Here is a 228,330-nt window from a genome sequence, read left to right as displayed (position 1 = left end):
AGGGATGTAAAAAAGCTCTTTTTTTCACTCTGTCCTTCTTTGGAAATATAGTATTCTTTAATTTGGAGAAATGTTTTTCAAAAACACCTGGCTAGCATCCTTTTTGTAGAGATTAAAAGAGCATATTATCAGTGCTTGAGAAGCTATAATAATTATAAATGGACATGTATGGCTTTAAAACCAATGCCCTTTTAAATTAGAGAGATTCAATAAATTTCAAATAAGCAGGGGCTTAGGTAAGGGTTATTCAGAAAACCACTTTCCCATTTTAATAAGTAGGACCTGGTGAATCAACTCAATAAACATTCAGCACATGCGCAAATCAATACTAGGGCTAGAAATTTTAAAAAACGAAATAAACCCAGGTCTCAAAGAGCTCACATTATTAGGAAGGATAAGACAAACATAAATAAGCACAATGCAAAGGAAAAAGAAATCACATTAATGAGATCCTAGATCCATTGGAATATTGGAAGCAATGAAGGTGTCCAAGACATATGTATGTATGTATATATATATACATATATTAGTGTATTAATAGAGAAAGATAGATGGGTAGCTAGAAAATAGATGGATATAGATATAGATTGTCATTTAATTTTAAAGAGTATTGATATCACAGGATAATATTTTGACTTGCATGTGAATTGGATTTAAGAGAGGCAGAGTTGCAGTCATCAACCTCATTCTCTATTTCAGAGCCATCAATGTCCAGTGGTAAGACAAAAAAAGTCAGGATGACTGGTAAACACCTGGCAGTGGATAACCTTTTCATCTTTGATATCTGACCAAGCTCTAAAACAGTCTACAGTGTCTGCTTCAGTTGCCTTCATAGCTATTGGAACAGTTTGTTTTCATCCTGCCATTCTACGGGGAAGTCTTCACATGTTTGGAGGCAGACATACCCCTAACTCACCAATAGGTTTAGGACCTGTCAATTATTTCAGCCTTGTTTAAGCTTGTCTGCTGAGATGGTTTACCAGGGTGTGACTGCAAAGCATACTACAGTATCTTAGAACCACGGGTGAAAATTAGGTGGAAGGTGGACACCAAAGGTAGATGAGCAGCCCTGAAAAAGGCTTGGTAAGTTCTCACACCAGAGGTGCTAGTCCTCTCAGAACACCCCATTTACCCCATAGACATAGGTGTGGAGAAGTAGGTAGAAAGATAGATGACAGATAGACATAGATATGTAGATATCTGTGTACATAAGCACATCTATACATATTTAAACATATATATGTGTTAATATAGACTTATAGATACATGCATGTGTACCTATATTCCTATATATAATGTGGGTATATGAGCATATATATGTTCCTAAATATGTAAATTCCTAAATAAAAATAACTGTCAAATAAACTATAATGAAAAGTTCTAAATTTCAAGATAGGAGGACTGATTACATATTGGACAATTCCTTCCCAATATGATAATCAGTTTCTTCATCTATAAAATGAGGGGATGATTCAAGATTACTTTCAGGTCCCTTTAAGCTCCAGGCTCTATAATTCTACATTTAAAGGATCAAAAGGAACTTATGAGGAGGACAGGGGAAGAAGATATTCATTTTTTCCCCCGAAGTACATGATTGATAGAAAGCATGCTGGATCTGGAGTCAGAAGATGCCAAATTTGGAGTCTGGCCTCTTCCAGCTGCCATCTGCATGAACATGGGTAATTCCTCTAACTTTACTGAGCTTTCATTTCCTTATCATTAAAATGAAGATAATTATAACACTATCACTAACCTCATAAGATTGTCATGAGGATCAAATAAGGTAATGCAGCTCATTATCCTTGCAAATTCTAAAGCACTATATAAATATCAGCTAGTGTTATTATTATTATTTGATAAGTATTTGATAATTTAAGAATTTGAGAGCAATAGTGTGAAAGCATGTTGACCTCCATAGAGAAAGAATGCTATGGGAATATAGATTACACCAAGACCTTTATTGATCAGCTCCTTGAAAGGCAGTTTAATATAGCGATATCCAAGCACTTACCAGTAAAGGTCTTGGCATTGTTAAATGGTTCTATATTAGAAATAGATACAGTTTTATCAATGAAAATGACAGCAAAGAAGATGTATTGCTATATACTTTTCTCTTTCATCTTAAGGATGAGACTTTTCCATTTGATTTGCAACTACAAATACCCAATTTTATTATCCTCCCCCATTAAAATGTGAGCTCCCTAAGCATACTGCAAGTGAGAGGGATGACCTGCACAGCTGCTCAGAGGAGGGAAATAGTCTGAAGAATTGTCATGAATTTTTTATTATATTCCTGACACTTAACATAGTTCTTTAAAGATACTAAGTACTTAAAATGCTTTTTTTTTAGTTTAGAACACTGGTCTTGGAGGAATATTCATGTTCATGAGTTCAAATTTGGTAACAGACACTTACTAGCTGTGCGTCCAAATAAAACATCTGACAGGGTTGCTAGGTAGTGTAGTGCAGTGAATAGGTGTGGAGTCGGAAATATTTGTCTTCCAGGGTTCAAACTAGCTGTGTGACCCTGGGCAAGTCATTTGACCCTATTTGCCTCAGTTTCACATCTGCAAAATGATCTGGAAAAGGAATTGGTAAACCAGTATCTCTGCCAAGAAAACCCCAAAAGAGGGTCACAGAGTCAGACATGACTGAAAAAGAACAATGAAATCATTCATTCTTTCATTCATTTTATACAAACAGCTTGGATCAGGTCCTATTTATACTTCTTTTTCTATGAGTGGACAAGTCTCCTCTCTCTCTAAGCCTGTTTCTTCAATTGCAAGATGAGGGATCCAAGGTCTTTTCCAACTCTAAATCTAATGCCCCCTCTATGAACTTATAGTCAAATGATGGAAAAGTGAGGACCTAGGATTTGGTAGAAGTAGAATTAATTTAGTATATCAGTCATCTATTTAACAAATATTTACTGAGTTCTTACAATGTGCAAGAAGCATATATGCAGGCTAAATGTTTTCTTTTTTTATTCTATTATTTTCTTTTTTGTTCCATTATATTTAGTTACTGAGGTAAAAAACACTGTATTCATCGTGATTGAGTATTAATATTTTAAACAAAAACCATTTTATTGATATATGTACATAATTTTATTTTTCCTAACTACATGTTTAAACAATTTTTAACATTTTTTTAAAGTTTTGAGTTCCAAATTCTCCTTCCCTTCCTCTCCCTGCCCCTCCCTAAGTCAGTAAGCAATCTGATATAGTTTATACATTTCTAATCATATAAAACATTTTCATTTAATATGAAACTTTAAAAACTGCTCTACATGTTTAAGTATATGATCATATTTGATTCCAAAACACCTTTACAAAGAAACATTTTCAGTCAATGTCGATGTCAAAATGAAGCATAGAACTCTGCTTTTTATAGAAAAAAAGGAGCCATTCTAATTCAACATTTTCAGAAAATAGGGTTCATTAATTCAGCAGTCATTTATTAGGTCTGCAATGCACATTGGGCACTAAGTATACAAATGCTCTCAAAGAATTTATATTCAAGTAAAAATGGGAATGCAACATATAAAAAAATAGATAAAAATATACAGAAAATAAATATGAAATAATTACTAGGAGGAAAGGATCCTTTAGCCTATGGTATGAACTGAAGCCTGAAGAAACCTAGGGATTCTGTGAGATAGTTGATGATGTGGGAGATGGTTTGAACAATGACAAAAGCATTGAAGATGAAATGCTGTGCAAAGAAACAACAGAGAGGAGATCAATTTGGCTATAATAGAGGGTATTGAGACTTGAGAAGGAGAAATCAGATGGGTAGGATATCCAAAAGAGATTAAGTTTTACTATCTCTAAGTTGAGAAATTGACTCTTAGAGGCCTAGGTAACACACCTAATTATTTGCTCAAATTTGTAAAATCAAAACCAGAACCAATTTCCTGGTTCCCAATTCTCCATTTTTTACATCACACTGTCTTTCCTCTTTCACCCAAGGGATTAGGTTAGCTTCCTTCTACTGGCTTCTGTCATCAAGGTAATGATTATTGCTTTACAAGAGAAGTGTAAATTAAAACTTAGTTACTTATTTCCTAATTTTCTCATCAACCACTGTTTACTTCTATATAATTTCTCAGGCATAATACCCATTTTATAAAGTAGACTGTAACTATACAAGTCAGGCTAACTATATTCATTTTAAATTCATTACCTTTCTAAACAAGATAGTTACCAGCTAAGAACAGGAAATTCCAAATAGAGGATTCTGTTGTTACAAAATTTTGATCGTCCATAAACAAACAAGCAAATGAATAGATAACTGAATGAACAAAAACAAACATAGATGACAAACCTTAAAAAAACCAACCAGACCAAAGTCACTCATTTTTAGATCATAGTTGCCTTTCATCTTCCCATATCCAATCAATGGGGTAGACATTGGTTATCCTCCTACATCCCTTATTCCATTCTTTTGACCATAATTTAGTTTGACTTTTTAAAGGTAAGGAATCCAAAGTTCAAAGAATACACTGAATGATTGCAAATTTCAGAGCTACCATAGTCTTTGAGAAAAAAAAAATCTGATTTCTTAGTTGTATAACATGCCTGTTCACTCTGACTTCCAGCACATCTATGATACAGGTAAGAAAGTGTCAATGGATTGCATTTTGTGCCACTGGAGGAACTACCCTCACTGATGAGATCATAGATCCAATGAAGCATTGATATCCTGAAGCAAGGTACTCTAACATTTAAAGAGTCCAATAATCACAGTAGGTTCTTTTTTTGTCTTTCAGTTATTCCATGTGCACCAAATTCCATATATTTTTTAATCACAATATAGCATGTTTCTTAAAATTCTGCCCATTGAACTACTCTTTTAGTGATTTATTAAGCCAAGTGTTCTCCAAAAATGTAAAGGAGTGAGAACAAAGCAAAGTTCCATTTAAAACAAATTCCGGAATTGCTGGTTAAAGAATTATCTGCTTTAAAATGTTTCTAATAAATACCTTTCCATATGGTTTGAAATCATATCTTCCTAAAGAAAAAAAAAACACACCATGGAGTTATGTGATATAATTCACTATGACATAAATATGAAAATGTGAGTATAATTTTCATGTTCTTTTTGCACTTAACATGTTCTTGATCAACTGTATTTTTTGTAGTTCACCATTTCTGAATGAGAATATTGTCATCCCAAATTGAAAATTCTCTAGATTCAGAAAAATCTCAGAGTTAAAAAGGAAGATTAGAAGTCACCTAGGGGCGGCTAGGTGGCTTAATGGATAAAGCACCAGCCTTGGAGTCAGGAGTACCTGGGTTCAAATTTGGTCTCAGACACTTAATAATTACCTAGCTGTGTGGCCTTGGGCAAGCCACTTAACCCCATTTGCCTGGCAAAAAAAAAAAAAAAAAAGAAGTCACCTAGACAGGGGTGGCTAGGTGGTGCAGTGGATAAAGCACTGGCCCTGGAGTCAGGAGTACCTGGGTTCAAATCTGGTCTCAGACACTTAATAATTACCTAGCTGTGTGGCCTTAGGCAAGCTACTTAACCCCATTTGCCTTGCAAAAAACCTAAAAAATAAAAAAGGAAGTCACCTAGACTGACTAACTCATTCATGAATAAGATATCCTTCTTGAACATCCTGAAAAATGGTCACTCAATCCTACAAAACCAAAAATTCAACATTGTAGGGGACCTGGTCAGTTATGTACTGGGAATTTAAAGTCCGGAAAACCTGGATTCAAATTCTGCTTGTCATACCTACTAGACGAGTGACCATGGGCAAATAAGTCATCCTACCTATCTAGACTTCAGTTTCCTCATTTGCAAAATACTATTTAACAAAGACAAATGATGTAATAGATTCAAAGTTCTTTATAAACTTTAATGCTATGCAAATACTGATTATTATTATATGTTAAGTTCAACTTCCTCATTGTACTGGGCTGATTAAACTGAAGCCAGAAAAGATCAAATGTCTTGTCTTAGATTATACAATTCATAGAAAAGAATTTGAACCTGGGTCTCTCTGACTCCAAGTTCAGTGCTCTTTCCATTACACCCATACTTTTCTACTTGAAAACCTTGTAAGACAAAGAATTCCTTATCCTAAGGTAAACTGTTTCCTTAACATGTTCCTAGCATCCTGGAAAGAATGGTTTCTCTTTGCTTCCTTGGTGCATCTCTAAGGAAGAATGGCAAGAGGAACCAAAAGTGGGTAAAGGAGAATCATTTAAACCTGGAAGGGATTTTTGACATGATGCACTTTTTCAATTTCCAGCTGAGGAAACTGAAGCACTATTTTTATCATTTGTTTATTTTAACATTTAAAAAAATGTGAGTTCCAAATTCTCTCCCTCCTTCTCACTCACCCTTCCCTTACCTCTTGGGAAGGCAAGCAACATGATATTGATTAAACATATGAAGTCAGGCAAAAAAAATTTCCATATTAGCAGATTGCAAAAGTAAACACACAAAAGAACAAGAAAAACAATTTTAAACATGTTTTAATCTTCACTCCAAGTTTATCAGTTCTCTTTTTGAATGTAGATAGTCTTTTTATCTTAACTCCATTGGAATTGTCTTGGATCATTATTTTGATCAGTGTGACTAAATCTTTTGCAACTGAACATTGTACAAGTTTGCTGTTACTGTGTACAATGTTCTCCTGGTTCTGCTTACTTCACTTTGCACAAGTTCATTTCTGAAATCATCTTGCTCATCATTTCTTATGGCATAATAATATTCCATCACAATCATAGAACATTATTTGTTTAGCCATTCCCCAACTGATGAGCATCACTTCAATTTCCAATTCTTTGCCACATAAAAAGAACTACTATAAATATTTTTGTACGCATGAGTTATTTTCCCTTTTCTTTCTAATAGTGATATTGTTGAATCAAGGGGTATGCACAGTTTTATAGCCATTTGGATACAGTGCCAAACTGTTCTCCAAAACAGTTGGATCAGTTCATAAATTTACCAACTGTGCATTAGTGGAACTATTTTTCCACATACCCCTAGAATTTATCACTTTCCTTTTCTTTGATATTATTCAATCTGCTAAGTGTGAAGTGGTACCTCAGAGTTATTTTAATTTTAATTTTTCTAATCAATATTAAGCATTGTTTTTAAGGCTAGGGGTCTGGCAAACAGCAAAACAGTTGCTGTTCTGAGAGTAAACAGGCTCAGGTTTCTCTAAATGAAAATAAATCCTTTGGATGGCGCTAATAAATTAACTATCTAAAGATTTTTAAGCACCTGTCAGGTAACCATGAATGCCCTAGATACCATTGAGGGGGAAACAAAGGAAGAGACCATCTAACTGGTAATACAAATTAATGCATGTGAAATTATTAAAGAACAATATTTAAGAAAATAAGACACTGAAACCATTTCCCATACTCAAAATGCACTTCTCTTCCCTCTGTCATTCAAATTAAAGCATCAAGTATAAAACAATTTTGACCTGGATTATTGAAAAAGCCCTGTCCAATGCAAACTTTGAAAGTCTCTTCCATGTAGGAATTGATGACCTACCCCAGTAGCTGGTGGTGATGCTCCTGCTAGAGGTACTACCCCAGTAAAGGAAAAAGTCCCAACTGTAAACACTGAAAGTTTCATTTGCAATGTAAGAGTTGGTGAAGGAAGAAGGAGAAGAAGAAGAAGAAGAGGAGGAGGAGGAGGAGGAGGAGGAGGAGGAGGAAGGAGGAGGAGAAGGAGAAGGAGAAGGAGGAGGAGGAGGAGGAGAAAAAAGAAGGAGAAGGAGGAGGAGGAGGAGGAGGAGGAGGAGGAGGAGAAGAAGAGGAAAGAAGAATTTTGAGGAATTTGATTATGACATGGGCTTTAGTCTGTTTGACTAAATGCTTTTTGAAATATTAAATCAAAAGCTTAACTCAAATAAAAAAAGAGTCAACTAGGACGCCACTTCTTCCCAGAAGCCTTTCCTAATTCCATTTCCTCTGCCTAATTGGAAGGGTACTCCTCCTGCCCAGATTTTCCTAGAGTATTTGTCCAGGTTTCTCCTTTGCCTTGTCATTTTCTGACAAGTACAAGACTTATCTGGGAACTTGGTGTAAAGCCCCCATAGAAGGTAGGTTCTTTGAGGCCAAGAACTATTTCTATTTTTGTCTTTGTATCTCCACCATCTAGGATAGGGCCTTATGTATTTTACAGTCCAGAATAAATATTCATTGAATTTATGAAAGTATACAATTGTGTGATTTGGATAAAGGTACAGATGGCAAGTTTTATCAACTTTGCAAATGATCAGAGGGAAGAATAATAACACTTTGGATGAGTAAGCTTACAACAATATACTAATAGGCTAGAATACTCAGAAAATTTATGTTGATGAAATTGAATAGAGATAAATGAAAAATCCTTTATTTGGCTTTAAAAAAATCTTCACAAATACAAAAAGGAAAAGGCGTGACAACTGTTCTTGTGAGAAAAAAAAATTATGTAGGTGTAACAGGGCACAAAAAAGCCACAAAAAGGTACAATTGGGTTTTGAACGTAGGTCCTGTGACTTTAATTCTAATGCTCCACTTCTCTACTATTAAAATGATGAATGAGTAATGTTTTTTATGGTCATTGTTTAGTTAGTTTTAGTTGTGTCCCACTCTTCATGAACCTATTTGGACATATCTTGGCAAAGATACTACTGGAGTGATTTTCCATTTCCTTCTCCAGCTCATGGATGATGGAAATTGAGGCAAACAGGGTTAAATGACTTATCTGGGTCCACTCTGAGGTGGAATTTGAATTCAGGTCTTCCTAACTCTAGTTGCCCCAGAGAAATGGTACTTGGTTATAAAGCATTGTAACCATCTTTTGATAAAATCTAAGTATTTAATTTGTGACATATATTTATGCCCCAGAAAATTGGGGAACATCATGTTGAAATATTGTTCTGGGGGTGGCTAGGTGGCACAGTGGATAAAGCACCAGCCCTGGAGTCAGTAGTACCTGAGTTCAAATCCAACCTCAGACACTTAACTCCACTGCCTTGCAAAAACCTAAAAATAAAAAATAATAATGTTCCAGGCTTTTTACACATTTTTCCTTTCGTTTATTGTATTGTCTAGTCAAACTGACCTTCTTTTCCTCAGATTGTACAATCCACAAGTAGGTTCTGTATCCTTAAGAATAGAGGATGGATGGATCCTTTTCCATTTCATAACAAGTATTAGATATCCTCTGATTGCTTTCTGTGAGTCATGATTTAATTAACTTCCGAGTCAAAACTCTGAAGACTTATTAAAAGGATAATTTCTACTCCTCAGGCATCTTCTCCCTACAGGTTTCATAATGTTAGGACAATTCTCACAACTCTAGAGGATCATAGAGGTATCCCTTCTCCCTAGTGGGTCACAAGCCATGAGCTTATAAATTCCTAGAAAAGCTTATCTCTGGGATGGGGCTGCCCCTATTTACATCTTTTTGATTTGGTATAGGGCTTTGTGAGACTTCAAAAAGTAGCTGACATCTTCCCCTTTCCTGGCCCTCAAGTAACAGGGGTATTGACTACCAGGCCAGTTGCCCAAGAAACAGCAGAGGAAGGTCAAAGGAAAGAAGAGTGGCCTACAGAGAAAGAGACAACAGAAGGAAATAGCCCACTTGATGATAATCATTCTGCACTCAATAGAGCTAAAATGAAAATAGATTAACAGCTCTCATAATGAAGCTTCTAGTAAATATCTCCCAGACTTGAGTATTAAATCTCTCATTTGATTGTAATCAAGATCATAAGTATGATTATTTAATGTTTAGCATTCCCATTCTATATGGAAGTAAAACTTCTATACCTGATTCATGTTTATATGCTGTTCACGCTTACTCCTTCTCCTCTCTGGCCCCTGCTCAGGAGTAGTCCTTATATTGGAGAGAACTGTTCATCAGAAATCAGAAATGAAAATGGAAATAAAACACTCAGAACATCGTTCTTTCATTGAAAAGGCAGTCAACCACAGAACCACAAACCCAGGACTGACCAGAAGGGCAGTAAAAGACAGAGATTAACAAAAGTAATGAGTATCATCAGTCCTTATTTCCTTAGTTTAATAGAGCCTTTTTAACCACTGTGTTGGAGACTTACATGGGTGTGTACATAGTCTGTATATATGTATACATATACATATATGTTGTATGTATGAATGTATAACAATGGGGCAGCTAGGTTGGACAATGGATAGTGTCAGACCTGGAGTCAAGAAATCATTTGGCCTCAGACATTTAATAGTTGTGTGACTCTGAACAAGTCACTTAACCCTGTTTGCTTCAGTTTCCTCATCTGTAAAATGAGTTGGAGAAGGAAATGGCAAACTGCCCCAAACATCCCAAATGGGGTCATGAAGAATGGGACACACTGCTCTAGTTATTAAGTGTAAGTTACAGAGAAGGTGTCAACATGCATTGGTAGAGAGTTTTCTGTATCAATGAAATTATAGATTGAGGTCCGTGTGTTTGTGTGTGTGTGTGTGTGTGTGTGTGTGTGTGTGTGTGTGTGTATGTGTCCAGTAGAAGATATAAGTTCCTTAAGGAAAAGACTATCCATTTTTTATTTTGTATAGCAAAGATTTTTACATAGATTAAGTTCTAAACAAATAATTGCTGATTGTTGCCGATACTAAAATCAGTTGCATTTCCATCATGCTTAGTTTTTTTGGTCTTTTTTTTTCCTTTTTGGCAGCAGACCTGCACTTCAAAATAGGAGTTCTCTCCCTATGTAAAGAAAGGGAAGTAAAGAATCTCCAAGGAAAACGCTTTCACCAGTTTGATAAGCACTTGTGTTGTTGCTTACAGTATAAGTTCACTGCCTGATGAGCTTGGAAATTTGCTGAGGTGTCCACAGGAAACTTGCTGAGGTGTCCAGTCAGAATGCGTCAGAGTTCAGTTTAAACATAATATCTTCTAGGTCTAGTTAACATGCTATAAAATTTTATTAATATAAGAATATCTGTAAGAAATGATGGATATGGTGAATACATGTGAATATGGAGAATGACTTCTAACTGGTGCTAAGTGAAGCAGAAAAAAAGAAAAAGAATATATATGAAACTGCAACAATGTAAATAGAAGAATAATAACAAAACAAACAAAACTAAATACTGGTAAATCCTAATGACTAAATTTAGCCCTAAAGCTATAAACCTACCTTATTTCTTTATAAAGATGGGGACAATGGGTATAGAATATGACATATAGGGTCAAGTTTTTAACCTTTAGTTTTATTAAATTGTTTTCCTCCTTTTTAAAAATTCTTATTTATAAATAATGGAAGATAATAAATAAAGAAATAATAGGAATGGAAGAAAAAAGAGAATATATTGGGATATGCAGATTTAAAAATATGTTTTAAAAATATATTTTCCTTTTAAAAAGTATATCCTATTCACCTCCTGCTGGAGAGAAGATGGACTTAAAAATACAAAATGAGACATACACTTTTGGATATGACCAATGTGTGAATCTGTTTTTGTTGAACTAAGAATATTTGTTATTAAGCTTTATTTTTATTTTATTGTTCATCTGGGTGAGAGAGAGGGAAATAAATTCAAGAAAATAAATAATACAACTTCAAAAGAAAAATATATATAATATGCATATTTTAGTAAAAATAAAAGTCCTTTTCTAAAAAGGACCTCTTGTTTCATAAATTACTCTAAGTAATTTATGTCTACTGATCTAGTGGGGAAAGCAAAATCATTCCTTCAACTCATAAAATAAAAGTGAATATAAAATTAATTCATTGGAAACTGGAAGTAATTGATACACAGATAGGCTTATTCAGTACATATCTACAAGGTAGAGTGACTTTCATTGAAAGGGAAATTGTTGAACTAGAATTTGAAATCCCTTACAGATTCCAGTACTTTCCACAGCCTCCTGGATTATGTTGTTTAACAGATTGAGAAAATGAGGATGGAAATTAAAGGGTAGAAGCCACAAGAATCCATAAACTAGGAAAAAAGAAAGTAAGATTTCACAGAGTGTGATAAGAGACTAAGGCTAAATTTCAATCTCAGATTAAAAAGTCAGTTCTGACCTTTTCAACCACATCTCTTTTTTTTTCATTTTTGGCTTTTTTTTTAACAAGGCAATGGGGTTAAAGTGACTTGCCCAAGGTCACACAGCTAAGTAATTATCAAGTGTCTGAGGCTGGATTTGAACTCAGATCCTCCTGACTTTAGGACTGATGCTCTATCTACTGAGCCATCTAACTGCCCCCCACAACTCTTCTTCCTAGATGTGAGAGGCAGAAGGATATAGTGGAAAGAATAATTCTGGTAGTAAGAATATCTGGATCCTATCTCCTACTTTTCTACTAATTAACTATGGGACATTAGTCAAATCATTTCCCCTTTCTAGCCTTTAGTTCCCTCATCTTTAAAAAGGCTATTTTGTATGTGTCATGAATCCATCTGACCGTCTGGTGAAGCCCATTGCCCCTATCTCAGAATAAGGTTTTTAAATGTATAAAACAAAATAGAAAATCAAATTACAAATAAAACCAATTATGTTGAAATACAATCATCAAAATATTTTAAAAATCAAATTCACAGACTCCTGTTTCGGTTGAGATGATTGCTAAGGTACTTTTCTGGTCTAAATTCTACTCTAAATCTCCTTCCAGTTCAGCTGGTCTTTGAATAGATCACTAAAAAGCAATTACTTTGGCACCATCTGCTGGAAAGACTTAAAAATTGAACACTGTAAAATATATTTTTAAATTATTTTAATTTTGTTTTTATCAATTACATGTAAAGTTTTTTAACAATCATTTTTTAAACTTTTGAGTTCCAAAATCTCTCCCTCACTTCTAACACTTCCCCACCCTGAGGCAATTGATTTGATTTTAATTATAAATGTAAGGTAATAAAATCGTATTTGGCCATTTTGCAAAAGAAAACACACAAAAATAACATAATAAAAATAAAGTTTAAAAAGTATGTTTTAAAATTCATTCATAATTAATCAATTCTCTCTCTGAATAGCATTTTTCATCAAGAGTCTTTTGGAATTGTCATGGCTAGATTTTCATTTTACAACAGTGCTGTTAACTTGTGTACAATATTCTCCTGGTTCTGCTCACTTCACTTTGCCTGAGTTCTTATAAATCTTTCCAAATTTTTCTAAAATCAACCTACTCATTTTTTCTTACAGCACAATATTATTCCATCACAATTATATATTACAGTTTGTTCAGGTATTCCCAACTGATCATCAATTCTTTGCCAATACAAAAAGAGCTGCTATAATCTTTTAGTACAAATAAGTTCTCTTTTTTTCCATATTTTGTTTTTGTTTTGTTTTTTGATGTCTTTGGACACAGACCTAGTAATAGTATTGTTGAGTCAAAGGGTATGTATAGTCCTTTGTACATATACAGTTCCAAATTGTTCTCCATAATAGTTGAATTAGTCCGCAACTCCACAGATGTTTTAGTGTCCTAATTTCTCTACATCCCTTTTAGCATTTATTTTTATTTTTTTGTTATTTTAACCAATCTGATAGGTCTCCAAACAGAAGTGATTTTGGAGATTTCTAATGTGACTATAAACAGCTTTGATTTCTTTCTATTAAATACCTGTTCATATCCATTAACCATTCCTCAGGAAAGTCTCTTATTCTATAAAGTTGACTCAGTTCCCTATATATTTGAGAAAGGAGGCCTTTATCAGAGAATCTTGCTGCAAACTTCCCACCCACCCCCCAGTTTCCTACTTTGTTTCTAATTCTTGCTGCATATATTTTATTTGTGCAAAAGTTTTTCAATTTCAAAAAATCAAAATTATCTAATTTACTTCCTATATCTCCTTTTTTATTTTCTAGATAAAGGAACTAAACATTAGAAAGAGGAAATGATTTGATCAATGTCACATAGTTAATTAGTAGCAAAGTAGGAGCTAGAATTTAGATATTTCTCTGCCAGAATTATTCTTTCCACTATACCCTTCTGCTTCTCACATCTAGGAAGAAGAGTTGTAGGAGCAGTTAGGTGGCACAGTGGATAGAGCACTGGCCCTAGAGTCAGGAGGACCTGAGTTCAAATTTGACCTCATAATTACCTAGCTGTGTGACCTTGGGCAAGTCACTTAATCCCATTGCCTTATTTTTTTTTTAAAAAGCCATAAATAAAAAAAGAAGAGATGTGATTGAAAAGGTCAGTCATAAATTCTTCCCTTATACATAGATATGATAGATACATTTTTCCATGCTTCCCAAATTAAGATTTCACCCTTTATGTCTAAATAATTCATCCATTTTGACCTTATTTTGGCTGTTGGTCAGTGTCTAATATCTGCCCAACTACTTTATGGTTTTTCCATGCAATTTTTGGTTCTTCGGATTTGTCAAATACACTGATCTACCACTCTATTTCTTAACCAACAAATTGCTTTGATGATTACCACTATGCAATATAATTTGAAATGTGAAGCTGCCAAACTACCTCCCTTCACATTTTTTTCATTGATTCTTTTTGTATTCTTTTTTTCAAGATAACCTTTGTTGATATTATTATCTAGTTCAGTAAAATAATTTTTGGTAGTGTGATTGGTATGACACTGAATAAGCAAATTGATTTAGATAGAACTGAAATTTTTATTATATGGCTTTGACCTATCCATGAGCAATTAATATTTCTACTATTTTTGACATCCTTATTTGTGTGAAAATATTTTATAATTGTGTTTATATAGTCCCTGTGTTTTTGACAGGAAGACTACCAAGTATTTTATATTGCCTGAAGTTATTTAAAAGGAATTTCTCTTTCTAGCTCTTTCTACTAGGTTTTGCTGGTACTATATAAAATGCTGATGATTTGTGTGGGTTTGTTTTATATCCTGCAAATCTGCTGAAATTGATAATTGTTTCAACTAGTTTAGTTGAATCACTAGGGTTCCCTAAGTATACTAATATCTGAAAAGGGTGATAGTTTTTTTTTTTACTTGTTTTTATTCCTTCAGTTTCTTTTTCTTCTCTTATTACTGTAAGTTAATATTTCTAGTATAGTGTTGAATAATAGTGTTGATAATGGACATTCTTGCTTCATTCCTGATCTTATTGGGAAGCCTTCAAGTTTAACCTCATAACAGACAATGCATACTTTTGGTTTTAGATAAATACTACTTTCCATTTTCAGAATGGCTCCATTAATTCTTTTGCTTTCAGGTGTTTTCAATTCAAATGGATATTGTGGTTTGCCAAAGGTGGGTTTTTTTGCATCTATTGATATAATATGATTTTAGTTGTCATTTATATTGATATGGTCAATTATGGTGTTAGTTTTCTAATATTGAACCAGTTCTGCATTCTTGATATCTATCCTACCTGGTCACAGTCTACAATCTTTGTGATATATATATTGCTATAATCTCCTTGCTAGTATTTTATTTAAAATTTTTACATCAATATTAAGGAGATTGGTCTTTTAGTTTTCTTTCTCTGTTTTTGCTGTTATTTAGGTATAAAAGCATATCTGTGTCATAAAAGGAATTCAATAGTTTATATAATTTTGGAATTAATTGTTCCTTAATGTTTAATAAAATTTGCTTGTGAATTCATCTGCTCTTGGGGATTTTTTTCTTTACAGTGTTTACTTATATGACTTGTTTCATTTCTTTTCCTAAGAAAATGTTGTTTAACTACTCTAGTTTCCGTTAATCCAGGCAGCTAATTTTTTGTAAATATTCATTTCACTGTGATTGTTAGTTTTAGTGGCATGTAATTGGGCAAAATAACTTCTAATAACTGCTTTAATTTCATCTTAATTTGTGGTGAATTCAACCTTCTTTCTAAAAATATCAAATTAACCAATGATTTATTATTTTATTTTTTAACCAAAAGCCAGTTCTTCTTTTTGTTTATTATTAATTTCTCCTTTGATTTTCAAGGTTTCCATTTTGCCTTTTAAGAATTTTTAATATGTGCTTTTTCCTGGTTGTTGTTGTTGTTGTTGTTGTTGTTTTTTAAGGTGCAGGCCCAATTCAATGATCTACTCTTTCCTTTTTATTGATTATGCATTTAGTTATGAAATCCCCCCCCCCAAGTACTACTTTGGCTGCATCCCACAAATTTTGGAATGTCTCATTGTTGTCATTTTCTTTAATGAACTCAATGTTTCCATGATTTGTTCTTTAATACATTCATTCTTTAGAATTATTTATTTTACAGTTAGCTTTTAATATGAATTTCACAGTGCTTTATAAAGGTATTTTTTATTGCATTTTGAAAAGGATACATTTCATATCTATATTTTTCTATGCTCAGCTATGAGGTTTTTATTCCCTAATACATGGTTAATTTTAGTGAAACTGCCATGTGCTGCTGAGAAAAAAAGGTTACTTCTTTCTATTCCCATTCAGTTTTCTACAGAAAACTACAAATATGCCTATCCTTATAGACTTAAGTTGTCTATCATATCTAACTTTTCTAAGATTCTATTCATCTTGACTTATTTAATGATAGATTTATTTTATTCTAAGAGGAGAAAGTTGAGGTCTTCCACTAATATTGTTTTATTGTCTGTTTCTTCCTGTAATTCATTTAACTTTTCCTTTAAGAATTTGGATACTATACCTTTTGGTGCATATGTTTAGTATTGATATTACTTCATTGTTTAAGATATATTTTAGACAACTGTAATTTCTCTTAATCTTTTTAATTAGATTGATTTTTGTCTTTTTGTCTGAGATCATAATAGCCGGCCTTTTTTACTTCAGCTGAAGCAAAATAGATTCTTGCATCAGACTCTTGTTTTCCTTCTCTGTATGTCTCTATGTTTAAAGTGTGTAACTTGTAAACACTATTTTGTAGTATTCTGATTTTTATTTCATTCTATCTGCTTTTATTATATGATTGAGTCCAGCCAATTCATATTCAGTTATGATCACTAATTGTGTATTTCCCTTCATCCTATTTTCTTCTGTTTATCCTTCTTTTTCTTTATTCTATCTCCTCAAAAATCTATTTTGCTCTGACTTCCTTTTTGTCTGCCCTCCCTTTTGTTACTCCCTTTCTCTTAACCCTTCCCTTCCTACTGCTCTGTTGGGTAAGATAGATTTTTCCCTTTTGAACCAATTTCAATGCAAGTGAGGTTCAAACACTCCTTGCTATTTTCTCCTTCACTGTAAGAACTTTTCTTTGTGCACCTCTTTTATGTGAGATAATTTTCCCCACTCTTCCTCCCCTTTTCCTATTCTTCCAAGGCATCCCTCTTTCTTCCTTATTGCCACCCTTTCTTTTAAATCTCATTATAATCAACTCACTCTTATATCCTCTTTCTATGTAGGATTGTTCTAACTGTCCTAATAAGGATAAAGTTCTTAGAAGATATATGGACCATCTTCCAATATAGAAAAGTAAATTGTAAACATTATCAAATCCTTTATGATTTTTCTTTCCTGTTTACTTTTTTATGCTTCTTGAGTCTTATACTTGAAAATTAAATTTTCTATTCAGGTCTGGTCTCAGCAGGAATGATTGAAAGTCCTCTCTTTCATTAAATATCCAGTTCCCCCTTTATTATTCTCAGTATTATTTTCTGGATAGGTTTATTCTTCATTGAATGCCTTCTACAATATCATATTCCAAGCACTCGGCTCCTTTAATATGGTGTGACTCCACTGTAATTTAATTTTTTGTTGTTGCTGCTTGAAGTATTTTTCTTTGACCTGGAAGCTCTGGAATTTGGATAGAATATCCCTGAGAGTTTTCAGTTCGTATTTCTTTAAGGAAGTGATCAGTGGATTATTTTGATTTCTAAATTATCTTCCGGTTCTAGAATATAAGGAAAATTTTCCTTGATAACTTCTTGAAATAGGCTTTTTCTTTCATCATGGTTTCAGATAATCCAATAATTCCTAAATTATCTCTTCTCAATCTAATTTTCCAGTCAGCTGTTTTTCCAATGAGATGTTTCACATTTTCTTCTATTTTATCTGGGTTAGTATTTTGTTTTTCTGTTTTATTGTTTTTTATTTTCTTTTTTTTTTGTTTTTTGCAAGGCAATGGGGTTAAGTGACTTGCCCAAGGTGGCATAGCCAGGTAATAAGTATCTGAGGTTGAATTTGAACTCAGGTCCTCCTAAGGCCGACTCCAGGGCCGATGCTCTATCCATTGTGCCACCTAGCTGCCCCAGTCTTATTGTTTCTTGATGTCTCTTGAAGGCAAGATTTCACTTGTCCAATTCTAATTTTTAAAGACTTATTTTCATTGGTGAATTCTTTTTTCCACTTGGTCAATTCTGCTTTCTAAGATATCTATTCCAATATTTTCATGCCTTTTTTTTTAACCAAGCTGTTAGTTATCATTTTATAATTTGTTATTTCTTTGCCTTTCTGGGAGTTTGTAAATTTTTGGTGCTTCCAAGGGGGTGTGGTCTATGAAGAGCTGTGGTCACTGTTGTCTTGGTCTGTACTCTGTCCTTATCCTAGAAGAGCCCCAGATATCTTGAGAGAGTAATTGATACTACTCCTAAGGAACCTGAAACCTTAGAACTAGAAATGATGCTGCTTCTCTGAACTGAAAGTGCTCTTTTATGCCCTTTATCTACAACCCAGAAGTGAATATAGAAATGGAGATGCCAAACAGCATCTGGTCCTGCACTCAGTGCTGTAGTCTCTGTAGTCTCTTTCTATAGTCTCTTTCTGACCAGTTGCCAGGTCCTATCTTGGCTCCAACTCCCCTAAAAAGATATATATTTTAGGGGCAGCTAAGTGATATAGTGGATAGAGCACCGGCCCTGGAGTCAGGAGGACCTGAGTTCAAATCCAGCCTCAGACACTTAATAAGTGCCTGGCTGTGTGACCTTTGGCAAGTCACTTAACCCCATTGCCTTAAATAAAAATAAAAATTTTAAAAATGCCTTAAAAAGATACATATTTTAAATCTGTTGACTTTGTTGTCAGATCATAGCACTACAAAGAGAAGTCATGTAGTCCAATATCTTAATTTTATAAATAAGTTAATTGAGGCCCAGTGAAGTTACATGATTTGCCTAAGGTTGCCTAGGTAATAAGTGGGAGTACTGGAATTCAAACTCAAATTCCTTGAATCTGAGCATGGTATTCTTTCTAATAGATTACTAATGATTTACACAGTTAAAGGGAAGATTATCAAAAAAATACTAGTAAACAAAGTACTATTTAAGAATATAAGGGTAGGCATATTTATCAGTAAATATATCACAGAAGCTCATCCTCAAACAAAAGTATGTACCTTTTCTTTCTTTTTTTTTTTGGTTTTTTTTTGCAAGGCAAATGAGGTTAAGTGGCTTGCCCAAGGCCACACAGCTAGGTAGTTATTAAGTATCTGAGACAGGATTTGAACCCAGGTACTCCTGACTCCAGGGCTGGTGCTTTATCCACGGCGCTACCTAGCCACCCCAGTATGTACCTTTTCTAATTTTATACAAAATTAATATTAAGGAAACTTTGAATTTGTCAGGTTCAGATGATCATTTTAACTATAAATTTTTTTGCCAGCATTGATTATGACAAAGCAATAAATATTTGTTCAATGAATGAGTGAATGATTAAACAAATTGGACCTCATTCCCAGGACATCATTATTCTGGAACCATCTTCCTCTGCCCTTCAAGTCATTCTTCTCTCCAATCCCCTACAAATGGTGACCTACAATGAGAAGGGGGTGGAAAAAGAGGTGAAAAAAATTTTTTTTAAAACATTGGATATCATAGAGAACTAATGTTGACTTTAGAGTCCATATAGTCTAACTTCCTCATTTTACAAGTGAGGAAACCAAAATCCATAGCATTACAGTGATTGGTCGTAAAGTCTCAGTTTAATTGTTCCCTATGATAACTATCCTTGGGTTGTTGACCATTTTTCATAATAGTACTGCTGAGCATCTACTATAGGCCTAGTATAGAGGGAGAAAAAGCTGTGAGACGTGGTCTGGCCCTTGGGAATTTACAGCTTATATACATAAAACTAAGACCAAAGTAAAAGAGCACAAAGTTGAATGTCAGGTGATATAGGAGAAAAAGGTGAATTCAGCTCAGACAGAAGTGTATCTTTGGAGTGGCCAAGGAAGACTTCATGGATTTCATGAGTTTTGAGTTGAGCCTTGAAGAATGAGTAGGATTTGAAAAGGCAGATGCGAGAGATTGGTTTAGGTATAAGGAGGAAAGGGAACCAGGTAGAAATGAATTTCAATCAATTAATCAAAACATTATCCAATTAATGATACAAATCAAATTTAAAATTAATTTAAAACATTAATCAGTAAACAATCATTTATTAAGAACTTACCATGCATCTAGCATATGAGAAAAACAGAAAGTCAAGTACAAAATGCACTTTGCCCTCGAGTTTACATCCTAAAGAGACTGACAATTTGTAAATATATACCATATTTCCCCATGTATAAGATGCTCCTATGTATAAGGAGCACCTTAATTTTAGTGTTTGAAATTTGAAAAAATCATATTACATAAAATTATTAAACTCAATTTTTATTCATCATGAAATTCAAGGACCTTCTGCTCATAGCTTTCAGGCATCTTTTGGGCAAGTCTGGTGTATGGACACATGCTTAGACCATTCAGTTTCGTGAACCTGAAGCACCAATTTTGCCTTCCTTTGAAATTAATCACTACTTTTTCATCACAATTCTTCTGGCCTACTGCTGAACCATCTTTGTGGACACAGGAATTCCACTGGCCCTTTCATTCCCTAACACAGGCCATTTTGCTGACTTGCCTCTCATAGCCTTCTTCTGCCATGGCATTTTCAGGAGGGTTTCTTCTTCCCATAGCCAGTCTCAAATTGTTTTCCCAATTGGAGGAGGACCAAATTGATGTTCAGCAGCATGATTTCCATTCACTTTTACAAACTGGATCACTTTGAACTTGAATTCAGCACTGTATGAAAATCTTTTTTGAGCCATTTTTGGACAGATGGCAAAACATAGCCTAACATACTGGTAAAAAACATGAAACATTGAGTGCAAAGACATCAAGCACAAAAAAGTGGTAAATGCAAGTAAAAAAATCTACAACCACTGTATGACACTTCCAGTTTTTAAATCTCAAATTTTTTGGAAGAGTATATCTTGGGCAGCTGGGTACTGCAGGCCCTGGAGTCAGGAGTACCTGAGTTCAAATCTGACCTCAGACACTTAATAATTACCTAGCTGTGTGGCCTTGGGCAAGCCACTTAACCCCATTTGCCTTGCAAAAAAAAAAGTATCTTATACATGGGGAAATATATTAGGTATAGACAAGGGTAATGGGATTTGAGAACTGACTGACATTTTGAGATTTACAGCACAGAGATATTTCCTCATAGCTCTAAGAGTTTATTTGGACTATCTCAATCTGTGAACTGGAATGTAAATTTATGGAATTTTGGGGAATTTTTTTCAATTATATTTTATTTTTCCAATTACATGTTATGAAAGTTTTTCAACATTCATTCACATATGCATATTTACAAATTACATAATTTCCTTCCACCCTACCTTTCCACTCCCCTCAGTGGCAACCAGTCTGATAAACATTGTACATATACATTTGTGTTTAACATGTTTATACATTAGTCATTTTCTGTATGAGGAATTAGGACTGAGGAAAAAGAAAGAAAACCATGAAACAGGAAAATAGGAAAATATAAAACAAATTTTTAAAAAGCTAATAGTGTTCAGATTCTGTATTTTGTTTTTTTGTTTTGTTTTATTTTCATCTGAATGTGGATAACATTGTACATTAACATCTCTCCCAGATTTATCCCAGCTCTCTGAGCTGCTGAGAGGATCTGCATTCTTCAAAGTTGATCAACTCACAATGTTGTTAATATGTACAATGATCTCTTGGTTCTGCTACCTTCACTCAGCACCAATTCCTCTGGTTCTTTCCATGCTTCTCCAGAGTTCAACGATTCATGGTTTTTTATAGAACAGTACTCCATATATACCATATACTATACCATAGCTTGTTTAACCATTCCCCAATTAATGAGCATCCCTTCAAATTCCAGTTCTTTGCTACTACAAAAACAGAGGCTATGAATATTTTGGCACATGTGGGACTTTCCCAATTTTTATGATTTCTGGATATAGGCCTAGAATTGGAATTGTTGGGTCAAAGGGTATGATCAGTTTTATTGCTCTTTGGGCATAGTTCTATTGTTCTCCAGAATAGTTAGATCAGTTCACAACTACATCAACTACACATTAATGTCCCAATCTTCGTACAACATTGACATTCACAAAATTTTTAAAAAGTCATACAAGGGGCAGCTAGGTGGCACAGTGGATAAAGCACTGGCCCTGGAGTTAGGAGTAGCTGGGTTCAAATCCAGTCTCAGACACTTAGTAATTACCTAGCTGTGTGGCTTTGGGCAAGCCACTTAACCCCATTTGCCTTGCAAAAACAAAACAAAACAAAAAAAACTAAAAAAAAAAGTCATACAAAATCTGTAAGAAAACATTAATAAAAAAAAGGAAAGGATGGGGAAGGAGGGAGGGAAGGAATGACATGATTAGTCTTCCCCAGGGACTTAATCAGAACAGCTAGAAACCATGAATGACCTAGAGGGCAACAATGACCAACAGAAGAAAACTAAAGGACAAAGCAGAAGGAGAAATGGGAGGGTAGAGTTGCAGCAGAGAAGGGAAATCACAGAGGTGGTCCATATGCCTTCTTTGGGCATCTCAGAGAGCACTGACTGACTCTACCAGAAAAATTTCCAAAAGGCTGTATTTTCCAAATTTTCTCACCTCATACCTGTAGAGCAATAAATACTATAATATGCTGGTTCTTTTACCTAAATAATTCCTCTATTCTAGATCTGCCTCAAATATAGAGAGGCTGGAGGTTAGTTTGTAACATGCTAAGGCAGAGCAAGTCATATATATGCGCATGGATCATCTGGAAACTTTGCTTTGCTGGGTATATGTTAGGAGGGTTTTCTGTTTCAGACTGGGATAGGCAGGAGGGGAAGAAAGCAGATGCTTGGTAGCTGAAAAAATAAAAGTATATTAAAAGACCCCAACTAAATATTATCTCTCTCTGCCCCTGTCTCTCTCTCTCTCCTGTCTGTCTCTGCCCCCAGCTTGCCACGCGGGAGCCTTCGGGCCCGGGCGCTTCACCCATTGACCCCACGGCTCTCGGCTGTGTGTGCCCACTGCGGCCCCGGCGCCGGGGGGCAAGGGGCAAGCTGGACAAGGCCGGGCCCCTCCCCAGCAGCAGCAGGTTAGCCGAGCGGAAGCGCGCTTTAGGCCGCAGACCCTCATCCCGCGGGCGAGGAGCGTGACCGCGGCGGAGGGGTTCGGTGGCGCCGGGGAAGGGCGCGAGTCTGCCCTGAGCAGGAAGCGCCCGCCGGGCAGCGCGGGGCCGGGCCGGAGCGCCCCCAAGGAGCTCGCAGCCGGAGCGGGGCGGCCGGCTAGTAAAGGCGCACAAATGAACAGCGTGGAGCATAAAACACTAAAAAGGGGAAGATCAAAAGAAATAAGTAGAAATGAGGATGGGGTTGGATTGGGGCGGAGCGTGCCCCAAGCGTGGGGGCAGCGGGAGGAGCCGGATGGGAGGAGCCGGATGGGAGGAGCCGGATGGGAGGAGCGGAGGGGAATGTAGTGTTCACGTGACAGCAAGGGGCCGTCACATGGGGAGAGGAAGAGGGACCACGTGACCGTAGGACCTAGCTTTAGGCAAATTACCCGCTCTGGAGAGAAGACGTCATCCTAAGGGCCCGGCGGCCGCGTCTCTGGGAATAAAGCGCAGTTTGCCTGCGCCTGCGCCGTCTGTGGCCGGCCTTCCGGAGACTCCGCCAAGCGAGACGTTGAACCCGGAAGCCGGCGCGGGAGCGCGCTGCCCGGCGGATGGGAGCGCCCCGCCCAGGAGCCTGGCGGAGAGGAGGCAACACGTGGGGAGGAGGGGGGTGGGCGGCAACACGTGGGGAGGAGGGGTGGAAGGCAACACGTGGGGAGGAGGGGGGTGGGCGGCAACACGTGGGGAGGAGGGGGGTGGGCGGCATGCCGGCCCCTCGGCCGCCTCCTGCCAGCTGCTCCTGGAGGGCCTCGGTCATCGGAGGTGCCCACAGATCCAAATCCCTGGTCTCCCAGTCCGGCTTTCCCGAGGCCCCGTTCCTGCAGAAGTCGGCCCGGTCCGAGCGCGGCCCAGCCAAGCCCCAAGCCACCTCGTGTCCATTACTGCTTAATATTTTTCTTTCTTGAACGGAGTAACAAATGAAATTTAAAGACCTATGACGTCTTTTATGCCGTGGAAAGAGTACATGTTTTAGAATAGATCCCCTAGCGCCGTGAGGAACTCAAAGGACTTTTTGTTTTGTTTTCATTCCAGTGTGGGGAAGGATGCTAACGGGGAAATCGAGGTTCTGACAAATTATGCCTTTCTGATGGAACCTTAGTGTGACTAGCATTCCATTAATGGTTTATTGCTTTCTTACAAGAAATGACAAACCTGTTCCTTACTCTACTCTAGATATTTTTGCAAAGAGAAAATAATTCAGAATTTCAGAAATTATTTTATTATTAGTCAGAACAAACAATAAGGCACAGTAATACATCAATTTTTCAAGTCATAAAATTCTTCAGTCATTTCCCACATTCAGGACAAATTGTCAAATCAAACTATCAATGAACACATCATTCACTATTAAATTACAAAAATACTTTAATATTAAATGTCATCCCCAACTTAATTTCATTTTCAAATAAATTTATCCAAATTTTAGAAAACCACCAAGCCACTGCATTATTACCCTCACATGTTTAAAAACATTATAAAAAACTCATCTTACTATACATGTACATTTACTATACAGGTACAAGAGGCTAATTAAGGCTTACTGTGTTTTCTGTTGCTACTTGATTGGTCCTGATTACAAAAGGAACCGGGAGTATTGATTAACTTAATAATCTAGTTCAACATTCTCCAACGATATAGTCAACTGTAATCTGGCATAATACGACCAAAATTCCTCCAAGATAAAAGATATAAAATTATAAGCCTTATATGCAAATTTATATATACAAAGTCTTGACATACAGCAAATATACATCAATCAGCAACAACATTCTGTATTATAGGGGAATATCCTGGGTGCCTATGCTGCTATATTCTTTATTTGAACTACCAAGTTTTAGAAGATTCTGTCCACCAGTCTGTTTCTTAGGGTTTTGGATCAACTAAATTAATACACTACCCATTAAATAAAAAATACATTAAGCAATGGATTATGACTTTAAAGATAAAAGAAAAAAGTGTATATTTAATAAGATCCAAGATCGTTCTAAATGCTTTATATGGAAAGAAGCAATTATATATGTAGAAGAAAATACAAGATTCACTATTACTCTTCAGAGTCTTTCTTTAGAAGGCAGTTACATAAATCAACAAATTTGTTGAATGGTAAGTCACTCTCTTTTTACCTGATCAAAAAAAGTGCTATCTTGGGAGTTTGAAAGAAGATTCTAGGCTATTCCATAAGGCACAGGCTGAAACAGCCAAAGACAACAGCAACTAAAAGTTATCCAAAGTCCTAACATTTATAACAACTCCACATAGTCTCTCCCCAAATTACTACACTATAAGCTATAGCTGATAGTTCTTACTCCATCTGATTTTCAGTGTGAAAGCTATAAAGCCCAAGTATGAGGCTACTTAGATGCCCCTTAAGAAATTCTTATCCCCATTACCTTGAGGATGATGAATACAGAAGTCTATGTCACAAATCTTACAACACACCTATACCAATAATTATGTGTATTTGTCACTGCTCCACTAACCAGTACCTTCTCTTTAAAAACCTGAACTCTCATATTATGTATCTAAAATTATACTCCAATGAAGAGAGGGGAGTGAGGGCTGCTTTCTCTGACCATTTCTGAGTCAGAAAATTTCTTAAATTATTTTGATCACAGAAAGAAAAGTATATTCTTCCAAACATTAAGGAGGAAAAGAGGTCAAACTGCTTTAGAGGTAGTTTCCCCTGAAACACCATCATCATTACCACCACCTTGTAGCTATTGCAGTCAAGTACCCAGAATGCTGCATTTCCAAATTCCACTAGGATACTATAATAAGAGTTATTTCCACTCCACTTCCCAGTCCCCTGGGGCTAAAAGATGTTACATGTAAAGTGCTAAGAACCAGAATGTAGAAAATCATCTCAGTTCTGCAAAACTACATGCAGAAGCCAATGAGACATGCATGACAAATATATCTTTGAATAAGGGTAATTTTTGTGATAAGTATTTTTGTCCCAGGACAAAATCTAATCTGAACACTTGAATCTAACATGTTTACATATGGGTCATTTTTGTGGTGGACAAATTTGTCCTATGCATGGTGGAAGTAAGGAAAAATTCACATCCCTGATCATTATTTTTCATTCTACATTCCTCCAAAATCAAAACCTTTAAGGGCATTTAAACTATCTGGCCTATATTTAAATGAAGACCTCTCAGTTTCAAAAAGCTTATTTTTTAAAATTTTGTTAAATACAAGAGATCAACAATCTTAAGGTATATTATCAACACAGATCACAAACATAACAGAATTAATTCTTCTAAACGTGCCTGAAAATAGTAAATAAGAGAATTTAAGCATATTAGTGAGAAGAAAGGTAAATTCTTCATTTTCTCATAAAATTCCAGAAATATTTGCAAGTAAAGATTTTTAAAGCTAATTTTACCCACATTTTCTTAAATAACTCCTAAACTCATTAGGTCAATACAGCTCCTTCAAAAGAAAAACAGATCAGGTTATAATACTTTCATTCTAAATGGCAGTTAAAGCCTTTCCTTCTTTGGTTATAAAAAAGCAGCATTAATAGCATTTGCAGATTATTCACATTTTCATTAAACTATATACATATATGTGTGTGTGTGTTGTCTGTGTATTTAAAGGGACAGCTAGGTGGCGCAGTAAATAGACTATGGGCCCTGGAGTCAGAAGGACCCAAATTCAAATATGACCACAGAAAATAATTACCTGGCTATGTGACCCTGGGCAAGTCACTTATCCCCATTGTCTTGCCAAAAAAAAAAAAAACCCAACCCTCACACTCTCACTCTCTGTGTATAAATATATGTATCTATACATATATTTATACACACACACACACACACACACACACACACACATATATACGTATATATATATATATATATATATATATATATATATATATATACACTCACTTCATCTTAATATTTAGGACATTTTATATTTTATAAAAAGATTTAAACTAAAAGTATGAAGTTATGCATTAGAATGCCAAGTTATAAATACAAAATATAAAAATGTCACGTAAAAATGTTGTGGATGAAATAAGGTGGTTTTAATACTTTGAAAGTTAACAATGAAAAACTCAGTCACAGAATGTCACATGTCAAGGGTCATGGACAAAATGAAGTTGCTTCTTCCTTGCAAACTCAAGCATCAAGCATCTTAAAATTGGTTATCTCTTCCAGGACCGGCTGTTAGCCTAGCAGTACACTTGATTCCTGCCTCACAGATAGAAAGCAGGCATTTCAAGGGGCCACCCCCTGCATGCTTTCAGGATCCTGCACCTGAGTTTCTTGTCTACCTAGGGTTCTTTACACTCACCTTTGTCAGAATTTTTCTACATGCTAATTTACATAATGACAGCAGTAATTGAGTGATCTTCTAGAGATGGTGGGACTAACTCTGAAAATCCAAAAGGAAGTAGAGAGAGAATTTTTACCTCTCCACACCTGAGATAGAATAATACTTAATCATCCTCAGACTTAAAGAAAACTGAGATAAACATTTTTATGCTAGTAGAAATAAAAAGTAACTCTTGTTTTAAACAAAAGAGCAAAATCAAGAAATATATAAATATGCTTGCACTTCAATTTTACCCAGATTTTACTTAATAAAGAACCATTTTCATATATATATTAAAAAAGAAATACCAAATAACATATAAACTAAGAGGACAAAATATAGTTGTGCAATATACCACAGAAGACTCACATTCTTTCTAAAAAGTACAGAGAACAATAAGAGTGTTTGTTTGAAAGTTAAAAAAATAAATAGCTATCTTGAAATTCCAGACTTTTACTTCAAAGAAAATAATTTGAAGGCTGCATACATAATATCCACTTGGCAAGGACATATTTTATGCACTTCTTGCAAGTAATACTTTAAATTGCTCCTAGAACTTGAGCAAACTTAAGACAACATTTAAGAGCCATCTTTAAAAAAAAAATTAAGTTTCTTCCCAAAAACAGAGAATTTTATATTAATATGTATATCTTCCATGATAATATAACAAAAAATCCACTAATAAGCATTTGTTAAGCGCCTTATGTGTGCCACTTTATCAGGTGCTATTAATTGAAGACAAAAAAGTGAACAGTCCCTGCCCTCAGTTTACATTCTATCAGAACACACACAGATGTATCAATATCAATATCAATACACACACACACACACACACACACACACACACACACACACACAAACGAGATACCCAGTAACTTAGGGGGAAGGCACTAGGAGTTGGGTCAAGGGATGATCAGCAAAAGACTTTTGTAAGAGGTGGTGTTTGAGTTGAGTCTTGAAGAAAACCAGGGACTGTCTGAGATGGAAGAGACTGAAGGAGGACCTGCCTTCCAGGTGTGGGGTTCAGCTCAATGGCAAAGCAGAGAAGCAGGAGATGGGAGCATCATGTATGTAAAACAAAAACACCAGATGGCTGGACACTTAATAATATATATATAAACAGATACGCATAGCTGGTGAAGGTTTTTTAGAGCATGGGTGAGAATGATTCATTGCCATTAACTAGGCTTCATTTATGCAGGCTCTAATCACATTATCTTTTCTGAAGACAGCATTCTTTCTGACATTTCATATTTGGTCATTATTTCCTGAATGAAAGAAGATGTATATATGTCATTATTTACACATTGCTAACAGAACCCTATCCAAATTATTAGTTTCAACCTCTGAAATTCCATGATAAAATATGGTTAGTAATACTGCTTCTCAAGACCATATAATTCTTGCACTCCAACAATTTATAACACATTAGAAAAATTCAAACCTTTAGGAATTTTTTTCCCTACTGAAGAAGTTAAGAGCAGTATGTTCCCAAAGGAACTTTAGTAGCCAATTACAAATCCTAAAACTGGTATATTAAACTCCTTTTCTTTTTACTAGTGCTAAAACCCCTCCTTTGAGGAGTTTGGGCTGCCATTCATCTACAATAATTTTCAAAATTTCTCTAATTTTCCTTTCTTCAGTTCAGATTGTGTATGTACATAGTAGCTTCAGATAAGAGAAAAATAGATTTCATTATATGTAAATATATAGTTTACCTCATCTGAATCCACTAACACTGGAAGAGCTCTGAAAAAAGAGAAAAAGATTAGTATCACAATGTGATCATAAATACTCTCCTAGAGCCTAACTCAGGGAAAGGGGTGAGACTCTTTCTGCTTCAATTCAGAGACCCGAGAGGCTTATTTCAATTAAACAAAACGGCTAGCTTCCTAACCTCAGAGCTACCTAAAAGTGGACTGTTCTGTGTTTTGAGGTAGTGACTTCCTGGATACTAAAGGTCTTCAAACAGAGGATATGGGGATGTCATAGAGAAGTTTCATGCTTTCAGGTTCATGTTGGACTATATGAAACCTAAGGTTCAACTTGAAATCAATCTCTAAGATGAAAGAAGTGAAAATACTGAAACTTTTACATCTCTATATCACTCCATTATGTTTTTACTTTTAGTAAGGGAGTGGAAAAGGACTAATTAACAATAGCTCATAGATTTCTATCATGCTTCAAGTAATAGGTCATATAAACTCAACAGTAAACAGTATGTACATGAAGCTGTATTGAAAGAGATGGGAAGAGAACTGGATGGTGGTCTATCACCACCCTTAAAATGAAAAAACATGAAAATCTGTATGTAAAGATAGAAGTACTGGTATTTTTGTAAATCAGAGGGGAATGGGAAAGATGTGATGTACAAAGTGATAAGAAGTCTTTAGAGGAGAAAAAGGGCCACTTGCCACAGCACCTCCACAGACACTAGAACAATACAGATGCCATGAATTGCTTGGGCCTAGTATTAATGGGAAACTATAAAACCTGGAGAGTTCTACAAACACTATCTTTGCTGCCCCCTCCTTTTCATCATAACCCGAAAAACAGTCCTGCTTACATTTCAACATTGTTACAATTCTCTATCATTATCCCACACCTGGGTCAAAGCAAGACCCCAGACATCTAAAGAATCATTCTGGCTTTTGTGTTGCTTTCCTTCTGGCCTCAAAAATAAATTCAGAAAGGATCAGTAGAAGCTGCTGGGAGCCTATTCCTAAGTTTTTATAAAATCACTGAATGGCTAGGACAGAATGGAGCAGAAAGACCACTGCACTCCGGAGTCTTAAAGGAAAAGAGAAGACTACCTTTAATCAATTCAATTCATTAATGTGAAAAAAGACCTGAGTTTTGTCAATCAAGAAGGGATTTCTTTTATGTAAACAAGGCATATGAGGGATTATGAGTCCCAGGGAGAGAACCATATGATGAAAATCTGAGAACTAGTCCTTTAAATTATCCCTAGTGCAACAACAAAAGATATTTACACATCTGTGAATGAAGAAGGAATATTTTCTTCTACCCACTTTAAATCTTCATCCTGAAAAGAGGAGACATACTAAATATTATTTATCAGTAGCAAGGCAAACACTTTCTCTCTTCATAGAGTTTATTATACATACACTATCTTTATCTAAACCCTTTTAGTAAAGTATTCCTTTAAACGTCATAATATAAACCTGTATTATATACAGCAACCGTTTGGTTTAAAAAAAAAGATAAATCTTTTATTATGAAAGCGAACATGCATGGCACAAGCCAGCACAGAGATGAGATACATGATAATGTCCTTATATTATTACATTTTAACTATCTAGCTATCTACTAGGGATGTTTCTGCTAATTTAGAGCATCTAACAAATTCTTGACATGCTTTAATGACAATTTCATCTTTCAGAAAGTAGAGGAATAAACAAAGGGGGCAACAGAGAAGAACTTATTGTAGAAATGAAGCAACAGGAACTGCCTGTGTCAAACATCCAAAAAAAAAAAAGGCAAAGAAATGCTGGCCATAATCTGACAGGTACTTAGCTTTTTTTTTATTGTTTCTGAATTTTACAATTTTTTCCCCCATCTCACTTCCCTCCCTCTATCCCCCACAGAAGGCAATCTGATAGTTTTTACAGTTTCCATAATATACATTGATCAAAATTGAATGTGTTGAGAGAGAAATCATATCCTTAAGGAAAAAAATATGAGACAGCAAAATCACACATTTTAAAAAAATTAAAGGTATTAGTCTTTGATCTTTGTTTAAACTGCACAATTCTTTCTTTGAATACAGATGGTATTCTCCATCAAAGATACCCTAAAATTTTTCCTGATTGTTGCACTGATGAAATGAGCAAATCTATCAAGGTTGATCATCACCCCATGTTGCTTTTAGGGTGTACAATGTTCTTCTGGTTCTGCTCATCTTGCTCAGCATCAGTTAATGCAAATCCTTCCAGGCTTCTCTGAATTCCCATCCCTCCAGGTTTCTAATAGAACTACAGGTGTTCCATAGCATACATATACCACAATTTGTTCAGCCATTCCCAATTGGTGGACATTCACTTAATTTCCAATCTTTTGTCACCACAAACAGGGCTGCTATGAATATTTTTGTACAAGTGATGTTTTTACCTTTTTTCATAATCTCTTCAGGGTATAGACCCAGTAGTGGCATTGCTGGATCAAAGGGTATGCACATTTTTGTTGCCCTTTGGGTGTAATTCCAAATTGCTCTCCAGAAAGGTTTGATGAATTCACAGCTCCACCAACAAAGCATTAGTGTTTCAGATTTCCCATATCCCTTCCAACATTGATCATTGTCCTTTCTGGTCATATTAGTCAGTCTGAGAGGTGTGAGGTAGTACCTCAGAGATGCTTTAATTTGCATTTCTCTAATCAGTAATGATTTAGAGCAATTTTTCATGACTATGGATTGCTTTGATTTTCTCATCTGTAAGTTGCCTCTGCATATCCTGTGATCATTTGTCAACTGGGGAATGGCTTTTTTTTTATAAATTTGACTCAGTTCTCTATATTTTAGAAAGGTGTCCTTTTGTCAGAAATATTAGTTGTAAAAATTGTTTCCAATTTACTACATTTCTTTTGATCTTGGTTACAGTGGGTTTTTTTGTGCAAAAACATTTTTATTTAATGGAATCAAAATTACCTAGTTTGTTTTTAATGATGTTCTCCATCTCTTCCTTGGTCATAAATTCCTTGATCTCCTAATTTGCTTATATTGTCTTTTATGTCTAAATCCTGTACCCATTTTGATCTTATCTTGGTATAAGGTGTGAGATGTTAGTCTAATCCAAGTTTCTGCCATACTAGCTTCCAATTTTCCTAGCAGTTTTTAATCAAAGAGAGAGTTTTGATCCCAGAAGTAGACTCTTTGGGTTTATCAAACATCAGATTACTATAATAATTTCCTGCTCTTTTGCACCTAGTCTATTCCAGTGATCCACCACTCTATTTCTTAGCCAATACTAGACAGTTTTGATGACTGATGCTTTATAATATAATTTTAGATCTGATAGGGCTAAGCCATCTTCTTTTGCATTTTTTTCATTAAATTCCTGGAAATTCTTGATGTTTTATTTCTCTATATGAATTTACTTACAATTTTTTCTAACTCATTAAAGTAATTTTTTGGAATTTTGATTGGTAAGATGGTACTTAGATTTTTAAAAATGACATTTCAAAGACAGATCAGTAGGATCCTAAAAGATAAATGAATTCAAAAGGAATGTCTCTTAAGAATTCTTTATAATTTCACATTCATAAATGTTTCTGTTGGAAAGAAAGAACAGCGTTTAAATTAAAAAGAGGCTAAGAACTAAGGGACCATAATGACAAACTCAAATTTGAAAACAACATGTTTAAGAGATAAAAGCAATAGCAAGTAACTGAAGACCAACATAAGAGTGGCACAGTCTTGTAAGAATAACATCAAGAACATTAAAATTTGAATATGAGCTGTACCCAAGGACAGGATAGTTCCACTGCTTAAGATAATTGTACTGAACAATGAAGAATGAACTATTTATTTAACTATTGTGCTTCTACTTTCTTTACTAAGAATAATGATTTTCAGACTCTGAATTAACAGGGAACTGAATTCAAGTTAAGGAAGAGACCAGTAAGACAGCACCTATCTGCCCTACATGAGCTCAAGCACCTAGCCAGGCTGAATTCCTGTCTAGGATCCTGACAACCTGTAGATTTGAGTGATGAGTCACTCTTATCACCTCTAATCAATCACAGTAAACAAGAGATGTATCATAAGGCACACGATAAGAGCAGAACCCACACTCTGTTTAAAATTAAGAGGATGTCAGCATATCTCCTGGCTCGGCATTTACTACCTATGTGACCCAAGTCAAATCACAGAGGTGGTTAGTTTAGATAACTTTCTAAGTCTATAATCCTATAATTAGAGAGATGTGATAATTACTGAGTCAGTTGAGGTTCACAGGAATAAGTCAAGTCAAACTGACCTCATTTTCTTGACAGTTACCACACTGGCCTTAAGTGACATGTTCTATATACCATTTCCCTAGATTTTAATAAAACATTCAGAATGTCTTAAGACAATATCAAGAAAAAAGACCTAAGAGTTACAAACTAGATGATGGTACAGTGAGGTGAAGTTGGAAGTCAACAGGCAGACCAAAAGAATGATAATTCATTAGGGTCAAGGAGGGAGGATGTCTCTAGGATAGAGCTAAAGACCACTTTATCTTTGGCTCTATTTCATTCAACTTTTGCATCACTGGCAAAAAAATATAAATGGAATCTCATCAAATCTGTCATATGCATCTGGGAGGGTACAAATATCAACAAACTGGAACAATAAACAAAATCTAGGATTATGAAATTAATATGAATATGTGATAACTTGTACATAATTTTAAAAAAAATTTCACAAGTTGACAGCTTGAAAAATATATAGTGATTCAAAGATATCAAAGGAAGAGGAAAATGATCCATCCATACAAAAATACTTAAAGCAGCACTTTCAGTGGTAGCATAGAAGTCCCCATCTATTGCGGTATAGTTAAACAAGATATGGTACATGAATGCTGGAACATGGTTTTGCTTTAAGAAATGACAAAATTTCAGAGAAATCTAGGAAAATTCACAAACAATTCAGACTTCTAATTTAATGAGTCTAATTTAATGAGAATGGATATGGAAGTCAAAAAACCATAAGGAAGGATTGGACTATTTTGGATCTGCTCTGACAGTTAAGTATAGACTCTACAATTAGGAAAAGAAAGACATTCCCTTATGACACCTGCTATCATAGTATCTAGTGCTTTGACATAAGCTTGGAAACACTGACAAAACAAGAAAATCAGTCTTCTAAAAGTAGCTTAGTCAAATACTTGGAAAGAGCTACTTTTTTCCAATTGCACTGTTTTTCTGAGGGTTGTGTCCCTCCCCAATTAATCACCTGGCACCCAACCTTCTGTGATCAGCTTTTTGCCAGCTCATTAAAATGGATAGATTCCAATTATTATGAAATTATTATCATAAAAATGAAACTGTCTTTAATCTCCACTGAAATCAAAAATAAATTTTAAAGTAAATTTCTACAAATAATAAAGATGATAATGATAATCATCACTTTAAATAGCTGGTATTTTTATGGTGTCCACACTGTAGCAGGCACTGAGCTTAGTGCTTTATTTTCTCATTTGATCCTTACAATGTTCTCTGGGAGGTAGATACTATTATTAACTCCACTTATCCAAAGTCACTCTGCCAGTAAATATGTAAGGTTAGATTTGAATTCTGATCTTCCTGACTCAGCATTCTCTCTATTCCTCTGCCAAGCTGCTACTAAAGACATTTATATTGCAATAATGATATAAGGCGAATAACATCTTGCCTAATAAGACATCATTCTCAGCTGACTTCAAAAATCTTAGGTTATCACACATTTTTAAATGCTCAGAATTTTTTAATCTTTGCTTAAAAATTTCAAAAGATTACATAAGATATGTGATACCTTCCATATCCTAAACCAGAATATCCTGATTATTTTCTTTTTTTCCCTATAAAACACACACACACATACACACACACACACACACACACACAAACACACACACACACACCCTATACCCTGACTCCTACCCCAATATTTGCATCCTAACAAATATTACCAATACAGGATATTGGAAATATCTACTTACAACACTATTAGAAGAAGCAGGTACAGCTGTTCCATTGGAAACAGTTCTTGAAGATCTCAGCTTTATACCCTCAGCTATAATAAAAGGAAAAACTATATATAAAATTCTACAAAGAGATGGCCTTTTTTGAAACCACATATCTTATAGTTCAATAAAGGAAACTGGAAGAATTTACTATACAGAGAATCTTATCTTATCCTTAAATTATTTCATTTAGCCAGGTCTTAGATTGCCATTAGAGATATATAAACACTAAATAGAATAGCAAAAGTATTCAGTTGGCCATATATTGAACTAGTTTTAGATGCTCCTCTAATACCTGAGAAATTGGTAGAGCAACATGATTGGTGGCATTTTGTAATCTCTGCATTTTTTAGGGAACTCAAGTTTCCCATGTTGCCAGTTTGAATCACAGGCTGGAGGAAAAAAAACGTAATTGCCTTTTTTGGGATTCCTTCTCTCTACCCATCAATCTCCAATAATCTAAAGTTTAGATAGAACTATACATTTCTGTTTTCAAAAACAAAAAGAAACAACAATGCCCAAAGCATTCTGAATATGATATTCAAGATTCTTAATGATATTCAGAAAATGCTTTCTTAAACATTTTTATTAGATAAAATGTAGATACTTAAGACTTAGTGCATGTGGGAGGCAGAAAGCCAGCATGAATTATTAAGTTTCTTCTGAACATTATTGATTGGGTCTTCCTATCAACAAAAGCTAGCACAAGAACTTGATTTAATAGAGGGACACCAAGTTACACATAATAAATGTGGGTTGATCTGAAATGACTCTTGGACAGTAATCTTATATTTATGAACAGGCAGGGTGAGCTTTGCTATATCTCAGTCTAGTGATTTCTGAAACCCCTCTATATCCAGGGTTTCACTCCTTTGAGCTAAACAGTTTATTTCCAAGCATGCTCTTAAAATACAAATATCTTAAATACAACAACAAATAATGAGATACTCTTCTCAGTGGAAAGGTAGTGAATTATAGGTATAGACTGTTGTAGAAGCTATTAAATATGAATGCTATTATTATTCTTGTGTAATTCTTTTTTTGTTTCTTTGTTTGGGGGTAGGGGGGCAAAGGATTGGAAAACCTAAATGAGAAGCATCAATAAAACATCCAAACACTCCAGCATATATCTTAATACCTTAATGTGAACTGTTTAATACAATCAATTTCATTTCTGAGTTATAGAAACAGAAGCAGAGGAGTGTCTGTTGTTCTCGGTGTTTAGGGGATAAATAAATGAGGTGAAAGTTGAATAAGGAATAGTTCTCTCAAACTATAAGACCTAACTCAAGATGTTGAGACCTACCAGTTTAAACTATATTTTTCACAATATTTTTAGACATCTAAAGGGCAAAATAAAGATAGAATATATAGAGAAATGAAAAGAATATTATTATTATTAAATAAAAGAAATCAAATTTAAGGTGGTAGAAAAAAAAAGAGAAAATTATATTGCTTTTCCAAATGTAATTCCTCTAAACTACTGGAGCCAGTGCTTTAATAAGAGCTGGAACAGAAAAAGCTAAAGAGTAAACATTAAAAGATGTTAACAAGAAAAACTTCCAAACAATGACTGGTGAAAGCAGCAAAATCCCTAAATACAATGAAATAAAAATTAATTATATTTTGGTGGTTGCTAGGACTTCAGTCACTTAGAAAAGAAAAATGCCCAAGTAATCAATGGAAAAAATTTTAAAGAATAAGACTTAGATAGAAAAAGACTTAAATCACTGTGAATGATTTATATAACACAGTGTCTAATTCAGAGGTTAATAAATGCTGCTGACAGACTCTGAAAAAAGTTCTATCAATCTAGAAAAAACACTGAGGGGGCAGCTAGGTGGTACAGTGGATAGAGCACTGGCCCTGGAGTCAGGAGGACCTGAGTTCAAATCCTGCCTCAGACACTTAATAATTACCTAGCTGTGTGACCTTGGGCAAATCACTCAACCCCACTGCCTTAAATAAGTAAAACTTAAAAAACAACACTGAATAAATTTTAAATTCTAGAATATAAAAAGCAAACATGCACAAGTTCAAAATGCAATCAGACGGATCTATATATTCTACCTAGGTTGGATAGATTCAATTTCTACACCCACCCCCAAAAAGCATATCTAAGACCAATTGTGTGACGTTTGATATTTTTTAATACCTAAGAAGACTTTGTTTTAGACTACTTTTTTAAAAATAAAGACTTCAGGTTTTGTTTAATGGATTAAAATAAATCAACTAACCTGTTTCAATAAGAATTTTAAAGAAACTCATAACTAATAAACTTACCTAAATTTTCAGACACCACTGTGAATTCTTCAATTTCATCATCTGAATCATCTATTAAGGGAGTAAAGGCATATCTATACAAAAAGAGCAAAGAGCAAATTGAATATTGTGCTTTCAATAATTTAAATCTATTCAAAATGTTTTTTTGTTCAAAATGTTCAGCTTAAAAGAAGGCACTGGGCCTTTAAAGAAGTTTCTTTTTAAAAAACAACTAATCTAAAACATTAGAATAACCTGACAAAGTTGTTAGAAAGTACCATCTTGTCCAGATTTAACCAGACACGGATTTTAAAAAAGCACAGATGACAGAAGAGTAAATGGAAATTAATTTGGAAATCAGGTGCTGCATTCTAGATTTTTGGTATTTTGTCAGGAAATGATAATGAAAAAGCATCACTTTTCAATTAAGGAAAAGAAAAGTTTTATGAACCCCTTCTTCTGCAACCTGCTTCTGATATGTTCTAAGAGAAGCAGAAAATTTATGAATTCTGGTGCTGGAGTTAACAGTACTAATCTTTCTAGTCGAATCAGAAATTCACCATTGTGAATTCTTCAATTTCATCATCTGAATCATCTATTAAGGGAGTAAAGGCATATCTATACAAAAGAGCGCTGTAAGACATCAGAGATCATCCACTCTAATAGCCTTACTTTATGAATGAGGAAACTGAAACACAAAAAAGTGATAACTTACCAAACATATCCCAGTTAGTTGCAGGGCAAAGATTAGAATCTAGGTTTTCTACAAATCAGCCTCTAATAATCTTTTTCCTACACAATACTACCTCCCTTTGATTACTCTGAGTAGCTTAGGCATGATTACTAGATCCTTTATGGCTGAAACAACAGTTACATCTACGAGTTACATCAAGAGACACTTCAACAACAATTCAAAGTAACTTCCACACCGGAGACACTGAATTAAATCAAATCTAAAGATAAAGGACAAAGCTAACCATTCATGCATTACAAAGCAACATTTCTAGTTTCAATATTACAAAATCAAGATTACATGAGTGAGAAAATGAATTTAGTAGATAGTTAAAAGATTGATGGAAAGTTATTAAAAATTTTATCTTTAGGCAATTCGTTCTTTAAAAAGTTCCTCTAATTCAAATTTCTGGTTCAAAATTGTAGAAATATTCTCCAATTGACAAATGGTCCATGAATATGAAGAAGCAAATTGCAAGCAAAGAAATCTAAGCAATGTGGAACTGTTCCAAAGTCACTAAAGGAGATTACATTTTGTCCCAGTTAATAGACTAATAGACTTAAGTTGCAAAAAGATCAAAGAAAGGACTTATATGTACAAAAATATTTATAGTAGCTCTTTTCGTTATATGAAAGAACTGGAAACTAATGGAGTAACTACCAACTGGAGAATGGCTGAACAAATTATGATATGAATATAAATGTATAATGCTGTAAAAAACTGAAGAGTTCTTTTCAGAGAAAATTGGGAAAACCTATATTAACTGAAGTAGAATGAACAGGACCAGTAGAACATATAATAATAACATTCCAAAAACAAACAAATTTTGAAAGACTTACAACTATGATCAATACAATGACTAACCCCTATTCCAGACATCAGATAATGAAGGATGTCACCCACATCCTGACAAAGTAGTAAATTGATTCAAATGCTGAATGGTCAATTTTCAAATTTGTTTTTGCTTGACTATATATATTTCTTTCAAGAGTTTCATTTTTTCTTTTTATCTCTTTCAATGGGGTGGGAAGAAGAGGTGGTGGGAAAGAAAATAAAAGCTTACTAATCAAAAAATAAATTAAAAAACCAGGGTGCAGAATGAGATACAGTTTTGGACATGGGCATTCTGGCAGTTTCTTTTGTTGGACTATGCATATTGGTTCTAAAGTTTAGTCTTTCTTATTTTTTCTTTTAAATTGGGGGCTGACAGAAGGGAATGAAAACAAATGCATGTTAAATGAAAAATCAAATTAAAACAAATGTGAAGTAAAAAGAAAAGATATCAATACAAATAGCTAAAAAATTTTAAAGACAAAAAGGTCTAAAACACATTGTTTTGTATTGTTTTAATATTTTTCTCATAAAATGAAAGAAAAAGTATGCCTTTCTCAGATGCTCTTAAGTGTTAATCCAGAAGCTATTATTAGTAGCATTTTGTAGCTTTAGATTTTTGGGGATAAACCCCTTTTGGTAGCAGAAAATGAAAATGACTAGGTAGTGGAAGTAACAAGTTATTTTTCTAAAGGCAAATACATACTTTTCCCCTATTAAATATACAATATGGTTTTGTAAAATATCCGGTCAGAATAGATTGTTTTTACACATTTCAAATACCTTTGATTATTTGCTGATGGTCTCCACAAAAACATTATTACTAAGAGAATGAGAGAGAAAAGGAACCTCCAAAATGCATCGTCAACCCAAAGTTCCATCCAATCCTGAAACAAGAAAGGATCAAAAACCCAAGAAACAATTCACTAGGAAATTAATTCAGTTATGAAAGAAATTGGTTAGTATTTTAATGTTATCAGTGTATATATACTACAAGAACAAAAAACCAGAGTCCTCTCTTTTACAGTGTACATTAGCCTAGAGTGATCTGTTCAAGATGAAATAGAGAAAATTAATGGATAAAATGAGTTTATATTAATCAAACAACAGCCACTTATTAACTTCCCATTATCTATCTGGCATTGTGTTAAGGACTGAGGATACAAAAAGAGGCCAAAGATAGTCCTGCCCTCAAAGAGGTCACCCTCTAACAAAGAAGATAACATGTAACTAGTATAAAAAGCTACATAAGGAATAAATAGAAAATAATTAATAGAGGGGAAGGTGTTAGAGTTAAGTGAGAATGGGAATGGCTTTCTGAAAATGAAGAAATTTTAGTTGGAATCCAGGGAAGTCAATGGACAGAGCTCAGAACAGAGAACACTACAGGCAAAACAGCCAGGAAAAAAAATGTCTGCGGTGTCTTGTTCATGGAACAACCAAAAGACCAGAATACAACATCAAAAAGCATGTGATGGAGAGGGAGATGTAAAAAAGACTGGAAGGGTAGGAGGGAGGTTCAATCATGCAGGGTCTAAGCAAAAGACTAGCTATAAGAGGTGAGAGATATCAGGAGAGACTGGGAGGGTAGTGTTGCCTCTTATAGGGGAGGTGGGAATGGGGAAGGGTTTATGCGGAAAGAGAATTCTGATTTAAGTTTAAGATGTCTGGTGGACTTTCAATTTAAGATATTGGAAAGGCTGTTGGAGATGCAAGACTAAAGGTTGGTAGAGAAACTGGGGCAGGACAGGCAGATCTGAGAATTATTAGCACAGAGATTATAATCACTAAGTGAAGAAGTTTAGAAGGGGAAGAAAAGAGGACACAGGACAGAACTCTGAAAGATCTACATTATTGGGGCATGACCTAAAGTATATTTCATTTATATCTAAGTTAGCGCTGTCACTTATCAAGATTCCATCCCTGAAACAAAATTCTTAATGAAAATCTTTTGTTCCAGGTATCCTAACTTCAATCTTTAAAATCTTTAAGCAAGAAGTTGGATGGGATAGAAGAGCAATAGAAGCAACAACTTTGTTCCTTGCTGGCAGATGGGTGATTCTGGGCAAGTCACCCAGCTTCTTCATCTAAAAACTGAAAACAATGAAACAAACAACACCAAACTGCACAGGATTGTCAGGACCAAAGACAGGAAAAAGGATGTAAAGCATAATACAATATAACTTTTTATTACTATACCATAAATGATAGAAACCTCTGGTTTGAGATGTGAGTAGAACTCTGGACTGGAAGTCAGGAAGACCCGAGCTCAAAGCTAGCCTCATTCCCTTACTGCTTGACCCCTGGTAATATGCTTAACCTACAAGCCCCATGTGGATAACAGCACTGACTTCTCAGGGTTGCAGTGAGGAACAAATGAGATCATATTTGTAAAGTACTTTGCAAATTTTAAAGTGCTATATAAATGCTAGCTATCATTATCATTAGTAATAATAATAATAATAATAATAATAATAATAATAATAATAATAATAATAATGATAATACAATCCTTGGAATAATCCTGAATTTCCACAAAATTTTAGATGAAAATATAAATCCAGAGTAGAGAAGAGGAACAGATTTTCAAACGATTCAGCTTGCTCTACTAATAAGTTATGATTAAAAGAAAAAGCAAGGTAGTTTTTGAAGGGCTCTTCCCAAGTTCTTTAATCACATTAGAAACAAATCTCTCATAAATGAATTTGTAGAATGAAGGCGAGGAGGAAGGTAGGGAGGGAGAGGGAGAGGGAGGGAGGGAGGGGGAGAGAGAGAGAGAGACAGAGAGACAGAGAGACAGAGAGAGACAGAGACAGAGACAGAGACAGAGAGAGAGGAAGAGGAGAGAAGGAGGCAGGAAGAAGAGGAAGAAAGGATTTACAAAACACCTACTACAGGCCCAAAACTATTCTAAGTACTTTAGTAAATGATCTCATTTGAAAACCAGTACAATCAAGACTTAAAGGAAAACAGTTAAGCTGGGAAACAATTTTTATAACTAATGATTCTGACAATGGACTTGTTTGTTTCTAAAATAAATAGAGAAGTGAGTCAAATTTATAAGAATACAAGTCATTCCCCAATTGAGAAATGGTCAAAAGATATGAAAAGACAATTCTCAGATGAAATTAGAGCTATCTGTAGCCACATTAAAAAAAGTTCTAAATCATTATTGATTAGAGAAATGCAAATTAAAAACTCTAAAGTACCACCTCACACATATCATATGGCCAGTATGACTAAAAAGGAAAATGATCCTTGTTGGAGGTAATGTGGGAAAACTGGGACAATAATGCATCATTGGTGGAGTTATGAACTGATCCAACTTTTCTGGAGACCAATTTGGAATTATGCCCAAAGGGCAATAAACTATGCATACCCTTTGATCTAGCAATGCCATTTTTAGGTCTATATCCCAAAGAGATCATGAAAAAGGGTAAAACATCCCACATGTACCAATAGATTCATAGCAGTTCTTTTTGCAGTGGCAAAAAATTGGAAATTGAGAAGATGCCCGTCAATTGGGGAATAGCTGAACAAATTCTAGTATATGTAAGTGATGGAACTCTACTGTTCTATAAGAAATCGTGAGGGCTGGAACTTTAGAATGGAAAGTCTTGCATGAACTGATGCTGAGTGGAGTGAGTAGAAACAGGAGAATACTATATATACACTAAACAGCAACATCATGATCAACTATGATGGACTTGTTATTTCAGCAATACAATAATCAAAGACCATCTAAAAGACTTGTAATGGAAAATATCATCCATATCCAGAGGAGTTTAAATGCAGACAAAAGCTTACTAATTTTAATTTTTAAGTTATCTCATGTATTATAGTATTTTTTTCTCTAATGCTTTTTCCCCCATTTTGATTTAATTCCTCTTTCACAGCATGATAAATATGAATCTATGTAGAACTTAGATTCTTTCTGTTGGGGAGAGGAAAAGGATAGAGGGAGAAAAATGTTTTCATATTTTCAAAACCTTACAAAAAATGACTGTTGAAAACTACTGTTGCATATAGATAGAAAAATAAATATCATAAAATGGAAAAAAATGTGACCTCATATGATGACCTCAGCAACAGAGAGAGAGGTTTTTATGATCTCCATTAAAGATGTGGGCAGAAGTTAAAGCAAATTGCCTGGGTCACAAAATTAATAAAAGTCTGTCTGTAAGGGTATGAACTCAGATCTTCCTGACTCCAGGTGCAGCACTCCATCTACTTAGGTTTCCATGGGAATAATTTTAATTGTCTTCTTATCCTCAGTACCTAGCACAGTGTTTAATAAATACTTGTTGAACTGAATAACCTAAAAACATTTTATATTGCAAGTTTATGGATTCATTAAACCCAATCAATAGTTCATGCTTTTTAAAGCTTCAATGAAGAACATACATGTTCCTTTGAATAAGATAATTAGCCATTAATATTTAGTGAATATCTACAAGATGTATGAAAGCTCTATTAGCTTCATGCTAGCCAAGTAAAATTAGGTCTAACTTCTCACCAATAAAGTAAATAAGACTTTTAAGGTATAGGAAAGGGGAAAAAAGATTCCATACTACTTTACATTAAACAAGGAAATCATAACTATTATGGGAGTTGAGAAGAGTGAAAAATGTTTTTTCAATGATTCATTTCAAAGTAAAAAAATACTAATCTTGGATCAAGCTGCTTAAATTAAAATGCAATTCTCCAAAGAAATGATTTCTATGCATGCATTTAAATGATTCTTAAAAATTAATTTATAATTTAATAATTAAATATTATACTTAAGTAGAATTATACTTACAGACTGACATTCTGCTAATCTAAATTTTTTAGTTGTCCATATCATAAATACTATAGAAGCTGAAACAAAGAAAAGTTATCTTTAAAAGAAGGAATGATGTTAAAAAAAACCCAGCATAATAAATATATTTAAATAGCTTACCCAATATCGCAAAAATCAAAGTATTTGTGAAGTGTCTGTAGAGTGAAAATTTCACTGTGTTCTTTCTTAGTTTTAGAGTCTTCATTGTTTGTGCCAAACTTACAAATATGTACAAATATATACTAAGGAAAATATTTTTAATGATAGAGAAAGAGAATACATAATCCAAAACTCAAATTTTACTTTTATTCCATTCCAAAATAACTCCAAATTAAAAGACCTATATTAAACAGTTTTTTAAAATACTAAAATGTAGGAAATGCCATTAAAGCTAGTAAATCTATCTCAATTCCACTTTTCTATGTTAATGTACAACTTGGAGTCATCTTTAAATGGCTTTCATAAATGATTTTTGTGGAGAAATAAAGCACCATGTAAATGCAGGATGACTTTGTGACACAGAACGAGACCTCTCTTGTACAAAGTCATCTGATGCAAATGCCACCTCCCTCCCCCCGCCTTGTGTGAGTAGATCTCATGTTCAGAATCACAGGATTGAAGACACAGAAGGGACCTCAATGACCTTCTAATCCAAGTCACACACAAAAAGAGACCCCACTGGAACAAACAAGCATCTAGCCTCTACCAAAATGGAAGACAACATTAGTTCCAAAGAGAGTCACTTTTAGAAAGCTTAAAGAGTTCAGCATCCTTCCTTCAGAGATGATCTACATCCCCTTGCTTGTAGGTCCTCCAGTAGAGTCTGCATGATTATTTGTCATGTAAGTTACATAGGGATTCCTACTATGTACATGAAGAACAGATCAAACCAGAAAGGCACTGAGACCCCTTCTAAATCTCACGTCCTGTGATTCTGAACACAAGCTTAATCTCAGATAAACAACAATAAACCATAAGCACTATGATGTGGTGTCCAAAACAGATCTAACTAATTTAAAAGAGTCACTTAGCAATTAAAAAGGATTTTTCCCAAAGTCTCATTTGTGTATCTGCACATCAACAGTCTTAAATAGGTCAAAAATGAACTCTACTTATACATAAAATAATAAATTCCACAAAATAAACTGACTTTCCAAATATCACAGAGTTTAGCCTAGAACCTAGGCCTTCTAATTCCAAACTCGTGCCCATTTTCTAAATGATTACATTAGGTAGTTTCATATATGAAGCCGTATCAATACAGGATGTCCCAAATTAAGTCGCTGAAGCTTAAAACTGCACTAAGACTTTTCGAATACACTATATTTACCTTGATTAAAATGTGTCCTACAAAGACAGTTGTAAGGGATAAAAGCACATAGTAGATAATTTAGACTGAAAAACAAACAAAAAATCCATATTCTACTTCTAAAGCTAATGTTTAATATTTTAAAGGACCAACATATCTCAATGGCAAGAACTTTGCTTATATGTGTCAACCAACTTACATTAAAGCCACATGATATAACATCCTCTAATATTTCTTAGACTTTCTAAATACTTGGAGAAGAGCTGAATAAACACACCTCAAAACAGACTACCAGAAATTAAAAGGGTATATGACAGGCCAAAGAATACAGGAAGAAAGGCAATTTAATCCAAATTTGAAACTGGCAGAAAAGGCATTTTATCATTAATAAGTAGCTGTGATATTTGGGCAAAATTTAAGACACTATTCAAAAGTCAAGTGAAAGGAGGAAAATAAGCTGAAGCAATAAATAGAAACAAAGCAATAACTCAATTAACATGCTTGCTATAGTTAGGAAAAGGATATCCACCAGCATAAGCCAGAATCAAGCAAAGCCAAAGGGATGCTGGCCAGAGGAACAAGATCAGATTCTTTTGCCTGCATCAAAAAAAGCCAAAAATCAGAGTCACAAAAATATGTGCTATTTTTTCAGAATTTTTTCTTCCTGCCCAGCTACCAGCCAAATTTGATTTGTTAAATTAACTCAAATTCGGAATTACATTTTCCCCTCACTACTTAATAATTCAAGACAATTTTAATTTCCAGATGTTTCTCATAACCTATTTCTTTATTTTTATAAACCTCTGTGTGAAATAAATTTACACATTAGGTTTTTTGCCTTTGATACTCATTAAAAGAAATATTTGAGCAAATTAGATATTTGAGTCATTATATTTAATACCTTGCTTTCAGAAATGGGGGAATAGCTATATTTTACAAGAAGGTAGAATGTAATCCTGTGTAAAACAATTATAGTTATCAGAATTTTTACTTCAGGTTTTCTGACAAAAATAAGTTACTTTCCCTATTAGTACTATCTCATGGGTAGTTTTTTTCAAATTTCTAAAATTCACATCTATAAAATTTTCCTTAAGAAAAGGACATGCAGGGGTGGCTAGGTGGCGCAGTGAATAGAGCAATCAGGAATACCTGAATTCAAATCTAACCTCAGACACTTAATAATTACCTAGCTGTGTGGTCTTGGGCAAGCCACTTAACCCCATTGCCTTGCAAAAACTAAAACAACTAAAAAAAAAAAAAAAACCAAAAACAATAAAAAGAAAAGGACATGCAGATTAAATATCCTTTAGGTCTACTGCTTACTTTTCTCCTTAAAGAGTTAGCTCAATTTTTAGGCTAAGAATTATATATGTCTCCTACTTTAAGATTAGGCAGATTCCGAAAAAAAATCCTGAGAAGTTTTAGTACAAAATTATGTTGGAACAAAGATAAAAAGCTTCAAGATTTGTTGAGTAAAGCCAAAGCAGCAAAAAGATTTATCTGCAAAAGATTTGTCGTTAAAGACTTTACAAATATTTCCTTTTTTCTCCTCTATGATATCACAGAATTTTTAGAAATAGAAAAGATCTTTAGATCTCTATTAACTTAACCCTTTATTAATCTAACCTAATTTTTATAGATAAATTGAAAACACTTGCTTGTCCATGCAAAACACAACTCTTTGTGGTAGAGGGGGAGATAAAAGCCAACTCTTTTCCATGGCTGTTTTCACTGCTAACAGTCATTGATTTGAGTTTAAGAAGAAGCCTCAAACAATAACCTTATAGTTCAATCTTCTGTCTACAAATAGGGTTCTATTAGCTCTTTTTGTTTCATTATTTCTACACATAAAATTTTTCAGGGAGGGAAGTTACAGTTTTCCTTATCTTCTTTCCTCTTTGTCAAAAATCTCTTCTTACCCTTAAAAGCTAAATCTTTCTAGCCACTGAGGCCTGTTCTCAAAGCAAAACATCTTCATTCTACCTACATCCAGTTACTATCTCTGTTGGTTTCCTTATAAATTTTAAATTAGCATCATAATCTTTTTTATGATCATTTAATATCATATTCTTCTTTCTCTTTAATTTTTCACATAAAGAGAATACTCAGTAAAGGATATGAACCATGCAAAAATGGAGTCAATGACTGCTAAAACAATGTCATAAATGAGAACAGCTACATGGCTAGAACCCTAAAAAAAAAAAATAGAAAAATCACTTGTAACAAAGTTTTGTAATTGCACATAACAACAATATGAATGATCATTCTAACCAGGGAGTAGGGGGTGGGAGATGAGGGGTTGGGGGGGAGGCAGAGAAGTAAAACCAGTCTCACATCTGATCCTCACAGAAGGAGAACATTAAGAGATTTTAACTTCATTTTCTAAGAACTGTGGCAAGAAAGCATACAAAAATGATTATCAGGAGTCTTCTTGAGAGATGGTCAAGACCATATTTACTCCTTCAGAGGAGGGAACTGAGGTCCATAAATAAAGACAAAATGATTTACCTGAGATCAAAGTTAGCAACAGAATCAGAATTTGAATTTGAGTCCTCTGACTTCAAATCTAGTGCTCCTTCCACTACATATCTGCTGATTCTCAGTAACAAATGATTTCTAATTCTGTAATCTTTTTCTTTGTAATTTTTCTAGTCAGAACTGTGTCTTAATGTATGAATGTATTTCCATTATCAATTTAAATTTATATGTAATCCCAATTTGTCATTTTAGTCAAAATTTTAAGTTCCATTTCGAACACAAGAACTGACAAGAAAAAGATAGTCCTATCGTCTTATTCTTGCCTGGCAATTTTTGAAGGTTAACATATAAGTGAAATACTCAAAACAAAAGAAACAGGAATTACATTAAGTACTACATAGACTGGATGGTTATTCCCTGAATGAACTAAACATTCTATTTTAAACTTTCATCAGAAACATGATGACATTCACATAAGTATTCTCTTTTAACAGTGCAGAGGGCAATTATTTCATCCTTGTCATCTCATTCTCTGGGATAACCTATCTCTGCACGCTGTCTCATAAAGGCCCCAAAGAGGACCTTTCTAATGCTCTGCAGACCCTCTTGAAGGTTTTTTAAATACTTAAACTTAGGGATTAAACCAAAAGCCCCAACTCTACTCATGACTGGGCTACATCCTTTGCCACTGGCCAATGATATACTTCATGAATGATATCTTTTTATACCACTTCTTCCTTGCAAGTCATCACTGTAAAGTAGTGGGGTCAAACTCAAATGGAAACTAATTCCTCTCAGGTATACTGACTTAAGAATACCACAATTAAATTATATATATTATATATATGTATATAGATATATAGATATAGATATACATGTTATATTCTATTTTATTTATTTTGTTAAATATTCTCTAATTACATTTAAATTGGGTCTTGGGAGTTCTGTGCCCTCGCCTAAAAGAGTGTGACACCCTGCTGTGAAGACCCGAATTCAAACTCTCCCCACAAACTTACAACTATGTGACTATCAGTTAGTCATAACTTTCAAGGTCTCAGTTTCATCATCTATTTAATGGGGATAATATCAGTAAGGCCAATCTTACAAAGTGCTGTGAGAACCAAAGAAGAAGATACATAAAATGTATCTTCAAATCTTAAAACCTACATGATTTATTCAGTAGTTTCAGTCATGACTGATTCTTTGTGACCCCATTTTAGGTTTTCTTGGCAAAGGTACTGGAATGGTTTACAATTTTCTCCAGCTGGTTTTGCAGTTAAAAAATTAAAGCAGACAGGGATAAGTGACTTGCCCAGAGTCACACAGGTAGGGGCGGCTAGGTGGCATAGTGGATAAAGCACTGGCCCTGGAGTCAGGAGCACCTGGGTTCAAATCCGGTCTCAGACACTTAATAATTACCTAGCTGTGTGGCCTTGGGCAAGCCACTTAACCCCATTTGCCTTGCAAAAAAATAAAAACAACAACAACAACAAAACAGAGTCACACAGGTAATAAAAATCTGAGGCCAAATTTGAACTCAGGTCGACATCTTCATGATTTCGGCCCAGGACTCTATCTACTGTTCCACCTCCTTGTCTGTCTCTGTCTCTCTCTCTCTCTCTCTCTCTCTCTCTCTCTCTCTCTCACACACACACACACACACAGTTCTCCCTAACTAAAAAAAAAATTTAAGCATCTATATTGAAAGGTGAATACTTAAAACTCCTCCTTATAAGAAGACTAACAGGAAGATGAATGATGTTATTAGAATCCTAGGAAACAATTCCTATCTCAAATAGCTATTAACAAGAAAAAAGAACTGAGGATCTTGTTTCCAGACAGTACAGATAATAAGGATAATTCTGTAGTAACCTACACCAAATGTATGATCTGTTCTGTGATCTTTCTACTACAGCCTAGTAACTTATTTATGTTCAAGAAATAGGTCAAAGGGCTCAAATGGAGACCTTTACCGTCAGGAAGAAAAAGGATTTCTTTTTTTAAAAAAATGAAAGAAGGGTTTGAAAGTAAAAAAAGATCCAAAGAAAGAAACTGGACTACTAATCTGTGGCAGGAAGTCTGAGGGTAAAATAATATATCGAGTTGAAAAATTAAGTGTTCAATGATTCTTCCTTAAGTAGTCAACTTGAAACTCTACCTCTAGGACCCTCTAAATGAAAAGCCTACTCGTCCTTCATGAACTAATAAAATAATGTCCACCCATATATGTTGTTGGGTCAGAGAACATCCAGCAAAGATTAGAGGGGGCCAGGCACAGGGGGAATGACTGCCTCCTACTGAGTCTAGGGACAACTATTTGTGCACCTAATCACAAAGACTCATCTTCCCAGGATGCAGCAAACCTGGTGGTTAATCCCAACTTCTGGTGACTAACCAGGGACACAAGTAACCCTGCTAATAGGAATCCAGAAAGACTCACATAGAATTAGACCCTTAGACAAGAAAACCTTAGGGACATACTACCTCTTAAGGTAAAAACTTCAGAAGGAAAAAGATTTAGGAAGCAACTATCAACTTAATAAGATGCCAAGTTTTGCATTTCAGGATAATGGCTTACATGAATAGGAATAACAGGATCCTGGTCTGTGATTCTGTCCAATAAGGCCCAGGGTAAGTACCTAGATTCTTTCATAGCTAATTAAAAGTGGTTTAAATAGACAAGGAAGCAAGGATGAGAAAAAAATGTTTATGTAGATCTACCAATTCAGATATCATAAAATATAGGAACAAGATAGGGAGAAGCAATAAAGATGCCTAAAACTTTACAGGAGACAAAGTTCAGGAAAAAAGCCTACAATAAAACTGATGACTTCATATGCCTATGCACATGAGGAAGGCAGCCCAGTAGACAGAACTGAACCTGGAGTCAGGAAGACCCAAGTCCAACTTCAGACAATTCCCACCTGTCTGATCCTAGACAAATGACTTACCCTCTGACAGCTTTGGTTTCCTCATCTGTAAAATGGAGATAATAGTAATACCTACCTGTCAAGGCTGTTGTGAGGATAAAATGAGATAATATTTGTAGTAAAGCATTTTGCCTTAAAGCACTAGCTATTAATATTATTTATGTGCATTGTATGGGCAACAAGCTAGATAGACTAGAGAGCCCTGGTAAGAAAACACATAGGAATATGACTCTGAAAGTATGTACCCCATTCAAAGGAAAAAGATAGGTAAGAAGGAATGGGGGGGAGGGTTGCTGCATAAAAAAATATGTTTAAATATGTGTTCAGTTAAGGAAATCTAAGGAACCAGAAGGAAAATATGATAGCGAGCATCTGGATGAAGATGAAGATGAAGGGAAGCAGAAATTTGCTGTCAATGACTATTAACAAGCAGCAAGAGAGAAAAGCGAAAGAGATGCTTTCAAAATTCTCAAGTCTGATTTAATAATGATAGAACATTAATTATCTTGGGAATTATGGAGGATTTTGATCATTTCATCTTAATATTTATGACAGAGAGGATCTGTTAATAGTAAGTTAAAAGATAATCATTAAAGAATTTATTAAGAGTAGATACTTTGGGGGTGGCTAGGTGACGCAGTGGCCCTGGAGTCAGAAGTACCTGGGTTCAAATCTGGTCTCAGACACTTAATAATTACCTAGCTGTGTGGCCTTGGGCAAGCCACTTAACCACATTTGCCTTGCAAAAACCAAAAAAAAAAAAAAAAAAAAGAGTAGATACTTTGAATACAAAAGCAAATCAATCCCTGTACTTGAGGAGCTCACATTCTACTAAGGAGGTAAGGAAAACTCAAGAATACAATACTAAAGAAATACAGAGGAAAAAAGCAATTCCGATCAGTAAAGAACTGTACAGATGATGTAAATCAGTGCAGATAATAGAGGACAAACAAAATGTATGACCCAGTCTTGTGAGAATTCAGAATATTTATTTAAAAACACACACACACACACATACACACACATGCACATGCATGTACACATACAAATATGTTTAACTAACATGGATATTTTTCCCCTGCTGAGGAAAAAGAAAGATAAAAAAAAGGGGAGGGCGAAGGGGAAAAGCACTTATCAGGCACCTTCAGTGTCCCAGAGGCTGGGCTAAGAGCACATTTCCAGTATCATCTCATCTGACCTCACAACTACCCAGGAGGAAGGGGCTATTTTCTCTGCCAAGAAACCCCAGCAGGCCCAGTGCTGTTGCCTGTCTTGTCTCTCCCAAGAAAGTAGCAAGTGCAGAAAAAGAACAGGAATCTTTTTCTGACTCTCCCCCCCCCCTTTCCTCCTGAAATGATCATACTTGTACTAACATATGTTGTATCCTTAGTAGAATAAAAGCTCCTTGAGGGCAGACTGTTTCTCAACTTATCTTTGTAACCTTAATGCTTTCTGAATGACTGACTGAATGAATGAATGGAAAAAAAACTGATGAAACAAGCACTCTAGTCTTGAAAGTCTAAGGAGAGGAAGAATCTGAGGACCCCAGGGCAGGTACCAGGCCCAGCTGCATCCCCAGGCCCTATATCATTACCCATGTGACTGAGGGCTAAGGGAAGGGCAGACCACAGAATTGCAAAGACCATCCTGATATTTTTAAAACTACTGAGTTCTACTTACTCCTGGCCAAATTCTAGAATATATGAAAGACAAGGCTAGTGAAGACATAGAACTGAGCAATGAACCCAAAAATACAAGAAGGATTCATCAAGAACATGTCAGACCATTCCTTTTGCAGAAGAGTTACTACATTGGCATATTGGGGAATTCTTGATAGAATTCATTCATTTTTGTAAAACCTAACTTGTTATTTTTGTGGATAAAATGTAGGCAAGGTAGATACAGAACTAGTTGAATAGCTATACCCAAAAGTAGTAATTAATGGCTCAACATCAACTTGGAAGGAGACAGCTAGTGGAGTGGCTGTCCTGTCCTATACAATATTCTTATCAAAGATCTGAAAAAAGGAATTGATATAGCATGTTTATCAAATGTGGAGGACAAAAAATCTTAGGTTACACTGGGTTATATCTACAAAGATGGAATTTAATAAGGATAAATGTATAATTCAACTAAAAAATATCTTATAAGAGATCAGGTCAAGTGCTACCAGTTAAAACTACTAAAACAGAGGTTATTTTAATGTTCATTTAGGTTGTCCATTTGATAAATAATTTGCAAGGTTTACATGGGGGAAAATACAGTACCCAGACTGCAAAAAGTCCAAGGCAAAATAGTGTCTGAAATGAATGTCAGAATTCTTAAATTTTGTTTTGAATATAATCCATAGTCTTTGTTCTTATATAACATTATATATGAATCTATGAATACATAGCTATGAAATCATAATAAAAGGCAATTGGAAACTATTGTTTAAGTTTTCAATTCACATACAATATTTTAATTAGTAATAAGTTTGATCAAATTTTCAAATGCTTTTGGTCAAAAAAAGCATTTGTTAAAGTTTCAGAGCAAGGAGTAATGTGTAATCTTTAAAATATCTAATTGGAACAAAAGAATATGAGGTGTTTCAAACACATATCAAATGTGTAGAGGCACTTTATACTTAAAAAATTTTCAAACTGTACTATATTATTAAGTGCTTTAACCTGTTCTTTCTATGCTTAAGAAAAATACTAAGAATTTTTAAAAACAAAAATATCACATAAGCAGTTAATCCAGATGGAACTTTTTGTAAATTTGAACAATTATAAATACATAAAAGGACATTAAGTTATGCAAGTTCATTTCTAGAGAAACTCACCAAAAGATAGGACAAAATAAAACATATCTTAAAAACAATTTTTTAAAAGGTACCACTTTTTACCCCAATAATTCTCATAATGCCTTCAATAGCTGCAAAAATGAAGTAAAGAGCACCCAGTCCAAGCACACGATGCATAACCGTTCCCAAACGGGGTCTGAATCAATGAAACAAGAGAAAAACAAAGTATGAGTAAGGTAAAATAAAAGCATAGAAAACATATTGGATACAATTTTTTAGTAACAAGCCATCATCTAATTACACATAAGCACTTACCAATTTTTTTCTACCTACAATTGCCTTTTTCAGCAATAAATAGCAATCAGAGAGAGAGGCAGCTAGGTGGCACAGTGGATAGAACACTGGCCCTGGAGTCAGGAATACCTGAGTTCAAATCCGACCTCAGACACTTAATAATTACCTAGCTGTGTGGCCTTGGGCAAGCCACTTAACCCCATTGACTTGCAAAAAAAAAAAAAAAAAAAAAAATAGCAATCAGATCTTTGAAATGAAAACTCAGTGAGTTAAGGAAGCAAAAGAAAGTAGTTTATGCAGATGAAGTCCAGAGACTGAGGAAGCAAACCCTAAAACCAACTAAAGAATAGATCAATTGCATGAAATGGTTATGCTTTTTTAAAAGCACAGTTCAGAGCTTATCAAATGAAAACTGAAAGAATGCAAAACAACTATCTGTATATGATGGAATACAATCCTACTTTTAGGTAGAAGTAAACCTAGTCCTCTCAAAATCAACAATAGGATTCATGATGCAGTCTGAGCCTGAGTTAATTTTATAGATGAGAAACTTAAGGTCAAATCAAAGACTTCTGCTTTCAAATCCATCTTGTTTTTCTCTGAACCACACTTTTTTTCTTGACTCGAGACTGGAAATGACCTTAGAGCTCAGCTAAGTCTAAAACCTTCCTTTTACAAATTAAAGCCTATCTCTATGAGAATACTCCAGCTCCTGTAACACAGTAGACCCTTAATGCTTGTTAAATGACTTGTACAGGTAGTCAAGAAGTCCTCTTTCCATTGTACCATACTACTTCTCTTTAGGAGATTCAGCAAGGCAAAAGGAAAAGAGGGAAAATCCTCATATTCACTTTTTTTTTAGGTTTTTTTTGTTTTGTTTTGTTTTGTTTTTTTGGCAAGGCAAATGGGGTTTAAGTGGCTTGCCCAAGGCCACACAGCTAGGTAATTACTAAGTGTCTGAGACCAGATTTGAATCCAGGTACTCCTGACTCCAGGGTCGGTGCTTTATCCACTGTGCCACCTAGCGGCCCCCACATTCACTTTTAAGACAATACATTTCTATGGCAAAAATACTTCCCATTAAGCATCATCTGTAAGGTCTCACTGCCCTCATCAAGATACAGCACTCATCAGAAAGGAAGAAGTGGGGGGGGGGAAGGAAATGTTGATGTGCTATAGTTTAAAAATATACATAGAAAGTACCTTGTCATAACTATAAGATTACATAGAACTACAGAAACTCTTTCATCTAAGTAAACTGCAGAGAGTATGGACAAAAAAAGGAGAGATTTTATTAGTTATTCTCCAAGATATATGAGGTGGGGCAGAATAAATTTAAAGCATTAAGTCCATCACTGGAATAATGGCATCTTAAGAAAATTCAAATAAATTAAATTGTAAAAGCAGAATTAAATTCAATTACCCATGGTCAACAAATTGAATGATACTGATACTTTCAGGACACTCAATACAGACCTATCAGATCTATTTTATATAAAATAAAATTATGTTTTTACAAACAATCAAAATCCATTTCAAGAAAAAAATTAATAGTGAAATCCAAAATGATACAATACTCACAATTGAAGTCATAATTTCAAGTGACTTAATAAAGGTTTTGATAACCTGGATCCAAATTAAGGTGGACCTTAATAAGCAAAATTTCTTTCCTGCTATGACTTTTAGGCAACTATAGCATGATGGATTGAGCCAGACTCAGTTAAGAATCAATCAATAAGTAATGAGTAAAAGTCTAATATATGTCAGAAAGTGTATGAGATGAGCACCTACAACAGGACTAGGAATGAATCAGAGGTTGAGAGAAACTAAGTGTAAGTGATTTTAAGGATTTAAGTTTGATTGGGAAAAGTGCTGGCACTAAAAAATGGACAATCCAAAGGCAGGAAGCTGTGATAGTACAAAGTACTTACTTCACAATGCCATAGCCCAAGCTCACAATAATAACCAGAAGGCGTGCTAGGGTCCTCTTAATTGCAGAAATCAGCTCAGCAAACATCAATAAACCTTGGGCTGAAAAGGAAACAAAACACTTCTGATATAAAATAGTGAACTAGAAGTAATTCTCCATATTTAAGATTTCCCATTTCTTCAAAGACATTCAGTTAACCCTTTTTCATTTTTTTCATCTGCGAGCCCTCGAGCACAGAAATCCTTACAAAAGTGAAAACAAAAATGGTTTGTATGTGAATAGAATACAGTTGCAATTTTACTAAAATAAAGTGGATTCTTTGTTATACTGAAAAGGGACAAGGAAAAGCTTGGAAGCAAGTAGAAGCAGAAGGTCTCTAACTAAAAAAAAAAAAAACTTTTATTTTTGCCAAGGAAAAATTCTTTTAGTTAATAGGCTAATATTGAGGAACACTAATACACATGTAAGATTAAGTCAGCTGGAATCCACAACAGTGAACAAGAATTTTATTTAACTGAGGGATGGGAATAACAAAAGAATCATAGGATTCCAGAATTTTACAAATAGAAGGAACTTTTGTGCCATCTAATCCAACTCATAACCTAAAACATTTCCACTACAACACACCCAACAAGTGATTAGCTAATCTCTAATTGAAAAACTACAATGGTGGGGAACATATGCCAACACAGATCCAACTCCTTCTCTAAGGACCAGTTCCTCCTTCAACTCCTTTCCCCATATTTATTATGGTTATTAATACAAGTCAGAAGGTCTCTAGAACCCACCCAGTCAAATGCCTTATATACCAAAAATATAATAGATCAGCAACTTACAAGATAGTCCCGTGGTATTGATATTTTGATATTCTGCATAAAATACTGCTTTCTCCAGCATGCCCAGGAAAATAACAGCAGCAATCCAGAACTGAATCCTTAATAAATCCTTCCAATAACAGGCAGACCACATCAGCCAGAGGACACCATATAATATGTAAATAATGCACATCACCATGTAAAACTGTATAAACAAAAGAGTTTTAGATCATGTAAGTCTTAATTCTTTTAAGACTGTTTTCTTCTGTCCAAAAATCATTCTATGTTATTTACTATATTTCTGGTAGTTTGAAACCAAAGATGGAGGAGTACTGACAAAATAAGACACTTGAAAAATTCTAGGAAAACCATTTCAACTCCTAAAGTCTCAACTAAGTCCTCTGTAAAATGAGGGTTAGATGAGATTACCTCTCTATTGCTAACATTAACAATCTGCCATTTGTTGGTTTCCATTTAATCTCCTACTTACAATCATTAAAGGCCATTCTGATGCAGAGATATATCCATGAAGGCCCACCATCGAAAGAGAAACTGGTGGGGAAAAAAACAAACAGGTTTTCTATCAATTTATTTTGTTAAGCTATTTAAAACGCCCCCAATTCCCTATGACACAAGTCCTTGTACCATCTCCTCTCTGAAGTTCTACCCTTCTAACTATATGTTCCCCACCCCTCTCCACCAAAGAGAACATGAGCTCCTTAAGAGGAGGGCCTATCTGGCCTTTCTAACTAGCATATTCTTTGGTGCTAATTTTACTTAATATTTTTTCATTCATTCAATGAACAAAAACCTATACTATATTTCACCTAAGACAAAGGTACATATAGAATACAGCAATCAACAATTACTTATTTGACAGATTAATTCAATAATCTGACACATACTATGTCAAATAACTTGAGCCAAATTTGCTTATAATCAATTATTTATATCATTTACAACAAGAAGCATAATTCTAATTCTAAGAAAAGGAGGCTTTAGAGTTAGCTATTTCATCTCTATGCTTTGTCTTTAAATGATGAGGTCAAGCTTTTAGACTTCTCCATTTGATCTTTCACAGCAGCTAATATAATGTTGCCAAAGCTTTCTTATTCTTAGACTATCCAATAGTTGAGGACAGGTAAGAGATAATAACAATTGGAAAAACTAACTGAAGTAGAGAAACTTGGATTAGCAGCAAGCCTTCTAGAACTCTTCAAGGACCTCAATTTTCTCCCATTTTTAAATTCTGAACTATTTCCTAATAGAGTAAGAAGTGACAATGAAAAGTCAAGATTAAACTACTTGTTCTCCTTAATTCTTTCAGTCTTTTTATCCATTCTTCTCATCTCCCACCTTCCTTCTACTACAAAAGATTATTTTATACTTGCTGCCTTTAATTTATTACTGCCTATTTACTCTCCAAACTCATGATTTGGCTTTTATTCACATTAGATCTAACTGCTTCTTTCTGGTAGCTTTTCCCCCTTCCACCCCTAAATGTAGGTGTCACTGAAAGGGATCTATCTTTAGTATATCTTTTTTTGTTTTTAGGTTTTTGCAAGGCAAATGGGGTTATGTGGCTTGCCCAAGGCCACACAGCTAGGTAATTATTAAGTGTCTGAGACCGGATTTGAACCCAGGTACTCCTGACTCTAAGGCTGGTGCTTTATCCACTACGCCACCTAGCCGCCCCTCTTTAGTACATTTCAATAAGACTACTTTACAAACCTTACTATTCTGTGCCAAGTTCTTCCTTACATTCCAGACCAGAAGCTCCAATTGCCTCCTAGGATTCTTGACTCTAGTATCTTTCCTGGACCCAATTTAAACTAAGCATGTCCAAAATCAATTGATCTTTGCTCAAAACCTAACCTTGTTCCACTAATAACATCATTTTCTCAATCATCCAGGCTTAAAACTCACTTCTGCCTCTCCCCAGGCTGTCAATCATCAAGTCTTGTTGGTTCTGTCTACTCAATCTCTCAAATATGTTCCTTTCCATTCCCACTGTCATTTCATTAAGCTATTAACCCTCACAGAGAATATTGCCTTAAATTCTAAATTAGTTTCCAGAGTCCTAGTCTCTTCCTAGGTCAATCTAACCTACCTAATTTTTATAATATTCTTCTTAGGGAATAGCATTGACCACATCACAGTAGCATTTAAAGATTCCAATGACCTAACCTTCTTTCCCTCCCTCCCTCCCAAATAAGGTCACAAATCCTCAACCATACTTGAAAGGTCCTGGCAACTTTTTTGATCTTATTTCCACTGTTTTCCTTTTCATGCTGCATGCTAGAACAAAAAGAAACTATGCTTCTTTTAATTACATATTGAACACTTTGTTGCCATCATGCTTCTTACCCTCTACTCCTACCCACACACCCAAAATCTACCCCAATGAAAATCTTCTCATACTTGAAAGCCTAGATTAAATTAAATGTCAATTTAACCACTAAAATCTTCCTTATTCCTCCAAGCCAGATGTGATCTTTCCTTCTTTGGATCTCTCAGAATTACAGAATCAAGAGTTGGAAGAGATCTCAGAGCCCATTAGCCTCATCTATACCTGAACAAGAATGCATCTACAATATATCACTGGTTTGAAGACTTCTGCAAGGAAGAACCCACTGTTTCCAGAGGTAGTACATTCTAACAATTTATATTATACCTAAATATACTTCTCTGACTTCTATTCCTTTTTCCTGTTTCTAACTGTGGAGTTAACCAAAACAAGCTGCCATATCTAGAATGTGGACAAATCAAAAGCAAGCTCAGTGGCCGAGAGTTTGCATATCATTCTTGACTTGAGCCTCGGCTTAATCTGAGCTAAACTGCTACTGACACTTTTCTTGAAGACCACTTTCATATTCATTCTTTTATGACTTGCTCTTATTTTCATCTTCTTTTTACAAATTTAAGTTGGTTTGTTCTCTGGACATTTACACTAATGTTTTTAGAGGACATCTGCCTTTCCTTCTTATTTAAATTGTTTCTTTTTCAAATTCACTGAATTTCACTTTTGAGAACTCTCCATCCCTCCTGGGAGTACTTTCCTAAAAGAATTTTTCTCTAAGGAATTCTAGCAATTTTTTCTGTGTTCCTTTGACATCTGATCTTCAAAAACCTAGATTACATGTCAGGCTGTGCAGTTTTCCTCTCCTTCTTTGTCACAAATTTTAAGATGAATTAGTGACATCCCCCAACTACCAGATCTCTCTGCAGTTCAAAATCAGGTTCAGAACTGAAGTTCCTAATACAGGCTCACCCCATGGATGAAATTATTTTTAAAGAAATCCAAGAAATCATTTTAAGGTAGGGAGAACTCCAACAAATAGATAACTTTAGTTCTGAATCACAGAAATATCATGCCTGCCAGAAAGGTCTGAGTCCCCAAATGCTTCAGCTATTTCTTTTTTTTCCAGGTATTCTGCAGTTTGGTCATTGGTCATATTCCTTATATTTTTGCCTTTTTTCAAATTCATCCAAATGCTCTCTCCTATTGGCTTCCCTTTCTCTGATCCCTAGATTTCCCTCACTTTAGTAAATCTTACATACAACATTACTATTCTGTGTTCCCTGTCCCCTCTCCAGTTTCTTTTACACTTCCACATATTTCAAGGCAAACACTTCCATAATTCTCATCCCTTCCATCCCACCAAATCTCAGAAATACTCAAAATGTCAAAGTTTCCTTCCCACTTTACAATTTCTACCTTGCCTTATTCCCATATTTTATACAAAATATTCATCTAAAGCCATGGGTTCTATTTCTGGTTCCTTTCCTGGGTTGTCTTATGAAGTTCTGAACTACTACTTTTCTTTGATCACCTCTACAACTACTTTTCTTTTTTACACATTATAGATATCATGAAAGTCTAAGGTTGATGATCTTATCCTATTCCATTTCATTTAAAGTCCTAGTGATGAGATTTATAAGAATATAAGCAGATCCATTTTTTAACAAACTTTATTAGATACAATCTATCCCTGACCAGGAATCAGTCAATCTTGAATTTGGACCAGTAACCAGAAATCTATTCCCAAATCCGTATTTTTAACCAGATCTTCATTTCCCAAATCAGCAACTTTCATAAAGCTATTATCAGCACTTACAAAAATTCCATCTAAGTACAAAGGTCTTCAGTTTCTTGGCAAAGATTTCACAATCCTTAGCAATTCTTTCTGTATTCCTTATGGAATTATCCTGTGGTCTACATACATCACCAGAAGTAGAAAATAGTTCCTCTCTCTGAACTTAGCCCTCTTATGTATTTCTTTTCTAATTTGTACAACTCTGTCATGGACATATTACTGATGACTCACTGGAACAGAAGATAATTCTGGATTCTTAAAAGGAGATGTAAGCTATGGCAAACATTATTAAACTGAACATAAATTTATAAAACAAGAATTTTAGAAGATCACATATGGATGATCTAAATGCTCCATTTATACTCATAAAACATTAAGAGGATGAGATGGAGGCTCCCAGACAATTAGGATTATTTGATGTGCAAGATTTCTAGAAAAACATGCACAAAAATCATAAAAGGATAAAAATATGGAAGATATTCTATATATATTCAAAGTGGTTCCAGCACTTAGAAAATGAGAGATCCAGTAAAGTTATTTGTAGAATCATTATATCTTCCCAATTAGCCTAGAAATCTCCAGAAACAGTATTTGTCTCATTCATATTGACATTTATTAAACATTTGCCACATGCAAGGAGGCTTATCTAAATATGATAGGTTCTTAGTAAATGTTGTTATTGTTCCAACACTAGTCATGTCCAACTTTTTGTGACCTTGAGTGATTTGTCATTTCCTTTTCCAGTAGATTAAGGTAAAAGGAAGTTAACTGACTAATCCAGGGTCACACAGGTAGTGAGTACCAGATCTGAACTGAGGTCTTCCTGACTTCAGACCCAGTTCTCTATCTAGTGAGTCACCTAACTACCTCCAGTAAATGTTTAGTGAAGTATAATAAAATCTCATGAACAAGTCAATATATTTACTAAATAAATTTCTATAAAAATCAAAATCATTCAAAAGCCCAATGATGCCTAGTAGAAATATTCAATATAATAAAATTCTGGAAATTCTGAAGAGCTCAGAAATATTATATTTTACAATCTTTTCTAAAATACTATTTTAATTAAAAATTTTGAAATTTTCAAGTGTGGAGTGAACTAAAGCTGATTATAAGGTTTTAAATTTTAAACAAATTCTTTTTACTGAAAATTAATTTCTTAAATAATTAAAAACAAATTAAATATTTCTTTAAAATATAATACAAATTTGTTAGGAAAAGTATAAGACTTTCACATTAGAAATTTAAGGCTATTCGAAAAACAATAATCATTTTTTAAGCATAATTAGTAAGATTTGGCTTTTAAATGATGTGTCACTAACAGAGTAGCTACACTAAGAATAAGACAGAGGGTATTTTGAATACAGAGACATGCTTTTAGTTAAATAATTATACCATTCAAATTCCAGTTTGTGTCTTCCTTTTCTGTTTTAAAAGAAACAATAAAGAGATGTGGTCCATCCCTCCACGTTGTAGCTACAACATCATCCTATAAAACAGAAAAAAAATCTTTTTATGGCAAATGGAAATGACCATTTGAAAACAGCAACTATTTGCTCCTTAGCTTTTATAACAAATAGTAAGTGGTGGATTTGCTATCAATTTGTAGTAAATGTAAGGGGATGAAACCAGATATCAAATAACTATTTTATTCAAATAAATCTTTGCTCTAACTCTCTTTATTACCATACTTACCAAAAAAGGGAGTAGTTTTCTCAAATATTTCTCTAAATGCCATCTGTCTATACATCCCTCCTTTTTGAATAGCTATTGTCAATATATGTTATTTCTAAAACATGTTAAAAAAAATTCAGAGAATTCCTGAAGAATCTATTTAGAATTTTTAAATTTTTACTTAATTATTTATTTTCATAAAACCTATCTAGATTAAAGACAAAGGACACAATATATTTCATTCTAAGAAAAACAATGGGGTAGAAAAGAGTTATTAGCATTTGGAACTACAACAAGCTGGGTTCCTATTTCATATCTACTGCTTGCTATCTTTGTCTATCTGGGGAAATGACTTTTCTTCTCTGAGTCTCACTTACTAGCTTGACCTCTTAGATCCTATTTTTAGGTTTAAATTACATGACCACAATATTCTCCTAATTATCCGTCTTTGAATTATCAACCTGCTGTAATTCTCCACGAATACTATCTTTCTAGCCTCCTTCTATCTGAACTCTCCACTTCTGTTTCCTTTGCTCTCTTTAATGCATTGTCTGACTCATTCCCATGAGCTTAAATAATCTCCATCATCTGTTTTATTTCTTTTCCTCCATTCCTCATGGGCAAAAATAAGTACAGAAAGAAGGGAAAATGTTATTCTGAAATCATTAAATGAACCCATAAAGACAATTCTAAGAAAATGTAAAAATGAATGTGGGATTGATGTAGATATACATATATATATGTATATATGTGTATATATATATATATATATATATATATATATCCATTTAAACAATCCCCATTCTAGTAACTCTATTTGCAAACAACTTCTTCTTCTGTCCCCCCCCCAAACACATACCAGCAATTCTGCATAATGAAACTGACTATCCATCAGCAGTAGATTTTTCTAAAAGTTCTACTATACTGTATCTTTGGTTTAAAAACAAATGAAATTAGAAACCAGGAGGGACAGGATTTCAGGGAAGCCTGGAGGGATTTGCATGAACTGATGCTGAGTGAGATGAGCAGAACCAGAAAAACAATGTACACCCTAACAGCAACATGGGGGTGATGTTCAACCTTGAAGGACTGGCTCGTTTCATCAGTGCAACAATCAAGAACAATTTTGGGCTGTCTGCAAAGGAGAGTGCCATCTGTATCCAGATAAGGAGCTGTGGAGTTTGAACAAAGTTCAAGGACTATTCCCTTTAATTTAGAAAAAAACAGATATCTTATTGTCTGATCTTGTCACCTCTTAGACTTCTCTTCTTTAAGGATATGATTTCTCTCTCATCACACCCAATTTGGATCAAGGTACAACATGGAAACAAAGTAAAGACTGACAGAGTGCTTTCTGTGGGGAGGTGGAGTGAGGGAAGCAAGATGGGGGGGAAATTGTAAAACTCAAATAATATCTTTAATAAAAATTAATTTTAAAAAAGAAAGGAATGTTAAGTTAACCAAAAAAAAAAAACATTTATTTCTCTCCCTCTCATCCCCTCTTCCTCCTCCTAAAAATCAACTACTGTACTACAAATCAAAACCTTTGTAATAAATGTTTAATCAAACAAAATAAATACCCACATTGACCTTGAAAAAATGAAATTAATATTTACCATTGATCCTTGCAAATCTGGAAGCTTTCTTCTATTTATTACTGTTTGTTCTTTACTCTAGAAAAAAGAATAGATGATTGAGATCAACAAAGTCAACTGGAAATAAAAACTATTTTACAGTACTTTCTGAAAGAAAACAAACAAATCAACAGTTGGTGAAGATAACACATACCAAATGGGGAATCTCTCTCTGTATAAAATAACTAAGAATCTCAAAGAATAAGTTGAATAAGAGATTAACAAAATAAAGTGCTTTTATTTTTTTAAATCTCCAGTGAAATGTATCAACTGACATAGCTTCCCTAATAACAGCACAAGTCAGCTGCTTTATAGAAACAACATATTTTAATAGGGCAAAAGAATAAAATGACACTTAAAATAATTAAGAAGTCTGAATTGGTAGAATTTATGAGGAAGTTTCAAAAGAATAGGAGTTTGAAAACATTTAATAGAAGACTAGAGGTTTAGTATGCCAAAACCATTGGACTTGACAATTACTTCTTTTTCTAAAATGAAAAAGAATGAAAAACATGCTAGAGATAATAAATTCTCTTGAAGTTCTTCTACAATCTTTATGATTTTTGGACCATTTAGAAGTGACAATACACTATGATCAAGAATATGGACTTACAGTTGCTTAAACACACTAATAATTTACACATATTTTATATGAAAAACAAGTATTGAAATAAAACTGAACAAAAGGAAAAAATTACTTTTATAATAAAGGAATTTCAGCATAGCATGAATATATACATACATAATCAAAAACAAGCTAATCTATAAATTGATGATAGATCTCTCTTATTAGAAAGATAAGGAAAAGATCCAGTTATAATAAAAAAAAAGAGAGATAGTCATGGCCTCTTCCTGTGACTCTATTTGGTTGGGTTGCAAAAATTGCATTAAGATGAGAGAAAAAAGAATTTTTTCCAATGGGCCCTGCACAGCTATGGATTTAGATGTCTGGATAAAAATTAGGTTACAACTAACCTTTGGGGCCAACACCTGAAACAGAAGAAATGGTATGATTAAAAAAAAAATTCAGGATTGGCTATTGCAAGGTAGACAGGATTCAACACAACTTTCCCACTTTTGGACTGAGTGATCACATAATTCTATGATCCATGGAATTCACATGATCCATAATGCCATGATCCACACTTTCCCTCCCCCCACTGGAGATCCAGTCCCTATTTTGCAGACTGATGCCCTGATGCACAAATCTTTTGTGAATACATTTTTGGAAAGTAAAAAAAAAATTAACAAGAGGCTGTTGTCTAAAGTTATTACAATATGAAAAAAATGTTTGTTTGTTTTTCTGATAGTCGAATCTTTTAGGGTAGCTAACTTGCACAATGGATCAGGACCAGGCTTTGAGTCAGGAAGACCTGTGTTCAAATCTGACACTTCAAATTCAGACACTTACTAAACTGTGTGAAAGTCAATTAATCCTATTTACCTCAGGTTCCTCATTTGTAAAATGAGCTGGAGAAAGAAATGCCAAACCAATTCAAATGAAGTCCTGAAGAGTCAGATATGAATATATGACTTAAACAGAAGAACAAAAACAAGGGTCTTCTAAGACTTTAAGAATTACCTTGACTAAAGTAGGAAATTCTGAAAGTAGGAGTAAAGGAGGTTGTGGTAAGCAAGGATGATACAACAAAGCACTCAACTAAATAGCTGATGAAAATTAAAAACCCTTTCTGATTCAGTGATTAATACAAATTTGTTGATATTTTCAGGAACTGTTAACATTATTATATTCAAGAAAGTCACAACATACTCACATTCAACATTGGAAACATCTGTAAATCACGGTCACAATTTAAACGCTCACTTTTTTGCTTCTGACATTGTTTTCCTTGGAAATAATCTTCACAGAAGTCTTCATTGCCACTAAGTATATGTTTGTCTAATAGTTCCTACCAAATAAAGTTTAGGATTGCTTCAAAACTTTCTTATAGACAGGTAAATTGAAACAAGTTTTAAAATAGTTTGTTATCCTGCACACAACTTAACAACAATGAAAAGTAACTCAATTTTGACTTAATCAAAAGTGCAATATTTATAAAAGTTCACATTAAAAAAAAAGAAAAATAGATCAAGTGCCTTTCTTTTTTTAATTATTCAATTTTATTTTCAACTCCAAATTATCTCTTTCTTCCTTCCCTTCCCAATCCAACAATCTTTTAATTCAATTTTATTTTATTTTCAGTTCCTTCCCAATTCTCTCCTTCTCTCTTAACTTTCCCACCCTTTGCAACTATGGCTAGAAGAAGCAAAATTCTTTTTCCCTCTAGTCCTTTGAAATTCTTTTGCTACCTTTATGATTTTTGGACTACTTAGAAGGGACAATACACAATGAACAAGAATATGGACTCAAAATTGTTTAAAAGCTAATAACACAAACATTTTAAATGAAAAGTATTGAAGTAATATTTGAAAGAAAAAATGACAGAAGATAAAATAAAGATATCTTTATAAAAGATGAAGAGATAATTTTGTACTTAAAATTGGAAAGTTTTACAAAAACAAAAATGAATCCAGCAAAAATAACAAAGAAAATTACTGACTAGGAAAAAGAAAACTTGTCAAATAATGATGTGCTGACCATGACATAGAAGACCAAAAGCCATTCAGCACATTAGATAAATATTTATAGGATATAAACGGTTCTCAAAAGAACCATCAACTACTACTAACAACAGGAGACTTCTCCAAAACACCGAAAAAGAAATATAATTCAAAACAAAACCAATGTTTCACCCCATACCCAGAAAATTGCTAAAGATGATCTAAGATACAATTGTTAATGTCATAGGGGTGGTAAAATATGCAAACTAATATACTTTTGGTAGAGCTATAAACTGGACCAACTAATCGGAAAAACAATTTAGAACTATGAGAAGAAAGTAGCAAAAATATTCATATACTTTTACAGAGATCTAAATGCTGAGCAAATACTACATTTAGAAGACAGGTACCAAAATTTGACTATTCCAAAATAGTCAAAGCAGCACATTTTGTGGTAGCATATATGAAACAAAAAACAATGTCCATTTTGTCAAGAATGGCTAAACAAATTGTGGTATATGAATGCAATGGGTTAGTACTGGGGCATAAGAAACAATGGATATGAATACAAAAAAGCATGGAAAGACGGATAAATTCATGCAAAGTGAAATAAGCAGAGAAAACAAAAAACATAATGTCATCAGAACAAAAAAAATGAAACTAAATGCAGTATAATTACAAATGATCAAGTTGGTCACAAAGGATGAGTGTGGAATCATGGGTGTGGAATTCTATATATACTGATAGATCTGGCTGAATTGAATTTGTTTCTCTCTTTATTCTCTGTTAAAGGGATAACTCTCTAGAGAGTAAAGAGGGGGAGAAATTTAGAAACTGAGCTGTAAGAAAAATATAAAATATCAATTATTTTTTTATTAGAAAGGCAAGCTACAGTCATCTAGAAACTATACCTATGAGGAATGCTTTGTTCTTTGTACTTTCTAAATGAGAGGTGTTTCTGGGGAAACTCATTAGTAGAAACCATTAATTCCATTATTAATTCTATTTTAAAAATTAGCTCACATTTATATAGCACATTAGTTTGATCAACTGGTTTACTGTATTTCATCTTTCCCTGCTGTGATTCTGATACTTCAGACTTCAAAAATTCCCTCATCACCTGGGCTCTCTCATCTAGGAACAACCCTCTACCACAGCCAACCTCCTCCCATTGCAAATTCCTGTTTGAGGAAGGGTCCAATTTGGCCATGCTTTACTCCCCTCCCAGACATACTTCTGACTCTAGACTTTGCCTATCACAACCTCATGCACATATCGACTATACACATTCCCCACTTCAACTCTCTTTTCATGTTTTCTTCCCACATTAGAATATAAATTCCTTAAAGGGAGGGACTTTTTAAAATTGTGTTTGTATCCCTAACACTTAGTCCCTGATTATTAAATGTTTGTTGTCTAACCTTGCCTATGAAATATGTACTATAAATAATCATCTCCAAGGAAACCAAGGTGAATGAATTTTCCTAAAGTTACATTGCCAATGTCAGAGGCAACATTTGAGTTCATATTCTTAAGATCACCATGCTTTACATTATCAGGCACATTAAATATAAATATTAAAACAAATATTTCCACATAAGTGTAAAAAACAGAAATTAATAAATATAATATCTATTTATGAATAGTACCTACTGGAAATGGAGAATCCTCAGACTGATGGGTGAATATACTTTCAAAAGTTAATTTACTGATTAACTTTCTCTCCCCTTACAGTTAGAACCATTCTTCCTACACAAAGGCACTCAATAAATGGTTGAATGGAATGCAGCTTTAAAAAAATAAAAAATCTTCTAAAGTCACATGCCTACTGGACCACTTTTCTCTAATCAAAAATCAATTTAGTTGTGAAAATGCAACATGGTTCTATATTATTAGTGATACTATCCCCAAAAGTCACAGTATAGGAGAATGCTAAAATATAGAAAAGGAGCCTTTTCTCTCAATGAGACACTATATTACAGTGGTCAAAAAACAATTTAATTCAATATCCTAGTGCAAATTTTAAAAATTAACCCCCCCCCTAAAATTAACTCTATCATAGTTATTTAATTTTAGAAAAAAATGGAGTAAAATTTGGGAATTACTTGGGGAAAAAATTCAAAAATCCTGAGGTTTAAAAATATCAGTATCACAGATGAAGCCAGGGGAGGGGGAGATATAGATTTAGAAAATAAAATAATGTTAAAAATAAAAGAGATCAATAAAAACAATATTTTTAAAAGAAATAGAAGGAACAAAACTTACTAAGAACTGCAAAGCTAGTTGTAAGAAATTAGTTAACTACATTAATTAGGTAGAAGCTAGCTTAAGAATCAATATAAGCACCTAAGGACATGGTACACAGAATACAGTCAATGATGGAAAGTGAAAATAGCATTCTTTCCCAGGGGTGGGATTTGAAGTCTAATGAGAATTTGAGATTATTTAGGATAAGGCAGGTTAGGAAATACTAATTTCTTCTTTCCCATCCCTTTTTCATTTTTTCCTCTAGTTTTCTCTCCCTCTTCCATTTAAATGTTTGTTCTCTTCTTTATTCTAAATATCTTAACCGGATCCTCCTATGGAACTGAAACATTTATGATCTCCATTCTTAATTTTTAAAGTTTGTCTGGAGAAAAAGTGGTTTTCTTAAACTTTTATTAACTTAACTTCCTTAACTTTTTCACAAATATAATATAGGTGACAGGTATTCATAAAAAGATAATTTAACTGACTTATCTGATATTCCAAATTGAATCAGTGGCAAAATTAAGAAAATAATACAAATTAAAATGTGTTTCAGGTAACAAAGAAACAAAGACAAAAAAAAATCCTTTGTCCTCCTGGAGTTTATATTCTCCTGTAGGGTTGAACATATACACAGATAAATATACCCAAGGTGATTTGAAAGGAGAAAGAACATTAATCATTGGAAGGTGGTACCCCAAATTATAGTAGGTAAGTCCACCCTTGAAGGACAATAAAGATTCAGAAAGGCGCAAATGAAGGAGGACTGTTTTTAGGAATAGAAGCTTGTCTGATTAAATGAAATGTAAAGGCCTCATCTCCTAACCTGATACTCTAATAATCCATTATATTCTTAGACCCACCAACTCTAAATAGCAATACAATCTTTAAGATATTTGTGGTTTACTTACTTCCAGTTTAGTATATTCATTGTGACATGCATGATATTTCAAATGCCACTCTATGGTAAAATTCACAGGTTCAAGACAGCTGAAAGACTTTACTGTTTAGAAAGAAAGAATCTCATTTTACATTAAAAATATAAATTACAAATTCAAATATTATTTTTAAAGAACACATTTTGGAGTGTTTAATTCTTTAATTCAATAAAATCAATTTATTCAATCAAAAAAAGTAATAGCTTAATAAATATTACAAAAACTTAAAAACAATATGCTAATGTATACTATTAAGTCCAATAAGATAATAAGGTATAACATGTTAAAAGATTAACATTTTTGATCCACCAAGTCTTATATCATGCTATAATTATTTTCTATATTCTCATCTGTACAGATACAGACAGTGAGGTAAAAAAAAAAATCAAAGCTACATTTATTTCTTTTCCACTGAGGGAAAAAAACTCACTAAGTCCTTGTAAATCAATATATAATAGAAGATGATAATTTAGAGACCATGGATGAAAGGAATCTTAGAGATCGTATAGTTATTCATTTTTCAGGTTAAAAAAAAAAAACAGATTAAGTGACCTGTTCAACCAGAATGCAGTTTTTCTTATTCCCAGTCTGAATATTTATGCAGACTGGGGTTTTGCCTTGCTGCCTGTCTTAACAATCAATATGTAGTTAAAGGAGAACACAAGTTTTGATGTTGTTTTAAAGTCTTCTCTGATGAGATTATGACTATGGGAACAGTGTGACTGGGTAAAATTCAGTCTTACAAATATTAAAATTTCAAACAAAATTAAAACCTTATAAGTTACTGAGAAAAAATATCTTTATGAAAAAAGTCATTCCCCTCACTAAGGTTATACTTACTTTTAAGCTTGATCTCTGTAGAGTTAAACATAGTTTTCCTAAATATTAATGGTCTTGATCCCTACAAAGAAAAACAAAAAAATTACATTGTGTCCTAAAGATGCATAAAGAGTTTATTAAAGGACAGTTATGTGGCTGTGGATAGAGCACTGACCTTGAAGTCAGGAGGACTCAAGATTGAATCTTCAGATTCAATGGGCAAGTCACCTAACCCTGACTGCCTCACATCCAGGGCCATCTCCAGTCATCCTGATTCATATCTGGCACCTAGGCCCAGATGACTCAGGAGGAGAAAGTGATCTAGCACAGCCCTCCCTCACTCAAATCTAATTCATGTGTTTGTCATGGCATCACCTCCCTGATGTCATGGTCTTTTTTTGAGAATGAAGGACAAACATCAGTATCAAAGAGTTTATTATTTAAACTTTTCCTTCGCTGTTTAAAGAATTTTTATTTTATTTTTTTTAAGTTTTTTGCAAGGCAAATGGGGTTAAGTGGCTTGCCCAAGGCCACACAGCTAGACAATCATTAAGTGTCTGAGACCAGATTTGAACCCAGGTACTCCTGACTCCAGGGCTGGTGCTTTATCCACTGCACCACCTAGCCGCCCCTGAATTTTTATTTTATTATAGAACATATGCAAAACAGTAAGGAGTAAAACCATAATCAAGGGAAAATCAACGATCAGGAAATATACAAAAAAGTTAGTTAAAAAGTTCAATCAATTCATCAGTAAACATTAAGTGCCTACTCCTTGCCAGATATTGTGCAAATATTGCTAATTCATTTGTTTACCAGTTCAAAGTAAGTCAGCCCAAGTACCAATGAGGAGGGATACCCATTTACGAAGAATGGACTTTCAGGAATAAAAGACCTCTAAAACTGCTTCTTAATAAATGCTGACAACAAGGCTACCAGAGCAGAAATAGTAATGGACTTCAAGTGATCAAGACTTGAATTGGAATCATTTTTCTCATGCTTCCAGCCACATGAACCTGTGCAAGTTCATTAATGTGCCAACCCCAGCCTCATCATAGGGGACATGAGTCTAATACCTATGGTACCCCCTCAAAGGATCCTTGCACAAGACTTTGCATATAAATTTTAAAGCAGCAGATGTTATTTTTTTCCATGAAGCCTGTATTTGAGAGAAATCATAGCATATGCTTTAATTGTATACCATCTGAAATATATGTACATTATCTAATACCCTGACAATGTGCAAGTTTTCTGTCCATCATTTTAAGTGCTTGTCTTATTAAGTATCTGCATACAAACCAAGATGAATGGGATGGGTTATCTTTTTCATTATAAAGCCCAGTACATGTCACAATAGTTGTATGCTAGGTTTTTCAAAGATGAAAAGACTTTGTGTTAAAAGTTTAAAAGGGTAATATAGCTGAATTTAAAGAAACAAGTCACCTAAGAAAATCAGAACTAAAATATTTTTGTAAATTGTGAAGTTAAGGAAAGTCAAGAGGCTTGTTTCCCACTTACATTTCTCATCAAGTAGTTGCTATATAATAATACTTTAGTTTAGCTTCCATTAGTTTAACAGCATAAGAGTATTTTATTATACAGGCTGCTCACAAAGGAAAGGTGGTAAGGATTTAAAAGGAAGCAGGAGCTAAAATACCAAGAAAAAATCTTTTCTTTGAACATGCTCCCCACTTTACAATATCCAATTTTAACAAAATAATGCTATATCAGTCACTTTGGGGGGTGGGGGATTACACTACTAAAAAAATCACTTGAGATTTGGAGTCAGTGAACCCAAGTCCAAGTTCTGACATGCCATTACTTAACTACTCTGAACCTCAGGTTGGATTTCTACAGTCACTCCCAGTTCTAAATCTTTAATCAAAAGGTTATCTAACAAGAGCAATTCAAGAAATCTTCTATTAAAGCTTAGAGGAGCTGTAATCTAAACTGGTGAAGAGAGTAAGTAACCACCTGAATGAATTTAACTTTTGAAATAATAAAAAGAATCTAATTGCTAACAGCTTACTATCTAGCTTGACCTAACTTCTTGCAGAAATTCACTGGTTCTGTGAAAAGATATGTGTCTGGTAAAGAGGGACTACTCCCCCTTCCAGTTGTTTATTTTCATCTCACCTTTCTGCATATCTTCATAGCAGCACAATGTCCTGAGGGTAGATACTTATCTAATATCTTATCTCCACAAAACACAACTAAAGATCCCTGGAGAGTGAGTACTCTCTCCACCTTCATCCCTCCCCTCCCCACCTAAAAACTGAGTTACATAAACTGTGGCTGCAGTAGGAAATATACCCCCACAGACACTACCATGTCTACTTTTGGTCATAAGCCTTAAATGGGTTTAACTAGGCAGGTTTGTGCACAACACATCAAAAGGACCCAGAAGAGCTCATGGTGGGTTACTTTTCAGGAGAACCTCCATTCTAAGGAAAGACAAGTTAGAAATGTTACAGACTAGAACATGAAAATATTTCATAAATAAGCTTGGGAGAATATCTGAAATTGAAACACCAAGAAAACGAATATGAGAGTTAGAAGGAAGTCTTTTAAATTCTTAATAAGAATTTGCAGATCTTCTCAAAGCAAAACATTTTCAATTCCTTCAACAAATCCTCAGATGGCAATGCCCTCACTATCTTTCACCAGGGTCCTTAGCCCTTCCTTGCTATGTGGACAAAGCATCAGGCTCAGAGTCAGAAAGAACTATGTTCAAATCTGGACTCAGATATTTATGAGAGGGTGTTGTACTCTGTGAATAGAAGCAGCTCAAAAGAAATGAGAAACACACAAGCTTAAAGAATCCACCCAAGTATTCACCTGACCTATTTGTGCCCAACCTGTCAGTCAGACAATCTGTAACTTGACTCTTAACAGTGATGTCATTTTGATCCTCTTTAAGAATAACAGATAACAACCAATCTGTTTCTCAAACTTATTGAGACCCCAATGATATTCATTTTTTTTGCCTCCACTGATCTTCACTCAAATGTCCTATAGCATGTTATCATCCTACTAGTTCCTAGATTAATATAACTAAGTATGTCTTCCTTAATATATGTGCTATACCCGCTCTCCCACCCAAACTCCTGTCTATCCTGTTCCTGATGAATAGGAAGTATAGAAATACATTTTCAAAACCATTATTTTAGTCTAAAGTTCTATTCCATGTCTCAGGGATACTTTAATGATATCAAATTTTCTTCCTTAATATCAGGATCTCTAATTTGCCTTTCATGTTATCAATACTTTGTTTATTGCTGGTTCTTTTGTGGATTTTGCTTCATATGAACTTCTGGGCATCTCTACGGCTATTATTCTTCTTGTAATGGGGCTATTTCTGCATAGTTGTTTTGGAGAATTAGGAGAATGAGTGGAGAAAGAATCCGACTCAGGGTCAAGGATTTCTTTATATTTTGTAATAGCTCCTATCAAGGAGTCATTAACCACTGCTACAAATTGTTTTCTTCCCAGACTGAAAGATCTCTTATCTAATTCAAAGTCTGGACCCACATTTGGAGGGAGTGTTTGAAAGTCAGGGTTAAATTGTAGAGTGAAGATGTACTCTACTGGGAAAAATCAAGAAATCTGGATCCCTTGGAGGCCAAATAGTCATTTAATCTTAAAAGAGCATAATTCCCCTCCCTATTCAGGAGGCATTTCATTTCTAATTTGTTAGATAAATGGCAAAACTTAACATAATTAAGAACAGTAATTCATTCCCCCCCCAAAGTTCAATGGCAAATTAATATCCCCACTTTAAGAATTCATTACTCAGGCTTAATGGAAGGAATTAACTAGGAAGTAAGTGATACTCTCTACTTAAAAGTTTAGTATTCTGGGGAAATACTGCAGAGGCAGATGAAAAATATCAAGAGTACTCATGAGCCATTTTCTTTTCCTCTTCTCTAATGAAATGAAAATTCTGTTTTTTACTGCTGGATTCAATGCAATAAGAAAGTCTCACAACTTCTAGAACTACACTCAGTCTAACTGAGAATATTGCTCTCATTTTCAGAGTTTGGTGAGATCAAGTGAAATTATCATACTAATGCAATCTCTCATGGACAAAATACTACTCTGCTCAAATTACTAGATCAGACATTTGATCCATCTTTTCTTCCTGCCCTGTCTGCTTCTCTCCTGCATGAATCTCCCAAAGTTCTAGCCCTTCTTTCTCATATTTTATAATCACTACTTTCCTATCCATCTCTTATTAGTTCCCTGTTTTTTCCTTGATTTTTCCCAGTAGAGTACATCTTCACTCTACAATTTAACCCTGACTTTCAAACACTCCCTCCAAATGTTTTCCCTTTCCTATGTATATTCTGAAACAGTAATATGGTTCCAATCTATAAGTAAATTGTTCATTCATTGAAAGTCAGTCAACAATGTTTACTGTGTCAGTACACCAGTTCAAATCCCTCAGATGTTTCACCTGTGTGATCTTCAGCAAGTTGTTTCACTAGACCTCAATTTACTTATTTGTAAAATAATGGGGTTAAGCTGGATGCTTTCCAGTGCTAAATCTATGATCCTATGAGTAGCAGGATGAGAACTCCCTGACCAGCCTATAATTTAGTAAATAACTCCTATGGTAGAGGTCATTTCCTGCAAGCACTGGTGCAGTGCTGTATTTTTTATTGGAACCTAAGTTCAAATCCTAGTTCCATTACCTGTATGACCTTGGGAAAGTCACTTACCCTCTCTTTTTTCTCAGTGCCTCACCTGTAAGGTTAAGGAGTTGAATTAGATGGTCTTTAAGAACCTGACAAATCTAAATCTTTGATCCTAGGATCTGTGTAGGGGTACAAAGTTGTCATCAGGACTTGACTAGCCTTCCAACTGGAGGCATCCCTGTATGAAGTCTCTCATAGCTACAATTCAGATTCAGCTTCAAGTCATTTATCTAAAGTCTGCCCAGGTTACCTACTCTCTACCTCCTACCCCACCCCACCCCCCCAGCTCCAGCAGTTCTCTATTACCTCCAGAATCAAAAAAACAAAATTCTCCATCATTTAAAATTCTTCATAACCTGGCACTATCCTACCCTTCCAGTGTTCTTATTCTTACTTTTTAAATCATTGTTCAGGTGCCCAACTGTTTGTGATTCTGGAATGGAGATCTCTTGACAAGGATACAGTGATTTGTTATCTCCTTTTCCAATGGATTAAAGCAAACAGAGGTTAACTTGCTTAGTTGAATCGCCCAGTATCACAGACTCCAGACCCAGAGTCATCGGCTACTTCTTACACTTTCCCCCTTACATTAGCCAAACAAGACACTCCATCCTCTATCTCTGGGCTGCCCCCCACCCCCAGAACATTCTGCCCTTGGCTTCCTTCAAAGCTCCATTCAAAGTCCGTCTTCCTGGCAGAAGAGCTCTCCCAGCTCCCCCAGGCTGCTAAGGCCTCTCTTTTTAAGTTACTTTCTACTCAGAATGCTTTTCATATACATCCATGTACATAGACTCTATCCACGGACTCTATCCACAGTGCATGGCTTCTCATATACACACATATATAGACTCTACCCACAGTGTATGGCTTCTCATATGTCTACATACACACATGTGCACAGACTCTACACACGGTGTATGGCTTCTCATCTATACACGTACATAGACTCTACCCAGTGCATGGCTTCTCATATACACACATGTACACAGCCTCCTCCCCACAGTGCGTGGCTTCTCATGTCTACACACACGTGCACACTCTCCCCACAGTGCATGGCTTTTCATCTACACAAGTACATAGACTCTCCCCACAGTGCACGGCTTCTCATCTACACACATGTACACAGCCTCCTCCCCACCGCGCGTGGCTCATGTCTACACACACGTGTCAACAGCCTCCCCCACGGGCCGTAGTCATAGGAGTTGCTGAGTTTGCCCCAGGGCAGGCGGGCCGCGGGGCTCGGGGCTCCCGGCCCGGGGCAGGCGGGGCTCGGGGCTCGGGGCTCCCGGCCCGGGGCAGGCGGGGCTCGGGGCTCGGGGCTCCCGGCCCGGGGCAGGCGGGGCTCGGGGCTCCTGGCCCAGGGCAGGCGGGGCTCGGGGCTCGGGGCTCCCGGCCCAGGGCAGGCGGGGCTCGGGGCTCGGGCGCAGGCCCGGCCACAGGGCACACACGGCCCCAGGCAGCGGCAGGGCCGGGCCGGGCCAGGCCGCCCGCGGCAGCTCCCAAGCCCCGGGGCTGGGGGGCTGCGGGCTGGGTCCGAGGGCGCCCCCGCCCCCCGCCCGCAGGGCCCCGGGTGGTGCCGGCGGGCCGGGCCGGGGCGGCGGGGCACCTCGCCTCCCGGGGCCGCCACTTACGTTGCGGACCGTCAGCGCCCAGCGGCCCGGCTCCGGGACGGCCCCGGCGGCCCCGCACAGCCAGCACAGCACGGCGGGCAGCAGCGGCAGCGCGCGGCGGCCGGCCGGGGCCCGGGGGGCGCGGCGGGCGCGGAGGGCACGGGGGGCGCGGTCCGGCGGGGCGAGGCGCGGCCCCCAGTGTCGGCGGGCGGCGGCCATGTTGATGCGAAGGCCTCACCTGCCGCCCGCGTGACGTCCGCGCCGCCCCGCCCCCTCCGGCCCTCACCTGCCACGCGGCGGCCCCGCCCCCGAGCCGCCGGCCTCCCCCCGGGGCGGGGGCGGGCGGCGCGGCGGGGGCGGGGGGGCGCGGCGCGGCGGGGGGGGGGGGCGGCGGGCGGGGCCGGGGCGGCGGGGGGGCGGGGGCGGGGCTCGAGGGGGCTGCGCGGCGGGGGGCGGGGGGGGCGGGGCTCGAGGGGGGCTGCGCGGCGGGGGGCGGGGCTCGGGGCGGAGGGGGCGGCGAGGCGGGGGGCGGGGCTCGGGGCGGAGGGGGCGGCGCGGCGGGGGCGGGGCTCGGGGCGGAGGGGGCGGCGCGGCGGGGGGCGGGGCTCGGGGCGGGGGCGGTGCGGCGGGGGCGGGGCTCGAGGGGGCTGCGCGGCGGGGGCGGGGCTCGGGGCGGAGGGGGCGGCGCGGCGGGGGGCGGGGCTCGGGGCGTGGGGGGGGCGGCGCGGCGGGGGCGGCGCGGCTGCCCCTAGGCCCCGGCCCCGTCCCGGGTCCCGCACTGCAGGCCCGTGCGGGGCGGCGGCGGCGTCCGGAGGCCGGAGCCGCGAAGGCCGACCCCGAAGTGCGAGCGCGGCGCTCGGCGGGGAAGCGCGGGAGCCCCCGGGAACACTTGACATCGGCCCGAGGAGGCCGGCGTCAGCCGCTGCCCCAGCGCCCGGCCGGGCCGGGAAAGCCGCCCCCCGCCGCGCGACACCCCGCAGTCTTAGCCGTCCGTCCGCCGACTTCTGAGCAAACACGAAGCAGGAATCAGGGCGGCCAGGAAGTGGCGAGGGCCCCCGGGCTGGAAGCGCCGCCGCGGCCCTGCCAGCTCACGAGTGCCGGGGCCGCGCCGGGGCCGCGCCCGCAGCGCCGAGCACCCGAACAGGTGCCGAAGCGGCGCCGGCGCGCGTGTCTGCGAAGGGCCGCCCGCCTGTCACTTACGGATGGCTTCGTGAAGCCGGCCCACCGGCCACCCCCGTGTTTCCTGCCTTTCTCCATCCATCTGCCTCTCATTCCTTTCTTACTCCAGCCCAGCCAAGCCTAATTCCTCCACTCTGGTCTTCCTTTGTCTTTAATTTTATTTGTTTACCTATTTACCATTGATGTGTAATTGTATTGCATACATAAATAGTATATAGGCATACAAAAGCAACCACACATCAATACTAAGTTGGTGAACAAATAAAGCCAATCACACAGTAGGTAAGAAATGGTAAATAAGTAAGTCAATAAAATCATAATCACACATAAAGAGTAAATAGATAAGCAAAGGAAACCAAACACAACCACATATACACAGTAAGCAGGTAAACAAAACCATAATCACACAATCATACATAAATAAATAGGTAAACAAATAGGTAAACAATAGGTTTAAATTAATAGGTAAACAAATAGGTAAACAGGTAAATAGGTAAACAAAACTAACTAAGGAATAAATGACTCCTTGGTACAGAGAGGTTTATCCAAAGTTGCTTGTATGTATTGAAGACAAGATTTGAATCTAGGTTTTTCTGACTTAAAGGCTGTCCCTCAGAGCACTAATTATGCTCCCTCTCTAATATTTAAACAAAAAACAGAGTTGAAAACCTCTTTTGACCAGCCACCAGGACTGGTTATCATTCTATGCCTTTTTTCTCCATCCTGAGTTCATTTTTTTTTTTTATTTAAGGCAATGGGGTTAAGTGGCTTGCCCAAGACCACACAGCTAGGTAATTATTAAGTGTCTGAGGTCAGATTTGAACCCAGGTACTCCTGACTCCAAGGCCAGTGCTCTATCCACTGCATCACTTAGCTGCCTCCTAAGTGTTTTTCTTTAAGGAGATGAATCACATATTTCTTCATGGGTCCTCTGGATTCCATCAACCAGAGTTAATTTTTTCAAAATTGTTTTCCTTTATAATTATTTCATTTGCCCAAGTTCATAAAAAATTTTTTTCCCAGTTTACCCCCCAAAGCTACCTTTTCCAACATATAAGTCACCAAATTATTAAGAAAAAAAGAGACTTTTGCAGCTAAGGGTAGGCAACTTATTTTTTTAATCACTTTGCTTCATTACTTTCCAATTAAATGTCAAAAAATTTTAATTAAATTTTTTAAATTTCATTTTTACTAGCTGTGTGACCTTGGGCAAGTCACTTAACCCCATTGCTCTGCAAAAAAACAACAAAAATATATGCCCAGATATAAATTTTTTTGTTTTAAATTCTTCCTTTCCCCCCATCATGAAAAAACAAGCAACTTGATATTTATGAAGGCAAAATAATAAAAGAGCTGATGAGCTTAGTCATCTTTGTTTGTGCCCTACTTCCAAGGCACTTGGCCATGATGAGCTACTTCCGTGTGAAGACTTGCCCTCTATAAAATCACTTACCACTGCTTTCCCCTGGGAAGAATTGTAATAAGAATTCAGTCCATTCTTTTAAAGAAAATAAGCATCCCTTATTTATCCCTGGAGTCATTGGTGAATTCTTCACTTTTGCTCAACCCAAACTTCATCAATACCTATTATTATACTTGTGAAGAGGACAGATAAGTAGGACTGTGATTAGAGAACTAGTACTGGAGTCCAGTAGATTTATCTTCCTAAGTTAAAATCTGCCCTCAGACATATAGCTATGTGATCTTGAGCAAGTCACAACCCTGATTGCCTCAGTCCCTCATTTGTACAATGAACTGGAGAATGAAATGGCAAACCATTCCAGTATGTCTGTCCCCCCCAAAATGGGGTCACCAAGAATCAGATCTGACTGAAAAATGACTCAACAATAACAACTTCCTGATTAGTTGTCCTAAATACTTGATTTAGATTTGTAAGCTTCCATCGTAAATCAGCAGGATCAATGAACAAAATAACTCCAACAACTATGAACAGAGGAAAAGTTCATGATTATAAATATAACTCACATTCTTTTCTGTGGTTCATTTTAATATGGAGGTAAACTTAGTTTCACAAATGATATGCCAATCAAGTGCATTCTAATAGGTCCTATCCAGATTTGAATATGTTTTTGACAATGGACTATATATCGTCTGAAGAACAGCCTAAATTAACAAGTATGGGCTTTTTTTTTGTTTTTGTTTGGTTTTTTTGACCCCAGCACCATCCGTATGTAGGGTTTATAATTTACATTAAAGTGAAATCATGAATTTTTGAAGTTTGACATATATATACATATATATGTATATATATATATATAACTAAATTGTGTTCTAGTAGGAAAAGCATTGAACTTGGGATCAGAAGACCTTGTTTAACTCCCAATTTCTTTCTTTCTTTCTTTCTTTCTTTCTTCCTTCCTTCCTTTCTTTCTTTCTTTCTTTCTTTCTTCTTTTTTTTTCAGGTTTTTGCAAGGCAGTGGGGTTTGTTTGCCCAAGGCTACACAGCTAGGTAATTATTAAGTGTCCAAGGCCGGATTTGAGCTCAGGTCCTCCTGGCTCCAGGACTGGTGCTCTCTACCCACTGTGCCACCTGGCCACTCCATCTCCCAATTTCTTAACAAGCCTTCACCTGTGTCAATTTCAGTTTCCTCATCTGTAAAATGAAATCCTACAAGGTTGCTGTTACAAATATCAAATGAAATAATGTATATAAAATATTTTTTTAATGCTGAAGCACTATATTATTAAGTATTATAGTCTCTCTAACCTATAAATTGAGCAGGGGAAGTACAGGAAATTTAGACGACTTAGCCAGGGTCAATAATCTTTCCAGAAACTGAGATTTTTTTAGGTCAAAGTTCTTTATTTTTTTTCCATAGTAGATCATATTATTCACTAACATGAAGATGAGTGGTAAATCAAGAGTAGCAGTGGATTTTCATTATCATTGGCATCTGCAACAAAGGTATAGTCAAGAATATGAAACATTGCGACACTGCAATTTGATCTGTCAATTGGAGATGTCCTTATATCTGACTTTCTCCCAGAGATGATGGGCACTACCTTTCATAGGAAATACAGTTTTTTTTCCCTCTCAAAAACTGTTTGTTTGATGATGGGAGTAGTTTTATTAATTGCACAGAGAACTTGAAAGATTTTCAAGCTTTTGGTGATATAACTAAGAATAAATTGATTGTTCACAGTTAACCAATTATATGTAGCTTCTGGTATACTTAAGGAAAAACTCCTATGTAAGAATTTTAAAATACTGTGTACATGTTTTTGTAATGATTTCAAATACTTGGTTCAATGAAGATGCCTAAAATTGACCAATAGATTAAAAAATAGTATATCAAGTACTATGCAAACCTCATAAAATTACATGAAGTCCAACTTTTATTACTAAAGTTTGGACCTGGTCACACTGCCATTTGAAGTCACACTTTCGGCAGCTAGGGAAGCAATCCAGAGAATTTCAGACTGAGCACCCTCTAGTGACCAAAGGTAGGGGTTTCTACAGTCTTTATCAAAATCACTCTCTGGTAGGCAGCTCACATATTTCATTCCCTCTCTAAATAATGAAATTATAAACTGTCTTTCTGTGAGCTTGAGGAAGGGAACATATAAATTATATAACACCTTTTTTCATTTAGAATAAAAGCTATAAGTCTATAGTTTTATTTAAATTTTCTCTTCAAAATTCATCATCTCACTCTAGATAATTAGAAGCTGACATCCCGAAGGTTCTCTCCATTGTTAACATTCTAAGAAGTCTTATTTCTAACAGATATATAATACACAAAGGTGGTACTTTTTAGAGTTGCAATGACATCTCAGATTTAATGCAGTTTGTACTTATATAGCGTATTGCCAATTATTATGTAGCCTAAATAGTAATTGCTTAATTTCCACACCAATGACTTTTTGGGTGATGAAAAAATATCTATAAAAGCTGACATGTTACAGTAAAACTATTTCTAGAGTATAACAAAATGTTACCAGAAGATGGCAGTAGAAGAATGTATTTCCTTTGTATTTTGGATTATGCATGTAAAACCATTCACTACTCTTAACAAAAATCTGTAGGCTTCACCGGACAGCCAAGGGTGATCTTGATTTAAAAAAAAGTTAAAAAATTTTTCCCTACATAGAAAGACAATAAATTGGGCCAGGAATTGAATGGGAGGAGGAAAGTGTGTTTGAATGCTTTGAGGAGGTTGGAGAGTGCTATTAATGACATCAAATTTCCCCCTGAAAAGATGGCCCTTCTTTTCAACAAAAACATCATTCAAATTAAGCTTAATAAATGTTTCTTGACTTAGCCTGACTTGACTATATGACTTCAAGACATAGGAGATGACAATCTCCAATGGGAAAGGTACAAGGTGGAGATGAGTAGTATGTGACCTCTTACCAATGAAGAACTACAATGGTGGCATCCATAGAGGAAGAAATCCTAGTTCAGAAGTTAGAGAGCTTGAATTCACATGCTACTTCTGGTTCTTTCTACCTATGTGACCTTGAACAGGTGACTTAATGTCCCTAGGTCCCAATTTTATTAATTGTAAAGTGCGAGGATTGGATTATCTGGCTTCTGAGGTCCCTTTCTGATCTAGATTTATGATCCAATACACAATTGTGAGTGGTTTAAAGGATAGGTATGACCAGAAAAAAATTAGGTATGACCAGAAAAAAAGCAAAACAATTCATGTGTTGAGAGTGAAGGATAGACTCCATGTTCTATTGGTAATCATGTAATATCAGGAGATTTAGAGGACATGAGTAGTTGTAGACAGGAGTTGCACAGAATTATAGGATGTGAATTGGTTGTAACTACCACATGAATTGGAAAGAGTACCACATTTTTGAGGCCCTCCAAAAGTAACCCAAGTATTATCTATAATAATAATCATCAATAAGCATTTATTAAGCACTCATGATATACCAAGTATCAAGTGCTAAGGATATAAAGAAATGTAGGAACATTGTCCTTGAGCCCAGGAAGCTCACATTTTATATATGGGGAGGCAAATAATGATGTACATGCAAGCTACATACAGAGCAAATAGAAGGTAATCCCAGAGCAAAGGCATTGGGTGAGTGGAGTGGAGTGAAAGGGATAGGGAAATTATCTCCATAGAGAGGAAGGATTTGACATGATTCTTGAAAGAAAACAGGGAAGCCAAGAGGTATAGGGGACACTCAGCACAAGGCATGGGGTTGGGAGATTTTTCACATGTGAGAACAGCAAGAAGGCTGATGTTATAGGAGATATTTTATTCAGGAACTATGGAGTGTTTGAAGCAAATGTATTTTGTTTTTTAAATATGTATAATTTTTAGTTCACTTTATTTTGGCAAGATAGACTAGAAAGGATAGTTTCTCATAACATTCCTATTGGGAGTCTTGAGAAGTTAAAAAAAAGATAAAAGCAAAACTGGAGAAGCACAATTCCAACATAGTTCATTACTGAAACTTCCAACCAAAAATTAAAGGTTCCATTTTCCCATACTCTTGGGAGCATTTTGGAGCAGTTAACAGAAGTTAGTCTGCTATTTGTATTGATTCTCTTCCTGTTTAAACCATTTCCTCACTGACTCAGCAAATAGCCATATTTTGACTTGCTTTGTTCTTTGACCAAAAGAGAGTCACAAAAAGGTCACAAAAGTTTATGAACAAGGAATAAACAGCTTCTCTCACTGCTAGATGACAAAGTTGATAAATAATATGCTGCCACAAGCTTACAGACAGAGTGGACTTCAACTCAATTTATATAGACTCCTTGAAGATAGGAAAATCTCTAGACACTATCACACAGACTCACAATAAGGAAAGCATTTTCTTGCTGTTGCTGGGCTTCTCTCTTGGAGAACTACTCTCTGGTCTTTGATCTGTGCAGAAGGAGAAGGCCACCCTCTAGCTACATTTCTTCTAAGATCTCTTTCCTAGACCCCACTTGGACCCCCACTTCATAGCCTCAAATCCAAATGGCAAAGATACCAACATTTGACACAATCCTCTGTCAGATGTAACATCAAGAGGAGCTAGAACCAGGCATAGTAATAGCTAGCATTTAATAGCATTGTAAGGTTTACAAAACACTTTACAAATATTAGTTCACTTAAACCATCAACAAGCATTATATTCAATGGGGAGAGGGGAGAGGCATTCCCAATAAGATCAGGGGTGAAACAAGGGTGCCCATTATCACCACTACTATTCAATATTGTATTCGAAATGTTAGCATCAGCAATTAGAGAAGAAAAAGAAATTGAAGGAATTAGAATTGGGAAGGAAGAGACAAAACTCTCACTCTTTGCAGATGACATGATGGTCTACCTAGAGAATCCCAAGAAATCATCCAAAAAACTACTGGAAACAATTAGCAATTTTAGCAAAGTTGCAGGTTATAAAATAAACCCTCATAAATCCTTAACTTTTCTATATATGTCTAGCAAGATACAGCAGGAAGAGCTAGAAAAAGAAATCCCATTCAAAGTAACCTCAGACAATATAAAATACTCGGGAGTCTATTTGCCAAGACAGATTCAGAATCTTTTTGAAAACAATTATAAAACACTTCTCACAAATATTAAATCATATTTAAATAACTGGGCAAATATCAACTGCTCATGGATAGGTAGAGCTAATATAATAAAAATGACAATTCCACCAAAACTAAACTATCTGTTTAGTGCCCTACCAATCAAAATTCCAAAAAATTACTTTAATGAGTTAGAAAAAATTGTAAGTAAATTCATATGGAGAAATAAAAAGTCAAGAATTGCCAGGAGCTTAATGAAAAAAAGTGCAAAAGAAGGTGGCTTAGCCCTAGCTGATCTAAAATTATCTTATAAAGCATCAGTCATCAAAACTGTTTGGTATTGGCTAAGAAATAGAGTGGTGGACCAGTGGAATAGACTAGATGTAAAAGCAGGAGATGATTATAGTAATCTGCTGTTTGATAAACCCAAAGAGTCCAGCCATTGGGATAAAAAGTCCCTCTTTGATAAAAAGAAAACTGCGGGGATAATTGGAAATTAGTATGGAAGAAACTTAGATTTAGAACAACACCTCACACCCTTTACCAAGATAAGATCCAATTGGTTACAGGACTTAGACATAAAAAAAAACCAATACTATAAGCAAATTAGATCAGGGACTAGTTTACCTGTCAGATCTATGGAAAGGGGAGCAGTTAATGACTAAGGAAGAGTTGGAGAACATCACCAAAAACCAATTAGATGATTTCGATTACATTAAATTATAAAGCTTTTGCACAGATAAAACCACTGTATCCTAGATCAAAAGAAATGTAGTAAATTGGGAACCAATCTTTACAACTAATGATTCTGACAAAGGACTCATTTCTAAAATATACAGAGAACTGAGTCATATTTTTAAAACAAAAATCCATCCCCCAATTGACAAATGGTCAAAGGATATGCAAAGGCAATTTACAGATGAGGAGATCAAAACAATTCATAGCCATATGAAAAAATGCTCTAAATCATTAATTATTAGAGAAATGCAAATTAAAGCTTCTCTGAGGTACCACCTCACACCTCTCAGATTGGCCAATATAACCAGAAAGGATAATGATTATTGTTGGAAGGGATGTAGGAAATCTCGGACACTATTACACTGTTGGTGGAGCTGTGAACTCATCCAACCCTTCTGGAGAGCTATTTGGAACTATGCCCAAAGGGCAACAAAAATGTGCATACCCTTTGACCCAGCAATACCACTACTGGGTCTATATCCTGAAGAGATGAAGAAAAAAGGTAAAAACATTACTTGTACAAAAATATTTATAGCAGCCCTGTTTGTGGTGGCAAAGAATTGGAAATCAAGTAAATGTCCTTCAATTGGGGAATGGCTTAGCAAACTGTGGTATATGTATGTCATGGAGTACTATTGTTCTATTAGAAACCAGGAGGGATGGGATTTCAGGGAAGCCTGGAGGGATTTGCATGAACTGATGCTGAGTGAGATGAGCAGAACCAGAAAAACACTACATCCTAACAGCAACATGGGAGTGAGGATCAACCTTGAAGGACTTGCTCATTCCATCAGTGCAACAATCGGGAGCAATTTTGGGCTGTCTGCAAAGGAGAGTGCCATCTGTATCCAGATAAGGAGCTGTGGAGTTTGAACAAAGTTCAAGGACTATTCCCTTTAATTTAGAATAAAACAGATATCTTATTGTCTGATCTTGTTACCTCTTAGAATTCTTGTGTCTTCTCTCAGGATATGATTTCTCTCTCATCACACCCAATTTGGATCAAGGTACAACATGGAAACAAAGTAAAGACTGACAGAGTGATTTCTGTGGGGGGGGGGGGAAGTAAGATTAGGGGGAAAAATTGTAAAACTCAAATAATATCTTTAATAAAAATTAATAAAAAAACATATTATTTCAATTGATCCTTCAGAAACCCTGGAAGGTAGGGGCTAATATTATCCTCATTATCTAGATGAGGATACCTTTGACAAAAGTGTAATGATTTGCCTGTGGTAACAGCATAATAAGTATCTGAGTGTGAATTTGAACTTACATCATCCTGACTCGAGGACCAGTAGTATATACATTATACCATTTACCTATAAATATATAAGTTCCTTGAAAATAAAAACTTTTTTATTTTGTCTTTCCCTTCCCAGGATCTAGCATAGTGTCTTACATATAATAAATGCTTCGATGATTGCCAAATTAAATCAGATTGATCCTTAGAGATCAGGACTGGTTGCACCTCTACAAATTATTTTTTGAAATGAAGGACACAGTCTTTCCCAGTTTAAATCTGGCTTCAGACACATGCTAGTTGTGTGACCCTGGACAAGTTACTTAACCCTGTTTACCTCAGTTTCCTCATCTGTAAAATGAACTAGAGAAGGAAATGACAAACCATTCCTGTACCTTTGTCAAGAAAACCCCAAATATGGTCATAAAAAGTCAGACAAGACTGAAACTGCTGAACAACAATATAAGGTAGAAAAATTCTAAGTGTTGGTATAGAAATCCACATTAAACATTCAATATATAACACTTCAATATATAACACTTCAAGATTGCAAGCTGTCTACTGCATATACAGTGTGTGTGTGTGTGTGTGTGTGTGTGTGTGTGTGTGTGTGTGTGTGTGTATTCTCATTTGATCTTCAAAAAGACCTGGTAAGTAGGCACTATCATAATCCTAATTTTAGAAAATGAAGAAACTGAGATTGAAAGGTTACCTAGAGTTAGTGATTATCTGAGGCAGGATTTGAATCTGAATCTTCCTCATTCCAAGTCTAGCACTCTTGTACTTTATCCACTATACCACATCACTGCCTCCAAAATTGTGTAGGTTTTAGAGCAGGAAAGAAGATTTGAGATCATCTAATTTAGTCCCTTTCTTTATAGCTAAGAACATTAGGACCCCAAATCTTTTAGATGGCTTCATCAACATCACACAAGGAATAAGTCTAATTAGCAGAACTTCAATTCAAACTCAGATCAATTCCTAAAGTAAGTTGAAGTCATGGAAAGAGAATATTTTCTTTAACTCAGAAGATGAGAAAGTAATTAAGACTAGCTTCATCTATATATAAAGTTTATTTTATAGAAATATACACTTCAGGGGCAGCTAGGTGGAGCAGTGCATGCAGCACTGGCCCTGGAGTCAGTAGTACCTGAGTTCAAGTCCAACCTCAGACACTTAATAATTACCAAGCTGTGTGGCCTTGGGCAAGCCACTTAACTCAATTGCCTTGCAAAAACCTAAAAAAAACCAAACAAACAAAAAAGAAATATATACTGCAAACATCTTCAAGCTAGTTTACAGAAATGAGAATTGTTTGTGAATTCCGAATTTTAAATGACTTGAAATATTTCCAAAAAATAAAAAATAAAATGCAAACTTCTTTCTTCTTATGTAAAAAGGAAATGAAAAAAATACCTCACATATTGTAGAAACCAAGGTCATTGATTGCCCATTCTGGTTAGTTTATATAACCCATGTGACATGGTAGTTGCAATGAGTATCTCTTTTTTATTATTTTAATATCTCAAGTAAAGACTAGTCATTCAGTTGTTGAATGTTGTATTCACCTTTCAGTCTAGTGACTTCACCTATGTTCTGTAAGTAGGTTCCTACCATTTAAAGTCTTATATAAGTCACTCAAGCCCATTGCCTTGCAAATTTTTTTTAAAGTCTTATATAAGAAATTCAATGACATAAAGGAACCAGCAATGAATAAAAATGTTAAAACCTCTTAAGTGTTATGAAGGCTAGGAAAGTCAGCCATGAAGTACTGAGTACTGTATTTTTCATTTTTTTAATGTTTTTCAATACTTTAGGTTATGAAATCAAATTACTACCTGAAGGATAAGGACCTCTTTTCTTCTATATTGCTCTTACAAATGCAAGAAACTTTGCACAAAATAGGCATTCACTAAATATATAAGTTAATGAGACCACCTGGGTGTTTCAATGACAAAGAAAGGCAACAACTTAAAGGACCTTTTAGAAAGATTGTCATACTTCATATATACATATAATGGGTATCTTATTTCTTATATTCTTAATGAATGGAGCAGGGAGGGGAAAAGAGAGAGACTCTTATAGACTCAATTAAATCAGTATTTTATGAGTACTTTAAGTGACTTCCCAAGGTTTCACAGATAATCATGCTTATGATAATAGTTTTTATTTATACAGGACTTTAAGATTGACAAAGCCATTTAGATGTGTTATCTCATTAAAATCTAAAAAAACCCTATTATTATCCTTATTATTACAACTTCCATTCTATAGATGATTCACACACAGAGACATACAGCTACTAAGGATCTAAAGCTCGATTCTGAAGAGTTCTAATTCTCCCTCAAAAGTCTATTCTGGGGACAGCTAGGTGGCACAGTGGATAGAGCACCAGCCCTAGAGTCAGGAGGACCTGAGTTCAAATACAATCTCAGATGCTTAATAATTGCCTAGCTGTGTGACCTTGGGCAAGTCACTTAACCCCATTTGCCTTGCAAAAACCTATTTATTTATTCCAGGCAATTAGCTAACCATCTGTCTGAATTTTTATTCAGATGTCTACCAAAATCAAACGATACTTATAAGCTCATTTCCTTGTCTGACTTCCTACTCAGTCTCTTTGCTGGTTCATTGTTCTTTTTTTGCTCCCTAAATGTGGGATTCTTTAAAAACTGTATCTTGACTGTCCACTCTCTACCCATTTTCAAGTAGATTTTATTATCTCCTCTACAAACAGAATTCCTAAATTTGTATTGAATCTTGAATCACTCCAGTTGGGGTGGCTAGGTGGTGCAGTGGATAGAGCACCGACCCTGGAGTCAGGAGGACCTGAGTTTAAATCTGGCCTCAGACACTTAATATTACCTAGCTGTGTGGCCTTGGGCAAGCCACTTAACCCCATTTGCCTTGCAAAAACCTAAAAAAAAAATCACTCCAGTGATATATTTCCAACTTTTAGCTGAAGAAGACCATGCCAGAATCCCCAGCATCAATGCCTAAAGGAGTGAAAACAGAACTTCAGACCTTGCTCATAGGGTAGCTGACCTTGGACATGACCTTGGTGGAACCAATGCTTGTAGAAACTGAACTAAGCTCTATCTTGCGTTCCCCCAAAATCAAGATATTTTTTATTTTTGCAGGGTAATGGGGTTAAGTGACTTGTTCAAGGTCACACAGCTAGGCAATTATTAAGTGTCTGAGGTCATATTTGAACTCAGGTCCTCCTGACTCCAGGGCCAGTGCATCGCACCATCTAGCTGCCCCCCACAAATCAATATTTCTAAGGGAGTGTGTACTTCTTAGTTGTATTTTTGTATGTCTATTCTTGCCATACCTTTGAAATAAACATCCCTTTGTAAAATCTAATTAATGCTAAGTGGTTAAATGGAAAAGCTAGTTATTGGCAGTTAATAGTGGGGTGGTCACACCTTGAAGCTGATAGTAATAGAGGAAATCCCCAAATCTCTGAGCTGTACCCTTAGAACTCTGCTGGGCAGTATAGTAGACTATGAAATAGTAAGCTCAAAAGCACACTTGCTACAAGTTCTAATATAATAATGTTCTAATAAATATATATTAATGATGTACATATTATAAAACAACAAATAAAAAAGGAAATTTTTGTTTGATAAACCAATAATTTGTTATTAATAATTTATTGACAAAACTACTGGAGTTTACTAAGCAGGGAAGTGATGTTATGTCTTTCTAGATGCAACCTACTGCTAGTGCCTTGACTCTGAAATTATCTTCCATCTATACTGTATATATATCTTTTATGTACCTGGTTATTTATTTTCATGTTGTCTACCCCTTTAGAAGGTGGACAGTATTTTTCTCTGTTTTCTTTCTTCTTTTTGGAGTTGATTCTTCTCTCATAACATGAACAATATACATATAGATTGTTTAGCATGGTTATAAATGTAGAGCCTGTATCAGATTGCTGTCAAGGGGAGGGAGGAGGCCGCGGTCATCGGCTCGGCTCTCGATGGCCGCCTCCCCGCCACCTTTCCCACGCTCCCGCCGCGCGGGGGGCTGCTGGTCCTCGTAGCAGCGTCGCGACCAGAACAATGTTGGTAATGCAGATGGTGCACTTAAACTGAGCGATTTAAAGGATTTTGAAGTAAAAAGAGCTTTTCATTCAACAATGGCAGGAAAATCATCACTTTTTAAAGTAATTCTCCTTGGAGATGGTGGCGTTGGGAAGAGCTCTCTTACGAACAAATATGTCACTAACAAATTTGAGAGCCAGTTATTCCACAATGTGTGGAATTTTTAAATAAAGACTTGGAAGTGGATGGACACTTTGTAACCATGCAGATTTGGGACACAGCAGGTCAAGAACGCTTTAGAAGTCTGCGAACACCATTTTACAGAGGCTCTGACTGTTGTCTTACTTTCAGTGTAGATGACTCTCAAAGTTTCCAGAACTTGGGCAACTGGAAGAAAGAATTCATTTATTATGCAGATGTCAAAGAGCCTGAAAGCTTTCCATTTGTGATTTTGGGTAACAAGATTGACATAAGTGAAAGACAAGTTTCCACAGAAGAATGGCCCAGGCCTGGTGTAGGGACAACGGCAACTATCCTTACTTTGAAGCATGTGCAAAAGATGCCACAAATGTTGCAGCAGCTTTTGAGGAAACTGTTAGAATAATTCTTGCTACTGAGGGTAGGTCAGATCACTTTATTCAGACAGATACTGTCAACCTTCACCGAAAGCCTAAGCCCAGTTCATCTTGTTGATTATTAAAAAGCTTTGCCAATATAGCTCTAACCAACTCATTTACAAAATGGGGCAGGAGAAATGGGAAGAAGAGGATCACAAAAAAAAAAAAGCAAGTCCAGTTCTAATAATAAAATTTAAACTAATCTATATTGTTGCTTCATTAGAAAGTGGAAGGGAAAAATATCCATTCATTGAGTAACCTATTTACTGAAGTCACATAACATTTATAAATAAAAGTGTCTCTAATAACAAATGGTTACTTAAATTTTAATGTATAACTTAAAGAGCTAATAATAAATCAAATGAATACTTTAATTAAAACAAAAACTTGAATTTCTGGAAGCACTTGTTTTTTCCCCCTAGAATTCAAAAGAACACATTTTTGTATGTATATATTTTTACAAAATTACATTTTATTCTTGGTTCTTGAAAGCACATTTAAAAAATGCTCAATATTAAAGATTTAAACCAAAAAAGTATCTTGGACTTGACACTTTACATGAAATTATTTAAATGCTTATATCTGATCTGTAAGAGTGGAATATAGTTGATTAATAAAAGGCAAAAACTTAAAAAAAGGGGGGGGAGGAGGGAAGAGAGGAAGAAAAATGTAAAACTCAAAACCTTGAAAAAAATTGGTAAAAACTACCATTGCATGTAGTTGGAAAAACAATAAAATATTTTTTTTAAAAAAGAATGTGGACATTGTTTATGCTTTTCTTCTTAGCCCCAAGACGTTAGCATACTACCTGTTGCAAAGTGTTTAATCAATGCTTGGTGATTGACAGATGTGGTCAGATATTAGCATTAGGTAAATCATTTTGGCAGGTGGGCAAAAGATGGATTGAAATGGCCAAAACCTTAAAAGAAGAAAATCAATTAAAAGGCCATTTCAGCATAGTGGATAGAGCTCCAGCCCTGGAATCAGGAGAACCTGAATTCAAATTTGACCTCAGACACTTTCATGCAACTCATTTTGATCCATCCAAAATGAAAAGGGAAGTGTCGGTGCCCCAGGCCACAAAGCCTATCGTCCACATGGTAATTGCTTCAGGGGAATTAAGGAAGATACCTCCAGAGGTAGGTATTCTGGGGCAAGAGGGGTCCTAGGTGGCAGCTGTTGGTGGTACCCGGGTAGAAGTCAGATCTTAAGCCCAGTGGGACTTACTATGTGGTCACCTGAGAATATGGATGAGTCAAAAGGTGCTTCTAGACTGAACAGGAAGACAAACAAGACACAAAGGAGCAGATTACTCTGTTATCCTGCATCACAAGAAAGGGAGGTAGGACATAGAGTAGGACCATAAGCTTCTGCATTCTGGACCCCAGGTAGAGGATACAAGAACATTCCAAGAGAGAACCAAGTGTCTTCTTTACTTCATAGGAGGGAATAATTGTCAGGGTAAAGACAGGGAAGAATAGAACCAAGATTTCTTACTCAAATGAAGGAAGAGAGCAAGGTCAAGACAAAGATCTTAGAAGTCAAAGATCTTGAAACTCTAATTATTACTTCTAGTGAGATCATGTCATATTCTAAAATCCAAGATTTGCTATTCAACATCTTGTTCTTCTTGTGGTGAAGCAATTTCAAATCTAAAATATTTCAGGACCTGCCAGCTTTGAAGATCAGGATGTGGTTTTCCTTTTCCAAGGATAGGCTCTGTGAACTGAGGGGCACCGACACTTCCCTTTTCATTTTGGATGGATCAGAATGAGTGGTATGAAAGTGTCTGAGGTAAAATTTGAATTCAGGTTCTCCTGATTCCAGAGTTGGTGCTCTATCCACTATGCTGAAATAGCCTTTTAATTGATCTTCTTGTTTTAAATAGCAGTCAATTTTGAATTGATGGGATCCTACCCTTTTTAAAAAATTTTTTTTTATCCTACACTTTTAATAAAAACTGTCTTCTCAATCCAGTTTGAATCCTTACCTTTTAGGTTCTTGAAACCAGTTTTCCTGGCAGGAACAAAGTAAAAGAAAGGTAATATAAATCTGGCCCTCTCAAAACCCCATTCCAAAAATCTAGAGTCGTGTGGGAGAAATTAATTAAGATATTGCCAAGGATGTTACATAGCAGACTGAAATGGTGAAAAAATTTGACTTTTAGCAAAACTGAAATTTCCAAGCAATTGTCCTTCCTGAGACTGAACACTCAGTAAATGACGGTAGGATTAGAGTCAGAAGACCTGGGTTTGAATAAGTGCTATAATACTAAGCAAGTCACTTATCAATCTCTGGGTCTGGTTCTTAATCTGGAAAATAAAGATGTTTTTAAGATTCCAGTGAACTCTAAATGTTATGAAATAATTATAACACATCCTGCTAGAATTCTATTTAATAGGAAAAATAAATCACAAAATCAGTTTGTGCTCAAGAAGTTTCCCTTTATCTATACCCTCACCAGTCAGAAGCAATATCTCCTTCATTCAGTGATAAATAATGTAGTAACTTACTTATATATCTCTGATACATTTATTGAATTTTAATTTGTATCAAATTTATTTGGTTAGCACCAATAGATTAGAAGCTCTTTGAAGGTAGGAACTACCTATTTTTATATTTCCAAACCCTGAAATGTCTTGAAAAAGGTAGATTAATAAATATTCTTCAATTTGAATTTTATTGAACTATTATTTACAAATGAAAGAATATTGCTTATGGTATTCCTATACCTCTTCCTCTCTATGCCCATCTCCATGAAAAAATAGAAGAGGATTTAGGATGAGGGAGATGTGCCAATATTGGGCAGCCAGAATTAGGCAGCTAGAATTAGATACTGGTCCTGCAATTTCATTAGTAAAGGGAACTCTCTGGCAGCTGTTGGTGGTACCCAGGTAGAAGTCAGATCTTAAGCCCAGTGGGACTTACTATGTGGTCACCTGAGAATATGGATGAGCCAAAAGGTGCTTCTAGGTTAATAGGAAGAGAAACAAGACACAAAGGAGCAGATCACTCTGTTATCTTGAATCACAAGAAAGGGAGGTAGGACACAGAGTAGGACCATAAGCTTCTGCATTCTGGAACCCAGGTAGAGGGAACTGGACCTGGAGTCAGGAATACCTGAGTTCAAATCTGACCTCAGACACTTGTTGTAAAACCATTAGCAAGTCACTTAATGCTGCCTCAGTTTCATCATCTATAAAATGAGTAGAGAAAGATATGGTGAACCACTCCAGTAACTGCCAGGAAAATACCAAATGGAGTAGAGAATTAGACATTAGCATCCTGTTATCTCATCTAGGTGTAAGGACAGTTATTAAAAGAGTAAATAAGGAAGTCAGGAATAAAGTAATGAGGATCATCCTTCAATAAATTTTTTATTGATACTATTTGTCTTTAAAACAGCCATTTCAAGCCTGCCTATTTCCAGAGTGGGCCCTTGCAGAAAAAAAAAAGCTTAAGTTAAAACATCAGACATAAAGAGAGCATCTAGCAAAGTATAAAATATACTTATCAAGCAGTCCTCCTAGCTCTGTCATGAGGAAGGAGATATGTTTCAGAAGACCCAGGGAGAACCAAAGAGTCTATAGAGCAAAATTGTACACAAATTCAGGTACAATTTAGAGACTAGGAAGGAACCTGTCAATTTCATAAGTAATATAAAGGAATTGTTTTATAGCAAGCAAAAGAAAACTCAAGGTTAAAATTTCACTGTACAAATTTATTCATTATTAATTTACAAAAAAAAATGAAACATTAACAGCTTTTCATTAAAACCTTTATACATATGTGAACAAGAAAAATGTTGGCAAGATAAAACTAAACCTTAAATTTTCATATCTACAAGGGATTTCATAAAATAGATCATCTTGTAATAAAATATAATCTTTGCCTCTCTTTCTATACACATATTTTTCTATATACAAATATATATTATATACTTCAATGATCACTTAACTAGTCAACATCCTTTGGCACTTTGGGACTAGACCATTTACTTGGTGAAAGACAAAACATCTCAAAGAATAAATCCACTGTAGAGCATTCTTAAATAGAACCATACCATTCCCCTCAAGTCTGTCTGCCTTTCCTTTCACATCAGAACCTCAGAATCTTCTGAGGAATCATCTGCATACAACAACTGATCCTGTAATGTATTATGCATGGGCAGAGTGCTGGACTGTGACCACGTTGCCCCATTCCTCAAAGCTTTGTCCTCCAATAAAACTGTGTTCATTTGTTCAGGAGTCACAGATGTGGGAGCAGTCAAAGGAAGAGTTTCCCATTCTTCATTTAATCCATTCAAGATGTATCGTTCTTCATTGGGATGATTCTCATGTACTTCTACTGTTACCACACTAGAGTCAGACTTGGCAGCACAAGAGGCCATGATATAATTAGGATCAATGTCCATGTCCATCTCAGTGAACATAGGGTCTTCTGCCATTCCTTCATAATCCTCCAACTGTCGTGTATTGATATAAATTATATCTGCTTTTTCCTGGCCATCAAGCAAACTCTCCAAGAGCTTTTCTAGTCTGAGTTTTAACTCTGAGAAGGTAGGACGGTCCAAGGGATTAACTCTCCAGCAAGCACACATTATTTCATACCTACGAGGTTAAAGAAAAATAAGACTTATTAGTACTAGGATGACCATACAAACTAACCCCAATATGCTTTTTAAATATTTAAACAACTTTTAAAGTCAAGTAGTAATTAATATTCACATGTATTATGTCACATCATATATAAATATAAATGCAAAATTATTACAGTGCAATATACATTCTCTGCATGATCCAAAATAATTGTTGGTTCCAAAAAAACTCCTTTAAAATTCATCAATTAAAACCCCAATATTCTTTTTTTTTTTAGGTTTTTGCAAGGCAAATGGGGTTAAGTGGCTTGCCCAAGGCCACACAGCTAAATAATTATTAAGTGTCTGAGATGGTATTGGAACCCAGGTACTCCTGACTCCAGGGCTGGTGCTTTATCCACTGCGCCACCTAGCTGCTCCCCCACCCCAAATATTCTTTTGATGTCCCTGACTTTCCAGACTGTATTTTTTTTTGTCATACTATTCCCTCCAATCTCCCTCTGTTGAAATTCTATTCATTCTTGCAAGTCCTCTTGAAGAAGCTAAATGGTATGGTGGGTAGAAAACTTGTCTTTAGTCCAGAAAGACCTGGGTTCAAACCCCAACTCTTACACATCTTGGCTATGTGATCCCAGGCAAGTCAGTGAACCTCTTAATGCTCTAGGAAATCCTCTAAGGCCTTTAAGTTGTTGCTAAGATGTCAACCTGAAATTCAGAGAGTTCCCTATACTAATGAAATTGCAGGACCAGGACCAGTCTCCAATTCTATCTTATCCTTTAAGATACATCTCATTCATTAAATCTTTCTTCATATCTCATCACTGGATATGATGTCTCCTCTTCTTTGAACCTCCAGAATACTGTGGTTTTATCTCTTTTCTAGCACTTATCACTGAGTTGTCTTATATAGTTATTTTTGTGCTTCTCTTACCTCTCCCTCCTACAGTGTAAGTTTTTTTTCACAGCATAGACTCTTATCTTATTCATCTTTGTATCCATTGTATTCATCTAATAGTATATTATAGTGCTTTGCATTTTATAGGAGTGCAAAGATTATGACAAGTTGAACTCAAAACATACACTCACTAAAATCAATTCTCTGGGACGTTATTGTGGCAAGTTAGTGAATTCATTTGTGCTTCACAGCCCATATAATCAGACAAAATATATGTTTCTTTTCTATACAAATGGGGGCTGAGAGTGGGGAGGAGAATGCTACCATAAAGAAGAATCAGAATCAAGTGCTGGCCTCAAGAATTAGGATGAAATAACTGTGGGTTCCATCTACTAGCTGAAAATTATGCCTTCCATGATTTACTGCAGTATTTCCCCCCCCCCAAATTCCAGAAATAAATGATCAGCAAAAAAGGTGGGCTGACCATGTAATAAGTGCAAGAGAAAAAGATGAATAGACAACATATTGTGCTGGTACTTGCAAAGAGAAAGGATGTAGCATATAAGAGGATGTATGAGATAATACAAACAAGATTCAAATAGGATAAATGGTATTGAAGGGCTGTAACCTGCCCCACTGGAAGGGGTACCCCCATCAGGGAGGTAACAAATTCATTGACTTTTATTCATTGTTTACTAGATGCTTTGAGCATTTAGTAAATTAAGTCTAATAGATGTCACTTGACATCCAACATCCACCCAAATCACATATGCATGGGCCTCAGAGATTGGAATTTTCTGGCATTAAACTGTATATTTTTAAAAGTGAGTATTTCAAAATGTTCTCCATTGTATCACACCCACACCTACCACTAACTCTTGCCACTCTAAGTTCAAGTTCTGGCTGACTCTGCTAACCAATTAATAAGCAAACATGTGTGCAGTGTCTACCACGTGCCAAGCACTGCATCTCAATGAAAAAGAAAGAGGCGCAACAAGCCCTGCTCTCAAAGAGCTTACTGTATCATCTGTAATACTTTCCCGACAATAGTAGAAATGTGACATCGAGAACAAAGAGAAGCAGTACTCACAGGTCATCCAAACAATCATCTGGCTGCTTCAATCGGTGACCATGAATCAGATACTCATAGATTTCATGGTTCTGCACCCCAGGATATGGAGTCATTCCTCGAGTGACTATCTCCCACATGGTTACTCCAAAAGCCCACTACAACAAAGCAAAAGCAAATGAGACTGTCATTTCAAGAAAGACTGAATGACTCTTTTCATCAGAAAAGGTCATTTTCCTGTAGGACATGAGAATCATGACTATGTTGATAATTATATCTAAGATGTTATGTTCCCACAACATGGAAATAACATGGTGCTCCTTTCAACCCTCACTAATTTTAATAAAGTCATTCCAGGAAAACTTGCAATGGAAGATACAGAAGTAGTTCAGTCAGAAATGTTTTGTTTACTGCCCTCTTTCAGTGTCATTGTCAACATCCATCTTGTGATTTTCCCAGAAAACTGAAATCATATGGAAATGTTGGAACAGTACTTATTATGTGGACATAGGCATCTTTCTTCTGAAGACTCCAAATAATTTTACTTAGATTAAATTATTCCTTTGTGTAATATTTCTGAGGTAATTATCAGCATTTAATATCATTGTCTTTTTATTTTAAGTGACATATCTGTTTTATTAAATAAATATTAATATTAAAACAGTGATTAGAGTGAAGAAGTTTAGGCCAGATTATAATATAGGAAGGAAGAAATAAATATTAAATGTCTTCTATTTTCAAGGTACTGTACTAAGTGCTTTTACAAATATTATTTCATTATATCATTCCAGCAACACTGAAAATTACACAAATTATTCCCTTTTTACTAGTTTTACAATTATTCCCATTGTACAGCTCTATAGAACCTGAGGCAAACAGAGGTTACAGAACTTGCCCAGACTCACACAAACAGTAAATGTCCAAGATTGAATCTGAACTGTCTCCAGGTCCAGTATTCTATCCAAGTGCCATCTATATAACACTTTTATTACATTTAAATAGTGTTTTAAAGTCTGACGATTGTTTTTCATCTGTTTTCTTATTTGATCCTCACAACAGCCCTGAGTCTCAGAAAAAGCAGGTGACTTGCCCAGGGACAAACAGCAAGCTTCAGAGGCAGCATCTTTTTAACTCTTGAGTTCTTGGTTTTATGCCATGCTGCCTTCTTTTCCTATGAATTAAAAGGGCTAATGGTATTTTTTTTTATTTTTGCAAGGTAAATGGGGTTAAGTGACTTGCCTAAGGCCACACAGCTAGGTAATTATTAAGGTTTTGAGGTGGGAGTTGAACTCAGGTACACCTGACTACAGGGCTGGTGCTCTGTCCACTGCACCACCTAGCCGCCCCGATAGTTAATGGTATTATGAAGGAAAGATCAAAGATAAAAGATAAAAAAGATAAAAAAAATAAAAGCACATTCTCAAGGCTTTAATTACTTGAAATAGTAAAAAGAGTCTGCTTGAGATTTCTTTTTTTTATACTTATTGTTATTATCATTTTGTTTGTTCTTTCTGTATTTCATACATACCACATCACTTTTGCTTGTGTAGACACGATCTGCCAGGCTTTCTATGGCAATCCACTTTACAGGCATCTTGGCTATACGACCTTGGCGGTAATAATCACCACTGTAAATTTTCTTAGAGAGACCAAAATCAGCTACACACACAGTCATATCATCCCGCAACCTAGGGACAGAAACAGCAACAGTCTCAAAATACTTACTCATTTGTGTAACTTAAAGATGATAAATGATGAAGAGAGGGGTGTGAAGGACCTAGTTCTATGACTATTTACAAATATTGTTTGAGGATAGGTTGGGCTGAGCCCTGCATTCCTTTCTAAGTCTTGGATAAAGCAATTCTGGAAAAGTCAGCTCTTATACAAATCTTAACCTGCACTGTTTACTTTCTGAAATACAAAACATCAATTTTCCCCTGCATATTGATTTTTCCCCCCTTCCAATATCTTTTAAAGTGAAATGAATCATTTCCTTTCCTTTTGTTACAGAAAAATCATAAAGAAGTATGAAGAGTTTAAGATGAAGAAGGCACTGGAATTCTTACATGCAATTTCGGGCAGCTAGATCTCGATGAAGAAAATTCCTGTTGCTCAGATATTCCATTCCCAATGCAATATCTACCATGAATTTTAGAAGGGTCGTCAGGGGTACATGCTGAGGGAAGAAGAAAAAAAGAACTAAGAAATATCCTAACTTTTTAATCATTAAAAAACAAGCAAAAATAAAAAATTAAAACCCCCACTCTCACCAAGAATTTTCATAGTTCTACCTAAATCAAGGTATGTGCCTCTGTTTTTTTTTTAAATAGTACAATAGGTAAAGGGATAGACTGTGTATTTCCATACTACTGGTGTTATAAACAAGATTTCCAAAGAAAAACAAAACAAAAAGCTCAAGTTGTCTTTGTTTAAAAAAAAACTCAAAATGTTTTCATGTTATCATTAAGACATAGTAAATAGCTACTTGGTTTTCTCTTCATAAAATAGGAAAACAAAATAGCTTTGTCACTGTGAAATCAAATAGCCAGTAGAAAGAGAATACTGGTAGAATGCATAATGGAATTCATTATTTGTTCAGCTTGAAATTGCCTGACTTCCTAGGAGTCCTATCTGAAGTCTGAAAACCTTATCCACATCACTGTTTCCAGTACCTATATGTGTCTTGAAACCACATGCATTTGTTTTATTTTTGCTTTAAAATGTGTTAAATAATAGATTCTCTCTCCTACCAGAGAGTAAATAGTAAATGTTGCTAATAGCATTAGGAATCCAAGGCAGGGGGGGAGGATGAGTTAAAAAAAATTTAATGTATCCTAATTTTTAAAATAGATTTATTTCTATATTCCTAGTACTACAGCAGACAGTATAAAAACATACAGAAACTTATTTTCAAGTGACTGCTGAATAAAAACACTATCTCCAATTCCTACAGGTCAAACAAATGAACTTTTCTTTTTGATATTTTGATATTAATCCATACTATATTAAACATTTATGAATATTTATAATATATGATTATATATCATTACATTGGATTAATATATTTATAACATATTACATACCTATAAATTCTATATCTCTCTGAGTTTGTGTGTGTGTGTGTGTGTGTGTGTGTGTATGTGGTATGTATGGTATGTGTAAAATGTAAAGAAAAGTTCTATTCTGAAGTCACATTGTGGTCTGGAGTTGATCTTTATTCCTGTCTCAAAGACTAGGCCAGGAGAACACAAACCCTGGCAGATTTTTTGCCACTATGGAAAGATTTCTGAGTACAGTGCCAGAGGCAAACTAGGTCTGCTTTCCAAGGACTGACCTAACTTCATGCAGAGAAAATGATTGCTAACAGGCTAGCTGGTCACTGGATGATAGCAAACCATCAAACATAAATATGCTACAGAATTGAGTAGTTTCCCCAAACATAGCTATCTCCTTTTATGCAGATTCATAAAAGGGTTACTTTTCTTTCAAGTTTCCTCCCCCAGAGTCCTAATGCTATGTTATATAATTCAGTATTTTAGCTGTGCTATAGAAATCACATTAATTAAGGGCTTGGCACACATGAAAATCTAAGGTCTTTTCCAGCTCTAAAATGCTATGATTATCTGTTTCCTTAGAGCTAAATTGCAATAATGATGAAGCTATCATGATGTCTTTATAAAATACACATAAGATTTATGTGATAGAGTTTTTCAGATGCTAATTTAAATAAAACTATCTACTTAGAAATAGAGGACTTACTGAATTACCAATGGCATGACTTGAAGCCAAAATGAAATGAATCCATATAGAAAAACATCCAGCCATCCAAGGGTTAATAACGTGTGGCCTACATACTCCCTGGGGAGCTTAACTTTCCATGACTTTCTTTTCCATGGAACATAAATTTACCAGTACTTTCCTCACAAAGCCAGACTCAGAGTTGAATGATTTTACGTACCAGCCACATATTGTATCCATTATAGCTTGCTTTCAACTCTAATCTATTCATGTACAGTAGAGTAGCAAGGAAACTGCAAGCTAACTAGAAGTAAATGTCTTTTTCATTTTTAGTGGGTACTTTTGGCATTTAATTTCCTAAAGGCTAACTTTGAGGATCAGATGTAAACAATAAGAAAGCTCACATAAAATGTAGTAGGTATACTCTTCGCTGGCTATTTAATATCTTTTATATTTTACTCTTCACTCCTTTACTATATTTTCAGAGTAATCATAAATATAGCATCAAATAATAACATAATAATAATACTTGAGAAACTAAAAACAATGTGTTATGCTAAAAAAGGGATAACAGGAAGAAAGCCTGTGTCTAACAATACTACATTGTGATACCCAAAGACTGCTAAAAAACATAAAGGATTATTTCCAGCAAGATGGAGGGGAGGGACAGAGAAATAAGGATATTTTACCACTGGAGGTAACAAAGCATTCTTATAAAACCACGGATCAGTGCCCTACCACATATTTAGAACTTCAAAAGCCAATGTACTAAATACTAGAGGTTCAAGCTGCAGCAAACCTAGCACAAATGCTAGCTGCAAGGATTTTTCAGTCATTGTCAGTTGTGTTTGATTCTTCATAATTCCATTTTGGATGTGTTTTTTGGTTTGTTTGTTAGTTATGCAGAGATTCTGCATATTTCCTTTTCCAGTTTATTTTGTAGATGAGGAGACTGAGGCAACCTGCCCAGGATCACACAGCTATTAGTGTCTGAAGCCAGATTTGAACTCAGGAAGGAGTCTCTTATTCCACTTTATCCCCTGAACCACCTAATTAACCCTAGCAAAAATTTAGGAAGAATGCTGAAAGAGTCTCAAGGAATAAGAAGGCACGGATGGTTTGCAAACTGTACTGTCAGAGGGATCTGCACATTAATGAAGTTATGAGTTCATTGAAGTTTTGCAAGTTTGATGTATCTGATGCTTGATTCTCTCCACAACCTACATATCCTATATTACTTTGGGATCTCCTATATTACTTTCTAGGATCTCACTCAACTTTGTTGAGCTTGTTGACATTGTCCCAATAAATTGGAAAGGAAAAGGAAGCTTTGAAAATGTTGGTACATGACTTTTCCAAACTTTCTGTTTGGTCATTGGTCTGTAGGGGAAAAAAGATCAATGGTGACACAAGCCATCCTTATTTGTCAACAATGATGTGCTGGCTTGTACTGGCTGGATAGTCAGCTAGAGAATTCCCTTCCAAACTTCCCAGTCTTCTTGCTTTTGGAATATGGGTATACAAGATAAGACAACTATTTAATCATTAATAAATAGGATTTTTCTTATCACTTTCTATGTTAGTCTTATTTTCTAAATCACAAATATGGGGAGAAGCTAAGACAGTGTTGGACTTTTCACATACATTCTCACAAAATTTATCATGTCTAGCACAAGTAGGCATTTAATAAATATTTGTTGATTGATTTACTAGAATGAAGGCTACAAAGCTTACTGATTATCAAAGAATTTTGTAGTAATACAATAAAAACCAGCATATTTTCTACCCTCTCATGCCTTAGGATTATCTGATTCAAATTAATTCTTTCCAATCCAACAATCATAATAAAGTGTCTACTCTGGATGAGGTCCTGTTCTAGGACCTGGGAATATAAAAACAAATTAAAAATTCCTTGATCTAATGGATCTCACATTAACCTATAGGCAACTGGAAAGCACATATTTCAGAGGAAGAGAGTGACACAGGATCAGAGGCTTTAAGGATGGATGGGACTTCTGAGTTTGTCTCCTCTTCATTTTATTGGGATTAAAAATTGAAACCCAGAAAGCTTATGAGTCAACCAAAGTCACTTAAGAAATAATTCATATTTACTTAACAATTTAGAGTCTTTGTTTACAAAAACCCAATGAGTTAGATTTTATAAATCTTATTATTCCTATTTTAGAGCAAAATTAAATTCAGAACTAATAAGTTTCAGAGCTGGGAACTGAAGCATTCAAAAGACATTTATGAAATACCTATTTTATGCTAGTACAATACTAGTGGATAGAGATACAAATATAAAAAAATGAAACAATACCTACATTCAATAACCTGATTCCAAGTTCAATATTCTTTTATAACATTCTTCCTCCTTTAGATGTATACTTTTTCTTTTTTTTTTTTTGGCAAGGCAATGGGGTTAAGTGGCTTGCCCAAGGTCACGCAGCTAGAAAATTATTTAATGTCTGAAGCCGCATTTGAACTCAGCTCCTCCCAACTCCAGGGCCAGTGCTCTATCCACTGTACCACCTAGCTGCCCCACACTTTTTTTAAAATTGATTTAACTAGAATAAGGAATGGCCAGTTATGGATCTCTTTCAACCAGTGCTAATCAGAGAAACTTCTTTGGCATTTACTATCTTAGAAAACTGCCAGGCGCTTTGAGAATTTAAGAAACTCCTGCAGGGCCAGTATAAGTCAGAAACAGGGCCTGAATCCAGGTCATCTTAATTCCAAGGCAGTTTCTCAAACCACTTTGCTACGTTGTCTCACTAGATCTATGTATTAGAATACTTTAGCAGTATGAAGGACCGATTTAAAAAGGGGGAAATGGAAGCAGGAAGATATTTAAGGACATTTAGAAGGCTATTACAGTAATAAAGCTAAGTGATCAGAAAGGCCTAATCTATAGTGATAGCCATGCAAGTGAAGAAGAAAAGTAGGATAACTACTAGACTACAAGACTAGATGAATCAGTAAGGGAGAAAGAGAGTCAAAAACAACCCTGGGGTTTCAAGTCTGGGGAAGTGGAATCTGATGAACCCATTACTATCAATAGGGGGGGGAAGAGTGGATTTGGGGGGATAAGATCAGCTCACTTTGAGACATGCAGGACCTTATGTGGAGAATCTAACAGAATATTGGAAATTTCAATTTGAGCTTAGAGAAGGAACTGGCACTGAATATATTAATTTATTTACTCTTCATTCCTAAAGAGAAGTGCTATTCTTACAAAATCCCAAATCTAGATGGGTTAGAGAACCATAGCCATTGATAGACAGTATTACTTCAACTTAGAAATTTCCTTGTGCTTCCATTATGCATTACTTTCTAGAAGAAATCCACAATGATTTATATTCATAGACTCTGGAGATCTAGTATTATTTCCTTATTTGTCTCAGGTCTTGTGTGATTTCAGGATATAAAATAATTTTTTTGAGGAAATAAAAGAATTATCCCATTATTCCTGATGAGAAGAATCAAGAAAAAAGAAAGGAATGTGGCTTTCCTTGGGAAGATAAAAGATAGGCAAGATTTGACAGTATTAAGTTTACAGTTACTTGCCACTTATTTGGAGGTAGTGAGGTGGTACAGTGGATAGAACTCTGAACACAGAATCAGGAAACTCTAAGTTCAAATCCTAACTCCGACCCTTACTAGCTGTGTGATCCTTGCTAAGTCACTTAGCTACTATTTCTCTCAGTTTTCTCATCTTTAAAATAGGGCTAACACCCACCTCTCCCAGGATTTCTATGAGAATATAATGTGATCATATTTGTGAATTGTTTTACAAATGTTAGAGCCCTTCATAAATCCAGCTATCATAATTATTATAATTATTATTATTGCTACTCCTTATTTTCTACAATGGCTTAACTGAAATTTTGAGTACATAAGACACTGATCTCAAGCTTTACAGAATATTTTCTTAACATCAACAGTTAAATGCAGGGGATAATATTCTTTATGACTACTCACAGGAACCTTCATTATGTTGAAGATGGCTTTTAAGAATGATATCTGGATTTCAAGACATCAGCTTAAAATATAATTATCAGAGATTGTTGGCCAGGAATAGAGAAAAACTGCTTAGGACCCTTGTGGTCGTTAAATGACCAGAGATATGAAAATTACCTTTGGTCCTGTTTCCAATCGTGAGTAAAGCAGATAGGTATGCAAATCACCGTATTTCATGAAGGGTAGAATAACCATTGGCTTTGGAATGCGCTGAGAGCTCATTTCTAAACATACACCTATAATTTTTTTTAAAAAGATGAATTAGTATGATAAAAACCCATCCTTGTTATACAATCACAAAAAAAAAAAAATACTGGAGGAGTAATTGCCTAAGTAAAATCATGTTTCCCTGCTAACAGTTCCACAAAAGGGCTCACAAGACATAAATTCCATTAGTAGAATAGAAAACAGCATACAATTCTTTCATAAAATTTTCAGATTATTTTAATCTCTCACTTGCTCACTAGTATCTCTCTAACTTAATAAATTAAATTGATAAACAATATAGCTATATAGGGCCCCTGGGTATCTTACAGAAAGGTACTATTATTAATTTAATGATAAATGCCCTTTATATAGTGTATTAAATTGCAAAGCAGTTTTTAAGTGTTCTCTCATATTTGTATTCCCAGCATTTAGTATTTAGCTTGGCACATGATAAATGCTTAAAAAGAGTTTGCTGATTTATTGACACTCACATTATTATCCCCATCTTACAGATGAAAGAACTGAGGCTCAGAAGGATAACTTGTTCATGGTCACATAACTAGTAACCATTGGAAGAATCTGATTGAGATCTTCCTGAATCAGCCTTCTATCCACTATGTCACAGTTCTCAACATAAATTAGTATGACAGCTGTGTTCCATACTGGCATGCAGTTTTCAATGATATCTTGATTTCATGTAAACAAAAATTAATGACCAAGTGAAAATCACACCACAAAAACATGACTTGAGTATAAAAGAACATATGGATAGATTGTGTATTATATTGTACCCCTGAAATTTAAATGTTACTTAAAGCAAAGTCATTGTAAAAATATATGCTAATTAGGTTCAGATAAATCATTAATAATAAAAATAAGATGCTGTTTCTGTAGTACTTTACAGCTTATAAGCAGCTTTATATGCATTATTTCAATTTATCCTCCTAGTAACCCAATGAGTTAAATATTATTCTATCGTACAGAGGAAGGAAACTGGAAAATGGACTAGTTAAGGGACTTGCCCAAGATCATGCAGGAAAGAAACTAAAGAGTCAAAATTCAGAATCTGAATTCAGTGCCCTTTTCAACTACATCAACTGTTGTCTTTAATGGGTACCTATTTATAAAAAGCAGCTTTTTAAGCATGACACATTATTTGAAGAGATTTTCAAATGTCAAAATGGAATCAAATATTATTTTAATAGGTGGAACTGGTATTTCCAGTTATAGAAAACATTTTTCTCCATTATTTCTCAGAGTAGCCTAAAGAAGTAGCACAACAACACAGAAAACTGCCTGTGGGGAAGTTCATTGTCCATTCCCAGCTGTTAGCACAGAATCATTTCCTCTTGGAGTGGTGATTCTTATATTTTCCCACCCAAATTTTATCTTTTTATTTTCAGAAAAAAAACCACACTAGACAATTCATTATGTTTTAGTAAAAGAATAAATTGGATATTTTTGCCTCTTGTGAAGTCCAAGTCCACAGAACGAAGAATATACAACTAAATATTTTCAATTGGCCTTTGTATTTAAAGATATCTGTGGAAATTTCCTACTTAAAAGGCTTCAATAGTCACTTATTTACAGTCTGGAAAATTACAAGTTCATAAAAGTAGTAACTGACACAACTCTCAGTGAATTGCTTTGTGTTTTATTTGGGACTAAATTTTAATATAGATCAGCTTCATCCAGTCACCTAGCACAGATCACCTCTACTGGTTTCTCAGTTTGTATGTACTTAGGATATGTAAATTAGTTTTAATACTAAGTTAAGAAATTGTAATTAGGAAGGTAAATATTTTTTAAATTTTATTTATTTAAGGCAATGGGGTTATGTGACTTGCCCAAGGTCATAAAGGTAGGCAATTATAAAGTGTTTGAGGTCACATTTGAACTCAGGTCCTCCTGACTCCAGGGGCGGTATTCTCTCCACTGCACCATCTAGCTGCTCCCATAAGGTAATTTTACAAGAAGAAGAGAATCCCAAAGATTAATGCTATGCATTACTTTAGTTGGAAACAATATGATCCCCTATCCTTTTCCCTCAGCAGGTATGAATTAGATTTGACTATGCTTAGGTAAAGAGGGAGAAACAGCCTACCATGGCTCACAGAACACAGATTTAAACTCAGAAGGCCTGGGACTGAGCTGCAATTTTGACAAACAATAGCCCCATAATTGTGGGCAAATTACTTAGCCTCCTTGAGACTCAGCCAATCATCTATAACATGGAGATAATAACATTCTCTCTGCCTACCTCACAGAGTTGTGAGAAAAGTGCTCGGTAGGTTCCAAAGCAATGTAGAAACATGGACTTTTATAATTCTTTCCATATACATTATTTTGTCCCAATTGTTCTGTTGACAGTATTTTCTTTCCTCTAGATGCTATTTGGGGGAAGGGAATAAATTTAAAAAAAACCTTAATGTAGAGAAACCATGCCCAAGCTGATGATGCAGAACATCAGAGGCAGAATTAGACCAATAAGAAGTGAAATCCCAATCCAGGGTACTCACTTTAGTGCCAATTGTCCTAATCCTATTTGGATATTGACCTGAATGTCCAAATTCCATAACTGGAAAACTATGATCTATATCCCCAGTTGTAGAAAACTAACCTCTAGCAGTATTAGATTAGTCTATTTTCAGTAGGTGATGCTTCTTCAATGTTTCACATAAGAAAACAAACCCGCCAAGTAAGTGGAGTTCAAGACCATTATTACTGTCAGAGTAAGATGCAGCAGGAGAGTAAGTGTGCCATAAGGAGATCTGGTAGATCTGGGATAAGCAAAAGAAAAGAGTGAAACATAGAAACACAAGAGTAATCAAAAGAAAGCAAAGTAAAAAGAACTAGCAGAGAACCAAGAGACAGATCAGAGATCAAAGATGTAGAACTAAGATATATAGAAAAAGATATAGACTACCATATAGATAATGGTAGTCAGGCAGCCTGAAGCAAGAAAAATGAAGTCTGAGGCACTCAGAGAGTGAATGAAGAATTAACTTTAAAGTCATTGGGTCAGGACCCAATGTGCACAATACCAATCAATCAACAAACAATTATTAAACACTTACTATGAATCAGACATTGTGCTAAACACTAGGGGTGCAAAAAGAGGCAGAAGACAGTTCTGTCTCAAAGAGCTCACAGTCTAAAGGGGGAACACACAAATGATTTAATCCCTGTCTTCAAATATCCACAAAGTTAAGCTCAAGAGAAAGTTAGAAGCAGGAAAACCATGATGTTTTCCTAAAATGAAATCCTTCATCTGAGTTTACTTAGAGTGACTCTATTTTGGTAGAATCATCTCTTTTCAGGTCTTATTTCTAACATCTGGACTGCATACCTAGGAGTCTGATGACATTAGGGTGGTCAAAGTCTTTCATGCATGCTGCTTCACTGAGAAATTCTTCTATCTCACTCTGAGAAAAGTTGTCCACTGAAAAAAGAGTTGAAAAAAAATCAGAGATCAAAATTATTTTACTTAGTTATAGGGTAGGGGCAAGGAGGAGCACTTTTTACCCTTCAAAAATTCACATTGACTCATTCCTATTATTTTGTCTAAGTTAAAGACATATTTCTACAAATTTAATCAACATTTGCTGAATGTCTGCTGGATACAGATAAAATGGTAGACAATGGTAGCACTATAAAGACAATAACAGCCTACCCACAGAAGCTTGTCTTTTATTTGGGCAGGTGAGAAATCTGTAAAAGTACAGGAATTTTTTTATTTTAGACTTTTTTTTTATTAGAATGGATCTCGATGGTCATCTGTTCTAACCTGAAAAGTAATTCAAACTCTTCTTGTTAAATAAACTCAAAATAAATGCAACAGGGGCGGTTAGTGGTGCAGTGGATAGAGCACCAGCCCTGTAGACAGGAGTACCTGAGTTCAAATCCAGCCTCAGACACTTAATAATTACCTAGCTGTGTGGCCTTGGGCAAGCCATTTAACCTCACTGTCTTGCCAAAAAAACCTAAAAAACAAAGCAAAACAAAACCCCCAAAATAATAAAATGTAACAGATATATAATAAAGGAAAAATGTTCTAGGAAATTTCAAGAGGGGAGGGGAAAGGCCATGTCCTTCTATCTTGAAGAAGGGAAGAAGGGAATGGAAATCAGAGAACATTTCATTAAACAGCTAACATTTAAGCAAGACCTTAGTGGATGGAGAGGATTCCAAATATGTTGTGCTTAAACAAGTGAGTATTTCCCCATTCAAAGGGTCAGGGCTCATTTTTTAAAGCTACCAGTCTTTTTCTTTCCACTTCCAGTAATTAAATCAACTTGGCAGTAGAATTCACAAAGTTATAATAGCCAACGTATTTTTCAACAGTTCTGTCCATAATCTATTCCTCTCTTTTACCCATTTCTCTTTCTGCTAACCTCATCAATGCCAATGGTTACTGGTATACCTAGTGGTAAACACACTGAGAGTACACTCACAAATCTAAACTAAAAATCACAAATGGAAAGGAGAGATTAATATATGATTCAGGCCCAGTCCATGGTTTGTTTGGTTTTTTTTTTTGAATGGCTACAATTAGAAACAAATTTTACTACTAGTTAATAAAACAAATCACTCCTTTTTATTGTAATAAATTTCTAGGCAATATATGTATAGGTATAATAGGCTAACCTCAATTTTTGGTTTGTCTTTTCATGCCCAATTAATAATGGAGTCTTATTTTGAAAGAATTTAATTTACCTTTCAACTCTGATTAAAGACATCACAGAACATTTTCTGTGAGTTAATAAAGAGACCAAAGTGAAGGTATTAATAGTGGGTCCATTACAAGTACTAGAATAGCAGGCTTAACAGTTTTCTTTATGCACTTTGATGTAAAAATTTGCATAGTTCTCTGTTACTAATAACATTATTATTTTGAAATACCATAACATGATCATAATAAGTATGCAATATTGAAATACTCAGAAGGTCTTTACTGGTTGGGTAGATCAAAATGGAGAATTTATGGAAAGACATGAACAAGAGTCACATAAGAGAAGAGGGAAGTCCATGCAAATGTGATCATAGCTACACTGAAGTACTGATCCCAGGAAGTTGAAGTCATTAACTGGTTAATCTTGGGGTTGACCAAGCACCTAAACATTTCTGGCAGGGAAAAGGCCATACCCTTTCTATTAGAAATGTCAGGGCTACCTCATTCATTTCTCAATCTCTCCCCCAAGAGAAGAACTTTCCCCTACCCCTTCTTCCCTCTTCTAAGTTGACTCTTTACTTATATGATCAAATTAGGAGTGCCCTATCGCCTAAAATTGGAATCCCCATCACACATATTTCTACAATACAGAAGACAAAAATAAAATTTTCCCCATAGTATTTATGTTTATTTAATTAAAACTTACACTTCATGGTTTTTACTGCTACTTTCTGAGAGGTTCCATCCTGTTTATTAAGATTTCCTTCCACCACAGACCCAAACTCTCCTGGAAAGTAAAACAATTATTCATATTTACCCTGTGTTTATCCCACAAATACAAGAGACTTAAGAGTATCAAAGTAATTTTTGCCAATTTGCTTAATTATATTATTATTATTGTTATTATTATTATATCAGGCAGAGGTTAACATGGCATGTTTCATAGGACTATAGGATTAAGAACTGGAAAGGACTTTTAGAGAAGTCAGGAAACATTTTAATGCCTAATATGCACTAGGAACCATAATAAGCAATTCATTCAGTCTACTTATTTTATAGATAATGATTCTGAAATTCAGAGATGTAAAATGATTTGTCAGTTCTTAGTCAACAATTGCAAGATTGTATCATCAGTTCTCAAAGTATGATCTGGGAAACCTGAAGTACTGAAGTATGTTGGGGAGTTAATCAGGTTAAAACAATTTTCATAGTAATATTAAGAGATTATTTGCCTATTAAAATGTTCTTCCCATTTCCAATTATATATCTGTGTTCAGATTTTCTTCATATACTTCAAATACAAAAACAGATTGCAACATATTGCAGATAGAAGAATCTCTTCTATTAAGCCAGACATAGGGATGTGCAATAAAATAATAACAATGTCACACCCATCACTAATTTTTTGGGAAAATATAGTCATTTTAATTAAAATGTGTTCATGTAAATAAATTTATTATTATTTTAATAAATAATTTAAAACATATTGGTTTTAATTTCTAATGTGATAAATATTGGTAGCAATAACCCACATCGACAAAAGTTCTTTGAGATCTTCAGTAATTTTTAAGAGGGTAAAGGGATGCTGAAACCAAAAAAAGTTTGAGAACCATTGACTAAGACCACTGAAATTCAGATCTAGGATAACATCTATTATAACTCCTCGTTGCTTTAAAAAATATGATTTGCTAGATCAGACAGAATTGTACTTTTCATGAAAGACTATAGTTACAATTAATGTGATTAGATTAAATTCAATAATATTTTTCTCTCAGTTCATTTATTAAGCATCTACTTAATGCAAGGCAAAGTGAAATAAGAAGTGAAAAAGAATAATCTCTGTTCTCCAGGAATTTACAATTTAATAACAATATTTCAATAAACTGATGAATCATCAATTAAGGCAATAACAAGTCCTTTAAAACCAATCTAATTTGGATTCTTAGTTAATTAAATATGATAATTATTCTAAGAAATTAAAAGGGCATAGATGAATGACATTAAATTAATGATGTCTAAGATCTAGAATGAAAAAGGATAGCAACTATTTTTCATTTAATTTAAGGTAAATTATAATCACATGGAATCATAGATTCCTAGAGCTGAAAAGGGATTTTTAAGGCCATCTGATCTAGCACATTGTCTCAATGGATGAATCTCTTCTACTGCTTTAATATTTCAATTCAGTCCTGAAAAATGGCCTACTCAAGTAAATGTATTCCTGAAGAATTCCATTCCATTTTCCAACATTTCTTCATTGTTAGGAAGCTCTTTTTTCAATTGAGCTAACATTTGTCTTTTTGTATCTTTATATCCACTCATTCTAGTTTTCCTCTTGTGTGAAGGAAAATATTTCTAATCTTTCCTTCTTTCAGGAACAATCCCTACTTCAAATATCTAAAGACAACTGCTCTGTTCTCAACCTACCTAAGTCTACCTAAGTTTTCTTCTATATAAAAATGCTAGTTACTTAAGCAGACCCCTCAAAACTCATAGTTTTGAGTCTTCTTATCATGATAGTCATCTCCTTTGAACAGGCTTAAGCATATACATATTCTTTCTAATGTATGCCAACCTAGTCCTTACTGGCACCAGTAATAACAACAATACACATTTCTATAGCACATTAGAATCTAAATTTTTTTTTATCATTTTTTAGATGAGGAAATGAAGGGTCTGAGAAGTGGGGCCCAAGGGGTCATTCATTAATAAATATCTAAGGCAAACTTATCCAGATTTTCTATTGAAATAATATATCTAAGGAACAGAAAAGTCAATTTACAGCACACAGGTATTTAACTGATGTTATATATTGAGAGTATCTGGATAATCATTCTCAAATGTGTTTCTCCATACTAGGAAACTAAAACATATTTTTATGAACTACCCCCAGAGAGTAAATCTTTATGACAAGCATCCTCATTAATCCTATTATTTCGATTAAAATGAGCTAGAAAATACCCCCCCAGAGACATTTCACATTATTCAAATTCACTAAAATGATCTTGTGGTAGCTTTTCTGCTTTCTTAATAATGACTCCAAATTGATTACCTTCTCCCAGAATTTTTCCAAGAGTCAGGAGGTTTCGATCAATCACAACATCTTCTAGTTTATCTTGTAATTCTTCACTTATCCCCAAATTTCTCACTGAAAAAGGGAGCACACAGAGTAGTTATCAACACAGTAGTTATCAACTTTTTCAGTCAATTAGTTCATTCAATACATGCAGGATAAATTGGAGATAATTAAGAAAGAGAAAGCACTGGAATGAAAGAAGATACATGTTGAAAAGGGCTAGCAGTTTCCATGACACAGACGTTGTTATCCAGAGATAATATCTATGATAATTATCACAGTGAATTCTATTACAATCTAAATGTTTGAATGAACTCTTTCAGGACCTAGATAACCACTAGGAAAGGTTAGTTTCTCAAATAGGCCACATATTAGGTTATAATAATGTAGCAATGAATAAATTGGGATAAAGAGGAAGTTTTCTTTTTTGACTTACTTGATTATACTATGATCAGTTAATTAATGTTTTTAAGCACTTAGTAAGACGTGAAATGGATCAAAAAAATCATTAATTAAATGTTTACTGCGTACCAGCATTTTGATAAACCCTAGGACTGCAAATAAAAATGCATGGGACTCCTTGCTCTCAGAGAGCTCAAATTCTAAATGGGTGAGACAACACAACTCCATTCAGTGCTTCTGCTTTCTCTTTTCTCATTGTCTTCTAAACCCTCAGATAGATCTAATTGTGATATCATTCAGCTGAACCTGCTCTCTCCAAAGTTATAAGACTTTATCTTAATTTTCATACTTCTTGATCTCTCTGTAGATTGTCAATCATACCTTTCTCCTTGATACTCTCTTCTCTCTACGTTTTCATGATACTGTTCTCCTCTGCTTATCTTATCTGTCTATCTGTTCCTTCTCAATCTCTTTTCTTGGCACCTCATCCAGGTCACACACACAAATTGTGACTATTCCCCAAGATTCTGTCCTAGCACTTCACCTCTTCTTATATTATCTCACTTGATGATTTCATTAGCTACCTTTGGTTGAATTATCATGTCTATGCACATGATTCCTAGATTTATAAATCTAGGCCTAATGCCTCTTGTGAGTTCCAGGCTCAAATCTCAAGTCTCACATTTTATAAGAGTCTTTTCCCATCTCCACTGATTCTTCTGCTCTGTACACTTCTGATCTGTCAACTAGTATCCTCCCTCTGTGATAATCTTTCATTTATTCTCCCCCTCATTCATTCATTCATTCATTCATTCTATCTCATTCATACATTTATATATGTATATGTACATGCAGATAGGTATATATGTATATTATAGATAGTATACGCATGTACATATTTGGTCAATCAATAGATAAATAGATGGATGCATTTTTTTAATGATGACTCTCCTGCCAGAAAGTGAACTCCTTGAGGGCAATAACCATGTTTTTGTCTTTCTTTATATGCCCTGCATAAAGTGATAGCTTCTGTCAGAGCAGATGCTTAATAAATGCTTGATGATGAAATGACTTGACTCTCTGTTTACTTATATACCCCGACAGCCTTTTTACTGAAACCTAAAAATATCATTTAACATATGTGTGACTCCTTTACATTATTTCAGAAGTAATTCACAACCACTGTGATGCTTCTCTCCCCTTCAAAAAATGCTTGAGATTAAGTCTTGAGCATCTGACATCTCAACAGGTTTTCTAGAGTTGGCTAACTAATACTATATGTTTTGGTGCTTCATTCTATTGCTCTGGTATAGTTACTACAAGCCTATGTATATTAACCCCTCACCTCCAGATCCAAGTCTAACCAACTTGTACAAGATAGAGATGGATGATAAAGCCCTTATCATGATTAGTTTTTATTTTTATTGCTTGGAATTCACAGTGTGATAAACTTCTTCCAAAAATAGATTCAACAGTCCACAATTTGGCAGAAAAGACCTAGCAAATTCTCTGAAACACAGAGTGACTAATAGTTTCCCTGGGATCATAAAGACAACAAATATCAGAATCAGGTTCCAAATTGAGCTCTTCCTGCCTCCAAGGCAAGCACTTTATGTCTCTATTACAAATGCTATTCACAACTGTTCTTCCACTTAGTTGGTTCTTCTTAGAACCGCAAAAGAACTTGGGCATTTGTCACTCAAAAAACAACTTAAACTTCTTCCAAGGGAAATTAATTATCAGTCAACTTACAGGTGAGTTCAATAGCTCGCCGAGAGTAAGACTTCTTTGGTTTATAATTTACAACAAGTTCTGAATCCTCTTCTATGAAGGCATTTCTAAATTTAAAAAAAAGATGGATTGGGTAGATAAGATAGATAGATGTCTATTTATGTTTATTATGATACTTTTGTAAAACTAAATTCATAAAACAAAGATGACAAATGTTAGTGTTAACTGTCATGCCATGCAATCACTTAGACTATTTCCATGGAACACTAGAGCGGAAAGGGGAGTTTTTGCCTTATTTTGCTCAGAATGAAGCTTCCACTAATTCTCAAACTTCTCTTGCACTTTCTCTTTATTTGTTGTCTTCTGCCATTAGAAAGGTAGGCTCTTTCTTCACTTTTCAGTGAAGTCCAACTCTTCATGAACCCCTTTGGGGATTTCTTGGCAAAAATACAAGAAAGAAAGTCTTCCTGATTTCAGGTCTGAAATCCATTGTGCCACCTAGCTGCCCCAACCCATATGTACAAAAATATCTATAATAATTCTGTGTGTATGTGTGTGTCATGTGTCGTGTGTGTGTGTGTGTGTGTGTGTGTGTGGCTGTGTATGAGTATGGTGGCAATGAACTAGAAACTAAGGGAATGCCTGAAATCAAGAAGATTCATTTTCATTTAGCCCCAGACACTAGCTATAAGACCCTGGGCAAGTCACTTACTCCTGCTTACCTGAGTTTCCTCCAAATGTAAAATGAACTAGAAAAGGAAATGTTTAATCACATGCTGAATTAATCATGACTGTTGCTCATTTGACTTTTCTTTTAAAAAGAACAGTCTTCTTTTGCATCAAGGACCCCTTTGACATTTGGTGAAATTTTTGGTTCTTGTTTCAGAATAATGTTATTGAATAAAGAAATATGATAAAGTGCATTGGAATACAAAGGAAAACAATTATATTGAAATAGTTATAAAAAATTTCAAATCAAATCTACCAAGTTAAGAACACCTGTTTTAAAAGAAACTCTGCTCCATTCTATTAAATTTGTTTATTTTCTTTCACACTGCCTTTCTAAAGTTTACAGTACAGCATTCAAATAACTTGAATTCCAGGAGCTCAAAAGGATTAGGCTAGGTCAAAAAATCTTGGCTAAGCAAAAAGTAACATCCCTCCCCCAAAGCTTGTTCCTTCCACTTCTGGTATTTTTGGTGATTTGTCCCTGCAGGCTAAATAGTAAAACTATGTTGGTGCTATGACAAAAATCTCTGCGATCCAATAAGATCTGAGTAGGACTTTATTTCTTAAGTTTTTAAAATCCATATCATGATTATTTTAGAACAAGTTTTTAAACTGGGAACCACATACTTTCCCTTCTCATCCTTTTCTATTAATTAGCATCAGGCACATAGTGAATGCTTAATAATTTTTTTTGTCAGCCTGCCATAGATATACTTCAGGGAGTAGGTAAACTTGGAAGAGAAAAAAAAATTAATTGATTGGGGGCAGCTAGATGGCACATTGGATAGATTACCATCCATGGAGTCAAGAGGACCTGAGTTCAAATTTGACCTCAGACACTTATTAATTACATAGCTGTGTGACCTTAGGTAAGTCACTTAACCTCACTGCCTTGAAAAAAACTCAAAATAATTGATTAATTTATTAATTGAAATTGAGCATTTCCTTCAATTTTCAGTTTAAGTAATAAAACAACATTTCAAGAAGGGGTCTAGAGACCTCACCAGGCTGCCAGAGTGTCCATGATCTACAAATGGTTTAGAGGTACTTTTTAAGGACAGGCAGGCATGCCAAATTGCCTTCTGAAGGAAGGAAATAGGATTGGAAAGGATAGCAAGGGAAGGAAGTAGTGAAATACTTGTGAGATTACTGGAAAGGGAAGTCTAACCTCCAGTAGCAATTGAAGCCTTTGACCACAGTCACTGGAGTGCCAAAAGATATTAGACAACTACAATCCCTGTTTTTTGCCCTGCATCCCAGTCTTTCAAATAGCATTTCTCTGAGTATCTCCCATGTGCAGGAATTTATTTCTCCTTTATTTTGCATTTGATGATCATCCATTCTGAGTGACTGGAAAAAAATAAATCTAAGTATCACAAAGTGAAAAATATTACTTCTATATATCAGCTGCTATGATGCTAACCCAGGAATTTCTGCCCAGTTGGGATAAAATACATTTTGTTCAATTACAAATTCTCAAGGATTGTTGAACACAATGGTTCCTACCCCTAGATCAATAACAGATTCCTCTCGAGGTATGGTTCTTAAAAGCAGGGTTTGTTTGTTTTTTTGTTTGTTTTGTTTTGATTTTGCTTTGTATAGCCTGCAATAGTAGGTCCTTAACATATTCTTTTGAATTGTATTAAGCCAAAAGCCTCAGCTTAAACTCATTAATCTTTAGAATTCAGGTCTCACTCCCAAACCTTTCACAGATGCAGAAACTAAAGCCCAAATAGTTGCTGCCTGCCTAGGGGTCAGACAGTGAGTGACAGACCTAGGAACAGAAGTTATGTCTCTGAACTCCCAATTCAGTGTGTTTTCTACTATACACATTCACAGCTTTTGTGGATCTTCTGCATATTTCATGAAGATACAGAAAGAAAAGAAAATATACTCAAGGAAGTTAAGACCCAGACAACTGAAAACACCAGGGATGTAACCCAGTTAAATCATCTATCCTAGAGACAGATTTTTTCTACTTTGTCAAACTATATGCTCATTGTTCACATATTGAAATATGATACAAGTAAATCAGGGGTTCCCATGTGGATAACTGATAGCTACTAGCTAATATCTGAGTTAAATTAAATGAGCATGGGCAGACTGATTGCAACCACCATTTCCTATTCCCCATAGTTTTGGGGGAATTCCAGGTGGAGGGAATGCCAGAGGAGAGAAGTATCTGGCAGTACATCCAGATGTGGTGGGGAATGAATTTGGTCCCACTTAACTAGCTGTAATTGATTGATAACTCTGTCTTTTTTTCCTCTATTAGTGAACGTAAGACTTAAAGAAAACAATAGTTTTTCAAAGTTCTCATCAGGAAGAAGTTTGGAACCTTGACAAGGAGATAAACTCTGGTTTTTATAACAAAATGACTTAATATTTAAGATTTTCCAGGAAATTTATTATATATAAGTCTAGGGAAACTGGTTACATAATGAATAGAGCATTGGACTTGGAATCATAAAGCCTCAGCACTTGCTAGCTGTCTTCCTGGGCAAGTCATTTAGCCCTGTTTGCCTCAGTTCCTCATCTGTATATAGAACTGGAGAAGGAAATAGCAAATTAAGCTAAGAAAACCCCAAATTGGGTCACAAAGATCAGATATAACTGAAATCATTTAACAACAACAACAATAAACACTTCTCTAACTAAGCTTCTAATTTAAGAAATATGAATTGAGTTTTTCTCATCTGAGAGATTAAATTTTAGAGTTGGCTTTCTATCAAAATCAACTTAGGGAACTACAGACAACAAAGTTAATATTTGAAAAATCTGCCCAAATAAAAGCAATTCTGTATGATTTGGTAGTCTGGTCAGCCTAAAGATTATTATACCATAGACTACAGAATAATTTTGGCTCAATTAATTGGACTGAAAGTAGGAACAAATCAGAATAACTAGCCAGTTAAAGTCTTAATATGTAATATTATTTTCTTTCTTAATTAGAGGGAAAGAGATAAAGAGAAATAGAAAAGATTAAAAGATAAATTTTAAAAATATGTAATATATAAATCACTTGTTTTAATTTTAATTTTAATTCTTTAACTTACCCAAATTTTGTTTCTTGTAATCTTTTTCTAACAACTAGAAATATATAAAGAACTAGCCCAATAAGAATAATTCCACAAAAGCATCCAAGGATGATTATGATTGGATCTGTATTTCCTGGTGCTGGAGTTGAAGAAGGAGCAAAGTCTATTAAACCTATAAAACAAAGTCATTTTCAAATTAAAAATCTAAAATACATTTATTATTGATTAAATTAGCTAAATAGAAAACAACAATTTTCTCCTGAACCCCTACATCTTCATCCTTTCAAAGGTTGGTAGTAATTAATATAAGAATTTTCTCTTTCTGGTCCCAGAGAGTAGAAATAAGAACAATGGAAATTGCAAAGAAGCAGACTGAGGTTTAATGTAAGGATGAACTATCACTTGCAATAAGAAGAAGGGAAAACAGGCATACAACAACACTTAGGCTTTAATGAATGATCTGATATTACTTTACAAACTTTGTAAGCTTCAGAGTAAGGAATTTTCTATGTGTGATGAAAAGAAGAACTCCTACATTCTTGGACTTCATATTAGCTAATCTATATCTGGTCAGCCAAAGTCTCTTAAGGAGAAATTCGATACACCATGGTTCTATTCAGTAGGCATATATTCCTTTTCTATGTGCCCAATTTTTCTTAAATGAAATGAATGTTTCATAAGTATCTGAAACATTATTTCCATCTCATCTCCCTCAAATCTATCAATCTCCTTAACTTTCCTAATTATTTTGAGGGTACCAGCATCTTCCAATTGCTTATATTCACAAACTTGGAGTAATCTTCAACTTTTCCCCTGTTCTCCATCTCTCATATCAAATCAGTTGCCAAAATATTGTCAATTAGATTTCTCCCATCCATTCCCTTCTTTATACTCACACAGCCACCACATTTTAGTTTAGACCCTCACCACCTTTTCCAGGTGCTACTGGAATAGCCTTTTAATGGGTCTCCCTGCTTGCAGTCTTTTCTACCTCCAATCCATCTTCAACAAAAATTCCAAAACACAGGTTCAGACATACTTCCCTATTTAAGAAGCTTCAATTGTTCCCTGTTGACTCTAGGTTCAAATACAAATCTTCTGTTTGTCATACAATCTGGCAGCAAACTTTTTTGGGAGGGGATGTTAGCAATTGGGGTTAAGTGACCTGCCCATAGTCACACAGCTAGGAAATGTCAAGTGTCTGAGGCTTCAATTGAACTCAGGTCCTCCTGACTACAGGGCCAGTGTTCTATACACTGCATCACCTGGCTGTCCTGATCTTTCCATACTAATTGCTGTTCTGCACACACTGCTCTCCTGACAAACTAGCTTCCTTGTAATTGTTACAATAATAATAATAATTACCAATAATTTATTATTATTATTATTGATATTTCTTGATATTTCATCTCCTTCTTCCACACCTCTGGACAGTTGTCCCTCATGCCTTAAATATGCACTCTCTCTCTTTCTCTCTCTGTTCTCTCTGTCTCTGACTCTGTCTGTCTCTCTGTCTCTCTCCTCTCTTGAAGGATCAATTCAGGTACAATCTTTTATGTGAGATCTTTGCCAATGCTCTCATTGGTTAATGTTTTTATTCTCTTCCCTTTCTGTGAATTGATTATCTACAGGTGGTTGCTCCTCTTTAGAATCTAAGTTCCTGAAGAGAAGACACTTCATTTCTGTTTCTGCATCCTTAAAACCTCTAAAATACCTTATAAATAGTTGGCATTTAATAAATATCTATTGAGTTAAATTAAATTTAATTGAATTACTAACTCTCCTCAGGTTCAGAATATGACCCATAATGAGAACTGTCCATATTTCCCTAGGAAGAGTCAGATAATTCATGCTTCTGTTCCTAAACTATTTCAGCAATCAGATTCAAAGACCACTTTTATAAGGGACAATAACAAGCCAGAAGCTGAAAAGAAATCTGCCCCACCAAAAAAACCTGCAGCTGAGAAGAAGCCTGCTACATGAACTTGGCATATCAGTTAATCCATTGGGCCACCACAATCTATTATGTGTCATATTGTGAATTTCTAAAGAATAAATATTCAAAGTGACTTTGGGAAAAAAATAAGGAACCATAACAGACCACCCACCTCTGTCCATGACTCTTTGCCACTGCTTTCAGTAAAACATAAACTGTTTGAGGGAAGATCCTACTTCCTTTTAATTTTTACGTTCTCAAGAACTAACACAATGACTGGCACCTTAATGCTTAATACATGTTTACAGATTGATTGACATCACCCCATCTGCACAACACCTACAAATACAACCCCAAAACAATGGACTTTTCTGACAGAAGGTCAAACATTTAAATACATACAGGGTGGTCAAAATCAGAACAAGTGTGCTTCCACTAAACTATGAAATCAGAAGTTTTGTCCTGGATACTTTATGCAATAGTAAGACTCCATGCCAGCAGAATTAAAAACAAGACGCCAAAACCACTCCATAGGAACAGACTTTTGAATCAGTTAGCCAGGAACACACTGCAAAGTCTAAGAGAGAGGCAATTTCACATCTACTTTGTTTAAGAGAGTATCATGTTAAAATAAGCAATACAAAAGTCAATTGGTCTTTCCAGAAGTAATACTGAAAAGAGTAATATATTGAAGTGGCAAGTAGTATTTCAAAACCAACCCCAAAGGTAAATATTTGGATGAGTCTTTCCCTTCCTTGCTGAACTAAAAGATCCTGCCAATCCCCACAATACTGGTTTAGCAAGTTAAAATTCAACTATTCCTTAAAGTAATTTTTCCCACCCTAAGGAATTGGAAAATCCAAGGAGTAAAGTTAAATTTTCTATCTGAAACTTGCATTTGTCTTCCTAATGAATTATATATTTCCATAAGACTTTCAGAATAATCAAAGGCCTTTTAAAAGTAGGCCATCATGGTGCTGAATTCATAACTAGGAAAAATGACTGATTTTATGATAGCAAAAAAAATATGCTTTAGTCAAATCATTCCCTAGGCCCAAAACATGTTTAATGACAATCTGGTTACCATCTGGCATACTACTTTCTGAAAGCAAAAAGGGCAATTGGATCTTACCATCAGCTGGAATGAACACATCCACTGGGTCACTGAAAGGTCCAACTCCCCCTTTAGTGACAACAGCAATCTTCACTGTATATGTGGTATTAGCAGCTAACACAGAAATAAAAGCAATGCTGTCATTCTGGTCAACTTCTTCAATTTTAACAATTTCCTGTTGAGAGACGAAAATCAACAAAATACTGATGTAGAACAATGGTACCCTTTCAAAGATTTCACAGATTTTGATCATTACATTCAAGTCCTCATTTTGCAAGTAAGAAAACTTAGATTCAATGCACTTATATGACTTCCCAACATTCCTCAGGTAGTAGAGCCCAGGACTCTGGCTCCAAATCCAAGGCTTTTCTCATTATTTCCTGTCATAGGCAGGGTTGGTATTTTTGCAGCTTTTTTAAAAAACTATAAATATTTGATTAGTTGCTTTATTTATTGTTTGGCCACCTAAACAAGTAAAAATAAGAAAGCATGGGTTTTAACCAGGTCCTTTGATCCTGAATGTTCTACTCACCTTACTACAACCAGTTGCCTGTACCTAAGAACTAACAAAAATTAAGTAATTAACAAGTTTCTCTCTCTCTCTCTCTCTCTCTCTCTCTCTCTCTCTCTCTCTCTCTCTCTCTCCCTCATCTTCTAGCTTTTTTTTCTTTTTGTCACTCTCTCCTTCCTTCTCTCCCCCCTCAAGTGTTACTCTAGTAGTTCTTATATATGAACAATCTCTTTTGAGGAATCAGAGGCTATCCTTTTCAAGACAATGTTCTGTGGAAGCAGAACAAGGGAAAATTTTCTTTTTTACCAAGTACAAAATTAACCATAATTTGGTGCTGGATTTTTATTAGACAAGGCCTAGGGTAGCAAAAACTTGAACCTTGAAACAGAACTTTCTACCTTTTACATATAGGAGCCCTGGTTTCATGCTACAAAAGGGAATCTTTTATTTTCCTAAGGAGAAAGTAATATTTAGGGCACCAAACTGACAATATCAGAGGCTGCTGAAGTGATTTCCATGGCACAAATATTCTCATGCCCTTCAGTTCTATGCCAGTCATTTGTTCTGGTAATTTTGCAGGGTGACGTCCATCCCTGTCTATAAAGAAAGGACAACCACATTATTAATGCCTAAAGGAGAATATGTGCCAGTAAGTCACAAATTTTTTTCTAATTCTGAACTGGTAGCAAAAACACGTAACCAAAGGTTACTAAAAAATATCAAGATTCTCCTAGGATAAGCTGATCACTTGTAATCTCAGGACCACAATGATTGATGCAACTTTTGATACTCAATGCTTTCTCACCTCCCTCTCCCTTCTCCCCTCACTGGGGGACTGGTTTGTTATTCAGTCATTTTTCAGTCCTGTCTGACTCTTTGTGACCCCATTAGGGTTTTCTTGGTAAAGATACAGGGGTCATTTTTTCATTTCCTTTTCCAGTCTATTTTACAAATGGGGAAACTGAGTCAAACAAGGTTAAGAAAGAAGATTAATCTTCTTGATTCCAGATCTAGTGCTCTATCCACTTAAAGGAATAGTGGAGCAAAACCTTGTAAAACCTTCCTCAATAGAGGCTTCAGAACTTTGTCATTTTCCATCAGAGGCTTTGCTTGGCTCTGTCTCCTTGGAACATCTTCCCCTCACCGAGCACTTCCTGGTCTTCTCCCCTGAGATAGCAAGCTCCTTGAGGGCAGAGACTGTCTTTTTTTCCCCTTATTTGTATATCCAGTGCTTAGCTCATTGCCTGGCTCACAATGTTAACAAATATTTATTGAACTGAATTGAAGTACTATATCCCAGGGATGGCTAGGCAGTGCAGTGGATAGAGCACCAGCCCTACAGTCGGGGGACCTGAGTTCAAACCTAACTTCAGACACTTAATACTTACTTAGTTGTGTGACCTTGGACAAATCACTTAATCCCATTGCCTTGCAAAAAAAAGTACTATGGGCCAGTTATTATACTAAATTCTAGGATACAAATACAAATGCAAAAATACTGCCTACCCCCAAAGAACTACTAGTTTCACTTGAGGAGACAACATGTACAAAGAGAGGTCTGTAGAAAATCAGTATGAGTTGATTTGAGAGTTATGACAAATACTGTACATTTGGAAAGGGTTTTAGAATGAATGTAGTTGAACTCCTTCATTTAATGCATGAGGAAACTGAGACAAAGCAAAATTAAGTCCAAAGTCATATGAGTGCCACATACTCAAGATTCAAATATATGTCCCCCAATTCCAAATTCAGAGCTCCTTCTACTAACTCCTCACTGCCTCTATGATTTGCTCCTCTAAGATCCTCTTTGTCCAGGTGCTACACAAGATTATATTTAACTGTGCCAAGAAGCTTCCTAAAACAAAAGCTTAATGTGTTGACTGGTCATTCTGCATTTTTATTTTCTCAGGAAAAATATCATTAAGTACAGTCATTCTTTTTTTCTTTCTCCCAAACACATACTGTCATTTCTTGAGCCTGAAGTTAGTCAGCCAAGCAGCTGAAAAAATGACTAGTGCTATTTTTCAACTTACAAGTGGAAGACAACTAATTGTTGAAATAATATACAATAGACACGCTGACTAACAATAAATACAGTAACCTCCCTTCCATCTGTTCATTAATCTCTGCATACATGATGATAAAACAGTGCATTGTATATGAGGGAAATCAGTGTTCAACAGGAGGAAATCAGGGCACAGTTGTGATGAAACCACCTACTACTAGCACTGTGAACCTCTCAGCATATAAATTATGCCGTGCTTTTCGTCAAGTCTTTGAGCACAGGAACTATTGTTGTTGAGCACAGGAACTATTGTTGTTGAGTAGTTTTATGGTGTCTGACTCTTCATGACCCTATCTGTGTTTTTTTTTTTTTGGCAAAGGTACTGAAGTGGTTTGCCATTTCCTTCTCCAGCTCTTTTAACAGATGAGGAAACTCAGACAAACAAGGTTAAGTGACTTGGTCCAGGTCACACTGCTACTAAGTGTCTGAAGCTGGACTTGAACTCAGGTCTTTCTGACTGTCTACTGTGTCACCTACCTACCCATTCAGCACAATAATGTATGCTATTCTGTTGAAAAACATTTTAAATAAAATAACTCACATTTTCATAGCACTTTCAGTATGGCACTTTCCTAGAATGATAGATTTAGAGCTGGAAATGACCTCAGAAGCCATCTAATACAATTTTATTGCCTTACAGAAAAGAAAACTGAAGCCAAGAAAGAGTTAAGTTACCCAAGGTAGGAAGTAAAGGTGGGATATGAACCCAAAGTCCCTGATTCCAAGGTCAGAACTGTACATCACCTCTCCTCACAACAGTCCCAATTGTAAGCTGTTACAGTGATCATGTCTAATTAATATTTAAGGAAATTGAAGGTCAGAAAGGCTAACTGACTTGCTCATAAGTATCTGAGGTTGAAGTCAAGTCCAGTGTGCATTCCAGAATGCAACCTGCAGCACTCCCAAGTGCAGTCAGAAACAGATCAAAATGAAAGCCAACTATTAAATGAAGTAAATAAAAATACAATAAAACAGAGATAAACTACATTTTAAAATTAAGTCAACATGTAGTCTTTAGGGACATATGCATGGATTAGAGTTCCCCTTTCAATTTGAATTTGACACCATTGCATATAGCTATTATCTCTATTTGACAAAGGAACCAAAATTCTGATAAAAATTCAAGTTAATTTTTTGATGCAGTAATACATAGCAATTAAAGAATGATTTGAAATTAAGAGGAAAATTAAAATTACCTCAGCTTCTCTGATATCATTCACTATGAAAACCCAGGCAAGCTATTTTTCCATTTTTAGTCTCTTGATGCTAATCTGTAAAACAGAACTTGACTATCTTGCAAGGGAGCCAAGCATTATTCAACTGTGCTAGTTTGCAAAACCTGAAGGGTTTGCAAAGCATTTTAGAAAATATTACCATTTTCCATTACACTGACAGGGAATGAACTCTCATAACTGCTTGCAGTATACTATTAAGAATGGTAAATGGTCCATATTTCAGTAAAAACTGGCCACCTTATGGTAGCAATGGTGATATTCATCAGAAAATTTCTTTTGCTAAGTAGACACCCATTTTAGCACATTAAAATGCCATTCATAAAAAAAGAAATCACTTTGATTTATGTACAACTTTTTAGAAATGTTCTACATTTAGTACTGTGAAAGAGAACTGAACTTCAGGAGGAAGATTAAAATATATACACACTACTTAACTCAGGGAGATGTTGTAAAGAAGGTATTTCTAAAAACCTTACAACACTGTAGAAATGGGTAATGCTACATACATACATACAGAGAGAGAAAATGGAAATATAATCTATCCTACCTGCACAAAAAGACTGCCATAGGCCATATGTTGACTTAGAAAACTACATATTAACATTATCTGTTATTAATACTTATTATATTTTTACTTATTTTTAAAAAGTATTTCCCAATTACATTTAATCTATGTAAGCTCCATATCTGACATCTCTGTTCTACACACTCATAATCAAGAAGAACTCGGTTCAAGTTTTGTCACTGACAGGCTAGTTGCATGACCCTGGCTAGTCCCAACTTCTTGATGCTCTAGACAGTTTTCTAAGATTCTAAGGTTGTGAACCTTCATTGGTAGGAGGAATTTTCTTATTTATGAGTTCCCTCTACTGAGAGGCAGCTAGGTGGTGCAGTGGATAAGAGTGCTGGAAGACCTGAATTCAAATTCAGATTCAAAAACTTCCTAGCTGTGTGACCCTAGAAAAGTCATTTAACTTTTGTTTGCTACTAAGGAAGGAAATGGCAAATCACTTTAGTGTCTCTGCTAAGAAAATCACAAGAATAGATATTCATGGAGTCAGAAATAGTTGGGTACAACTGAAACAGAGAACAGCAACAACAAAAGCCAATAAAGTGACATCTCCATTCCCTAAGCCTTTAAATCATTCAGGTAATAGGCATTTGTTAAGGGTCTAGTACATTCCAGAAACTGCCCTGAGCTCTAGGGAAGACTGGATATAGAATTTAAGAGCTCTTAAGCACTCCATGATTTACTTGTCAATTTTTGAATTAACCCTGTTTAGTTTTCTGTAAACATAGAATCCACAAAAGCTTTCCCAGTTCCATGATTTTTGAGGAAATTCTGAGTAAATCCTCTGTAATCTAGCTCCCTCATTTTCTTGAATTCAAATGCAATCTCAGACACTTACTAGCTGTGTGACCTTGGGCAGGTACTTAACCCTATTTGCCTCGATTTCCTCATCTGTAAAATGAGTTGGAGAAGGAAATGGCAAACTACTCCAATACTTTGCCAAAAAAATCCCAAAGGCCATTGCAAAGAGTTGGACATGACAGAGCAACAAAGTGTGTCTAAGTTGACACAAATTCTTTCCAGAAAAAGGGAGTATATAAATCACCAGAAAAATAACCAAACAACTGTTATGCAGTTGAAAGGAATGTAATAAGGAAAAGGCAATGCAATAAATTCTAAATTGCTCAAGAGACACACACACCTTAAAATCCCTTCTTAGCATGATCTATTTCCCAGCTGACATCATTCAGATGAATATTGATGATATCTGGGACAGGGTCTCTCACTGCTAATATATGTGGCAATAATGTGATACAAACTCACCTTTCAGAACAACCAACAAGCTAATCAACATTAGTGGTATATTTCCATCATAATTAATATCAAAGGAATATCCATGTTCTCATAAGAGTATTGATTTAGAACTGGAAGAGACCTTAGAGGGGCCCTAGTTCAAACTCTTTACTTTTCATGGAAGGAAACAAATCTAGAGAGGGTTATTTTCTCAAGGTAACTAAAAGAGAAAGTGACAGAGCCAGGATTCAAACCCAGATCTTTTTCCTATAAATTCATTGCTTTTTCTCTACTCTCAATGCTTTCTTTGAACTGAAATTATGTTTTATAGAATACAATTTGTTGTAGTTATTTGTAATATATTATTATGGCTTTTTGCCCCTTCCTCAAATTATATATATATATCTTTATATCTTATATCCATCTTTGAATGGGAAATTAAATGGCCTTTTGAATCTGACATCTTTGTCATTTTTATATTGGAATTTATGTTGTAAGGGATATATATCCATAGTTCAGATCTTCTGGAGTCTTGATATAAATTTCTATATGAAAACAAAACTAACACAAAAGCATTTTACTTATGGCACTAATATGACCATATTTTCCTCCCCATTTCATACACACACACACACACACACACTCACTCACAAACTCACATATACACTTTATATAAGACTTCACAATTTAAAAGTTCAAGCAACTCTGTGAGATAGATAATACAAGTAAAAGAGACAGAAGTTCAGAGTAGTGAATGTCTTGCTCTTGTTTGTCAATGGCCAGTAGCAAAACTAGAACTTGTCTTTCCAGCTTGCTCTTTCTATATTTGATAAGGCTGGAAATTATTTTAGTTTTAGAGATATTTTCCTTGTTATATTTGAAGTTACCTCACCAGAGTTGTATCATTCACTTTACAGTCAGATCTATAATGAATCATCCATTGGGTGTAGCCAAGAGCTATAGAGAAATGTTGCAGAATATAGTTTTATGTTTTTAACAAATATAGAGTGCTGGGTCTGGAGTCAGGAAGACTTAGCTTCATGAGTTCAAAGCCAGCTTCAGATACTTATTAGTTGTCTGACCTTGGGCAAATCACTTAACTCTGTTTGTCTCAGTTTCCTCATCTTTAAAATGAGCTAGAGGAGGAAATGGCAAACTATTCTAGGATTGCTATGTAAATAGAGAGAAGAGGACAGATGTATGAAATGTGAAGACAGAAATAAGAAAATTTAGCCAATGACTGGACATATGGAGAATAAGAATAAAGAATCAAGAACAATAAGAGAGAAGTAGGGAAATTTGGAAGAGGAGTAAGTTTTGAGTGTATTGGTGAAACAATGTAACTGCCATTTCTTTTAGATTATCTACCCAGTGAGATGGATAATTATAGAGCTGGAAGAAACCTTAAAGACATTAAGTCCAATCTCATAATTTTACAGATGAAGAAAATAAGACCTAGACAAGTGAAGTGACTTTTCAAGGTCACAGAGGTAGACAGCAGAGACAGGATTTGTGCCCAGGAACACTCTTTTTCACCACTTTAAGTTGCATAATAAGAGGGGGAGAGACAAGATTCTTATTTATTTTTAATATAACTACATTAAAGAGTCAAGATCAGTCTCTAAGTAAATATAAGGACAACTTGAAGTATGAATGAAGCATTATTAAGTGCTCACTGTTAAGATCCAAATAGAAAAGTCTGGTGATGTTCAGTTCAATAGTAAACACTTTAACAGGAGATACAACACATTTGGAGGGTTTTGGTGGCAAGTCAGATGGACAAATTCCCATATTTTTTAGGATGCAGTGGCAAAACATATGGCTATACCTTTTCTTTAATATATATCATTTCCTGATAACTTCAGACAAATTTCCGGTGTTAAACTATTAGGTAGCACCAAAGAATTTGCAAGAATTTGCAAATTACTTTTTTTCAGAATATATGAGTACAAATTACTCTCTAAATGTGTATTCCATTGCTACATATACAAGATATACTACTAGTAAAAATTTCTTTAAAAATCATGTAAATGAACTCCACAAAAATTCACCCTGTAAATAAGGTATTCTCTCCTTATGCCTATCTTAAGTTTTTTTCTTCTATACTTCCTTGGGCATTTTCAACTAGATATCTATTAGACGTTTCAAACTCAATACATACAAAACAGGACTCATTTTCTTTATCCCTAAACCCACTCCTCTTTCAAATTCCCCTACTTCTATCTTCTATCTTTATTCTTGATAGATGACTCTTTATTCTCAATCCCCAGATCCAATTTGTTGCCAAATTGTTTCTATCTTCACATTTCAAACATCTTGCCCTCTTCTCTCTATTCACACAGCATCACTCTAATTCAGCATCTTATCATCACTTGCCAAGACTATTGCAATATCTTCAAAAATGATCTTCCTGTCCTCCAGCCTACTCTGATCTGTCCTCCATAGTTAGCAAAAAGATTTTCCCAAAGTGCCCATCTGATCACTTTATTCTTATTTTCAAACTTCAGGGGCATCCCATTACCTCTAGGATCAAATATAAATTCCTTTATTTGATATTTAAAGTCTTTTACAACCTCAATTGAACCTACCTTTCCAGTTTCATTATAAGTCACGTACTCACTTTATAATCCACTCAAACCTTTCAGAATACTGTGAAATCATAATGACTAAGAAGTTTGGCCTTTGAAAAGGGATAAGGAAAAAAAATGCACTTTTCTGTTTTCTCTGCAGAAGAAGGGAACTATAGTTAGGACAAATTGCAAATGCAGTTAGACTCAGTTATTTATATTAGTTATTTTTCTAGTTCTGCTTTTTTCTTTTTTCTTTTTTAATTCTGTGTTAAAAGAACAATGAATAGGGTTTAGAGAAAATGGATATATTAAAAATGATTGCTATTTTAAAAAAGAGGTTATCAAAATTATTACCCCTCACTAAAAAAAAAAAAAACAACAGCCTAGTAAATGGTTTTTGAACAAGGGAAGCATTATTTTCCCCCAACAAATGTAATATTCTATCAGAATTTTCTTTTCCCAACTCTGCACAATCTGAAAACCTGAGTCATGATACAGTGGATTCCGTCCAGCTAAATCCTTTTGCCACAACAAGACTGTTATGATATACAGTAAATAATCAGTACAATGCAAATGACATTTGTATTGGGTTGAGTCTAAATCTCTAAGGCCTGAGAGGTCACAGGCAACTGGAGCAGTTGGCAAAATGAGACATTCTGAGCAAAAGGCAAGGGCCATGAAGTCTGAAAAACAAAGTTTGAATAAATAGCATTTAACACAAAGGCCTCTAGCTGATGTAGCTTATCAATCCTTTTCAAGAATTGTTTCCTAATTCTCAAGACCTGTTATATTCTCATTCTTTTAAAAGTACCTTCTAGCCAAGTCAAGGAAAGGTGTATAAAATAGTAATTTTTATTTAGTTGGTTTTCTTTTCATAAGATGACTTTTTTGTTATCATAGTTGGGACACCCTAAGCAAGCAGATAATATTTAATCTGTCCAAATTTTGGGATGAAAATTTGATTCTTCAACAGCAAGAGTACCAAGCATTGCCAAAAAAAAAAAAAGACAAAGGCATGAACTAAAATCCTCTTCTCATAAACTGTAGTATTTTACGAGGGGTGCTGACAATCCCTTCCAGGTAGATTTCAGGGCTGGAAGAAACCTTAGAAATCTAGTCCAAACCCCTCACTTCAAAATGAGGAAGATCAGAAAGACAAAAGACTTGATAAAGGTCATGTAAAAAGTAAACAGTTGAAGAGGATTCAAAGTCAGGCCCTTTAAAATTCTATATGTAATTAAATATGAGCCAACCAAAATGTATTATGCAGTTACCATGTGCAAGGCACTGTCTTGCATGTTGGGTTGCAGAGATGAAATAAAAACAATATCCTACTTAAAAAACTTACATTCTATTGAAGAGTTGAAGTCAAAAAAGGGAAGTATATACATTTGAAGAAGAGAAAAAGAGTACTAAGGGAAATCTTCAAAATGACTTTTTGAAGTTGAATTGAGCTTTGAAAAAAGGCTTGAAGGAAGATAATTTAGAAAAATGCACACAATATAAATTCCTACCATTTAATAGTGATCATTAAAATTAGAAATAAGAAATCAAAAATTAGAAAAAGGTACTGTATCAAGTTTAGTAGAAGGCCGAATTTATATATGTATATGTATATATATATATATATATAGGCACATATATGAATATATATATATATATAGAATATGTATAGATATAAAATGTTTTCAAATCTAACACTTTTCCCACTGTACCCCATACATTCTAACATTCCCATACATTCTAACATTCTTAAACAAATTGGGGGCACAATGGATATAATATAGATATGAAAGGTTAGGAAGAATTCAAAAGAATTCAAATTCAAAGTCAAAAGAATTCAAATTCTAATTCTAATTCAAATCCAGCCACAGATACTTCATAATTATGGGACTCTACGCAAGTCACTTAACCTATAGCTGACTCAGTTTCACCATCTGTAAAATGGAGATAAACACAACTGTCCAGGGATATAATGAAGATAAAAGAGATATTTGGAAAGTGTTTTGCAAATCTTAAGGTGCTACGTAAATGCTATTTATTATAATATTATAATTCATAGAAAGAAAACCCAAATTATAGATCACTCAAATCCCTTTATTTTTTGCTCATTTTCTGTTACCAAACTTCAGTAACTGGTAGAGCACTTCTGCCTGAGTTAGAACAGAACAGGAAAAGAAGAAATTTAAACAGTCTGCTTAGCCTGGGAAGAACTCTGGCTAAAGTTTTAATTTCACTGAAGGACTAAATTAATGATTAAAATGAAAAGATCAGATAGATCTGCATCGTGAAACTCATGGGGAGCTGATGAGGGTACCAAAAGAAAAGAATATGCAGAGAAAAACAAAGAAGGTACATGACTGTCTTGGGGAAGACCAACAGTTAAAGAACATGATATCAATAATGAGTCAGCAAAGAGAATGGGAAAAAGCAGTCAGACAGAAGGAAAGCCAAGTGAGTAGTGTCATGAAAGGCAACTAGGTGGCTTAGTGAAGAGTACTGGCCTGGAGCCAAGTTGTTTAGTCATGTCTGGCTGTTTGTGATCCCTTTTGGGGGTGTTTTCTTTGGCAAAGATACTAAAGTGGTTTGACTTTTCCTTCTCTAAGTCATTTTACAGATACAAAAACTGAGGCAACCAGGATTAATGATTATCTGAGGCTAGATTTGAACTCATGAAGATGAGTTATTCTGATTCCAAACCTTGTACTCTATCCATTGTACCACCTCACTAGAGTTAGGAAAACCTGTTCAAATTCAGCCTCAGATACTACATTCCAGTTTTGCAACTTCAAACAAGTCACTTAAGCTATGTTTGCCTTAATCCCCTAGAGAAGGAAATGGCTAACTACTCCAGTATCTTTTTCAAGAAAAGTCCATGAACAGCACTGGAATGCTATGGACTTTGAGGTCATGAGGAGTTGCACACAACTAAATAACAAATATCATGAAAACCTGGAAAGAAGAGAGCATCCACAAAAAAAAGAGTGGTCAACAGAGTCATGTATATTAGAGAGGTCAAAACTTAGCAACTAAGAGATCATTGACAATGTTGGAGACAGCAATTTAAATTGATGAGGTTGAAATTCAGACTGAAAAGGGTAGAAGAATGAATGAGAGAAGAGGAGAAAAGGAAGAAAATATAGATAACTTTTTCAATGGGATGGGCTAAGGAAGTAGAATTATGACAGTTGGAGGTAGATATTAGATTCTAATGAAAATTATTTAAAGAGGCAGTAGAGTTGAGGCACATTTAAAGGCAATAAGAAGGAACTAAAATGTTCACAGCATCACATTTTGTGGTAGCAAAGCCATGGAAATAAAGTGAATATCCATAAGGCATAGCTATCCAAGTTGTGTTACATAAATGTATTTGAATTTTATTTCACTATGAGAATTCAGAGAAACATGGGGAAATTTGTATGAATTGATGGAGAGTGAAGTAAGAAAAACCAGTACAATTCTATGAATTCAATACATACAAAGATTGCAACAAAGTTAATGAAAAGATTGCTAAAATGAAGCCAAATGTTGTGTAATTGACAACCAGTAATGGTTCTAGTAAACAAATAAGTAAGGATATCTCCTTCCTAAGGCAGAAAGAAGGAGGATTTTTAGGAAAGAATGCTGTAATCATTGTCAGAAGCAATCATCACATTGGATTTTTTGCTTAACTGTTTTTCTTTGTTACAAGGAATTGTATGATTCTAGGGAAAGTGGTAATTTCTGATTTGAGTCTTATTTTAAAAACAAAAGGTAGTAATAAAAAATATTTTTAAAGTAAAATTAAATTAAATTAGTGGGATTTCATCTGTGATATGAGTTTTTATGCTCATCTACTAGCCCACTAGCACAGAATTAAGGACTAATATCTATTGGCTTTATGTGATAATAAATGTGTAATTGATACAGTGTTCAAAATCTGCTTTCATCATTGGGAAAACATCAGGAAGGTGAAAATTAAGCAAATGCTTCTATTAATGATCAGAGAATTAAAAATCAAACAATGGTCAAGTAATATAGATCCCACTTTCTTCAAACAAAATGCTTTGTGATGTACATCAAGTCATATATTCCCTGGTAACTGAGTCGAGAAATGACAGTTTGACTATTAGGATTATTATTGGGTATACCTAGAAAATAGGCAAATAAACTCCTTTAATACCTTCCTATTAGAACCTATAAAATAAAGAATTTGGAATAATTTATCTTTATGGTCTTTAGTAGCTCCAAATTCTATTATTTCAGAAAATAGATTTTAGAATTTTGTCAAAAGGTAACTTTAGAAACCTACATTCTGTCTTATTAGAACATAGAACTTTGTATTATCCAATTCTAAAAGCCAAGAAAATATGCACTATGACAATATTTAGGAGTCTCAAATAGTTGATTTATGACAAATAGTGGAAAACACATACTGCCACTGTCATATTTCCAGGTGTCAATTAAAATATTTTCCTTTGGAAATATTTTCCATGGAAAGCTTATTCATTTTCAATAAAAGAATCTTTTGATCCTAATGATGTTTACCACATTCTGTGAAATAAAAGTACTACATTTCACCATGGCAAGGCTCACTTATTATAGAGATTGAAGACCCTAAGCTGGAACAAGGAAGGGAATTAGGAAGAAGGTCTTTAAAATAGCTGTTTAAAAACCACTGTAGGAATATCATGCATTTTTACCTTGACCTCTCTGATCCATATTTACATACATGTCTAGTGAGTTTAGTTGTCTAATTTCTCAGTTCACACCAAATCAGAAACTGTGGGAAGCAAACAGAGCAAGACTATTAGAGACAGGCACAGAAACTCAAGAGTGGTGGCAGTCAGGGACTAATGTAAAACACTATTACCAGTCAGGGACAATGTTCTATAGATTTTTGTATCCCCAGTACTTAGACTGGAGAAATCACTTTATCCTTGATTATCAAAACTGACAAATATCTTAAATAAAACCCATAAAATGGCGTAGGCTCTGAAAAAAAAAACCAAAAAGTCAGTATAACAAAGTAATTTAGGGTGAGGCTTAAATTTATTTATTTTTAATATTATTATATTATTATTATTTGCTATTTGCTCTTTGGGGATAGTGAGCTACATTAATGCATTGTTGATAATAGAATCACCTTGTCCTGAGCAAGAGATACATGATCTCAATTATACTGTTATTTACATTGTTTTTAAAATAAATGCCTTTTTTAAAGTTATTTCATAATATAGCTTTTCATAACCTTCTACCTTGTAATAAATCACCAGCCCTATTAGTTAAAAAAAAGAGGCTCTTGCAGCTATGGGTAGCAATTTCAAAAGATAAAATATGTAATTTTATGACACAATTGAAAGGTTACTGTACAAACAAAATAAATACATATAGGCTAAAAAGGGAAGTAATGAAATGGGAAAAAAATTTTCATATCAAGTTTCTTAGTTAAGAGTTCAGTGCCCAAAATATACTGACAACTAAATGATGTATAAAATCCTAAAAGTCAATAGGTTTGGGAGGGAGGAAAAAAGGGGGGGAAAATTTACATGATAACTTTTTTTGGTATATTTGGAGGTAATAGCAAGTTATACATGGAAGATTTGCAGTTTCATGTGTAATCTGTGTTATGGAAATGCCTATTTTGTTCCATGAATTGAAAATTTTTTAAAAAGGGTCAATAGAGCAATAGTAGTCACATGATAGGAACAATTAACTATCAATAAAATCATAAACCATTAAACATATAAAAATGCTTATTATTGCCCAATTGGACAATATATTAGTAATATTAAGGGAAATGCAAATCAAAGAAACCCTGAGGTTTCACCTCAGACCCTGAAAATTGGCAAAGATAAAAAAAATGATGGAAAAGTCATTGTTGGAAGGATTGTGGGAAGATAGGCATGATAACCATGTTGTTAGCAGAGTACACTCATTGTGGAAAGCAACTTAGAATTATACAAACAATTATATCCTTTGTTCAAGAGATTGCACAAATAAGCTTATATACCAAAGAGGTCATTGATAAAAAAGAAAGTCTCTAATCAATATATTTATAATAGCACTTTTTTGGTAGCAAAGAACCAGAAACAAGGCAGATCCCTAGTTTGGAGAACAGTTAAACAAATTGTAGTATGTAGAGGTGATAGGATATTACTAAAGTACTCTAAGAAAAGACACATATAATGAATAGTGAAAAGCATGCAAAGAATCATATAAACTGATCCAGAGTGAAGTAAACAGAGCCATGAAAATAATATATACAATTTCAACATATAAATGGAAAGAACAAACAGTGAAAATAAATTGTTCAAAATTATAATCATCATTGTATTATATTGTTTTAAAATTTACAAAGCACTTCACAAATATCCCATTTTAACTTACAGCAACTTCAGAAGATATTTTTCATTATTATTTCCATTTTGCAGATAAGGAAATTGAGGCAAATAGAGATAAAGTAACTATGACGGGTCAAACAACTAGTAAATAACTGACACTAGATTTGAACTGAGGTAGTCTTAATTCTAGATCTAATGCCCTCTCTATTCCATCACCAATCTTCCTTAAAAAAAATTACAAAGAATATGCATGACCCTAAAGTAAAGATATAAGAAAACACTTCCTTTAACGTCTGTGAAGATATGGGAGGTACACAGATGTGGAACATTGCATATATTTTTAGATTTTTTTGATACGATGATTTTTGCTGATATTTTTCTTTCTTTTTTTTTAATTATTTTTTTTAGGGGCAGCTAGGTGGCACAGCGGATAGAGCACCAACCCTGGAGCCAGGAGTACCTGAGTTCAAATCTGGCCTCAGATACTTAATAATTGTCTAGCTATGTGACCTTGGGGAGGTCACTTAATTCCATTGCCATAAATAAATTTTTTTTTCAAATGATGTTTCTCTAGGGAGGAAAAAGGGGGGGGAACACTGGAGGAAATTTAAGGGATATTAATAAAAACAAAAAATCAATTAAAAATTGTTAAAGGAAAGGCAAAACTAAGGTGCTTCAATTTTCACAGCTACCCTCTCTCCCAAACTTTCTGATATATTTTCTACATGCAATCTATAAAAAAGATTCATAGATAGACCAAAAAAAAAAAACCCTAAAAAAGTTTCATGGGCAATATATAAGTGCCACCAGCAGCATGGAGGACAAACCAATTATGTATCCCAGGAAGAATGTAAAGAACTTTCAAGTCAGTTTATGAGAAAAATTTGGGAAATGATGCCATGAATTTCATAAATTACACAATAGCTCAAAAGTGCAAAAAAGTCACAAGACAATAGAAACTGTTTTCCCAGTTTCATTGTGTCTGAGCCATGTAGGACTGAAAAGGGGAAATGAAAATGTAATCTTGTGTTCTAAGGAAAAGAATGAAGTATTTAATATAACCAAGTATCTTCAAATGTTTTGTTCTTCACAATGAAAAATATTTTGGAGATAGCAGCAGAGGCATAATGTACTAATGAATAAATGGCATAGGCATAATGTAATAGTGAAATAGATACTTAGGAAACAAATAATTTTCCAACTGTCTTTCTATGAAGGATTATTATTTTGATGTCAGACTTCAAGCCTTTAGCTCATAGAATTATTCCATAAATTTGAGGCCTTATCACATCCTGCCTACTTATAGAAAGACCTAAGGAACTGTTTGAGATTAAAATAGTTCATATCACTGTCAAACCTGTCAAACCAGAAAGACAAAATAACTTACCTCCCTAAAAATATAACATATTGATAGAAAACTTAATTTTCTCTTTCCCATAAGTTCACAGTAATACCCTTAGCTATATACCATATCCCATTTGATCCTTACAGTGATTCTGTAAGGAAGGCATTTCAAAAGTAAGGATTAATAATATCTATATATTACCTTAGGATTTGTTGAGTGTTTTACAAATATTATCTTATTTTATTCTCACAACTATGGGATGTATTGTTGCTATCATACTCATTTTACAGAGTCTTAGAAGAGTTAAATGTCTTATCAAGAGTCACCTAGCTAGTATATGCCAGAGACAGGATCTGAACTCAAGTCTTCCTGACTCTAAGTCTAGTGCTCTATCCATTGTACCTAATTATGGTCATCTTTATTTATATAGTACTTGAAATATTTAAAGCACTTTATATATACATTATCTCTTTTCAGTCTCACAACAACCCTGAAAGACAATAAAGGTAATATTATCCCCATCTTACAGAAAAAGAAACCAAGACCCAGAGGCTCATTCAACTCAGTATTTCATCTCTAACAGTCATGGAAGTTTTGTAGTATAATTGGAACAAATTAATTACCTTTCATGTTGTTCTCTAATGTTGAGAATGTGGCCACATATGTATGTATGTAAAATTCATATACTTAAAAGTTTTCAAAATGATTTATATATGTTTGAGTAAAAGAAAGTATTAAACATTACAGTGCATAAAAAGTTAAAAGTGTCCTCCAAACGTGAGACAATGACTGTCCACAATCTCTATGAAGGCAACTGCAGGAAGTTCATTCTTTATGTGCCTCTTATCTGGATGACTGCAGTAGACTCAATCAGTTTCCCTACTTCCAGTCATACACACAGCAGAAAAATTAATATTCCTGGATCATGTTAAACCCTACCCTAAACAATCTAATCAAAAAACTTCTGGGGCTTCTAATTGCCCCTAGGATAAGCTAAAGGATCCTCTGCCTGGCAATTATAGGTCTATAAAATGTGATTCCCACCTATTTTTCCATTTTTATGTTATTCCCCTTCACAGAGTAGGCACTTAATGTTTACTGAACTGAATTGAAGAGAACAAATCAAGTGCATTCACAGGCATAAAGTGGTCAGGAAACAGCCTATGACTTTCATGAGAAGGCTAAAAGAGCATGTCAAAAAGGGCACACTGGAGTTTATTTTTTTCACTTTAGACTTACAGATGACTCCACACCCTGCCACATGTATGATATCTTATAGCCCTTCAGTTCTCCATCCTGGCGCTTAAGTGGAGGTTTTTTCCATCTGACTTCTAAATTATTACTGGATCTGTTCAGAAATATTGTAACATTCAGAGGTGATGCTGATGGAGCTGTAAAAGAAACAAACAAATAAAAACTGAAGCATTAAAAAGGAATTTCTTTTATTTCTTTTATTAAGTACCTTCTATGTACCAAACATTATGCTAAGCCCTAGGATACAGAAGCACAGATCAAGAGGCCTCAGAGGACCACCAGTATAATTTCCTCTTTTAACAGATGAGGAAACAAAGGCCCAGAGATGTCAATGCAAATAGTAAACATCAGAGGCAATACTTGAATGGGAAGTCCTCTGGCTCCAGAGAACTGAACCACAGAAAGAATAAAGAAAACTTCTTTTCCAAAAAAAATGCATGTTTATTGTCAACCAGAAAGAGATTGAAGAGCTATTTTGTGGGAAAACTGAGCTTAACTCATTTCATGAAGAAGGTATCCTGATTAGAATCATTCAAAGTAGTCAGTGGACTGTTCTCTGAGTAACTTGAATGGTGGTACTATATTTCCAGAGTTGAAGAGAAATTAATAGTTGTAGTTGGTGATTAGAAGGAACTCTGCATATAATCTTTCTCATTATGATATATGTTTAATATGATAATGTTTAAATACTTAACTATTTCTCTGAATTGTTTGTTATGCTGTTAAAAAAATTGTAAACCCAGCAAAGAAGACTTATTCTATAAGGGAAAAAGAAGAAAAGGGGGGAGTAGGGAGGGAGAAAGACAAAGAGGGAGGGAAGAAGAAAGAAAGAGAGAGAGATTAGAGAGAGGTACAGGCTCACAGCTAACTAATTAAAGGGAGATTGTGTGTCTATTTATGAGAAAATATTAAAACATATCACTTGATTATCTTAAAATCTGAGTAGAAAATTAATAAAGTCAAGTAGTAAGCAAGTTGAGGGGAGTGGGTTGATGTGGTTGTTAACTGGCACAGTTCACCTGGATTGGGTATATAGTTTAATGAGGGGATCATTGTCACTTAAAACTTACTCCATGCATATGCTAAATAAATACTATCTACACAGAGATACATATATATGAATATGTGTGTGTATGTTACAAAGAAAATATTTGGGGAAATACCAATAGTTTCAGGAGAGAATATTATTATTGCTCTTTAAGAAATCATGAGGGATGGGGTTAGAATATCTTAGAAAGATTTGCATGAACTGATTCTGAGTAAAGCAAGCAGAACCAGAAGAACACTGTAAACACTAAAAGCAACACTGGGTGATGATCAACTATGATGGACTTGCTCATTTCAAAGAAAATTATAAAAGACTTGTGATGGAAAATGCCATCCATATCCAGAGACGGAACTCTGGAGTTTAAATGTAGATCACAGTTTACTATCTTCAGTTTTTAAAAGTTATCTTATGTATTATGTTTTTGATTTGATTCTTCTTTCACAACATGATTAAAATCTATATATATTTAAAATAGTTATACATGTATAATCTTTAGCAGAATGCTTTCTGTTAGGGGGTGGGCAGGGAGGGAGAAAAATGTGAAACTCAAAACCTTGACAAAAAATGACTATTGAAAACTATATTTTCATATAGTTGGAAAAATAAATAAATAATATGCTTTGGGGAAAAAAAGTGAATGCCTGACCCATCAATTATGAAATCTGTGTACAACCAAAATTGCTATAAATGCTATTTTGTATAACTCTCAGATAGGTTATATACTTTATGTCTGTTGTTAAGTTACCTCCTTCAGTTGTACTGGACAGTATCCAAGAGCTCATTTGAGACCAGCCCACCTCATTCATGCAGGAAACACTAATGTTATAATTAGTCAAGGCTTGCAGCTGCTGAATTTGATACAAATGAGGGGATGCAGAGGTATTAAAGATCATGACTGATGCATTAGTCAATGAACTGACTTCCTTGACCTAAATGAAAACAAAAATTAGGACAAACATTAGCAAGTTACATGGAATTTTATCTTTAATGAACTGTGTTAATGGAGTTGGCACCTGATTCCCTTCCTCACGGCTGAAATGAGGGACCTGCTTTCCTGTAGGGCACACATCTTACCTCTATGAACATGAGTCACTCCCACTGGCTGATTCAGACTGATATCTGGAGGGGGAGAGTGCTTTTCATGTGCTCTGATAGTGGTAGACTACAGGGAAAGGAAGTTTGCTAAAACGACAGATGTGATGAATAGAAAAATGAGTGGGTTATTTTCCTTCCCCTTTTCACTCATGTTTTTATTATTTTACTATTCTCCTAGTTGACACATATGACCTCACATTCAAGATGACTTTGGAGTTTGGCATTTTGTTTGTTTGTTTGCTTTGTACATTACCCTTATATTGAATTTTTGAGAGAACATGAACAAGATTTGCATAGGATGGGCAGGCTTTGATGAGTTGAAATTTGCATTTATGGAGGGAACTTTCAAATCTATGAGATCACAGATCTTTGAGTATTTAAGAGAGTATTTTCTGTGTAAATAATGCAGTCCAATTCTGTGCAAACATATTACTTGTTCACAGACCAAGAAGAATATTAATGAATGAATGAGAACAAAAAAGTGAGAGGGAAGAAATATGTTGATGATCAACAGGCAAAACCATACACTGTGAATAAAAAGTTAGCTGGTCTTCAAGTCAGGAAAACCTGTGTTCAAGGTCTTCCTTTACTACACACTGGTCAGAGTGACTGGACAAGTCACTCCATATGAATTGTAATTTATAAGACAGTTGAAGATCTATATCAGTACAGGAGATACTCTAAGGAAGACAGGAAAGGGATTATTATCCCTGCTTCACCAATGAGGAAATTGAGGTTAAAAAAGGTCAAACAATATGCTTAAGTTTGCCTACTTAGAAAATGGCTGAAACTAAGCATTTTAACTCTCAGGTTAGTGCCCTTTCCAAGTTATACTAATTATTAATAAAATGCCAGTATTTTTTTTAAATTGGGGCTGTTATAGGTGTCAAAGAACTAAAGTCAAAGAGGGATAGGGAAGTTTTACACATATATATTAATAAACCTATGACTACATAAAATTAGACCACATATAATTATTAATATTATATATAACTAATCATGTGTATAAAATTAATAAGATATATATATATATAATTGACTCAGCAATACCCCTACTAAGACTATACACTAAAGAAATCAATTAGAGGAAAAGTACTTTTATCATAGCCAAAAACTGGAAAGTAAAGGGCTGTCCTATTGGAAAATGGCTAAAGCAATAATGAAGTTATACAAATATAATGTAATATTGTGCCATAAGAAAGGATGAAATGGACAATTTCAGAAGAAATTGGGGAGACACATATAAAGTGATAAAGATAAACAAAACAATCAGGAGAATTATTGGTTATTCAGTCACGTCTGACTCTTTGTGACCCCTTTTGACCATATTGTCCAAGTAACAGTTTGCCATTTCCTTCTTCACTGGAAAAGCCAACAGAGGGTATATATGACATGCCCAGGGTCACAAAGTTAGTAAGTGTCTGAGGAAGGATTTGAACTCAAGTTTTCCTCACTACAAGACTGCACTCTGTTCACTGAAAGAACATTATGAAGAAAAAAATTATTTAAAAAATTTTGAAAACTTAAAAATTCTCATCATTACAATTCAGAGGACTTGATTATGATGCATTCTACCTACCAAGAGGAAGGGCCCAAAATATGGAATAAAAGATACATTTTTGGACATAGACAATAAAATAATTAGTTTTTCTTGACCATGAATATTTATAAGGGCATTGGAGATGCAGAGTGGTCTTGGAAAATGAAGGAAGTTAGGGGTGAGGTAGCAAAAAGAAAAGGAGATCAATGAAGCATCTTTTAAAAAAATACTCCAAAAGGAACTGAGAAACCAGAAAAATTAAAGACGGGACAGTTTCAAATGCTACATGTTGAATTTATTACACAGTTAAAAGAAAAAGCAAGTGGCACATAATATAAATATTCAGTTTTGTGGCAATCTTCTTCTGTTATACTCTTTCCTCTCTCTCTCTCTCTCTCTCTCTCCATATATATCCATATATATATATATATATATATATATATATATATATATATATAGTGTTTATTTAGTTTTTTGTTTTTTTAGTTTTTTTTGCAAGGCAATGGGGTCAAGTGGCTCACCCAAGGTCACACAGCTAGTTAATTATTAAGTGTCTGAGGCCAGATTTGAACACAGGTACTCCTGACTCCAGGGCTGGTGCTCTATCCACTGCACCACCTAGCCACCCACCCCATGGTGTTTATTTAGAATAAAATAAATATATGAATTAAAAAAAGAAAATTATTTTTAAAAACAGCTAAATTCAGATGAACTGTAATGTAGATGGGAACAGGGTCAGGAGTCAGAAATATGTGGGTTCAAATTCTGCCCCAGAATAGGATCCACAATTCATCTCTCCTCTTTATACATTAGTTTTCTTATCTGTAAACTAAGGGGTTTGAACTTAATTACCTCTATGTCCTTAAAGCACCAAAGTTTTGATCCAATTATCTTATGATTATCATCAGTATAGGAAAATAAATGATGAAGCAGACTTCCCAGTTCTCAGTAAGAGAAGGAGACTATTTGTGAGAAGTATTACTAATGCTGTCAGGCAATTAAATGAATTGGTTGGATTTTTTGCCTCTTTTTGTTACAAAAGAATGGTTCTCAGAATGGGGAAAACTATATCAGGAAATTACTATATTGCAAAAAAAGTCATCACTAAGACATTAAAACTTTTTAAAGAATGAATAATAAAAAATTTAATCCACTAAAGGGTAATTTTAATAATCTCAGAACTCAGAAGTACTAACTTCTCCCTCCAGGGGTCTAGATGACACAGTTAGTGACCTAGGGTAAGTTATTTTGTCTTGGATGAACAGAATAATAAAAAATAATACTTAATATATATGATTCAGTTACTGCCTTATAAGATAGAATACAAATTCATCTATTTTTATTTTTGTTGTTTTGCAAGGCAGTGGGGTTAAGTGACTTGCCCAAGGTCACTCAGCTAGGTAATTATTAATTGTCTGAGGTCAGATTTGAACTCAGATATTCCTGACTCCAGGACCAGTGCTCTATCGACTGCACCACCTAGCTGCCTCTATTTATAATTCTTTAAAAGATTTTACCTATCATAATTTGGCTCCATTCCAAAATTGATTTTACATTAACTTTTTTCATGTACTCTATATGTCAGCCAAGTCATCCTACTTCTGTTAACTTGTCTTTTGTGTCTAGTCCTTATCTCCAGAATGCTCTTTTCTTCATCTTTATCTTTTGGACTGTCTAGCTCCCTTTAAGACTTGGTTCAGAGACCATCTCCTACCAGAGACCTTTTCTGAACCCTTAGTAGTTCTGAACCCTCCAATTACCCTACATTTATTTTGTATAACTTTTTAATTTCATTCCTTGTGTTTATGTTGTAATCTGTTTACCATGCTCAAATCACATAAACTCTAATTCTTTGAGGACAAGGACTGTTGTTTCTAAATACTCAGCACACAATTCGAGCTCAATAAATGCTTACCTAATTATTGAAATAAATTATTCCTTTTCTAGGTAACAGGGGAAGGAATGTTAATTATTTTCTATTTCCCAAACAAATAGGACTGTGATAGATTCATATTTTCTTCTTAATATATCTAGAAAATGATACTGGATTCCTGAAAGATGCCAAAAATAACTTGCAGATATGAAAGAAAATGTAGAATAATAGATGAAAGGAACCTTAGACATCATCTAGTTCAATCCCCTCGTTTCAGATATTAAAAAAAAAACTGAGGCCAAGAGAAATAAGAGCCTTGATCCATCAGAGCGGATCAAGTGCTGGTCCCAGAATCAAAAAGAATTGAGTTCAAATCTGACCTCAGGCACTTACTATGTGACTCTGAGCAAGTCACTTAGCCCTTATTTGCCTCAGTTTCCTCTTCTGTAAAATAAGGGCTTCAAGAGTACTTACTTCCCAGGATAGCTATGAAGATCAAATTGAGATGATTTTAAAGTGCCTGGCACAGAAAAAAGTGCCACATAATGTTTGTTATTACTAATCAGGCTCTGACTACAAATCCAAAATTTTATTTTCTATACCGTAATTATTCTTCTCTTTCCTTTCCTAGATTGAATACCTAAGCCACAGCTATAGCTAGGAATTTATGTGCAAGGAATAGGTTGCACAAAGTAGGATCTCTTGTAAGGCTAAGGGGACCCATCACCCTGTTGCAAGGAGACAGAAACACGTGGCTTGTAAAAGGGAGCAGGATAAGGAAAGGGAAACACTCAGACTAGTGTACTTTCTGATAGCTTCCTATTGTACTTATTTTTGCCAAGGAGGACCTACTGTTTCTATGCTATCAAAAGACTGCAATTGCTGTCAATGCCCTCTAAATTCCATACCCTGGGGCAAAGTCCCAATCACCTTACTCTAATTACGACTCTTCCCTGAACAAAATATTTCACAAGAGATCACTAAATTTGCTACTGATATATGCCTGTGCTCTCAGATGTCAAAGGTTCTTAATGGTACCTACTCTGCAGTATGTTCCAGCTTCTACTTGGTAACACTATGCCTTAACAACCCAGGGGAATTTTAAAGTCACGTAGCTCATTCTTCTTAGTCATATCATTGTAATTACTGTGTAGAGTGTAAAATAGCTTTATTCTTACTTTAGAATATCTAAATCTTAGTCCTACTTTAGAAGATCTAAATCCAGGTCAAGTTACTGTGAATTCACATTTCTGGAATTCCAAATGCCTTCAGGATTAATAAGGGAAAAACAGTCAGAGGCAGGCATTTCAGGAGAGGAAAGAGTAAAATCACTTCTCATGGCTGGCAGTATTTATGACTCATGCTCACATCAAATTATACAAAGCTGCCAAAATGTCGTTAGTTCATACTGACAAGCCATTAGAAGGAGGCACAAGAAATCATGTGTGTTTATCCCTTGGGGATTCCTGGCACTTGTCAGTAATCACATTTTGTTTTGGGACTTTAAAGGCTGTACCTACTTCCTGGTGACCAAGCATCAAAAATGAAATCAAAGGAAACATCTTTGTCCTTCCCCCTCCCACCCTAATTTCCTGAGCTGCATTTTCAGACACACATTTTTGGGGCAAAGGGAGGGGTTTTGGAGAACATAATATGGGATGAGAAAAATTCTGTAAGTCTCATCCCGATTAATATCCCAGAGAAAGAGAAGATAGGGAATTTCAAACCTGTGTGGGGCAATTAAAAAACCGAAATGAAAGATGTGGTTCAAATACCATGATATCTTTCATAAATCGGGCAAAGGAAATAGAAGGGCGTATCTTACTAGTGTTTTTATCTGAATCTCATCCAGAACATTCATTTGTTAACAAGTCAGAATCTAAAAGTGGAGTGGATTGGTCAAATTTCTCAAAACTATGCATAGTTTCTACAAGCATAAGGATACATTATTATAATATAGCATGAAAATATGGTAGGTCAAATGGAGCTAATTCAGTTTAACCCTTTAACCAGAAGAGGTAGAGAAGTGGTCAGGGTAGACATAGATTCATAAGACTATGTAGAATCTCATCTAGCACTTTATAGGATTAGATGCTGAGGACAATTTTGTGTGGTGTGGTCAGCAACATTCCCAAGTTGCAAGCAAAACTACAAGGTAGGTGACATTGTTTTTGGAGATATCTGTGCTTTCCCCCTTCCAGGGTCAGTGCCCTCAGTTTATAAATCCTCTTTCCTCCCCTACCAAGTCCCTATTCTCCCATAATAATAAGCACAACCATTAAAATATACATATGTGTGTGTTTTCATATACATACATATATATAAAATATAAATATTTACATATATATATATATATATATATATATATATATATATTCTTATCCAGTAGATATATACTTCTCACAGGCAAGGGATGTTTTTTTATTTTGTCTTTGTACCCCTAGCACACAATATTTTATACATCGTGGATCCTTAATGAATATTTGTTGTATTGGATTATATCAGAAGTTGACCTATTTTACCATTTTTTTAACCCTTCCAGGTAAAAATTGGTTGAAGCAGCTGTTGAAAAAAAAGTAGAAGAAGCTTTGTACAAAAACAAATTCCATCTGGCACCAAGAATTAAACACTGGGATGTCAACAGCCACCGAACTAGATGGAAACCATGGCACTAAAGTCAGCTGACATGGTTGGTATTGCCTAGGAAACTAAAGGAAGACATTTCAATTGGTTTTTAAAAATCTGAGGATCATGTAAATAATGATCTTCATATCAGCTAAATGAAAAGAGAAGGGTACCTTTCAGATGAAAAATATGTCCATAGGGAGACCTGAGTCAGTTGAATAGATAGTGTTGGTTTATATTAGAAGGTGAATATTTACTCAGGGTGAAGAGCCAGGAGACAACATGGAATAGTGAACAGAGTTCAGGAAGAGCTGGGTTCAAATTATATGATTGAAGTCATTTGACCTCTTTGAGCTTTAATTTCCTCATATGTAAGATGAAGTTAGTAACCTCAGTGGATTGTTAGGATCAAATAAGATAGTGTATTAAAGTGATACACAAACTTTAAAGGACAGTTAAGTGTCACAGTGGATAAAGTTCTGAGTCTGGAGTCAGGAATACCTGGATTCAAATCTGCCTCAGACACTTGCTAATGGTGTGACTCTGGGAAAATCACTTAACCATGTTTGTCTCAGTTTTACTCATTTGTAAAATAATGAGTTGGAGAAGTAAATGGCAAACCACTCCTGTATCTTTGCTGAGAAGACCTTAAATGGGGTCAAGAAGAGTTAGACACTGCTGAAGCAAGTGAACAACCAGAACACAAACCTTATGGAGTTGTATAAATATAATATTTATAAAAATGGCAATAAATCACAAATGGCCTTTTTAAGAAAAAAATACAATACTTCCAACGTCTGCATGATAGTTTTCTTTCTTACTATTGACACTTACATGAATACTACAGTTGATGAAGGGAGAATACCCGTCAAAGCCTGGCACCCATGAGATCAGGAGGGTATGTGCAGTCTTGTTCTTGATACTGACTTCACTTGGTGCAGAAGGAATGGCTAAGGAAAAGAAAAAAATCATAAACTACCTCAATGACAACAATTCAAGTTCTTTAAAAGCAATGAGTCTTCAGAAAGGTAGGGAGTTACTAGAAAAAAATGTCATTACACAGTCAGATAAACATAGGAGGAAGAAGAATGAAAAAGTCAGAGAGAAAGCTAGTCATAATAGTAAAGATTTAGAACTCTAAAGGATCTTACAATTCACTCCTTCAATTGCATCATTCACTGACAAGTTAGCTTGAGACCAAGAAAGTTTGTGTTACAAAAATTGTAAATGACTAAGATTCAAATGTAGGTCTTCTGATTCTATATCTACCAATTTTTCTACCACATCACTTAAAAAGAGCCAAGGTTCCTGGGGAATTTTTCATCCCTTTTCAGTTCTTCTATAATCATAGCCTTTAAATCTTCCAGGTATGCCTGGTAAGAAAACAAAATTTTTATTTTTTAAAATTTTTAATGCTGGACTAAGCCCATAATAAAAATTCATATTTATATACTTATAAAGCATTCTCCTCACAAATCTGTGAAGCATTTTATAGATAAGGAAACAGACCTAAGGAGGTTGCAACATTTGTCTATTATTATACAGTTAGTATCAGAATTGGGCTTCAAACCCACTTCTGACTTGTGTTGCAAAGATTATTTGAAGGGTTAGATTTAAAGTCTTTTTTTTAAGGTTTTTTTCAAGGCAATGGGGTTACATGGCTTACCCAAGGCCACACAACTAGGCAATTATTCAGTGTCTGAGGTCGAATTTGAACTCGGGTCCTCCTGACGCCAGGGCCAGTGCTCTATCCACTGCGCCACCTAGCTGCCCCTAGATTTAAAGTCTTGAGGGGCAGTTAGGTGGTTGCAGTGGCGAGAGCACTGGTTCTGGAGTCAGGAGGACCCGAGTTCAAATCCAGTCTTAGATACTTAATAATTCCCTAGCTGTGTGACCTTGGACAAGTCACTTAACCCTGTTGCCACAAATAAAATTTTAAAAAAACCTTTAACCATCCAAATTGAATTGGTCTCTAAGTCTCTGCTTTCAAAAAGTACAGTTATGTGAGTAAAATAAGCTTTCTGTTCAACTAACACAACATGAGGTAGAATTCAGTCTAAACAATTGACTGATAGTTTATTTGCAAAGCTTCCCTAAATTATTCCATTTTGGAGTATTTATTAGCCTTCATGCCTGAAGGTGCAGTGCACACAAAATTATAAATTTGACTCTGAATAAAGAGGTTAGCTGGGAAAAGATTTTTAAAAGATATTAGTGGAAAACTCTTTTTTAAATCACCTAATTAGGGTAGAATTTACATAAATTCACAGCTGCAGCATCTTTTCTAAGTACTAAGTAAGGAACATCTGTAATTTCCTTACATATGTTATTTATTACTTTAAAAAATTCTAAAATGTTTGAAGAGCATAAGTTTTATGTCTTTACAACTTATCTTTCCCTTTTCTTGCCATGAGTCAGTCTTACTCACTCATGGATTCTTAGAATTCCTAATATTTCTCATGGAAATTACAATAATGGGATATGGAATCAAGGAAGGAAGGAAGTCATTCAGTCCCTCTGTCATGAACTTTCAGTTTGATACTTTCATGGCAAAAGAATCTTCTGAAGGGCTCTTTAGAAACCTAGACTACACTGGTTTTTTGAAGCTAAAAGTATTGGAGCATCCTTATTCCGTACCCTTTTAATTAGTTGTATGATTGTTACTATTCCTACTTTTTCTTAAATATTATTCTAAAGATAAATTATATTAACTTTTAAAGGGTAATAAACATTTACTTTAAATATAGTAAACAAAATACTAAAAGATGATAATCTAATTAAACTATAAGGTACCTACATACCTCAACTTGGGTAAGATGCTTTATTTTTCCAGGACTCCCAGTTTTCTGATGCCATTCTCCCTTTTCTGGTTTATTATATATTACTCCATTTCATACATTCTTACAACCAGCTAAACTAACCTTCTTGCTATGTCTCATATCTGATACTCAGCTAGATGACCCAATGGATAGAGCTCTGAATTTAGAGACAGGAAGACCTGAGTTAAAATCCAGACTCAGTTACTTAAATAGTTGTGTGGCCCTGGGCTAGTCACTTAATCCTGTTTGCCTCAGTTTCCTCATCTATGAAATAAGCTACAGACAGAAATGTCAAACCACCCAGTATCTTTGCCAGGAAAACCCCATATGGAGTCATAAAGAGTTGAACATGACTGAAACAACTGAACACTATATATAACTCCTACTTCCCAGTGTTGGCGAGGAGATATATTGTAAAGCACTTTGTAAACCTTAAAGTGCCATATAAATACTAAATCCTATTATTTTATTATTATAATATTTTATCTCTATATCTGTGACTTTGCCCAGTTTGTCCAGTATGCCTGAAATGCACTTCCTTCTCACTTCTGCTACTTAAAATCCCTAGTTTCCTTAGCTCAAGTGCCTTCTTCATATGAATATTCTTCTGTATCTCTTTTCTACTAATGCCTTACCCCACAAAAAATTAACTTACATTTATTTTGCATAGGCATATGTGAGTAACCAGACACAGACTACTGCCTCACACCAGTTATTCAGACATATAATTATTCACTAGGTTTATTTGTCCATACCAATATATACTCACACATACAAGCTTGAGTTTCAAAGAAGAACAACCATAAAACTATACTAAAAGCCTCTCAGGATCCTAAGAAGTAAGTCTATTTTTGAAGTTACATTCTCCTTCCTCACCTCTATAGTTTTTGAATCCTCACCAGCATGCTTTCTTTTATACAAACACATACGCTTAAAATGATGTCACTTTAGATCTTAAAACTTAACCATGTACTGAAAAATAAGGTGAAAACAATAATAACAAACATGATATTCAAATAAAGTAAATGCAGTAATAATAAATTCCTTACAGTTCACAAGTAAACAGATATTGATTCAGTATCTATGGAGGAGAAACCTGGAAAAGGATTACATGAAGAATCTATGTCCTCGAGTAACTTAAAACTGAACTTCAGGCCTTGATATCATTGAAATATTCAAGAAAATTTATATCACAAGAAGTTGCTAAATGCTCCCCTTCTCTTCCTCACTACTCTCCAGCTGGGAAAACTACTTTAAAATTGAACAAATGATTTATAAGCTTTTTTCAATTCACAATAACTCTTAAAAGAGAGGTGAGAAAGTTTTAACAAAGTTCATAAATCTGACTCTGAGCAAGGAAGATGGTAACCCTAGACGGCTATTCACTTGTCAAGACTGCATCATTCAATCAGCTGGTAGCAAACATAAATAATAGTGAAGATACCAGGTTGAAGCTCTGAGCAAACCAGAAAACTACTTCAAGTACCAGAATGCTATTATGACCAATCAGCTTGAAGCAAATAGAACTATCATCAAAAATCTTAATTCCACACTCCAATTTTTCCTGTTAGAGCAAAAGTGTAATAAAAAACAAAACCACATGCATTTCTGAGAGGCTTCACCTCTCTCCTACTTCAATATGGAAACTCATTGCTGACCCGTTTCAGCTGATTATTCCACCTTCCACTGTCTTCACATACCCATCCTGCTTTTTATTTTTAATCTCTTTCAGTATGTTCAATCTTTACTCTTATTCACCACTTTCAGTAACTAAGATTAGAGCTTCCTGGTCCTCATAGACTCATTTTTCACTTAAGTGGTTAAAAACTCTCATATTCTCCCTTATGAAATTAATGGTTTATATTTAATTGTCCCATTGAGTCCAGTTATTTGTTTTGTCACTTTGTGAGTTTTATCCTCTTAACCCTTAAAAACAGTTACATACAAATGAACTGAGGGATCATAATATCCTAAAGCTCCAATTAAAAAGGTTCAATTTAATAGTGTGTGACAATTACATTTCTTTGGACTTGAATTTTAGCAGTTTAAATAAAGTTCTTTCTTTGCCCTTTTTAAACCATTAAGCTGGTCACCTTCAAAGGAAACATAACTCTATATCAGTAGTGTCAAACTCAAAATCCAAATGGATACTCATGGGCTATATACTGACTTAGAAAACCACCACTTAAAATTAACTATGTTTTATTATTTTCTACTTAGTTTTGTTAAATATTCCCAATTACATTTTAATCTAGTTCAAGTTTTTTCCTACTTCTTTTATCGCCAAACTATTGATCTATGAAAGAGGAAAAAAAAATATATTTTGTGATAAAGTCACTCTGAAGTCCTGGAGTATGACTTTGGAGGAGGTTCAATAGATCAAATCACAGTTTTAACTATACTGAAAACTCTACAGTTTGTTGATGCTACAGAGAAATCTGCTTAAGTTAATGGATCTTTTGAGACTTGGGCTCTAAAACACAGTACAGCTATTGACCAGGTGGCTCTTTTTCTTCCTCATGCCTCCTAAGTGAAGACAATCCTCAAGGGGGGGATGCCTTTTCCTCTTTTTTCCCTCTCTAAAACCCCTCCCAAGACTACTTTATCTACTGTCATAGTCTCAATGATCATCTCTAAAAGGATGCCTCCTAAATCTATCTTTGATCACTCTCCTGAGATATAGACTTACATTTCTAACTCCTAAACATATCTACCTCAATACACTACCAGCACCTTAAACTTAACATGTCCAAACTGAACTCTTTATCTTCCTCCAAAATCTTCTCCTAACTTCCTTTTTTTTTTCTATTAATGGTATCACTATTCTTCCAAGTCACTCAGACACAAAAATCTGAGTCAGCTTCCTCACTATTATTTATTTCTGTCATCACTCTTTCTGTTCTCACTTCAACAAAGTTCCTGCCTGCTAAGATAATAGCGTCCCCACTTTATATCCCTGTCTTCAGTATCATCTCCTTCCATTTCTTCCTATCCAGAAGTTCCAGATTAATATTCCTAATTCCTAACTCTGTTAACCTCACTTCTCTGTTGAAAACTCATAATCATTTTCTACTACCTACCAAATAAAATCCAAATTTCTCAACCTGGCATTCAAATCCCTCAACCTGATACCAATTTCTTTTTTTAATCTTATCTCCTACTACTTCCCTTCACCCCAGCTGTATTACAGGACTTCTTGCCTTTTCTTCTAAGCATATACTTTACTTTCATACATTTCCAGAACAAGGAATTTGCATTTTATCCTGGAGATAATATCCCTTCCTGTCTCTCTCATTCTCCAAAGAAATCCTATGTCTCCTTCAAGGAGTTCAAATGTTAGTTACTTTATATTCTTACCCCATTCACTCTTTGAACTTTTATAGGATTTTGAACTTCTCCAAATTTGTTTTAGGTTATTTGTGTGCTCTAGAAAAAGGTTTGAAAAATACATCCTCCATGGATTCCTGTTCTGCAGAAACACTGAGCCTTAATTATATCATAAGCAACTAATTATCATTTAAGAAATTTTTTGTGCCAAAGTTCACATAAAAAAATACTATAAAGAATCATTTGGTGTATCCTTCCTCTTTATACCCTTCTCCCATTATTCTACATCATGTCATGCTCTAGTATGACTACCTGGCCTAACCCTTGTCCCAACACTGATTTATGTCACTCTATTTTCTCTCTCTTGGACTGTAAGCTGCTTGAGAGCAAAGACCAGGAAGTTATCTCTGTATTTCCCTCAGAGGCCAGTAAAATATGAAGAATAAACTCTACATAAATACTTGCTGAATTGTCATAGCATCACAAAATGATAGAAGTAGAAATTATGAGATACTGAGGTCTTTAATAACATGGTTTGAATATCAATGATTTTATGATTCTCCTTCCATCCTCTAGACCAAAATGGACTCAGCCTTCCCTGAGTTTTTAATACCCTTTTGTACCTCTCCATGTTGTATTAATTTTGTGTAGTGTATTTAAATGATTAGATAATTAGTTCACTTGAGGTTGTGATTAGAATCTGGGTTTCTTCTAAGTTTAGTGCTTTTTTTCTCCTCTGTAACATTCTGCTTCCAACTGAAAATGCAATAGTTATACTGATTTAGTCAAAAATTATCAAGTTGTCAGGGGCAAGGTTCAACAGACTGTGGTTTATTTTTAAAAACTTCCTCCTAATCTTACAAGTACCACAAAAGGAAAAATCTTTTTAAAAAAATATTTTTATTTGTGTTTCCAACAAGAAAAAACTCTTAAGAAGACATTACAACAGAAACATGTATGACAATGTACATTTGTGAGAATTATAGATGATTTGCAAAGAGATTCAATGAAAAGTGATTACTGACATTGAGAATTTCTTTTTCTTTCAAGTTTAGGGTTTATGTAGCTTTCATCCACGATTACATAGCTGCCCTATCTCCCTACAAATTTATAGGTGGACTGGAACCTGAGACAAGTCCTATTATGCTCAGAGAACTTCTAGTCATTCTTAGCTATCATGCAATGCCAGCCCAGGGGAAATGGGGGTGGGAAGTAGAGAAGGGAAGGAGTGCAGAGGATTGAGAAGGGAATAACTTACTCATTTTCTCTAATTCATCCTCTCAACCTCAGGGAAAACCACTGGCTGCTCCCTTATTCAAGTCCTTGGTTTGCCCTGGCAAACCACACAAAGCCTATTCTGTAGAGTCCTCAAAGAGCCTCTTCTAGGAATAAAGTTTGAGTTTTTTCCCTGTGTGGCTAGGGAAGAGGGTGTCCTCCCTCTGTAGCTTAAGGCAATATGCAAAGTAAGGAAAACATATACAGAATATTATCTCTCCCACTTACCTTTTATATTAACCTGTCCTTCCTTGGAAACAGTTAACCCTTTATCATTGTGAGCTTCACAACTAAATGTTGCTGGTTCAGCAAGACCTATGGGAGAAAGAAGGTCAAGAAGAAATGAGCAGCAAAGCATTATCAATGCAAAACTGAAAAGGGATCTTGTCCAACTCCCTGAAAAAGAGAAAGGAAACAAATTATGGTTTATTATCAAGAATATAAAACTCTAGCTTTTTTTTCTATTCCTATCTTTGAGAGGGGTTTATTCTCTCAAATCCTAAAAAAAACCAAAAAACAAATTGGTTTTGAATAGCTTCTGGTTTTCAAAAGAAGTTAGCCTCAAATGAAACATTGCCCTCAAGAAAAGGGGCACTATCGGTCAAGTTCTATTCTGAAGAGTTTTCTTCTGCCAAAAATGGGAAGAAAATCTTGTATAGTCAGACCATTTGTGTTTCCCTGACACTGTGTTTTTGAACAGATAGAATGAATAACAAAAATACTTCATTTTGGTTTCCAAACACTAAACGGAAGGGTGGGAGGTGCAGGCTCCAGTATTGTGAACAGCCGCAGCCAGCTTGAGTTCCCAAGCCACAATGTGTTCTGATAATAGGACAAAATAATGTTAAATTTGGAAAAACTCACAAGTATTAAATTCATCAGAAAGAATTATTTTATAGGACAAGTTATCTGTTTTGTGGAGGTATTGACACAAGCAATGAGATGTTACTATATAAACCCAAGGTTTGGTTTTAAGAGTCTCACAGAAAGAATTCCACACAAGGAATTTTCCAACAGTTAAGAGTGCCACCATTTAGAATTATTTCTCTATTCCTCTCTACTGTGTCCCTGAGAAGTTCAGTGGGAAGTTAAGAAGAAAATGAAAAAAGGACACTGTTGCTACATGACCAGCACTTTAAAAAGAACATTGGAGCTTGTCCCAAGAATGGCAGCTAGGATGGTATAGGGTCTTTTAACTGGGCATGTGACCCTGGAGATCCCTTTCTGGAATGGGGGAAGTAGCTGACCTCCAAAATTCATTCCAAGTTTAAGATTTCATGAGTCTTTTTTCTGACTTTAGCTATCTTTAAGGAAGGACCAGCTTCTAGAACATGAGTGGGAGGCCCAAAGTTGCAGCCCAGTTCCAAGAGATAAGTGGGTGTTTTACTGAACAACTGTGAGACAAAAAAGCTGCTATGGAAAGAAATCAGGCCAAATTGGCATGAAAGAAGGGCTATGCCTGTTCAGAAGACAAGAAATCAAATCATCAGTAGGCACCCAGAAACTAATAAGTATCTGGGAGCAGTGCTACAGTGTCATTTTCCCAAAGAAATAAAAATATCTCTAAGGCAAGTAACAAAGAGGAAAAAATGGTGATTTGAAGAACTTTTGTTTCACATAGCCCACCCAAAGAATTAGAGAGGTTTCTACAAAATGAATAAGATTATTTTTAGACTTATTTATAAGACTGTCTTAGGTGTTAATGAAGTTATTCAAGAAAGGAAGGCACTGGCAAAAAATTCTTCCCTTATTAGAGGAGGACCTAGCAGCAAAGGTAACTTGGTGATTATGCTTTAAAGGGTACAGTTTTTCAATTCTAGATTGAACTAGATGGTCACTGAATGTCTTCCAGCCCTAATATTCTGTGATTCCACAAAATGAAAAAGTAAGGCTGGTAAGGATGAGAAAATTTGGCAGAAAATAATTTTGTTTTCCTCTTTATTTTCATAAAATGTGCAGAAGATGAGGACAATCTAAAAATTAAATGACATTGACCTGAGACATGGACAAAAATTTAGAATTATCTAACAGCAGATTTTAGAATTAAAAGGAATTTCACAAGGTGCTCTGGTCCAGACAGTTCTAAGTGACTTAAGGACCCAAGACCTAGGAAACCCATTTCATTGTAATGATCTCTAGAGTTTCATTAAGTACCCCTCTTCATTCCTGAATTTGATGCCATGATACAATTAATTTTTTATCTAAAATTAACCCTCTTTTCATATAATACATATCCTATCTCCTTATTTGGTTCCTTTTGGAAAAAAAACTTCACAATCAATAATAACCAGGGCACTTTATGTGAAGAGTAGCTCTGAAACAGTTTTTTTTTTTAGGTTTTTGCAAGGCAAATGGGGTTAAGTGGCTTGCCCAAGGCCACACAGCTTGGTAAGGCCACATTTGAACTCAGGTACTCTTGACTCCAAGGCCGGTGCTCTATCCACCATGCCACTTAGCTACCCCATCTGAAACAGTTTTAAGAAACATTCAGTAATAGGATGTCCCCTTGACAATTAGACTTGCTGAGAAAAGTCAAATAATATTTTAGGCTTATTTTTCTTTTGCAAACAGAGTTAGATCTATCCCATAGACTATAGGTTAAGCAATCCTATTGATGAATCAGATAAACAATTCTTGATTTTGTGTTTAATGAAATAACCAAGAGATAAAAAAGTCATTTCTGTTTTGCTATGACCTAGAACCTAAAAAGATAAAATATAGAGCTTGAGGTCACAAGTAATTGAATGCTTACTAAAAGAAAAAACAACCCACTGTTTTAAATGTTTAAATGTGAAATATTTTGCTTTGGGTGTTTTAAATTACATCATTAGAGGGATAATCTCACTCTTTCTCTGAAAGTCAAAAACAAGGGTCTTTGGGGAAGGGAAGAAAATAAGTATTAAGAGCCTTTTATATGTCAGACAGTGGATTGTATTTTTTTAAATTTTTTTTTGCAAGGCAATGGGGTTAAGTGGCTTGCCCAAGGCCACACAGCTAGGTAATTATTTTAAAAATACATATTATCTTCTACCAACCCTGTGAGAAAGCAAGGTGCTGTTAGGATCCCCATTTTCCTAATCCTCATATGATGAGACACATAGAAGTTAAGTGACCTGGCACAGATAGGAAGAATTTGAGTAGGATTAGAATTGAGGTCTTTTTGATTCCAGACCTAGTCCTTTATCCATTGAACTCCTAACTGCCTCCTTTAGGTACCATGACTTTGCAAAGAAGCATGATGGTCTTCAAAATCTTCTCACAATAAAATAAATCTTTCTGGATGTCCAAAAGTTCCAAAGTACCTTGGATCACACCACAACATATAGGGAGTTTGGTGGACAAGACGTCAAAATTTAAATGGTATTAAACTTCCTTAAGGGCATCTAGAAAGAATGATTATTTAAAATGGTAAATATTAAAATGGTTCCATTCTATTCCCTCCCCCATCAACAGCCTCACCTCAAGTAAGTTCCTCCATGGCCTATCCCTGCCCACCACAGGGCAGGGTCCCAAAATCTCTCTCCTTATAGGGTTGTGTCCTCCTCCCATAAATGAACTTCACTTAAAAAGTTGTTGAGGATGAGTAACATGGAGTTTATCCAGGTAACAAAACTACTAGTAATGACTCTAACAGGTAGTACAGTGAGGAGGCATAGGGAGGAAAATTGGAGAAGATATATCATATACTCTGGCAAATATAAAATAAGGCAGAGTATGACAAGTATAAAAGAGATGGGGCAACTATATGTTCTGGAAATAACTGAAAAAGGAGAAAGCTTTCACCAGAGGGTATCAAAAAAAGCTATGTGGAAGAGATGATATCTAAACTGAGCCTTGAAGGCAGATGAGGATTGTAAGAGGGACAATGACAAAGGATTGCATTTTAGGCATGGGGACCAGCCTATACAAACTAGTAGATACATGTGAGACAATATTAACAATAAATAAAGATAATGACAGTAATAGAATTTACGTTGAGCTTTAAGGTTTGCAAGATGCTTTATTTATTAACTCATTTGAGCCTCACAGCTCTAGAAGGGTGTTTTTTATTATTATCCATGATTTACAGAAAAGGAAACCAAGACTGAGAAAGGATAAGTGACTTGCTCAGGGTCACACTACTAATAAATATCTGGAGCAGAATTAGAACTCAGTTCTTTCTGACTCTAAAGTTTAACACCCAATCCTTTGTTCCATTTAGTTGCCTAGAAAAGTCATACATGACAGTCAACTGTACTGGAAAATCTATGGAACAGATGAGAACAAAATCAGATAATAGATTTAAAGCTGGCAGAGGCCTTAGAGATAATCCAGTCCAACATTCTCATTTAACAAAAACAGAACAAATCCTCCTATTCACAAATCTGTATGCCTGTCCAAATTTGTCCAAATGATCAGAGCTCATGAAGCATTTGTGTTTCTCTATTCAGTTCTTTATTCTAGCAGATTAGAAAATCACAATTCTGGAGCAATAATATCAAATTACTAGAACTTTAAAATGTTTGCTATATACCGGAATTTTTCTCAAATAAGGTTCATCGAATATCAAAGAGGCTTAGTTACTTATATATCAAAAGAACTTTCACCTTTAAGGCAGTGCAACACTTTACTCATAGTACTAGGGCTGTTCTAATGACTTACTCAACAAAATATGAGTATTGAAGGTTCCAGGATTTCAGGGTAAGAAGAAGATTTTTGTTTATGTTTTGTTTTTTAATTCATTGACAGGTTAAGAGCCTTTATTTTATATCTAGCCGAATACTTTTATATATTATTCTCTATGGAGAAAGATATCAGAATTCTTCTTAGTGCTGATAATTGAGTCCCAAAAGATCCTAACAGACTAGAATTTTTGGCTCAATTTAATGGGATAAAATTTAATAGGGATAAATACTTTTTGTCAAAAAATAAACTCCACAAGTACAAGATGAGAGAAGCTGTTGCTTGCCTGAAAAATATTAGGACATTTTAGCATATTTCAAACTCAATAAGTCAACAGTGTGATATAGCAGCCAAAAAAGCTTATGTAATCTTAGATTGCATTTAGAGAAGTGATGTTGAGAATTTGGAGAGTAATAGTACACTGTATTAAATCCTAGGTCAGACCACAGTTAAAATGTTCAGTTGAGGGTGCCACATTTTAAGGACTTGGATAAACTGTAGAGCATCAAGGAGGGTGACCAGGAAGAGTGGAAATCCTTGAGATGAGTATCACTTTAAGAAACTAGGGATATTTAGGTTAGAGAAAAGAAGACTTAGAGTGGACAAATATTGAAGAGGATTGAAGAGACTTTTTTTTCCTATTTGATTCAAAAGGTAAGACCACAAGCCAAGGAACTGATCAAAACTATAAAGAGGTCAATTTAGATTGTATGTAAAGGAAAAACTCCCTAACAATTGTTTTTCAATTGAGTCTGACTCTCTCTGATTCCATTTGGAGTTTTCTTGGTAGAAATATTGGAGTGGTGTGCCATTTTCTTCTCCAGCTTATTTTATAAATGAGGATACTGAGGCAAACAGGGTTAAAGTGATTTGCTCAGGATCATAATAGCTAGTAAGTTTCTTAAACTGGATTTGAACTCAGGTCTTTCTGACTCCAGTTCCAGCACTCTATCCATTGAGCTTCCTAGCTACCCTTCCTAACAATTAAAGCTGTCCAAATGGACTGCCTTCAGAGGTAATGAATTCTCCATCACTAAAGGTCTTCAGACAAAAACTGCAAAACCAACTAACTGGGGCAGTTGGGTGGTGCAGTGGATAGTGCACCTGCCCTGGAGGCAGGAGGATCTGAGTTCAAATGTGACCTCAGACACTTAATAATTACCTAGCTGTGTGACCTTGGGCAAGTCACTTAACCCCATTGCCATAAATAAAAAAAAATTTTTAAACCCAACTAATTGCCATGTCACAAATTATATAAGTCTAAGACTGCTGACATTTATATAGGACTTTATTTACATTCTCACAACAGCCCCATGAGGCAGGTGCTATAGGTACTATTACCCCATTTTGCAGATGAAGAAAATAAGGAAACACACTTAATAAGTACCAGTGGAAGCCTTCAAACCCTAGTATGGGGGTTGCTAGGTAGTGCAGTGTATAGAGCACCAGCTCTGGAGTCAGGAGGATCTGAGTTTAAACCGGACTCCAGACACTTAATACTTACTTACCTGTGTAACCTTGGGCACTTAGCCCCACTGCCTTGCAAAAAAAAAAGGCAAGCAAACCCTTTCTTGTGTCCCAACTGAATTGGGAACACTGAATTCAGTGCTCTTTATGCTGACTCTTAGTAAAGGTCTCTGTCTAAAATAAGAGTTTGCCAAACTATTCTTCTAGCAGCAAAGTTCTAGGCCTAAGTCCCATTTTTTATACATAACCTATGAGCTAAAGCAAAACAAAACATCTAAGCCTTACTTTCAAAAAGCACACATGTTCAAGATGAGTATGGCTAATTGCAAGATATTGGCAAGTAAAATCAGTATCTACTGTATTCTCAGCAATCCTGAGAATCATTAACCTTGGGTTCTAGTACTTTTTAATTAATTAACTATGGTCAGAGGATGAAAATGGCACTTACCTCAATTTTATTCTTTCTGTGGTAAAATAAAAAAAACTCAGTATACAGTTTTATTTATTTATTTATTTATGTTTTTTTTTTTTTTAGGTTTTTGCAAGGCAAATAGGGTTAAGTGGCCACACAACTAGGTAATTATTAAGTGTCTGAGGCCAGATTTGAACTCAGGTACTCCTGACTCTAGGGCTGTCAGTATACAGTTTTAAAAAGGTGATATAGAAATTAATAAAAATGTATTTTTCTGTATAATAGGTATAATAATACCTACTTTCAAGGTATCCTTAAAAGTTAAGATGAAAGAACAGAAGAAAAAGTAGCCTGAAGAAGTTAAAAACTACTATATAAATCCAATTACTCCATTTTTCTCATGCCTGTCATGCCAGTCCCTTGGGGACAAGTCAATTTAATTTACCTGAGCCCCACTACTAGGTAAGTGATCATCACCAGGGGTAACCTGGTAAATGTTTAACAAAGGGGAGAGAGCAGAATATATACAGTACATTCTAAATTTAGTCTGCATAAAACTCTGCCTTAAGTCTAGACAACCAAAAAAAAATCAAGCCCTGAATTTTAGTGTTTGCCAATTTCTGAGGTATAAATCTTCACATTGTAAATATAACAATCCCTAAGCCACTGAAGTCTTTAGCATTGATTTTAAAATGCTTTTCAAAAACCTTAAAAAATTGAAAAAATAGTCTGAACTTCTCTGTAATACTCCATAATTATTTAGAAACATTTAGACTTATCACACTAAATTTAAGTCAGTGTTTTTCACTTAAAGCTAAAGTTAGAGTCATTATATAAGTAAGAATAAAGACTATGAGCCCTACTTTCCCATTCTCAAGTGACTGATAAGGATATTTACTACTTTGGCAAATATTACATAAATAGTTCTCTATCTGATTATTGTGGGCATCCAATAAAGTGATGAACTCATCACTTAAAACCACACATTAAAGACTGCTTAGATTAAACCATAACTAATCTCATAATTACACTTTGGCAGAACTCCATCATAAACATGTGGTCAGAGGATGCTAATCATACCTCTCTATAACAGGCTTTCTGTAGTAAAATGAAAGCAACAGTATATAACAGTGAATATAAAGGACGAGCTTTGACCATAGAATACCTGAGAAAGAGCATTAAACTAGGAACTAAGAAACCTGGATTCTATTTCTACCTCTTCTCAAATCAGGTAAGTCATTGTCTCTCTAAACTTCACCATCTAATCATTTGTTGAATGGCAAGATCCTTACAATCCTTTCCAACTTTAGGAAACTATAAATTTATGGTGTAAATAACTTGAAAACATTGTTCTTTATGTACTATATTAATTAAAATATTTAATGTCTTTCCCACCTCACCCTAGCCTATCTGGAAAGTGTGGTATTTGAATAGAGGTACAGCCTTGGAAGCAGGAAAATCTGGGTTCAGGGTTTACTTCTGACATACTATCAGCATGAAGAGAAATTTTTTTCAATTCTACCCATTAGAAAATAAAATATATAGTGAAATGGGTGACCCATTGTTTGATATAAAAATAAAATTCTATGAGAGTGCTTACTGTGTACAAAGCATTATATTAGAAGTCAGAGAAGAAATAAAGTTTTCAAAGATGCCAACGTGAACTGGTCTCTAAGATCTCAGTAGTTACAATAGCCTTTTTTTTGAGTTCTCATTGTTTTAGACCTCTCTATTGTATTTGAGACTGTAAACTGTTACCTTCTCCTCCTTTACACTCTCTCCTTTTAGAGGTATATAAATGTTAGTTTTAATTATTATTATTATTATTTATTATTATTATTGCCTTTTTAATACAAGGAGATAACTTTTACACTTACTTATTACTGTGTCAGTAGGATGTGAACCATGCTAGAGTATAACAATAGAGGAATACAGCTTTTTGTTTTGTTTTGTTTTTTAGGTTTTTGCAAGGCAAACGGGGTTAAGTGGCTTGCCCAAGGCCACACAGCTAGGTAATTAAGTGTCTGTCTGAGACCTGATTTGAACCCAGGTAGTCCTGACTCCAAGGCCGGTGCTTTATCCACTTATGCCACCTAGCCACCCCCCCTTTTTTTTTGTTTTACAGATTTTTTTAAAACAAGAGAATATATGCAATGTGCAGCTCATGGAATTACAAACCTCAACCTCAGATTCCTCTCACTGTTCTGTTACTACTGAATAGTGATGACTGAATCTAAGGCAGGGTTACCTAACATCAACTAAGTCCTCTAAGCAACAAGAGAATCTTCACTTTTCCCTAAATGATCTTCAATTTTCCAAAGTTTTTCTTCTGTCTTCAGGACTCCCATACCAAATCATCATTATCATCAACTTAGCTGGAATTTATATAACATATAAAGATTTGAAAAATACTTTACAAATAGTATCTCATTCTATCCTGAGAGGCTGGTGCTATAATTATTCCCATTTTATAGATAAAGTAGGAAGAAACTATACATTTATATAGCACCAGTTGTGTGCTAGGGACTATGCCAACCTTTTAAAAAATGTCTCATATAGGGGTGGCTAGGTGGTGCAGTGCATAGAGCACTAGCCCCGGAGTCAGGAGTGTCTGAGTTCAAATCCATCCTCAGACACTTAATAACTACCTAGCCATGTGGCCTTGGGCAAACCACTTAATCCCACTGCCTTGCAAAAAAAAACCCTAAAAAATATCTCATTTAATCTTCATTATAATCCTGGGAGGTAAGAGTTATTCTTATATCCATTTTACAATTAAGGAAACTGAGGCAGAAAGAGATTAAGGGTCTGAGGCTGGATTTAAATATATTTCTTCCTGACACAGGCCTCTATGCTTTATCTACTAGCTAACCCAACCTTTCAGCAGGGTACTTAGACTTTACTGAAATAGAGGTTAGTCACCATGATGCAGTTACATATTTTCCTAACCCTACATCTCAAAACTCTTTAACATTATCCTCAACTCTCTCCTCTTCTCCTCCAGGGTCTAATGAATGGACATCCTTTTACTAACCAAGGTCCATTCTTTTACATGAATCTTTGAACCCATCCCCCAAGAAGATTCCATCCACAATCATTCCCCACCACCCTCTTTCTCTCCCCCTCTCATTTTCCCTATCAAATGAAGTGTCTCATTCCCTGCTGCCTACAAACATGCCTGGATCTTCTTCATAAAAAAAAAAACCTCTCACCTGACCCTATGATCACCTCTACTGATGTATCCTTTATCTGTCTTCTGCTTCACAGCCAAAATCCCAGTAAAACAAAAAATAAGCTGTCTCCACACTTTGCTTCCTCTTCCTTACCTTTCATTCAGTTTCTAACTCCCTTAAAGTCTGGATTCTGACCCATTTCTCAAAGGAAATTATTTTCTCCAGAATTGCCTTCCAATACAATCTTAATTGTCAAATTCAGTGCTTTTTCTGAGATGAGACAAAGAAGAGTTTCCCGTCAAAAGCATTAATTTAAATTCTTTTTTTTTTAGTTGTTTTCTTTTTGCAAGGCAAATGGGGTTAAGTGGCTTGCCCAAGGCCACACAGCTAGGTAATTATTAAGTGTCTGATACCGGATTTGAACCCAGGTACTCCTGACTCAAAGGCCAGTGCTTTATCCACTACGCCACCTAGCTGCCCCTAATTTAAATTCTTTCCTCAGATTACAATTCTTACAAAAGAAGGCAGAGTTTGACTTACCAGAGACAGTTAGAACAGAAGGAGATATTTCTGGCTTGTAGGTAACACGGCTGCTATTTCGAATCCAAAAAATTTTGACAGGTTCAGGAGGTCCCACTGCCTTACAGGAGACATTGAAGGCTGTGTTTTTGCTAACATTCATGCTCTCTGGGTGTTTAATGAAATAAGGAAGTCCTTAAAAAGAGAATTAAAAATAATATTAAGAAAAAAAGAAAGAAAAAAGTCCTGAAGAAAATAACAATTCTACCAGAAAAGTCGGTTTTTCTATCCAACCTTCTTGAGGTCTGGGGAAATTCTCGCTGAACCTGATAAAAGCCTATTAAAAATAATACAATGGCTATTGCCTAACACTCAAACTAGACCACAATTTTATTTCCTACACAAGTTCTCCAAAAGTTTTGTAAAATAAAGTAGTTTGAAAGAATAATAATTAGAAGCCATTTAAATTTTGTAGCTCATTGCTGCAATGCAAACTCATGGATATTTTGTTTTGCTAAAATAGCCATAAAGTTGAAGAAAAAGCATGTCCATTTTTATCTTCAATTTTAGACTTTTTACTTTAAATATGTGACATAATAAATATTATCATCTTCATTATTATGGAACTGGAAAGTGTTTGGAGAAGCGAAAGCCCTCAAATTCATACTATATAAGAATTAGTAGAAAGAAGTAGATAGTATGCATGGTGATACATACCAATAATTACAGTTCTTTTGGAGACTGAGTCTGGTGGATGACTTGAGCTTGGGAATTCTGAGCTATAGTAGACTAAACTGATCAGATGTTCAAGTTAAGAATAACAACAATATGGTAAACCTTCCCAATAGAGGGGTAAGGGATCACTGAATTAACTAAAGAGGGTCAAATTAGGACATGTCAGACACAGAGTGCGTCAGAGTTCTTATGCTGATCAGTAGTGGGAACAAGATAGGGAAGTGAAGAAGAAAGAAGGAAGACAAAGGAGGAAAGAAGAAGAAGGAGGGGGAAAAAAGAAGAGTGGGCAAAACTAGGAAGAAAGGATAGAAATTCTGCATTGTAACCTTGAACCTGTATAGCAGTTTTACAATTTTCAAGGTACTTTCACATATATTATCTCATTTGAACAACTAGAAAGTTGAAAGCCTAACTGGCAAGATCTCCCACTAGAAACCCAAATATGGGGCCATTCATAACAGAAGTGTAACAATACCCCCCAAGCATTCCAATGTGTATTTTGTGCATATACCAAAAATTGAACTGATCCAAAAGCTTCTAAATTTGTTTTTTGGGGTTTTTTTTTAATCTTGAGATCAGAATAAATCACCGGTTCTAGTTGGGATATCTTAGGAATGCTGGAAAATTGGTTGTTTGGAGATTCAAGAATGTATGCAAAGTTATTTGGATATAATGACTAATTCTTTCCCTGGATATTTTCCTGGCATCTGGACAAATGAAAGATCTCCTAATCTTTTCATATGGGTGGAGAACTATGGAGAACCTCTCTTGATGAAACTATTTAATACTCTCAAAAGTGATCTCTCCTATACTGGGTCAGTCTTGGGCAATACTCTGGGTTATGTATCTTTTCCCCTTTTCCTTTGCTACTCTTCTCTTACCCAACCAAAAAAACCAATCATGTTCTCTAAAGATAGTTTAACTCTTTAACTCAGAAGAATGAGTGGCAAAGAAAAGTTTCTAAGGAAAAAATTCATCATGCTTTAATCACAAATTAAAATGAAACTTGGAGAAAAAAAAAGAACCTAACATCAGGTCTTGGAGGGGACAATGGCTAAACATCAGTCTGAACCCAAGAAAGACACTCACCCACTTTGTGTTTGATTTCCTTTAAGAGTAAATTGGGAAGCAGTTCAATGAATAAAACACCTAATGTCAGGAGATACTTGACTTACTAGCTATGTGACCCTGGGCAAAGTCACTTAAGCCCATTACCCCAAAAAAACAGTAAAATGACAAAAAAAAGAATAAGTTGGGACTAGTAAATGGTAAACCAACAATATTGAAGGATGCCAAGAAAATATCCATTTGCTCCAAAGAGATGACAAATGTTAACAGCAAACAAGTAAATAGGAAAGCAATTTCCGAGACTTTTTTTTGGTAACAGAAACAGCACTAAACTTAGAAATGGGAGAAATTTTGGTTCAAATCTCAGCTCTGAGTAGTTGTGTGAGCACAAGCAAATTCCTTATCTTAAACCTTTTTTACTTATCTGCTCCAACCATGTATTCTGTTCTCTGACCTCACCTCCTCTCCTCTCTCCCCAGGAAAAGCTTGGACTCTGCCCATGGAACCATCATGGGCAAGAGATTTCACTCAATCTTGCCTAGATCCAGTTTTCCTACTCACTTCCTAGTCAGGTAGCCCTCCTGAGTCTCTTCCTCCCTCTACATATCTTATTAATTAATAAGACTATCAACAGATAGTCTTGCTTATCTGCATCTGTATCCCAATTGCTAAGGACAGTGTCTGGCTCATAGTAGTCATATCAACAAATATTTATTAAATATCTAAAAAAAAAAGGAAAAGCCAATCCCTACTCTTGAAAATTTCGCAGTCTAAAGGGGGACAAAACTAATAAATCTTTAATAAGTGTTGTATCTCTCTATCAGAATAGGGGTATTAATACCATGGTCTTTACTTCAGAGGGCTTCAATAAGCAACCATATTCTCTCAATCATTTATCTTTTGACTTACCTTGTACTTCCATGTAGATGGGTTCAGACACAATTTCATCACTGTTTATTCTTAATTTGCAAAAATAGGACCCATTATCAGAACGCTGCACATTGCTTATGCTTAGGAGAAAAAAAAAAAACACAAGATTTTTTTACTTCGTAGATTAGTGACAGAGTCTAAACAATCCTACAATAGAAATGAGACATTACATGAAAGTCTAATTTGATTAGGTATTGCTCTGAAACTTTCAGTTCCTTCTCTCTTCTTCCTTCTTCTAAATCTCACATAAGACCCCATGTAGTTTTTCATCCTATAAATACCAACTATTGACAAATGGGAAAAAACTTCGTCATACATATGCTATTTATTTCTCTTTCTCAAGTTTCTAACCCTTTAAAAGTTATCTTTGGAAAAATCCTTCTAAGACAGAAAAGCAAGGGACTATTTAGACCGGTGTCTATTGGTTAATTTTTATTTAACTGTTTTTCTTTGTTTCAGGGGTAATTTAATTCAACCATTTCGTGGTCTTATTGAGGCTAAGATCAAGTGATAGTGACTATGATGGAAAAACAAAATCCACCAATAAAATTTAAAAAAAAAAGATGGAGAGAAATTCATATTCATCAACTATTGTGATGATGTGTTGGCACAGTTGATACAGTAAAGATCTTGGAGTCAAGAAGATCTCAGTTCAAATGCTAAGAAACTGATGAGCTTTGTGATTTTTGGACAAGTCACCTAACCTCTCTCTCTGCTTCGATTTCCTCATCTGTAAAAAGGAAGTAATAGTAGCACCTATTCCACAGGATTGTTATAAGGATCAAATGAGAAAACATATATAAAACTCTATACAAATCTTAAAGTGCTATGTAAACTACAGCTCTTAGCTATGGTCATCTTTATTCATTTGCCTTCCGAAATATAAATGATCCCAGGTTAAAAACCTTCATAGCAACAGCTCTCATTTTTTGAATGACATTGGAGATTTGTACATATGGATTCAATTAATCCTAAGGATCGAGTCTAAGAACAACAAACACAAAGTTTTGTTTTGTAGAAATTATATTTTGATTACTTGGTGGAGTAATTATGGGGAAAATACTCTGGCTTCTGCTTTACAGGTCTCTTTTCTCTGTGTAGTTTTTAGTTAGGTATAAAAGCAAAACAATATCTGTCTACCTTAGGAGGTTCTGACAGAGGGAGGCAGAGCCAAGATGGTGGCATGAAGGCAGCATTTCCCAGGAACTCTGACCCCCCAAACCCCCCAAAAACAAAGGATGGCTCTAGCCAAAATTTAGAGGGGCAGAACCCACAGAAAGACTGAGTGATACATTTTCCCAGTCCAAGATAACTTAGAAGCTCTGCAGGAAAGGTGTGTTTCACAAGAACTGGTGGTTGGAAAAAAAAAAGCCAAGGCCACAGGACAGCACAGCCCAGCACAGCACAGCCCAGACATCACTGACAACAGCTTGAAGGGGCAGTGAGAGAGCTCTGCTGCACCTGGGCGAGAGTGAGGAGCATGATGGCAGAATCTACAGAGAGAATCAGGAGAAAGCAGCCTGTACCCCCAGAGAAGGTAAGGGAAGTCTGCAGAGATTTCTTTGTTCTCCCTGGGGTAGGACTCTGCTGTTTGCCTACACTCAGATATTGCAGTTTGGGCTTCCACACTAAATAACCAAGCTGGATCTCCCCTTATAGCTCCAGGGCAGAGGGTAGTGCTGTGGTCATCTACATATCAAAGCACAGGCTAGAGCATATAAGACCTTGGAGGAATAAAGGTCCCAGTGGGTATCCCCCCAAAAAAACAACCCAAAGCCTTGGAAGTGCTGTAAGTTAGTCTTGGACTGAGGAAATGAGGAAACAACAGAAAAAGAAGAATCTGACCATAGAGAATTACTTTACTCCCATGGAAGATCAAAACACATACTCAGATGATGACAAAATTGAAGCTTCTATATCCAAACCCTCCAAGAGAAATAGGAAATGGGCTCAGACTATGGATAAGCTCAAAAAAGACTTTGAAAAGCAATTAAGGGAGGTGGAGGAAAAATTGGGAGGAGAAATGAGAGTGATGTAGAAAAATCATGAAAACCAAATCAAAAGCTTGGTGAAAGATATACAAAAAAAATACTGAAGAAAACAATATGTTAAAAACCAGTTTAGGCCTAATGGAAAAAGCAAAATAAAAGGCAAATGAGGAGAAGAATGCCTTAAAAAGCAGAACTGGCCAGCTGGAAAAGAAGATAAAAAAAGCTCTCTGAAGAAAATAACTCCTTCAAATGAAAAAAAGGAAACTCATGACTTTGCAAGAAAGCAAGAAGAAATAAAACTGCCAAAAAAGCCAAATATTAGAAGAAAATGTGAAATATCTCACTGGAAAAACAACTGACCTCTAAAACAGATCCAGAAGAAATAATTTAAAAATTATTGGGCTATCTGAAAGTCATGACCAGGAGAAGAGCCTAGACTTCATTTTTCAAGAAATAATACAGCAAAATTGCCCTGAGATCTTAGAAGCTGAGGGTAAAATAGAAATCGAGAGAATTCACCAGTCACCCCCTGAAAGAGATCCAAAGAGAAAAACTTCCAGTAATATTACAGCCAAATTCCAAAACTCCCAAATCAAAGAGAAAACTCTAAAAGCTGCCGGAAACAAACAATTCAACTACCGAGGCTCCATAGTCAGGATTACACAGAATCTAGCAGCATCTACATTAAGGGATTGTAGGGATTGGAATATGATATTCCGTAAGGCAAAAGATCTTGGTTTACAACCGAGAATCAACTACCCAGCAAAACTGAACATCCTCTTTCAGGGGAAAAGATGGACTTTCAACGAAACAGGGGACTTTCAAACTTTCCTACTGAGACAACCAGAGCTGAACAGAAAGTTTGATCTCCAAGTACAGGACTCTGATGAACCATAGAGGGAGTGGAAGAGAAGGACTAACTATGAGGAATTTGATGATGTTGAACTGTTTGGATTCCTTCACAGGAAGAAGATATTGATAACTCATACGAACCTTCTCATTTATAAGAGCTGTTAGAAGGAGCATATATAGACAGGACATAGGAAGAAGCGGAATATAATGGTATGATGTGATAAAGGGATGGAGTCAATGGGTGAGGGGAGAAAGTACTGGGAGGAAGAAAAAGGAGATGAAGAAGCTGAGAAATTTCACACAGGAGTCAAGAAAAAGCTTTTTCAATAGAGTGGAAGGGGGAAAGGCAAGGGGGGATGAGTGAGTCTTCATTCTCATCAGAAATGGCTCAGGGAGGAAATGACATACATATTTAATAGGGTGAGGAAATCTATTTTGCCCTGGAGAAGGATGGGAGGAAAGGGACGGGATGAGGGGGAATGGGAGTAGGGAAGGGAGAAATAGGTGATAGAAGAGAGGGAAGATTGAGGGAGAGGGTACTCAGATTTCAACACACTTTTGGACAGGGCCAGGATGAAAGGAGAGAGAGAGAGAGAACAGAATAAATGAGAGTGGGGAGAAATAGAGTGGAGGTACAGCTAGTAATAGCACCTGAGGGAAAAATATTGAAGCAACTTCTCTGGTTGACTTATGATAAAGAAAGCAGCTCACCCCAGAGACAGAGCCATTGAAATCTGAACACAGACTGAAGTACATTTTTTAACTCTCTCTCTTTCTATTCTTGAGGTTTCTCATCTTCTTGGGGGGTGAGGGGGTTTATGTTTATTCTTATGTTTACTCATAACATTCAATTTACATCAATATATGGCATGGAAACAATGCAGAGACTGTCAGACAGCCTTCTGTGGGGGGGGGGATGGGGGGGGGGAATTGTAGAATTCAGAGCCTTGCCAAAAATGATGGGTACATATTACTATTGCATATAATTGGAAAACAAATAAAATGTTAAAGTGTTAGGAAAAAAAGGATATTCTGACCAATAAGTCATGGCCAAAATTTCCTAGCCTAAAGATCCAAAAGCTATAGTAGAACAATAGAAAATGTTGCATTGAAAACAGCAGTTTTCTTGCAATTTTTATTAGCAGCTTCAAATATGAAGATTTAATTTTAATCTTACTAATCTTCCTCTGTCCCTCCCAAACTTAAATTCTAGTCCTATATTACTTCTGAATTTCAACACATGCAAAATGTAACTCCTTGTGTTTTTCCCTAAAAACTCAACTGAGGAAACAATATCCTAAATTCCCCTCTCCTCATTCAAGTAAGGCTATTTTTTTCCCTTAAAAAATATTGAAGCAGGGCAGCTAGATGGCACAGTGGATAGAGTACCAGCCCTGGAGTCAGGAGGCTCTAAGATCAAATCCAGCCTCAGACACTTATCACTTAACTTAGCTGTGTGACCTTGGGCAAGTCCCTTAACCCCGTTGCTTTGCATAAACAAAAAAGGTAGTTAAACTTTTTATGAGATTTGATTGATTTAGGGAACTAAAGGTTCAGGGCCTTGACATCACTTTCTTGTTGCCTGAGATAAAAGGAAAAAAGAGTTCCAAAGATATGGCAGACCATAACAAGAAATTCAGAGCCAGAGGAGTTTCATGCGAATCTACTTATATTGACCCAGAATTCAGTTGATCTGAGTTCAAATATGACCTCAGACACTTACTAGCTGTTGTGATTCTTAGCAAGTCACTTAACCTCTGTCTGCCTCAGTTTCTTCAGCTATATAATAGGGATCACAATAGCACTTAATCTCCTAGGTGTTGCTGTAAGGATCAAATGATATAATATTTGTAAAGTATATAGCATATTTATAAAATTCCTACTCTGTGGTTAGTACACAGTAGATGCTTAATAAATGCTAGTTATATAGTAAGTACTTAATAAATGCTCGTTCCCTTTCCCTCTTCTTTTCCTTGGCATATGTCTTTGCTGAATATCCTTTATCTGCTAGGGCTAAATAAATCTCTTTTTGTTCATTGTTAAATGACCTACAATTTGTTAATTACTGAATGAAATGGCTTCATTTCATTCCAGAATGGAACTTAACCTAACAAAGGACTCAAGCCTATCCCAGGACATAATTGCTCTTCTAAACATCCCTATTTTAATTGAGGAAATTACCATCCTTCCAGGGTTCTCCATTCACAATCACAAGACTATCCTTGACTCTTCTCTCTCCCTCAGTTCCCATGGTAAATCAATAGCTTAACCTTGTCTATTCCTTCATGAATCCTCCTGTGTGTCCTTTCTTAAATTGAAAAAAATCATACAGCTTCTAAACTTATTCAGGGCCTCATTCTCTCTTACTTGGACTATTTCCATAACCTCCTACTTAACTTCCTTGCTTCTCACAAATTCAGCCTCTAAATAAATGTCTGATCATATTGTTTCCTTATTCACAATATCAGTGGATCCCCAGTGCTTCTAGAATAAATTACTACCGATCAGGTAAAGAAACATGACTCCCACCAACTATGCCAGGCTTATTTCTGTATATTCATGTACTCTGTTGGTCAAACTGAGCTTTCTTCTCATTTAATCTCCTACCTTCATTCCTTTTCACAAATGGACCCCCATGTCTTCTCATTGCCACATTGGCATCCCTAGCTCAGAGCCCAACTCCTACAAGAAGAATTGCCTTCTCCCAGGTGTTAGTGTTCTAGCCCACTTATAATTACCTTGTAAATACTTTTTGTTTTTACATGTGTGTATATGCTCCAGCCCTTCTCCTAATAGAATTAAGATCCTTGAATACAAGGATTTCATTTTTTTCCTTTTCTTTGCCCAACACCTAGAAAAGTGCTTTGCATATAATAAGTAGGTGAAATGATCAAGATTAATTCTGTATCTTTTCTTGTTGATCTTATTAACAATTATTTGATTTTTTTTCCTGTTACAACTTAAAGCATGGTTCTGAACTTAGTTCAGAATTGAGCAGATCTGTAAAGAAATCCAGTTCTCAGGGTACCTAGCTGCCCCTGCACCACCTAACTTCCCCCTGATTATCTCTTTTTAAGAGACTGTATGGGTGCAGCTAGGTGGTGCAATGAATAGAGCACCAGCCCTGGAGTCAGGAGGACCTGAGTTCAAATCCAGTCTCAGTTAATAATTACCTTGCTGTTTGACCTTGGGCAAGTCACTTAACCCACTGACTTTCAAAAACCTAAAAAAAAAAAGCAAAAAGAAATCCAGTTCTCTTGCTAACAATGTTCTATTCTTGCCTGGAGAAATTCTATCCTTGGGAGTTAGCAGAGACTTGGAATCTAGTATCTTTATACCACTAAGTCGCCATTCAAAGATGTCTAGTTTGCTATCCAAAGAAATCTGGGTTACTATCTTGCAGGTGGACTCAAAACATGAATACTTCTAAAATCACAGGAGGGAAAGAGAGGATTATTGCTAGCTCCTCAATTCCCAACTTCCAACCAATCATATTGTTCCCATCAACTCCATGATGTCACCCACAGTGTTCTATTCTTTATTCTGTACTTCCCCAATCCTGTAAGAGAAAACTAATTTAGGGTCTCAGTAGGGAAGCTAAGATCCTATTTATTAGCAAATTCATATTTACTAATATATTGATTGTGAATGGAACTTTGTACCTCAGTTTGCATTATTTTAACATAGGCATCTAAGAAATGGTTGCTCAACTAAATTAAACTGTTATGAAGAACAAAGAAGCATTACAAAAATCATCATCTTTGTTGACTGCCACAGCTCTTAATGTTCAACATGGATCAACTGGCTTTTGGAGCCCAAAGTGGAGTAGTAAAAAGATTGAAAATCAAATAACTGAGATTTGGAGTTAAGAGATGACATCACTGCATACTCTCTGTCAGAACTAATCCTACCAGACTTATGGAGAGAAGCCAGCCAGTTTTTTAAAGCTCTCCTGGCTTTCCCTCAGGACTGACATGAATCAAGCCTCTTTTTTTTTTTGCAAGGCAATGGGGATAACTGACTTGGCCAAGGTTATACAGCTAGGTAATTATTAAGTGTCTGAGGTTGGATTTGAACTCAGGTCCTCCTGACTCTAGGACCCATGCTTTATCAGATGTGCCACCTAGCTGCCCTAGGAATGAAGCCTTTTAACAGATTTTGGAGCAACAGAACCTACAAAAGAACAGAGTAAAACATCTTCCAGCAAGATCTGTCAAAGAGGGAACATGGGCATGCCCAGGGCAGAGTGTACCAGTGGTGGGATGAGGAGGGTACTAACCTGAGAATCTTGACAATGGGACAGGAAACCTTTGCCCTGTGAGTGTGTGATGGGTAGATTGGAAGAACTCCAGTGCATTGTACTCCAGTGCCACTAACATGGCTGCCCAGGGTACCCAGCTGGCCAGCTTGGCTGGTCTAGATGGCCCAACTTGCACTGACTGCCCAGAGATAACCTCTGGCATTTCCAGTCCTGCATTGGCATGTGGACATCCCAGTTTACAGCCTGAGGCATAGGGAGTGGGCAACAGACATCCTCAACACAAACAATCCAGAAAGAACCTCTCCTAATTGGTAGGTCTACTCAGTGACTCCTTGAAGTTCCTAATATTTATGTCCCCAGGTCAGTAAGCAAGCCTCTAAGGTTCTCAACACAGAAGGACTGCAAGCAAGCCCTTCCTCCAACACACAATACTTGAGATAGGTAACAAATTCCAAAATGAATAAGAAAGGTCAAAGAAAAGCAGAGTCTATTGAAGGATGCTAGCACAGAAAAGGGAGACTCTTCTTCAAGCCTTTCTATATGTAAAGTTTCAGAGGAGAATATGAATTGGGCTCCTGTCCAGAAAGACTTCTTAGAAGAGCTCAGAAATGATTTTTAAAAGCAAATGGAATAAGGGGGCAGCTAGGTGGTACAGTGGATAGAGCACCAGCTCTAGAGTCAGGAATACCTGAGTTCAAATCCGGCCTCAGACACTTAATAATTGCCTAGTTGTGTGTGACCTTGGACAAGCCACTTAACCCCATTGCCTTAAATTTTTTTTAAAAAGTAAAAAATAAAAGTAAATAGAAAAATTGGGAAAAGAAATGGAAGAGAAAATAAATATCTTACAACCAAAAAATGACAGAAGAAAACAAATCCTTAAAAAAACACAATTGGACAAATGCAAAAAAAAAAAATTCCCTCAAAAACATACTTGGACAAATGAAAAAACATAGCAACTCCTTTAAAATAGAACTGACCAAATGGAAAAGGAGATACAAAAGCTAAATGGAGAAAATACCCTGAAAAATAGATTTGGACTAGTAGAAGCTAATGACTTCATGAGACACCAAGAATCTGTTAAACAAAATAAATTTTAAAAAAAAGAACATGTAAAATACCTCATTGCTTAAAAAAAATGATCTAGGAGAAGTAATTTAAGACTCATAGGAATATATCAAAGCCATGACCAAATAAAGAACCTGGATATCGTTCTTCCAAAAATAGTCAAGAACTACCCTGATGTCCTGGAACCAGAGAGCAAAATAGTCATTGAAAAAAAATCCATTGATCACCTCCTAAAAGGGATCCTAAAATGAGAATGCCAAGAAATATTGAAGCCAAACTCCAGAATTATCAGATCAAAGAGAAAATTCTACAAGCCACCAGAAAGAAGCAATTCAAATACTGAGGCATCATGGTAAGGATTAAAGGATTGATGGAATATGATATTCTGAAGGACAAGGAAACTTAGATTACAATCAAGAATCAACTATAGGGGCGGCTAGGTGATGTAAGTGGATAAAGCACCAGCCTTAGAGTCAGGAGTACCTGGGTTCAAATCCAGTCTCAGACACTTAATAATTACCTAGCTGTGTGGCTTTGGGCAAGCCACTTAACCCCATTTGCCTTGCAAAAAAACCTAAAAAAAAAACCATAATCAACTATACAGCAAAAATGAGTCTTTTTTTTCAGAGGAATCAAATACAGAAAGACAGAAATAATGGAAGTATCCTTTTCAGATTATGAAGAGTCATGGAGAGATAGACCTAAAATTCACTGGAAACTAAATAATCTAATTTTTAGGGGGTTTTTAGGTGTTTTCTTTTTTTTTTTTTTTGCAAGGCAATGGGGTTAAGTGGCTTGCCCAAGGCCACACAGCTAGGTAATTATTAAGTGTCTGAGACTGGATTTGAACTCAGGTACTCCTGACTCCAGCGCTCTATTCACTGCGCCACCTAGCTGCCCCCTTAAATAACCTAATTTTTAAAGAATGAGTGGAACAAATAATAAATCATAGAAATAACTGGAAATTCTCTAAATGTTTACATGAATAAAATAGAGAAAGGAGAGATCAGTTAAATGGGCATACAATTAAAAAAGTTAGAGAAAGAGCTAATTAAAAATCCCCAATTAAATACCACATCAGAAATTCTGAAAATAAAAGGTAAAATTAATGAAATTGAAAACAAGAAAACTATTGAACTAATAAATAAACCTAAGAGTTGGTTTCCCCCGTGAAAAAAAACCAATAAAATTGATAAACTTTTGGTAAATTTGATTAAAAAAAAAGAAGAAAATCAAATTACCAGTATCAAAAATGAAAAAAAAGAGGAATTCATCACCAATGAGGAGGAAATTAATTCAGAGCTCTTTTTCCCAACTGTATGCCAATAAATTTGACAATCTAAGTGAAATGGATGAATATTTACAAAAATATAAACTGCCCAGGTTAAAAGAGGAAATTAAATATTGAAATTACTCCATCTCAGAAAAAGAATTGAACAAGTTATCAATGAACTTCCTAAGAAAACATTTTTAAGGCTAAATGAATTCACAAGTGAATTCTACCAAACATTCAAGGGACAATTAGTTCCAATTCTATATAAACTATTTGAAAAAATAGGTGAAGAATTCCTTCTATAACACCAATATGGTGCTGATACCTAAAGAGTCAAAATAGAGCAACAAAATTGTAGATCAATTTCCTAATGAATATAGATTCAAAAACTTTTCAAAAAATTTTCAATAAAATATTAGTAAAGCAATTACAGCAAGTTATCACTAGGATAATACACTGTGAGTAAATAGGATTTATACTAGGAATGCAGGGTTGGTTCAAAATTAGGTAAACTATCAGCATAATTGACCATACCAATAACAAACCTAATAGAAATCATATGATTATCTCAATAAATGCTAAAAAAAAACTTTTGACAAATATATGACTAGCAAGATACAGCAGAAAGAGCTAGAAAGAGAAATACCATTCAAAGTAATTTCAGACAATAAAAAGCAGACTCAGAAACTTTTTGAAAACAATTAAAAAAACATTTCTCACACAAATAAAATCAGATTTAAATAACTGAGCAAATATCAACTGCTCATGGATATGCTGAGCTAATATAAAATGGCAATTCTACCAAAATTAAACTACTTGCTTAGTGCCCTACCAATCAAAATTCCAAAAAAAGTACTTTAATGAGTTAAAAAAAATTGTAAGTAAATTCATATGGAGAAATAAAAGTAGAGAATTTCCAGGGATTTAATGAAAAAAAAAGTGCCAAAAAAGGTGGCTTAGCCCTACCAGATCTAAAATTATGTTATGAAGCATCAGTCATCAAAACTGTCTGGTATTGGCTAAGAAATAGAGCAGTGGATCAGTGGAATAGACTGTGCAATAGCAGGAAATGATTATAGTAATCTGCTGTTTGATAAACCCAAAGAGTTCAGGTATTGGAATAAAAACTCTCTCTTCGATAAGAACTGTTGGGAAAATTGGAAGTTAGTATGGCAGAAACTTGAATTAGACCAACACCTCACACCCTATACCAAGATAAGATCAAAATAAATACAGGGTGTAGACATAAAAAAAATTATTATAAGCAAACTAGGAGATCAAGGAATAGTTTACCTGTCAGATCTATGTAAAGGGAAGCAGTTTATGACCAAGGAAAAGATGATGAACATAAAAACAAACTAGATAATTTCTATTACATTAAATTAAAAAGTTTTTGCAAAGACAAAACCACTGTCACCAAGATCTAAAGAAATGTGGTGACTCATATTACAACTCGTATTTCTGACAAAGGACTCATTTCTAAAATATACAGAGAACTGAGTCAAATTTAAAAAAAAAAAGCCATTCCCCAATTGACAAATGGTCAAAAGATAAGCAAAGGCAATTTACAGATGAGGAAATCAAAGCAATACATAGTCATATGGAAAAATTGCTCTAAATCACTACTTATTAGAGAAATGCAAATTAAAGCATCTCTGAGGTACTACCTCACATGTTTCAGACTGGCCAATATGATCAGAGAGGAAAATGATCAGTGTGGGAAGGCTGGGGAAATCTGGGACACTATTACATTGATGGTGGAGCTGTGAACTCATCCAACCTTTCTGAAGAGAAATTTGGAATTATGCCCAAAAGGCAACAAAAATGTGCATACCCTTTGATCCAGCAATACCACTACTGGGTCTATACATTGAAGAGATCATGAAAAAAAAGTAAAAACATCGTCTGTACAAAAATATTCATAGCAGCCCTATTTGTGATGACAAAGAATTGCCAACAATTGGGGAATGGCTTAATAAACTATGGTATATGTATGTGATCAAACACTATTGTTCTATTAGAAACCAGGAGGGATGGGAATTCACAGAAGCCTGGAAGGATTTGCATGAACTGATGCTGAGCGAGATGAGCAGAACCAGAAGACCACTGTACACACTAACAGCAACATGGGGGTGATGATCAACCTTAATGGACTTGCTCATTCCACCATTGCAGCAATCAGGCACAATTATGGTTTGAACAAAAACCAAAGACTATTACTTTTAATTTAAAAAAATCATATAATTTTGCTATCTCTTATACTTTATTTTTCTTCCTTAAGGATATGATTTCTCTCTCAACTCATTCAACTTAGATCAATGTTTACCATGGAAACAATGTAAAGACTAACAGACTTTCTTATGTGGTGGGTGGGGGAAAGGAAGCAAGATTGGGGGAAAATTGCAAAATTCATAATAAATAAATTTTAAAAAACTTTTGACAAAATACAGCACCTATTCCTATTAAAAACACTAGAGCTCAAGGAATATATGAAATGTTTCTTAAAAACATAAAGTAGTATCTATCTAAAACCATCTACAGGCATTGTATATACTGGAGATAAGCTAAAAGTATTTCCAGTAATATTAGTGGTGAAATAAGGATGGTCATTATCACCACTATTATTCAATATTGTTTTAGAAATGTTAGCTTTAGCAATGAGAAGAAAAAGAAATTGAAGGAATTAGAACAGGTAATGAAACAAAAGTCTCACCTTTTGCAGATGATATAGTATAACTAAAGAACCCTAGAAAATCATCTAAAAAACTACTTGAAACAGCAATGTTAGCAAAGTTGCAGGATATAAAATAAATGCACATAAATCTTCAGTATTTCTATATATTATATAATTATATATTATTAACAAGATACAGCAGCAAGAGTTAGAAAGGGAAATCCCATATGAACTAACTAAAGACTACATGAGATACTTGGGAGTCTGCCTGCCAAATTAGACTCAGAAATTATATGAAAACAACTATGAAAAACTTTTCACATAAAATCAGACCTAAAAAATGGGCAAATGTCGACTGCTCATGGGCAGACTGAGCTAATATAATAAAAATGACAATTCTACCTAACTAAATTAAATTAGTTATTCAGTGCCATACCAATCAAACTTCCAAACAATTACTTTATTGAACTAGAAAAAAATAGTAACTAAATTCACATGGAGAAATAAAAGGTCAGGAATATCAAGGGAATTAATGGGGAAAAATGCAATGGAAGGAGTCCTAGCCATACCAGATCTAACATATTATAAAGCATCAGTCATCAAAATTTTTTGGTACTGGTCAGAGTGGTGGATAAATGGAATAGCTTAGGTGCAAAAGAGACAGCAGTAAATGACTATTGTCATTTACTGTTTGATAAGCTCAAAGATTCCAGTTTCTGGGATAAGAACTCATTCTTTGATTAAAAACTGAAAGCTAATGTGACTGAAATTAGGCATAGACCAATATCTCATTATACCTATACCAAGATAAGGTCAAAATGGGAGGCGGCTAGGTGGCGCAGTGGATAAAGCACCAGCTCTGGAGTCAGGAGTACCTGAGTTCAAATCTGGTCTCAGACACTTAATAATGACCTAGCTGTGTGGCCTTGGGCAAGCCACTTAACCCCATTGACTAGCAAAAACTCAAAAAAAAATGGGTACAGGATTTAGACATAAAAAGGTGGCATAAGACAACTGGGAGAATAAGGAATACTTTATATATCAGACCTATGGAAAGGAGAGCAGTTTATGATCAAAGAATTGTTAGAGAACATTATAAAAGATAAAATGAATAATTTTGCTTATATTAAATTGAAAAGTTTTCTACAAATAAAACCAGTGCAACAAAGATCAAAAGGAATTCAATAAACTGGGAAACAATTTTTCCAACTAGTGTTTCTGACAAAGGACTCATTTTTAAAATATATAGAGAACTGAACAAATTTATAAGAATATAAGTCATTTCACAATTGATAAATATCAAAGGATAAGAAAAGGCAATTCTCAGATGAAGAAATTAAAGCTCTCTAAAGTTATATGAAAAAAAGTTCTAAATCATTATTGATTAGAGAAATGCCAATTAAAAGAACTCTGAGGAACCACTTCAAACCAATCAGCTTAGCCAATATGACTAAGAAGGGAAATGATCAAAGTTGAAGGGGATATGGGAAAATGGAGCACTTAATGCATTGTTGTTAGAATTGTGAACTGATCAACCTTTCTGGAGAGCAATTTGGAATTATACCCAACGGGCAATAAAACTATGCAATAATACCACCATTAAATCTGTATCCCAAAGAGATTACAAAAAGGGTAAAAACTCCACACAAACAAAAATATTTATAGCAGTTCTTTTTGAAATGACAAAGAATTGGAAATTGAAGGGATGTCCATCAATTATGGAATGGCTGAACAAACTGAGACACGAATGTGATGGAACACCATTCTTCTAAAAGAAATCATGAGGCTCAGTACTTCAAAATTGCTTGGAAAGACTTGCCCAAACTGATGCTGAGTGAGGCGAGCAGAACCAGAAGAATATTATGCACACTAATGCAACATTGGGTTGATCAACTATGATGGACTTCATCATTTCTGCAGTACAATAATCAAAGACAATATTAAAAGACTTGTGATGGAGAATACCATCCTTATCTAGAGAAAGAATTATGGGCTTTAAATGTAGACCAAAATTTACTATCTTCAGTTTTCAAAAAATGTTGCTTTATGAATTGTCATTTTTTCTTATATTATATATTTTTTCTCTTCCATTTGGATGTGATTCTTCTTTCACAACATGAATAACATGGATCTATGTTTAGCATGGTTGTAGATACAGAGCCTATATTACAATGTTTTCTGTCAAGGGAGAAGGGAGGGAAGAGAGAAAGGGAGAAAAATGTAAAAAAAAATTGTTAAAAACTACCATTACATGTAGTTGTAAAAATAAATAAAAAAATGAAGAAAAAATAATTCTACCGAGGGCTTCTAGCAATTTGTATCTATAAGGATTGATGATTTTATTTTTATAATCTAGAGCACAGAAGATATGCAGAAACATTAAGCTAATATTAAAAAAAAGGAAAAAGTTAACTGCCATTTATTTACAAAAGCTAATGCATTGTACTTCTACTAGGTAAGCACTTTATACAAATACTACCTCATTTGATCCTTACAACAACCCTTCAAGATAGATACTATTATTATCCCCATTTTACAGTTGAACAAACTGAAACAGAGTTAAATGACTTCTCCAAGGTCACACAGCTGGTAAGTGTCTGAGATCATATTTGAATTCGGATCCAGACTCAGAGCTCTGTCCCCTGTGTCATCAACTACCTCTAATTTCTATGTTAATTTAGTAATTTTCTTACTCTAAGAGGTAAAAGTTTTTAAGTTAGAAATGATTTAGTATTTTTAAATGCTTTTAAGAGGTAATGTGCCATATTGGAAAGAGGTCTGAATTTGAAAGTTCTGGCTTGGAATTCTAGTTCTGTGATTGACAACTTGGTGAACTTGATTGAACTTTAGTTCCTCATATATAAAGTAAAAAAGTGGAACTAGATGACATCTAAGGTCAATTTCAACTTGAAATCTATGCAACTATATTAATTTTTAAAATAACAATCCAAATACTTAGGTCCAATAGCAATTGTTCCATTGAGGAGGGTGTATTTTTAGATAATGTATAAAGGCAATACAAATTATCAATGGCTATCTAAAAGATATTCAGATTTATTAATCTGCAAAGAAATTCTAAAATCAAGACTACCTTAATAAGATATTTTTTGAACTTATAACAGGCAAAAAAAAAGTTGTCACCCCCCAAAAAAAGATAAAAATTCAGTATTAAGGGAGTAATTGGGAAGTCAGAATACTAAACACTGTAGCTAGGACTTAGGCTGGTATCTGGACATCAAAAAGCAAATACTGATCAATCACAAAACCAATAATACTCATAATAACCATTGCTACAACTCCATACCAGAAACATAAAAAAGGAAAAAAGAACCTGTCCATAGATACATAGTCAAAGATGCTCTAGTTTTTAAGAGTAATAAATAAATAAATGATGAAACTAACCTATATTTCCAAATAACTGGAGAATAGTTAAACAAATCTGAGTATATTAACATAATAGAATATTATTGTTGTTGAGTCATTTCTTCTCATATCTGACTCTTTGGGATCCCATTTAGGGTTTTCTTAGCAAAAATATTGGAGTGGTTTGCTATTTCTTCTCCAAATCATTTTACAGATGAGAGAACTGAGGCAAACAGGATACTTCGCCATGGTCATAAAACCAGTAAGTGTCTGAAGCAATATTTGAAATCAGGAAGATGAATTTTGCTGACTCCAGACCCTGTACTCTATCCACTGAAATAGTAATGTCATAAATATCATGAATCTCTAATATACAAGGAAATATTTAAACAAATTAATGCAGAGCAACATTAATAGAACTTATTTTGTATGCACAACTATAAAAAAAACACAAAAGTTAGAATGTAAATGGAACCAAAGATTAGAGAATGTTACACAGCCATAGAAGAGGACTCTTAAAAAAAATAATTTTCTTTATAAAAAGTTATTTATTAGGTTAAGAAAAAAAGGAATGGAGGAATAAAGAAAAAGAAAAAAAAGGAAGGAAGGAAGAAAAAAAGGGAGGGAGAAAAAAAAGCACTTACCTGAAAGTAGCAATCATTTCTGTAAATTCATCATCTGGGTCAAAGTGTGTAATCACATGATGAGCCCCCAGTAACTCCTTCCCATCTTTCCACCAAGAGATGATTGCATTATCTAGGTACACATTGGGCACACTGATTGAACAATTGAACTTGATAGCTTTATGTTCAGAGAGTGTTACACGTCCTACTGTGTGCTTAAAGGCAAGAGATAAGAGGTTCTTTGCATTTTCAGGCAAAACTCCAGAAGTCTTTGCATGTCTTGTGCTTGGATTCTCAGACAATAGTAGGCTAGCAATGTCCCCGTTAGTTGGAAGAGCATCATTAGCTGGCAAAATCTCTGAAGAAGGAGGTCCTCTGGGTGTCAGGGATGACTTTCTTTCTTGTTCCACTTCAGTATAATCTGGAAAAAATATTTTCAGACTTTCTTAATATCAGTAAAGGAATTATCTTTCTTGCATGTGGTGGTGTTACTCAGAGACAGGCACTTAATCAATCCATGTTTTAATTCTGTTTATTCTGTTCTATAAAATAAGACTCATACCTGACCTGCCTGAAGCCAGAGATTCTCCTGAATCAGATGCTTTCCTTAGATCTCCTTGAGATCTAGGATGTCTGCCTTTATGGTTCTAAATAACATCATCTCTAGGGTTTCTTCCAATGCTGAAATCAAATTAACCTAGAAAAAGACTTAGGAAGATATGATTGCTATCTCAAAACATATGAAAAGCTGTCACATGAAACAGGATTTTTTTTTACACCTGTTTTGTGTAGTTCCAAGGGAAACTTACAGAGAAATAGATTTCAGTTCAGAACAAGAATATCTTAATTAATAGCTATTGACAAATACATTGGATGCAAAAGACTGATTTATTAGGTACTGATGCCCACACTTTTGGAAGTATTCAAGCAGAGGTTGAAGGACCACCTGTCATATAGTATTACGGAAGGTTTCATACTGGCTGAAAAGTTGGAATAGGTGATTACAACTTCCAATTGACTCTCTATGATTCTAAGATTCTAGATATTATTGACAGAACTTCTCAGGGAGAAAAAATTTGTCAGAATGGGTAGACCACTGCTTACAAAGAGAAGTTATATATCTTGATGGTTCAGCATAATCTATCACTGCCAAGGATAAAAAACCTTACACTGGCAGTAGGGTGAAGCCTACAGATAGATGACTCCTCAGAATAGTGTTTTTAAATGCACAAAATAAAATTCATAAAATTACGAAGGAAACCAAAGATTAGTGAAAACCCAAGTTAACAGACTCTACCCTAAAATCTATCTATGGAGTTCTTAGGGGGTCTGTGGACCCCAGGCTAAAAATCAATAAGGAGAGACTCAAAGAAGGATTCTCTAAGTGGGTAGTATCCAATGAATTGCACATTCAGGCATTATAGCCCAGTATCCCCACCCTACCTGGTGGAAAATGTGACTGCCTGAGAAAAGCAGCTTTACCGAATGACTTCACTTTCCTTCCAGTTCCAGTACCCTTTCACTAGCCCCATTGACATTGTCTCTTGGCAGCACCATAGCTGGGGCAGACAGTCATGAAAATTCTTTTGTCCTTTCTCATTCCACCGTAGTTTCCTATGGGTTACTCACCTTCCTCTTCCTTAACAATACAGAACTTCTATCCTTTCCCCAGAGACCTGGTGATCCCTACATTTGTTTCCACAAGAATCCTTTCCTGATTCTCCCATATTTTCTCCCAATGTCCTTCCCTTCTCCCTTCCCCACAGTCATCCCATATGACAAATAGTATTTTTGAACTCAGGTACTTCTGACTCCAGGGCTAATGCTCTATCCACTGCATCACCTGACAAATAGTATTTTTAATGGGGTTTCTTTTGCAAGGCAAATGGGGTTAAGTGACTTGTCCAAGGCCACACAGCTAGGTATTAGTATCTGAGGCCATATTTGAACTCAGATACTCCTGACTCCAGGGCCAGTGCTCTATCCACTGTACCACCTAGCCACCCCTACAAATAGTATTTTTAGTGACAAAAGAAAAAGAAAAAAAAATCAGTGTAAATGAAAAAATACATTAAAAAAAGCCTAAAGTATGTGTACTTCCCTCCTCTGCAAACAGGTAGCAAGGGGTAACTTTTCATATATCTTCTTTTGAGCCATGATTGTTCTTTATAATTTCACATTTACTTTTGATGTTTTTTGTAGTTATTTCCATTTCCATTATTGTTATCAGTCTATTGTTTTCTTGGCTCTGCTTCCTTCACTCTATATCACTTCACATAGATCTTTTTCATCTGTCCATATATTTGGCATTTTTAATACCAGTGTAATATTTCTTTACAGACATGTACCAGGAATTTTTTAACCAATCCCCAATTCAATGGCGTCTGTTGTGGTTCATCCTTTGTTCTCAAAGAGTTACAAAGGCATCAGTCAATGTATAAACTGAATTTAAATTAGGTAGAGCTTTGGAAAGCCATCAACCTCATTTTCTCTTCCAGAGTCATCAAAGTCCAGCTGCAAGACAAAAATCTAGACAACTGTTGCCACTGGTTGATCAACATCTACTTGGTTTCCCAATCCCTGCTAATTCTTGAGTCTTTCTTTTGTTGATTACCTCCCAATTATCATAAAAGTATTCTGTTTGTACAGAGTTGTTTCTCTCATTAGACTAGTAGCTCCTTGAAATAAGAGACTGTTACTTGTTATTTTTTTACCTTTCCTGGTAGGCTCAGCTCTTACTTCAGAGTTTGGCACATACTGGGAATTCAGTAAATACTACTTGACTGACTGTCTACTTAGTTTTTTAGATAAACTTTAGAAATTACTAGTTTCTCCCAGCCAGAAGTGCCCTGTGAACATTTTAAGGGACTGAAATGGCTTTCCTCTCATCTATCAACACTAGACTCACAGATTTTAAGGGCTTCCCCACAACATCTCAGAATCCATTGATTAAAGGTCAATGACTCCTATAGATGAATGATCTTCCCCATATCAGATTATGTAGGAAAGAAAACAATGCTTCTGAGGGATATGATTGTCTCTGCTTACTCCAAGCTGAGTCTCATGAAGAGGCAATCAGTCCTTATTATACTTGCTAAGAATCCCCAAAAGGGATTATCTGAAATAGGTTAGAAAGGTATGAGTACTGTATTCCAGCTCCCCATAAAAGAAAAGCTTACTAGAAAAATGAAATCAAGTACTCTCATTCCTTTAATTCTAACCTGAAGGATCCTCTCAAGGTTCTCATCCCTTCTGACTAGGTTCCCTCTGTGGGTGCTGTTCCCCTCAGGAATTGGAGTTGCCCTATTGTCCTAAGGACAATATACACATCTCCACATGTGTCCCTTTTCACTCTCAGTTCAAAGTTAAAACCTCTTGAAATCAATCCTTAGTCTTATAGGAATAGAGGCAGAGAGGTGAGTTTATTTTCCAGACTGTTATCTTATCAGTCCAAAGTTAAAATCTCTTGAAATCAATCCTTAGTCTTATAGGAAGAGAGGCAGAGAGGTGAGTTTATTTTCCAGACTGTTATCTTATCAGTCTCAAGTGGTTAATAGTCAGTCACTCATGAAGAACCATGTGATTTCCTCCCCAAGGTGGCTGACATTGCCATTACCATTTCTATTTTCCTCCCCTTAATAAGAGATTCACACTCTAGGAAGCACCCCAAATCCCTGGCCTGAGCTAGGTGAAATTTTAAAAAATCTAGCAAACAGATTTGCTGAAACAGGTCATTTTATTGATAATAGTAAATGAAGCACCTATCCCTTCTTCATCACACTTATTAGTAATCAGTCCTTCAGGAAAGTTAAAGGAAAGAGAGAGCTAGACTAGTAAGCTGTCTTAAGAATCAAGAAATCCAGGGTTCAAATTCCACTTCTGATTTGTACGGCAAACTGACCCTGGGCAAGTAACTACTCATAAAGTTACTCATACCTAATAAACTACAGCTCTGCTTCTTTCCCAGTCACCTCCAAAAGGAAGGAGAAACAAAACATCAATATTTCTATCAGGAAAAGGTTGAAGACCATTATCCTTAAAAAATCATTCATTAGGATATGCTACTGAATGTTCTATTTAGTAGAAACGGTTCTCTAAAAATCATAACTGCTTAAAGCTTGAAACTATTAGATCTGGATTATCATAAAGCCCACAGTGTTCTTTCTCTCCTACCTCTCTTCTTTACTCTTAAATATTTCTGAACCTGAATATATTTACCTAACACTATAACTAGCTAAAGTGAATCAAATGGTTTTGGTTGATCCACTGATTGACTGATAAAAGCTAAATAGAGATTACCAAGTCCATATCCTTAAGAATCTTATAAACTAATTAGGACTGCAAGACAGTATATGATCCAGTGCTTAGTAGTGGTTTTGAACAAGCATGCATGCATGCTACTAAGTACAAAGGTCCAAAAGACCATTTAGTCCAACCTTGTGGCTAACCAAGAATTCCTTCTTTACTCAACAGGTGGTCACTCAGGCCAGGTTTAAAAAAAGTTTGGAGTGGGGGGAGGGGGGACAATCCACTACATTCAGAGACAACCTATTCTATCTCTGGGAAGCTCTAATTCCAAGTTTACAGTTATTTCTTTGTATCAAAGGAAAAATCAGTGTCTTTGTAATTTCTACCACAGGTTCTGTCTTCTGAGCCCAAGCAAAACACATCTAAACTCTTTTCCACATGAGGCATTTTAAGACAGCTATCAAATATTTTCCAAAGCCTCAACTACTTTATTCTAGGGGCAGGCTATTGTTCAAATGTTTTTCAGTCACTTTTGACTCTTGGGGTTTTCTTGGCAGAGATACTGGAATGATTTGAGATTTCCTCCTCCGGCTCATTTTATAGATGAGGAAATCTGAGGCAAAAAGGGTTAAGTGACTTGCTCAGGGCCACAGAGCCACCATGTGTCTGAGATTAGATTTGAAGTCATGAAGAAGAATCTTTCCAACTCCAGAACTCTATCCATTGTTCCACCTAGCTGTCTCCTATTCAATATTAGATATTTCCAGTTCTATAACTAATGCTTATTTATCAAAATTCTTTTTTTATTTTTAGGTTTTTGCAAGGCAAATGGGGTTAAGTGCCTTGCCCAAGGCCACACAGCTAGGTAATTATTAAGTGTCTGAGGCCACATTTGAACTCAGGTACTCCTGACTCCAGGGCCAGTGCTTTATCCACTACACCACCTAGCCACCCCTCAAAATTCTTAAAATATAGTTCCCAGAACTAAACACAATGCTAAATATAGAGAAAATATGTAAAGTACTTTTAAATGTTAATTATTATGATGATGATATTGTTTAACCAGGACAAAATCCAAGGGGTAGAACCATCTCATCCCAAGTTCAGAACTCTATGCTTCTTTTAATATACCCTAACATAACATTAGTTTTTTTAAGGGCTATATATCAGATTGTATACTCATATTGAGATTATGATCCACTAAGACCATCAAATATTTTTCAGAGAAACTATAGTATAGTTACTCCCCCCCACCATGTGGCATTTGTAGAATTGATTTTTTTAACTCAGGAATGAAATTTTATATTCCTCCCTATGATAGCATTTGATCTAATTTGATTCAGCCCAGTGATTTAACTCATGAAGTTTTCTGGGAATTCTGATCAACCACACAGTATATTAGTATTACCTCCCAGTTTTATGACATTTGTAAATGAGAATACATACAATCTATATAATGTTTCTAAAGTAACTGCTAAAAATATGAAACAGAGCCAATAAGTAATTCTTGAAATGTTCCAGTAATAACTCAAAGATGGTGTTATGAAAACAAGAGTCCACTACTGTGATAACTCCAACAATTTTTTTTAATTATGGCAAATTTCTCACATTTATTGTCCATCAAGCCCTAATATGGATAAGAACAAATTGCCCAAGTGGGTTAAATTTAAATATACTTTCTTACTGGCATTCTAAAAAAGGCTGAATGGCTTTCAATAGGTGCTTCTATAAAATTCAACCTCTGACACAACTATATCTTTCTGTGTAGTGCACTGCTATATGGAAGGAGGGAAGAGGATAAATGAAGGTTTTAAAAGCATCTTTCTCAAATCATATCTAGCTGTACATCAAATTTTTGTGTAGACTTTTGGAAGAAAGTTCCATACCAAAAGTTTTTTTCTTGTTTTGTTTTTTAGGTTTTTGCAAGGCAATGGGGTTAAGTGGCTTGCCCAAGGCCACACAGCTAGGTAATTATTAAGTGTCTGAGGCTGGATTTGAACTCAGGTCCTCCTGACTCCAGGGCCGGTGCTCTATCCACTGTGCCACCTAGCTGCCCCCATACCATAAGGTTTTAATAAATCTTTCGAACTTAATACCAACAAGATCAATTAGACATAGTTAACTTTCAGTTTTGAATGACAGTACCTACTGGGTCAATTTATAAGTCTATTCTGGTGAAAAGATTTAGCCATACTGAAAGGACTCTTTGTTTAAAACATTGTCATGGGGCAGCTAGGTGACAAAGTGAATAGAGCACCGGCCCTAGAGTCAGGAGGACCTGAGTTCAAATCTGATCTCAGACACTTAATAATTGAGTAACTGTGTGACCTTGGCCAAGTCACTTAACCCCATTGCCATAAATAAATTTTAAAAAATCATCATTTATCATAATATTTTCTGACTGAAAATTACAAAGTTATTTCTACTTCTGAAGTTTGTTTTTTTTAAGCACTAAGGTATATAATTGAAGTACTGTGTGGTTTCTTATTGGAATAAATGTTTAGGGAAAAAACTGCAGTAAGAAAGAATCCATGCCTATATGAATATAGGTATACCTCACTTTAATTAAAATTTATATTAAAAAATCACAGACCACATAGCATTGGAATGGACCTTAGAGGCTATAAACTCCAAACAACTCATTTTACAGATGAGGAAACACAAAGATAGGTAAGATGACTTGTCCAAAATTAAACAGGTAGTTTTTGTAAAACAAGATTTCAAACTAGATTCTGTATGTGTTTTTGTGTGTGTGTGTGTGTGTGTGTGTGTGTGTGTGTGTGTGTGTGTGTGTGTGTGTATGTTTTCACTATTCCATTACTGTCTTCAAAACAAAGGATCTCAGATGTATGGCTGAAAGTCACCAGCTAGTCCTCTCCCACCCCCCACCCCCCACCCCCTTTTACATATGAGAAAATCAAGCTCTGGAGAGATTAAGAGACTTTGTCTATAGTTTAGTAAGTGCTAGCAATTAAATCAATATTACCTAGAAAGGATATGCTAATTATTATTTGCCCTATGAATTCAATCACTGACTCTCTTTTCTCTACCCAAAAATACTCCTTCCTAGCAACAGTCCCTATATATTTCTTCTCTTTTTAGACTATAAGCTCCAAGAGTTCAGAGACTCTTGATTGTTTATATCTACAGGGCTTAGTACAGTACCTAGCAGATGGTTGACAATTAATAAATGCTTTTTCATTCATTCATTCATTCACTTCCTCTGAGAGAGAAAAGGAAAAAAAGGCAACAAGGAAAGTATTATAATTCATATACAAAACTAGATGTGCAGCAGAAAGATTTGTCAAACTCAAATTGGACCTGAGACATTTATTTGTTGTATGGGGCACACAAATTGGGCAAGTCACTTAACTTCTGTTTGCTTCAGTTCTTCATCTATAAAATGTGACATTTACCTTCCAGGGTTGTTGCAAGGATCAATTGAGATAATATTTCTAAAGATAATATAGTGTAAACATTACAATGTTTAAACTTTAAGCTTAACATTTTAAACTTAAACAGTGCTATATAAATACTAGCTATTATTTGAGCTCAATGTTGAAGTGGTGCTTTGAAGATAGAAAAGAGTGGAGAGGATGAAGGAATGTAAGAACCAAACCTTCAAGCAAATATTGACTCAATTCTACAGTGGGGGGAAAACTTTATCTCCTTTCCATTGACCTGAATTCACAATAAACATTTATTAGGTATCTAATATACACAAAGCACCATACAAGGGATACAAAGGTTTTTTTAACCCCCTCCCCAAATAATTTCTGCTTGCCAAGAGATTATAGTCTATATTCTTATCACAATCTGACATAAATTAATATAATCAACTAGAAATTATTCTTACTAATGATGTAGAGAGTACTCAATTGAATAAGCAAAACTTGCAGATGGGAAGGTTCACTCAATTGGCTTTGTATCACAAGGAAATGTCCCCAGAATTCAGGACCCATAAATAATACTGGAAGCTTCTGAATAATCCTCAATGTGTTTGGTTCCCTTAATGATAATTAGGGGAATGATGGCTATGTCTTAAACACAGACCAGAACAAAGCAACTATTCATCAAGACCCAAAACTTTAGCACTGAAAATAGTCATTTCCTATGGCTATTATCCTCAGGCAATCAGAACCAGATATTCCATTTTAACTATTCTATTCCAAATAGTTTAGGGAAGTATTGATGCTTATTTAACCCAAGAATTTCCTTCTTTTCCTCCTTTCCTTCTTTTCCTCCTTTCCTTCTTTCCTCCTCTCCTCCAAAATTCATAGTCCCTTTGGTGGTTCTGCTTCTACAGCTGTCCTTGAGGAAAAGAGCAGTCTATTTCCATAGCAACAACTACCATTAGGTCAGTTCTTGACAGGTTGGAGGGGTTTTCAGGGAAGACCTGAAATCTCTTCTCCTTCCCCAATGCTATTGTCCAGCAATGATAACTACAGTATGACCATGAAAATCTCTTTCATAGTCTGGGTGATGCTATGAAAGCATTGGATACTTGAATTTAGAGAATATCAAGAATGGTGGGAGGAAGTTTACCTGCTTTAAAATAATACCTGAGCGAGTCCTATCTAACATTGTATTTCCAAGTATGTTTTGTGATGGAGAAAGACACAGTTCTGTCTCTTATCTGGTTTAGAATTTGAATAACTTCCAGTTACAGAAAAGGAGAATGAGGTCATCTTCGAACTTACTCTTACAAAAGCAGTGTTCTCTAAAAATCCTAAGTTTGTAACAGTCCCAAACTTGAATCAACTACTTTGTCCTTTTCCACCAGGGAGAATTACCAGTAGAGGAAAGCCACTTTTGCTCAGAGACAGCTACTAGCAGGTCACAATTTGATTTAGGAACGCATTATTTATTCATTCATTTCTCCCTTTCCATAAGGAAGAAAGGACAATAACATTCTCAGGAGTCACAGCACAAAGGTTGGTTAGTTGGTATTTATATGTGAAGATAAATACACTACTATTTGGTTTCTTCATAGACTTGGGGTTAAATTCCTGAGAACCTAGGAGTAAAAATGAGCATGCTAGGTCCTCAAAGCAGGAAGAATATTGGCAGAACAGAGCTTCCACTAGACAAAGAATCAATCACTCAGTAATATTTAGTGATATTAAATATTGTCCTGATATTTAGGACCAATAACCAGTCCTAGCCTTTCTTTTAAGTCAATTTATCAAGTGTAAACACTTAGTCAATTTACTCTGCCTGTGATGCCCATTTTTGGACAGTTTTGATTTGTTTTACTTCAGATCTAGATTAATTAATCTGGAAGAATCATAAAATCATGGATCTAGATATATAAGTGACCTTAGAGGACATGTAGTCCAACTCCTTCATTTTTTGCACTTAGGGAAATTGAGGTCCTCAGATGTTAAGTGACTAGATCAAAGTTACATAGGTAGTAGATGGAAAACTAGAGCTTTGCATTCAAGTCCTGTTAGCATTCTTTCCACTAAATCATGCTACCTCTTACAAAAGCAATAGTTTAGTACAAATGGTGTGACAATCAATACCCAAGAGTAAAAACATTTTCAACATAAAAGTACTTATAGAAAGATGTCAAATATTTGAAAAACCAAGATCTTTCTGTATATTTGACTTTTTATGTCTTCTCTTTTTTATCTGTTTAAAGTCTCCTTTAAATACTAAGACCTAAGGGGGTAAAAGTAATTTGACAAAGACCACCTGTCAATCTGTTAATAGCAGACCTTAGACCCCATCTTCTGACTCCCAAATAGATTTTTCCACTACTACTTTAGCAAAAGTAGCTTACCTTTTGCTGTTCTCTGAATAATTTCAAACTATATTTTCATCAAAAATGACTCTAACTAAATGATTACTCTTTACCTTTCCATGGCAGAGAGGTCTTTATACAATGAACCCTTTTTTAAATAAAAGAATTGATAGGTGCAGGACATAATTATAACTCTCTAAAGCAGAATGATTTCCCTTAGGTAGCAATGGTTCTAGTTCACCAGTGGTTTCAAAGTAATAACTATTTACATAGTACTTTAAAATTTGCAATACATTTTGCATACAGTATCTCCTTTGTTACAGCTATTATTTTTTTTTTTAGTTTTTTTTTTCAAGGTAATGGGGTTCAGTGGCTTGCCCAAGGCCACACAGCTAGGTAATTATTAAGTGTCTGAGGCCACATTTGAACTCAGGTACTCCTGACTCCAGGGCCAGTGCTCTATCCACTGCGCCACCTGGCTGCCCCTGCTACAGCTATTATTAATTCTGGTGAGTACCCAATAATTCCAGAAAGTATGAAATAAGCTATATTTTAACAAATAGGGAAAGATAATTTTATGACAATTATCCCTACATCAGCTATTTGGCCACTGATAGGTCATCTCTAGCTAGAACTCAGAATTAGTAAATTAAAGGAGAAACCCTGAAAGTAACTAAATCAACATCCATTTTATTCACTTGCTAAACAGAGAGAGATGTCTGCCAAAGGCAACAGTGGATTAGAATTATAAGCTCATTTATAAAACTATATAAGGAAGCATAATATATTACAAGAAGTATGGTCTCATAAATTAGAGAAGAATTGAATGGTCAAATCACTTTTAAAAAGCTTGGCAAGACAAAACTAACTAAGCAAAGTCGCTCTAAGGGCTTATATAGAGAAGAAAAATGGAAAAGATTTCTAAAACTCATTATAAGAAATTATCTTCTAGATCAAGTACATTCAATCCATCACACTTGGAATCTAACATTATAGATGTATGTACATATATACAAACCTATACCTATAAATATACATATACACATAGATAATCAGATTCTTCCTAGAGACAATAAAATTGTGAAAATACCAGGGGAGGTAATAATATTCAAGATATCTGAAGAAGGGAAAGATATCAAAGGCATGGAGGGAAGTCTCAAACCTTATACCAAAAAAGATGGCAGAGGACAGTCCTATCTACTATCTTATATGCCTATTGTATCTCCCATACAAAATCTTGATGACAGTCACCTTTGTACAATTCCAGAGCACCTTTTTGCAGCTATTAGGAAATAAACAGGCTCCAACAAGTGATATTCAATGCCTCTTCATTTCACAACTGACTGAAAGATGCAATGAATATAACATTCCATTATATTTATTATTTATTGCGTAAGAAAAATCATTGTAGTAGAAGAAAACATTTTATAGGCTCTTTTATTAGAAGGCATATCACATCTGTACTTCAAGATCATTTATGATCCCTTGAAGTTACACAAGTTAAAATAATCCCCTGATGCTAAATATCTCTGAAGTCATAAAATGATAAGTATGTGTTTGCCAAAAGTATTGCCACAGCATTAGCAGAGATCCAGGGAAGAGTTCAGGTTGAGAAGGAATTTCCTGTGGCTGTTAGTGTACTTCTAATACAGATGATATTATGCTGGCCCTCTCAGAGAATTCATTAATTAGGGGCCACAATAAACACACCAAGAGAAAACAGCATTCAAAAGATTTAATTGGGAGCAAATATTCTCAAGTTCTTGGTTAATGCAACCTGTTCTTACTTGTGAAAATGATCATTCTGGACAGAGCCTTCTATAATGAGATAAGACTACTATTAGAATTTTAAATAGAATGCCTCCAAGGCTTAAGATAGAAAAATAATAACCTTCCCAAAAATAAATATCTTTCCTTTGTATGCTGTAATGAGAGATAGTATCACTGGCCTGGCAAATTCTTCACTGAGGTCATGTTCACTGACATTTTGGAATGCCTGAGGAACTAACTGAAGTTGTTAGTCAGTCAATAAACATTTATTCATCATTCACTATATGCCAGACAAAGAAAGACAGGTAGCCCCTGTTCTCAAAGAACTCTTAGTCTAATGAGGGAAACATGTAAATAACTGTGTACAAACAGGCTTTATACAAGGTAAATGGGAAATAATCAACCAAGAAAAGGCATTAAAATGAAGATGAACCAGGAAAGGCTTTCAGTAGAAGGCAGCATTATAGCTGGGACTTAAAGGAAGTCAAAGATATTAGGAAGTAAAGATGAAAAGGGAGAGGTTAGGGCTAGATGAATAAATCTGAGAATCACCTGTTTAGAAAAATAATTAAAACTCTGAGAGCCAACATCTCATCAATAAGCAAAATAGTATAGAGGAAAAAAGAGAAGAGGATACAAGAAAGAATCTTGAGGATAGACCTGAATGAAAGGAAGAAATATTTATATAGTCTTTAAGTCCACAAAGCAATTTTCATTTGTTTCAAAATGATCCTATGAGGTAAGCACCAGAGGTAGAAACTCAATTTTAGAAATGTGGAAACTGGGGCTCTAGACAAAATTAAAGTACCTTTTCAAAGATAATACAGATATTAAGTGTCAACAGTAGAATTTAAATCCAAAATCCCAAGTCTAGCACATTGTCCACTACAAGATATACTTTTCAGTCATGTGTGACTCTTCATGACCTTATTTGGGGTTTTCTTGACAAAAAAGACTGAATGCTTTGCTATTTATTCTCTAGCTCATTTTACAGATGAGGAAACTGAGACAAAAAGGATGAAGTGACTTGCCCAGGGTCACATCACTAGTAAGTATCTGAGGCCAGATTTGATCTCAGAAAGATAATTTTTCCTGACTCCAGGCCCAGAACTTAAGTCACTGAGCTCCTAGCTGCCTCTCAAAATTCCATGGTAGGGCAGCTAGGTGGTGCAGTGGACAGAGCCCTGGCCCTGGAGTCAGGAGAAAGTGACTCAGTCACTTAACAATTACCTAGCTATGTGACCTTGGGCAAGTCACTTAATGCCACTGCCTTAAATAAATAAATTAATTGTTTAAAAATTCCATAGTAACTGGCAGATTCCAACCAAAATCTTCTGGCAGTAAATCTGGTATTCTCTTCAATTTATCATGATGCACCTTGCTCAAGTCAAAACACTAGAAAATGAATGAAAGAATAAAAACTTATTAAATGTTTATCATATGCCAGACTCTGTGCTAAACATTGAAGACACAAAAATAAGCCAGGTCAATCTCTATCTTCAGTCTCTACAATCTAATAGAAAATAAAACATAAAGAGGCTCATAAGAGTTGGAAAGGAATTGAGGGGAAAATTTATAGGATAGCATGGTTCAGAAATGGTTCAAAAATATGTAGTAACCTACTTCCTTGGTAAAACAAGGTGAAGGTCCAAGAAGCAGATTCTATATGCTAGTGAGAGGAAGAACATGGCCAGAGAGAAGCTGTGATGGTTTGGAAGGACTGTAGGATAGAGCAACCCACCAAAGTATTATTGTCAGTGCCAAAATATTCACTTAGGTCTTATTATGAGTTAAAGTAGATAAGCTATCTATGACTGTGTAACTAATCAACAATATTTTATACTTTAATTTTCCCTTGTTAATAAAGTCTCTTTTAAAAGGCCAGCCTCCTAGAATAGGCTAGGTGCAATAGCAGGAAATGATTATAGTAATCTGCTGTTTGATAAACACAAGGAATCCAGCTATTGGGATAAAAACTCTCTCTTCGATAAAAACTGTTGGGAAGGGGCAGCTAGGTGGCCCAGTGGATAGAACACCAGCCCTGGAGTCAGGAGTACCTGAGTTCAAATCTGGCCTCAGACACTTAATAATTACCTAGCTGTGGGGCCTAGGGCAAGCACTTGACCCCATTGCCTTGCAAAAAAAAAACTAAAAAAAACTGACGGGAAAAGTGGAAGTTAGTGTGGCAGAAACTTGGATTAGACCAACACCTCACACCCTATACCAAGATAAGATCAAAATGGATATAGGATTTAGACATAAAAAACATTATTGTAAGCAAACTAGAAGATCAAGGAATAGTTTGCCTGTCAGATCTATGGAAAAGGTAGTAATTTATGACCAAAGTAGAGATGGAGAATATCATTAAAAACAAACTAGACAATTTTGATTACGTTAAATTAAAAAGCTTTCGAACAGACTTAACTACTGTAACCAAGATCAAAAGAAATGTAGTAAACTGGGAAATAATTTTTATTACTAGTATTTCTAACACAGAACTTATTTCTAAAATATACAGAGAACTGGGTCAAATTTAAAAAAAAAAACAAGCCATTCCCCAATTGACAAATCGTCAAAAGATATGCAAAGACAACTACAGAAGAGGAAATCAAAGCAATCCATAGTCATATGAAAAATTGCTCTAAATCACTACTTATTAGAGAAATGCAAATTAAAGCCTCTCTGAGGTACCACCTCACACCTCTCAGACTGGCCAATATGACCAGAGAGGAAAACGATAATGTTGGAAGGGATGTGGGAAATCTGGGACACTAATATATTGTTGGTGGAGCTGTGAACTTATCCAACCTTTCAGGAGAACAATTTTGAAGTACGCTCAAAGGGCAACAAAAATATGCATACCCTTTGATCCAGCAATACTACTACTGGGTCTATACCCTGAAGAGATTATGAAAAAGGGTAAAAACATCCCTTGTACAAAAATATTCATAGCAGCCCTGGTTGTGGTGGCAAAGAATTGGAAATCGAGGGATCCCATGTACATCAACTGGGGAATGGCTTGACAAGCTGTGGAATATATATGTGATGGAACATTATTGTTCTATTAGAAACCAGGAAGGATGAGAATTCAGGGAAGCCTGGAGGGATTTGCATGAACTGATGCTGAGCAAGATGAGCAGAACCAGAAGAACATTATACACCCTAATAGCAACATGGCGATGATGATCAACATTCATGTACTTGCTCATTCTATCAGTGCAACAAATCAGGCATAATTTGGGGGTATCTGCAATGGAAAATAGCATCTGGATCCAGGAAAAGAATTGTGGAGTTTGAACAAAGACCAAAGACTATTACCTTTAATTAAAAAAAAAAAAGAAAAAAAACGTTATCTTAAAAGGCCAGCCTCCAATCATAAGCTTAGCTATAGAAATTAAGGGTTTGTGCCCAGGGCTGAGGGAACATTGGAGCAGCCAAGACCAAACTAGGAAGAACACAATAAGGGAATTATTAAATAATATGCTAAATTAATATAATGGAAGAGAGTGAAGCAATTAAGACAGACAAGTATGAGGAACACAATGAAATTTGAAAGGATCTTTATGAAATAATGCAAAGAAAAAAAAGGAAACAGAATGACAGAACCCATACTACCCACAATCATATGAAGAAAATCCATGAGAATGAATATCTGTTGACCCAGAAATAACACTAGTAAGTCTATATCTCAAAGATATTACAAAACATTTATAGAGTTCTTCTGGTGACAAAGAACAGAATACTAAGTAGTGTGCTCATCTACAGAGTAATGGCTGAACCAATTATGGTATATGAATGGAATGTAATTCCATTAATGTAATTCCTTAAAAATGATGGAAGGGATGTATTCAGACAAACCTGAGAAGACTTTAATGAACTGATGAAGAGTGAAGTTAGAACCAGGAGAAATATTTACACAATAACAACACTGTAAAGAGAAAAAAAACTTGAAAAAACTTAAAAACTCAGATTAATGCAATGACCAGAAGACTGATAGATGACAAATGTTACCTATCTTCTGAGAGTTAATAGTATAAGGCATATTATATTTTCCAGCCTGTTTTGCTTGATTATGCATATTTATTTAAAGGATTTTATTTCTTTTTTATTTTAATGGAGGGAACATGAGATTAGGATAGGTTAGTTTCACTCACACCCACCAAAAAAAGAGAAACTGCAACATTTTAAAATGCACAGAAGAGAATAAAGAACTGAAAGAATTTTAGACAAGCAGCATATTACATACTTGAAAGAAATACATTTCAAAATCTCTATTTCAAAATAGAGATATGCAAGTTTCATGTACAATTCTATTTTTTCTGCTGTTTTATGTAAATGATATATTCATTTCATTTGGTTTTTAAGTTCAGAATTTAAGAAAATTAAATTAATTTTAAAAAGGACAAAGAATACTGAAAGTTATGCTATTTAATATGCTAAAATGAACTAAACTTATATAGTTACTTAGCAAATATAGTTTGTTATAATGTTCAATACTAAGTTTTTAAAAAACATTTAATTCTTTAAAAAATGAAAAAAATACCATTACTCCAATGGCATTGTATATTGTATCTACTATATATATTAAAGAGGCATAAAGAAAACTACAGCTAGAACTGGATCTTAGGTTCAGCTATCAAAGCTGTTTTTTTTTCCTTTACAGACAATATAAGATTTGAAAAAGAGAACTTCCCTTACTGCTACATCTATACCTGGAACATTCTAACCAAGGAGACTTGACAACAACATCTAGCTCCATGATAATTAGATCACAAAACATTCATGATGCAAATAATATCACACAGTAAATGCTTTCTTCTTTACAATGCTGGGTTATAGACAGTACAATTATTATCATCCCCACCTCATGGATAAAATACCTAAAGCTCTTAGAATTTACATAACCTTCCCAGGGTCACATCACTAGGAAGTCTTGGAAAATAGTCTCCAAACCAACCCTGTTAAACTTTAAGTCTAATGTAAAATCTATTAGTGAAAAAAAATTAAGGATCACTGGGAGACACTGTGTACGTGGTTGTAAATGTCACCTTTGCTGCTACTTAAAAAATCCTATACAGTTCATTTAATCAGCATGGGTCTCAATTTCTCCTATAAAATAAAGGGAGTTAGATTAGGTAGTCTCTAAAGTTCAACCCAGGTTCAGATCTATGTCCAAGGGACTCCAAAAGATCAGAAGCTGTTACTCAGAAAGTCTCCTTAAATAGCTGAGTGTGAAGAGAAAAAAATATGCCCAAGAGGGCATAAATATACCAGTGTATAATTTACTGCAGCAAGATTCCACCTATTAAGATTACAGAATGTTTTTCATTATAGCTCTCCATGCAGTCATAACTTTCTCAAACATTCTTTTCCTTTGGTGTAAAACTTTCCATGGATAATCTTAGTCCAAAGGTAACTTTTTTCTTTTAATACTTACCAAAAAAAATCTATTTTACCAGAGAGTAAAAAAAAAAAGACTGATAGGAGAAGAAATTAAGAGAGACAATGAAATGGAATGGTTTAGAAGGGGAAAATTAATATTATTTTTTGCCAAAGGGAAAAAAACTTACAAAGACTTTTAACTTATAGGTTTAAATTTTTCAATTTAAATTTTAAGGCTTAATTTTCCCTCTGATACATGACACTAAAAGAATGGTATGGAGACCACTAGTTTGATTTATCTTATTCTGAATCTATATACTCTTTATAATACCTAATACAATGCCTTGCACATAAGATTTAAAACTATAAGAGACCTTAAGAAATCATTGAGTCTAAATTCTCATTTTATGGATGAAGAACTTAAACTCTAGACTCTAGACCTAAACTCTATAGAATCTAGAGAGATGCATTAATTTGCATAAGATCAAACAAGAAATAAATAGTAAAATGGAAAATCACATTCAGTTTTTTTAGGCTCCAAATCCAGAGTTCTTTCCAATAAACCATACTCTCCTTCCCTAAAGATAAAAGAAAATGGAAAGCAGACACCATATGAATACACTATAGTACAAAGGATAAAGACTAATCTTGGAGGCAGGAAAATCTTGGTTCAAACTCTTAACTCTTACACTTAGCTATGTAACTATGGGAAAATCACCTAACCATTCTGATTCTCAATTTTCTCACCTGTAAGTGTCTTTAATTGTGAATATATATTAAATATTTTGCAAGTAATATATAAATATTATCATTAATCCACAAATGAAATTATTTTGAATGCTTTTCATAAACTCTGTCCTAATGAATTCTTATCTCACAATCTGAAAAATATAGATTATAAGAGAGCAGGAAGTCAAATTAAAACAGGAAAGAAAAATGAATGGATTCAAATCAAAAAGAAAAAGCTTAAATTGCAGCAAAAAAAATTTTGTTCAATATTAAAAATTTCTCTGGACTTAATGAGTCATTAATTCAATAAATATTTATTGATAATCTGTTAAAGACACTGAACTAACTGTTCCTTCTCTCTTGTAATTCAGTCTTTCAGGCAGTATTTCCTCATAATGAGGCACTTATTCTTTTTTACTTTGAATTTTATTTTATTTTATTTATTTCTCTTGAACTCCCTTTCCTTTGACTTTGTAGTCAGGCAGCAGCTGGGCCATATATACCTCTGGAACATACCAGATACAATCAAAGTTCTTAGTATATATAGCTCTTTGTAGTAACAAAGAAGTAGAAACATAGTCAATAGTCATTGATTGGGGAATGGTTTAAAAAGTTATGGTATATGAATATAAGAAATGATTAATATGAAAAGTTCAGAGATACATGAGATTTATATGAATGAATACAGAGTGAAATAAATAGAAACAAGAGGACAATATTTACAATGACTTCAACAAGGCAAATGAAAAAAATCACTAAAAGGAAGTTTAATTCTGAGTAATGGGAAAATCAGTAAAGGTACTAAAGATAATGCAACATACCTCTATCTTATAGCTGAATGGTGGAAGAGTCTCAGATCAGAATATTGTTAATACATTATCAGAAAAAGCTTCTGTATTTTATGTCTTTGCTTGCTGACATAATTAATAGTAAAAAAAAAAATAAGGAGAAATAAGATAGGAAATAACTACAATGTAGAAATGATATGAACAAAATATTTTTTAAAAGGAAAAATGTTACAGTCTGAACAAAATAAAAAGGCATCTGCCTAAAGAGGAATACACTCTATCCTTCTTCCTTCCTTGGGAGATCAAAGATCAGGAACCTCAAAATTGGAAGGGCCCCTGAAGGCCATTCAGTTTAACTTGTACTTAACTAAGAATCCTTTTCATTTTCAAAAAGTAGTCATCAAGTCTTGCCCTGAAGGCCTCTAAGGAAGAAGAATCTATACCTTCCTAAGGAAGCCCATTCACTTTTTTTTTTAATTTTTAATTTTACAATTTTTCCCCCTAATCTCACTTCTCTCCCCCTACCTCCCACAGAAGGCAGTCTGTTAGTCTTTACATTGTTTCCATAGTATACATTGATCTAAATTGAATGTGATGAGAGAAAAATCATATTCTTAAGGAAACAAAAAGTATGAGACAGCAAAATTACATAATAAGATAATGGGTTTTTTTTTAATTAAAATAGTCTTTGGTCTTTGTTCAAACTCCACAATTCTTTCTCTGGATAAAGATGGTATTCTCCATTGCAGATACCCCAAAATTGTGCCTGCTTGTTGCATTGATGGAATGAGAAAGTCCATTAAGGTTGATCATCAATCCCATGTTGCTGTTAGGGTGTACAATGTTCTTAAGGTTCTGCTCATTTCACTCAGCATCAGTGCATGCAAATCCTTCCAGAGAAGCTCATTCACTTTTAAGCAACTCTCACCATTTAAAGTATTAAAATAAATTTAAGTAACAGGCAGACACAAATATTTCAAAAGGTCTAAGAAAAAAAATTTAAAGTAGTAAAACAATTTCTTTCAAAATTACCACTGAAATCTTTTTTTAAAAAATTAATCTCTTTTCTAGAACCTTTTCCATATTGTATACTTATCACTTATATAGTTGTAGCATGTATGATGATTTGGTTTTACTTTCTTCAATCTGCATCATATAAGTCTTCTATAATAAATACAAATCAATAATAGTATTTTAAGGTTTACATGCTCTTTACATATGTAATTTAATGGAACCTCATAACAATCCTAGGAAGTAGGTTAAGTAAACTTTTCAGGGTCACAAAACTAGGTAGTATCTGAGGTAGAATTTTAATTTGGGGAGGTCTACACACATTTCTTTTTTTTCACATATGGCATTTCTTACAACACAATAATATTCTATTACATTCATATACCATAATTAGCTCAGCAATTCCCTGAACACATAAGCTGCTATAAATATTTTTTCAGGGATTCACATAAACCCTACAATGATTTGCATAATGGGGACCACCCTCTGTACAAAAAAATAAGAAGTAGGAGGAGCTAAGGAAAAAAAGCATGTGAATGCCATTTTGAATCCTCTCAAAAAAATCTTTGGGAGTTTTTGATCGAGTCTGAGAAACATTTTTACCATGTGCTGAGAGAGTGAATGAATTGGAATGGTTTTCTTAGGGTAGAATGGAAAAAAAGAAAATGTCACCAAAATCCCTAAGGAGACCCATTATGTAGAAGGAAGGAAGGGATTATGGGACCCAAGTCAAAGAACCGAAAGTCTTAAATAACATGGAAACATTTCAACCACCAGACTGTAAGAAAGAACAAGAAAGTTTCAAACTGGCTCTGGATAATCCATTCTCAAAGAGCCAAAACTCACTTCTGAGGGAGAAAGAGGCTAATACAGAAAGGAGTCAGGGCAACAGTTAGTTTATAGAGGGAAAAGTTAAGGGGAAAGTTTTCTTGATTATCTGTGAGCTTGCATTTAAGTTCTGTTTGAAGCCTTGGCAAGCCTAAGGACTTGTAAGAGGAAATTTTAACTTCTCTAGGAAAGTGTCATAGACATATTCCTAAGTGCTACCTGAGGGAAGAAAGTTAAGTCAGGGAGTTAGATAAATGACCTCATGGAACTTCTGGTGAATGCCTGAGTCTCACTTTGTTGAAGACAAGTGAGTCAGAAAAAAAGAGCTTCACCTCTAGTCCCCATGAAAGTGTGACCTTTGTCCCATCAAGAAATCTCTAGCATGAGAACTATGTAATATAAGACAAGTCATGTGTATAAAAAAGTGCAGAACAAGACAGTACACAAAGGGCAAATGAGTAATGTTGGCCAAAAGTTCTAGACAGATACAAAGAGAACTCTAGTACAGAAGTTAAAAACACAACACATATGGATAGTGAAGTACTAGGTTTAAATGACTCCTCCAATGAATAGTTAGGGGACTGTAGGAAAGTCTCAACTTCTCCCTAAGCCTCAATTTCCACAGCTATAAAATAGGGGTAACTATACTTGCACTATCTATATTATAGCATGGTTGTGAAGAAAGAATTTTCTAAATTTTACAGTGTTATCCTAAAATTAGTTACTGCTATCAACACTTCACCTTGGATGATCAAGCCTGGTGCTTCACAGAAGCTGTAGCACCCAAGTGGGAACTTCTAAGATGACAGGGTTTTGATAGAGGTAAGTTGCAAAAGAAAGAAGGTTATATTTGAAATCAAGAGACCAGGATTGGAGCCCTGAATCTGTTACTTTCTATGTGACTTTGAGTAAATCTCTTCACTTTTTTGGCTATCAGTTTCCTTATCTGTGAAATAAAAGGACATTTCTAATTTCTCCCTTTTCAGTTCTTTCTAATTTTTTCCCCTCATTAAAATGAAATGGCCTGTCCCCAAGGGCAGGGGAAAAATTTCTTCCTTTTTGCTAGTATTTATGTCCACAACACTTAATGCCTGGAATATAGTAAGTGCTTAATAAATACTGTTTATCTGACTGACTCTAAACTTATGATCCTATGAGGTCAAGAAAGAGCAAACTATAAAATAAGGTGTGAAATACTCATTCCTAAAGCTTATGCATAAGTAAATATATATACTTTCTAGAGTGCAGACTTTCTATTGTATATTTCTCTGATTCAATGCTTTTTCAAAAACTATCTTGAACTCAGACAGTTCTCTTTGCTCATAGAGCCATAGGAATTTAGAGTTGAAGGAAGATTTTTGGTGAAGTCCCTTCTCATTGAAGGGAAGGAAAAAAGGAAAAGAAGAAAAGAAGGAAGGAAGGAAGGAAGGAAGGAAGGAAGGAAGGAAGGAAGGAAGGAAGGAAGGAAGGAAGGAAGGAAGGAAGGAAGGAAGGAAGGAAGGAAGGAAGGAGAAAGGAATCAAGGAAGGGAAGAAGAATCAAGTAAGGCAAAAAAGAAAGAAGTAAGAAAAGGAAGGAAGAATGAGTAAAGGAGAAAAGAAAAAAGAAAGAAGGGAAGAAAAGAAGGAAAAAGAAATAAATCAGGAGGGAAGAAAAGAAATAAAAAAAGAAGGAAGGAAGAAAGGGGAAAAGATTCAAGGAAGGAAGAAAAGAAAGAAGGATGAAAGAAGCAGGAATGAGTGAAAGAAGAAGAAAAAAGAAAGGAAAGAAGGAAGGAAGGAAACAGCAAGCTTTGGAGTCAAGCACTGTACTGATGATTAGGGAGACAACAAATAACATAGACCAATGGGTGACCAGGGAAAGGCAGTCTGATTTGGAAAATTACCATTATGGTGAGTGGTACCGTATACTCTGTAAAAACATTATTAAGAACTGAGGTTCAACTATTGTTCTGTTAGAAACCAGGAGGGATGGGAATTCAGGGAAGCCTGGAGGGATTTGCATGAACTGATGCTGAGTGAGAGGAGTAGAACCAGAAAAACACTGTACTCCCTAACAGCAACATGGGAGTGATGTTCAACCTTGATGGACACGCTTATTTCATCAGTGCAATAATCAGAGACAATTTGGGGCTGTCTGCAATGGAGAATACCAACTATATCCAGATAAAGTTTGAACAAAGTTCAAGGACTATTCCTTTTAATTTAGAAAAAAAAACTGCCATCTTATTGTCTGATCTTGTTTTGTTATCTCTTATACTTTATGTTTCTTCTTTAAGGATATGATTTCTCTCTCATCCCACACTCAATTTGGATCAATGTACAACATGGAAACAATGTAAAGACTGACAAATTGCTTTCTTGGGGGGGGGAAGTGAGATGGGGGAAAATTGTAAAACTCAAAATAAAATCTTTAAAGCTTAAAAAAAAAAAGAACTGAGGTTCAAGAACTGAAGGTTCAGGGTGATAAGATAGCCGCAATGGTTAGTCTGCTGGAGAAGTCAGGTAGTAGGGCAATTTGTGCAGTTCTTTAAAATTTACAAAGCTTTTTACATGCATTATCTCATTTGAGTTTCACAAAAACACTATAAGGTAACATTAGCATTATCAATTCCATTTTTAGAGATGAGGAAACTGAGGCACATAACAGTTACATATCTTGGCCAATAAATGTTAGAAGTAGGAATTGAACTGAGATTTTCCTGACTCTAAATCCACATGGCATCACAAAACCTCACTTTACCAGAATTGTAAAATATATGTATTATTAGTAGGGATACCTTGCCTCTTCTTTTTATCTTGATGCTACCCACATCTTATTAGATCATTCTAAACACTCAGACCCCACTCCCTATAATATAAAGATTTGGGGGAAAAAAAAGACTTCAAGTAAAACTATAATAGAACTATGGTCTTGATAGGATTGAAAAAAATAAAAGAAAACAATTTTGACCCTATCAACACAGTGCAAATCTAGAAACCAAAGTTAGAAAGATGATAGATTAAAAGTTCATGTGTGGGGCAGCAGCTAGGTGATGCAGTGGGTAGAGCACCAGCCCTGGAGTCAGCAGTGTCTGAGTTCAAATCCACCCTCAGACACTTAATAATTACCTAGCTGTGTGACTGGGCAAGCCACTTAACCCCATTTGCCTCACAAAAACCTAAAAAAAAAAGTTCATGTGACAAAATTCAGAACTAAAGTCGAAGTTGAGGATATTAGTATTCAAAAATAAATGTCTCATATAACCCATTTGCTGAATTCCCAGAGTGGTTCAAATCCATGGAATAAGAATTAGAATTTAAAGGAACCATGGGTTCATGAACTAGTTGTTTTTTAATTTTGATACCTCTTTCAATTTAATGGATTTACTTTATAAGGATCCATGGGCATCACTAGACTAAAGGTGGGTCCATAACAACAAAAAGATTAAGAACCCTTGAATTAATCCAACTCCATTCTTTTATAGATGCTGAAAGTGAAATAACTTTTCTAAAGAGGGAAGGATAAGATATCTTGGAATTTATTGTTCCTTTTATGCATTTTTGAACTCAGTAAACAGGAGAAATGGTGAAAAAAGACTCTAGAGAAAAACATCGACAGTACATCCACTGACAGTGATTGCTCTACTAAGAAGAAAGTTAGAAAAGTCTACTCACCAAAGAAGTTTAAGCAACAGGCAGCATGACACTATCTGTACATCACCCAAAGCTCATACTACCACTATCAACCTTTTCCCAAATTTAACATGCTGAAATTCTCTGGTTTTCTTTCTAAGCTTATTACTGAATATCTTTCTTTGGAAAATGCGGTTTGGGTTAGAAAATTGAAGAAGGCCAGTACTTATATGGATAATTTAGGCAAAAAAAATGACTTTGGACCATATTTCACTCTACTTTTATAAGTCCATTTAAAAGTATATCAAAAGCCTCTAGAGTAGCACCACATGGATATTGATTTTGAATAATTCAATTCAATGCTTTGAGGGCCTTTGACTGAGCTGGAGAATTTCTCAGTTCCATCCTGAAGTTTGCTACCAGGAATATGTTAAGCTGAAAACGATGTTTCAAGAATTTTGGTCTGTAAATTCAAGATTTTTCAAAGTAAGGGTTACCACAGAACAAGAACAAGCAAGTCTGGAAATGAAATAGTCTGGAAATGAAGCTTTCACATCACCATTCTTTGATTAATAATAACTATCTCAGTTTTTTGTTCTTTACTGTCTCTTCTCAGAGCTTAATACTACCATCAGAGCTTAAAACATGAAGCAAAGTTGACTAAGAAATTTGAATGTTAAAAAAATACAAAACAAAATTGGTGGCAATTCAGACAGTTACTGTTTTAGGGAACTTTATCACAAACGACTATTTTGAAATTCATACCCACATGATATTAATTTGACATCCCTTCATGATCTGAATTTTAGAATGACCTATTTTTCCTCAAATCATCAAATTCAAAGTTACCTTCTCAAGATTTTTTTTTTATTTGTTTGCAAGGCAATGGGGTTAAGTGACTTGCCCAAGGTCACATAGCTAGGTAATCATTAAGTGTCTGAGGTCACATTTGAACTCGGGTCTCCTGACTCCAGGGCCAGTGCTCCATCCATTGTGCCACCTAGCTCCCCGCCTCAAGATTTAAATGTATAAAATAAAATGCATAGGATCACAAAAGAAGTCAATTATACTGAAATTCAGTTACAAATATATATTTTTTAAATTTATGGATCTCAGTTTGGGAATATCTTGCTTTAATAGGCAAGTAATAAGAAAAAAAATTTTAATTCAATTTATAAGAACTTCCCTTCATCCTTTAGATCTAGAGACAAAGCCTTTTTTTTTGGTTATCAATACAAAGCTTGTAATCATGTGCAGGAGATTTTACTGATTAAAAGCAAAAGACAGGGCTCCCCCCCTTTTTTTATAATCATCTTATTTTCCTCCTTAAAGCAAAGTTCACCTACTTAGGACTAATTTATTTTCAGTCCTTGCATTTTACTCTAAGGTTGTCTGGGATCAGTCTCCCCAATAGCCCAATGCAGCTAATGCCTAAGATATATTTTATCTGAAAGTTAAGGCAAAAGTTCAGATTTCTTTAAGCCTGTTTTTTGGTTTGGCCATTTAAAAAAATGTGTCTGCCTTTAATTGCCATGGGCAGCTAGGTTTCCTGAATTCTTAAACTGCCATATTTCTCAAACTAAAGAGTCTAGTCTCAGGAAATCCATATGCAAAAAGGGACACTATTCATAATTCTTTCAGAATACAGGGATACCTAGCATAAATTAAGACTTCAAAGGATTCCTAAAAAACTGCTTCAACATCATCTGGGAGCATAAAATCTAACATTTGTAGCTACACCCTGAATCTATCAGCTAACCACATTCATAGTGAAAAGAGATGGAAACCACATGTGGCACGGGAAGAGAAACCACTTAGCTAAGGAAAAATGTCTGGTATATGTTTAGTTAGCAAAAAAGCTAAGGGTTTTTAGTTGTTGATGATTTTTGTAGGCTACGAGTAACTCTTCTCAACCAGACATGGAGAGTCTAACATTTTTAGAAAAGCTGTTGAATTCTACCCTAAAAACTAAAGATATAATGAATTTCATCATTATCTTGTTTCAGCATTCAATACAGGGAAAAGTCTACCATGAATTTCAATAAACAATAACCATTTTTTAAATGAGGAAATTGAGGTCCAAAAGATGATTTTAAGGTTAAATTCAAGGTGATTCAAGGTTAAATATGGGACCCAGATCTTCTGACTCCAAGGTCCAAATCTCATTCTACTATATAAGTAGTAATCCAAACATTATCAAGTATTCTTCATACATAGAGAGGCAGTTGAGGAATAATGGAAAGTACACCAAATTTGAAATCAGAGTACTTGGCTTCAGGAAAAACTAATAAGTATAGTTATCCAAAAGTGGAAAGAGTTGCCTCTGGTGGGTTTTTCTTCACTAGAGGCTTCAAAATAATTACTTATTATTTTAAAGTTTGTGAAACATTTTACATGCAGCAGCTCATTTGAGGTTGATGCTACACCTATTATTAATTCAATTTTACAGGTGAAGAAGGTGAGTCAAAGGGAGGTTAAGTGAGTTGTTTAACACTATGCCTGGCAAACAGCAAATGCTCAATAAATATTTATTGACTGACTAAACTAAATTGTCAGAGGCATGATCTGAACCAACATCTTGTTTAACATCCAGTCAAGTACATTGAGATCTTTAAAAGCAAAGGCTGGATGATCACTTATACATGATGTAGAAGGAATTCATTTAGGTATAGGCTGGACTAATACCTTTCACAGTTTGTTATTCTGTAAATATTCTGTGTGTTTCAGTTTGGCAAAAAGTTTGCTAAAAATCAGGATATTTCTTTGGGCCTTAGTTTCTTCATCTGAAAAAATGAGGGGATTGGATTAAAAGGATCTCTAAAGTTCAGATTCTAAGAGTTCTTAAATATACTATATTTCTATTTAGTTGTAACTAATATCTAACCTATTAGTTAACTATATTCTATCATTCCTATCTAAAATACTACTCAACCTAAAGTAAATTGCTAGTGTTAAGAATTAAGATTATGGGTCTCCAAAATTTCCCTTGGACAACTTGGGGCTTAAAGATAAGGAAGTTTTTGTGACTATTACTTTACAATTGTACAGTGACAATGGTCACTGCAAAGACTTTGGTTTTTAAGGAGGATTCTGCATATTTGTCTTTTGAAGTTCTTCACCCTCAGTAATAAAACAGAGATTGATGGAGGGAGAGGAAAGGAATTTTCATCCTTTCCTTACCTCACAAGAACAGGGTGGGGAAGGGGCCGAACCTCGGCTTTTTGTTTAATAGTGTGACCTTGAACAAAATGATTTAATTCTTCTGGACCTCAGTTTCCTTATCTGTAAAACAGGAGGGTTAGACTACAACTTTGAAGATCCCTTCTTACTTTCAACCTATGATCCTAAGGAAAAAACCATTCGTGGGAAATTCAGGCACTCCTGGGAAGATACTATCAGGTGAGACAATTTTCAAAGCAAGAAAGCAATAGAACAGTAAGCACTTCTGGAGATCTGAGTCTGGGAGCTTATCTCCAAGAGCTCTCAGTAGGAAAGAGGGACTGGGGTGAGTGAGGAGACAGAGAAAAAGAGAGAGAGAGAGAGAGAGAGAGAGAGAGAGAGAGAGAGAGAGAGAGAGACTAATAAACATTTTATGATGCGCCTACTGTGCCAGTCAGCCTGTAAGATCTCAAATACCAGAATAAGAGGAAAGGAAAGAAGCAAAGCTCCGGGAGGAGCTTTTGCAAACAAAAGCACTCCAGTATTCACACACACATACGTACACATACACAAACGCGCACAGGCAAGAGCACACACAGAGGCAAGCCAAGAGCACCCCTCCTCAGCCCTCCCCACCAGACCTGGACCTGGACCCGGACCCGGACCCAGACCAGGACCTGGACCTGGACCCGGACCCGGACCCGGACCCGGACCTGGACCTGGAACCTGACTGCGGTCGGGGCTCCCCGCACTCACCTCCCGCGACTGGAGTGAGGACCAGCTGGATGAGAACAAGCAGTGCCCGGTGCCTCCTGCCCAGCTCCATGGCCGCGCAGCTTCTCTCCAGACCAACCAAACAGTGCGATCCTCCTGCCAAGGGCTGCAGAACCGGACCAGGGGCTCACAGCTGGGCGGGCCCCTCAGCCGCGCACTCCCGGGGTGGGATCAGAGAAGCTCCGGACCAGCCATGTTCAGTAACTATCCAGCCCCCCTCTCCAGTGACTCCCCGTTCCTCTGCACTAGGGGAGGTAGGGAAGCCCGACCGCCTGGGGGAAGCAGCCAGCCAGACTGGAGCCACAGGTTGAGGCATCAAACTTGGCTGCTGGTATTCGAAACCAGCTGGCTATCACTGAGCATGCCCAGCTCTGAGCCTGTGACTCCCGCTCTGCAGCCACCTAGGAATCCGATAATCCGGAGCAGAGGGCGGTGGAGTAGAGGAAATGGGGCGGGGAAGGGGCCGAACCTCGGCGGGGGCCGGCCTCTGCCTCCTCCGGTGGGAGCGGGGGAGGCAATCCCCTTCGGGGCCACCGGGTTTTTGCCAGAGGATAAAATACTGTGGGGTACTCGGATCTCCCTCCAGCCTCTCAGACTGAACAGTGTCCAGATCACTTTTAAGGGAAGAAAAAGGAAAGAAGCTTTTTTACCTTCAAAAAGCAAAGTCGATAAATGCTTATTCACTTAGAGATTAAGAGCAAGGATAATCTGCTGCCTTTCTCCGCATGTTGTCTGGCACACAGTAGGAGATTAATACGTGTTTATTGACCGACAGGGTACACTCTAGGGCCAGAAGAATACAGAACCACAAGATGAGGGAGGCGGGTGTCATGGGATAAACCTAGCTTGATTTTGAAGTTGGGATTTGTCTTTGCTACTTTCTCCTCCCCATCTAAAACTGAATCCTCCTTTGAACCTGTTTCTTCCTCTAAAATGAGACCACTGGATCAGATGACTCCTTTTGTCTTTATACCCATCCTCCTACAGCCAATCTAATTGGAGAGTTAAGACACATGAAAAGATAACAATGATAATCAATATAAAATTGATACAAACAGTGCTTATATATAGGTATCTTAAGTGACTGGATAAGATCTCCCCAATCCAAATCTAGCATTAGGTTCACAGTTTTTTTCTTACTATATTACTCTGCTCTCCTTTCTACCATGTTTTATTTCCAAAACTGTTTTGGAATTTTGTGATGATGAAAAATTACAAAATTGGGGTGATGTGGGAGAAATTGGTGAGGCCATCATGAAAATGAGAGTTCTCGAAGTGAAAAACTCACACTAGCTCTAGGGGTAGAAAAACTCAGGATTTTTATTTCACAAGCCTACAAAATTCACAGATTAAAACCTTATCCTGGAGAGAAAGTAAATAACTTGAAGACAGGGTGAATAACAAAGGTCTAGGAGAGAGTTCTTGAGGGAAAGAGGGAAAGAAAAACAGCCTTAAGAGCTGGCTGGGCTCAGATTCAAGGGGAGTTTGGACCAGACTTTTATAATCTTACCCACATCCTGAGCCAAAAAGAGTCAGGAAAAATCGGGCAAAGGGGAATCCCTCTAAGTGACTGAGGTCTGGTACCCATTCTGAAAAGCTGGAAGCTGGAGGAGGAGGACAGGAATAAACTGAGGTTGCTCTTATTCTGGTGAATTTATATTTAAAAATGGAGTTACATTGAACAATAGGAGGGAATTAACATCTTATTAGGGCCTATGCTGACCAGGGAGTTCTCAGAAAGTATCAGAGAAACACAAGTAACATTTCTTAATATTAAAAACTGGGCAGATATTTTTCCTTCTACAGGGAGATGGCATACTATAAATAAAAGAGCACTTTACTGGAGATCTCCCATCATATACAAATTCTACTAGCTATGAAATAACCTTGGGCAAGGTACTTTAACCTCTCTACTCCTCAGGCTTCTCATTTGAAAAATGATGAAAAAGCTAGGTGGTGCAAGTGAAGGATAGAGCACCAATCATGTGGTCAAGAGGACCTGAGTTCAAATCCTACTTTAGGCACCTAATACATACCTAGCTGTGTGATCTTGGGCAAGTCACTTAACTCCACTGCCTCACAAAAACCAAAAAAAAAAAATGATGAAAAGGAATGTGGACTAGATGATCTCAAAGGTTCCTCCCTCAAATTTTTTTATGATTCTTAATACTCTTTAAACTTGCCATGGTGTATGTAGTTCTTTCTGATTAGGCATTCATTCCATTCAAAGAATCAATTCAATTCTTTAAAACTCTCATATTTTGAAGAAAAGGAACTTTAAAACAATCTAGTAAGATAGATACTATATCTTTTTGCTTGCAGATGCATTTAAACTTCATGAGGGCAGGAATTGTTTCACTTCTGGTTCTGTATCTATATTAAGAAAAAAAAAAGCCAAAGTCTCCCATTAATCTGGGACCATCTCCATTCCTTCTGATCTATGTTTTTTTTTACTTTTTTTTTTTGCAAGGCAAACAGTGTTAAGTGGCTTGCCCAAGGCCACACAGCTAGGTAATTATTAAGTGTCTGAGATCGGATTTGAACCCAGGTACTCCTGACTCCAAGGCCTGTGCTTTAATCTACTACGCCACCTAGCTACCCCATTCCTTCTGATCTATATCCTGCCACTGGACTTAGATGGTTCTGGAGGAGATGGTGAGGCTTGTGACTTTGCACAGCCCTGCTTCACTTAAACCCAATTCACTTGCAAGCCATTACATCACCTTCCTGATATCATTGGTCCTCTTCGAGACTAAAGGACATACAACAATAGTACTGGACACATACTAAGTACTTAATGTTTTTTAATTTCTTGATAGGAAAGATAAAGGAAGGGATATTTAGCTGCCAAGTTGGTTTGACCTAAAACCTCATAAAGCTAATGAATAAAAGGAAGTAGTTCAAAATTTGGAATTCAAGACAGATTATATTCCTCAAGTGCAACCAATACCATATAATCAAAAATAAATCTTAGAATTCCTGTACAAGAACTAAATCAGGAAAGGAGATGTTCCTTTTTAGAGATGCAAATGTAAACAAACAGAAAACAGAAAAAAAAATTCAATTACAGAAAGCCAAAGGGGAAGTTCAAAGTTAATAAATAGATGACAAGTGAATTTTTTAAGTGACAAATGCTTTTTACAACCCATGTCTTTTTGAAAAAATTCAGCTGCAGTTATTTAATAAGAAAAGTATCACTTGTAATGAGAAAGTTGCTGAATTAGGATAGGAAAGAAACTAAATGGATTTAAATTTTTAAAAAATACCTCTTAAATGGCATCATTTAAATTGGATGATATAGACTCTCCTTTCCTGGAGATTAAAAACAACAACTCAGGATAAGGCAATATATAGTGTGCTATAGAAGAAAGAAAAAATACAAGCATAAGAATTAGACTTGGCTTCTAGTCCTGATCCAGCCTATAACTAACTGATCTGTATGTTTCACAATAGTCAAAGACTATAAATTGCAGAAGGTTAGATTGGTAGAGGGCATTTCCTCATTGGGAATTCCCTACAGCAATAAAATCACTGGTCCAGATCCTCCTTCAAAAAAAAAAATGACCTTGGATATACTTCTTTTTTCCTGTAAAAGGAAAGGAAAGGAATTGATTTAGATTTTATGGTAGGTCCCTTCCAACTGGAAAAGTTCATTTATTCAAAGTTATTCTTTAAGTCTTCATCACATATATTGTTTACAGATGCTCCCCATTTTCACCTAAAAAAAGAAAGTTTTGACTCTTTGACACTTATCTGTCATAAATTATATATATGTGTGTGTGTGTGCGCATGTGTGTGTATAATATATAATCATATATAAACATATATATACTACATATGTGTGATATATATGCTGCATGTATATATACATGCATGTGTTTTATATATATCATATATACTTATATAAATTATACCTTCTTACTAATAGAGTACAAAAGTCAATGTTTTAAGAACATCTCAGTATCTCAGATTGATCATAGGGTGGCTGTAGATAACTTTGGAAAGTAACATAAAATATAAGTGTTAGAAGGGAACTCATCAAATATCAATTCCTACCTGTAAATGAAGGAATCCTCAATATAAAAACACAAATATTCATCTAACCTCTTCTTGAAGACTTCTAAGGAGAGGGAACTCACTGACTAAGTCAAGTCTCCCATTTTACTTTTGGATAACTTAAATTGACAAGAAGCTTGTCCTGACATCAAACATCTTTGCACTTCCCACCCATTGCTTCTGGTTCTATCCTGATTTCTCTACCACATATTGTTACTGCTTTAGTTCAGTCATTTCAGTGGTTTCCAACTCCTTTTGATCCCTTTTAAGGTTTTTATTGATGCTAGAGTGGCTTGCCATTTCCTTCTCCAGTTCATTTTCCAGATGAGAAAACTGAGGCAAATAGGGTTAAGTGACTTTCAGGAGGTCGCACAGTTGACTCCAAGCTTGGTTACACTTCAACATCTAGCTGCCTTATCTCTTTCACATAGCACTTTTCAAATACTTGAATATAGCTAGTATTTTCTTTAGACTAAACCTGTCTAGTTTTTTAAACTAATTCTCATTTGCTATGAAATCAAACCCCTCACCATCTTAGCTGTACCCTTCTGGACCCTCTCCAGTTTATCAATGTCATTCCCAAACCTGAGCAAAACGCTCTACATGAGATCTGATGAACATAGAGTACACTGAGACTACCCATTTCCAGAAGCTACATTCCCCTTAATGTTGTCTAAAGATCACATTAGTATTTTTTCCTTCAGTCTCATTGCACTGTGATTCTGATTGAGTTTGCAGTCCACCAAAACCTCTACATTCTTTTCAGATTGCCTTGTAATTATCCGTCTCCCATAGACTTGTGAAATGGATTTTTTGTGTAATTAATAATAGCTAGAATTTATACAGACTTTAGGATTTGCAATGTAATTTACAAATATTATCTCATTTTATCCTCACCACAACCCTAGGAGATCACTTCTATCATTATTATTCTTTTTTTACAGATAAAAGGTGTTAAATGACTTCCCTAAGGTCACACAGCTAGTAAATGTCTGAGGTCACAACTTAAAGCTTTATCTCTATATGCACAGTTGATTCTTAGCCTGACTTTAAATTTATCCCTATTGATTTTTATTTAATTAGATCCAGCAAAATACACTAAGAAGTCAAGATCCTCTGGGACCTGACTGTCAGTCATTGTGTTATCTATCCTTCCCAGTTTTATGTCATTGCAAATTTGATCAACCTGTCATATATAATTTTATTTAAAACATAAACAAAAATTTTAAACTACTCAGGATCAATCTCAGATCCCTGGGACACTTCTCTGGAGAGTTGGCATATAACCACTAAGAACTATGCTTTGAACCTCCAGTCAAGTTGTGGATTAATCACTCATTGACTTATCAAATGAGAGGTTGGGGGGGGGAATTCAGGTAGGTAATGGGAAAAATTGTCAAAGATTGGGTGCCTGTTTGCTGATCCATAACTTTTAAAGATTTGTGACATTGTGAGACGTAAGGTACTGTGATTTGTCTTGTTTAATGTCTGCTACTTTTTCTTTTTCTTTTAACAAAACTCTCTGATACTTGTGGCCAAGATATTTGCAAGTTAGGGGCTCAATTCTAGCCTCCTGGGCTACTCAGAACAAAGACTTTCCCATATTTTTGAGATGGACTTCAAGCCAAAAGACATGTGGCCCCTACATAAAGCAGGCTAGGATTTTTGACACAAGATTGACACCTAATTAAAAGAGATAAACTACAAGGAGGTTGCAACTGAAGATGAAAATGAATACGCCCACTATGGTCTCATTTTTACTGTAAAATAAACTGTAAATACTGTTACCATCCCTCTGCCTCAATTGTGTTGCTCATTTTAACTGCAATACCAGTAATTGTGGTTGTGCTGTTGTTGTATTCCTGTTTTCCCACCAGTAAGTGACTCCCTTTATCATGTTCTGTTCTAGAATGTCTGCTGCCCCTTCTGGTAAATATTCTCTCTGAATCACCAAGTGGTTTGTCAATGGTCTTGACAATCAAATCTGTCTCTGATGGCTCAGTGTCTTAGATTTATTTTGCAAAAAATCTCTATAAACTCTTTATAAGTAATACCCTGCAAATCCCTACAAATGAAAATTGCTCTGTCCTCTATGGAAAACATTAGGGAACAAAGTTATGGGTCAGCAAAAAGGCACCCAAGCTTTGACTATCTTTCCAAAGCCTACCAGAATTCCCCACTAACTTCTACAGAGGCATAGGCTGAACTACCTTAGAGATTGCCCTTCCCCCATTTCCTTCAAGTGTACTTACCCTAAGGGCCCACATTCCTAGTTAAGACTCTAGTTAATGTTAACTTTTAGATATGGGAATCTTACTGTGTATGTGTCTGCCATATGTTTGTTCTTCTTGATTATCGTGTATCATTTTGCATAATAGGGATTTCTATATTTGTCACATCTCCCTATTTGACTGTAAGCTTTGACTGTGTGACTCACTTAGCATCTATTCAGAGCTCAAAAAAGCATAGTTACTAAATAAATTTAAATTCTTTCTGATTTTATTGTGGCTCCACACAGAGACCTGAAGATAGTCTCCTGACTAATCCTCTTCTAAGGGATCTCCACCCATAGACCTTGAAAAAGTCTCTCTACTTAGAGCTTTCAATATTTTGCATATTTGAATCTCTCTTTCCTCTTTTTGAGTGCACCTGGAAAGTTAGGTTTGGATTCAACTTCTCTTCCCTACACTTTGTTTAAGTGTCCTTTCTTTATCCTTTCTTTTCTGTCTTCTGATTTCTATATATTAGGATATATATATATATATATATATATATATATATATATATACTATATATATATACTATATGTGATTTCATATATATATAATATATATTCTCTATGTGATTAGGAAGAAGTATTGGGATAATATATCTCTACCTTTATACCATGCACTAGTTGGTGTGACACTGTTTCTGATTTAACTGAGGGATCTGACAATTTAAAATCACATTCAAAGACAAATAGATGGTCTTAGAGAGGTGTGTTCTGGAGTCAGGATTTCAGAACAGACTATTAAATTTTCAGTGTGAATATCTACACCACAGAAATTGCTATACTTAGGGCTTAATTTACTATTTTATTGATTTCTAAATTTAAGAAAGTGTTAATAATGCAGATTAAACTTAAATAAGCATGCATACATTTTTTCCCCCTCCAGTGAGCCTGGGTATTACACATTTACCAAAACATCTCTGTATTGTTCTTATAAACATTGTTTAAGCCTGGTTGTTAACCATTTGCCAGCATTCCTCTGAATTGCTCTATAAACATTGTTTGAACTCAACAGGAGTCTAATAGAACATTCAGGGTCTGAAATCATCACCAGAATGCATAAATGACTAACATTTAAGGTTCAAAAAATGTCTTACATCCATTATTACTTATGAGCCTCATAATACACCTGAGTGTATACTTAGGGCTAAAGAAAGATGTCCAGAGTTTATTAAGTTTTAGCAATCTCTCTCTCTCTCTCTCTCTCTCTCTCTCTCTCTCTCTCTCTCTCTCTCTCTCTCTCTCTCTTTCTCTCTCAACTCATGGGTTCTTTTCATTATACAGGAGGCATTTTTGAGAACTTAATATACTATTTTAGGCTCAAACAAAAGAAGTTTTAAAAACACAGGATAATTAACTCAGTGAATGAGGCTCTATCCTAAAAGATTTTTTTTTACAACCTCTCCCCTAGTTCAAGTCCTTGAATTTCTCATCTACTAAATTTGTCCTATTTTTCCTAGTCACTTCCTTCTACAATCTATGCCCCCATAGCTGATTATTTCTAAAACATTCACAACAGGACAATGAGCAGAATAACCTCTGATTAATATGAACTCCTGACCCAAAAGACTCCACTTGATGTAGATCTTTTGCCACAGAGATGAGAGTATCTCCTATGCAGATAAGTGACCCACACCCTTGGAAATAGGTATAGATAAGAAGTGACAACACAAGAGAGAAGGACTGAAGAGCACTTGTGTAACCAACACTTGAGAACTCTCTGGTATTCAGCTCTACAGTATCACAAAGTAGGATTTCATATACTCTGTGTATTTACTTACTTTTGTACATGATATATCCACACACTTGAATGTAAGTTTCTTGAAGGTGGGCATTGTTTCATTTTTGTCTTTGTGTCATCACCCAGTACAATGCAGGATCACTTCAGGCCTGCAACTCATATCTTATCAGAATCTTCTGTTTCTGGGGTCCTTTGTGAATTGAGAATGGGAAGTGGGGAACTTCCCATTATCTCCAGTTACCAGAGAGTGTCCAGTCATCTTTTCACTTCTCATCAGCCACATTCTTCTGATCTTCTCCATTGTGGCCCTTGCAGGATAACTTCTTCCCCCTTCTCAACCTTTCATTTTTTTGTATGTTTTATTCTCTTATTAAATTGTAGGCTTCTTTGTTTTTCTTTGTATTCTGAGGATTTAGCTCACTTTTTAGCATATGGAAGTCACTTGATAAATGTGTATTGACTGTTTGACATTGAAAGTCAGTTGAAGAAACTGAAGATGTTAATCTGAAGAGGGAAAAAAAAGATTTAGGATGTCATGGTAGCTTCTTTGGAGTGTTTGAAGGCCTAATTTGAAGAACTAGTTAGGATTAGTGGTTGGAAGTTGTAAAAAAAAAAAGACAAATTTGAGCTTGGCATAAGGAAAAACTGTCCTACAATTAGAAATCACTATATAGGAATAAAGTTTACTGAGAAGCTTGGTTTTTTGTTTGTTTGTTTATTTGTTTTATTAATGATCTTTAAGCAAAGGTAGTTATATATCTGGTCCACTATAAAGAGGATTTTAGCTAAAGTATGAGTTGGACAAGATACCCATCAAGATCCCTCCTAATTGGGGGTGGGGGTGGGGGAGGGAAGTAAAATTGGGAGAAAAATTGTAAAACTCAAACTCAAATAAAATCTTTAAAAATTAAAAAAAGATTCCTCCTAATTGAGCTTCTCTTAATTTAGAAATGAAGATATAAGAGAATTTCTGGATTAATTTAACTGATTAACTCTTTTTTTTTAGGTTATTTTTTTTTTGGCAAGGCATTAGGGTAAGTGACTTGCCCAAGGCCAGCTAGGTAATTAATTATTAAGTGTCTGAGGTTGCATTTGAATTCAGGTCCTCCTGACTCCAGGGCTGGTGCTCTACCTAGCTGCCCCAGCACTACCTAGCTGCCCCAGCACCACCTAACTGCCCCATGATTATCTCTTTTTAAGAGAATGTGTGGACATACCCCTTAGTATCTCCTGAAGGAGAGTTTTCATTAATTTTGGCTAAATTGGTTGTCTTCCTAATATGGAAATATGTTAAACATGATAGTACATGTATTACCTATATCAGATTACTCACTTTCATGGGGAGGGGGGGTAAGGAAAGGAGGGTAGTAAAAAAATGTGGAATTCAAAAGCTTACAAAAAGATGAATATTGAAAACTAACTTTGTGTGTAAATGAAAATATAAAATCACATTTAAAAAAATAAATTGGTTGCCTTCCACTTTTGAGGGACAATAGACTTTTGTATGAAAAACTATTCCTTTGTTCTGGGAAGCATTATTCTGAGGAAAAAAATATCTGTGTGGTACAGTTCATAATCTAGCCTGTTCTCTCTGCAGTAGATTTAAACTCCCTATATAGCAAAGAAAACTCCACCCCACTGTAGTTCAAGTCCCACAAAGCTTTCTGTATTTCTGAGCTAAGAAGAAAGAAATACAAATTCCAGGAAGGCTGCTTTTACTATCATAGGATCATAGGATTTAGAAATGGAAAGGATCCTTAGAGCAGAGATGTATTGGAGACAATTCCTATAGAATTAGTTGTCAAGCTTTCAGTGGGAGCATTTACATTTCAGAAAAAGGCAAACACTACAAATAAGGGCTTGATTTATTGTTTTGTTAATTGCTGATACTAGTGAAAGTGATAGAAATGAGATAAATTTAAAAGTATCTCTTGTCCAGTTCTCTTTTCCTTCCCCTCTTCCCCACTTCCCCCCCCCCCCCATTAAATATTTACCTTTCTACTCATGCCTTAGAGGCTATTTAACTTCTACCTAAAGGAGGAATCTCCTTTTCAATATCTATCACAAGTGGTCTTGATACTATAAATCACTTGTTTATACATTTGTCCTCAAGTTTGGAATATTCTTGCCCCATTAATCTATTGCCATTCAAGCCCAAATCACCTGCACTACCTGCTTTTACTCAGATCAACAAACACCATGGTAATCATATATGTACTAACTGATTATACTTTGAACCCATGATATCCAATCTTAGCAGGGCTTTCACTGCTGCATGGCAATACATTTATTCTTCCCTATTTGATTCTGTATTACACTCCTGCTATGATCCTTTTCCCATTTATTAACTGTAGATATTCCCCAAGATTGTTTTGCATCTTCTCTCAGTGATCTAATCAGATGACAAAGGTTCAGTAAGCATTTCTATGTAGATGAAACCAAAATTCATCCTTGTTCTTTCTTCTGAACTCATATTTCTTTTTTTTATTTTTAAAAATTTTTATTTATTTAAAGCAATGGAGTTAAGTGACTTGCCCAAGGTCACACGGCTAGGAGATCATTAAGTGTCTGAGATGGGATTTGAGTTCATGTTTTCATGATTCCAGGGCAAGTGCTCTATCCACTGTACCACATAGCTGCCCCCTGAGCTCATATTTCTAGCTATTAGATATTTTCACCTTTATATTTCAATGGTGTCTCAAATAAAACACATCTGAAATAGGACTTAATCATCTTTCCCTTAAACACACACTTCCCCTAAGCTTTCTTTTTTTATATTGAAAGTAATTCCTCACAAATCAATCAGTTTTCTAACCTTGACTCTTTCTTTTCCCTCATCTCTACCCACAGTAGCCCACTCTTGTTAATTTTATCTCCATACTATTTCTCTCTTCTGTGTCACATGGAAAACTCCTGGAATTCAAGTTCTCATTACCTCTCAACTAAACACTATAAATAGCCTCTCATGTCGGTTCCTTTTTTCCAGTTTCTCCCACATCCACATATGTGCTGAAGTAATCTTTTTTTTTTAAGTCATAGGTCTGACCACACCACTCTCTCCATTCAAAAAAAGAAAAAAGAAAAACTTTCAGTTCTGGTATCTAGAAAATATATAACAAATAAATCCAAAGTTAACCTGAAAAGATTTTTTTTTTGGTTATTTTCCTCAGCCCCACTTTTCTGGGGCATGAATCTTTATTTAAGGATATATCTATTCATAACTATAAGGGTAGTCATGTAAATCAAACCATCTGGCTCTAGATCAAGTCATAATTCTGAAAAAAAGGCAGCCAACATAGTCGACTAGTCAAGCACAGTATAAATGATAAAGCTATTTCCTAGTTTCCTGAGTTCTTCCTGCTAGATTTTGGAAGATTTTAGACCTATTTTCATCTAGCACAACAGATTTAGTATGAAATAAGTGAGATCTTATATTTTGGTAAGGCTGCAAAATTCCTGGTTAGAATGTACTAGACCTAGTTGCCAGAAATAATTTTTTTCAGGGATTGGGAGAAAGTCTATATTTAGTAGTCTGCTAAAGTTGAATCAGTTCAATTAAAAATGACTCCTGAAGTAGGCAACATAGTTTAAAGGTCACATAAAGGGGAAAAAATGTACTTTGGCATTTAAGAGACAGTCATCATCATCATCAAATAATATGTGTCATTATAGTCATGTTACTAAGGGTCATGCTAAAGTTAGTTTGAAAAAAGAAATAGTTCCTGTACTCTAGAGACTTATATTCTTAAACCACCCAGGAATGTATCTATTCCTGGTTATATTACTCTATCCCTTCAACATCTCATTGGCATTTCCATTTCTCTTGCCTTTTATATAGATGATATAGAGATAGAGATAGAGAGATAGAGATAGAGATAGAGAGATAGATAGATAAAGAGATAGCGATAGAGATAGAGATATATAGATATATAATAATCTATTCAAAAATTCCTTCTTCTTCATTTTCTTAGTTTTTTATTCCAGATTTCATAAGTAGCTTTTAAAAATGCTGATGTAGAATACCTGGGAAATGTGAAGCAAGTTGGAAGGGGGAGGGGGAAGAAGGAAGGATGAGAAATTGTTAAAAGTTTTTACACAAACAGGGATGCATAGCAAGAAAGATGACTAATTAACCTACAATTATTAAGCAATTTTTGTGGCTCCATAATCAGATAGAAATTCATCCTGATTGAATCAAATCAATCAAAACAATTCAATCAAGTATAAAAAGACCTTCATCTGAGAAGTCAGCAATGATATTATATCAATAGTATTTGGACTGACTAAGGAAACTTAGCCATACTAGAGATTGTCTATAAATATCATGCAAATTTAGGACTGAAAGAGATTTAGAGTCAAACTAGTGCCTGGTAGTGGAGAGGAGAGGGAGTCTCCTCTAAGATGAAATTACTTGGGAAAAGGGTTTTGGGGGGAAAGAATGATTTTTATTTGGGTTGTGTAGAGTTTGAAAATCAAAGTAAACTAAGCAAGGCTGAAATTAGTAGCTAAGAAAAGACTTGAAATAATAATTGATAAGAAAAGTTCCACAACTAGATTAAAAGGGCTAAGGGAGATGATAAAGTAGTAATCAGAAATTATAGTGGAGGATAGAATCATTAAATGGGGCAGCAAAGTAATGTAATGGATAGAGCCAGTCTGAGGTCAGGTCTTAAGCCTCAGATATTTACTAGTTGTATAACCCTAGACAAGTTATTTAACCTCTCTATGCTTCTGTTTCATCATCTGTTGATGTTTGTCTTCATTTACTTACTGAAGATAATGTCATAACAGGGAGGTGATGCCATAACAAGCACATGAATAGCATTTGAGTGAGGCTGTGCTGGGCTAAGTCACCAGCCTCACTTTCTCCTTCAGAGCTATCTGAGTCCAGTGGCCAGATATGAATTGGATGACCAGAAATAAAGCTGGGTGCTGGCAGTCAGGATTAAGTGATTTGCCAAAAATCACACAGTTATTAAGTCCCATCCTGATTTCAGGGCTGGAGCTCTTCCCATTTAAAATGGGAATAATAATAGCCCCTCTAATTAGAAATGAGAGACAGCATAGAAGGGGGAAAGAGAGACTGTCCCAAAGCCATGAAGACCTAACTTGGTTCAAATTCCTCCTCTGACACATCCTGGCTCTATGGACAAGTCACTTAATATCTCAAACCTCAGGGCAATGCCATAAGGCTATATACGATGAAGCCAAGGCTGGAAAAGGGAATTTTTCTCACTTGGTCATTCTCTATATTAATGAAATCATGAGTTAGTCTCAAGTCCTATTTAATTAAGTGTTGCATGTTTAATTTACATCACTTTTAGAATAATAATGTATATATAATTTATATGTATATGTCACATGCTCAATCTTTTTAATTGATAAGAGTTTGTGATTTAAAAAAAAAACTAAGTGACAACTGGCCTATATTGAATTAGAAGGAGAAAAGTTGAACACTATTAATCTGAATAACTAAATAATTATGTGAAGGGAGGTGACTTAAATTTGAGTTTCTCTGCAAAACTGAAAACTGGTAGGTTCACATAAGGTCCATAATTATTTACTAAAATACTTTAGAGGTTCATGAATTATTAGAATGACAGTTTTACCATTTTTCTCTCAAATGTTAGCCTAATCTCACCTTTTATAACAGAAATCATCACAAATAAGTTGCCAAAAGATGAGAACATCAGTTGCATCTCCAATATAGGTCAATTATAAGAAGGAAGAAGAGGAAGAGGGCAGGGAAGGAGGGGGAGGAAAAAGAAGAGGAGGAAGACAACAGATGTTAAGGACACCTTTTCAGAGTTGTTCACCCAAACTGCTCCCACACTGAAGGAATCAGAGCAGGGGAGAGGTCTTGAAAGGTTTGCAATTCTTAGGCCAAGTAGCTTCTTTGGAAAGAGAGAAGAGTACAGACTGACCTACCCCAGTGAGAAGTCAGGGCTTGACAGTCTGAGAGATGGCAATCCAGGGCTAGTTGACTGACTAGGGAGCTGCCTTTGAAGGATTTGGCATTGGTGAGAGGGAAGTAGAAGAGCAGGAGGTAGGGAGGAAATATTCTTTACCGTAAAATATTGGCATCTGAGGCCCATCTAGTTCTAGCTGTGTCCACTGGAGGGCAAGAAGTATGGTGAAGGTCCTTGAGTTAATACCATATGAGAATCAGTTGGAGAACTATGTTGGTTAGACTGGATAAAAGAAGATGTAGGGCTCACATGATTGCTACTTTCAAGTATTTGAAGGACTATATTATAGAAGAAGAATTAGATTTATGCTTCTAGTCTTCAGAGGACGGAACTAAGAATAATTGGTTTAAGCTGAAAAAAATCAAAAGGAAATCTAAAATTAATACAAAGAAAAAATTCAAAATAATTAGAGAAATACAATGGGATGGGCTGCCTCCAGAAGTTGTCAGTTCTTAACTGGAGGTTTTCAAGCAAAGACAGAACGACTACTTGTTTGGAATATTTAGAGATCCTTGCTTAGGTATGAGTTATTTCAGATAGCTTCTAAGGTCAATTCTAATTCTAACATTCTGTAATTCTGTGGAACAACCGTTAAGGAAATAGAAAAGCAACTGTTGCCTATACATCACAGTTACTACAGTAAAAAATGGTATCAGAATGGAAGAGAGCGACATCAAGTGGACACATGGGAAACTGAGAAAGTATGGACTTGGAAAAGATAGGAAGAACATTGGTGAGATTTGAAAAAAAGAAAGAAAGAAGCATCACAAGGTGAAAGAGATAAAGAGAAGAAAAAATCTGAACAGTGACGAAAGAAAAGCCATTCTGAGATGATGACAATCAACTAGATATGTGAAATGCTAACCACTCCATTCCAAATACAGGACAGCACATAGAATTAGTTCAGGTATATCAACAGATTAGGAAAGCAAGATGCTACTAACAGGACTACAGATTCTTCCAACAAAGTGATTCATAGATTATTAGAAAGGCATTTTACCAGCTTTTTCTCAAATGTTGGCCTAGTCTCACTTTTCTTAACAGAAGACATTACAAATAAGTTGCCAAAGGATGAGAACATTAGTTACCTCTCCAATATAGGCCAATTATGAGAAGGAAGAGGAGGATGAGGGCAGGGAAGAATGAGGAAAAAAAAGAAGAGGAAGAAGACAAAAGATATTAAGCACACCTCTTCAGAGTTGTTCACCCAAACTGCTTCCACAGTGAAGGGGAAGAGTTTGGAAAAGAGAAGCCTGAAGCAGAAAGGAGTTCAGGGTGATACTATCTGAGAAAATACCAGCTGTAGAAGGGGGAAATAACATTATTGAAGGGTTAAGACAAAATGCATTTCTACAAATAAATTGGAAACTTTAAATTTCCTATTAGCTGAAAGAACATGCTTTTGATCATTCCAGTTTTTCTAAATTCCTACATGGTTATATCTATGGAAAAGGCAAAAGGAAAAAATGATTGTTGAACTGTTGGGCTTTAAAATTTTAAAGTAGTCTGTAATTTGGCTGTGTGAAATTGTGGATAGAGTATATAATATCTTGGAATAAGGAAGAACTGTTTTCAAATATTTCACCTGGTATATACTTTTTCTGTAACTATAAGTTATTTAGCTAATTGCTTATCTTTGTATCAACAGAAATTTTTATACTGGCTAAAGATCTAGACTAAAATAAAAAATATAGTACTATATTATTACTACACTGCCCTTAATGTAAAGAATTGTAATTAACAGATTTCATTACTATTTAGCTTCAATGGATCTGTGATTTCGTTTGTGTGGATGCTACCTACAATGGTTCAGATCACATCTTATCCATGCTCTCTCATCCTATATGGGTACTCCATATACTCTAATAAATATTCCATCTAAAATGCAAGTGATCACTGTAATAAAAAGTAAATTTTTTTTTCTCTGATAGGGTTTTGGCAAAAGTCTCAGAGATAAAATCTTAAAAATATATAATATTAAAGGTTGGAGCCCTGTAGCAAAAAGAGCTTCATAGCAAAAAACCAAGAGTTAAAGAAATAAAATACTGATCTCTGTTTTAAGGCACAAGTTTGCTAGAAATAATTTTATTTAATTTAACATTCTAGA

The 228,330-nt window shown here is 35.4% G+C and overlaps 2 protein-coding genes and 1 pseudogene across 3 annotated transcripts; 1 reads left to right on the top strand and 2 right to left on the bottom strand.

Annotated features, from left to right (window-relative positions):
- Positions 1 to 24,477: 24,477 nt before the first annotated feature.
- On the bottom strand, positions 24,478 to 77,017 carry TMEM87B (transmembrane protein 87B). Of its 2 annotated transcripts, XM_074209280.1 has the most exons (19): positions 76,820 to 77,017; positions 70,513 to 70,573; positions 69,646 to 69,737; positions 65,701 to 65,835; positions 63,908 to 63,964; positions 62,013 to 62,106; positions 57,011 to 57,072; positions 56,542 to 56,725; positions 55,707 to 55,806; positions 53,584 to 53,677; positions 45,814 to 45,885; positions 44,100 to 44,208; positions 43,959 to 44,017; positions 39,941 to 40,044; positions 37,615 to 37,688; positions 35,308 to 35,381; positions 30,601 to 30,653; positions 29,326 to 29,356; positions 24,478 to 28,875 (listed from the first exon to the last, which is right to left on the bottom strand). In XM_074209280.1, exons 1-19 carry the CDS (start codon positions 77,015 to 77,017, stop codon positions 28,816 to 28,818), a joined length of 1,713 nt encoding a protein of 570 aa, XP_074065381.1. In that variant the 3' UTR covers positions 24,478 to 28,815. The 2 variants fall into 2 exon arrangements, with proteins under 2 accessions (XP_074065381.1, XP_074065380.1); XM_074209279.1 differs by lacking the exons at positions 24,478 to 28,875; positions 29,326 to 29,356; positions 30,601 to 30,653; positions 35,308 to 35,381 and having other exon boundaries at positions 37,678 to 38,211.
- Positions 77,018 to 90,526: 13,509 nt separating this feature from the next.
- On the top strand, positions 90,527 to 91,208 carry LOC141514567 (ras-related protein Rab-9A-like; annotated as a pseudogene).
- A 3,290-nt stretch (positions 91,209 to 94,498) lies between these two features.
- Positions 94,499 to 212,593, bottom strand: MERTK (MER proto-oncogene, tyrosine kinase). The gene is made up of 19 exons (XM_074209278.1): positions 212,168 to 212,593; positions 184,158 to 184,557; positions 168,011 to 168,111; positions 165,320 to 165,493; positions 155,294 to 155,380; positions 148,479 to 148,594; positions 141,257 to 141,440; positions 139,449 to 139,600; positions 122,375 to 122,531; positions 119,325 to 119,478; positions 115,561 to 115,646; positions 113,383 to 113,478; positions 111,037 to 111,117; positions 109,008 to 109,100; positions 105,569 to 105,687; positions 99,760 to 99,869; positions 99,222 to 99,381; positions 97,715 to 97,851; positions 94,499 to 95,742 (listed from the first exon to the last, which is right to left on the bottom strand). Exons 1-19 carry the CDS (start codon positions 212,235 to 212,237, stop codon positions 95,226 to 95,228), a joined length of 2,994 nt encoding a protein of 997 aa, XP_074065379.1. The 5' UTR covers positions 212,238 to 212,593; the 3' UTR covers positions 94,499 to 95,225.
- Between the last annotated feature and the right edge of the window lie 15,737 nt (positions 212,594 to 228,330).

This window comes from Macrotis lagotis, chromosome 1 (genome assembly GCF_037893015.1).
Source record: "Macrotis lagotis isolate mMagLag1 chromosome 1, bilby.v1.9.chrom.fasta, whole genome shotgun sequence".
NCBI lineage: Eukaryota > Metazoa > Chordata > Mammalia > Peramelemorphia > Peramelidae > Macrotis > Macrotis lagotis.
The sequence above is the reverse complement of the archived record's forward strand: the minus strand, read 5'-3'. Positions and strand labels throughout refer to the sequence as shown.

Coding starts and splice junctions, on each gene's coding strand:
- MERTK (XM_074209278.1), bottom strand. CDS start 212,237: ATGGAGCTGGGCAGGAGGCACCGGGCACTGCTTGTTCTCATCCAGCTG. Junction 148,595..155,293: donor AGGACAGGTTAATATAAAAG/GTAAGTGGGAGA, acceptor TCTTTTCCTTAG/CCATTCCTTCTGCACCAAGT. Junction 95,743..97,714: donor GATGATTGTTTGGATGACCT/GTGAGTACTGCT, acceptor TTAACCTCGTAG/GTATGAAATAATGTGTGCTT.
- TMEM87B (XM_074209280.1), bottom strand. CDS start 77,017: ATGGCCGCCGCCCGCCGACACTGGGGGCCGCGCCTCGCCCCGCCGGAC. Junction 45,886..53,583: donor GCATTATGAGAATTATTGGG/GTAAAAAGTGGT, acceptor TTTTTGATGCAG/GCAAAAGAATCTGATCTTGT. Junction 35,382..37,614: donor AGTGGTGTCTGAAAATTTAG/GTAAGTTTATTA, acceptor CTTTTATTATAG/CTGAGGGTATAAAGCTGAGA.